Source organism: Mauremys reevesii, linkage group 11 (genome assembly GCF_016161935.1).
Source record: "Mauremys reevesii isolate NIE-2019 linkage group 11, ASM1616193v1, whole genome shotgun sequence".
NCBI classification, from domain to species: Eukaryota; Metazoa; Chordata; order Testudines; family Geoemydidae; genus Mauremys; species Mauremys reevesii.
In genome coordinates, this window is record NC_052633.1 from 186,560 (window position 1) to 423,479 (window position 236,920).

The window sequence follows — 236,920 nt, forward strand, 5'->3', positions numbered from 1 at the left end:
TATAAAAGGCTAATGCCTCATCTCCATCTTGTCTTCAGTCCTGCTTCTTACCTCTGGAGGGACTTTGCTACTAGTGGAAGCTCTACACAAAGGACTGATGACCCATCCCAGCTGGGGATGTACTCCAGAGACTTAGAATAAACTGCTGGTTCAAATCATCACTGCTACAAACCTAAACCAAGAACTTTGCCATTACTGTATGTAATTGATTCCATTTAACTAATTCTTGCTCTCATCTATATCTTCTTCCTTTATGAATAAACCTTTAGACTTTAGATTCTAAAGGATTGACAACAGCTTGATTTGTGGGTAAGATCTGATTTGTATATTGACCTGGGTCTGGGGCTTGGTCCTTTGCGGTCGAGAAAACCTTTTTTCTTTTACTGGGGTATTGGTTTTCATAACCATTTGTCCCCATAACAAGTGGCACTGGTGGTGATACTGAAAAACTGGAGTGTCTAAGGGAATTGCTTGTGTGACTTGTGGTTAGCCAGTGGGGCAAAACCAAAGTCCTCTCTGTCTGTCTGGTTTGGTTTACCTTAGAGGTGGAAAAACCCCAGCTTTGGGCTGTAACTACCCTGCTTTAAGCAGTTTGTCCTGAATTGGCACTCTCAGTTGGGTCCCACCAAGACCAGCATCGTTACAACACCTCACTAATACTGATCCTCCCTGTAGAGATGTTGGCATAAGTTAGAGCTTATGAGGGGCTGGACCTACTCATGTAAGTATAGTTAAGCCCCTGCAGAAATCATGGAGGTCCTGGAAAGTCATGAAATCTGTGACTTCTGTGACAAACTTGCAGCCTTAATAATGACTCCCCATTGACAACTACTTTTTTTGAGTCACTTATTTACCAATTTTAACAAGTGCTTTATTGATGTTGTACAGGGCTAGATTTTTGTTTTAAATTAGACAGATGTAAAACCAAGGATGGTAAGGGAAGGATCGAGCACAGATGTCTGAACAGCACCATTATTTTGGACAGAACTGTGCCTGCACACTCTGACACAGATACTGCTTCTAGCATGAGATGAGAGATTCTGAAGCCACACGTGGTTTTTCTGTCCAAAAAGTGTTGCAGCCATGCACTAGGGCTATTTGGAGCTGAGGCAAACCTCTTGTCCCAGGGATTGCAACTAACCAATGCTATATCATACTTGGGATGTGGTTAACAGGGCTGTACAGTTGTGGAAGTCTTCTACCATTGAAACCTATAGGTGCTTGCAAATTGCACTGTCTTTATGGCATTTGTAGCACACAGGGTCTGTGTATCAACATACTATTGGCTGGGTATATCAGTTTTCCAGGAGTGAGCAAACTACAGCCTGTCAGCCGTTTTAAGCCGGCCCGCAGGCTGCACCATGCAGCTCAGCCCTGCTCCGGCTGTGGCGCTGGGCCGGGGGCCGCACCACACAGCTCGGCCCCACTCCAGCCAGGGCGCAGGGCTGGGGACTGCACAATGCGGCTCCCAGAAGCCATGGCATGGCCCCGCTCCGGCTCCTACATGCTCCATTGGGAGCGATGGGGGCGGTGCCTGTGGATGAGGCATCGTGCAAAGCCGCCTCGCCACACCTCCGCATAGGAGCTGGAGAAGGGACATACCTCAAGCGGCTCCTGGAAGCAGTGGCAAGTGCCACTCAGAGCCTGCACCCCCTGAGCCTCTCCCTATTTCCCAACCCCCTACCCCAGCCCTGATCCCCTCCCAAACCCCTCAATTCCAGCCCCGAGCTTCCTCCTGCACTCCAAACCTCTCATCCCCACTCCAGAGCCCTCACCCCCAGCCAGAACCTGTACCCCTTCCTGTACCCAATACCCCTCCTGCTCTCTGAACCCTTCAGTTCCAGGTCAGAGGACCCTCCTACACCCCAAACTCCTCATCCCCATGCCCACCCCCGATCCCACACCCCAACCCCAATTTTGTGAGCATTCATGACCCGCCATACAATTTCTATTCCCCAATGTAGCCCTCGGGCCAAAAAGTTTGCCCACCCCTGCAGTATTCTCACATACTCCTGAGTCCCAGTCCAGCACCCTCCACTGTAGGCTGATTTTCCTCTACATCCTGTCACAGGAAAGTTACAAAAGTACCCTTATAACATTCTCAGCACTGCCAAAGAAGTTGATTTTACATTAACTACCAAAAAACCCTCATGAGACCTGTTTATAAACAAATTATTATATTTTGTATTTTCTTTGCAGCAAGTGCATTAATTACTACAGCTAAGGATTTCTTGCTGGTGGCTTCTCATATGGGGCAGTAGTTTAGGTGGTTGCTTGGACGCTCGAACACATTAATATGTGCTGTTGAATAGTTCATGTCAACAGTCACAAAAGAGAGAATACAAAAATAAATACATACCTCATACCATGCTTTTTTGAGAGGCAAACAGGCACTGCAATGTTTTCTCTTGGTTCATTCACAGAACACTGATTAAATAAATTCTAGCCACTGGAAACAATGGCCTAAAATTCTTTCAGATTCACCCAGCTGATCCCTAATGGTAGGGCAATCACAGAGGTGCAACAGAGCAGAATTTGGCCCTCTGTGTGTGTGTGTGTGTGTGTGTGTGTGTATAAATAGAGATATAGTTTCCCTGTCTTTTCCTATATTCAATACACTAGCAATTTGCTGTTTGTTTTGATCTAGACCAAAACAGTATATAGGAAAGAAAGCAGATTACTGAATTATTGGGCTAATACCCCCCACCCTATGGTATTTGACACTAAACACAAGAATGAAGGGAATGGCAGGACCCCTTTATGCCCATCCCCGCTTCTGCTGTTCTACCTGGCACAATACTCACAAGTGTCTACCCTCATATGAGGGCTCCCATGGACTTCAGTTAGATTACCCATGTACCTAAGAGCTTTGCCAAATTTAGGTCATAGTGCTATCCATACCGATATCTCTGTCTCTGTACACACAATGAATTCAACCTCTTTTAATGTTTATTAAATTAATGAATGCAAGCAAATCATGGAACAGTTATTGCTCCTCCACATTTCTGTGCCCTCAGCCATCAATTTCATGCAGAAAATACAGTAGAGGAATAACACTTCATGAGGAAGCAGAATAAAATAAATGCAGCGCTAGTAGTGAAGTACTATAACAAAAATAAAATAAACCAATGGATATGCTTCCTGCTTCATTCAATCAAAATGTACATTTTCTCCTTGAGCTAAGTTCATAATGAAATTATGAGCTCAAAATCAGTTATGACTAGAGTTTGTCTGTATATATCTTTATATTCTGATTTTTAAAAAACAGGATGTTCTGTCTAAATTTATTATTTACTATTCCTATGAGATTAATGCCTAATTTCCCAACAGAAATCACAGCCCCATTGTGCTAGGTGCTGTACAAACCCATGAGAGACAGTCACTGCCACAAAGAGAGTACAGCCTAATGCCCTGATTGTGCAGATATTTATGCATATGCTTAATTTTATGTACTGTGAATAGCCCATTGAAGTCAATGGGATTACCCACATTTTAAAAACTAAATACTTGCATAAATCTTAGCAGAAATGGGCTCTAAAGATTCTAAACAACATGTGGGAGGTTAAAGCGAGACGGAGAGACTTGTCCAAGGTCACACAGCAGAGCAGTGGCAAAGCCGGTAAAAGAACAGCGGTCTTGTAGATACCAGATCTGTACCCTATGCACTACAGCGGTGCTTCTCAACCTTTTCAGGTGGCAAAAACAAAAAAGAACAAACAAAAAACCTGCAACAGTAAAAAATCTATCAATGATAGCAAAATGCTAAGTCTGTGTAAGTGTGTTTTGAGAGGTAGAGGTGGGTGCCTGAAATCAGAATGAGCTGGGGGAGCAAGATTTTCTTTGCATTAGATCGTAATAACATTTTCAGTGCCTTCTGACTCTCCTCCCCACAAGTCCCATCCCACCCGAGGACAGACACTGTTCTATACAGAGAGAGTGCTGCCTTCCAGCTAAGCCCTGTGGGGACTCTTATGTTTCCAACCGTTGTTAAACAACAGTTCTCAGTTGCTAGTTACAAGGTGCCTATCAAAAAGGAAGACCATCTCACCCCTGCCACGTGCTGGGAAAGGAACAGAACAGCTGCATTTTAAAATTAACAGTAGGTCTGCCAATGCTCCCTCACAGCCTAGGCAAGGCTGATGGTGGTTGGTAGTGGGGGATGGGCTGGCCGGCCCCAGCCAGAATGGGGGGCAGCTGGAGCAGGGCGGGGGAGCCAGGGCCTTGAGGGAGCAGGGGGCAGAGAACAGGGGGTTCGTAGTGCTAGAAGTGCTGTCCCTGTGAGGTCCGGGCCCTGACGGGGAGGACAGGGGATTGGAGGGTGGCATTAGTACTAGGAACCTCCTCCCCATTTAGGGCGACCACCTGCCCCCTAGTTTAAGGGATGTGCCTTGATCATTTTAAATATTAAACTGAAGTTTATGATAATTGCACTGTACACTTGAGAGAAAAATCCCTGACAGGCTACGGGAAAGGGAGAAAAGTCCCTGACAGGCTACGGGAAAGGGTGTCACTTAGAATGCGGGGGGGGGGGGCAGCCCCTATTATTAGCTGCTTTTCCCTTTAATTCCCTCCAGCAAAGCAGGTTACCCTATGGGGGGGGCAGGGAAGGGGCGTTTCCATAGAGCTAGGAGCCCCCTCCCTGTGGGGGCGGGGCCGGAGGGGGCCCCAGAGCTAGGAGCTCCTCCCGCCCGCCTCGGGAGCACGCAGCCCACGCGAGCGGCGCAGCAGCAGACGCTCTCCCTGCCCCGCCCCCACAGGGAGGGACGAACGCGAAGCGCCTCACGCCCTGGCCCTGGCGGCGGAGACACCCCCGCCCCCCCGCACGCTCCCAACTCCTGACTGGTTGGTTCGGTTTACCCGGGGCTGAGGCCTCCCACTCGTGATTGGCTAGTCCGGCTGTGGGGGCGGACCCTAGCCTGCAGCCATTTGAACGGACCATCCACGCCGCCGTAGCGCCGCGGTGGGAGGAGCTTCTTCATTGGCGCGTCCTTTGGCGGGGGCGGGAGCTGCAGAGGGAGGAGAATACCAGCCCCCCCTCTGTCAATCCCAATAATCCGTTAGTGCGAATGGGCAGTGACGTGCACACCGCATTCCCCCCGCTCCCCCCCCCCGCCAGTGACCACTGCCCTGCGCCGCCCCGCCCATAGCCCCCCCAGTACCCAGCGCCGCCCCGCCCCCACACTGCCCGATCCCCCTAGTGCCGCCCCTCCAGTGACCACTGCCGAGTGCCGCCCCGCCCATAGCCCCAGTACCCAGCGCCGCCCCGCCCCACACTGCCCGATCCCCTAGTGCCGCCCTCCAGTGCCCACTGCCCTGCGCCGCCCGCTTACAGCCCCCAGTGCCTCCCGCCCCACTTACAGCGCCCAGACCCCCAGTGCCGCCAAGCCCATAGCCCCCCCAGTACCCAGCGCCGCCCCGCCCTCACACTGCCCAATCCCCCAGTGCCGCCCCGCCCATAGCCCCCCCCGTACCCAGCGCCGCCCCGCCCCCACACTGCCCGATTCCCCTAGTGCCGCCCCTCCAGTGCCCACTGCCCTGCGCCGCCCCGCTTACAGCCCCCCCAGTGCCTCCCCGCCCCGCTTACAGCGCCCAGACCCCCCCAGTGCCGCCAAGCCCATAGCCCCCCCCAGTGCCTCCCCGCCCCGCCCACAGTGCCCAGTCCCCCCAGTGCCGGCCCGCCCACAATGCCCCCACTGCCCAGCGCCTCCCCGCCCCCCGCCCACAGACCCTCCCCGTGCCCGCTGCCCAGCGCCCCCCGAGACCCATTGCCGCTGTGAGGTGGGTGACGGTGTCCGCAGGGCAGCGCGGCAGGAGCCCCTCGGGAACAGCGGGATCTGCCAGGCCGAGGGGGGCTGCCTGGGCCAGCCCGGCCGAGCCCCACGCGCTGCTCCCGCCCAGGCCTGGGGTGGAGCGGGGGGCGGGGCTACGGTCCCAACGCGGCCCTTTCCTGAGCGTGGGCTTGGCGGGCGCCATTGTAAGCCCAATAGCGGCCGTGAGGCGCGGCGGAGCCCGTCCCCCCCCGACAGGCGAGTGCCCCGTTCTTCGGGCTCGCGCCTCTCGGCCGCCCCGACCCTCCTCCTGACCCAGCCATGGACGAGGAGAGGAGGAGGAAGCTGGAGGCCGGTAGAGCCAAGGTGATCATAGCGCTCCCCTTCCCTCTCTCCTGGGGGGCTGGGCCTGTGGGGTTTCTTCCCAGCCCCCCGAGGGGCGGGGGGAGAGAGTGTGGGGTAAGGGGGGGTAGATGAGGGGCTGGGGGGCGCCTGTGTGTTCCCCAGCCTGGGGCGGGCAGCGGGACACCTGGGCTCCTTTCCCAGTCCTGCTGCTGATCTGCTCTGTGACCCCCCCCGGGCTACTTTCCCGTGCGTCAGTTCCCCCCCCCATGAAGCAGCAGTGACCCCCCCCCCCAGGTGTGCTGCGTGGGGTAGAGTCCTGCTGAGACCCTGGGACGGGGCTGGGGGCTGGTCAGTGTCGGTTCTGTGACAGGGTCACAAGCCTGATCTGAGGCTTAACGCTCCAGGCAAACAGGTGACCGTTAACGGCGTGAGGTGAGGGGGGGTCATAGCTGGGATCAGAAATGTGCACAGTGCTTCACAAACAAAAACAAGCCTGTTGCCCTGAGAAACTTGTAGCCAAGAGCCAGTCCTGCAATGAGCTCTGTGCAGAAATATCCCTGGTGGGGGCGGTCATACAACACTCGGTTTGGGGATCTAAACCACCAACATCCATGTAAATGAAAATGTGGTGTTTATTTATGGACTGGCCCTGGATTCTGATTGCCTTTCACTTTCCTATAAATATCAAACTGTGGATAACTGGGTGAAAACGGAAGAGGGTATGCAGTGGCTATTTAGTGAATTCCACCCGTGTATAAATCAATTAATGTTGCACGTGGGCACATCTTATGTACTTAAATGTAACTATGTCAAAATGATTAATTTTATATATAGCCAGTGAGGGTTCTCCTGAAATCCAACTGGGAGTATCTGAAATGCTTGTCTTGCTGAATGTTATGTTAGGCTGGACATTAGGAAAAACTTTTTCACTAGTAGGGTGGTGAAGAACTGGAATGGGTTACCTAGGGAGGTGGTGGAATCTCCTTCCTTAGAGGTTTTTAAGGTCAGGCTTGACAAAGCCCTGGCTGGGATGATTTAGTTGGGTTTGGTCCTGCTTTGAGCAGGGGGTTGGACTAGATACCTCCTGAGGTCCCTTCCAACCCTGAGATTCTAGGATTCTATGCAGGGATATTGGGGAAACAATCTACCTTGGAAATCAACATAAAAGTTACACTCAAGGTTGGGAATTTTGTTACCAACCAATTTTTTCATTTGGCTCACTTAAAAATTGCTGCTTTGGTTTAGCATTTTAATCTTAAATGCAAGTTCTAAATGGTCTCAGTGTAAGAAAATAATTGTTTCAGAAGCTGTGTAACCGGAGCACTCATTCATTCATTCATGCCCGTCACCCCAACCGGGGTATGGGCCGCCAACCACTGAAAGTCTTAATTTTGTGGTTTTCGGAGGGTTCTCGGGGGTTAAAGAGATCAGAGTTCAGAATAGTGGTATGAACCCAAAATATGAGTTACGTTTTCTGTTGCTTAAATAACTGATAAACTCTAGTGGCATGTCAGGGTCAGTGTAAGGATCATTCTTTTTCAATACTCAGACTTCATTTACTTGGAAGTAGATTGATACTTGAGAAGTTGAGATTATAATTATAGGTAGTGGGAAACATTTTTTTTCATTCCACTCTTAGGACAGAATAAATGTTTACTCATATGTACAAGGTTAGTATTGTTCTGGTCAGTGGAATCTCCCATATGTTTAGAAATGTACAGCATCAGGGCCCAAGAATGTAAGCTTCTCACTGCAGTTACTGTTGTCTTTCTCTTGTACAGTGCTGAGCACCTTGTTGGTACCTAACAAACAAATAGCATTATTTGGGGGAAAAAAAAATCACATGTGCTTTACATTGATAAAACCCCGATCACTTTCTTAAGTGTTGATATGACCAGTCACTGTATCATTTATGTCCAAGGTTTCTTCTGTTTTTGTGGACTGTTTTTGTTCTCCAAGTAGAGAAATAAGATGTTGAAATGATGATGGAAGCCACTGTGATCCAGCACATAGGACAGTAGACTGGGAATCTAGTTGTGGGTTGGCTGTCTACCTGCTGCGTAACTTCAAACTGGTCTTAAGTTATTAAGTTTGATGTATTGTGATTTGGTATCAGCAGCTGTAGCTCTTTAGCCAATGAGAATATGAAATTCTAATTTGACAGTTTTAACTTTGTATTTCAGAATCAGAGAGACATGGTGGGTGAGGTAATATCTTTTATTGGACAAACTTCTGTTGGTGAAAGGACTAACTTTCAAGCTACCCCGAGTTCCTCTTTCAGAAGGAGGCATTTTGACAAAGGGAGTTTATATTTAATGATTTTTCTTTTTTACATCAGAGAGTAAAAATGATAGTCATCATTAGTCCCTCACACGTGAACAATTCCATCATATACATTGCAGGAAATAAAAGTAGATTCTTTTGAATCACTGTGGATAAAATGTAGGAAAAAAATCACTTCAATATCAGTTTTATCTTTTTACCATTACTTACATGTAGATCTGACCTATGACTTGACCTAACACTCTTGTATGTTTCGCTTGGCTACATTATACAGAGCAGTAGACAATGTTCTCACCCCTCTTATGTGTGAGCAGGATTTTGTTAAAACTTTCCTTGTATTAAGCCTCCTACTAGTACAGTATTTAGCTATAGTAAGAAAAATGTGGTATTCTCGTATAAGAAGCAAACTGTTCCCACCTGTTGGACAGCTGTCACTTTGCCATCTCCAAATCATTGGGGGCTTATATTATAGTTAAAGCTCCATGCTGTGCCAGTGTTGCATTTTAGAGTTTTTTAGCTTAGTTGTAAATGTTTAGCTTTTGTAGTCTAATTAGTTACATTACACTACATAAAAATTCAAAGGTAGGTAAAAAGCAGAGCTGCTGTTATATCTCTAATTACTCAGGTGAAATATTTTATTGCATTTAATATTTGTCACTCTTCCTCAGAATGAGAGATAGGGGAAGCTTAATATCCTGATGTTGCCTGTTCTGAACCTAAAAGAAACATTAACTAGGTTTCTGGAAACATCTGTGGGTCAAAAATGGGCCTTAATCCTGAAAGTTCTGTGTGAGAAGACCATTGTAGACTCCCATTAACATCAATGGGGCCCCACATGGGAGTCTGCCAAGGTGGAATAACTTGCATTATTCAAACCATGGTTAGAAGAAAAGCAATACTGCCAACCCTGAACATTCAAAAATCTTGTCAGCCCTCCCTGCCTCTCCTGAAGTCATGAGATTGGTTTAAAAATTGAGAGATTTAAAAAATAAATTTGAGTTATTTATCTGCCTTCGGGTGTTTGTGTCTTTTAGGGTTCATATTTTCAAACTTTTCTCTGCATCCATGTGGGGTAAAAACTTTAAATAAATAGAGAGAGAGAGATGAGTTTCTCACGTAGTCACATTACTCCAGGAACTGGCATATCATGGAAAATGCCAACTATTATGAGACCTGCAATGAAATTATATGAACAAGTTACTCTACTCCCTGCAGATGTAAAAAGGACCAGAAATATTCCATTATGTTTTCGGTTGTCTCTTGGAGATTTCTAATTTTCTATAGAATCATAGAATATCAGGGTTGGAAGGGACCTCAGGAGGTCATCTAGTCCAACCCCCTGCTCAAAGCAGGACCAATTCCCAACTAAATCATCCCAGCCAGGGCTTTGTCAAGCCTGATCTTAACAACCTCTAAGGAAGGAGATTCCACCACCTCCCTAGGTAACCCATTCCAGTGCTTTACCACTCTCCAAGTGAAAAAGATTTTCCTAATATCCAACCTAAACCTCCCCCACTGCAACTTGAGACCATTACTCCTTGTTCTGTCATCAGGTACCACTGAGAACAGTCTAGATCCATCCTCTTTGGAACTCATAACATAAGAACATAAGAGAGGCCGTACCGGGTCAGACCAAAGGTCCATCTAGCCCAGTATCTGTCTACCGACAGTGGCCAATGCCAGGTGCCCCTGAGGGAGTGAACCTAACAGGCAATGATCAAGTGATCTCTCTCCTGCCATCCATCTCCATCCTCTGACGAACAGAGGCTAGGGACACCATTCTTACCCATCCTGGCTAATAGCCATTTATGGACTTAGCCACCATGAATTTATCCAGTCCCCTTTTAAACATTGTTATAGTCCTAGCCTTCACAACCTCCTCAGGTAAGGAGTTCCACAAGTTGACTGTGTGCTGCGTGAAGAAGAACTTCCTTTTATTTGTTTTAAACCTGCTGCCTATTAATTTCATTTGGTGACCCCTAGTTCTTGTATTATGGGAATAAGTAAATAACTTTTCCTTATCCACTTTCTCAACATCACTCATGATTTTATATACCTCTATCATGTCCCCCCTTAGTCTCCTCTTTTCCAAACTGAAGAGTCCTAGCCTCTTTAATCTTTCCTCATATGGGACCCTCTCTAAACCCCTAATCATTTTAGTTGCTCTTTTCTGAATCTTTTCTAGTGCTAGAATATCTTTTTTGAGGTGAGGAGACCACATCTGTACACAGTATTCGAGATGTGGGCGTACCATGGATTTATATAAGGGCAATAATATATTCTCAGTCTTATTCTCTATCCCCTTTTTAATGATTCCTAACATCCTGTTTGCTTTTTTGACCGCCTCTGCACACTGCGTGGACATCTTCAGAGAACTATCCACAATAACTCCAAGATCTTTTTCCTGATTCGTTGTAGCTAAATTAGCCCCCATCATGTTGTATGTATAGTTGGGGTTATTTTTTCCAATGTGCATTACTTTACATTTATCCACATTAAATTTCATTTGCCATTTTGTTGCCCAATCACTTAGTTTTGTGAGATCTTTTTGAAGTTCTTCACAATCTGCTTTGGTCTTAACTATCTTGAGTAGTTTAGTGTCATCTGCAAACTTTGCCACCTCACTGTTTACCCCTTTCTCCAGATCATTTATGAATAAATTGAATAGGATTGGTCCTAGGACTGACCCTTGGGGAACACCACTAGTTACCCCTCTCCATTCTGAGAATTTACCATTAATTCCTACCCTTTGTTCCCTGTCCTTTAACCAGTTCTCAATCCATGAAAGGACCTTTCCTTTTATCCCGTGACAGCTTAATTTACGTAAGAGCCTTTGGTGAGGGACCTTGTCAAAGGCTTTCTGGAAATCTAAGTACACTATGTCCACGGATCCCCTTGTCCACATGTTTGTTGACCCCTTCAAAGAACTCTAATAGATTAGTAAGACATGATTTCCCTTTACAGAAACCATGTTGACTATTGCTCAAGAGTTTGTTTTCCTATGTGTCTGACAATTTTATTCTTTACTATTGTTTCAACTAATTTGCCCGGTACCGACGTTAGACTTACCGGTCTGTAATTGCCAGGATCACCCCTAGAGCCCTTTTTAAATATTGGCGTTACATTAGCTAACTTCCAGTCATTGGGTACCGAAGCCGATTTAAAGGACAGGTTACAAACCTTGGTTAATAGTTCCGCAACTTCACATTTGAGTTCTTTCAGAACTCTTGGGTGAATGCCATCTGGTCCCGGTGACTTGTTAATGTTGAGTTTATCAATTAATTCCAAAACCTCCTCTAGTGACACTTCAATCTGTGACAGTTCCTCAGATTTGTCACCTACAAAAGCCAGCTCAGGTTTGGGAATCTCCCTAACATCCTCAGCCGTGAAGACTGAAGCAAATAATCCATTTAGTTTCTCCGCAATGACTTTATCATCTTTAAGCGCTCCTTTTGTATTTTCATCGTCAAGGGGCCCCACTGGTTGTTTAGCAGGCTTCCTGCTTCTGATGTACTTAAAAAACATTTTGTTATTACCTTTGGAGTTTATGGCTAGCCGTTCTTCAAACTCCTCTTTGGCTTTTCTTATTACACTCTTGCACTTAAGTTGGCAGTGTTTGTGCTCCTTTCTATTTGCCTCACTGGGATTTGACTTCCACTTTTTACTTTTTGAACTCCCTTTTTAGGTAGTTGAAAGCAGCTATCAAATCCCCCCTCATTCTTCTCTACTGCAGACTAACCAATCCCAGTTTCCTCAGAACGAGGTGGGGAAAAAATCTACTTTGTATCAACCAATGCTTGTATCAGAGAAAGTGATTTTAAAATACCAACAGTAAGGAATTGCAATACACTACTTGTAAAATATCCTCCTTTTTATCGGGCCTTTATGCTTGTTTTTGTAAACATATCTTAGACAGCTTATCTGTATCTAGCCATCGCCACCATAGATCCTACAATTTCTCAAGAAAATGTCTAAAATACTGTCATTATTAAATGGAAATGAAATCAGAACCAAAGAAGGAATTGTCCAAGTTCAAGAGTAGTTACACTTGATCCATCTCTTGTTGAGCAGTCTGAGAAAGTAATATAGTGGGATTCAGTCATAGCTGAGTTATTAGGGCAGTGTAACTTACAAAGGAATTAAGAATATAACAAGAATGGACATACTGGGTTAGACCAAAGGTTCATGGCCAATGCCAAGTGCCCCAGAAGGAATGAACAGAAAATCATAGAATCCCAGGGTTGGAAGGGACCTCAGGAGGTCATCTAGTCCAGTCCCCTTCCCAAAGTAGGGCCAATCCCCAGAAAGATTTTTTACCCCAGATCCCTAGATGGCCCCCTCAAGGATTGGACTCTCAACTCTGGGTTTAGCAGGCCAATGCTCAAACCCCTGAGCTATCCCTCCATTCCCTGTTGCTCATTCCCAGCTTCTGGCAAACAGAGGCTAGGGACATCATCCTTCTCCATCCTGGCTAATAGCCATTGAGGGACCTATCCTCCATGAATTTAACTAGTTCTTTTTTGAACCCTATTATAGTCATGGCCTTCACAACATCCCCTGGCAAAGAGTTGCACAGGTTGACTGTGCGTTGTGTGAAGAAATACTTCCTTTTGTTTGTTTTAAACCTGCTGCCTATTAATTTCATTTGGTGACCCCTAGTTCTTGTGTTATGTTATCCAGCTCTGATATTCTGTGAAGGTGCTGTGTCACACATCCCCTCCATATTAGTGCACGTAACAAAATTGATTCCACACATGAGTGGGAAAAATTAGAACATTGCTCTAGAGCCCTTTTTAATTGGTATCACATTAGCTCTCCTTCAGTCATTTGGTACAGAAGCTGATTGAAATGATAGGTTACAGACTACAGGTAGTAGTTCTGCAATTTCACATTTGAGTTTCTTCAGAACTCTTGGGTGAATACCATCTGATCCTGGTGACTTATTACTGTTTAGTTTATCAATGTGGTCCAAAAGCTCCTCTAATGACACCTCGATCTGGGACAGTTTCTCAGATTTGTCACCTAAAAAGAATGGCTCAGGATTGAGACTCTCCCTCACATCCTCAGTCGTGAAGACTGATGCAAAAAATTCATTTAGTTTCTCAATGGTCTTATCATCCTTGAGTGCTCCTTTAGCATCTCCATCGTCCAGTGGCCCCACTGGTGGTTTAGCAGGCTTCCTGCTTCTCATACATTTTTTTGCTATTTTTGAGTCTTTAGCTAGCTGTTTTTCAAATTCTTTTTTGGCCTTCCTAATTATATTTTTACACTTCATTTGCCAGAGTTTATGCTCCTTTCTATTTTCCTCACTAGGATTTAACTTTCCTTTTTTAAAGGATGCCTTTTTGGCTCTTTCTGCTTCTTTTACTTTGTTTAGCCACGGTGTTTTTTGTTTTTTTGTTTTCTTACGATGTTTTTTAATTTGGGGTAAACATTTAATTTGAGCCTCTATTATGGTGTCTTTAAAAAGTTTCCATGCAGCTTGCAGGGATTTAACTTTTAGCGTTGTACCTTTTTAATGTCTGTTTCACTAACTTCCTCATTTTTGTGTAGTCCCCCTTTCTGAAATTAAATGGTAGGTTGTTGAGCTGCTGTGGTGTTTTCCCTGCCATAGGGATGTTAAATTTAATTATAGTATGGTTACTATTACCAAGCGGTCCAGTTATATTCACCTCTTGGGCCTGAACCTGTGCTCCACTTAGGACTAAATCAAAAATTGACTCTTTTCTCTTGAGGGTTCCAGGACTAGCTGCTCCAAGAAACAGTCATTTAAGGTGTCAAGAAACATTATCTCTGCATCCCATCCCCAGTCAATATGGGGATAGTTGAAATCCCCCTTTCATATTTTAATAGCCTCTCTAATCTCCCTGAGCATTTCCCAGACATTCCCAGACACTATCACCATCCTGGTCAGGTGGTCGGTAATATCTCTACTTCTATATTCTTATTATTCAAGCATGGAACTACTCTCCATAGAGATTTTATGTTATAGTTTGGTTCATTTAAGATTTTTACTTCATTTGATTCTCCCCTTTTTTTCACATACAGTGCCACTCCCCCACCAGCACGACCTGTTCTGTCCTTCCAATATATTTTGTACCCTGGTATTACTGTCTCTCATTGATTATCCTCATTCCACTAAATTTCTGTGATGCCTATTATATCAAAATCCTTGTTTAATACGAGGCATTCTAGTTCACCCATTTTATTATTTAGACTTCTAGTATTAGTATATAAGCACTTTTAAAAACTTGTCACTTTTTAGCTGTCTGCCATTACATAATGTAATTGAATGGTACTTTTTTTTCATTTGACTGTTTCTCATCAGATCCTACCTGCATTTTATCATCATCCATCCTCTCCTCCTTACTAGGGCATAGAGAATCTCCATTAATAGATCTTCCCCTAAGGGATGTCTCTGTCCAAACCATGTGCTCCTCCGCACCTGTCGGCTCACCCCCAGCCCTTAGTTTAAAAACTGCTCAACAATCTTTTTAATTTAACGTGCCAGCAATCTGGTTCCATTTTGGTTTAGGTGGAGTCCATCCTTCCTGCATAGGCTCCCCTTTCCCAAAAGTTTCCCCATTTCCTAATAAATCTAAACCCCTCCTTCCCATACCATCATCACATCCACACATTGATACCCTGCAGTTCTGTCTGTTCAACTGCCTCTGCGTGGAACTGGAAACATTTCAGAGAATGCTACTGTGGAGGTCCTGGACTTCAATTTCTTACCTAGCAGCCTAAATTTGGCCTCCAGGACCTCTCTCCTATCCTTCCCCATGTCACTCATACCTACATGTACCATGACCGCCAGCTCTTCCACAGCACTACGTGTAAGTCTATCTAGATGTCTTGAGAGATGTGCAACCTTCGCACCAGGGAGGCAAGTTACCATGTGGTTCTCCTGGTCATCGCAAACCTAGCTATCTATGTTTTTAATGATCGAATTGTCCATTACTAATACCTGTCTCTTCCTAATAACTGGAGTTCCCGTCCATGGAGAGGGATACCACATCATCATCTGGAAGGAGGGTCCCAACTATGGGATCATTTCCCTCTGCTCCAGTTGGATGTTCTCCATCCTCCACAACATCACAGAGGCTGTTAGTCCAGGAGTGGGACCATTCTGCTGTGTAAAAGTCTGAAGCATAGTACTTTCATCACTGAAGACGCCAATCAGTGTCCTGAGGCAAAAAGTCAGAGAATTTGTAAAATGTCTAGTCAACTTTCATTTTGTATTGGTAGACTCTGCTCAACCTCTAAATCTATTTTCTGCAGGTCAGTCCTGCTCCCTGCTTTTTAACTATGATTATATTTGTAGGATATCTAAACATTCTTTCCTGAAGGTAATTATTTTCATAATCTTCACAGGATAGACTGGCTTTTCAGAGTGCAGAGCAGGCTCCATTACCAAATTCATACAAAGCTGGTTATATTTCAAGTGTAAGTCTGGAAAGCTGTCTGTCCAGAAGAGTGAGGGGAGGAAGGCTTGCAAAAATTCTTGGTCTCCTCTTCACTGCATAATTAACTTGTTACCTGCACTTGAGGTAACTCCTCTCATGTTACCCTAGCTCACATGAGAGTAGCCACACTGCAAAATAATACTTGAGCTGCACAGAATGGTGTTTTAGCAGCTGATGAGTTGTGCTAACTTGATCTTTAGGGTCTACCCTCCGGTTGGCCAGCCAACTCGAATTAAAACCACCACTATACTTGATTTCAAGGTTTTTGTGTGTGCATGGAACTTGAGTTAGCTTTACAGTGAGGATAAGCACTCAAAGGTGCACATCCACGTGGTGAGGCTTGCAACCTCCAATCCCTAGTCCGTATGTAGACCTAAAGTAATGGAAAAGATAGGTTTTCTCCTCTCCACTTTGGGGCGGGTGGCACTCAAGCTAAAACCCCAGCTCTGGGGAAAAAAGTATGCTGCCCATATCGAATGGCCTCACTACAGTCTGTCTGCCCCCAATAGACACAGAAGAGCTCTCTGCAAAGTGTGTTGTCTGCATAGGAGGAGAAAGTGGAGTTGCAGTAGACAGGGTTGGTTGCAGTGTCATTCCTACATATTCACAGAAGATGCTTGCAAAAAGTTCATACAATGCCAGGCTATATTAACTTCTCTGCATATACTGCCCACTTCTGCTCCACCTACATCCCACTCTAGGAAGAGGAGAGTTCTAGGTAGTATTGAGCTATTCTAATGGGGAAGAGGAGTGAGCTGCCAGAGTAGGGTGACCAGACAACAAATGTGAAAAATCCGGACAGGGGTTGGGGTAATAGGAGCCTAAATAAGAAAAAGACCCAAAAATCGGGACTGGCCCTATAAAATCGGGACATCTGGTCACCCTATGCCAGGGGGGTGCAGGGTTGTGGTTTACTGCGATCACAGGAGTTCTACTGGTGTTTGGGGGAGAGGGTGCTGGGTAAAGATGAAATGCTATCCTCCTGAGAGAATGATGGAAAGTTATCAACTCAAGAAAGTCTTGGTCTAGAGCAGGGGCGGGCATACTAAGGCCCGTCGGACCCTATTATCTGGCCCTCGACCTCCTGCTAGGGAACAGGGTCAGGGGCTTGCCCTGCTCCATACTCCAGCCAGGGAGCAGGGTCGGGGGCTTTCTGCATGGTTCCTGGAAGTAACAGCATGTCTCCCCTCTGGCTCCTACGTGTGCAGGCAGCCAGGGCCAAGGGCTCTGCATGCAGCACACAACCCAAGCACCGCCCCCCGCAACTCCCATTGGCCGGGAACTGTGGCCAATGAGAACTGCAGGGGCGGCGGCTGCAAACACTGATGCAGAGGTGCCTGGTGCTGCGCCTCTGTGTAGGAGCCAGGGGTGGAGGGGGAGGAATGCCGCTGCTTCTGGGAGCTGCGGGGGCGGCGCCTGTGTATGGGGCAGTGTGCAGAGCTGCCTGGCCATGCGTCCATGTAGAAGCCAGAGGGGGGACATCAGGGGCGGCTCCAGACCCCAGCATGCCAAGTGCGTGCTTGGGGCGGCATGCTGCGGGGGGTGCTCTGCCGGTCCCCGGGAGGGCGGCAGGCGGCTCTGGTGAACCTCCTGCAGACGTGCCTGTGGAGGGTCCGCTGGTCCCGTGGCTTCGGTGGAGCATCCGCAGGGTCGCCTGCGGGAGGTCCACCGGAGCCGCAGGACCGGCGACCGGCAGAGCGCCCCTGCGCGGCGTGCCGCCATGCTTGGGGCGGCGAAATCGCTAGAGCCGCCCCTGGGGGACATGCCACTGCTTCTGGTAAGTGCCGCCTGGAGCCTGTACCCCCGAGCCCTTCCCTCTCACCCCAATCCTGAGCCCCAGCCCTGATCCCTGTCCTGCCTTCTGAACCTCTCAGTCTCAGCCCAGAACACCCTCCTGCACCCCAAACCCCTCATCCCCATCCCCAGGCCAGAGCCCACACCCCCAGCCGGAGCCCTCCCCTACCCCCTCCCACACCCTGAACTCCTCATTTCTGGTCTCACCCCCTCCTGCACTTCAACCCCCAATTTCGTGAGCATTCATGGACAGCCATACAATTTCTATACCCAAATGTGGCCCTCGGGCCAAAAAGTTTGCCCACTGCTGGGCTAGAGGTTTTCTTGGGTTTTTAATAGAAAGGCAGCCATTTGATTAGATTCCAGCATGTATATCTTATAACTTCAGCATCCTGTTCTTGTGGCTGAGGGAACAGCAACCAGCTGTAACCTGGTTTTAAACTTCTCTAAAAGCATCTCCCTAACACTCAAGGATTTCCCCAGGCATTGCAGGGAATGTAACAAACAAGCAATTCAGGCTCCTGGATTCAAGAATTAAAATAATCTTACAGCATTAAAATGTACCAACATACAGCATTAGTATTGCAAGTAATTTTAGTCCATCACCAAAGTCCAGATCCTTGGATTCCAAGAATAATGCCAAAGTTACTTAAGATGTATTGCTATCATAGCAGAATACTTTTAATTTTGAAAACACACACAGTTGATACTTTGATAAATATAGTCTATTTAGTGTGATGGAAAGATTCAGTAGTATCACAGAACTCGTCTGCTATAACAAAGGTCCTGTGTATTCAGTGGTTCCATGGCAACAGCATTTGCTGTGGAATTCACTACTAGCTGTAGAATTCTGCAAATTGCATTGTTCTTTAAAAAAATTATATTTCTAGCACCCCTGGATACAAAGGTAACCTTGAAATGGATGTAAACTGATGTACACATACCCAAAGAAAGTGTTGCACTACAGAGACCACACTGGCGTAGGTATGCTGGCATAACTCTGTAGTGTAGCTGCAGCCTGCATAAATAGAAGGGGTTTTCCATTAGTGTAAGAATACTGCCTCCCCGAGCAACCGTAGGTACGTCGACAGAAGCATTTTTTCCATTATGTAGCTGCATCTGTATTGGGGGTTAGGGCAGCTTGGCTACATTGGTCGGAGGTGTAGATTTTTCACATTGCTGACTGATGGAGCTGTGTTGACTTAAGTTTTGTGTGGACCAGACCTCCTTGTGGGCTAGCCGACCCTTACAATGCTACAGCAGGATAGCCACAGCAGTGCCACTGTAGCGCTTCAGCATAGCCATTCACTACAGCAACGGAAGGGATTTTCCCATTGCTATAGTTACTCCACCTTCCTGAAAGGCAGTAGCTATGTCGATGGAAGAATTCTTCCATCTACGTAGGGCTGTCTACAATGGGGGTTAGGTTGGCTTAGCTATAGGCCTCAACAGTGTGGCTTTTTCACACTTCTGAACCACAGAGCGGGGTTGGCTTAACTTTTGAATGTAGACCTGGCCAGTAGTTTGCAGACCACCTCAAGTAATAGCTCAGAGGTGTGAACTGCCGCATTCGTCTTAATTAGTTAACTTTGAAAATTCAAGATGACAACATTTGGCATTGAAAATGTGGGGAGACTATAAAACAAATTTAATATATACAGGAACTACTGTTATGATTGAATTATTCATTTGCATAGTGGATTTAAAAAACTCATTAAGATGTATCTAAAACTGCCACTGAACTTTGAGAATTTTCACCCGGGGGCCATAGAATCAAGGATCCTTGTAGCAGAATTTCCTGCTTGCTGCAGAGTATGAAGGGCCTTGGCTATGTTCTTATGTTTCTACTAGCAAATTTAATCGAGTTAGTTATTGTTTTTTCAGTTACTAAGCTAATTTGTTTGATTCACACTTTAAGGCCCCGTCTACACTGGCAAGTTTGTGTGCAGTAAAGCAACTTTGAGCACTGTAACTCCCGAGGTGTACGCACTGCCAAGCCACTTAGTGCACAGAAACTGCACAGATGCAGTGCTCTAAAAAAAAATCACCCCGACGAGAGGTGTAGAGCCTTCTGCACCAGGGCTACAGTGGCAGTGTAGACACCATGGTGATTACAGTGGTGCGATTGGCCTCCAGGAGGTGTCCCGCAATGTCTGTTCTCGCCTCTCTGGCCATTGGTTTGAACTCTACTGCCCTGCCTTCAGGTCACCAACCGTCAGCCCCACCCCATACATTCCTTTGCAAATTCCTGTTTGCTCAGTGATGCGTGCAGTGGTCTCAGTGCATCTTTCCAGGTGGCCATGCTTGGAGCAATGCCGAGCTGCTGGACCTCATCGGCATTTGGGGAGAGGAGGCAGTGCAGTCACAGCTGTGATCCAACTGTTGGAATTATGGTATCTACGGACAGATTGCTAGATGCATGATAGAAAAGGGTCATGACCGGGATATGCTGCAGTGCAGGGTCAAAGTGAAGGAGCTGCGGACCGCCTACCACAAGGTACACGAGACAAACCGCTGCTCTGGTGCTGCACCCACGAGCTGCCGGTTCTACAAAGAGCTGGATGCGATACTTGGTGGTGACCCACCTCCACTGCAAAAGCCCCTGTGGATACTTCGTTGGCTTGCGTGCCAGTCAAGAGTGGACTAAACCTGGAGGAGGCAGTATTGGATGAAGAGTGGGAGGGGGACCCAGAGGCAGAGGATGACTCGGAGACCAGAGATGCATGCATTCAGGAGCTCTTTTCTACCCTGGAGGAGCCTAGCCAAACACAGCAGTCGGATCTTGGCAAAGTGCAAACAGGAGAGGAGGCCCCTGGTAAGTGGATCTGATTTTGGGAATTGCTGAAGTGAGCTGTTGGGGGCAGAAGGGTTGCAGAAAGCAGGCTTGTCTCTCACCTCATGCCTAGTTTGAGTGGCAGAACAGGCTGTTGATATGCTCCTGCATTTCATGGGAATCTCCTTCAGAGATCTCCAGGAAACTCTTGTGGAGATGCTGGGCAATTTGCTGCCACAGGTTCCTCGGCAGAGCTGCTTTGTTTCTTGCCCCATTAATGGTAACTTTCCTGCCCCACTGTGCCATCACTGGGGAGATGGTGACAGACCATTGCTGCACACAGGCTAGATGCATAGGGGTCAGGGTGGAAGCTGCAGGCTTGGAGAAGAGACTCCCTTGATTCCCTGCTGACCCTCAGCAGTGAGATATCTTCCGTAATGATCACCTCCTGTGGAAAGTGTGGGGACAGGAGTGATTATCAGGCCCACCCTAAAGTGCTGGCTCTTCCCAAGTGCCCAAGAGCCACGTGCCCAGTGTATAGCAGGGTCTCGTGATTTCCCCTGCCTCTGCTGCTACTTTTGGGGGGCTTGTGGCTTGTGTGTGCTTGCTGGGGTCAGCCAGTTAGTGACAGGTGTGTGAGTATTGGCTGTGTTTTAAAGCAGTGAAACAGTGTTGTCTGTGTTGCAAACAATATTGCTTCTGTAAATGTTGCATTTAAACCTCACAGAGATGACCGTGGGAGCCTCTCTCTTTGTTATTGGCGGCAGAACGGTTGTGAAGAATTAGCAAGCATCCAAGAAGAACTAAGGAGGACTTTATGCGTGAGGTTATGATGCACTCTGCTGCTGAGAAAAAGGTATTGAAGGAGTGGCGGGACAGCGAGAAGAGGGACCGAAAGGAGAATGCAGCACACCAGAAAGAAGCCTCGGAGCAGCTCTTAACCGTTATGGAGCGCCAAGCAGACCTGTTCCAGGCGATACTAGCTCTTCAAACCAAGCAGCTCCGCACCCGCCCTCCCCTGCAGCTGCTGTCGCAAAACTCTTTCCCATGTGCCAACACACTTTTGTCAACCTCCTGGCTCTACTCTCTACTCGCAGCATTTCACTCCTTCCAGTCCAGCTATGTGGACTCCCACTACCCACTGTACTCAGCACCCATTCTTCAACAGGGCCAGACTGCAGAAGTACAGCACCCGCTGCATTGTACTCCCTGGACATACACAAATCTGTAGCCATCCTGGGACCCCTCCTCCTCTTGAGATCTTCCCTTCCCCCATCCCTCTCCCTGCTGCTGATTTTTTTCATTTGACTCTCTCCTCTGGTGGTTGTCTTTTAATAAAAGAATTGTTTGTTTGAAAGCAATCTTTATTCTATTAAATGAAAGCAAAAAGAGTACTGCAAAGCAACGTACAATTATGTTAAGGCCCCTTCTTGTATCATACGCACCAATCATCTCCTAGCCTTACAAGCACTTCAGTCTGGAGCATAGCAACAAATATGAGTGGCTTTCAGCTTCAAATTGCTGCCTCAAAGCATCCCTGATCTTTGTGGCCCTGCGCTGTGTCCCTCTAATAGCCCTGGTCTCTGGCTGTTCAAACTCAGCCTCCAGGCGCCAAGCCTCTGCAGTCCAGCCCTGAGTGAAGCTTTCACCCTTCCCTTCACTAATATTATGGAGAGTACAGCACGCGGCTATAAGCATAGGAATATTCTCATCAGCCATGTCCAGCTTCCCATACAGGCATTGCCAGTGGGGCTTTTAAACGACCAAATGCACACTCCACAGTCATTCTGCACTTGCTCAACCTGTTGAACTGCTCCTTGTTGCTGTCAAGTTGCCCCATGTATGGCTTCATGAGCCATGGCATTAAGGGGTAGACGGGGTCTCCCAGGATCACAGTGGGCATTTCGACTTCCCCTACGGTGATCTTCTAGTCCAGGAAGAAAGTCTCTGCTTGCAGCTTCTTGAACAGGCCAGTGTTCCGAAAGATGCACTTCTTCGGACCAGCCTGCGTTAATGTCTGTGAAACGCTCATGGTGATCCACAAGCGCATGGAAAACCGTTGAGAAATACCCCTTGCAATTAATGTGCTAGGTGGTCTGGTGCTAGAATTGGAATGTGCGTGCCATCTGTCACCCCTCCGCAGTTAGGGAATCCCATTTGTGCAGAGCCATCCACAATGTCACACACATTGTCCAGAGTCACGGTCTTTCAGAGCAGGATGCAATTAATGGCCCTGCACATTTCCGTCAACATGAGTTCAAAGGTTGACTTTCCCACTCCAAACTGGTTAGCGACAGATCGGTAGCAGGCTGGAGTAGCCAGCTTCCCACAGTGCAGTCGCCACGTAGTTCTCCAGTGACAGGGCAGCTCTCATTCTCGCGTCCTTGCGCCGCAGGGCTGGGGTGAGCTCATTACACAGTCCCATGAATGTGGCTTTCCTCATGCGAAAGTTCTGCAGCCACTGCTCATCATCCCAGACATGCATCATGATGTGATTCCCACCACTCAGTGCTTGTTTCCTGAGCCCAGAAACGGTGTTCCACTGTGGTCAGCACCTCCATGAATGCCACAAGCAATCTTGTGTCGTAGCTGGTATGTGTGGTGACATCAATGTTGCACTCCTCTTGCCTTTGTATTTTTTTTTTTTAATTGGAGATATACCAATCTCCTAGAGCTGGAAGGGACCTTGAAAGGTCATCTAGTCCAGCCCCCTGCCTTCACTAGCAGGACCAATTTTTGCCCTAGATCCTTAAGTGGCCTCCTCAAGGATTGAACTCACAACCCTGGGTTTAGCAGGCCAATGCTCAAACCACTGAGCTATCCCTCCCCCCTTTGTAGTTTAAGGAATAACTCCACTGCCACTTGTGATGTGTTGGTCAGTGGGAGCAGCATTCTGGTCAACAGCTCAGGATCCATTCCTGCACAGAGAAGGAGGCAGGGCAGGGCGCAGAGTACACAAACTGTTGAAAGATGGCACCAAATGCGAACAGAAGCACAGGGATTGCTGGGATGCGAAAAAATGCATCATGGGGCATTGGGACAGGAGCCAGGATGCCCTGTGACCCCTTTCGCCTTCCCACAAGTCTTAGTGACAAAAGAGAAAGGGCTGCTCTGTGGGATAGCTGCCCAGAGTGCACCGCTCCGAATAGCGCCACAAATGCGAACATGCTATTGCGCAGGCAGCTGTCAGTGAACACACACTACAGCGGTTTTCTTTTGGCGCTCTCTGAGCGGTTCTGTAACTGCTGGCGCTGTAACTTTGCAAGTGTAGACATGCCCTAAGTTAAGGACCTTTTGGTAGCACTGTATAGAGAGTAAATGCCAGTGATTTCAACTCAGCCTTGTGACTGTGCTATTTTCACTGATGGACTAGAGACGGAAGTATAGGCCTGCTTCCTGTGCTGTTGGCCATCTGGCAGTATCTACTGTGATACATTGAGGTGTATTCTGATAGGAAGTTTACATGTGGTATTTCAGCAAAGGATACAGGGACAGTTGCAAAAATTACTATACCATGAAGTCAATTTATCAAAGTGCTTTCAGCTTCTTTAAATGAACTGTAATGCTATATCTGATATCAACAGAAAGTGAAGGCTACTGTAAGTTTGCACAGCAAAGACTTCAGTTCCACATCGGTGGAGTAATATGCCTAAATCTACATCCCCTAGCAGTGAAAGTATGACTCCACAGACCATTCAGTTCTTGGCTCTTTGAGATTCTCAACAATGCAAGTACTGACAATAATTTGTCATGTGCAATCCTGTCCATGAAAATATAGGGAAGCTAAAAGTTCATTTCACACAGGTCAGAAATCAGACATCAAACAAGTAATGACTGTCAGTGCTGACCTGCATTGTATGGTGAGCAGTAACCTAGCTGTTAAAGGCTTAGTAGCTCATCAGTTCCAGGACCCATTATTTATCTGGAGAGGCCATTTAAAGAAAAGTAAAATAAATAAAACAGAATCATTTAGTTTATATTCTATCTTACAATTGTTAAGTAAGCAATTAAGGAAAATGCATCAATGCAAACTCATTGGTGGTTGAGCTGGGGTATTTTCTCTGTAATTCATTTCCCAGACAGGAAACACAAAGGAGAATGCAGTGGAGAGTTGCTATTAGTGTGACAAGTGCTTTATTACCAGGATTATTATCTATAAATTCTTCATATTATTAGAAAATTGATTCAAACTCACTTTTTAAATTGTGGTATAATTTATAATCATGAAATCATTCTATTAAAAGTGTTAAGTTTTTATAACTAGTTGGATTTGATACAAGATCTCACCATCCACTAAAATCTGCTACTAGATGTCTACACATATCTTGTGTTTCCAGCGAATTAATCCTTGCTCAAAAAACAAAACTAGTTTTGTTTTTTTTTGCTTGACAAAACTAGAACTGAAACCTAATTTTTCAGTTTCTGCAATCTGTTACACCATTAATAAAACCACCTGTTGTTCATCTCATCCGCGGAACTCACATCAGTGATTCGTGCATCCCAAGGCCAGAAAGGACTGTTGTGAGTATTAAGACTGACCTCCTGTTTAACATCGGCCATAGAACTTTCCCAAAATAACACTTGTTTGAACTAGAGCAGATTTTTTAGCAAAACATTCTATCTTGGTTTAAAAATTGCCAATGATGGAAAATCCATCACAAATCTTGGTAAATTGCACCAACATGATGACATCACAGTCTTGGACTATTCTGGGAATTTGTTTTCTGTCTCTGTAAAGTGAAGAACGCAATACACTAGAACTGCCAATGTGTTTTCTGAGATGTGAATGTCTTTGTGATGGGTTCCCCCTGGTGCCACCTGAAACTGGGGTACCACTGAGCCCCCCTGACCCACCAGCCTGGGCTCCCTCTCACACTGTGCTGCTGTGACCAGCCTGCCCTTTACCAGCAGACATACAGGTAGGGACATACCCAGCGGCAGTTACATACAGATGTCGTGATCAGCTCTGCGTGGGGAGACACAGCACGGGCACCTCCCAGTTCCTACGACATGCATCTCCTCTCTGGAGTGTAAACCCAAATTATACCATCTTGCACTGCAGAGAGAACGGTACAGTGTAAGCTCATGAAATTCGCTCCCTCCCGCAATGTGATGAGGAAATATAAAACAGCTTTCTGACCTGAGTTGATTTCCCCACACGCTCTTTTTAGACAAAATAAAAACTGTATTAACTACAAAAGATAGATTTGAAGTGATTATAAGGGATAGCAAACAGACCAAAGCAGATTACAGTAACTCCTCATGTAGTCATCCCGCTTAAAGTTGTTTCGTTGTTACATTGCTGATCAGTTAGGGAGCATACTCATTTAAAGTTGTGCAATGCTCCACTCTTGCGTTGTTTAGCTGCCTGCTTTCTTCACAGCTGGCAGCCTCCCTATGGCCCCCTCCCACCTGCCGGCAGACTCTGTGGATCAGCCCTTCCCCCTCCTCCCCCCGGCAATCAGCTGGCTTGCGGCATTTTGGAGGCAGAAGGGAGGGGGGAGGAGCGAGGACTTGGCGTGCAGGCTCCCCCTCCCCCGAAAGCTGCAAGCCAGCTGATTACCCCAGCAGAAGGGAGCGGGGAGGAGCAAGGACTGGGCGCGCCTCCCCCATGCGGCAATCAGCTGGCTTGACATTTAGAAGGGAGGGGAGGAGCCAGGACACAGGGCGCGAAGTAAAGGGGGAAGAGGTGAGAGGAAGAATAGATGGGTCAAGGGTGGGGGCTTGGAGTAAGGAGCGCAGTGGGCAGCCTGAAGGTTGAACCCCCCCGCCTCTGGTGCTTGCAGAGTAGGGGAAGCTGCCCTGGAACCTAACCACCCCCCTCCCCCTTTTACATTAATTCTTATGGGGAAGTTGGATTTGCCTAACTTTGTTTCACTTAAAGTTGCATTTTTCAGGAACATAACTACAATGTTAAGTGAGGTGTTACTGTACTTAGCAAATAAACAAAACACACAAACTAAGCTTAATATACTACATAGATCGGATATGAATAGCAAATTCTTACCCTAAATGATGATGCAAGCAGGCTGCAGGCTCGTAAAGAGCAAGCTGCACTAACTCACAGCTTGGAATCCCCAGGTTTTTCATTCACAGGCTAAAAATCCCTTCAGCCTCCAGCACTTACGTCCAGTTCAGTCTTTGTTCCTCAGGTGTTTCCGGGAGTCTCTTTGGGCAGGGAGTCAGTGAACAACCCCGATGATGTCACTCCACTGCCATATACAGCTTTTGCATATAGCGGAAACCCTTTGTTTCAAAGCTTGGTTCCCATGCCAGTCAGTGGAAAAACACTGGTATCCCAAGATGATGTCCAGTGCCAGGTGACCTGTTCACATGTGGCTGTAGTGTCATAGCAGCCGTGAGTCAGAGGCAGTTTGTCGTGTCCTCAGGAAGGGTCCCCCTGCCTCCAAGTAGGAGATAAGCTTCTAAGGCCTATTGTTTTCACCTAATGGTCCTTTAACCTGAATGGGCCCTTCCCAGCCAGCCATCTAGACTGAGTGCGTTACCCATGTGTAAACACATTTGTAATAGATATAGACAATATTCCTAACTTCAGATAAAAAAAGATACATGCATACAAATAGGATAATCATATTCAGTAAATCATAACCTTTTCAGTGATATCTTACATGACCTATCTTGCATAAAATACATCATAGTTATGCCATAATCATATCATATATCTTTATGAAGAGTATGGGGTGCAGTGTCACTGTCTTGGGTAATGTGTTTTAAAGTATTGTGAATATTAACAGAAGTAGGTTTTTTACATTAATTATTTTATGCCACAAGGTACACAAAAATAATTTTTACACACACTGCATTTTCTGCTTCCCCCCCAGCAACACTCACTACTTTTAGCCATTAGGAATCCAGGGCAATTCCCCCTCAGTCACTAGGAGTCTATCATCACTAACCTAAAGTTCCAACTCCCTCAAAATGCCATCTCTCTTCTTCTCCTCCTCCTCCACTATAGTCAAAACCAAACAAAGCTTCAGCCACCCAAAGACCCAACAAATTATGAGGGTCTTTCAGAGTCTATAAAACCTGCACCCAACAAATATCTGGCTTGGTCTACACTTAAAACTTACATTAACAAAGCTGTGTCAGTCAGGGGTGTGGAAGAACACCCCAACCAATATAGTTATGCCAACAAAACTCCCAGAGTAGATGCGGCTATGCTGACAGAGCGCTTCCATCGGCATAGCTAATGTCATTCAGGAGGTGATGTTCCTACATTGGCAGAAAAACTCTGGTTGGTCTATGCTGCATCTACGCTATGGGGCTATGCTGTCATAGTTGTGCATTTGTAGGCTCTCTTGTGTAGACATCTTTTTCTGTCTCTTATATAGTCACTTGGAGCTCAAGTATAGCCACTGGTGTTTGTGTGGTATTTTTTTAATAAAATACATTTAAACTGGTGGACCAAGTTACAGTTTTGATAATGAGCAGTGCATGTAGCTCTCCCACTGATGTAAATGTGAGATTTGCACAAAGATCAGGAATCAAAGTCAAATATAATTTTTGTGCGGTAGCTAAACTTTTAATATTTAAGTACTTTGTCTGTCTTATTCAGCCTCACTTTATGAGATAATTTCCCCAACTTTAGAACTACCACTCTTTGTGCCTTTTGATTCTCTTTTCTGGCCCTCCTGTTTCTCTCTCTTCTCTTTCTTTGCCTTTCCCTCTCCCTGCAGCAACCCCTAGTTCCATTACTCTTTTACTCTATAGGCTTCCCTCGGCCCCTTTCCGCATTCTGTCTGCTGAATTAATCAGCAATGCAGTAGCTATTGTTGGCATGCATCATCATTAGGGTCTAGTGTTAACACTAAATTGTGAAGAATGATGTTTGCATCTCAGGCCTTGTCTACACTACTGGGATAAGTCGACTAAGTTACGCTACTCCAGCTATGAAAATGTAGCTGTAGTTGACGTAGCTGAGGTTGACTTACTGCAGTGTCTACACCATGCTGCATTGATGAGAGAGTATCCCATCGTCTTACCTTACTCCTGTCATTCTAATGTAGTACTGGAGTCGAGCAGAGAGCACTCTGCGGTCGATTTAGCAGGTCTTCACTAATACTGCTAAATCGACTTCTGCTGCATTGATTGCAGCAGTGTCAATCCTCGGTAAGTGCAGACATGGCCTCAGTTACAACTAGTTTTTAAGGCTGTGTTTCTGCTGACTCAGAAAGACAACACTGCATCTGTTAATCTTTCCATTTGATCTAAGAAATATAGGTGCTAGAAACTTTAAGATTTCACTTAAAAAAAAAAAAAAATTCCTCCCAATCTTAACATATCATGTGGCCTGCATAAACACTTCAAGCGTAGGGAGGTGTTTGGTATTCCTTCTTTAGCAAAGGGACATGGTCTTAAGCACTTTAAACAGATCACAGAATGTCAAGATTGGAAGGGACCTCAGGAGGTCATCTAGTCCAACCCTCTGCTCAAAGCAGGACCAGTCCCCCACTAAATCAACCCAGCCAGGGATTTGTCAAGCCTGACCTTAAAAACTTCTAAGGAATGAGATTCCACCTCCTCCTCCCTAGGTAACCCATTCCAGTGCTTCACCACCCTCCTAGTGAAAAAGTTTTCCCTAATATCCAACCTAAATCTCCACTGCAACTTGAGACCATTGCTCCTTGTTCTGTCGTCTGCTACCACTGAGAACAGTCTAGATCCATCCTCTTTGGAACCCCCTTTCAGGTAGTTGAAAACAGCAATCAAATCCCTCCCATATTCTTCTATTCTGAAGACTAAACAATCCCAGTTCCCTGAGCCTCTCCTCATAAGTCATGTGCTCCAGCCCCCTAATCATTTTTGTTGCCCTCTGCTGGACTCTTTCCAATTTTTCCACATACTTGAAGTGTGGGGCCCAAAACCGGACACAGTACTCCAGATGAGGCCTCACCAGTGCTGAAGAGAGGGGAATGATCATATCCCTCGATCTGCTGGCAATGCCCCTACTTATACAGCCCTAAATGCTGTTAGCCTTCTTGGCAACAAGGGCACACTGTTGACTCATATCCAGCTTCTTGTCCACTGTAACCCTTAGGTCCTTTTCTGCAGAACTGCTGCCTAGCCACTCGGTCCCTAGTCTGTAGCAGTGCATGGGACTCTTCCGTCCTAAATGCAGGACTCTGCACTTGTTCTTGTTGAATCTCATCAGATGTCTTTTGGCCCAATCCTCTAATTTGTCTAGGTCCCTCTGTATCCTATCCCTACCCTCCAGCGTATCTATCCTTCCAGTAAACTCCTTCCAGTTTAGTGTCATCTGCAAACTTGCTGTGAGTGCAGTCCATGCCATCCTCCAGATCATTAATGAAGATATTGAACAAAACTGGCCCCAGAACCGACCCTTGGGCCACTCCACTGGATAGTATCAGAGGGGTAGCCGTGTTAGTCTGGATCTGTAAAAACAGCAAAGAGTCTTGTGGCACCTTATAGACTAACATGTTTTGGAGCATGAGCTTTCATGGGTGAATATCCACTTCGTCGGATGCATGTAGTGGAAATTTCCAGGGGCAGGTATATATATGCAAGCAAGAAGCAAGCTAGAGATAACGAGGTTGGTTCAATCAGGGAGGATGAGGCCCTCTTCTAGCAGCTGAGGTGTGAAAACCAAGGGAGGAGAAACTAGCTTTGTAGTTTGCAAGCCATTCACAGTCTTTGTTTAATCCTGAGCTGATGGTGTCAAATTTGCAGATGAACTGAAGCTCAGCAGTTTCTCTTTGAAGTCGGGTCCTGAAGTATTTTTGCTGCAGGATGGCCACCTTAAGATCTGCTATTGTGTGGCCAGGGATGTTGAAGTGTTTTCCTACAGGTTTTTGTATATTGCCATTCCTAATATCTGATTTGTGTCCATTTATCCTTTTCCTTATCCACTGGATACCGGTTGCCAACTTGGAGCCATTGATCACTACCCGTTGAGCCCGACGATCTAGCCAGCTTCCTATCCACCTTATAGTCCGTTCATCCAGCCCATACTTCTTTTAACTTGCTGGCAAGAATACTGTGGGAGACTGTATCAAAAGCTTTGCTAAAGTCAAGGAATAACATGTCCATCTAGTATAGAACAGGTATGCAATTGCACAGCGGTTGTTAGGAAATCTATCATTACACAAGTTGCCGTAGGCAATATTATTTCAGAATAATATTTTTTTATTCTGAAAAATAAGGAATTAGTTTATTTCAGAAAATTCTAAAGGTAAATAAAGGTACATTTTTGTATAGCTTGCATGCAGTAGTTCTGCATTCTCAGGTTTCTACATCCTATTATGATTTTGAATAGATTTTTTATCTAATAAAGGTATTTTACCTGTATGGTTGATAACCTATGGCTGTAACCTTGGTGACGGGTTTTCCCTATTAGAAGAATGTCTGGTCTTATGTTGTGAGTGCGATGTTGGTTGGAATTGCTGCCTACATACAGTAATAGAGTTTAAAATACTGTAATCCTCTTTAAGTTGTGGGGGAGGGATAGCTCAGTGGTTTGAGCATTGGCCTGCTAAACCCAGGGTTGTGAGTTCAATCCTTGAGGGGGCCATTTGGGGATTGGTCCTGCTTTGAGCAGGGGGTTGGACTAGATGATCTCTTGAGGTCCCTTCCAACCCTAATATTCTATGATTCTAAGGTACTGAGGAAAGATGGGTAGTAGATTTTGATGGGTGACATTATTTGGAAATCCCTAGGGCTTCATTGGGCTGTGTTAATTTGATAAAGTAGAGCATCTGATTCTTCAACAGAAGAAATTAAAATGACTTGGCTTAATTAAATTTCTATTTATGTACCTTAGTCTGCTTTCTGTCTGGGAAGTCTTGCTATATATTCTCTTGTTGGGAGGGGGAGGGCACAAAGACTCACCTTTTTCAGTTCTAATCTTTATATTTGCTGTGGCTAAGATATATTTTAAGATATTTTTCTAAGAGGCTACGTTTCTTTCTGTAGGACTCAGAGAGACTTCAACACTGTCTCATTTTTACGGTTCTAATATATGGACAACACTTAGTCTCTTACTAACTTATCTGGCTGTAACTCTGGATTATTTCAACATGACTAATATCAATTAGGAAAGTATTAGTAAAAATTTGATTCTTTTCTTGAAATGAGTCTAACTGCTGTGTTTTTGTCACTTATGCTGCTGCCTAGATAGAAACTAAATGTGCAGTACTTAAGTAGGAAGATAAAGCAGGTTCTCTTTGGACGTGCATGTTTTGTCAGATCAAGAGGTTCTTTGTTATCCATGAGTGTGTTAATCTTGTGGTCTTGTTATCTTTTCCTCACTTACCTCTCCCTTTATCTCTTTCAATCTTTCCTGCACAGCTTGCTCACTTCAGACAGCGAAAAGCAAAAAGTGACAACACGCAGTCGCAGAAAAAGGCGGCGAAGAGGAAGGGCTCGTCTGACTACATGCAAAACATTCCAAAGGAAGAGTGTGAGATAGTGGCCCAGGATTCTGATGTTCTTACAGACCTTAATATAAGTTTAGAGAGTAAGACTGAAGAGACAGAGACAAGTTCGGAGAAGAAGGTAAGTCTTACTGTTCACCATGTTTCATCTAAATCTGTCTGCAACTAACAGATTCTTTTTTGAGTTCCCATGTATGTGGATGCCATGCATGGTGTGTCTGTGTCCTCTCTACAGAAGTTTGGAAAGCTTTTCTCTAGCAGTGTTCACTAGGGCTTGGATATGCACCCTATATGCTCTTGCACTTCCCTCACCCAAGAGCATAAAAGGCGGACCGATCTTGGCCACAAGCCAGTTCCTGCTGACTGCCCTGAGAGAAAGCTGAAAGCTCTTAATGTCTCTACTTCTTTCTTACAAAATTTTGTAATAATTAGTCTTAGGTTTATTAGTCTTGTTTTCTTTTGTTGCCCATTGGCTTAGGAAAAAATTAGTTTGTAGCTAGTAAGTAGTTGTACTTGGCATTGGCTATTTGCGTCACCCATCCTCACTGGGCATCAGAGTTGTCGGTTGTGTGGAAGAATTATTCTGTTGGAAGAGGGACACGATGTGTGCTTATATTGTTTCAGGGAGAGGCATGTGACTTCTGAGTGTGCTATTTGTAAGGTATTAAAAAGACACACACAAATCTAGAGTCCAGGTTCAAGATTTACCTCATGGAGAAATCCATGAGAGCTGTGTCTCACTTGGAGATTCTGAGAGTGGGGACCACAGCCCCTTCCTGCTCAAGCCATGCCTTGAGTACTCTGGAGGTAAGAGAAATCCCTTATAGCCATCAAGGTGCAAAGAGGCCTCTCAAATCTGACAGGAACTTGCCACATCAGAAGAAGGTCCCAGTGGAATAGTCAGAGACCCCTTTTGCCTGTGGGAGAAAATTCAGTACCAAGAGGATGTCGGAATCTCTGGTACTGCATAAGAAGCCTGAGAAGCAAGCACCAAAGTACTCTGGTGGCATGGAGGCCACATTCAGTAATGCTGGCTGTTGAATTGATACCAGTCCAGAGAGCGTCTTCTGCACTTACTTTACTTTGGGTGCCACACAATTGATACTGGAGATCAGAAACACCTACAGACATCAAAATGTTTGGTACTGGGGATTTGGCATCCAAAGAAATCAGCGCCACAGACTTCAGATTCTCACTCAGTTCTCCGGGCACTATCTGGGTCATCTTTTACCAACCTTAAGGAGATCATGATTATACAAGAGCCAGAATCTTATCTTTTTTTACATGCTTTTCCTATCTTAGTTTCCCAAAAATCTCCAGTGCAACAGGAGCACAGGGCATGCGTGTGGAGTAGTTGTCTCGCAGTGCGGTGCCATTGGTGCCTCATGTATTGCGTGCACAACTCAACCCTTCAGTTCCTTCTCAGCCCTCCTCGGCTGCAGACAGAGCTCAGTGGCAGTGCTGTTGCTTTGTTTTTTTTTTCTGTCTATAGAAAGAGTTTAGTTTAATTGTAGTTTAGTAAATTTTGTTTAATTAGCTGGTTAAATTTTTTTGGTGGGGGGGGTAAAGAAAACTAAGTTAGAGATAATTTTTCCACTCTTTCCTTGTTGGGAAACTTTAATGGACACAATGCCCGGCTCGCCTGGGTTTAAATGATGTAACTCTTGCCATAAGGCGATGCCTGGGTCAGACGGCCACTCATAGTGTGTCTGTCTGTTTGGGCGAGACCCACGTCCCTCAGAAAAGTGCCCATTGCAGTAATTTTAAAGCCAGGGCAAAGTGTGACGGAGGTCTCCACCAAAAGATGATTTTAATGGAGAAGACCCTTCAGCCTGCTCCACAGGGACTAAAATCAACATCAGCAGATTGTTCTTCGAACGAAACCTGTGCTAATGGGAGTGCTCAAGTTTTCCAAATCGTCTAGGAAGCGAGCTGCGACCTCCCGAGATAGGGACACTCACAGAAAAAGGAGGTCACCCAACGAGATCGCTTTCCTTTTTGCCGAGCTCGAGTAGAATGAGCACTTTTGAGGCTCCGGGCACCTCTGGCACTATCCCTCTGTGGACCTCTGCTGAGCCCCGCCACTCTGGAGCGGAGTCAAGACGGTCCTCGTTCACAGCACCGACCACCTGGGTGTAGGAGTCGGCCCAGATATTGCTACAACAGGTAAATATGCCCAGTGATCTGTGATGGGATGTTAGATGGGGTGGGATCTGAGTTACTACAGAGAATTCTTTCCTGGGTGCTGGCTGGTGAGTCTTGCCCATATGCTCAGGGTTTAACTGATCGCCATATTTGGGGTCGGGAAGGAATTTTCCTCCAGGGCAGATTGGCAGAGGCCCTGGAGGTTTTTCACCTTCCTGCGCTGTGTGGCACGGGTCACTTGCTGGAGGGTTCTCTGCACTTTGACGTCTTTAAACCATGATTTGAGGACTTCAGTAACTCAGACATAGGTTAGGGATTTGTTACAGGAGTGGATGGGTGAGATTCTGTGGCCTGCATTGTGCAGGAGGTCAGACTAGATGATCATAATGGTCCCTTCTGGCCTTAAAGTCTATGAGAACAGACCGTGCCACCCCCACTGGCACCGACCCAGTCGTCAGCACCAACTGACAGGCTGCGAACAGCACCAGCCATCTTGACAAAGGCACCAACTGCATCTACACCAGCAGTACTGCCAACACAGAAACAAGCAGCTTTGCAAGTTTCTACAGCACAAGGATATAGCAATCACTTTGGTGCCACAGTCACCCTTACTTGGTACTGAGGGATCTCCTGGCCAAATAACTGAGCAGTTATCAATTTTCCTGCTCCCCAGCTCATCTCCAGTGTTGCAGAGGAGGAAGTACATGGGAGCCGCTTCTCTTCCCAACATTCTTCACCCACGGGACAAAGACTACTATGGGAAACTGCTAGGACCAAATCTCACCAACCTCGCGAGATGCAACAAGGGTATGGACAACCCTGGATGTGTCCCCATGCAGTGTCCCCCCGGGACCTCTGGGCGACATATATGGCTCAATACACTAGGCCCTTGACCCTAGTTCGAAGGGAAATTCATTCTCCACCTTCCCCAAACAGGGAGCTGTCAGAAACACCAGAGGACATGGGAGTTAAGGAGGAAGACGGTTCGGATCATGCAGACACTTCTCTGGCTCATAACTCATTGTCCTCCCCTGACTAGGCATTCATACCACTGCCTCCAACAGTGATTCTTCAGGAGTTATTTAAAAGAGTAGCTGCCAGCCAAGACATCCCCATAGAAGAGGCGCAAGAAAACCAACACAAGCTACTGCAAATCTTACAGACATCCACTACCTCCAAAATCGCACTAGCAATCAATGATGCCATAATGGAACCAGCAGAGAATATCTGGCAGACCCTCACCTTGATACCACCTACCGGCAAACGGGCTGACAGAAAGTACTTTGTCCCAGCTAAGGTGATGAATTTTCTCTTCCTTCATCCACAACCCAATTCTGTCGTTGTGTAAGTCACCAGTCGTCCCAGCAAACAACTTCAATTCCGGTCCACTCCAGAAGACAAAGAACGCAAGTGTTTAGACCTTCTTGGTAGAAAGGTATACTTATAACCTACTCTCCAATTTAGGTTAGCCAATTACTTGGCCCTTCTAGCCAAGTACAATTTCGATAATTACGGTAAGCTGCAAGAATTCCTTGAGGCCTTACCGGAGGAGAAATGTTCCCAACTCAACGCTGTCATGACAGATGGGCAACTAATTGCCCGTACAGCCTTTCAGGCCTCAATGGATGTAGTGGACACTGCTGCGAGAACAACAGTCACAGCTGTCATAATGCTCAGGGCCTCGTGGTTGCAGTCATCTGGGATCCTGAATGAGCTCCAGCTCAAGGTGGAGGATCTATCTTTCGATTGGAAGAAACTTTTCTCCACAAAAACTGACACTGTTCTTCACTCGATGAAGGACTCCCAGGCCACTCTACACACTTAGGCATATACACGCCACCAAACAAACTGTCAGTATCAACAATACCAAAAGGGCAGCGACACCTATCTCCACTTATTACCTTTACCTCTTTCCATCACCCACAAGAACGGCACTTTGATGAGAACAGAAATAAGCAATGCTCACAAAGATGTAAGGCTCCCCAAACTCAGTCCTCGTTTTCACAACCATCTACCACCAAGCCACAGTTTTGAAGTCTTGATCGAGGGTATGAATGACCTCCCCCACAATACAGAGCTGTTAGGTACTCCTACCCAACCTTTTGGCCACTATCTGCGCCCATTTTACCGTGCCTGGGCAGCAATGACAATGGACCAATGAGTACTGGAGTTTATAAGATCGGGTTATGCCATCCCCTTACCTTTTCCCCTCCCCATCCTTCTTCAGGGACCTTTCTCACGAGCACCCTTTACAACAGGAAGTGAACCATCTTCTAAAATTGGGTGCCGTGGAACAAATTCCAGCTCAATACAAGGGGAACGGCTTTTACTCCCATTATTTTCTCACCAAAAAGAAAAATGGTGGATGGAGACACTTCTTAGACCGTCGGAAGCTCAACAAATTTGTGAGGAATCACAAATTCAAAATGGTCACACTGGCCACAATCATCCCAGCCCTAGACAAGGGGGACTGGTTTTCAGCCCTCAACCTCCAAGATGCTTATTTTCATATTACCATACACCCAGCTCACAGACGATTCCTAAGATTCACAATGGGCCTCAATCACTATCAGTACAGAGTACTATCTTCTAGCCTTTCTACCGCCCCTTGAGTTTTTTCCAAACCCTCGCAGTAGTGGTGGCCCACTTATGAAGTAAAGGAATGATGATCTTTCCGTACCTAGCCGATTGTCTACTAAAAGGTACAACTCAGGAAGAAGTGGCAAACATGGTGCAGACCATCATGCTGTTGCAGTCACTGAGTTTTCGAATAAACTTATAGAAATCTACACTTACCCCAGTTCAACACCTGGAATTCATCAGAGCCTACCTTGATTCCACCCTGGCCAGAGCCCTGTTGCCTGATCGCAGGTTCAGAACAATAATAATCTTCATCTCAACAGTCACTGGCAACCCTCAAATGTCCTCCAGAACCTGCCTACAGTTATTAGGTCATATGGTGGCTATGACCCTCGTTGTGAGACATGTGAGACTGCATATACGTTGCCTACAGGGCTGGCTGAACACAGAATACAGTCCCAGCTCAAACAGCCTAAAGAAAAGGGTGACAATACCCCCAAAAGTCCTTGCGTCACGACAGTGATGGATGAAACCAGAAAACATCTGCACAGAGATCCCCTTCCAGCAGGATTCCCCCATCACTAATAATCACAACTGATGTGTCATTGATAAGATGGGGAGCTCAGTTGGACCAGCACACCACACAAGGTGATGGAAACCCTGCTCCACATCAATATCCTGGAGCTCCGAGCAGTATACAATGCATTTAGGCACTTTCCTCTGATCATACAAAACTAATCAATCCGCGTACAGACCGACAACATAGCATGTAGTTTTATATCAGTTGCCAAGGAGGAGCTTGCTCCCATTCACTCTGCACTGTGGCCATGAAATTTTGGAACTGATGCATTCACCACAACATAATCATCTTGGTATCTTATCTCCCGGGGTGCCAGAGTAAGATGGCGGACACACTAAGCAGATATTTCTCCCAGGAACTGAATGGGAAATACACAACAGTGTCCTCCAAGCAATATTTCAGGAATGGGGCTTTCCCTCAGTAGACCTGTTTGCATCAGCAACTAACCACAAGTGCCTACTTTTCTGCTCTAGGATGGGACTACCACCCCGGTCCCTAGGGGATGCCTTCCTCAACATCTGGGACACAGCACTCCTGTATGCATTCCTACCGATACCTCCAATCCCACGAGTCATTCACAATATACGGACCAACAGGGCCCATATCATACTGATTGTTCCAATGTGGCCCAGACAGACTTGGTTCCCTTACCTGATGTGTTTAGCAGTTTGTGCTCCATGAATTCTCCCCTTGACGGTGTGTGATGATGCGGTTCTGGCGGGACCCAACTGAGAGTGCCAATTCAGGATCAATTGCTTAAACAGGGCAGTTACAGCCCAAGGCTGGGGTTTTTCCACCTCTAAGGCAAACCAAACCAGCCAGACAAAGAGGTCTTCGGTCTCACCCCACTGGCTAACCACAAGTCACACAAGCAATTCCTTTAGACACTCCAGTTTCCCAGTATCACCACCAGTGCCACTTGTCCTGGGGATGAATGGTTATGAAAACCAACACCCCAATAAAGGAGAAAGGTTCTCTCGATCCCAAAGAATCAAGCTCCAGACCCAGGTCAATATACAAATCAGATCTTACCCACAAATCAAGCTGTTGCCAATCCTTTTAGAATCTAAAATCTAAAGGTTTATTCATAAAAGGAAAAAGATATAGATGAGAGCAAGAATTGGTTAAATGGAATCAATTACATTCAGTAATGGCAAAGTTCTTAGTTCAGGCTTGTAGCAGTGATGGAGTAAACTGCAGGTTCAAATCAAGTCTCTGGAGAACATCCCCCACTGGGATGGGTCATTCAGTCCTTTTTCAGAGCTTCAATTTGTAGCAAAGTCCCTCCAGAGGTAAGAAGCAGGATTGAAGACAAGATGGAGATGAGGCATCAGCCCTTTATAGTCTTTTCCAGGTGTAAGAACCTCTTTGTCCTTACTGTGGAAAATTACAGCAAAATGGATTCTGGAGTCACATGGGCAAGTTTCTGCATACGTTGCTGAATCACAAGGCGTATCTGCCTTCTCTCAGTGGGTCAGTTGTATAGCTGATGGTCCTTAATGGGCTATCAAGCAGGCTAGGCAGAGCTAACACCAACTTGTCTGGTGTTACCCAGAAGTATAGCACAAATTTGAAATACAGACAGTATAGAGCCAATACTCATAACTTCAACTACAAAATGATACATACATATAGACAGTATAATCATAACCAGCAACACATAATCTGGTCTTAGACACCTTATATGAACTCCTTTACATAAGATTTGGTGCCACTACAGGACCTTGGTTGCAACCATGTTCTATATGGTCCCAGATTATATCAATAACGTCACAGGGTAGATTTCCTCTCACAGAACAAAGGCCAGACTTCACCTCAAAGCACGGCTCTTACATGGGTCCAACAAAGCAAATTAGCTTGTTCAGAACGAGTGAAACAGGTGTTATTAAATAGCAGGAGATCCACCACTTACCATAACTACCTCCAAAAATGAAAGAGATTCTCACTATGATGCCAACAAAAAAATTTCACTGCGGTCATGGTGCCTCTACCAATCATATTGGAACTCATAGAATTGTGTTTATCCATAAAATCAAAGTACACCTAGTGGCTATTACAGCCTTTCGCCACAAGGTGGAGGGAGAGTCACTCCTCGCTCACACAACAACTAGATGCTTTCTTATTGGCATACAGAACATGTACCTGGACGTCTGACAACCTACACCCCCATGGGACTTGAATCTTGTACTCAGATGCCTCACCAGAGCACCTTTTGAACCACTGATGACTTGTTCACTCCTTCATATGTCTATGAAAGTTGCGGTTTTGGTTGTGATCACCTCAGCTACAAGAGTCAGTGAAATCGGGACACTTATGGCTGAGCCTCCTTACAGTGTGTTCACTAAAGACAAGATTATGTTACTGCCACACCCAAAACTTTTATCTGGACTAGCGACATCTTTCCATGTAAACCAAACCATACACCTCCCCATATTTTACCCTAAACCACATGGATATTCACAAGGGACCATCCTACATTCACTCAATGTCAGATGAGCCATAGTGTTCTATTAAGACAGAACCAAACCCTTCCAAAAATCTCCAAGACTGTTTATTTCCACAACAGAACGCTCCAAGGGCTGTGCAATATCAGCTATCTAAATGGATCTCTACTTGTATCCAACTTTGCTACTGGTTATACAAGAAACCTCCACCAGGCTCTGATCCCATTCTACCTGTGCCCTGTCTACATCTATAACCTTCCTGAACAGTGTTCCTCTAATAGATATATGCAGGGCTGCCACATGGGCATCAGAGCACACCTTTGCAAAACACTGTGCCATCACTCAGTGCTTTTTGTCAGATGCTATACTAGGCCTTACTGTGCTCTTGGCCGTGACACATGCAACTCCAAAGCCCCTACCGTCCACCGTGGGGCACTGCTCTACAGACACCTGAAGTGTACCAATCTGGGAGGGGTTGGAAGTGCTTTGGAGGATAGGATTAAAATTCAAAATGATCTGGACAAACCGGAGAAATGGTCTGAAGTAAATAGGATGAAATTCAATAAGGACAAATGCAAAGTAATCCACTTCCGAAGGAACAATCAGTTGCACACATACAAAATGGGAAATGACTGCGTAGAAAGGAGTACTGTGGAAAGGGATCTGGGGATCATAGTGGATCACAAGCTAAACATGAGTCAACAGTGTAATGCTGTTGCGAAAAAAGCAAACATAATTCGGGGATATATTAGCAGGAGTATTGTAAGCAAGACACGAGAAGTCATTCTTCTGCTCTACTCCGTGCTGATTAGGCCTCAACTGGAGTATTGTGTCCAGTTCTGGGCACCACATATCAGGAAAGATGTGCACAAATTGGAAAAAGTCCAGAGAAGAGCAACAAAAATGATTAAAGGTTTAGAAAACATGACCTATGAGGGACGATTGAAAAAAATGTGTTTGTTTAGTCTGGAGAAGAGAAGATTGAGTTGGGGACATAACAGTTTTCAAGTACATAAAAGGTGGTTATGAGGTGGGAGAAAAATTGTTCTTAACCTCTGAGGATAGGACAAGAAGCAATGGGCTTAAATTACAGCAAGGGTGGTTTAGGTTGGACATTAGAAAAAACTTCCTAACTGTCAGAGTGATTAAGCACTGGAATAAATTGCCTAGGGAGGTTGTGGAATCTCCATCATTGGAGATTTTTAAGAGCAGGTTGGACAAACACCTGTCAGGGATGGTCTAGATAATACTTAGTCCTGCCTTGAGTGCAGGGGACTGGACTAAATGACCTCTCAAGGTCTCGTCCAGTTCTATGGTTTATGATTTCTATGAAAGTGGAGAACTCACAGAGACACTACTCGAAGAAGAAGTTACTCACCTTGTGCAGTAACGATGGTTCTTTGACATGTCTCCCTGGGGGTGCTCCACTAACCACCCTCCCCCCCTCCACTTTGGAGTTCTTTCATCGAGCTCTGTGGTAGAGAAGGAACTGAAGGGTTAGGGCATGTGTGCACTACATGAGGCACCAACGGCACTGTGAGACGACTACTGTGCACACGCACCCCAACCAAGGATTGCTACCGAAAATCTCTGCTCTGTGGCACAGTGACTCACTGACACCTAAAGTGGAGCACTCACTGGGGGACACATCTCGAAGAACCATTGCTGCATCCCATTTCTGTGAGTGGGGGAAAAAAGGAAATTCGGCTCACCCAACATTAATTTCTGCAAAATTCTGCATTATGCAGTGGTGTAGAATTCCCCCAGGAGTAAAAAAATTTTTTGCAACCAGGGGCAACAGAAAGTTTCCCCTTTTCTGTTTTCGGGGAGAGATGAGTTGAGGCTCTCTGGAGGATGCCTTTCTGATTCCATGGACAATGCATCTGCTGTATGCCTTTATACCATTTTCTGAGATTATTAAGGAAAGTGATAAGACAGCTTGAGTCATCCTTATAACTTCAGTATGGCCTCGCCAGCTTGGGTTTTCAGATCTACAGAAGTTTTAAAGGCACCAACTCAGGGGTGGCCAACATGAGCCTGAGAAGGAGCCAGAATTTATCAATGTACATTGCCAAAGAGACACAGTAATATGTCAGCAGACCCCCTCAGCTGTCCCCACACTCCCAGTGCCTCCTGCCCACCAGCAGTCCTGCTGATCAGCACCTCACCCTCACTCCCCACACCTCCTGATCAGCTGTTTCATGGTGGAGTTTCATCTTGCATGAAGAGAGGAGGATGTGTTCCTACTTGCTCTTTTATTCTACTCATTCTGGATTACCTTTTATATTAAAAACAGTCAGGTTTCTCTTTTTAAGCTCCATTAAAGTACAGTTTTGGCTTGCCACCCAGCAATTCAGGTTCTTCACCACCCCTGAATGGTTAACAGATTTCTGAAAGGTTTAAATGTCATGTTTTTTCCTAATTAGAAAAATACCTCATTCATGGGACATGAATTTAGTTCTTTCAGCTTTAATGGAACCTTAAGTTCTCCACAAATACCCCCGTCATTGCCCACCACCCGTGTCCCCTCCTTCCTATGCCACTGCTGTACCAGCCAGTCCCCAGTATACATCCTTTCGGTATCCATTGCCCTTTTCAAGAACACAGCCCCGACATATACCGGGGACCCGCTGTACACCCACATTGTTGAGGTTTGAGTTATTTGCAAACACTACCTGTGTCTGGATTCAACTATATAGCATTCTGGATACAAACTTAATCCCTCCTCCCCCCCCCGTAATGAAGATAAGCCCAGTATTCTCAGGGGTCTCTGGTTACAATGGTAACATTGCTGAGGGTTTATGAAGTTGGTAGAAAGGGTTCTAAGATGTTTGAACTGAGAGAGAAATAATCTCCAGTGTTCTTGTAATTTAAGTTTAGTGCCAATCTAGGAATGTTTTCTGTAGTGTTCGTGTAAGCATTTTTTTTACTTAACCATTTGTTAAATATTTTTTCTTGCTATCCAACTTACATTAAAATAGGCTGGTTTTAAAGGCAAAGGTATTGGATTTGGGGCACCTGGAGAGGCCACAATTTCCATGGCTGCTCTAGGAAGGAGGTGGAAGCTGGAAAGTGACTAGATGTAGGGTCACAAACACAGAGATGGCTCTGGTCTTTCTTTTCTAAACAGTACCATGGTGGTCCTTGTGAGCTTAATTGTGGATATTGTGTGAGGGCTGTAAATTTTATAGCAGGGGTCCCCAACGTGGTGCCCGTGGGCGCCATGGCATCTAAGTACACCCACGTACTGGCCGGAGGACGAGCATCGGCCGAAATGCTGCTGACAAGTTGCGTCATCCAGAGGCGTCACCACCGAAATGCTGCCAATTTTCGATTTTCAGCGGTATTTTGGCAGCGACGCCTCTGGATGACACTGCTAGTCGGTGGCATTTTGGCGGTGACGCCTATTGACGTTGCTGCTTCTTGGCGGAATTTTGGTGGATGCTCATCTGCTGCCACGGTCCTCTGTGGCTCGTTGTCTGGTGCCCGCCAGACGTAAAAGGTTGGGGACCACTGTTTTATAGGGTACCAGGTTTTGTTAAATGGGTGTATCAGCAAAGGTTTATATTTTCTTAAATATGTCTTAGGGCTTCTGGTGTGTTAAGTTCTCTATTGTATCTCACCACTTTGCTTTGCTGACTAATCTTTATTGGTAAATTTGCAAGCCATGATAAGAGAAAGTAAAGTCTTGTTCTTCTTCGAGTGATTGCTCATATGCATTCCAGTTAGGTGTGTGCGCGCCGCGTGCACGTTCGTCGGAAGATTTTTACCCTAGCAACACTTGGTGGGTCGGCTGGGCGCCCCCTGGAGTGGCGCCGCTGTGGCGCAGGATATATACCCCTGCCGACCCATCCGCCCCTCAGTTCCTTCTTACCGCCCGTGTCAGTTGTTGGAACAGTGGAGCGCGGCTTAGCTGACCTCCACTTCCCTAGCTACTCGTAGTTCTCTCGTTAATTCTTGTGTATATAGTTTAGATTTATATAGTTGTAGTTAACTTTATTCGTTTGTACTATAGTTAGTGTATATAGTTCACAGGGGTTCGGGGATTATCCCCTTCCCCGCACCCGGTGCCTGGGCCTATGCCCGGTTCACCGAGTTTCAAAGCTCGGCCTGCCACGAGCCGATGCCGACAAGAGATCCCCAGGACTCCTGTCTTAAGTGCCTCAGGGAATCTCACCTAACAGATAAGTGCCGCATTTGTAAGGCCTTTAAGCTGAGAACAAAGGGGGAAGCGGGACTTTCGTCCCAAGCAGCTCCTGAGAGAGGCAGCTCTTACTCCTCAGCCCTCTGCACCGAGCGCTGGTCAGTCTTCAAGAAGCGCTCCCTCGGCACTGGATTGCCGGTACCACCAAGGCCTCTCGGCACCGGCCGTCGCCGGCACCAACATCCGTTCGGCACCGATCCCTCTCCCCGAAGGTGAAGAGGCACAAGACTCCTGCGTCAGAGCCGCCTGCTCCGCAGCCTGAGCGCTATACCAAGTCGGACCACCCGGCACCGATACCTGCCGTGGCACCGACAATATCGGCACCGTCGATCCCGGCCACGCAAGAGCCGTCGACTCCGGTGCCTGACAGCTCCCCGGTGCGAGCCGTGGTCGAGCTCACTATTAAGCTGCGTGAGAGCCGCCTGCTCCGCAACCCGAGCGCTATAGCAAGTCGGACCGCCCGGCCCCAATACCTGCTGTAGCACCGACAATACCAGCACCGTTGACCCCGGCCACGCAAGAGCCGTCGAGTCCGGTGCCTGAAAGCTCCCCGGCGCGAGCTGTGGTCGAGCTCACTATTCCCTCCACGCCGGAGACATTTTCCACGGCGAGGGAGCTGATTGCAATGACAGCGTCTGCGCTGCCTCAACCCCCGGCACCGCCGGTGCGGGTTACATAGTCGATCGGCAAGCCTGCCTTGATCAGACCACCCTCCGTCGGCACCGCAGAGCGGCACCGTTCACGATCGCGGTCCCGTAGACGTTCTCGGTCCCGTCACCGATCGAGGTCCCGACGCCGCTCACAGTCTCGGCACCGTTCTCCATTTCGGTACCAGTAGTACTCGCGGCACCGGTCAGCGTCCCGTTCGCCGGCCCGGTACACTTAGCACCGATCCAGCTCCCGGCACCGCTCCGGGCACCGGGACTCCCGTAGCCACTCCCGACATCGAGCCTCGCGATCTCGGTCGACCGCCCGGCACCGCTCCGGTGGCAGGTCCCGTTCTCGGTACCAGTATGCCTCCCGGTACCAATCCCCGGTGCCGCGTCGAGCGACGTCAGTTAGAGAGGGAGACTCTAACAAGGGCTTTTCAGCTCCTCCAGGGCCATCCAGCCATGTATCAGTGTCGTCCCGTGCGGACACTTCATGTGCGCAGTATTCTGTTTCTGATGTGCCCTCCAGAGTCTTCCAGGAGACCTATCAGTGGTCATTCTGGACACCTTGGGCGTACTACCACGCCAGAGGCATACCTGTGATCCCATCTCGCTCTGTTCCGTCGGAGCACTGGGTGCCAGGGGCGACAATTAGCCGTCCCCCTCCGACCGGTACAGAGCAAGCCCCGGTTCAGCCACTGGGCTCCCAGATCCCACCGGATCAGGAGGTCGTCCAGGAGCGCGAGCCCACACAGGACCCGCTTGTCCCTGGCCTTTCTTCTTCCTCCTCCCCAGATGAGGCGGGGGCAGGAACATACTCCTCGGGCCTTCCTCTAATCGAAACGCAAGTACATGGTATCCTCCAGGGGGTACGAGTGCCTATATGTACATCTCCCCCCCCACCCCCTGCTCCCTTGTCGTCCAGTCCCTCAATGGGACGGAACGCCATGGCCAGGAGGCACCAGCCCCTAAATCCAAGGAGGCTAGGCGAATGGTCTTACTGGGGCGTAAGATGTACTCGGCGGGGGCCCTGCAACTTCGTGTAGCAAACCAGCAAGCCCTGCTTAGCCACTACTATGGGTGGCGGTGGGCAAGTTTACAGAGTCGGTTCTTCAGAACTCCCGTCAAGAGTTCGATGCCCTCCTGCAGCAAAGGAAGAAGCTGGCGAGAGCTTCCCTCCAGGCCTTGTTGGATGCAGCTGACTCCGCTGCCACGACTCTGGCCTCGGGTGTTGCCACGAGGCGCATTTCATGGCTCCAGTTATCAAGCCTTCCCTCGCAGCTGCTGCACGCTATACAGGACTTGCCCTTCAATGCCAAAGGCCTGTTCTCTGGAAGAAAACTGGCCCTAGGCTGCAAAGCCTAAAGGGCAGCAGGGTCACTTTGCGCTCTCTCTCGGCATGCACACGCCGGTGCTTCAGCGCCGACCTTTCCGTCCCCAGCCTCACCGCTCTTACCCTGCACCTAGACAAAGACAGGACTTTGCCAGCGGGCGTGGCTTACGCGGTCGTAGGCGTCAATCAGGACCCCAAAGGAGCCAAAATTAGGCTCCTTCTAACCACCAATGGGGCAAAAGCCTACCCATCCTCGTCCCTCTTAGGGACCCCTCTCACGAGCGATTCCTCTTGCAAGAGGTGCGGACGCTCCTCTTCATCGGAGCTATAGAGGAGGTACCTAAGGACGAAAGGGGCAAAGGGTTCTACTCCCACTAATTCCTAATCCCCTAGGTGAAGGGAGATCTCAGACCTATCCTAGACCTGCGGGAACTCAACAAGTTCATGATACAGCTAAGTACCGCATGGTACCCATGGGGACCGTCATCCCATCCTTGGATCCCGGAGACTGGTATGCCACCCTCGATATGAAGGGCGCATATTTTCACGTCGCCATTTCTCCTCCACACAGAAGGTACCCCCGGTTTGGGGCCTACCGTCATCATTTCCAGTTTACGGCCCTTCCGGTTGGCCTCTATACAGCCCAAGTGTATTCAAAGTGCATGGCTGTAGTCGCCGCCTCTCTTCGCCACCGTCGGATACACGTTCTCCGTATCTAGACGATTGGCTCATTCGAGGGACCACCGGGCCCAAGTTACCAGTCATGTGGGCATCGACATGAACCTATTCCTGTGTCTAGGCCTGATGATCAATAGAAAAATCCACTCTGATTCCCACACAGGGAATAGAATTCATTGGGGCCATCCTGGACTCCAGTCTCGCCAGAGCCTGTTTACCTCAGCCTCGGTTTCAGGCGATGGTAACAATTGTAGAAGGTCTACGGACCTTCCCGACATCTTTGGCTCGCACTTGCCTAGGTTTCCTGAGTCACATGGCTGTCTGCACGTTTGTAACCAAACATGCCAGGCTTCGCCTCCGGCCACTTCAATCGTGGCTCACCTTGGTGTACCACCCGGGCAGAGATAGCATACTCATGGTCGTCTCGTTCCCCCCGAGCATCCTAGGCTCCCTCGACCGGGAGTCGACGCCCTCCCTGGTGTATCCAGGGATGCTGTTCCATTCACCCCTCGGGGTCCCTCATGACAGACACCCCATCTCTCGGCTGGGTGCTCACCTGGGTCACTTTCGCACTCATGGCCTTCGGTCGGCTCAAGAGCTGGCCTTACACATCAATGTATGAGAGCTGAGAGCAGTCTGCCTTGTATACCAGGCGTTTCAGCTGGCGGATCGCCTCAGCAGATCCTTCCTGTCTCACAAGTGGTCATTTCCTCCGGACATTATCCATTCCATTTTTCGGAAGTGGGACTTTCCCCGCATAGCCCTCTTCGCTCTCGCGAGAATGAAAAGAGAGAGAAGTTCTCCTCATTCCAAGGCCTCTCCTCAGGCTCGATCTTGGAGGTTTTTTCTGATGCCGTGGATGAGCCATCTGCTGTACGCTTTTCCACCATTCCCACTGGTTCACAGGGTCCTGCTAAAACTCCGCAGGGACAGAGCGCACCTGATCATGATGGCTCCAGCGTAACCCAGGCAGCACTGGTACACCAGGTTGCTACACCTGTCGGTAGCCAACCCTATTCCCCTGCCTCTTTGCCCAGACCCCATGACGCGGGATCACGGCAAGTTTCACCACCCGGACTTGTAATCCCTGCACCTCACAGCATGGCTGCTGCGTGGCTAAACCGATCTGAGTTACGTTGTTCTGCCTTGGTTCTACAGGATTCTCCTGGGTGGTAGGAAATCTTCCACTCGGTTAACGTATCTGGCCAAGTGGAAGCATTTCTCCTGCTGCTTCAAAACACACAATGTTTCTCCCGCTGAGGTCCCAATCCATTCCATCTTGGACTACCTCTGGTCTCTCAAACAGCAGCGCCTGACGCGATCATCATTAAGGGTACACTTGGCAGCCATCTCTACCTACCACCCAGCAGAGAGTGGCCGCTCCGTATTCTTACACCTTGTGGTTTCTAGGTTCCTCAAGGGCTTGGAGGGTTTATACCCCCCCAGTTGGCCCCCACCAAAACCTGGGTCTTCAACCTGGTTCTAACCCGTTTTATGTCTGCCCCATTAGAGCCACTGACAACATGCTCGCTGATATACCTGTCCTGGAAGACGGTTTCCCTTGTAGCCTTTCCATCGGCCAGACGAGTCTCCGAGCTTCAGGCTCTCACAATGGACCCACAGTATACTGTGTTCCTCAAGGACAAGGGCAGTTGTTACCACGTCCGACCTTCCTCCCTAAGGTGGTGTCGGCCTCTCATATCAACCAGGATATCTTTCTTCCGGTCTTCTTTCCGAAGCCACACTCATCGCAAGGAGAGCAACAATTGCCCTCCCTAGACGTCCATAGGGCGTCCGCAATCTATATCGAGCGGACAAAGCCCTTTCGTAATGCCCCCAAATCTTCGTCGTACTGGCATACCGGGCGAAGGGCCTACCTGTCTCCTCCTAGAGGATTTTGTCTTTGATGACGTCGTGCATCCGCACCTCCTGTGTTTTGGCCCATGTTCCATAGAGCCACCTTACTGCACATTCCACCAGGGCTCAGGCTTCTCTGCTGCCTTCCTGGCTCACATACCCTTTCAGGGGATATGTTGTGCAACTACCTGGTCCTCGGTCCACACCTTTGCCTCTTTGGTCCAAGAGTCCAGAGATGATGCAGCCTTTGGCTCAGCAGTTTTGCATTCTGCAACATCTAACTCCGACCCCACCGCCTACGTAAGGCTTGGGAATCACCTAACTGGAATGCATATGAGCAATCACTCGAAGAAGAAAAGACGGTTACTCACCGTTGTAACTGTTGTTCTTCGAGAAGTGTTGCTCATATCCATTCCAGACCCGCCCTCCTTCCCCACTGTCGGAGTAGCCGGCAAGAAGGAACTGAGGGGTGGATGGGTCGGCAGGGGTATATATCATGTGCCATAGCGGCGCCACTCCAGGGGGCGCCCACCCGACCCACCGAGTGTTGCTAGGGTAAAAATCTTCCGACGAACGTGCACGCGGCGCGCACACACCTAACTGGAATGGATATGAGCAACACATCTCGAAGAACAACAGTTACAACGGTGAGTAACCGTCTTTTACTCAATCATTAGTTTTAACATATTTTTGAGCTTGAATTCACAATAGAATTTAAAACCTCCACATTGTTTCATCATATGTGTTTGCATCTGAACCTGTTAACTTTTACTGCGGTATATGAATGTAATCATTGTCTAACTGGCTGCTCAGCAGTGGAGAATTAATTAAGTAATATAGGTTTGAGAACTTGCCAATTTGTCTAACTTTTTGGCTTTCATATTTAGTGAGCAGATTCATGAAGGCTCTTCAAAAACTTTTTATTTTTAAAATATATAAACATACATGGCTTACTTTGTGATACCTTTTTTCCCCCCCCCCTTAGGCTGATGACCTTTCTAACCCAGACTTGGTGGATGATCATGCTTCTGAAGTAAGTGTTGAACAAATGTTCTTTGTATGCTCTGGTGTGCTCATGAGAGAGAAGCATTATGGCTAGAAGATTATGAAAGTGCTATAAATGAGATACTCATTAAACATTTGTTAGGACACGATTAAAATAATTTAATCGTGCTAGTGTTCTTGTAGTATAGATTCTGTAGGCAGTTGCATTGTATAGTTAACAAATTAAGTTGACAGTTGGAACCAGTAATTCTCTGGAACTTACAGAGCCTGCTCATGGGAAATTGGATAAAAAAATTTACTAGATAAGGGTATCAAACTCTCTTAATTTAGAAAAATAACACCTTAAGAATATAAATAATATTCCTCTTTGAAGTGAAGCAATATACAGAAACCCATCTCTTGCCTGAGAATTCAATGAACCAGCTTCATTATTCTATGGGTTTGGATATAGCAGAATTCCTACTCTACAACAAACAGCTTGCAGATGACTGGAAACTATTTTTTGAATGGCTAATAGAAAATTAAAGCGATAAGGTTGGTGAGGTAATTTTTTTTATTGGACCAACTTCTGTTGGTGAAAGAGACAAGCTTTCAAGCTTGCATAGAACACTTCTTCAGGCCTGGGAAAGTTACTCAGAGTGTCACAGCTAACTACAAGTGTAGAACAGATAAAGAGTTAACATGTTGTAAGAGACTATTCTTGGTGAAATGGGCAGTTAATGCCTCTCCAGTAGTAGGACAATGGAGGGTTAGTAGGTTACAGATTGTTGTAATGTGCCATAAATCCAGAGTCTTTTAAGTCCATGATTTTTGGTATCTAGCAGAGTTGTGAATTTAAGTTCCCAGGCTCATCTTTTGGAGGTGTTGTGCAGGTTTTCTTTGATGACGAGGACTGAGAGGTCAGCTATGGAATTATTTTTTTGTGGAAAGTATTCACCTGTAAGTGATATGGTGTGTTATTGTCTTTTCATTTTTCTGTGTGAGTTCATTTGAGAGTGTAGTGATTGTCTGGTTTAGTTGTTGGGGTATTTAGTGCAGAGGATGAGTTACACCACATTTTGTGATAGGCACATGTAGGGCCCATGGATCTTGAAAGGTGTGTTGCAGGGGGTGGGTATTAATTATCATAGCTGTGGAGGTGCATCTGCAGGTTTTGCATCTGTTCTGGCAGTTGAGTTGATGTGCCCTAGTCTGTGGGGAGCTTGCTTCTTATGATGAGCTTGGTGATGAGGGGGGAGGAGTTCGAAGGCCAGAAAAGGTGGATTTCTTTCAGCATGTGGTCCTCATTGAGTATAGGTTGTAATTGTTTAAGGATACCCCATATAGGTTCCAGTGTGGGTTGTTTAATGATACCTGATGTAGGTTCCAGTTTGGGGTGCTAGGTGACAACTACGGGTGTGTGGTTGGAGGGCTTTTTTACTGTATTGAAGCAGGTTTACTCATGGTATTTGGATGGCCCATTCCATGATGTGATCTACTTCTCTGGTGGAGTGTCCTTGTTTGATGAAGGTGATTTCAAGTGTGTGAAGGTGTGTAACCTGGATTTTCTCCTTGGAGCATATTCTGTGGCATCTGAGCGTCTGGCTGTAGATAACAGATTTCTTGGTGCATTTTGAGTGGTTACTAAATCTGTGAAGCTAAGTGTGATGATCTGTGGTTTTTTTGTCTGGAGGGTTCCATTGTTGAAGCTGATTGTTGTGTCCAGGAAATTGATGCTGGCGTGGGAGTGTTCCAGAGAAATGTTGATGGATGGGTGCTGGTGGTTGAAGTTGTGATGAAAATTTTGAGGGAGTTTAGGTCGATGTATCTCAGACATCTCTTTGGTTTTGTGGTGCACCACAAATAATAATTGAACGTTAGGCATTTATTATTTTTCTGTACATTAAACATAAATCATTTGTTTGCAGCTGATTGACTCTATCTGTGCTTGTTAACAATTAAATTAACAAAATATTCCTGAATTCTTGTGGTGGGTGGCGAGGGAAATTCAGTATAATCAAATGTAATAACTTTATTTTTGGTTATACAGTTGCAGTTCATTTTTAAGATTTGCTGCTGGAAATAAGATGTAAACTTCAAGTTGTGATAGAATGTGACTAGCATCAAATGGGGCTATGTAATCACTCTGCTCTTCTTAGGAGTTAATTTGGTCCATTAAATTTAATACATCATGACCTTTCAGAGTGTTTTCTCTCACTCAAATACTTATTTGTAAATTTTCAAAATGAAGATGTTGCTGTTTAAATTTCAGTGTGTTATATGAAATGAGGTCCAAAGGTAGAGGTATAAGGTACTATGTGCTTATAAAGATAGGAATATAATTTTGCAATAAAGTTAAAGTAACAATGTCACACTACTAAGTAAATACCATTCCTTTTTTTATGAAGAAACATGTTCTGTGTTCTGTTAAGGAATACGATCAGCTTGATGTCCAGATGTGTCAGACTAGAATTGTGGAGCTGGAAAAGAGACTTTTGGACAAACAGGAAGCAACTGAAAGACTCACTACAGAGGTGGATGACTTACTGGAACAACTTGCCCAGCATAGTGGGGCTACACATCTTCAGGTACTATTAATAAAATCAGATAACTTGAATTTAAGGGTATTTACTGAAGATGTTATCAGCAGAGTTATGGGTAACAGTGTAACTTCATTAAATACCACAGCAAAGTAGTAAGTGTCCCGGTTACAGGACTAGCTGCACCTCTGACCCCTTCTCTGGTGTCTCTGAGTGCACCATCACATGTGTTGGGTCTCATGACTCTACCTATTCTGGGGTGGAATCTTGAAATTCTTTCACAGGACACTGCAGCCAGCGACCCAGTTTATCAGTCATGCTTGCTCAACTGGTCTGTCTGGATTCTTATGACTTAGCAGTGAATACGGGGACCCCAACTGTGGAATCTGAGTTCACTTTCTCATTTTCTCTTGTCTGTCTTTTGAGGGATGGTCTTCAAATCCAGCCAGATTTCTTTGTTGTCTTAGCTCACATGCTTGGAACAGCTGCACAAAACCATTTTGAATTCCTCAGGGGGGTCAGGAGCCGGAGCATCAAAGTGAATGACTCCTGATTCTCATGAAGTGATTGCAGGGAAGTGTGTATCAGGATCAACCCTTCTTGGGTGCTTTTGCTGACAATCCTGCTATTGAATTAACTAAGTATAGGCGTACAGTAAATATTCTTACAACAATCAGACAAATAGAAGATATAATATTTATAAATTATTACAGAGCAGCAGCAAGTATGCTATGCTATGAAATGTCATTGATAGAGGCAACTATTAGTAAAACTATAATCTGTGTAAACTTATCTGAAAATCATATCTATTTGAAATTGGGGTCTTGGTCCATGCCTGGGCTCCTAGGTGTTACTGCAGTACATATAATAATAATAGAGAAATTCACTGAGCTTTTATTGGCATGGCAAGCTATAAAAAGTTGCCAAACTGTAGGAAAAAGACAGACCCTCTCTTATATCAAAACCAAACCAGTTTTGCAAAGCCGTCATTTTTAAGGTTTCAGGTGTCCTGAGACCTTCATAAAATTTGAGGCTTATTGATTATCCAAATTGGCAAGAGGATACAATTTGAGGTTCCTCTCTGAAAAAACACACACCTAAAATTAAAGGAAGTCAACAAAAGGTAGATCGTGCCAAACCAACCTGATCTCCTTCTTTGAGAAGGTAACAGATTTTTTAGACAAAGGAAACACAGTGGATCTAATTTACCTCGATTTCAGTAAGGCATTTGACACGGTTCCACATGGGGAATTATTAGTTAAATTGGAAAAGATGGGGATCAATATGAAAATTGAAAGGTGGATAAGGAACTGGTTAAAGGGGAGACTACAACGGGTCGTAATGAAAGGTAAACTGTCAGGCTGGAAGGAGATTACTAGTGGAGTTCCTCAGGGATCGGTTTTGGGACCAATCTTATTTAACCTTTTTACTACTGACCTTGGCACAAAAAGTGGGAATGTGCTAATAAAGTTTGCGGATGACACACAGCTGGGAGGTATTGCTAACACAGAGAAGGACCAGAATATCATACAGGAAGATCTGGATGACCTTGTAAACTGGAGTAATAGTAATAGGATGAAATTTAATAGTGAAAAGTGCAAGGCCATGCATTTAGGGATTAATAACAATAATTTTAGTTATGAATTGGGGACACATCAGTTGGAAGTAACAGAGGAGGAGAAGGACCTCGGAGTATTGGTTGATCACAGGATGACTATGAGCCGCCAGTGTGATATGGGCGTTCAAAAAGCTAATGTGGTCTTGGGATGCATCAGGTGAGCTATCTCCAGTAAAGATAAGGAGGTGCTACTACTGTTATACAAGGCACTAGTGAGACCTCATCTGGAATACTGTGCGCAGTTCTGGTCTCCCATGTTTAAGAAGGATGAATTCAAACTGGAACAGTTTCAGAGGCGGGCTACTAGGATGATCCGAGGAATGGAAAACCTGTCTTATGAAAGGAGACCCAAAGAACTTGGCTTATTTAGCCTAACCTAAAGAAGGTTGAGGGGGGATATTATTGCTCTTTATAAATATATCAGAAGGATTAATATTAGGGAGGGAGAGGAATTATTTAAGCTTAGTACCAATGTGGACACAAGAACAAATGGATATAAACTGAACACTAGGAAGTTTAGACTTGAAATTAGATGAAGGTTTCTAACCATTAGAGGAGTGAAGTTCTGGAACAGCCTTCCAAGGGGAGTAGTAGGGGCAAAAGACATATCTGGCTTCAAGACTAAGCTTGATAAATTTATGGAGGGGATGGTATGATGGGATAGCAATTGATCTTTGATTATTGCCAGGTAAGTATGCCCAGTGATCTGTGATGGGATGTTAGATGGGTTGGGATCTGAGATACTACAGAGAATTCTTTCCTGGGTGCTGGCTGGTGAGTCTTGCCCACGTGCTCAGGGTTTAGCTGATCGCCATATTTGGGGTCGGGAAGGAATTTTCCTCCAGGGCAGATTGGCAGAGGCCCTGGAGGTTTTTCGCCTTCCTCTACAGCATGGGGCACGGGTCACTTGCTGGAGGATGGACTTGCTTGAGGTCTTCAAACCACAATTTGAGGACTTCAGTAACTCAGACATAGGTTAGGGGCTTGTTATAGAAGTGGATGGGTGAGATTCTGTGGCCTGCATCTTGCAGGAGGTCAGACTAGATGATCATAATGGTCCCTTCTGACCTTAAAGTCTATGAGTCTATAAACTTCCAGAATATAATCCTTTCTTTTAACTATCAATAGTTAACATATCTGATATTGAAATAAATCCCTTGTTCTTTTGGATTGGGCAGGTTAAAACATTATTGTTTTGGTTTCCTGAAACCTTTTTAGAGGTTTAAATAATTTAGGCTCATCACATAGCTTCAGTCATGGAGAACTCCTAAGTGTAAGAGATTTTCCGAATTGAATACTAGTGCTCTGTGGAAGCAAAGCTTTGGGAGCTTCAGTCATTGTAGGCCAAATTTAATGAGGTCAGTTAACTGGAGTTTAGAAAATTGGAATTGCATTGTGGAGAAAAGGGACTCACTTTCTTACGTGATCATTTAAATTTTCTACATTGTGTTTGCAAAAAAGAATCAAATGTAACAGTACTTTATTACCTTTTGTTGTACAAATTTTAAAACCAGGTATAATGAAAACTCCATTGTCTCTATCAAATGTTGTGTAGATCAGTGGTTCTCAAACTAGGGCCACCGCTTGTTCGGGGAAAGCCCCTGGCAGGCCGGGCTGGTTTGTTTGCCTGCCGCGTTTCTGGGTAAAGGCTCAAATAATATGGAGCATCTCTTCTTTTTTTTTTTAAATGGAGATCATTCTTCTGTGCTCATTTAAAGTGAGTTTCAACATGTAGTCTATTGTTTTTCTTTTGCAGAGCTGCTGGTAGTGGTGATAAACGGGGTAAATGTGTGTGGGACAGGGGGAGAGTTTTTGTGTTCACCTTATAGGCTCCTGGTTTCTAGGACTTCCACACGGAGATGAACTGCACCCCACATGCTTGAAGAGGGTCATCCTGCATCCTGTAGCTGCAGACTTACTTTTTCCTTTTAGGAGTAGGAAACCAAGAAGTTTGCTGTCATGAGAAATACTTTAAAGAAGCTAATGAGATGAATATGGAATAGGATTAACATACCGCAAATCATTAGCTTTTTCTCACTTGGATGAGAAGAGGCGAACATCTCTGCTCCATTCATCCTAGATCAGTACAGCCTGTCTTTTACATAACGGGGGCACCGAGGATTCAGTTTTTCCCTGTAGAAATTCTACACTTTGTTTCACCCTTTACCTATTAAAATGTTTGCAGTTGCTAAAAACAATGTTCTAAAATGGCTTCCTTTACCTTTTGAGATCAGTGGAAGATAAACTTTTTCCTTTGCACTTTTCACAGAAAGATGACCGCTCCTGTGGAGCAAGTTTTACTGATGCCTCAAGTACAATGCAAAGAGCCTGTTCTTTGTTTTTAATGAAGGTTGATGTGTCTAAAGTGCTGAAAAAGTCTAGTTTTAAAGATGCATTAATGTTTCATGTAGGAGCTGGAGACGGCTGTCCAGGAACGGAATGAGATAATAGCTCAGCTGACAAGTAACCTTCAGCAGGCAAGGCAAAATCGGGATGACATTCAGGAAGAGGCCTCACTCCTAGCTGATCAGATCCATGGTTTACAGCTTCAGTTACATGAGGTGTGTGCTGGCTTTTTAAAACTGTTACCAGAAAATGAGGTTCAGAACATTAACTGGGAAAAAAGTTAGTAAATCTTGATCTTAGCAAATTATATAAATCCCTTCTTCCCCTTTCTTCTCGTTAACATTTGGTTTAAATGTGACTTTCAGGCATACTAAACTAAACCTGAATTAATGGCTTGATTTTTTATTTATTTATTTTTTTTTTGTAGTGCAGTTTATTGCAGTGCATAGGAAGCGCGCTCCACTTGCTGGGGAACTGGACTGAGAGGCAGAAGCTTTGGGTACTTTCATGGCTCTGCCATTGATTTGAGGTGAAACCTTCAGGAAGTCACTTCACATTTTCATGCCTCTGTTTTTCCCTTGTTAAAGTAGGGGGAACTTTTATCCAACTTCTTGAAGAAAGCAGTTTGAGTTCTATAAATGAAAAATACTATAAAACTATATGCCACTATAAAATATATATATATATATATATATATATATATATATATATATAAACTGATTCACAGGATTGGTGCAATGTCTAGTTTTTAAATAGTCTCTTGGAGAAATCCCTTCAGTGTGCCAGATGCCTTACAGATCTCACTCTTCCTTCAGGGTAGGCCACGCAGCCTCACTGCTGCCTGCTTAGGCTGAACCTCTGGACTACAGCATTCATGCTTCACATTGTGAACTCTCTTCAGTGAGTCCAACTGAGATAGACTCCTAAGAGAGACTTGTACACTCATCAGGGACTAATGCACTTCACCCAGTATTTACAGTGACACTCAAGCAGCATTTTCAAAACAGTAGGGTTTGTTAGTCAACGGGAACACAGCATTGGAAGTACATAGATTAGCATAGAGAAATAAAGGTTAAAGCATAATCCATTCTGGTCAGTGCAGAGCAATTGAACAGACTCAGGGCATGTCTACACTACAAAGTTAAGTCAATTTTATGTAAGTCGACATCGAGCCTCTGATTTAAGCAAGTCGATCTTGCGTGTCCCCGCTATGCTCATGTTGGCGGAGTGCATCCTCACTAGCAGAGTTTGCATTGATGTACAGAGCACTGCACTGTGGGTAGCTATCTTACAGTGCAGGTAGGCGAGTGGAATTTTGGCTTGGTCTTGCAATGCCTTATGGGGCCAAAACATATTTGCGCAGATGGTTATGGGAGCATGGCATTAGCCTCCCATGATGCACTTACCTCCCTGAAATCAATGGCAAAGAAGCCAAACCTTTTTCGTGCCTCGTTTCCTAAGCTTGGGTTACCTGCGCAGACTCCATAGCATAGCAAGCATGGACCCCTCTCAGCTGTACTTTGTTGTGAGCATTACAAACACCTCGCGCCTCATCCTTCAGTATTTACTCAGTTGAAGCAGGAGCCACCGTGCAGAACAATGTGATGCTGCGCAAGCAGCCCTGCTGGAAGCCATGGAGTGGAGCAATTTTCAGTTGCTGGTGACAGTTGTGCATCACCTTGACAGGGTGGAGCCCCCCTTCTGGGCCCGGGAAACAAGCATTGGCTGGTGGGACTGCATCATTGTGCAGCTATGGGATGATGAGCAGTGGCTGCAGAACTTCTGAATGCATAAGGCTACTTTCATGGAACTGTGTGAAGAGCTTTCCCCAGTCCTGAAGCGCAGCAATACTAAAATGGGAGCTGCTTTGACAGTTGAGAAGCAAGTAGTGATAACTCTGTGGAAACTTGCAATGCCAGACTGCTACCGGTCAGTGGGGAATCAGTTTGGCGTGGGTAACTCTACCATGGGGTCTGTTGTGATCCAAGTTTGCAGGGCAATCAGTAGACTTCTGGTAAGAAGGGTAGTGTCTCTGGGCAACGCACAGGACATAGTGGATGGCTTTGCCACGATGAGGTTCCCTAATTGTGGACGAAACGCATATCCCTATCTTGGCACTAGACCTCCTTGCCAAAGAGTACATAAACTGAAAGGGGTACTTCTCAGTGGTGTTGCAAGCACTGGTGGATCACAGGGGCCACTTCACCGACATCAACGTGGGATGGTCGGGAAAGGTGCATGACGTGTCCATCTTTAGGAACTCCGGTCTGTTCAGAAAGCTGCAAGCAGGGACTTTTTTTCCAGACTGCAAAACAATCATTGGTCATGTTGAAATGCCAATCGATCCTGGGAGACCCAGCCTACCCTTTGCTCCCATGGCTCATGAAGCTGTACACAGGCAGCTTGGACAGCAGTAAGGACCGGTTCAATCGTAGGCTGAGCAGGTGCAGAATGGTGGTGGAATGTGCCTTTGCACGTTTAAAAGGCTGCTGGCATTGTTTGCTTAATAGGTTAAATCTCAGTGAAAGCAGTATCCCCATTGTTATTGCTACCTGCTGTGTGCTCCATAATATCTCTGAAACAAAGGAAAAATAGTTTCCGGCAGGGTGGGAGGTTGAGGGAGATGGCCTGGCAGCCAATTTTGAACAGCCAGACACCAGGGCAATAAGGAGAGCACATCTAGGGCCTCTGCATCTCCGTGACTCTCTGAAAACCAATTTCAGCAATGATCCACAGTAATGTGACACTTATCTGTGTTGTTCCTTACTAAGCTGTCCCCTTCATTCTTTTTTCTCCCCTGTAAACTCCACCTCCACTAAGCATAGTGTGCTGAATGAATAAAGAGCCTTTTCTCCTCAATCCGTTAAGTTTTATTATACTCGCGAACACACAGAGGCAGCAAAGAAAAGTAAGATAACCTGGGGCGAAAGGGCTGATAACACTAGGTGAGGGGAGAAACAAGGACAGCTTGCTTATAATTGCACTGCAATAACAATCAAAGGTATGGGAATGGCCGCCTGCTGGACCTTGTACCCTCCCCTGGAGCTGAGTGCAAGGGGTATTGAACTTTTCCCCCCGGCCTCATAGGACATTTGGGAGAGGAGGATGTGGAACTTGGCGATGATGGCATCAGGTTCAGCATAGGCTGCAGAGGGACTCTAGCATCCAGCTGCCTTTCATGAACTTCAGCCAGATGCTTCAATGTGTCTGATTGCTTCCTCATAATCCACAGCATCTCTTCCTGCAAGGCACACTCTTGTTCCCTGCATGCTCTACAGTCTTCCCTGTCCTTGTGCAGGTTGTTGGACAGTGTAATCCTCCATGCACTGAGCTTCTGTCTTGTCACTCTCAGAGTAGCGCATTAATTAATTATGTCCTCCCGAGTCATCTTTTTCCGCCTTCTAATCTGGGAAAGTCTCTGTCCCGGGGTGGAGGAAGTGGCGACGGACCAGGTTTCAGCTGCAAAGAATACAAAGCACAGGTAGCACTGACAGTGCATACATTGTTTCTGGTGCAAGGTTAATTTTGTTATAAAAGAAACACTCCTCAATGCACTTCCCTGCAAGCCTCAAAGTAATCACAACTGCTGGCTATTGCAAGAGTCAGTTTTCTGCTTCAGCCATGTTGAGTATGGCCACGAGACATGGACGAGAGGTCTTAAGAACATAAGAACGGCCATACTGGGTCAGACCAAAGGTCCATCCAGCCCAGTATCCTGTCTACTGATAGTGGCCAATGCCAGGTTCCCCAGAGAGAATGAACCTAACAGGTAATGACCAAGTGATCTCTCTCCTGCCATCCATCTCCACCCTCTGACAAACAGAGTCTAGGGACATCATTCCTTACCCAGCCTGGCTAATAGCCATTAATGGACTTAACCTCCATGAATGTATCTAGTTCTATTTTAAGCCTTGTTATAATGCTAGCCTTCACAACTTCCTCAGGCAAGCAGTTCCACAAGTTGACTGTGTGCTGTGTGAAGAAGAGCTTCCTTTTATTTGTCTTAAACCTGTTGCCCATTAATTTCATTTGGTGACCTCTAGTTCTTACATTATGGGTACAAGTAAATAACTTTTCCTTATTCATTTTCTCCACACCACTCATGATTTTATATACCTCTATTATATCCCCCCTTAGACTCCTCTTTTCCAAGCTGAAGAGTCCTAGCCTCTTTAATCTCTCCTCATATGGGACCCGTTCCAAACCCCTAATCATTTTAGTTGCCCTTTTCTGAACTTTTTCTAATGCCAGTATATCTTTTTTGAGATGAGGAGACCACATCTGTACGCAGTATTCAAGATGTGGGTGTACCATGGATTTATATAAAGGCAATAATCTATTCTCTGTCTTTTTCTCTCCCCCTTTTTCTCTCTCCTGTTTGCTTTTTTGACTGCTGCTGCACACTGCATAGCTGTCTTCAGAGAACTATCCATGATGATGCCAAGATCTCTTTCCTGATTAGTTGTGGCTAAATTAGCCCCATCATATTGTATGTATAGTTGGGGTTATTCTTTCTAATATGCATTACTTTACATTTATCCACATTAAATTTCATTTGCCATTTTGTTGCCCAATCACTTAGTTTTGTGAGATCTTTTTGAAGTTCTTCACAGTCTTTGGTCTTAACTATCTTGAGCAGTTTAATATCATCTGCAAACTTTGCCACCTCACTGTTTACCCCTTTCTCCAGATCATTTATGAATAAGTTGAATAGGATTGGTCCTAGGACCTACCCTTGGGGAACACCACTAGTTACCCCTCTCCATTCTGATTTACCATTTATTCCTACCCTTTGTTCTTTTAACCAGTTCTCAATCCATGAAAGCATCTTCCCTCTTATCCCATGACAGCTTAATTTACGTAAGAGCCTTTGGTGAGGGACCTTGTCAAAGGCTTTCTGGAAATCTAAGTACACTATGTCCACTGGATCCCCTTGTCCACATGTTTGTTGACCCCTTCAAAGAACTGTAATAGATTAGTAAGACCTGATTTCCCTTTAACAGAAACCATGTTGACTTTTGCCCAACAAGTTATGTTCTTCTATGTGTCTGACAAGGTGTTATTCTTTACTATTGCTTCAACTAATTTGCCTGGTTCTGACATTAGACTTACTGATCTGTAATTGCTGGGATCACCTCTAGAGACCTTTTTAAATATTGGCGTTACATTACAAAGGATGGCTCAGGTCTGGGAATCTCCCCAACATCCTCAGCTGTGAAGACTGAAGCAAAGAATTCATTTAGTTTCTCCGCAATGACTTTATTATCTTTAAGTGCTCCTTTTGTATCTTGATTGTCCAGGGGCCCCACTGGTTGTTTAGCAGACTTCCTGCTTCTGATGTACTTAAAAAACATTTTATCATCTTTTGAGTTTTTTGGCTAGCTGTTCTTCAAACTTCTTTTTGGCTTTTCTTATTACATTTTTACACTTAATTGGCAGTGTTTATGCGCCTTTCTATTTACCTCACTAGGATTTGACTTCCACTTTTTAAAAGGTGCCTTTTTATCTCTCACTGCTTCTTTTACATGGCTGTTAAGCCATGGTGGCTCTTTTTTAGTTTTTTTTACTGTTTTTTTTAATTTGGGGTATACATTGAAGTTGGGCCTCTATTATGGTGTCTTTGAAAAGTGTCCATGCAGCTTGCAGGGATTTCACTCTAGTCACTGTACCTTTTAATTTCTGTTTAACTAACCTCATGTTTGTATAGTTCCCCCTTTTGAAATTAAATGCCACAGTGTTGGGCTGTTGAGATGTTCTTCCCACCACAAGAATGTTAAATGTTATATTATGGTCACTATTTTCAAGTGGTCCTGCTATAGTTACCTCTTGGACCAGATCCTGCGCTCCACTCAGGACTAAATCAAGAATTGCCTCTCCCCTTGTGGATTCCTGTACCAGCTGCTCCAAGAAGCAGTCATTTAAAGTATTGAGAAATTTTGTCTCTGCATTTCATCCTGAGGTGACATGTACCCAGTCAATATGGGGATAATTGAAATCCCCCACTATTATCGAGTTCTTTATTCTCTAATCTCCCTTAGCATTTTGTTGTCACTATCACTGTCCTGGCCAGGTGATCGATAATAGATCCCTACTGTTATATTCTTATTAGAGATTCTGTGGAACATGTGGATTCATTTAAGAGTTTTTACTTCATTTGATTCTACATTTTCTTTCAGATATAGTGCCACTCCCCCCTCTCCCGCATGACCTGTTCTGTCCTTCCGATATATATTGTACCCCAGAAGGGGTTGTGTCCTATTGATTGTCCCCACTCCATCAGGTTTCTGCGATGTCTATTATATCAATATCTTCCTTTAACACGAGACACTCTAGTTCACCCATCTTCTAGCATTTGTGTACAAGCACTTTAAAAACTTGTCACTGTTTATTTGTCTGCCCTTTTCTGATGTGTCAGATTCTTTTTTATGTGAACGTTTCTTATCTGATCTGGCCCATACGTTATCCTCTTCCATCCTTTCCTCCTGGCTAGAACCTAGAGAATCTCTGTCAATAGACTCTCCTCTAAGAGAAGTCTCTGATCCACGTGCTCTGCTGCAGCAATCAGCTTTCTCCCATCTCTTAGTTTAAAAACTGCTCTACAACCTTTTTAGTGTTAAGTGCCAGCAGTCTGGATCCATTTTGGTTTATGTGCAGCCCATCCTTCCTGTATAGGCTCCCCCTATCCCAAAAGTTTCCCCAGTTCCTAATAAATCTAAACCACTCCTCTCTACACCATCATCTCATCCACGCATTGAGACACTGAAGTTCTGCCTGACGGGCCCTGCGCATGGAACTGGAAGTATTTCTGAGAATGCTACCATAGAGGTCCTGGATTTCAGTCTCTTTGCTAGCAGCCTAAATTTGACCTACAGGACGTCTCTCCTACCCTTCCCTATGTCATTGGTACCTACCTGTACTATGACCACTGGATCCACCCCAGCAGTACACATAAGTCTATCTAGATGCGTCGAGAGATCTGCAACCTTCGCACCAGGCAGGCAAATCACCATACAGTTCTCCCGGTCATCACAAACCCAGCTATCTACATTTCTAATAATCGAATCTCCCATTACTAACACCTGCCTTTTCCTAATGACTGGATTTCCCTCCCCCAGAGAGGTAACCTCAGTGCGAGAGGATACCCCAACGTCATCTGGAAGGAGGGTCCCAACTATGGGAATGTTTCCCTCTGCTCCCATTGACTGCTCTCCTTCCCTGAGCCTTTCATCCTCCTTAACAACACAGGGGCTGTCTGACCGGAGGTGGGACAATTCTACAGTGTCCTGGAAAGCCTCATCAGCATACCTCTCTGCCTCCCTTAGCTCCTCCAGTTCCTCCACTCTGGCCTCCAAAGCCCATACTTGGTCTCTGAGGGCCAGGAGCTCCTTGCACCGAATGCACACACATGCCACCCACCCACGGGGCAGGTAATACATGCTGCATTTGGCACAATAAACTGGATAGCCCCCATCTGCTGCTGAGCTTCTGCCTGTGTTCTCTCTTACAGCTACCTAGGTTAATGATAGGGTTTTTGTATAAAATCAAGAAAATTTGATTATAGTTTAGGTTAAAAGTTTTAAAGACTGGCAAGTGTACCTCGCCCCCTTCCCACTCCCCTTCAAAACTCCCTGTTAGCGGTCCCTGGTTGCTTGCTCACTGCTTTATAAATCCCTGGCCTTCCTGATAGCCCCGCCCTCTGACTTAGGCTCAGCCAATGAATAGAGGCTTCTAGATTTCAAATCTTGGTTAGAAGCTCACAGCTTCCAACTGCCGCCACAGCACATGTCCTTCAAACAAACAAACGGATAGATAGACAAACACAAGCTCAGCACACAGCAAGTTACCCACAAACACACACTACAGACAGCCACTTACCCTAAAGGTCCCATATTTGCTCCTCCTTCACCTGGAGAACTTCCTCTCAAAACTCCCCACACAGCAATAAGATCCAGCATCTCCTGTGCACTCCATGCTGGAGCGCGTCTGTGGCCTTGAGTCTCCATTATAAGCTGTACTGATGAGCTTTCCATGCTAATCAAACAGGAAATGAAAATTCAAAAGTTCACGGGGCTTTAACAGTGGAGCGGCTGTTTCCTGTGTACCTGCTGACATGCTGTGGAGTTGAAAGTGCTCTCCAGAGTGGTCACAGTGGAGGCCAGTTCATTCAAATTGTACAACACAGTGTCTGCACTATCCCCATGTCGACCTGTGAATGTTGATTCAAGTGCTACACCTCTCGTGGAGGTGGAGTACAGAAGTCAATTTTACAGGCCACTTAGGTTGGTGGAAAGGACTTGGTAGCTTAGACACATACATTATTAAATTGACCTAATGTGGCTTATGTTGACCTAACTTTGTAGTGTAGACTAGGTCTCAGACTTTAAGGCAGGGGTTCTCAAATTGGGGGTTGGGACCCCTCAGGGGGTCGTGAGGTTATTACATGGGCTGTCAGCCTCCACCCCAAACCCTGCTTTGCCTCCAGCATTCATAATGGTGTTAAATATATAAAAACGTGGTTTTTTTTTAATTTATAAGGGGCAGTCGCACTCAGAGGCTTGCTATGTGAAAGGGGTCACCAGTACAAAAGTTTGAGAACCACTGCTTTAAGGTCAGAAGGGACCATCAAGTCTGACTTACTGCACATTGCAGGACTCACCCTTTCCTGAAATAGACCTCATACCTGTGGCTGAATTACTGAAGTACTCAAATCATGGTTTAAAGACTTCAAGTTACAGCAAATTCACCATTTATACTAGTATAAACCTGCAAGGACCTGTGCCACATGATGCAGAGAAAGGTGACCTTCCTCCCTCCTCCCCCCCCCGCCCATCTCTGCCAATCTGATCTGGGGGAAAATTCCTTCCGACCCCAAATACAGCGATCATTTAGACCCTAAGCATGTGGGCAAGACCTGCCCGTCAGAGACTTAGGAAAGAACTCTCTGTAGTAACTCAGAGCCCTCCCCACCTAGTTGTCGGAGAAAAACTCAGTTCTCGCTTTTTGTTTGGGTGCAGCAAAATCAAATACTTTATTATTTCTCAAGCAATTGCAACAGAGGGAGGGAGTGCCCTAGCACACAGGGTCGCCCCAGTCCCGGACAGGTCTCTCAACAGGTAAACAATTACAACAAGCATTTATACCTTTGTTACAGACAATAATAAGCAACAGCTGCATTTTGTTTATACATAGGCCATCCTGCTATCTTATTTTTCTCACTTCTAGAAGACACCAGTCTACATATTTTGTTATCAGAGCAAGGTCGTGACAACTTCTCACACAGTACTTTTCCCACTCGCCTTGCACCATCCTCGCTTCTACAAGTCTCGCGTCATGAGGGTTACAGCTGGCCTAACTCTCGCTAACTGCTAGCCTGACTCTTGCTAACAGACTGTCATTCATTAAGATCCCTTACAAATCCTTGTCAATTCTTTCCCTACTTCCACATAGTGTCCCGTCTCCAGCAGGTGGGGATTTTTGCTACTGATAGTCACTGATGGGTCATACTTTCACCTCCATAAACTTATCAAGCTCAGTCTTGAAGCCAATTAGGTTTTCTGCTTCCAGTGCTCCCCTTGGAAGTCTGTTCCAGAACTTCGCTCATCTGATGGTTAGAAACCTTCATCTAATTTCGAGCCTAAACTTGTGGGTGGTTGGTTTATAGGCATTCGTTTTTGTGTCCATGTTGATGCTTAACTAAAATAACTCCTCTTTCCTCCCTGGTATTTATCCCTCTGGTGGGTGTGTGTGTATAGAAAGAGAGCAATCATATCGTCCCTCAGCCTTTTTTTGGTTATGCTAAACAAGCCAAGCTCTTTGAGTCTCGTCTCAGAAGGTAGGTTTTCCATTGCTCAGATCATCCTAGTAGACCTTCTTTGCACCTGTTCCGCTTTGAAGTCATCTTTCTTAAAGATGGGAGACCAGAACTGCACACAGCATTCCAGATGAGGTCTCATCAGTGGCTTGTATAATGGTACCAACACTTCCCTGTCTTTACTGGAAATACTTTGTTTGATGCATCCTAGGACTGCATTAGCCTTTTTCATGGCTGCATCACACTGATGGCTCATAATTGTCCAGTGATAAACTAATACACCCAGGTCAGAGATCCCAAGTTTCTTTCAGAGCCCCCGCTTACTCACACATCTCAGTCCTTTGTTCCCGAGCTGGGTCTCTGCTCAGAATCCCTGTTGAGAGTGTTGATCTATGAATCATTGGAGCTTGTATTGTTTCTCTGGACTCCTTGTTGATCGGGGTCAGTTTCAGCCAGTCCCTTAATGACTCTATTCATTCCATGCAGACAGGGAGGTGAGACATATGCACACACTTATGTCTCTTAGCCTCCCCTGAGATCAAACTTAATCCTTTTCCCTGCGCTAGGTAGTAATGCAAAATGTAGGGGAAACTGAGGCACAGGGGCCTCATAAAAATATTACAAAATTGCCACTTCATCACACAGGGTATATTACATCCTCCTCTTCCTTTTTAATCATTAATTCCAGGCCTCATATGGGTCTGTCACCATAGTATTTGGGTACCTATGTATTACGTGTGCGGGTCCCATAAGGCTTGCTGGATGAGCCAAAGTACACAATATAGCTTTTTTGCCAGGTGTTTAGGAAACCAGACTGGCAGCGATTGAATACCTGGAAAAGAGGTGTAGCTAGGGAGAAGGAAAAAGAAAGAAGTGGTTGATGGTGGTTGAAATACTGTCCGCAGCTGAAGGGGATATTGTATTACATTTCTTGCACAGTGGAAATATAATTTTGTTTTGGATGAGATTTAATTCTGAAAAAAAGTAACATTTTGTGTTGCAGGAGCTGCAATTACTGGTGACAAAGTACTTAGTTAATTATTTTACAGATGGTGTTAGGGCTTGCTCTGTAAGCCAGTGTAGGATGTGCTTAAAACAGAAGCAGATAATTTGATGCAAGTCGTTTGGGTGTTAGTACACTGACAGTTTTGATAATTGGCAAACCTGAAACCTCCCCTCACTTTTTAGCAGAACTTTTTGTAAATGTCTTTAAAAGTGACTCATCTCCTTTGTCCTTACAATTTACTTACCTGAAGTTTTCATGCAAGTCCTTTTTGTTCTGTGTGAGTATAGTGTCTAGCACAATGGGTCGTGGTCCGTCAGGCACTATGACAATACAAATGATACATAAGTACTGAGTACATTTAAAAGAAAACCAACAACTTGAAAATCAGATTATAATTTTCCGTTTTATTTTTACAAGGCTAAAATCTGATGCAGTCTCTTTGTGCATGATTGAGATACATGATTGATATAATGTATATTACACATTCATGCACTGAGGACATCTTATGAGTTCTTTGTGTGCCTGTCCATATGTGTATTCTACTCTAAGAAAGCATGCACCTGGGACGGGAGAATTTTTTTGCTAGCAGAGTCCCTTTGCTCCATGGATGTGCCCTGACTATCCTTGTGGTCTGTACTGAAGGTATAATGGATGGTTGGGAAACAACCACCACTCCTGTTCTTTCTCACCACCTTGGCCTGAGACAGAACGGTTCAGTGTCTGCACATCTTAGCTTAGCTTTTGAGAGTTGCGCATAGTTTTACAAATAGTTTAGTATAATTAAATATGGTTTAATTGTAAGGATTTGCTTGTGTGCCTGTTCCACCCAAACCTCTATATCAGGGGTAGGCAACCTATGGCACGGGTGCCGAAGGCGGCACATGAGCTGATTTTCAGTGGCACTCTCACTGCCCAAGTCCTTGCCACCGGTCCGAGGGCTCTGCATTTTAATTTAGTTTTAAATGAAACTTCTTCAACATTTAAAAAACCTTATTTACTTTACATACAACAATAGTTTAGTTATGTATTATAGACTTATAGAAAGAGACCTTTTAAAAACATTTAAATGTATTACTGGCACGCAAAAGCTTAAATTAGAGTGAATAAATGAAGACTCAGCACACTGCTTCTGAAAGGTTGCTGACCCCTGCTCTATATTTAGTGAGGAAATTAGTTTTTCTGTAATGCCCCCAAATTTCCTGGATTTAAATTTTGTGGGTCCTATGGGGGAGCTTTTCCCCTTAATGATATTCACTTCTGTTGTGTTTAGGGGAGTCCTTGCTAAGTGTGGTACATGTATATCATTCTGAGAACAAAAACATTCAGGGAAGTGAGACTGAAAATGCATTTGTTAGACCACTCTAAGCAGTCAGTTTCAAACCTGGGACTGTCTGATCGATTCTACCTCCCGCACAATGGACTGCAGGAATGAGTCATGCTATGTGTGTTAGCTTCAGGGCTCGCTCCTCAAAGGACTTAGGTAGGAAGACTTAGAAGGCGTTACGAGATAGTAGTGAGACACACTCTTCCAAAGAGATAAGGAGCAGACCTCTGTCATAAGATGTTGGCTGTATGTGTGTTCCCTCTGTGTGCTGTCCCAGGTCTGCGCAGGTAGCTGGCACAGGAGACCTCGAGTGAACCACCGAATGACCACAAAATCCGTTAAAGTACGAAAGCACCTGGCCAGGTTTATTGTCAACGAAGCATATTACTGGTGCCTTATATTTGCTACAAGTGCACTCAATTCCTGTATGCCCATGACAATGGACACAGCTTAATCAGTGGCAGGATTTTCAATATCCCTTTGAGAGGCCAAAGATACTGAGATGCTTCTTTATACCCAGATACAAAGTTATGTATTGCCCCTCTGATGTATCTAGGTGCCACCCATTACCTTGTAAATGTTGGTTTGATCAAAACATCTCTATTCATCATACTGTCATCCTGACCTTATCTTAAGAGAGGTTAGCATGTTCCTGTTATCTTTGGGGAATGTGTTGAGGTGTTCTGGTACCACCCTTCTGGAGTGTGTTTGCGTGAGTGTTCTGTGCCTAGCACCTCTTAGAAATGTGGGTTTTTGCAATATGAGCCCTGTTCATGGCAGATTCTGGGAGCAGGGCCTGCCTCTTGCTCACAACTTGACTTTGCTTTATATCAGCAACGCTTTGACCTCTACTTTAGCCCAGTCCTCAGGCTTCATACCAGGCCTCTGAAACAAGGACTTATGTTTCAGGCCCTCTTCCTACTACAACCTCCATGTAAATCTTTTGGGGAAAAGATGTTTGCTCTGCTCCAAAGAAGATCTCATGTCCCAGTATGGGTCCTGATGAGGTTTTGTGAAAGGACACCACACTGACAGCTTGATACTGAAAGAAAAGACCACTGTGTCTGCCCCAAGTGCAGAATCTATCAGTACACAGACATATTCAGTAGTGAGAAAGTACCGTCTGCCTCTAAACCTTTGGCGCTGGCAATACCATTGGCTCTGGAAAAAGGCTTTGAACCAACTAGACCATCAGCACCACCAGGTGAGCCAGTATTGAGCACTTTGGCCCAGGGAATGTTTATGACCCAGGGCCCTGCTCCATCTCCAACATAGGTACTATGTAGCTATCCCCTTTTGTCAGGGGGATTACAGTTACCTCTGCCTATGAGATACTAGACTGTCACTGGTACACTCTCCAGACAGTACCAACCAGATCAGGCTATAACCATGTTTATATCCAAGATGGTGTCTGAGCTCCATTTAAATCAGAACATTCACTTGGCAATATTTTTTTTCTAAAACCTCATTCTAATCATGATGAAGCTAGATTAATGCCCTACAGACATTCAGAGTATGTAGTCTTTTATCTCCCAAGAACCAGTTCTTTAGATCTTCCCTGAGGCTCTTTGTTTTGTTTGCAGAGAGTCTGAAGAGTGAGTACTCCAGTTTCCACCCAACCACCATTGTCTAAGTGGTTACATGATGTATTGAATCATGTAGTGAGATAATGAAGATAGTCCCACCAGCTAATCTTAGGGCTCATTCAACCAGGCCTCAGTGTCTGCCCTCAGGAACATTTCCACTGGGGATATCTGTAAAGCTGCCACCTGGAGTTCCATTCACAGTTCTTCTAGGCATTATTAGTTGGTAAAGGCCTCTCTTGATACTGCAGTTCTTCAATCAGTGGTAGATAGGACTCTGAGCACCACCACCATACTTAAAGCATTTCTTTAGAGTCACTTAGAGTGGTATACTCACGTGGACAAGCATGAAGTCACCTGTACAGTAACTGGAGTTCTTTGAGATGCTGCCCATGTGTATTCCATGACTTGCCTTTCTTCACCTCTGTTTGAGTACTTCTATGCTATTATGGGTTCTGTAGTAGAGAAGGAACTGGAGTAGTAGTTGGTCCCACACCATGCTATATACCCTCAGAACAAGGCTGAACAGACCAGGGTGGATTTGATTGAAATCAAATTGATTTAAATCACTAGTCAGGAAGACTCAATTTAATAATGGATTTCTATGTAAAAGTGCATTCTTGTTGGTTGTTATAACCTTAATACATATTCTTCACAGGTAGAGGAACTTCATTACAATATTCCCAAACCGGGTTTCTTTTACACCCTGCTGCCATTATAGGTTTTCCCTTCTAGTGAGAGAATGGTATGGTAGATCTCAAATCAATGAAGCCTACACTCAGAAAGACCTCAAGACTTCTGGAATATGCTGCTCAAACAATTTCACTTTTGTTTCTACTGCCTGTCCCTCCCTTCTCACATTTATCTCCAGATTTCTTCTTGTTCAGATCTATTCCACCCCCAACAGTCTCTTATGCATTGAACTTTTTGAAACTTCACACTTTTAGAGAGAGGGATTGACCCGGTACACAAATCTGCAGAGGGACAATAGGGTTGAGGTTTGTTATTTCTCACCTCTATGTATTATTTGTTTCTTTATTATTTATTTAAAAACATTTTTGCGGTTAACAAGCATGTTATCTCTGGAGACACAAATCCACAGTTTGAGAACTGCAAAACTAAGCATCTCTGATGGTATCTTCTAGACTGAGCACTGAATCCCATTGGATATATGGAAAGATTAACCTAAATAATCTATACAGAAGCCCCTGGAACTCCATAACATTGGGTCCCTAATCCATGAACTGTTGGAACTCGTTTACAAAATTTTTCTTAAACATTACATGAATATAGTGTCTCATACTATAGAATTAGAATTTATAATCTCTATTCCATGATGATATCTTTTGATCTATAATGTATCTTAATTAAAACTATTTTTAGATAGTTATCAAAAAGCATTTTATCAAAAAAATCTGATTTTTTTAAATTTTTTAATAAAATACTTGATTTTTATCCACCCTGGAACAGACACCAGTAGCAAAAAACAAACAAACCCCAACTCCAATCTCTGGCCATGGGGTGCATGTGCACCTAGAGTAGAATATGCATTTGGACAACACTTCTTGAAGAACTCGTGTTACTGTACATGTAAGTACGTTTTCTTTACCCTCACTATAAAAAAAATATTTGTGCATTTAGGCTAATGAGCTTCTGAAAAGTAGAATTCCTGGAAAAAGTGAATTATCTCAAGCCCAAGAGCAGATGGCTGTGTTTCAGAACAGACTCAAGGAACAAAGTACTCAATTGCAGATAATGCATCAAAAAGCACATGACCTGGAACTACAACTGGAGTCTTCTCAAAAGGTAAAAAAACCCCTCTCTTAAATGTGCCGGTCACAATTAACTTTGTGTTAGAATATAGCTTTGAAATGTGATCTTGCAATCAAAGCAGGGTTATGCTGTGTTGCTTTTAAAAGTTTTTGGAAGAGAGTCCACTAATGAACACTTAGATTCTGCATGAAGTAGTATTGATGTTTCCATAAAGGGCTGTGGATCAATGGCACTGAACCCATTCTTTAGCATGTTGTTAGGGAACGATTACTGTTCTTTTGGAGGTGTTGACTTACAGATGAGACATAAAATCAAGATCTTGACTATTAGGGATTGATAGCAATCTTTCTAAGAGGTAATGACTAGGTTCTGGCTACATTTAAATTTGAGTCATTACATTCTTTCTGTCTAAATTCACCCTGCAATTTCAGTTGTAGATGGTGGTCTTTGCTATTAGACCTAAACTGGTGTATAATGTTGAGATGCTTTGTCCCCAAAGTGGTTGCATTTCAATGGTTGTTGAAGTGATCCGTGTATAGAGGTGTTAGAGATTGCTTTGATTCATTGGGATGAAAGGTGCTGTATAAGTGTAGGATGATTATTCTATAGTTATACAAGAATGTTTCAGAAGTTACCTTTAAGGTCTATATGAGAACAAAACTTAATTGTATATCTTTAATCATGTTAGCTTCAGACATAAAGATAAGTGAAAGCTTCTGTTGGTCTCCAGGTTCATAGATTTGTTCATTAAATATATAATTTATATCAACACCACCAATTTAAGATTCACAGTCTGATACTTTAAAATATTACCTATTGGGGAATGTCCTACAAATTTATTTTTATTATAGAGGCAATGGTTGTGGCTCCATAATTAAAGTTAAGTTGAGTGTTTTGTCTATAAAGCAGGGATTCAACTTCTTTGTTGGTTATGAAGAATGCAATCTGCTCCCCAGAATTACAGCATGTGCTCCTTCAGTATAGAATGAATTTTCTAAGAATTGACAAGTAAATAAACCAATTAATTGTAAGTTAAAATTAATTAACTAATGGGTCCTTTAACCAGTACAGCACCCTGTGTCAGATCATATTTTGTCCTGAATGATTTAATCTCAGGCATGTACACAAACTATGCACAAATTGGTAGGGAGGTAAATATTAAGTAGATTTAGTGCACTGGGTAGTTCTTGAAAAGAAATACTTACAATTAATGGTCACTTTTCCCATTATTCTTCATAAATGAAAATTTCTCCTTTTAGCAGAAGCTGAAGAGCATTATTCTTCGAATGCTTGCTCATGTCGATTCCATTTTAGGTGTGTGGATGCCCACATGCACAGTTGTCAGAGATTTCTGCCTTAGCGGTCTCTGTAGAGCTGGCTGCCGTGCCCCCTGGAGTGGCTCTCCCATGCAGCAGTATATCAGGTGCCACTGGCCCTGCGCCCTCTCAGTTCCTTCTTCCCACCCATTATGGTTGGTTGGAGCACCTTGTCTTGCTTCGCAAGAGCAGCAGCGGTTATCTATTGACTGGTTTAGTGGGGCAGCGGAAGGAGTTCCCAGCCAGTGATGGGACCTTCAGGTCCCAAAGCGGTCCGGTGGCTAAGGAGCAAGGCCAACCAGCTCCATATGTGCCACGCCAGGTGACCAATACAGCTCCGCTCACATCACCAAAGGGGAAAGCCACCAGGGTGCTGCCGTGTAGACTGGCGGGACGTCCCGGATAGCTCAGTGGTTTGAGCATAGGACTGCTAAACCCAGGGTTGTGTGTTCAATCCTTGAGGGGGCCATTTAGGGAACAGGGGTAAAAATCTGTCTGGGGATTGGTCCTGCTTTGAGCAGGGGTTTGGACTAGATGACCTCCTGAGGTCCCTTCCAACCCTGATATTCTATGATTCTATCCCAGGTCACCAGATCGCAGGCGCAAGTCTCCGTTGGTACGACCTTGGGACCCTGCACCGCAGTCTGGCTTACTGGCCAGAAGGCCTAGATCTTAGTCAAGATCCCTTCCTACTAGGTGAGAGACTCCAGACTCATGGCGCCGCTCCCGATACTGCCAGTACCAGTGACCGTCTGGCCATAGGTTGCCTAGATGCTGAAAACCATCTTCCAGAAGATCTCCTCATCATCGGTCTCCGTCCTGGAGGGATCGTTCAGGATCTCGGTGGTGTTCATGCTCGCCCTTGTACCTGTCTCTCTCCCCCCCCCCCCCCGTTGATAGCCTACCAGGGTCAGTAGGCAGACCCAGGCCACAACGGCTCTGCTGTGGTCACTGGAGGGACAATGGTCAGGGTTGGACTGTGATTTTAATCCATCACAGATGCGGGGTGACTCCCCTGTGATGTAGGAGATGGAGGTGGCTCTGGCCATGGTGCTGACTTAGCAGGGGCCGTGACCCCTCCAGGGGCCATACTGGGACCCATGGGGGGGTGCCAGTAATTCTGGTCCAGTACTCCCAGCCCTCCGTGGCCGCATTGGACAAACCAGCCGATGCACTGCCGGTGCTGCAATCGGAACACGGTACTGTGGCGGAAGCAGAGCCCGCACACCATACTCTGGCACTAAGAGCCCTCCCCTGACAAGGAGCAGATGACACCATCCCTCAGGTGACACAATCGTCTTCAAGGAGGTGGCCAGACCATCCGACATAGCAGTCCCCTGGATGACTTTAAGAAGCATCAGGCCCTCCTTAAATGGGTGGCTGAAAATCTTGGTCTGCAGATTGAGGAGGTCGCTGAGGCGGGAGACGACCTCTTCAATCTCATCTTGGCCACCACACCAGCAAAGATTGCATTGCCCATCTACCCGGGGTGCTTGAAACAGTCAAATCGGTGTGGCAAACCTCCTGATCTATTCCGTCGACCTCAAAGAAAGCGTATAGTGCCAGTGGCCACTTACCTGAGACTTTGGTGGGGATTTCCAAATATACCTGTACCTTGGTGACTGGTTAATAAAGGGCTGGTCTCTGGATCAGGTGTGCAGTCATCTCGACCTGGAGTGTTCCACTGTCACGACCTGGGGTTGATAATAAATGAGAAAAAAATCAACCTTAACTCCAGTACAACACACAGAATTCATCGGTGCAGTCCTCAACTCCACTCGGGCCAGGGCCTTCCTCCCCAATATTCAGTTCCAGGCCATGGCGGACCTCATTGTGGGCCTGCGGGACCACCTGCTCACCACCACCCACATGTGCCTGAGGCTGTTGAGCCACATGGCCGTATGTACTTACGTGGTCGGGCACGCACGACTCCACCTCAGACCTCTTCAGGTATGGCTGGTATCGGTCTGTGTCCCTAACTGGCATAGCATGGTTGGGATCCAGACTGTCATCCCTTATTTGGTGGCAGGATCCCACGTCGGTGTTGGAAGGAGTTCCCTTCACGGCCCTGGCCTTGTCGGTGAACCTTGTCTCTGATGCCTCGGATCTGGGCTGGGGAGCCCACCTGGCTGCTCTCAGCACTCAAGGTCATTGGTCCAGTCGTGATCATTCCCTGCATATCAATGTCGGGGAACTCAGAGTGGTATGACTAGCCTACCAAGCCTTTCTACCTCATATACAAGACAGGATGGTTCAGGTCCTGACGGACAACATGGCTATGGTCTTCTATATCAACAGGCAGAGCAGAGCCAGGTCGTCTGCCCTTTGCCAGGAGGCCCTCTGACTCTGGGACTTCTGTCTACAGCACAACATCCATCTCCTGGCTGCTCACCTTCCAGGTCCAAAAATGCGTTGGCAGATCACCTCAGCAGGATGTTTTCATCTTTCCACAAGTGGTCCTTTCATCTGGAGGTGGTCAGTTCCATCTTATGAAGGTGGGGAACTCCCTGGTGGACCTGTTCACATCCAGGCCGAACAGGAAATGCCACATCTTCTGCTCGATTAGGGGCATGGACAGAGGAGCCCTGTCGGGTGCTTTTCTGCTCCCATGGTCGGAGGCCCTGTTGTACTCCTTCTCTCTGGTGCCATTGCTACCCAGAATCCTCCTGAAAATCAAACAGGACAGGGCAAGGGTCATCCTAATAGTGCTGTCTTGGCTCCGCGAACTCTGGTTCAACATTCTGCTGGACCTCTCGGTGACGATCCCGTTCCAGCTACTGCTAAGGTCGGACCTGTTGTCCCAGAACCACGGCAGCCTTCTGCACCCCAACCTGGTGCGATACATCTGATGGCTTGGCTGCTGCGTGGCTAAATGCGCAGGAGCAGCAGTGCTCGGCTGAGGTTCAGCACATTCTGTTGGAAAGTAGGAAGCCCTCCACCAGAGCAACCTACTTGGCCAAGTGGAAACGATTCACCTACTGGATTGCGGACAAAGGTGTTTGTCCTGCGCAGGCTTCGCTGCAGCTTATTCTGGACTACCTCCTGCATCTCAAGCTCCAGGGCTTGTCCCCTCAATGATCAAGGTCCATCTGGCCAGTCTTCTACCCGCTGTTCGAGGGCAGGTCGGTTTTTGCATAGGATATCATGGCCAGATTCCTTAAGGGCCTAGAGCACGTCTGCCTGCATGTCAGGGACCCTGTCCCTCTGTGGGACTTGAATCTGGTGCTCTCACAGGTCCTCTCTTCAAGCCGCTGGCTTCCTGCTCCATCCTTCTCACCTCTTGGAAGTTTGCATTCCTGGTTGCAGTGACATTGGCCTGCCGGGTATCTGAGATTCGGGTGCTTACCTTGGAGCCGCCTTACACGATCTTCTACATGGACAAGGTCCCACTAAGGCTGACGTTTCTTCCCAAGATTGTGTCTCAGTTTTATTTGAGCCAGGACATTTACTTACTAGTCTTCTTTCTGAAGCCGCATAGGTCGGAGGAGCACAGGCTACATGCCCTTGACGTTAGAAGGGCTCTGGCCTGCTACATTGACAGGACCAAGCTGCTCCATAAGTCAACTCAATTATTCGTTGCTATAGCCAACGGAATGAGTGGATACTGGACTACTTTTTCAAAGAATTACTTCTTGGATCACTACCTGCATTTGCTGCTTCTACGACCAAGCATAGGTGCCACTCCTGGCGATTGTCACTGTACCAGGGCACAGGCCTCTGTGGTAGCCTTTCAGGCTCATATGCCTATCCAGGACATCTGTAGAGTGGCCACCTGGTTGTCTGTCCACACTTTTACATCCCGCTGTGCCCTGACTCAGCAGGCCTGGGATGATGCTGGCTTCGGTAGGACAGTGCTGCAAGCCGCTAAGCTGTGAACTCCGAGCCCACCTCCGTGGATACTGCTTGTGAGTCATCTAAAATGGAATCGACATGAGCAAGCACTCAAAGAAGAAAAAACGGTTACCTACCTTTTCATAACTGTTGTTCATCAAGATGTGTTGCTCATATCCATTCCATTTCCTGCCCTCCTGCTCCTCTGTTGGAGTTGCTGGCAAGAAGGAACTGAGGGCACAGGGCCGGCGGCGCCTGGTAATAAAGGTAATAATTGGAGATATACCAATCTCCTAGAACTGGAAGGGACCTTGAAAGGTCATTGAGTCCAGCCCCCTGCCTTCACTAGCAGGACCAATTTTTGCCCCAGATCCCTAGGTGGCCTCCTTAAGGATTGAACTCACAAGCCTGGGTTTAGCAGGCCAATAATCAAACCACTGAGCTATCCCTCCCACCTGGTATACTGCCGCGTGGGAGTGCCACTCCAGAGGGCGCCACAACCGGCCCTACAGATATCACTGAGGCAGAAATCACCAACAATTGTGCACGTGGGTGCACACACATCTAAAATGGAATGGACATGAGCAACAGATCTCGAAGAACAACAGTTACAAAAAGGTAGGTTATTGTTTTTTGTTTAGAGAAACACCCTCTTTCAAAAGGGTTGTCATTTTGTAGTATTCTCAGTGAGACTGGTGGCACAGGTTGTCGTTAGCAAAGGTTGCCACTGCTTCCATTCACCTGCTCCTCTCTACCCCTTGGTAGCATAGGGGCCAGCAGTCTTCCCTGAAGGCAATTTGACTTTGTTTCCATTGTGAACGGTGGGAGGCAGTAGCTATTTTTGTTAAGGGCAGGCTGTGACCTCAGTCCCGCTGAGAATGAGGGGTAACGGAGGCTGTTTTGAAATAGGACAGCTCTTCGTGAGTGTCTCTGAAATAGAAGATTTTATGTGCCAGCCTGTTTTGAAGGAGACATTTTCAATTATCAAAAATAATGCTATGAAATTTATTTTTCATCCTAAAAAATCTACCTGTTGCACTAGGTCTATTCAACAGAGAAGGCAGGAGGTAAGGGGAAACCGAGGAGTGCATTCTGCCCTCTGATGTGTTCCTCTGCTGATACAGAACACTTGTAAACCCAGCTTAGTTGGCCTGTATGCTTTGGCTGCTTAGCACTCGTTCAGAATAGTACAGGACAGCTAGCATACACTGGTGAATCTGGCCCTAAAAGTTAAAGAATACTAACCACGTTCAAGTGATTGGAAGTATCATGAGTAGCAGTCTCTTTGGGTTCATGAGTGTTCTTATTTAGCATTCATGAGTGAAAATGTTAATTTAAAATGCAAGGGAATTCCTGAATAAAACCCCTTAAACTGCATTGACATCTGAGAATACACATCACTGATTTGGGGGTCAGGAGGGAATTACAAGAATGTTGTAAATACCCCCAAAACAAGCATTCTAAACTAAGAAATTCAGCTAAGGTCATACTTACAAGAAATCCATATATGATGATGCACAGTTAAAACACCTGTGCAATGTTCACACTTGCCTTTAGTGACATTATGAGAAAAAATATCTGTTTTTAAAAGTTAGTGTACTGTGGAACCAGCCACTAATATGCATTCATCCTAATGCTGTGGAATTGTGATTTTAAAATATAGTTTAAAAGTTGACACTTTTCCTTTAAACACACCATAAATCAATGGTGTAAGTCCTCCCACTCTCATGGGCAAGCTTTCTCCATGGCATAGACAAATCAGCAAGTCCTCCAGTTAAGGGACATTTTTTGGAGGGGAAGGGGGGTGAATTAAACTGGAAATTTCAGAGAAACTGAAATAGCTGGGTGTTTAGTTCATGTGTAATATTTTATTTTTAAGAATACCAAAGATAAAGAGAGTCTGCTTGCACAGAAGGAAGAGAATCTGAGTAATACAATGCAACAGATGTTCAACAATATAGGAGACAAGGAAGAAATAATTAAAGGTCTTCAAGATGTAGTGACATCAGAAAGGTCTAATTTATCTCTTCTACAACACACACTTTCTCTCCGAGACACAGAGATAATGCAGTTAAAAAATGAAATTGCTTCAGCCAAGATGAAAGAACAGGAGTGTATTGAAGAATTGAAAGCATATCACAAAAGGGATATTTGTAGACAGTTGGAAGAGTGTCACAGAAAAGAGATAGTAACAGTTAAAGAGGTTTGTGAAGAAGAGATGAATAAAAAATATAAGAATGAACTTGAGCAGTTAAAAAGAGAAAACTCTGCTTTGAATTCTGATGAAGATTCTCAGAATTTAAATGCAATAATTATTGATTTAAATAATAAACTGCATGAGTCTGAAATTCATAGAGACAACTTGTGCAAGCAACTTAAAAATCAAATGGAGGATTTTCAGAGAGAGAGATCTGAAATTGAGCTGAGGTATAAGGATTTGGTAGAAGATCTCAAATTACAGCTTACTAATGCAGAAAAACAGGCTAAGGAAGCACAGGAATCTAAACAAGAAAAGGAGTATTTGAATGATGAGATCCAAAAGCTCAACTCCTTCATCCAGGAATTAAGTGAAAAGCTGCTCTTTGAGACAAAAAATAACAAAGATTTAAAGCATAAGCACGATGAAGAAATAACTATCTACAATTTGAAGTTAAAAAAGTTAGAGCAGGAGGAAAAATTGTTACAGGCAGTGTCAGAATCACAGAAAGCAGAGCTTGAGAAGATGCAGAATAAATTATGCCAGCATGAAGGTGAAATACAATTAGTTCGTGAAGAACTGGAGTTCCAACATGGCTTGCGAGTGGACTCTCTTAAAACTGAATTAGAAGACACACACAGAAATCAAAAGAAGGTCAAAGCAGGAAAAGACCATAAAAGTTATGAAGCTGATAACATGTCTAAAGAAAATATGGTAGAACTAGGATCTTTCATAGAAGATGAAGACACATTAACTAAATATCTTGTCTCCACTGAGAGACAGGAGCAGTCATACATATCAGACAACTGTGAACTTCTTGACACTGAAGAGGGTAGGCTTGATAAATTTGTGCTAGATAGCAGCAACATTTTAGAACCCAACATGGACTCCACAGCAGATAAGTTAATGTTTAGCCCTGATGAACAAAAGTGTCTTAGCAGTGTACTGCAAGGGACTTCTGATGAAACAGAGCTGGACGCTGAGGCTTTTGCTTCATATTTGTCAGATGACTCTTTGCTGCAAAATGAAATAAGTGACAGTAAGGAGGTGAAAGATGAAGAGAAAGCAGGCTTGATGGAGAGATGTGTTAAGCTAATTAAGCAGCTCAATGAAAAAGAGTCAGCACTGAACAAATCCTATCAGGAGACCCAAGAAGCTCTTGAAAAATGGGAAAAAGCAACAGCTGAACTTTCCATTGCCCATTTAGAACTGAATAAGGAGCGAGAAGCACGGGTTCGTTGTAAAGAAGAACTTGATCAAAAAGTAAAGAAGGAGAAAGAGCTTGAAAACAAAATAATTTTTCTGGAAACGCAGGGTGAAGACAGAGATCAAACTGTTTGTATTGAAGAATTAGGGCTTGGAATAAAGGCTTCAAAGTCGCATAGTTGGCAGGAGATGATAGAAGACCTCAAGCAGGAAAGAGAAACATTGATGATGCAATTGAGGGCTCAGGAGCAATTAGTAAAAGAAGTTCAAGAGCAGAAAACTGCCTCTGATTCAGTAACGAGTGAAGTACAGTCCCTTTTTGGACGTCAACTAGCTGCTTTGCAAAGCCAAAGGGATCAAATGCAAGCCCAGCTTGATGCCCAGAAGGCCAAAAACCAGACTATGGCTGAACTTCTTGGTCAGAAAACCATAGTAGAAGAGACATTACTGAAAGAACAGGAGGCTCTCAAAGCTGAAATCAATAATAAAGAACAGAGTTTAACACTCACACTTAGGGAGAATGTAACCTTACAAGAAAGATTGTCTGCTGTAGAGCAGAATCTAATAAAAGCAGAAGAGAATCTTGAAAAAAATATACATGATCTTAATATGAAAACGAAAAACTTTGAAAAAGCACTGGAGTGTGAAAGATTGGAATTTGAGAAATTGAAATCCAGTAACTTGGAACTTCAGAAACTTAACACTGAAATACAGGCAAAAAAAACGGAATACATTGAGAAAGAAAACAAACTGACTGAGGAAGTGGCTTATTTGAAGAAGGTTCAGGTAGAACTGGAGAATCACCTTCAGGAGACTGTGCAGAAGTCTGCACAAACCATACAGGAGGTACAGTCTGAGATGAAGAGACATTATGAAGAGGAAATTAGTAAAATGGAATCTCATCATCTTTCTGAAACAGCAAAAATGAATCTGGTACACCAGAAAGAGGTAGGTAGCTCTGATAATGACACGAGGATTTGTATTTCTGAATGCTTGGTAAATGGTAATTTCAAAAATTTCATTCTTCTTTTCAGATAGAAGAGCTAAATGCAGAAATAAAAGAGAAAGTGGAAAAACAGCAGAACTTGGAGGAGGAACGAAAAGAACAGATTGGATTAATTAAAAAGGTATTTTTTTGTAACAGGCTTATTTAAGAAAGATTCTGCATCTCTGATTTCTTCAGAGACGGAAAATCAACATGGGTTGATCAACAAGAGAAAAGATAGTTTTGTTGACTTTGAGACTACTGTCCTAATGGCTTGTTAATGCTGGAAGGTCAAAAGTGCAAAATGTCCACAATCCAGTAAAAATTTTATCTGGACTGGGTATCTGCTAGGTCACTCCAGTCCTTGACTCTGGGAGCCAGTCTTACCCTGCTCTGCTGTGAGAACCCCCACTCCTGGGCTGTTCATGCACAGCCTCTGGCATGTAAACTACTCCTTGGAGTGTGCAACTGAATGACACTAGCCAATACCTCTGGTCCCAGACACAACCTTGGGAACCTCCGTCTTGCAGTGTCCAGTTATGCCTGCTGGATGCTGCAAGCTTCTGTGAGTTTGTCAATTTAACAAAGAAATTGATATGTATCGGGCTTGTTATCCCAAGGGGAGCCTCTGAAACACTTCAAACCAAGCACACTGCTTCAGGTAGAATAAACAAACAAATTTATTAACTAAAGTGATTATAAGTCAAAGCATAACAAGTGAGATTTGGTCAAATGATATAAAAGCAAAACACATTCTAAGCTGATCTTAACACTTTCAGTGTCCTTACAAACTTAGATGCTCCTCACCACAGGCTGGCTGGTTGCTCTACAGCAGGAGTAGGCAACCTATGGCACGGGTGCCGAAGGCGGCACACAAGCTGATTTTCAGTGGCACTCACACTGCCCGGGTCCTGGCCACCGGTCCGGGGGGCTCTGCACTTTAATTTAATTTTAAATGAAGCTTCTTAAACATTTTGAAACCTTATTTACTTTACATACAACAATAGTTTAGTTATATATTATAGACTTACAGAAATAGGCCTTCTACAAAGGTTAAAATGTATTACTGGCACTCGAAACCTTAAATTAAAGTGCATAAATGAAGACTTGGCACACCACTTCTGAAAGGTTGCCGACCCCTGCTCTACAGCCAGGCTCTCCCCTTTGATCAGCGCTTCAGTTGCACAGTGGTGTCTGTAGATGTAGGTGGAAGAGAGAGGAAGACCATGGCAAGTGTCTTTCCCTTTTATCATGTCCTTTCTTCCCTCTTGGCTTGCCCCCTCCCCCCCAAGTCAGGTGAACATTACCTCATTGCAGTTCCAAACTGACCAAAGGAAGGGGCATGACTCCCTCCAAAGTCTAACAGATTCTTTTGTTGCTGCCTAGGCTTGTGTCCTTTGTTTCTGTGAGGTTGGGCTGGGTTTGTCCCATACCTGCCCTGATGAGGTGTGAAGTGCCTCTCTGCTCTGAGAGTTTTTGCCTGGGCTTATTTTGAGCCATGAGGATACGTTTTCAGCCTCCTAACTACATACATGAAATTATAATCTATAACATTACTATAATATTACTGTAACAACAATGCTCAGTGCATCATGAGCCTTCCAAAGACACCCAACATGACAAACTTTGCATTGGATACCACACTATCATTTTATAAAGATGAACATGGGGAATGTAGGGTGTTCCCCCGAGGTTCAGAGCATCACAGTGTTCTTCTCTCCAGGTTCATGAAAGAGAACATGATCGTGAAATTAGTGAACTAATTATTAAACATGAAGATGAAATGAAAGAGCTACGTGCTGAACTAATTAAAAAACAGCAGCAACTGTTGGATGAACTTCAGCAACAAATGGAAGGTACACATAAAACAGAGATGCAGCATGCTCAGCTCCAGTCACAGGTACAGTATGTATGCACAGTAATTATTTAGGCAAATTTCCTAGCTGTCACAATTTACAGTTAATTCACTTGCAAAGAGGAGCCTCTTTTCTAACAAAATAAGCCATGTTTGGAGGAATGCCTTGTGCTATGGTAAAGACTACATTTGAAGAATCAATAGGAATTATTATGCTAAGAGGACTGCAGATACCACCTTCTATGGAAGGGTCTCCACTGTCCTCAATCTTACCACTTATTCTTTAGAAAATTGACAAAATTTAGACAATTTGTGAAGGGAAGAAGCTTGCTTATCTTCATAAATATAAATAAGGATCTGCAGTAACTTCTGGGAATGGAGAGAGGCAGACAAAGAATAAGAGGGTAATATGCTTTTTTTGGTGTTCTAATCAATAGATATGCATTTTTTTCCCCCGCATGTTAGGTTTGCACAAAATTCTAGTGCAAGGTAATGTTTTACCCAGTCTCTGGTGGTGTTAGACCTCTAGAAATATGGAATAGCGGTTGTATGTGCTGCAATATTGGGAATTGTAAAGTATGGCAGAAAATCAAACTGAAACTTAGTCTTGCTTCAGCCAAGTCTTATAAATTGCATGAAGGTAATCCATCACACACAACTTTACTGCAGTGTGTATACTGAGTGTATTTTTGTCAGTATGTCACATCCCTTCTCATGAGTTTTACAGTTTATTGAGTCTACACTAGGTAAACTCTGAATTTAAATATTAACTGTTACTCCAAATAGCCCTCTAAAGAGTCCATGGACCTTTTAATTGTTACATATTTATTGACTCTTTATCGGATAAGATTGTAGTGTTACTTGAATTTACAAGTGGAGGCCCTGATCTTGCAAGCTGTTACACGCATATATAATTATACGCATGTGAGTAGCCCCGTTGATGATATTTGGCAGGTTGAAGACCTAAATTCCCTTCTCTCTAAATATTTAATCCATTTTTAAACACGCATTAATTCTAGAAATACATAGGATACAATTACTTTTGTGTCTAATCCCTAAATATTGGCTATAAGTATTTGTATATATGTAGAATAGAAACTTTATAATCCATTGTAAAGCTTAGTTGCTGCTATTGCTAACTGATAGATATATCAGAACTGAATCAATGAGTAGCACAAGAGAAATGTATATTTACATCATTGTTTCTAAGCTTCTGCAAGCCAGTTGAGAACTAGAATCTGGTTTTTCTGCTATTCCACTTCCAGCCATGAATATGTTTTATATGAAAATAACAGACTAGCAATAAATATAGAGGTTTGTGTGTATATAATTGAAACTGGTATAGAAAAATGGTAATATATTTCACTTAAACCATGTTTTTCCCTTTCCCACTGTAGACACTGCACAATCTTGAGTTGGAAGGTTTACGACTAAGTCTAACTAATATACACACATCCCAGTTGGAGTTGATGCAATCTAACTTGAGAAAGGAGAAGGAAACTGCCCTTGTGGAGTTACGGGAGATGCTCAATGATAAGCGTGCTCAGGAAGTAGCAATTCTACAGAGCCGACATCAGTTTGAGTTGGAGCATATTAATGAACAACATCTGAAGGAAAAAGAAGAAATTCAACTGAAACATCAACAAGAGCTAGGTATTATTAACTTGGGAGTTAGGGGGCTGATTATGCAACTGCTGAGCATTTGATTGCCCCACAATTTCTGATGGGGAGATTCTCAGGCCTGGTCTACACTTAAAATTTATGTTGGCATTACTATGATGATCAGGGATATGAAAAATCCACACACGTTAGCATCATAGCTATGCCAACCTAACCCCTGTTATAGATGCAGCCAGGTCGACTTGAAGAATGAGCAACACAGCTACTGTCGGTTAGGAAGGTAGCGTTCTTACAGCGACACACAAACCTCATTTCTGCATCTACACTATGGGGCTATGACAGTATAGCTACAGCCCCATAGCTGGACCACTATATTCCCCATAGTGTAAACATAGCCTCTTTTTGGTCTGTCCTGTGGCCTGTTCTTGTCCCTGTTGAAATCTTTGAAAACTGGTATTGACTGCAGTAGGAACAGGGTCAGGCATTATATGTTCAAGAGATTTAGGCCTGCCTTGGATATAAAGCCTTGATTTCCAAAGATATAGCTGTGATAGTTGCCCATTTGTAGAATATCAGGGTTGGAAGGGACCTCAGGAGGTCATCTAGTCCAACCTCCTGCTCAAAGCAGAACCAATCCCCAGACAGATTTTTGCCCCAGCTCCCTAAATGGCCCCCTCAAGGATTGAGCTCACAACTCTGAGTTTAGCAGGCCAATGGTCAAACCACTGAGCTATCCCTCCCTGCATCACAGGTTGAAGACCTCCTCCAAACTCAGGTTTCTAAACTCATTGGTTCTAGCATAATCATCTTATGTTATCCCTGTAGACTGGTGCTCCAGTCAATCAACAGTTTCTTTCTAAACATCTTCAGAGACGACAACCTTCTAGATTGCTGCATCACATATTTTGTCATCTTGTCAACCTTTATTCTACCAGAAATATACTTTTAAACAACAGGCTCTTCAGTCATCTGTTCTTTTCAAAATTTATTTCTGAAACTTCTGGTGTTCTCACACGTAGTATTAGGCTCATCTGTGTCTTTGACTTTGAATTTCAACTCTTATGCTTTGCTCCGGATCAGACGTCGGTTGGTGCCAGCTGCGGTTATCAGCTGTACCACATAAGCTTTTGCCTTATCTTGAGTCAGCACCAGGTTCATTGTTGTGTTTTTGGAGCAAGTACCTGAAGATTCTCCTGGCTTTCCCTCCCAGTACCTAGAAATTAAGTGAGAAGTCTACCTAGACGGTACTGAAAGCTTCAGCTGGAGAACCAGAGTCAAGAGTCCCAGATGAGTTACAAATCTGTATCAGTGTTGCCCTTGGTGGCGTAGGTTTGGTGAAACATTCTACAGGACTGTTTTAACACCATCAAGCTAGACTGTTGGAATTGCTGAAATTGCAATGAGGTTTTGCTCTTTGTGCTTCTACATGCCACTCTGGTGCTTCTTGACACAGACAATGACTCCTTGAGCAAGTCATTGCTTCCTTTGAACTGCAACGACAATTTGTTTGAGAGCCAACAGGCAGCTGTCTCAATTCGTGGAAATAGCTGAGGCCTACAGGTGTCATCAGAGAATATTGAGGAGGCTGATCTGTCTTTCTCTCCCCCCCTCCCCCAGTTCAATGAAGCAGTCCCTTATGCTTATAGTGAAGGGAGACTTCTGCATTGTGGAATTTCAGTGTGTGTCAGGGTTGAAGTCTGTGCCCTGTCCTCAGCTGTTTTTTGGGTAGAGGTGATGCATGAGACTTGTTTGAGGACAAGTGCATCTCCACTGGGAAGAGTGAGAGTGAAATACTGAGTTCTTCTTTAGAAAAAGTTTTGCATAACATCTCTCTCTCACACCTCCTGTGTGTCTTAGGGTACTTCTGCTGAGAAGTGCCTCCTTTGGCCTTAGCTGCTTGCTAGGACTCCCATCCTCATGTGAAGCTTCTGAGGCTAGTGGTCAGCCTCTCAGAGCCTTAGGACTCTCTCTGTTTTAATCTTTAACAAGTTCCTCAGCCTGTGATGCTAAGGCTGCTGAAAGTGGTGGTGGAAGGAGGCTGACAATCCTCTTCAGGTTCGCTGTTGGGTCTCACTTGCTGGAGACTTCAGGAGCCCAGTGTGAAGGAGGGAAGGGAAAATCATCCAGTTTCCTTCCTTCAAGCCCTCTACTTTCTCCAGTTTCTCTCCCTCTTTTCCTTTAGACCGTCAGACATGTTATGCAAAGAGCTGAGGAATGGGATGTGGTTGGGACGGGGTATAGAGAACTTTTGGTGGGGGGAAGCAGCCTTCAGGTAGTGATCCAAAAAATAGCATCATCCTCCCTCCCCCATGCTCTGTGTAGGAGACTCAGAGAGTGGGGTTCTTTTTCTCACTAGTTGCTGCCTTCTGCTTCTGTTCCTGTCTCTGGAGCTACTGATGAGCCAAAATTAGCTTTGCAACTTCCACTGACCCATTCTGATAATGATATTTAAAATGTATATAGCTCTTTAAATTGATTTTATCAATTAAACTTTGGTCCTATGCACTAGATCTCTACTAGATGAGTTCAGTAAACTGTTTCTCTTTTTTAGATTTTTAAGACTCTGAACAAGTCTATTTTTAAAATTTGATGTGATAAATTAGATAACGCGTTCCACATTTACTTCAAATTTGCTAGAAAAAAATCTCTCAGCAAATTTTTACACACTGTACATTTTGGAGGGGGAGGTGACAGGTGCAAGGGTTGAAATCAAATTTGTAATGGAAACTTTAGCTATGTAGTGGCTCTGGCTGATAGATAGTAAAAGGAATATTTCCACTTCCCTTCCACACACAATGCTTGTTTTTTGGTCACATAGGCTTATGACATGTGAGTAGCAGCTTGAAATATTATTTTGATCGGGGTAGAATTGAGGGAGGACAGTAAGTGTTCTCTCCCAAGTTCTGCTGGCAAAATAAGCCCCATCCACTTGAGACCTCGGTATGCCCCTTGCACTGCATCATACAGACACTCAAAATATGATTGTGAGTGTTCTTTGAACTCCTTGGGCTGCCCCCTCCCCCCAGATTAAGTGTGCATATATCTGTGTGCTCCGCAGAGCTCCTTTGGAGCAGCTCAGATGCACTGTTGCACTCTGGCTCCTTTTTCATTAAGGGAAATGGGATTACCACCCCCCATGGTTAAAATAAGATGCCACTTTCAGTAAATTTGTGCAGATTTTTGCAATATGATTCTCCCTCCTCTTTCTTGCATTCTTTGCACAGTGAAGTCATTAGCAATGTTGGCATCTGAAATGTTGTTATTGGGCATCTAAGTTAACACTACTGAAATGAATGGGGCAGTTTACACCTCTCTAATGGTGTCCTGCTCTCTGTGTACTTGGGCAAACATTGCTGGACCAGTTATGCTAAATTTACATCTCCATGGTTTTCTTTGCAACTGAAACAAGCTAGATGCTTATTCCTATAAAATAAGAGCTGACACTCTGGCATATAAGGGAGCAGTTTTAAGAGAGATGGTGGTACATCATACTGCTATGTAACTCCTTAATTCAAGCCTTGTGACAAAGTTAGACTCAGGACAGTTTGTCAGACCACTCTGTTTTATTAGCACAGCGCTCTGCTAATAACACCCAGATAATGTGAGCACCATGCAGGACACAAACTATCTTATTTATACAGATAAAAGGGCGAGAACTTAACAAGATAGCAGAATCTGATAAGTTTACCTGGGCTAGACATGCATATCTTATTTCCTTACTATTACCAATCTTCTGTTAATGTTTTGCCATTAGCACCATTGTTTATGCCTAATGTTTCTTTTCCTGGCACCTGTATTTCAATATTTCTTATTTCTGCTTAAAGGTACATACAACATTTCTTTAATCCATTCTTATTTTTACAATATAATTCATTCTACTTTCACACTTGAATGTGATGTTTAAAATAAAGTAGGTCTTTCTGTATTTTAAAATGTCATTAGACCCCAAATGTTTCTTACTGGTTTGTTTAGTAAACAGATTTTATTTTGCAGATGAGAGGAAGAAAATAGAATTGGAAATGGAAAAGAAACACATCCAGACACTGGAGGTATAAGTTCCATACTGTATACTGGACAAGATGAAACTGTACTGTAAATCAAAGCTGCCATGATCTCTTCTCTTTTCTATTATAACATTTTTGAAAGGGCAAATAAATGTGATATAAAATAAAAAGAAGCAGAAAAAAAATACTCTTAACTGCTTTACTAATGCACCTATCTTGTTCTGTTAGACTCTTAAAGGAGATTGGGCACTGAAGACCGAAACGTGTTTAAAAAACATCCGTGAGGAGCTATCTGAAAAACATCAGACTGAAATGGGTGAACTGCAGAAAACTCTGAAATTGGAACTAGAAGGAGTTAAAGAGGAGCGGAAGAGTCTGTCTCTTAAAAAAGAGCAGGTGGAAAGTAAGTGTTATGCTTTGGGAAGCATTAGCTTTGTTGCAAGATATTTATTGTGAGGGATTAAAACTGGCTAGAGTACCTTTAGGAGTTGTACAGTGCATATAAAACAGCAATCATTTTTCAATTTTAACATTTGCAGTTAGAACCGTGCCCATGACCTGTAATTGTTCAGAAATTAGCGGTTACAAAGTGACTACATCTTAAATATAAAGGCTGATAAGCCACATTGGCTAGTGTGTAGTTGTAATTGTAGCAAACTTAACGTGAAAACCCAGAATGCATTTTTTCCACAAATATAAAAAAGGTTAAGTGCCTACAATTTACAGAAGTTGGTCTAATAAAAGATATTATCTCACCCACATTGTGTGTGTCTCACCCTGGGACCAACATAGCTACAACAAGACTGCAGGCTACAATTTTGCTGTCAATTGAGGGCCGAATCCTTCAGCATGGGGCACAAGTCATTTGTGCTGTTGAATTAGAGTAAATTGTGGATTCTCTGTAGTTAGAAGTCCTTAAATCAAAATTTGAGGACTTCAGAAATTCAGCCAGAGATTATGGGTCTATTACAGGAGTGGGTGGTTGAGGCTTTATGGCCTGCAAGGTGCAACAGGTCAGACTAGATCAGCGGTTCTCAAACTGTGGGTTGGGACCCCAAAGTGGGCTGTGATCCCATTTTAATGGGGTCGCCAGGGTTGGCTTAGAGTTGCTGGAGCTTGGGGGCAAAGCTGAACCCCAAGCCCCACTACCTGGGGCTGAAGCCTGAGAGCTTCAGCCCTGGGTGGCAAGACTCAGGTTACAGGCCGCCTGCCTGGGGCTGAAGCCCTTGGGCTCGGGCTTTGGCCCCCTTGTCTGGGGTAGTGCGGCTCAGGCTGTGGTCCACCCTCTGGGGGTTGTATAGTAATTTTTGTTGTCAGAAGGGGGTTGCAATGAAGTTTGAGATCCCCCGGACTAGATGATCATGATGATTCCTTCTGACATTAGTCTATGATAGTCTCTGAGTCTCTTAATTAGGCAAAACTTCCATTAATTTCAGTGAGTGTTTTGCTTGATTTAAAGATTTCCAGATGGCATTCCGAACAGCCAGATCCTGTTTGGATCTTAACAATATGAACCTATGATAGATTTTGGCAGTTCTTTAAAATAATTGTCTCAAAAGTTACCTTCCTTAAACAGCAGAGTAACTGAAAGCCTCACTACTCAGAAGAGTGAGGGCCAGGGTGAATAAATGACCACATGTGTGAAAATTTTTTGCTGCTTTTAGGAGTCTGAAATGTGAGTGTGAAGGGCTCCTGAAGCCCTTGCCTTTGGAGAATTCTATCAGCAAGAGGCATAGCTGGAAGTGAAGGGGGCAGAACTAGCCAGTTGGTTTTGGAGCCATATGTCCTCTGAGGTACCTCATAGGTGAGAGCCAGGGGAAATGGCAACTATTTCAAATAAATGGAAAGTTGGCTTCAGGGTACCTGGCACTGGGGAACTTTGTGCCAGCTGGAATGCAGCAAAACCAGCCTTGAGATATAAGCTCCATCCTGTTACCCATGCATAGCATTGGATGCTTTTACTGTCCTGCTAGCAGTTCTCTGGCTGCTGTGAAGGAACCTACCTATGAGCCTCTTCCTCCCCAGTCTCCTGTTGATGTTTTACTTGTTCCCCCAGAGTGCACAGTCCAGCTATCTGTATGTGACAGAATCATTTCTGTCACTGCATTGTGGCTGGGTGGGAATGACTTGCAGGCAGGGTTTCCTCTCTGTGGCAGAGCAAAGGTCTGTTGAGGAGAAGCAGGTGGCAGGTCCATTTTGCTTAGGGAGAGCTCACTTATGTGGTGGGATTGACTCCAGCTGCCATGAATCTTCCAAGTGCTCCTATGTGTTTGAGGTGAGTGTATCTGCCGTTACATAAGAACATAATAAGAACGGCCGTACCGGGTCAGACCAAAGGTCCATCTAGCCCAGTATCTGTCTACCGACAGTGGCCAATGCCAGGTGCCCCAGAGGGAGCGAACCTAACAGGCAATGATCAAGTGATCTCTCTCCTGCCATCCATCTCCATCCTCTGACAAACAGAGGCTAGGGACACCATTCCTTACCCATCCTGGCTAATAGCCATTTATGGACTTAGCCACCATGAATTTATCAAGTTCTCTTTTGACCACTGTTATAGTCCTAGCCTTCACAACCTCCTCAGGTAAGGAGTTCCACAAGTTGACTGTGCGCTGCGTGAAGAAGAACTTCCTTTTATTTGTTTTAAACCTGCTGCCTATTAATTTCATTTGGTGACCCCTAGTTCTTGTATTATAGGAATAAGTAAATAACTTTTCCTTATCCACTTTCTCAACATCACTCATGATTTTATATACCTCTATCATATCCTCCCTTAGTCTCCTCTTTTCCAAGCTGAAGAGTCCTAGCCTCTTTAATCTTTCCTCATATGGGACCCTCTCCAAACCCCTAAACATTTTAGTTGCCCTTTTCTGAACCTTTTCTAGTGCTAGAATATCTTTTTTGAGGTGAGGAGACCACATCTGTACACAGTATTCGAGATGTGGGCGTACCATGGATTTATATACGGGCAATAATATATTCTCAGTCTTATTCTCTATCCTCTTTTTAATGATTCCTAACATCCTGTTTGCTTTTTTGACTGCCTCTGCACGCTGCGTGGACATCTTCAGAGAACTATCCACGATGACTCCAAGATCTTTTTCCTGACTCGTTGTAGCTAAATTAGCCCCCTTCTCTGTCCTTGTCTGCCTTCCTTCTTCTGCAACTGTTTGTGCTGGTAGCAGAAGTGCTTTTCAGTCCCAACTATTTCTTCTTGCCCTTCCAGTCCAGGCTGCCAGCAACATTGTGAATGAGAGGTTCTCTGGAGAAATGTGTTACCTGTGCATTTAAGGCTGCTGCTGTTTATTATGGCATTGTCTCTTACATATGTTTCATCTTCAGGTAGCCGCCTCTGGTGTCCTCCCTGAGGACCACACCACCTGCTGATGGCATTTCACACAGTGGACCTTAAGGCTCTGTGTGGAAATTCAAAGTTTCCACCTCCTGCATTTCTTTACTGTTACAGTTCTTAGCGTGCTCATTATTGTGGTATAAGTGCTTGTGCTGAGCTAGCCAGTTGGTGCCTTTCACAAGGTTGTAATGGCCCTGTCAGTTATTAACCTAGATAGAGAATGCCTTAAAGAAAGGCTAATAGCTAGCCTATTAGCTTATTGGCCTGGATTCATAATTTTGTGCTTTAATTAGTCACAAAACTGATGTTGCATTAGGTAGTTCACAAGAAAAAAAGTCTAATCTAGTAATGTAACAGCACTAACTTTGTTTTGTAGTGAAATATGAAAACCTGGAGAATGAACACCAGATGGCAATTACAAAACTACGTGAACAGCTGCAGACGGAACATGACCAATGTCTAGAAAACCTGAAAAGGAAAAGCAAGGAAAGAGAACAGGAGATGCAGCAGGAGGTTAATAAGATTTTTTGTTTTGAATGTTTGATATGAATTAGGTAAGTGGCATAGTAGTTAGGAGCCACAAGTGTTATTAAATAATGTGGGCCACTCTTCTGTATTTAAAATTTAGATTTTTTTTTTTAAGGGGAAATGTAGCTTGATGTATGTTTTCTGTTGTTTTTTAGGTCAAAATTAAGAGCATGAAACACAAATCAATAGTATTCATAGTTTTTTAGCTGGACTTAACTCTATGTAACACATTGCAAGATCTGCTGATGTGGCCTTTCCTGCAATTTAATCAAATCTTTACCATAGTTCTTATTTAATATAGTTTGTTACTGATTCCTATATTTTTCTCAGTTATTTTGTTCACCACATTCGTAGTGTCACCAGTCATGACATAAGTGGATGGCTCCCTCATTTGTCTCAATTAAAGGGATGTTCATAGAGGAGTTATGTGTTTGTGTCTGCACCAGCCTCTGCTGTGAACCCACGGTCTGGATGGTACTATAGCATTTCCACCCATTAGCAGCTTAGCTGTTTCTAAGACATGAAAATAGGCAGCTATTAAAACTAAAAAAAATAATAATTCTTAATGCGTCTTTCGTAGATGGAGAAACTTCAGGCCACATATGAAGAATTAAAAACTCGATCACAAGAAGAAATCAAACAGCTTTGGTCTCAGCTTGATAGCACACGAGCAAGTCGACAGGAGCTTAGTGGTATGATTGAAACACATTTCGGTTCTTGCCTTAGCTCACCTAGAACAACGCTGCGTGTGAAACAGTTTTTAACAAAATGTATTGAACAGGCATTCAGTCACAGGAGCATACAGCAGGAGTTGTCATACAGGATTAGATGAATGGTCCATTTAATTCAGTTTCTGGCTAGTACCAGATGCTTCAGAATAAGGTTTAAAACCCTCAAGTAGGGAATACCATGCCTATGGGGAAAGTTTCAATCCTGTTCTGGTGGTTTATAATTTGTCCTGAAGTATGAAGGCAGAGATGCCCTACAATTTTATTGTATCAAATTATGGTGTGGTGGTATCTGTGCCAAAGCTGAAGTTGCAGCTGAGCTTTTATCACTGCTGCTGTCACTGCCACTGCTATTTTCTGTCTGTTTCATTAGTAACCAGAGGACCTGTAGCGTTTGACAGATTACAAACAGGTAGTAAAATACAGCCCCTTAAATCTTAAAATTAAATTTAAGATGAGATGCAATGTGGTGTAACAAACAAATGAAGGGGAGGGAGGAAGAGGGATAGCAGCAATAGGAACACAGTTATGTCAAATAGTATTATGCACAATATGTGGAGGGGTTTTAAAGATATAAATCAACATGAAATATTGATGGCAGTAATCCCTACTGCCCACTCATAACACTTGTCATTTGGCTGTTTATCATTACCCTGATCTTGGCCCACTTTAAAATTTGTGAACAAAGGCATAGGTTAGATTAGTTCTGAAGCTGAAATAGGGTTTCATAGTAGATTTGAATTGAGGTGGACACGGATTCTGGAATTGCATCTTAAAATTAAAGGGATTCATTAGTATTCAGGTGGTCATTTTAATGCTTAGTCCTTTCATCCCTAGAAGATCCACTGGGAGGGAGGAAGAATGCCCCCACAATCCCTTTGTTCTCCCCTTCTTGCAAACTGTGTGTTCCTAGCAAGGGATCCTCTCACCTGCTCATCCCTTACAGGGCTCTCTCTTATCCTGCTGATGTTTGAGGTGAGCAGAAGTGAGTGTCCTCTCCTTCTGCAGACCTCGTGGGGGAAATGTCCAATCTCCTTGCTCTCCAAGGTCACAAGTTAAGGGTGTTTTTGGTTTTTTTTAAAAGGGAAATTTCCAGACAAAATTCTTTATGCTAGAATTAATGTTGCCAGTGTCAGCCTGTGATTTTAAGTGTATATTAGCTTTTCAAGAATGTTTGGGTTTTGAAAAATAATTAACCTCCAAAACCAACAAGCAGAAGAGCAAACATTTAAAAGCCAGGAAAGTGAGTTTAAATTTGTAGTTCTCAAACAAGATACTAACTCATAAAAATTACAACAAAACATTTATTCTGTCCCAGTATATTTGCAATGCAGCATGTAATGTAACCATAAGTAAAGTTACGTTTTTGTCACAGGTATTTTTAGTAAAAGTCATGGACAGGTCACGGGCAGTAAACAAAATTTCATGGCCCATGTCCTGTTCATAACTTTTACTATATACCCCTGACTAAAACTGGATGTGTGTGTGCGCCGTGGGTGCTCGGGGAAGCGGCCTCGAGGGGGTGCCGTGGGTGTTTGGGTGGGGAGGGTTTGTGGGGCTGGGGAAACGGTGCCCTCCAGCTCTAGTTCCACGTGCTGCCTCCGCTCTGCCCCAACCTCCGGATCTGTAGCTCTCATTGGCTGGGAACCTCGGCCAATGGGAGCTGCGGGGGTGGTGCCTGCAGGTGGAGGCAGCATGTGGAGCTAGGAGCTGAGGCAGGGGAGTTCCTGTCAGCCTTCTGGGGAGCCCCCCTGCCCCCAAGTAAGCACTGCCCCGCACCCCAATCCACAGCCCTGAGCCCGCGCCCCAGCAGCAGCTGGTGCGACTGGCCCAGGGGCTGCCTGAGCTGCTCAGGTGGCTCCCAGGCCAGCCGCATGGGCTGCTGCAGAAGTCACGGAGGTCTTGGAAAGTCATAAGTATTGCATGCTTTTTAAAGAAAAGTTGGTCTTATGGAAATGTCTGAATGCAGCTATGCTGAAATGTAAGTGTAAGGTAGAGAAAGCAGAGAGTGGAGTGATGGTAAAATCTGCCATTGATAGCATTCATTTTATAGTCAGTGTACTATAGACATCTCCTGAATGAGAATTGTCTTAAAAGAAAAGTTTTGTTAACTTAGAGCTTAACGTACATGTTCTACAGCTGTATACATCATTAATTTTATAAATGGATTGTTCAGAGAGCTGGTGCCTTTTGATTAGATGGTGTGTGACATGGCCACACTTGTATGTGCACAAAGTGTTGCACAATTGATGTAAGAATGAAAAAGACCTCAGAAGACTGTGCTTTTGCCATTAGTTGTATTAGCATGCAGCTTTATTGGGATTATGCAGTTTAGATGTTAGTTCACTTGCGATGTCTCTACTTGGCATAGTTAAGGATATGTCATTGTCTTTTGTCTGGAAATGTAATTGTATATATTCAAATTAGTGTAGCTGTCCAGTCTGCTTTTGGAACCTAGATTCCATAATATCTGGTGGTAACAGGTTGCACAGGCTAATTATGTGGTGTTGGTTTTTTAAAAAAAAAAATCATTTTATCAGATTTGAGTTTGTGGGTTTTTGACTACATGGGGTCCTCCTTGTTCTTGAATTACCAAGGTAAATAAGAAAGGGTGCCTGACTTCTGTGCTCTTTATTATTTTCTGTAGCTCTGTCATATTTGCTGTCTAAACTAAAGTGGTCCTAACCCTATCAAACATTAATATCTTTTCATGCTTCTAATCACTACTATTACCATTCTGTGGACCTTCTTCTATTTCTGCTTCATCTGATATGAGACGGTGTGATCAGAATGTGACCGAGGGCTCCAGGTGAGGGCATGCTCTGGATTTATATAATGACAGATTGATTATCCATTCTCTTTCTTAATAGCCCTGAATAACTTAGTTTCCTTTTTTCTTTTCTCAGCTAGCCCTTTCCCTGCCCCTTCTCACAGCACATTGAGCTGTCCACAGTGACACCCATGTTTTCTTCCTGAGAAGACAGCTGTTTTTTAGAATACATCAGCATTTATGTAGAGTTCTAATTATTCCTTCCAGTACATACTGAATTCCATAAGCCCTGTTTCCCAGTATCTATCTTTCTTAATCCCTCTGAAATTATATTCTTGAATAATGTAAATAATTGTCTGCAACTTTGCCTCCTTTATGTTCCTGCCCTCTTCTAATTAGTTGGTCCTCCTATTGACCCATGATGCATCCCACTACTAATCTGTCCTTTGTTTTCTACCTCTTCACCAGTTCCTAATCTATCAGAGCCACTAGTGAGGGACTTCAGCAAAGCCCTTTTGAAAGTTCATGTATACAGAAACCTATGAGTCTCCTTCATCTACTATTCTCTTGGCTTCCTACAAGAACTGTAATTGATTGAAGACAGTTATCCTTTATAGGTGTTATCTCATCATTCTAGGTGACAAGAATCCTGACCACACTGTACTCAACAAAGCCATGGCATTCTAACATTTTTACATGATGGGGATTAGTCCACACTTGGCCAATTTATCAGCAAGTCCTTTGACAAGATTACATTTACATTTAATTGTTAGATTTACATTTTTCAAAGTAGTTTGTGCTAGGAAGGCTGTTTCTGGGGTAAATCAATTTAGTTCAAAGCAGCTACAGTAATTTGTCTTACTCCTGCTTCATGGGAGCACTAGAAGGTGCAGGGTTCAACCCCCATTGCAGGGCTCTGCATCATCATCATCATCCCTAGCTGTTATATAGTGCTTTACATCAGTAGATCAAAACATGCTTTACAAAGGAGGTCAGTATCATAATCCCCATTTTACAGATTCTCAGTCCTGAATGATGTTGCTAGATGTTGCTAGACCAGGCCTAAGTGTGGGGTAAATGGGGTCGTGGCTATGTTTTCTCTGCTCTCTCACCCCTTAATTTGTACTCAGTTTAAGGTGTAGCAAGACTTGCTCTGCTAACCCTCCCAAAAAATGTTGAGGCATTGGCATTATGTCTTTGAAGGCATGACTCTTTCTGACGCAGCCTGTTTGGTTCTGTGCTTTTCTCCCCACCCAAAATACGGTTCATTTTCATAGGATCTGTGATTGAGTCCAAAGTGTTTGTGGTTTTTTTTGTTTTTGTGTAAAAACAAGGTTAAAGGTATTGGGTTTTTTTTTCCATCTTCTTCCCAGAGTTAAAAGAACAGCTTCTGGCTCGCACATCACATGTGGATGAAATAGAACGTTTAAAGCAAGACTTTGAACAGCAGCGGCAGCAAAGAAGAAGCGAACATGAAACTGAATTGGAACAACTGAGAATTTATTTTGAAGAGAAACTAGGGGCAGCTGAAGAAAACTACAGAGAAGAATTAACTCTGCTGCATCAGAGGCTACAAGAATTAAAGGAATACTCTTTGTTGGAGTCAGAGATTAGTCAAGATCAGCCTTTAGATATCAGGTGATGACTGTTCTTTTCTTTAATCTCATCTGTGACAAAACACACTCAACTTTCCTTTCCTAGAAAAGACTTTAGGCTGTGTGTGTGTATTTGGATTGGTGGTGGGAGGTCAGAAACTCCAGGGTGAATGTTAGTAATGGATGCAGACAGGTTCTTGTCGAAATGGTTATTCAGGAGTATTTGACTAGATGCTGGTCTGTACGTACGTATACTCTGATATCTTAAGAATCAATAAATTCTTCTAATTCTACATTTTATAAAGTGAGTGTTCAAGTTAATTTTCTAAATCCCTTTTCTCTGCTCAGCTCCTCAGTCACACTTTTAGAAGAGGCAAGTGAAAAAGAGAGAAGGGATACACTTAACCAACTAACTCAGCAACTGGAGCAGCACAAGGTGAAGTGTCAATTTCAACAAAAATGATAGTGCACGTTTAAAAATCTGCACAAAAACATGACAGTTGCTTGACACCTGTTAGCATGGTTTTAATAGCAGATGCTATACTGAGGTCTTGTATTACTATTGTATTGTTGTTTTTACCAAGTATACTATAAGGTATTGTCTTACAAAACTATACAACTTGACAAAATAAGTGAACAAAGGATGTTTTTGATGCATTTTTTGCTTTTTTGTGACTTGCTGCTTTAGAGATAAGTGTTTCAAGAGTTGCCATGGCGCTTGGGAAGTCCTTACCCCTATGTGGCCCCTGGCTGAGTGCAACAACGGGGTCCTGGTCCAAGAGTAGGGCTTCTAGGTGCTGTGGTAATACAAATGATATTATAAGCACTCTCCTTCCCCTATGTTAGTGTCAAAACACTTGACAAGCTCCCTACTCCGGTGCCTACAGGCATTTCCCGCTCTCCTAGATCCTCTGGCAGCTCCTGGAGCTCTACTTTACCTTGCGGTAGCATGGCTGTGTAAGCAGAGTTAGGCCTTCTAGGGATCCTTCTACTCCCAGAGTTGAGGAGGTAGAGGTGGGTGTAGAAGCAAGAATGTTCTGAGGAGGCAGACTGGTAAGTGAACTTGTATGTTTACAATATGCTATGTGCACTTACTGTCAAATTAATTCTTTAGCCTAATGATCTGAAGGATAAAGGTATCCGTCTCTGTTCTGAATGTGTGTTTTCTGCAGGAAGAACTTACTTGTTTGCGACTGCAATTGGAGGAAAAACACAGACATGAACTAGACTCCTTAAGATCTTCCCTCGCACTCCAATATAAGGAGGACCTGATGAAGATGAAGATGGATCTCTCAGACAGATATATTTCAGAAATTGAGGAATTAAAAAAGAAACATTGTCTAGATCTTGAACAGCTCCGTGCCAAGCTTTCAGAAGAGCACATCAAAGGTCAGATGTACTTGCAGGTTCATGTGTAAAATGGAAAGCTTCTTGGATTGTCAAAACCCTTTTTTTATCTTTAGGCTTTAAAGGATTATTTGAAGGAATATGAAAATTCGAAATTAGTTTGGAATTACATAAACGAAATCTAGCACTTTAAACTTGTTAATAATGGTACTGAGAATTCGTTTGTTTTTATGATTCTTTTGAACATCTTTATCTTCATTTTCATGAATATTCCTGCTGTAGAGTCCTAAATATGAGTTTCTAGAATATAATGAACTACAGCTGAGGAACGATTACCACAGGAGTGTCTCATGTATGTAACTTGCCATATTTGATGCTTAGAAGGGCCCTGTCAAGTTGTTGCACTTCTTCTTTCTGAAAATTTCTCTACTTTAGTGTTACAAGAAACACCTAGACCACTAGCAGACAGAGACTGGAGGGAAAAAATCTAGTTCCATATCTCTTCACTTTTTGATTTTTATGGCTTTAATAGCACTTAGTGTACAGTAGAGTTCACTGTTTTCCTTGCATATTCCATTGGTAAGTTTCTTCGTTGGTCCAGATAATTCACACAGCTTTGTGGGAGAGAGAATTATATTAAAAGTCAGGAAAATATTACTTTAAAAATTGGCCAGAGAGCTCAAGCTAAAGAAATAATCCCCTGCTAAAAACCCAAATCTTTTGCTACTTTACTACTGTTGTATAAGTAAGTTAAAGAAGGAATGTTCTGTATGGGCGTAAGCAACGTTTTATGCAATTTCTTACCACTGTCCCTTTTTTCCTGGAAGAAACATGCTGCTTCTAACCTATTTATACTAAAATAGTGCAAAGCAATTTCAAGAGGTTTTTATATATATTTTACATGTGCCATGGAGGTGTGGGGAGGAGATGTATTTCCTCTCTCAGAGGGTATATGTGAGAGCAAAGCTTTTTGGACTTGGCATCCGTACCCTGAAAGATAGCCATGTTCTCCTGTGAGTAGAGTTGGTTGAATACTATCAGTCAGGTGTTATTTAATTTGCTATTTATCAAATCATTTATAAAAAGTGTACTATATTTCTGTTATTCAGCAATCTCTAATGTGAGATACTGGACAAACTGTTCAAATTAAAAATTCATTATCCTGCTAATTTTTGGCAAAGCTGCTTTTTTGCTATTTTAGGGGAGGTTGTGTTTATAAATATTGTTTGTTGTTTACTGAGGATATGCTTGAGCTGAGAGAATATTTCATCTTCAGAAAATCTGCCACCTCACTATCCACTAGGCTCTGAAAAAGTTATGACCTGTTCCTTCTACCATTTATATTTGAGATGCTGATAGGCTTCATAGGTGGTGATAATGTATAGTAGATTAAAAGGTAGTTCATAGATGATTATTGAAGTTCATGGATTCTAGTGCCAGAAGGGACCATTATAAGAAATGTAAGTGGAAACATTTTATTAAGTACTTCTTGGTAGACTTGAAATGGAGAGAGCCATTGATGTGTTTACTATTTTACTGTTATGACTGAGTTTCATTTTTTTACTTTTATGAATGATCAAGACCCATTAAAACAAACTGCAAAATGTTTTTTTCCACCGTCAATCCAGAAATTACCAAGCTGCGTCTACAGAGTGCTCAAGATGCAGCACGCCAGGTTGAAACAGAGGTTGCTGAACGAGTATGTGTGCTGGAGAATGAGCACAAAGCTAAACTCTCCCTCCTTCAGTCTGAGAAACAGCACATTGCAGAACTGCAAGGAGAAATACAACACTTAGAGAGAGAGATTACTAAACTCAAAGACATTGGTGTCCAGCATGAGACCCAGCTGAAAGAGGAGATGGAAAAGGTAGTATGTATTAGTTTGTTTTTTGTATTTAATATGACATAACTATGTCAAATACAACATCTGCCAGGCGTGAAGCAAAATTAATGGGAATAGTGACTGGAACGATACTTAAAATCTGAACTTTCTTGTCTGTAGTGGGTCTTAGTATTAATGAGAGTTGCATAGCTAAAACCTTGTAATGTTCTGATGAGTTGGGTCTGCAACTGGGTGATGCATATGTAAAGGCTGAAGTTGAGCAGTTTCATAGGAACTTAAATCACCCCTATTCTTCAACCTTTGCCACATTTGAAATTACATTAATACCATTTCATATTTATTTGTTTTTTGCGCCCTAACCTGCAGAAAGATTAGGCTCTAAAGTGTATGCTATGCTTGTTTCCCCTTGTGACTGACATAATGGCAAGTATAGGGAATGAGAGGAGGAGGATCTTAGACAAATGTTGAAAGACTTAAATTCATGCTTTAGGGCATGTGATGTGAAAATGTTTTTTTTGGAGTTTAGTCATTATTTAAATCTTCCTTTACTACTCTTTTGGTATTCTTAATAGTGCTTTAACTTAAATAAGGCATCAACAAATTGACACCTAAATCTTGTTTTTCGCTTTGCAAGCTGACCTGAGCACAAGATTTGAGTATTTATATGGTTCTTAGAAGATGGTAAAATGTTAATTTTTTGTGTGTGGTGGCCCACCTTTTCATGCAGCGTGTCCTGTGGGCCATCTTTTTTCTCTTCTTGTTCACCAGTCACTGTCACACAGATCTCCTCCTCCTATTCACAGTTCTATAACATTCCTGCAATTGCTTATGTAGAAAAGTAAAATGTTTAATGCATTTTAGCTGTCTTTTAATGTCATTTAGCTGTTGAAAATATGGTGGTAAACCCAGGACCTTATGACCAGTCAAATCTCTGAAGACTACAGTGGTCCACAGAGATTCCACCTGTAGGAGTTTAAATGGCTAATAAGAGTATTTTATTCTGAACATTTCCAGTTGATATGGTCTCACCTTGGGGGGAGGGATAGCTCAGTGGTTTGAGCATTGGCCTGCTAAACCCAGGGTTGTGAGTTCAATCCTTGAGGAGGCCACTTAGGGATCTGGGGCAAAAATTGGTCCTGCTAGTGAAGGCAGGGGGCTGGACTTGATGACCTTTCAAGGTCCCTTCCAGTTCTAGGAGATCAGTATATCTCTAATTATTACCTTTATCTATTTTTGTAATGTTCATAGATAAAATGTAGACTTGTTGATGATCACAAGAACGAATTAAAAAGAGCTAGAGAAGAGGTCCAGCAAATGGAACAAGTGCACAAAGAAAAGGAGGAGGAATGGAAGTGTGAAAGAGAGGACCTGAGGATCAAAGCTGAAGAGAAGTTATCATGGTTACGTACAGAACTTGAAGACAAGGCAGAGTGTGAGAAGCAAACTTTGCAAAAGAAGTTTGAACTTCGTGAAGCTGAAATGAATCAGCTTCAGGATCAGCAGGCTGCCAGAATTGTAGAATTGGAGAAGTCCCTAAAGGAGCAGCAGAACAGTTTGCAGCAGCTAGAGGATAGCTTGGCAAGTATGCAGACTACACAGAAAGCTCAGGCGCAGTATGATAGCGAACTGCAAGCTGCCAAGACACTCATGGAAAAAGATTTGGAAAAAGCCACATTTGAGCTTCAAGAGGAATGTGCAGCTAAACTTATGGAAGCACAGAACAAGTATGTAATTAATTGGTTTTTACTGTTCTTGATTTAAAACCTCATAAGAAATGGCAATTAATAATTTTGCCACTTGGTGGCACCAAAATTATCTAAATATGACAACATGCATTATTTTAGCAAGGAGTGGTAGTGTTATCCATGAAGTCTCACTGCTAGATTTTACTTCATATAAATACACACTAAGACCAGCAATTATTAAAAAATAATCACTACAGTATTACATATAGAAACAAATGGAAACTTCAGTTTTGTACTTCTAATCTGCTAGTAGAAGGGAAGGGGAACATCCAGCCCTGCCTCCCTCAGTTGCTTTCTGTTCATCCCTCAGTTGCTTTCTGTTCATTTCACACTAAACGGAAGCTCCAAATGTGTTTACAAAGCAGGTACCACAGACTTCCCCACACTGCCCTGTTAATATACCTTCATTGTGAGTTAAAGGGAATAATCTCTGTGCGTGCACATTAAATGCTTATCTTTGTGGATGCTGCCATCTATATTAATGATTTTTGTAATATGGGCACTTGTCTACTAAGCAATAACCTGAGATGACCATCTCACTTTACATAGGCCATTGTACTGCTCTAAGATAATTCCTTTGTGTTGCTATGGATAAAATGGGTAAAAATGTGATGATCAAATTTAACAATTTTTGCCTAGTTTTTATTCTTTGGATCTTATCAATGGTTGTTTGACAACATTCTTAATTTTCTTTGGAAATTAGATTTATGGAGGAACACAAAGTTATGACTCAAAAATTCACTACAGAGCAAGAGCTTCTCCTCCAAGAGTTGAAAGGGAAGCATGCTGATGAGCTAGAACTCCAAAGTCAACAGCTACAGGAGAAGCATAAGCAACAGATTTTATCCCTCACAGCTGAGCTGCAGACAAAGCACCAAGCTGAAATTGAGACACTTAAATCTACATTACAAAGCAAACAGCAGGCTCAGCTTGAAGCTCATATAGCTGAGCTGCAGGCAAAGCATCAAGCACAAACTGATGAATTGGAAGCTAAACACTTGTCAAATCTGGATTCTTTGGAGTCTTCGTACCTGTCTGAAATTCAGATTATACGAGATGAGCACAAACAAGCTGTTGAGGAGCTACAGATGCATTTCACAGAGCAGCTGCATGAGAAGGATAAGGCAAATCAAGCAATTTTGACTCAGGAACTGGAAAGGCTGAAATTAAAACATTCCGAAGAGCTGCAACTTTCACAAGACAATCTGAAAATTGAGTTAGCTACTATTCATATTGAAAAACTCAAAGCCATGGCTGCTGAACTGGAAGAAGCTCATAAGGTGAGTTGGGGGAAAACATGACTGTAAGATGATCCTCTTTGGTTTTGAGTTTAGATTGATTTCAAATGAAAGACTGTTGGTTTTGAAGCTTATTTTCCATAGTTGTTTCGTTCTGTTTGCGAAAGGCTCTATTGATTGAGCAGCTACTGCTTTACTCCTTTGTCATAGTTTTCTTAATTGTTAAGAACAAAGGCAAAAGGAGAGAAATTATAAGCATATACATATTTAAATATGATCATTGTGAAAGCTTAGATTCTGAGTTGAATGGAAATACAAAGTTTTTGTTTGTTACTTTCACTACATGCAGAAATGTTTGAAATCTACAGGGCTTGGAAATGAGAGAGTAGTTCATACGTTTTCTTCAACAGTTTTATTACTTCCCATAGGAAATCATTTTGGAGAAGTGCAATCACTTACTTTGTATAAAGTATTTTTAAATAAGAATTTCAAAAGAAGTTTTGCATGAACCCTTCTAGAATGGACAGCTTCCTACAGTTTTTTGCTTTTCCTTATGAAACAAAATTTTTATTTTGAAAATGGGTTCAACCACAATGCAATAAGGAAAAGCTGGTAATTCTTAAGAACAGTCTAGTAGTAAAGATAGTTCTTGATCGTTACTGACATTCTTCCTTAGTGGTACATCACACAAAAATATTCTAAACTGCAAGCTCAGAACATCATTTATTCCTTGGGACCCTGATGAGTAAACTGGCTGAGGGGAAGCATAAAAGATGGCAGTTATAGGACAATAACTCTTTAGCTTCAGTCCTAGCGTGTGACAATACTGCATCTTTATCTAGCTAAGTTATAAATTTTAATGTGTATAGATAGTACAACTTGGCACTCCAAAAACCTTCCATTTTGTAGCTAACTTCATCCTCATTAATTAGTGCTTAGCAGCTTGTTAAATGTAAAAATAGTCTTAATAGATTCTGAGGTTTCAGCAATATCATAGTAAACCTACGATCCTGCTAAATCACATTTTGCATAATATTAGAAACTTAAACAGAACTTAGGAAGTCTTGAAATATGTTACGCTTCCAGTACATTGAAATAACATCGTCTAAGGGTGTTTGAGAGTGCTTTAGCTTCTTGGTATGTATCATGAGTCCCCGAAGTAGGGTAGTGGCTTGTTGCTAGGATATAAAGTCCCAGCAGATGCTATTGAATATTTTCCTTCTGTTGAGTAAGGACACAAAGGGCATCCTTTTGTACTGATTTATTTAGAGCCTAAATTTGTAAGCCTACTTGATTATACTGAAGATAAGCACAAAAGTTGCCACTCCTTGTCCCTGATTCAAGAAGGCATCCCTTTTCAGGTCAACACTTAAATTGGTGCTAAAGTTCCACTGAAGGCTCATGCTTAAGTGCTCCTGATTGTAATGAATTTGATATTGGGGGCGTTGTGGTGATGAGAGCTATATGTAGGAAGGAACAAGAAGGCCTATAGGGATGTAATTTCTTATTATTAGTAAGTTTTTTACAAAATAAATTCAAAGGTAAGTGAAGTGCATGCTCAGTCAGGGTCCAGGAGACGCTAGTGGTAAATATTGACTTATGTGGTTTGGAAATTCACTGGGCAGGGGGTAACTTTAATACTGCAGCATACAATTCATGAATTGGATATAATGGGGATGTTTGCTATTTTAAAATGAATGAAATTATAGGAAGATTTGAACACCGCTCTTCAAAATCAAAGATGTATGTTGGAAGAAGAAAATCATAAGGCTCTGGATGTATTGCGTGAAGAAGTATTGCATATGGAGGAACATCATAAAAAAGCACTAAAAGAGCTCCAAGATCTCCATGTGGCAGAAGTTCAGAAACAGAAAGAAGAATACTCCTGGCAGCTGCAGGAAGAGCTAGAGAAGCTAAAAGCACAGCATGAACATGAAGAGAAGGTAAGGACAGCTCAAATAGCTTATCTTCTAAAATAGAACACATTCAATTTCATTACCTTGAAAATAAAAATCACCAGTTGTGGAGCTGGATACTACTTGATTTGATGCACTGGTGTAAGTAAAGAAACAAAACAACTTTGAGACATTTAAACCTACCTCTAGCCTAAAGTACATTAAAATTATAACTCACTTCAATATATCGACAAACAAAATCAACAACAAAAGACACACATATACAGGCATGATAAGCTAAGCTAAATAAATTTATCAGAGCTTCATTTTCCTTATAGGTTTTTTTTAACTAAAAGATTTTAAACGTCCATTGTTATTTAATATGTGCACCTAATACTGACTTATTTTAATGTTGCATTATCTATTTAAGGGAAGGGAAATATTGTCTTGAAGTTCAATGTGAGAATAAGTGAACTATTTTGAGCAGCACTGATTTTTTCAGTGATGCTTAGGCTTGTAAGTAGCTGTCACTTTCGAAAATGAGATTAAAGTTCTTACCTTCTTTCCTTAGAGCTTTGCCCACTTCTTTTGTTGCTAGTGTATGTACAGAAGGAAGCAAACATCAGCAAGCTTCTTGAATGAAGTCCAAGAAACATTTTTAATTACACTTCTTGGCTAGTGTTAGTGGTGGGTTTTTTTTTGTTTTTTTTTTTGAGTTACTGCTGAAGTACAATAGAAACTAGCTTTTTCTTACTTCAGCCGTGTACCACAGAGGTTATAGTGAGGCCTCAAATGACTAAGATTTCATTATTGCAGTATATACTGCAAAAAGAATGAAACACATTTACAAGTGTGCTCTGCAGAGTCACAAATGATTAAAATTGAACTTCATCTAAATACATCTGACAAAATAAATGAACAAAATACATCTCTTTTAAAGTATTCTTTGAGCACTGGTCCCTATAGGTATTCCACTGTAGGTATTCATGTGCTTTATGTGCCTGAGACTGGAAGTTTCTTGCTGGCAATGGTGGTCCACATCTGTGCGCTTGCTCTCCTCATGTTCTCCACTGAAAGTATAAGGGGTGGTGTGGACTGGCAGCATTTCCAGTTCTTTCGTACAGCTGGATGTTCTGAAACAGAGCCCTCCAGTGTCCAGAACTGCTTCTCTGTCTTCAATCTGTAAATATATTCTGGGAGCGCTCCCCAGTGTGGGGTTAGATTATGCCCAGGTTATCAGGCTTTAAAAAACTGTATCTCTTGCACAAACTCCTTTCTGGTTAGAAACGATCATCAGCAGTACCTTTACTGCGTTGTAGAAACTGCACTTTGCAACATGCCTATCTGCCATTCTTTTCCCAGCCAAATCTGGCAAGTGCAGGAATTCAGGCTGAGGAAAAACTTGGAGCATGCATTGAAGCTCCAATCAGACCCAGGCTTGGGGGATCCCCTTGTGTATCTGGTAGTGGTAGCCAGAAGTGTGCCTCCTAGCACCACGATGTCTGACTCAGAAGCAGGGAAGAGCAGTGCCAAAGACCTTTCTCCCTGGGCTCCTCAGAAGAGCAGGAAGCTCTTCCATAAGCATAGGAGCAGATCCCCCTCTAACTTCACCTCAAAGAGGGGATCCCTCCCTGACTTTGAAGTCAGGCAAATCTTTGCACCCTGGTCCCATGGATTTAGGTCCATCTAAGTCTCATGGCTCTGACCAGAAGGCGTGTAAGAGCAGGAGTACTTCAGTACCAGCCTCAACATCTGTGATATCTACTCCAATACTGGCCAGGGTTAGGCAGCGGAACCCGAAGGACAGAGAACTGTCGGTACCAACCAAGAATAGTCAGCAAGACCTCAGCATATTGTCTGAACTGCCAAGATCTCATAAAGAACCATCGATCACATCGGCTCCCGTGGTGCCTTAAAGGGATACACACTTAAATCACCCTGGAGGATATTTTTCGTCCTTTCGGATCCATAATCTCCCGTAATGATGGAACCAGCTCCCAGCAGAAAGATTTTGACCCCAACAGTTGAAAGGGACTACTAAAGGGGAAGTTTGTCCCTTATCTTGTCCACCAGTTGTCGCATCCCCACTCAGTAAGAACCACTGACGCTGCCTATGGAAGTGCACCCAATGTTTCACTTCAGGGGAATCGGATATGTCTAAAGGGCCAACATCACCTCAGCTGAGAGGTCAGCCCGGAGGGGGGATTGAGAATCTGCTGGGTCACATCCCAGCCTCATAAACTGGAACATTCTCCTCAGGACCAGTGGCACCCAGTGTCTTGGAGGCCTCCACAGCCTACTTTCGACCCCTTGAGCTGCCCTTACTTGGGGTCCATGGGACTTGTACGTATAGGTATCATGACTGTATGTCATCCTACCGGGAGTCTCATCACCCTTCTCCAAGAGATCACCCAGAGGTTCTCCCAGAGCCTGTGGAAAAGGAACTGGAACCGTTGGTACTACTCGTACTGACAGGGTATCATCCTCATCTCTTGAGGAGTCAGTTGATTCAGCATCACTGTTTCTACTGGATGATCACAATTTCAAGAGCTGTTGTGGAGGGTATCAGAGAAGCTCCAGGATCTCAAGAAGAGGTTCAGGGGATACACCACAAACTCCTGAACATCATGCAGCTGATGGGATTTAGTCTGGTAGTGTTCCAGGATGGCTTCATTCGCTGAGAACAGACTAGAGCCATATGGCACAGCCTGGCAACATGTACTCTCAAAAGGGCAGAGAAACAATATGTTCAGTTAAAGAAACAGAGTTCTTATTTACTGACATTGCTCCACACTCATTGGTTGGTCAGGCAGCCACTGAAAGCACCAGGCAACAGCTCCCAAGGGATGCTCTTGCTGATAAAAAGGCCAAGTAATTGGACCATCTGGGGAGGAGAAATTGGTATTCACAACCACTAACCTTGAATTGTGAACATTCAACTGCCTAGTGCTGCTGTCCTGATAGGATTTTAACAACTATATGAAGTACTTGGAGTTCAAAGATAAACTCCCACAAGAAGATAGGGCTCAATTTCAAGCCCTTTTTGATGAGGGAAGGTTGGTGTCTTCTGTACAAATCACCATGAATCGTGGCTCCACTCTTTGGGTTCCCTGGCGTGGTCCAAAATATGGGATAGGACTTGCCCTTTCCCTGCTTTCAGGGTGCATGTACAGCAGCCCTGTTAAGGAAATATTACAAGCAGCTGCACAAGCCCAGGCTGTCGCTACAACCCTTCAATTATCAGCGATCTTCTGAGCTGCCTTGTAAACAACAGAGGGCATGAAAATTTAGATTGATTGCTCCTACCATTTCCTCTACATCCAACCCAACCTTATCCCCCAGCCAAAAGATATCTTTGATGGAATCTTGAGTGCTGAGAACCTTCAGTGATGGCATCTTTACTGGATTCTGGTGTCCGCTTTGGTGGCCACCTAGCACAGTTTGCCAACAACTGGAGTGTGATAACTGCAGGCAAGTGGGTGTTGAGTATCATCCATTCCAGCTATACCAGTGAGTTCACTTCACCATCCCTCCAAAAAACATTTTTGCATCCCTCTTCAGGGACCACTCTCTCAAAGAGATCCTCTTCTTAGGAGAGCAGGAAAAGAATGAGTACCACTTCAGTATCAGCGAAAAGGGGTTTTATTCAGTATTTCCTGATTCCCAAGAAAAAGGGAGGATGGAGACCCATTTTTGACATCCAATGCAGTATTTTTATTTGCAAATTGAAATTCTGGATGGTCACACTGGCATTAGGAATTCTGTCCCTGGATAGAGTCATTTGGTTCACAGCTCTCAACATGAAAGAGGCATACTTTCATGTAGAAATCCACCTGTGTCACCTAAGGTACATCAGGTGGTTCTTTGTGGGTGCACCACTTCAGGTGTCGGTGCATCCCGGCGCCGTTGATCGGAGATTTTCGATGGCAGTGTCTGTCTTGGTTGCGCATGCACAGTGGTCATCTTGCGGTGCCGTTGGTGCCTCATCTAACGCGCGCACAACCTGAGCCCTCCAGTTACTTCTCAACAGTTCTTGGCCTGAGGTGGAGCTCTGTAGCCGTGTCAATGACAACCTAGGAAAATAATTAGGAATAGTTTTTCAGTGACTGTTAAGTTTCCGTTCGTTAAGAGTTTAGATAGCTTTCCGTCTCCCTTTTTCTTCTTTCAAACCCACCCTCAACCTTTCGTTTTCTTTTCGTTTAAAAATTACCTCAGCGAGGGACATTAAAAACATGCCTAGTTCACCAGGCTTTAAAAGATGCATCTTGTGCAAGGACACTATGCCAATTTCTGATGGCCACTCACTCTGCGTCCATTGCTTAGGGAAGCTGCACATACTGCAAAAGTGGACTCACTGCAGCAACCTCAAGCCAGGGCCAGGCATGATAGAGATCTCTGCCTAAAATTTATTGTCATGTGGAAGTCCCTGCAACTGGCCTCTGACCCTGGACAACAGGGCCCCTTGACAGGAGACTCTCCGGGAACCTCCTAATCTGATGTGACAAAAACATTATTCCTCTAAAAACCGGAAGAAACAATCCACATCTTCCCCGTAGGGAGAACATTAAAAAGAAAACTGTCTCCTGCACGATCACTATCCTTGGTGCTGACAGTGCCGAGTGTGAGCACCTTTGAGGCACCGTGAACCTCCAGCACTGCCTGCACCGTGACCTCTGCTGGCAAAGTTCAGGAGTCGAGGGGCAAATACAAGCCAACCTCCTCCTTCACGGCACTGACAATGCCACTGCAAGGAGTGGCACCGCAGCCATCTCCAATAGCAATGCCTGGCAACATCAGTGCTATTATCAGTATCGGCACAGTCTGAGAGATCCAAGTCGGCACCAATGGCACAGGTCAAACTGCCGCATGCTGAACCAGCACTGAACACTGTACCACAAAAATTGTCAGCACTGACAGACACGGCACTGAAACTAGCGGAATCTCATCGCTTCACAAAACATATTGATATGGTGGTGTCCTCCTCTCTGGGCTTTCCATTGTTCGGCACCAATGGCTCCCCAGTGCAGTTGTCACTGGAGCAGCCAGATTCCCCCATCGCCCCTCCTTTGTCAAACGATGAGGATGATGACCAGAAGGATGGTGTTTTTTCGTAATGCCATTCCTCACCAGCCAGCATAGGACAATCTCTGGGAACTAGGAGATATGGAGACCATTATGCCTGAGACATGCAGCCTTGGTACGGACCTAGAATCATAGGACTGGAAGGGACCTTGAGAAGTCATCTAATCCAGTCCCCTGCACTCATGGCAGGACTAAGTATTATCTAGACCATCCCTGACAGGTGTTTATCTAATCTGCTCTTAAAAATCTCCAATAATGGAGATTCCACAACCTCCCTAGGCATGATGATTCCTTCCAAGGTGAAAGCCTTGCTGAAGTGGGCGAAGACCGCAGAGAAGAGCCTCCCTGACTGGTGGCCAGGACCCGAGCAGTGTGAGTGCCACTGAAAATCAGCTCGCGTACCGCCTTCAGCACGCGTGCCATAGGTTGCCTACCCCTGGATTAGAACCTTTCCACCAATAAGGAGACCAGCTCCACAATGGGATCTCATTTAGTACTCTTGGTATCATCTAGGTCACTGTTTAATCTGTTAGCTATGTATTCAATGTCGTAGTTGATGAACAAGGCAACAATGTCCTTGTTGCCATCATTTTGGCCAGAAAGGTAAGTGAGCTTAGAGCCCTTATTATTCCTAGGGGAATTCTGCACCAAAAAAATTAAAAATTCTGCACACAGTATTTTAAAATTCTGAAAAATTCTGTATATTTTATTTGTCAAAATAACACAATATAATCACTCTGGTTTCAATTATTTCTCTAATTTATTTAAACTGCAATACAATGGATGAAGAATTGGAGTGGGGAGCGTTGGAGGAAATCCCCAAATGCCCTTGCCTAATAGTATTGTAGCTAGGTTTGACCCTTTCTTTCTAGTTATTAGTCAACAAATACATGCAGCCATATGCTCAGAGTTCATCATAGGCAACTGAAGAGCAAGTGAGGGCTGAAGAATCAAACTCAAAATTTATATTGGCTACTGAACATCTCCGGAAAGATCAGTAGCAAACAGTCCATGGAGCACACTTTGATAGGAAATTTTTCAGTCCAAAAATTTAGACCAGGTTTTATCACTGGTCATAATCGTAAGCATTTATAAGGCCATACTGTCCTTTACACCACTCTGGCAATGCAAAGGAGAATTAAAACTTCTACACCTGTTTTATACTCCTGGGGGAATTCACAAAGACAATGGGAACAATTCACTAAGAAAGCAGACTGCTGCATTCTGCTCTGAGGGGACAGAGCCTGTCCCACACCTACCTCCTCATAAACACTCTGAAGCCCCTCCATGCCAAATGTGCCGCAAAAGTGAGCGAGAGGAATAGAGTGTGTCTGACTGCCCACCCCTCTCCAGGCAGTGATTTATGTCTCTACCGGTTGCTTTGGGTGCTCCAACCAACCTGCTTGGACTGCAAGGGAGAGGCGCGTGACTGCTCTTGCGCCTTCCCTTTGCTTCCCTGTCAGAAGTCATTTTTCTGCAGGAAAGCAAAATAAATCTGGGGGGGGGGGGGGACATAAATTCCCCCAGGTGTAAAGCCGTATGACCAATTTACCGTATATGGTACAGGACAAAGTCTCACTACGGCTGCACCTGAAATTCATCCCTAAAGTAGTTTTGGATTTCCACATAAACACATACCTGTTTTCTTTCCCCTAAGCCTCTTGCCACCAGTGAAGATAAGAGACTTCATTCCCTTGATGTGAAGCATAATTAACTTTTTACCTGCAAATAATGAAATTTGTCACAAAGCTGCCTCCATTGTTCATTGCCATTGTGGAATGAATGAGAGGACAAGCTATAGCCTCTCAGACTCTCTAAGTGGATTTTGGGCTGTATTCTACTTTTATTTGGTGAATCCTCCTCTCCCATACTGTGAGAGGGCTCATTCCGCTAGAGCACAAACAGCTTCATTAGCATTGCATCAGAAGGTGCCCCTGCTTGGTATTTGCAAAGTAGCAATATGGAATTCAGTTTGTACCTTCACAAAACATTATGCCGTACTTCAAGCCTCCACAGCTGATGCATTCTTTGGTGTGGAGGTCCTACAAACATCTTTACTGCCTGCAGCCTCGCACCTGCCTCTGGTTTTCAGTCACCCACAGTGGAATACACATAGAGATCAGCACTTGAGGAAGAAAGGTAAGTTATTTACCTTTATAGTAATGAGTTTGTCAAGATGTGATCCCTATCTATATTCCACTATCCGCCTTCCTTCACCTCTGCTTCAGATCCTATCCATTGATTCAGGTTAGAGAAGGAACAGGAGAGGTGATTGGCCAGTACCGCCCCTTATGCCCTCGGCATGGAGCATGAGGAGAGAAAGGATGCAGGCACTGACCAGTGGGCGCTGCTAGGATGTAACTTCTGGTCTCAGGCTCATGTACTGCATGTGCATTCAGAGGCAGAGTGCCAGTAGGGACCACACATCTCAAAGAACTCAGTTACTATAAGATTAGTAACTTCCCTTTTTTATGATACATTATTTTGCTTTTTCACTCTTTGCACTGCAACATTCCACCTTGCAAAAGTTGTTTACCTTTGGGGAAAACCTTAATTTCCTTTGGATTTGGGGGGAGGACCTTTAGGTTAACCTGAAAATATGTACTGCCTGTCCCTTTGGGTTTTCTGCAGAAGAAGTATATGCCTGAGAAGCTAGCTTTGTTGGTCAAGTGAAAATTCTCATGCTTTAAGTGCCTTGATCCTGGAAACAGGATTTCCTGTCAGTCTAATGGCCGCAGTGATTCAGTTTACAAAGAAGAATGCAGCTGAAATTTTCCTAGAAGCCCAATATCACTAGTCATTGGGTAATTGTTATATTGTCTTAATGAGGCACAGCTGCCATTTGTTTGACTACCCTTTCTCTGGTGTATTTCCATGATCCTTATGGGCATCAGAAGAAGCAAGCAGGTGGTGTGCTCTGCCAGTCTGAGTTGATCATTAGATTAACTAGGCAATTTGTTTCGTAGTACTTTGGTGTCAAGCTCCTCTCTCAGAACCCTCCACCTCCACTTCCACCTGCCTGTATCTTAGCGAACTTGCACAGAGAGAAGATCTGGTTTCCTTCAGTAAAGATGGAGGTGGAGTATGGCAGTTCACACCAGCTGAGAATCTGGCCCTTAGGGTTGGAGGGAAAATCTCTGTGGGATTTAGGGGTGGAGTTACTGATTCTTCTCAATAATAAAATTGATTAAAAAATCTTACAGATGTATGCCTCTGCCTCTGCCTCTGAAGTGGAAACTGTGCGAGCAGCTCTCCTAGCTCAGTTTGAGGAGGTGAAATTGAAGCAGCAGCTTCAGTTCCAGGATGAGATTGAACTGCTCAAATGTCAGTCAGAGGTATTATTGGAACAGCAGATTACACAGCTAAAGGTGAGGTTTAAGCTAAAATGTTTTTTAACAAATTCCAAAATTTATGGAATTTTCTGAGGTTAAACAATTACTACAAAATCTTTTCCCCAGATTGTCTTTTTAAAGTCCTAGAGACATAGACGTTGGAGATGGAAAAGATAAATTAGCAGTTCCTAAAATGGTTTTGGGGCCAGATTACTTGCTAGTCACATGAGTCTAACTCTTCTGATTGTTTCTGTCAATTAAATCACATTAAAAGGGACTAAAAATACATTACGTTAATGTAAGCAGTTACTGTATTTGCCACAGAGATGCTGTGCAATCATTCAATCATGAATGGGAATTGATGTGATCCATGAGGGAGCCTCTCTTTTAAGATATCTTCTCCTTTTACTTTTCTCCTTTTAAAAAATGTTTGTAATATGTTGTACATGTACTTTGTAATGAGGTGTATTCTAAACTGGAGAACAACCCAAACAGTGCTGAAAAAAATACTACAGTAACTCCTCACATAAAGTCGTCCAGGTTAATGTTGTTACGTTGCTGATCAGTTAGAGAACATGCTCATTTAAAGTTGCCCAATGCTCCCTTATAACATTGTTTGGCAGCCGCCCACTTTGTCCACCGTTTGCAGAAAGAGCAGCCCCTTGGAGCTAGCTGGTGGGGGCTTGGAAACCAGGGTGGGCCGGCAGCTCCCCTATGTTCCCATGTCCGGCAGTCGCCCAGCAGGCTATCAATTGCCGGGCAGTTCAGCTGTCCCTCCTCCCACTGCCATGTTCTGCTCCTGCCCGCTGCCTTGAAGCTGCTCCTGGGAGCATCCTGCTTGCTGTGCGGGGCAGGGGAAGGGGAGGAGAAAGTGGAAGAGGGGGACTAATGTCAGAGTGTCCCACTGCTCCCTTACCCCATCTCCACAGAGCGGGCGGGGCGGGGGGGAACGACACGACAGGACTCAGAATGGAGGGAGCTTGCTGGCAGCAGCTGCTGTCTCAACTTGCTGATCTACTTTAAAAGGCAGTGTACTTAAAGGGGGGGGGCAATGTGCATCTCTCTTTCTCTCTCTCATACACACGGTGTGTGTCTCTGTCTCTCTCTGCCATGTTGTCTCCCATCCCTCCATTTGTGCTGCCTTGTAGAGTGTGAGGCTACATTAACAACAATGTGTTAACCCTTGAGGGCTTGGCCGAGTGCTAGTTCATCATTTAGCAGTAAGGCATTCCCTGGGAGATATCCCACCCTCTGACTCCTCCACCTCAACCCAGCTACACAATCATCATTGCTGTGTACAATATTAAATTGTTTGTTTAAAACTTATACTGTGTGTGTGTGCGTGTGTGTCTGTGGCGAAAAAAATTTCACTGGAATCTTCCCCCCTCCCCCCATTTACATTGATTCTTATGGGGAAATTGGATTTGCTTAACATTGTTTTGCTTAAAGTAGCATTTTTCAGGAACATAACTACAATGTTAAGCGAGGAGTGACTGTATAAAAATAATTTAAACTTGGCACTTTGTCCTTAATGCTTCAATTTAAAGTTAAGTATTAGAAGAAATGGCCTTTGTAAAGTATCTATTCAGAGATAAATGCATAATGTGTCATAAACACGGTCATGCATTTAAGGACTATATTTTACCTTCAGTTTTGATTTGTGATATATTTGTGTATGTTAATATGAAAACTTCAGTTTTTTTTAAGAGATTTGTACGCATTTTATCCCGTTTAGGATTTGGGAGGATGGAAAGAAACTGATTTCTCAGCAGAACGAGTCTTTGAAATAGATCTGAAAGTACAGTCTACTTCTCTGACTACTTCTCTGTCTACTTCATGAAAACTAGCTTGATATAGAGCAGTGATACTCAGACTGAGGCTTGCAAGCTGCAAGTGGCTTTTTAATGTATTTCCTATGGCACTTTGCAGCGCGTGACGTGTGATTTAATTATTAACCAGTCAGGATACATTTTCTGGGTTATTAACCTACGGTAGTTGATAAAATAATACTTGGTCAGTCATTTTGCTGTGAGAATAATTTTATATATATAAAAACAAAATATTTCCCCTGTGGTACTGTTACAGTACTATAGTAAATGAAAAAATGAATTCATGCTACCGTGGCTCTTTTAGGTAATGTTGATTGCTAAGTTGGCTCCTGAACCACTGATGTCTGAGTATCACTGACACAGGCATACTTTGTAATACTGGCAGTGTGAGATCTTCATTGTAGAAGTTATAAACCAGTTTTTTAGCTTGCTTAAATACAGATTCTTCTTTGTGTAGTTTCTGTATGGATATTCCACTTCAGGTGTGCATGCACCCCATGCTTGTTTGATCAGTCTTTTGATAGGCGCATGTGTTCAGTCTGCACATATGTCCTAGCTATCCTTGTGCTCCATACTAGTGGTATCTAGGGCAGTGTCGAATGTGAGGGAGATTCCCATGCCTGAGCCATTCTTTTTAGGTGACACATCTGAAGAACCATCCCAGATTAAGGTGTCAGGAGAGGAGGTTTTTTTTAACAAATTAATAAACTAAACAGTAATAAGTCACCAGGACCAGATGGTATTCACCCGAAAGTTCTGAAGGAACTCAAATATGAAATTGCAGAACTATTAACTGTGGTATGTAACCTGTTGCTTGAATCAGCTTCTGTACCAGATGATTGGAGGATAGCTAATGTGATGCCAATTTTTTAAAAAGCCTCCAGAGGTGATCCTGGCAATTACAGGCTGGTAAGCCTAACTTCAGTATTAGGCAGATGGATTGAAACAGCTGAGGCAGATCAGCAGATAGATGGATGAACACTGTTTTTTCAGGAAGAGTCAGCATGGTTTTTGTAAAGGGAAATCATGCCTCACCAATCTAGAATTCTTTGAGGGGATCAGCAAATGTGTGGACAAGGGTGATCCAGTGAATATAGTGTATTTGGACTTTTAGAAAGCCTTTGACAATGTTCCTCACCAAAGGCTCTTAAACAAACTAATTAGTCATGGAATAAGAGGGCAGGTCCTCTAATAGATCAGTAACTGGTTAATAGGTAGGAAACAAAGGATAAGAATAAATGGTCAGTTTTCAGAATAGAGGTAAATAATGGTGTTCCTCAGGGGTCTGTACCGGGACTGTCATAAACAGATAGTTAAGGGTTAAGGTCTCTTTTACCTGTAAAGGGTTAACAAGCTCAGTAACCTGACGGACACCTGACCAGAGGACCAATCAAGGGACAAGATAATTTCAAATCTCTGTGGAGGGAAGTCTTTCTTTGTGTTCTTTGTTTGGGGGGGTGTTCTCTCTTTGGATCTAAGAGGGGCCAGACGTATCTCCAGGCTCTCCAAGTTTCCTGAAGTAGTTCTTCTATTCAGTATAGTGAGTATTAGAAAGGCGGATTAGTCTTATAATTAATTTCTGTATTTGCAAATGTGTGTTGGCTGGAGAAATCTCTTTATTTCTGTTTGCTGTTACTTTTGATTATCCTGAGAAAAAAGGGGGGAGGGAAGTCTCTCCAGTTTTATAAGTTAGACCCTGTAATCTTTTCATCCTGGTGTTACAGAGATAGTGTTCTTTCTTTCTTTCTTTCTTTCTTTCTTTCTTTCTTTTAATAAAATCTTTTCTTTTTGGAACCTGATTGATTTCTTCCCTTGTTTGGAATCTCAGGGGAAGAGGAGGAGGAGGGGGGGAAAGAGAATCCCTCTTTGTTTGATTCAAGAAGTTTGAATCAAGGTGATCTCTCCCGACGGATAAGGGAGGGGGAGGTGGGGGGATGGGCTATTTCCCTTTGTGTTAAGACCCAAGGAGCTTGGATCTGTGTTCCCCAGGGAAAGTTTTCGGGGAACAGGGAGTGCGCTAGACACTGGAATTTCTAGCTGGTGGCAGCATTATCAGATCTAAACTAGGATTTTAGTTTAGAGGAGCCCGCACCGGTTGTGGAAGAAAAGGGGCTAACCCCTCTAATTCCCTTTTTACTATACTATAACTACTAAACTTATTCAACTAATCTAACAACTAAACTAAGTTAACCAACTATATACACTGAAGAGATGGAGAAACGCTAGGGCTGTGGAGGAAAGAGAGCACTCCACTGTTCCAACTGGCCGTCACGTAACTGGAATGCACAGGAGCAGTCACTCGAAGAAGAAAAGACGGTTACTCACCGTAGTAACTGTTGTTCTTCGAGATGTGTTGCTCCTATCCATTCCAGACCCGTCCTCCTTCCCCACTGTCGGAGTAGCCGGCAAGAAGGAACTGAGGAGCGGACGGGCCGGCTGGGGTATATATTCGGCGCCATAGCAGCGCCACTCCAGGGGGCGCCCAGCCGGCCCGCCGGAGTTGCTAGGGTAAAAATGTTCCGGAGAGCCGTGCACACGCGGCGCGCACACCCTAACTGGAATGGATAGGAGCAACACATCTCGAAGAACAACAGTTACTACGGTGAGTAACCGTCTTTTCCAAGTATCAGGCCTTCCCCGTGAATTGTAACAAACCATTCAGGATTTGCCCTTTGAAGGCCAAGGCCTGTTTTCAGATAAGACTGACCCCAGACTGCAGAGTCTGAAAGATAATCGAGTTATAATGCGCTCGCTGGGTATGCACACGCCAGTGACCGAACGCAGGACCTTCCGGCCACAGCCACACCGCCCTTAGGCCCCGCCTAGACCGCGTCAGGACTTTAGCAGAAGGCGTGGCAGAGGAAATAGTCGAAGGCAGTCTGGCTCTCAAGGAGGCCAAAATCAGGCGCCCCCAAAACCACCAGCAGGGCCCAAGCAAAACTTTTGATGGGATGCCCGAGGGCGGCCCACCAGTTACTTTCCTGGATCCTTTTCCTCCGTTTCTCAACCGTCTCTCTCATTTCCTCCCTGCCTGGTCCCAGCTCACTTCCGACCGCTGGGTCCTGCGCCCGGTGGAATTGGGATACCACCTCCAGTTTGTTTTAAACCCCCCCCCCCCCCACCACCCTCCCCGTCCCTCTTCAGGGACCCCTCTCACGAGCAATTCCTCTTGCAAGAGGTCCAGTCGCTCCTAGCTCTAGGAGCCATAGAGGAGGTGCCAAAAGACATGAGGGGCAAGGGGTTTTACTCCCGTTACTTCCTAATCCCCAAGGCAAAGGGAGGTCTGCGACCGATCTTAGACCTGCGAGAACTCAACAAATTCATGATAAAGCTGAAGTTCCGCATGGTAACCCTGGGGACCATTATTCCCTCCCTGGATCTGGGAGACTGGTATGCCGCCCTTGATATGAAGGATGCGTATTTCCACGTCGCAATTTACCCGCCGCACAGACGGTACCTCTGTTTTGTGGTCAGCCTTCAACACTTTCAGTTTACTGCACTCCCATTTGGCCTTTCTACAGCTCTGCGTGTGTTCACGAAATGCATGGCCGTAGTCGCCGCCTCCCTCTGCCGTCGTCAGGTACGCGTATACCCGTACCTCGACAATTGGCTCATTCGAGGGACTTCCCAGTCGCAAGTGTCGCAGCACCTGCGCATAGTCGAAGACCTCTTCGGGAGCCTCGGCCTCATGATCAACACAGAGAAGTCTACTTTAACACCCACACAGAGACTAGATTTCATCGGAGCGACTCTGGACTCCAATCTGGCCAGAGCCTGCCTGCCACAGTCGCGTTTTGAAGTGATGGCTTCCATTATTCGGGGTCTCCAAACCTTCCCGACAATGTCGGTACGCAACTGCCTCAGCCTGATTGGGCACCTTTGTAACCAAGCACGCGAGGCTATGCCTCCGCCCCATTCAAACTTGGCTAGCTTCAATATACAGGCCGCGTAGAGACAGCCTGGACTCCGTACTCACCGTTCCCCAGGAGGTCCTGGTCTCCCTAACCTGGTGGCTGAACCCCACCATAGTTTGCGCAGGGATGCCATTCCACCCACCGCAACCCTCGATGGCTCTGACCACGGATGCATCATCTCTGGGTTGGGGTGCCCACCTCGAGGGCCTTCACACTCAGGGTCTCTGGTCATCTCAGGAGCTGGCTTTGCACATCAATGTGCGGGAGCTGAGGGTGGTCCGTCTAGCATGCCAAGTGTTTCGAGACCATCTCCAAGGCCGTTGTGTATCAGTATTTATGGACAACACAATGGCCATGTTTTACATAAACAAGCAGGGCGGAGCACGCCCCTCCCCCCTTTGTCGAGAGGCCGTTTGCCTCTGGGACTTTTGTATAGCCCACTCGATCGACTTGGTAGCATACTTTCTCCCCGGAGTCCAGAACACTCTGGCGGATCACCTCAGCAGATCCTTCCTGTCTCACGAGTGGTCGATCCGCCTGGACGTCATCCATTCGGTTTTCCGGAAGTGGGGGTTTCCCCATGTCGACCTCTTTGCCTCCCGAGAGAACAGGAAATGCCAGGTGTTCTGTTCATTCCAGGGCCGCTCCCCGGGCTCCCTCTCGGACGCGTTCCTGATTCCGTGGAAGAGGCACCTATTCTATGCCTTCCCACCGTTCCCACTCGTCCACAGAGTCCTTCTCAAGCTCCGCAGGGACAGCGCCCCGCATGATCCTGCTTGCTCCAGCATGGACGAGGCAGCACTGGTACACCAGGTTGTTCGACCTTGCAGTGGCAGACCCGATTCCTCTGCCACTCTGGCCCGATCTGATAACACAGAACTTGGGCAGGCTTCACCATCCGGACCTGCAGTCTCTTCATCTCACGGCATGGCTGCTGCATGGTTGAGCCAGTCTGAGTTGCGTTGTTCTGCCTCGGTTCAGCAGATACTCTTGGGCAGTCGGAAGCCTTCCACTAGGATGACATATCTGGCCAAGTGGAAGCGTTTCTCCTGCTGGTGCACCCAGCTTGACTTAGTGCCCACGCAGGTGCCTGTTCCTGCTATTCTGTACTACCTCTGGTCCCTGAAAGAACAGAGCCTAGCGGTCTCGTCCATAAAGGTCCATCTGGCAGCCATCTCCGCCTTCCACCCAGGGGAAAATGGCCGCTCGATCTTCTCTCACCCCATAGTCTCAAGGTTCCTCAAGGGCTTAGAACGTCTGTATCCTCAAGTCAGATGACCGACTCCTACCTGGGATCTTAACCTGGTCTTAACCAGACTTATGGGTGCCCCTTTCGAACCACTAGCCACCTGCTCGCTACTGTACCTTTCCTGGAAAACAGCCTTCCTCGTCGCTATTACTTCGGTGTGGCGAGTATCTGAGCTTTGGGCCTTGACAGTGAATCCCCTGTATATGGTATTCAATAAGGATAAGGTACAGCTGCGACCACACCCCTCCTTCCTCCCTAAGGTGGTGTCTGCCTTTCATGTCAATCAAGACATCTTCCTCCCAGTCTTTTTCCCGAAGCTGCACACATCGCGACGGGAACAACAGCTGCACTCCCTAGACGTTCGCAGGGCTCTCGCCTTCTATGTCGAGAGAACAAAACCCTTCCGAAGGTCACCTCAGCTCTTCGTAGCTGTGGCAGATCGGATGAAAGGCCTACCGGTCTCATCCCAACGAATTTCATCTTGGGTGATGTCCTGCATCCGTACATGCTATGACTTGGCTCATGTTCCGGCTAGCCACCTCACCGCCCATTCTACTCGGGCTCAGGCTTCATCTGCTGCCTTCCTGGTCCACGTTCCTATCCAGGATATATGTCGAGCAGCTACTTGGTCATCAGTTCACGCCTTTGCCTCGCATTACGCACTGGTTCAACAGTCCAGAGATGATGCAGCCTTTGGCTCAGCAGTTTTGCATTCTGCAACATCTCACTCCGACCCCACCGCCTAGGTAAGGCTTGGGAGTCACCTAATTGGAATTGATATGAGCAAGCACTTGGAGAAGAAAAGACGGTTGCTCACCTTTGTAACTGTTGTTCTTCGAGCTGTGTTGCTCATATCCATTCCAGACCTGCCCTCCTTCCCCACTGTCGGAGTATCCGGCAAGAAGGAACTGAGGGGCGGTTGGGTCGGCAGGGGTATATATCCGGCGCCACTCCAGGGGGCGCTCAGCCGACCCACCGAGTGTTGCTAGGGTAAAAATCTTCCGACGAGCGTGCACGCGGCGCACACACACCTAATTGGAATGGATATGAGCAACACATCTCGAAGAACAACAGTTACAAAGGTGAGTAACCGTCTTTTCCATACTTGTTTGTGAAGTCTGCAATCTTAGGGGCTATTACCTCCACTAGGAGAACTGGTGAATTAGCGGGCTTTGATAGCTGATTCTTTGTACACCACATTTATTAAAGAAAAAATTTCTCTCTGGTCACACTTCCACTTTTGCCCAAGGTAACCTCAGACTTCCACATCAACTAAGACAATCAGCTTCTGGTTTTCTACCCCAAACCTCCTCAGACTACAGAGGAAGCCTCTCTTCACATCTTAGATGTCGGAAGGGCATTTGTCTTTTATCTGGAAAGCACTAAATCCTTTAGTGCTGCTGCTGCAAGACTGTTTGTGGACCGCGTAAGAGGAGCCCCTGTCTCCACCCAAAGACTCTCCAAGTGGGTTTTTGGTTACATTTTCTGTTGCTACAAGGCCAACCTTCTCCTCGGGTTATACCTCTCCTGAGGTCCTTTCCAACCCTGATATTCTATGATATCTCACGCCACTTGATCAGTCTGTTTCCATAACCCCATTAAAGAATGTTCCCATTGGCGAAATATGCAAAGCTGCCCCGTGGGCTTTGGTTCACACCTTTTTCTAAACATTACATTCTATACATGCCTCTAAATCAAGATTCCACCTTGGTATTGTTAGTCTCCCGTCAGTCTTATATCTGGCTCCAAAATATCCACCTCCTTTACAGGTAGTGCTCAGAAGTTACCTGAAGTGGAGCACCAGTATAGGGACATTACTTGGAGGAGGAGGAGGAGTTCCTTACCCTTTACAGGAACTGGAATTCTTTGAGATTCTATGGGTGCCCACTAGGTGCCATCCTTCCCTTGTGCTTTGGAGTCTTCCTTTGTGGGACTCTTGAGTTAGAGAAGGAATTGAATTTGGTTGTCTGATGCTGCCCTTACATACCCTTTGTCATGGCGTGTGGGGGAGTCAGGGCCCTGCACCCCCCACTTCCTGCAATTCACCGTGACTCTCAGCCAGCCAGTAAAACAGAAGGTTTATTAAACAACAGGAGGACAGTCCCAAGCAGGGCTTGTAGGTACAACCAGGACCCCTCAGTCAGGTCCCTCTGGGGGGCAAGGATCTTAGACCCCAGACTTGGGGTTCCCTGCCTCTTCCCAGCCAGCCCAAAACCGAAACTAAAAACCTCTCCAGCAGGCTCTCTTCCTTTGTCCAGCTTCCTGGGCAAAGGTGTCGACTCACCTCACCCCCCTTCCTGGCTCAGGTTACAGGCTCAGGTCCTGTCCCTCACCTAAAGTCATCCCCTGCTCTCCCCTCTCCCATGCAGACAGCCCCAGTAAAACTAAACGACATTCCCAGGTCAATCCACCCCGCTCCCTACTGCATCACACCCTTATCATGGGTCATGAAGATAACTAGGGCGTTTGTGTGGACTGAACTGGCACTGCTACCAGAAGTCTCTGATCAAACGTGTATGGGGCACATGCACAACTGAAGTGGAGCACCCATAGGGACAAACATCTCAAAGAACTTCAGTTACTGTACAGGGTAAGTAACTTCTCCTTTAATACAGTGTCATTGGTAGGCTATTTTGTACCAAGGTGGCTGCCTCAAGAAATGTCTTTAGAAATTCAAGATGTGATTAAGCACTTTCAAATGTACTTCAATTTAAGCATCACTTACCAATATTATTTCTTGGATTTGAATGTTAAGACTGCTGGGTTGAAGAGAGTTAGTGGATTTTTTAAATACATTATCTCCGTATAATTTTTAGTTGTTTCAAAAGATCCTTCTCTGCATTTGCTTCTATTGGGTCCTTTGAATTAATGAGTTCTCCCAAATGCTACTCTTACAAGCATATGGGTAAATCTCCCACTGTAACTATAATATTGTGTTGTCATACCCAATAGTCTCTCTAGAAAGCACTATGTCTGATATTGATAGCTATATCAGATAAGCATTTCTGATATTTCTAGTGTCTTCCTGGGAAATACTATATTTTTATGCTGATATCAGATCTTAACAGAGAACTTGATAAAGTATCGGTACTGGTGAGAATATGTTATGTGAGTTTATTGAAAACCATGTAGGATTTTTTTTTGACATTTCCAGATAGTCCCTTCATCCATGTAAATATCCTCTAAAGTGCCACACTTGGTAATTTTTAGTTAGATTTCTGCAAATTGTTTTTGGTTGATTGGCCTGGGAATCTTTTTTTAAAACTTTTTTTTTTTAATACAGGAGGAATTTGAAGCTGAAAGGAAGACTGCCTGGCGCAGCAAGGAGCAGGTGTTGATACAAGAGACAGAAAAGGCACAAGCCCATTACGAAAAGGAGAAAGAGGAGTTATCAGTACAGATCCAGGAAAAGACAAATATAATCATCCAGGTATGTGATAATACTGAGGCTTAGATTTTAATTGCAGTTTCCTTGTGTCCTGTTTGAACATAGCTTTCCTGTCCTCCCCTTTTCCCCATTAAGATGTATATGTACAGAGGATACCACTTTGGTACGGTCATTGGTTTATATTAGCTAGTTTTTGAGGCATTGTTGGCTTCTTCTGTTAGCTAGTGTGTTATGAGGATAGCAGTGTACCTCAGTGGGTGGAGAAAAAGTTATGTGATGCAGCATGGCTGCGGCTGCTACAGGAGGGAACCTATCCAGTTACTTTTATTTCATTCTCCTGAGATATAATATTTTAATGATTTTCTGGTATTGAGAAAAATGTACTAGATATGTCTCAAAACCAAACAATGACATGATCCCTGTGTTGAAGGGAGAGGAACGGATGGACAAGGGTGACAATAATTACTCTTAAGGCATGTGTATATATTGATGATTCTGTGTTTTTGATTGCTTACCTGTCCTGCCCTTTGTTTCTTGCAGGTGAGATGGGTAAGGTTTAGGAGGGGTTTGGCTGTGTCAAGGAAGATGGCTTGGCAAAGAAATTTGAGGCATCAGGGACAGCATGAAAGAAGGTGCAGACACACCTATGAGGGACAATGAAAGGGGTATCAAGGCTGATGTTTTGATGTCATCTAAAACCACTGCCTCTACTATAAACCGCCTCTCTATAGTCCTCTCTTGGTTACAGCAACTGAACTTTGATTCTCCTACATAGTAACTCATACTTTTTTGTAATGCACAAGTATTAATTTTAGTAGTATTATATAAAAAAATAAGCTACATTTGTGACTTTCTTGAAACAAAATTGAAAATTATTTCTTGAAACATTTATGCAATTACAAGGCACCTTGTTTTACATCAAAACAGTTTAACTAATTTTAATACTGTAAATCATACTAGGCCCCTCCATCCCCGTATTGTAATAATTGGTTTCAATCTTTTGTTAAAGTTTAAGACAAATTCATTCTCCATTAATTGGAAAACTATCAAAACTGTCTGAGTAAATTTAGTCTGGAAATTAGACGATCAAAAGAGTGAGGTTGTGGAACAGCCTCCCAAGAAAAGTAGTAGAGGTAAGAATCCTAATTGGGCTTTAGGGTGGAACTTGATAAATGTGAGAAAGCGATTATATGCTGTAGCTGCCTATGATAGCAAGAGACTAGACTCGATGACCTAGGGAGATCCCTTTCAGTCCTATGTTCTTATATCAGCATGGATGTTTCGTGGTATAACAAATTTGTATAAAGAAAATCTTGGAAGTTACATTCATATTGCAAAGTGTCCTGCCTTGAAGGCAGTTCTGTTAATGATACTGAAAGACAAAAATGGAAAGGGAGAGATTAAAAGATCAGTACTTAGAGAGATTTAAAACAGATAAAATTAACCCCCTCAGTGCATGAGGAGACCTATCATGACATACAAAATAATGCTCCTTTTCTAGTCAATATTTCTTACCTAACAGCCTTAAGAAAACGTCAGTTGGTCAGCTTTTAGCTGACTTCATGACTGATGCAGAAGTTACGGTTAGATGCTTGTCCTCTAACTAGTTCCTTTTTCACTGCTGATGCTAGAGACATGAGTCTTCCCTCCTCCATGGTGGAGTGAGCCACCTGCTCACAGGGATGAGGAGACACTAGCTGCTCTAAAATTCTAAAGTTATGTAAAGGGGGATGGGATAGCTCAGTGGTTTGAGCATTGTCCTGCTAAACCCAGGGTTGTGAGTTCAATCCTTAAAGGGGCGATTTCGGGATTTAGTTGGTGGTCCTGCTTTGAGCAGGGGGTTGGACTAGATGACCTCCTGAGGTCCCTTCCAACCCTGATATATTCTATGATTCTAGGAAAGTTTTGCTAGTTGCATGGAAAGATGGATCCAAGAATGAGAGTGGTTAATCTAAGGGTACATCTACACTGGCAAGTTTCTGCGCAACAAGTTATACCACTTTTATTAAAACGCTGGAATTAAACTGCTGTTGCTTGTCCACACTGTGCTCCTTTTGACAGTGGAGCGCATCCACATTAGCAGCTCTTGTATCAGCAAAGAGTAGTGCATTGTGGTAGCTATCCCACTGTGCAACTGGCTGCAGGGTGCTTTGGGAAAGGTTTGCAGTGCCTCAGGGGCAGGCACAGTGTCACATGATGCAGGTTTCCCAATCCCATTGTTCCATGGGCATCCTCCTACATTGCCAGCTGCTTTTCAACTGAAGGGGAGAGGAGAGAGTATGTGACTGGGGGGAGAGAGAGAGAGAGAGGGTGTGTGTGTGTGTGTGAGCGTAAGCAGGGAGAGACAGTGTGTTTTGGAGGTCAGAGAGTATGTCAGCATGCTGTCTTGAAAGTTCAGACAGCGTCATGAAGCAACCAGTCCTGGGGAAGGGGCAGGGCCGGATTAATCTTTTGTGGGCCTGGCGCCAAACATATTTATGAGCCCCCACGGAGGCAGTGGTGCATGGCGCGGGGAGGTCAGTCCCCGGCGCGAGGGGCCAGCCAGAGGCAATGGGACATGGCAGGGGTGGCCCCGCCCAGCCCAGCGCGAGGGCACTGTTTACAAACCGGCAGTTGCCAGACACACAGTGGCCTGCCCGGCCCTGTGCTGCCAGCATGTCCCTTCCCCTCAAGGGCAGGCCTATGCCACACCGCACAGCCCCCTACCCCTGCACCCAACACCCCCTCCCGACTCCCTATGGCCAGAGCCCTGCCCCACCCTACCCCACAAATGCACAGCGCCCTGCACAACACCACCCCGCCTAGCACCCCCGCCCACAGCCCCACCACAACTGCCAAGCAGCCCCCACAGAACCACCACTCTCTAGTGCCTCAACGCACATTTCCCTCCCCCCCCAAGACCCACTCTCACATGTCCTGCCTCCCAGCCGCACTCACCTGCTGAAGACGCACTTGCCTGGAAGGGCCCAGCCAAGCCCCCCACACTGTTTCCCCCCACCCCACACACACACCTGGCTGAGACCGGCCAGGCTTCCTCACCAGTCCCAGGCGGCTCAGCTCCGGGGAGACAGATGAGGCCCCTCACGTGGTGGGAAGCAGAGACTGCCTGGAGCTGGAGGTGCATTGGGGTCCGGCCAGGGGGCAGAGAGGAGCAGGAGGGTGGGGCCAGGTGGTGGAGAGAAGCCCTTGGCCAGCCGGCGGGCAGGCTGAGAGGAGCAAGTGGTGGGTGGGGGGAGCCTGTGGGGTCTCAGGGCGCAGTGCAAGTGGAGCAGGCCGGGGCCCCTTCTGAGCATGGGCCCGACTCCATGCCGCCACTGGCACCATTGTAAACCCGGCACTGGAGAGGGGGAAACCCTGACATCAGCCCCCGTCTTCCTCTCCAGCTATCTCTGTCTCTCTCTCTCTGTCTGTCTCTCTCACACACACACAGAGGCACGCCTGCCTCTGTGTTCAACAGCAGGAGCATTCCACATTCATGGTTTGCTTTGTGTCCCAGAGCAGACTGGCACAGCATGCAAGGGCTGTCAGAAAAGGAGCTTTGAAAGGGAGGGGTGCATGTCTCCAGGGCAGCCAAGTTCAAAACAATGAGCAGAGTGGCCACTTGAGGGATTATGGGACACTTCAGGAGGCCAGTTGATTGCTTTCTGCGCTGTAATGTGTTTACACTGCCAATACAGTGCTGGAGCCCCTGCGCTTTAAGATTTACGACTCTCTCTCGTGGAGGTGCTTTTTTTGCAACGCTGCAGCTGAGGAGTTTCTGTACCCTAAGTGGCTTGGCAGTGTGTACACCTCAGGAGTTACACCACAGAAGGCTGCTTTACTGCGCAGTAACTTGCCAGTGTAGACAAGGCCTAATTTAGCTTGTTTGGAAAGCTCTTGCAGAACAGAAATCTTGGTAGAATCAAGATTCCCTCCAGGCTTTAGGATGAGCAGTGACAGACTGTAAAGGCTGTGTGTCTGAGGGCTTGTCTACGCTGGCACTTTACAGGGCTGCAACTTTCTTGCTCAGGGGTGTGAAAAACTCCCCTGGCCGCAGCAAGTTTCAGCGCTGTAAAGGGCCAAGGTAAACAGTGCCCCAGCACTAGGAGCCGCGCCTCTCGTGGAGGTGGGTTTTTTAGAGGGCTGGGAGAGCTCTCTTCCAGCGCTCTGCCGTGACTACACAAGCCATGGCAGCACTTTAGTGTTGCCAGTGTAGACTAGCCCTTAAACAGGAAATTTAGAAACAGCAAATGAATTAAAATTAGCTGTTTTTCGTACTTAGAATAATTTAAAAGTGAAGGTGAGTTGTCAAGGTTGGAAATGAAAGGGGGGAGTAAAGTACCAGTTTAGTTGTGGTGCTCCCTTCTAACAATTCAGGAGAATCCCAGCGTTTATTTTAATGTTGTTGGCCAATATTCAATGCAGATGCTCAAAATGTAGAATTGTTACATCAAAACTATTCTGCAAGGAAACTTCATTTTCTGTTTAGTAGAAAAACTGGAAATTGGTAATAGTAACTTCAAGAAGAGCACGTTATTTTGTGCTCTTCATACAGTGTTTAATGAATAACGGCAGAAAATTGGCAGGGAAATGAAACGCTTTTTACCCTGGTCTCTCCTTTTCCCTCTTCAAAGAAAAAGTATAAACACTTGCTTTGTGTTGAGGCAAAGTTGTTGCCGTAGTAATGGCTTGTTCAGGTGATCAGGTACAACGTTATTTATGTAAATGTAAATGTGCTTGATAGCAGCCGGCAGTTAAAGCACTATTTGCTTTTAAAAGAGCAGCAGCATATTGAAGTCAGCACAAAAATGAGAGCAGAGAATAAAGGATGTTTTCTGGACAAAAAAGGTTTACTGGGATAAAGAATGGAGAAACGTTGGTTGGGATGTGATCTTATTGAGTCAATTCACTGTTGAAGTTTGTGTGCTGCACTGTAGAAAATTCTGCCAGAGCACTGCTTTCTATCCTTCAGACATGAATGGAGAAAGTTAATGCAAAACAAACTGAAGTGTCATTAAGAGGTTATATAACTTGCCAGCATTATGTGAATGTGCTGAGACTATGGATGCAGATTGAACAGCGACTTTAAACAAAACTGTACTAGAAAGAGAGAAAAACCATTTTAACCGCATTCTGTTTTAGTCTTTCTCATGTCCTCCAACTCTTGTGGTATTAGAATCCATTCGAAATGGAATGTGGTCTCCAGAGCTGTTTGTGATTTCTCTGTATTGTAGATGAGATTTCATAATAAGATAACTGAATAAAGCTCTAGTAGTTCGGTTAAAATGACTGGCTTTTTATCCCTTGCCTTGTTGTTCCATTTCCCACAGCTGGAAAAGAAAGTGGAGTCTTTAAATCATGAGTTGGAGGAGACTAACTATGAGCTAGAGACCCTCCTACAGCGACGAGACAGAGAAAACCAAGAAGGAGAGTACCTGGTAGCTATGTTGAGATCTGATATTGAACTGTCCCAGAATGAAAGGTTAGTTCATTTTGGGATATATAGTGTGCAATGTCTTATATCTGTTTTTTTTCCTTCTGTAAATGAAAAAGTAACTAAGCCAAATTAAATGTATAGGAAGGTGACAATGTTTTCGCTATCTTTGAAGCATATCCAAGTTACTGTTAGTCTTTACTTTACATGTTAAAAATCTAGGACACCATTCTGATACCCACTTCACTCACTGTGGTATCTGTTTATTATCTGAAATAGGTATACAAGTTAGCTCAGAGATTGAAAAGAAAGGTGAAGACTTTTTTGGGGTCAGATGGAAGAGCAGGGTAGATTCTTTCTTTCTGTTTTCAGTTTACCTCTGGGTACATTAGAATCTCTTTAGGAAACAATTGGAACTGAGTAGTTATTGAAAGTAGACGCTCTAGTGGAGTAATCATATTGATGATTGAAATAAGAGTAATGTGTAGTCTTTATCTCATGGTAGGCAAACTTTGGAAAAACTCTGTACAGTGTAAAGTTTAAATTAAGTTTCGTCAGAATGTGTCAAACACCGTTGACTTCTTTTGACCTTTACAAATGTAAATATGCCAGTGCTGGGAATGACCATGTTCACACTAGATGCCAATTACAGGTATGTTTGTAAGCATGGTCTGTTTCAACAACAGCAAAGAGTCCTGTGGCACTTTGTAGACTAACAGATGTATCGGAGCATGAGCTTTCGTGGGTGAATACCCACTTTGTCAGATGCATGCATAAAATGACACAGGACTCTTTGCTGCTTTTACAGATACAGACTAACACGGCTACCCCTCTGATACTTTCAACAACAGTGTCCTGAATTTATTATTCATATCTTTTGAAAGATCCAGATTAGAATTGCTGCAATTCATTTGACTGTCTTCATAATCGGTTAATTTGCCAGATTCTGAGGGTTTTTTTTTTTTAACTGTAGTTTATTGCCTCAAGGATCAGAGTTGATACTTTAAATATCACACATGGTGGTGACTATTATTTATTTGATTGCCAAGAATGTGCTCCAGGGCTGTACAACAGAAAAGGATGTAGCATTGTCCCAAATGGTTTACAATGAAAACGGGCAGACGGTATAGTTAAAACATGATGATGCAGAGGCTGGTATACCAAATGTAGAAATATGTAGTGTATATCTGATGGGTTATGGTTGAAAACTTTTATGTAGTTACGCCTGAGGATATTTTGCACCAAAAAATTGAAAATTATGTGCACAATATTTTAAAATTTTGCACATTTTATTTGTCAATAAATAAATGCAGGGAGAGCACAGGCCCCCCCACAGACACCTGGAACACAGACTCAGTGGTGAGCCTGCACCCGACCCTGACACAGCACAAGGCCTGGGCCTGCCCCAGAAATACCCTGGGGCCCCTGCCTCTCTGCGCCAGGCGCACCAGGGAGAGGCAGGCAAGTTCAACCAGGCAGAATCGGGGGCAATCTAGGTGCAGGCAGCTCAGTGGGGCAGTCTAGGTGTGGGAGGATCTGGATGCACAAAGGCTTGTGGGGGGGTTCCAGGTGTGTGGGCAATGAGACTCTGTGGGTGCTTCCAGGTGAAGGTGGTTGGGGCTCAACGGAGGGGTCTCAGCAGGTAGGTCTGGGTGCTGGGGGAGTGGGGCTAGGTGGAGTGGGGGTCTGGGTGCAGCTAGTTGGGTGTCAGTGGCATAGGGGTCTGGTTGTAGGGACTCAAGGGTGCAAGGAGGTGGGGCTCGTCTGGGTGGGGTTTGAGTGCAGGGAGGTCAGTGGGGGGTGGTCTGGGTGCATGGGGGGTTCCAGATGTAGGGGTTGAGCTTCAGTGGGGTGGGGTTTGGGTATGGAGGGCTAGGGAGGTTCTGGTTGCATGGGATGAGGCTTTCTGGGGCTGTCTGGGTATGGGAGGTCCAGATGCACAGGGGTTGGGTGGATGAGGGATCAGCTCCCCGTATAGTGACCCACTCCCCCTGCAGCTGAGGAGTGATGGGGGCAGGAAGCAGGGGAGGATGCTGAGTTTCCTGCAGCTGGGGGAGGTTTCTGGGGGTGGGTCTGACACAGCCCCAGCCACTCCTTGTAGGGGGAGAGGAAGTCTCGTCCTCTCCTGCCTCCAGCGCAGCTGGGACTAGCAGCTGATATCTCGGCTCAGAGTAGGAGCCACTGTCTGGGATGTCTCCTGCCCTGTGGTGATTTACCTGTCTGCCAGCTGCTCTGGGTGCTTGAAATGATGTATCTGCGCAGGTAGGGAGTGGTGTGTGACTGCTCTTGTAGGTTTCCTTTGCTTCCTTGTCAGAAAGTCATTTTTCTGCGGGAAAGCAAATAAATCTGTGGGGGACATGAATTCTGCACTTGCACAATTGCGCAGAATTCCCCCATTAGTATTAGTAGTGTGGTGTGGGTGTGTTTTTTTTTTTTGTTTTGTTTTTTGTTTTTTTTTTAAAAAGACCCTTGAGTGAGGAGAGAGCGAGAGATCAGTTGGTGCAAAAACAAAGGAAAGGAGATCCAGATGCATGGAATGGTATTGAATGGAAGGTGCAAAGACGAGAGTGGGATAAAGATACAAAAAGATTTTCAGGAAGTGGGCATGTTGAAGTATAGAAAGCAGAATTGGGAGTAGGAGGAAATGGGAGAGGCAAAAGTGGAATCATGCCATGCCATAAAGATGAGAAGCTTGAATAGAATATGGAAAACAAGGGGAAGCCATTGGAGCAGTTTGAAGGCTGGAGAAAGTGGCCAGTGTTGTAGGAATTAAGTTAATTTTTTCAATCTCATTTCTTCAGAGGTTAGAATTAAGTTAGGCATCATGAAGGCCAGTCATGAGAGGGCGCATTAGTCAAGGGTGACCAAGGATGGAGAAGGAAAGCATGATTTTTAAGAGCGTAGAGTAAAAAGCAAGAATTTGCTTAAAACTGAATGTGGTTCAGGAGAGGGTTGAGCACTACAGGCTCACAAGCTCTGTGCTGTAAGCTGGGGACAGTGGTGGAGAGAGGAGGAAGAAGGCCTGTTAATTTTTCACTGTGTGTGAGAGGGCAGTGGTCCATCCAGGAGACCACGTTTGGAAATATAATATTTCAATGTGGATGGGAGATCAGGAGGGAAGAGGTAGATGTCAGTCATCTGCATAGACATGGTAGCTGAAATTGTGGGAGCAGATGAGCTCCTCAGCGTCAGAGTTAAAAGTAACCAGCGGCAGAACTCTGGGGACAGGACAGAGAGCAGAAGAGGAACTGGATTTGATTGGCATGTATTTTCCAGAGCTAAAGAATTATTATGCAGGACACACTAGTGAGAATTCAAATTATTGCCATTACTTTATGGAAAGAATTTTCATCATATTTGTAATGTTGTTTTGTGTGGAGAAGCTTAGCAAACATCCAGATGTCTCCTATCTTCATTAATACATAACTATTCAGTTAAAAATGATGGCATGAAACCTTCAATTAATTTGCAATACTTATCTAATATGTATGAATGGTATAAGAAGCTTGTAATAACAAATCAATATTTTACAGATGTTTTTGTTATTGGGAGACAGCAATTGTTTGGGATTCTGATAGAGCAATGAAGAGACAAGGTCTCAAGGTCTAATCAACAAGGTTTAATTTAACAATTGATCCCTCATTTGTTTGGGAATTTAGTAGCGAAAATAGCTGCAAAGTGGCATCCTTACTAGAAGAGGCATTTAAATGTTGATAACATGCTGTGTCACAGAATCTCTCAAACCTGCAGAGAGGTTTTGAATTTTTAAAGTGTTATCAATATTTAAGTACCTCTTCTAGTTGAAATATCCTGTACTTTGCACTGTATGGTATTTCTGTTCTAGGAAAAAACTGCAGGAATCTTACCAGCAAGTTTTGAAATTATTTGTGGAAATGGTAAAGGCCACTATCGCCACCGAAGACCTTATCTGTAAGAAAGTTGGTCTCTGTCTTGATGACAGTCTGGCATCTGGAGATTCTAGAGAAAGCCGCAACATGATGGAAGAAATGGGATTCATACAGCATTTCAAAGCCAGAGAGAAGCATGACCTAGAAAAAAGTGAGTGTCAGTCTGGGCATAGTTATTTTTTAAAGATACTGTTAATTTCATATCATACAGACAAGGCTGTCCACATGGATATTTTATATTATAGTGTTCTCCACGGCCACCCAATGGGCTTCTCCAGAGTTATGATAGACTCTGTCAATATCCTGCTTTAATCCTCTTAATGCCACTTCCCGCAGCACCCATTGGCTGGGAACGGCAAACTGCCGCCACTGGGAGCTGAGGGGCTCCGTGCCTGTGAATGCTCCTGGTAAACAAAACATCCTGACCCGCCAGCGGCTTACCCTGATGGGCTGGGAGCCAAAGTTTTCCAACCCCTGAAACATAGGGTTGGCTTATGAAAGGGCCATACAGTTTTTGCTGTTTTTACTTATCCATCTTGAGGGGGTCATCTTATAAACGAATGGGCTAATGAATGAGTATATACGGTAAACATCGCTCAGTCCCAAGCAGTGTCACTGTTACATTTGCATATGATAATATCAGTCAGTTGTGTAACGAGTAGCTGTTTCTGGAATAATTTTTTGTAATAGTGTTTTTTCTAACTCATTTTATTTTGTTGGTAGGTGACCTGCTGGATGAAACTCTCACAGAACACAACCAGGTGTCTGCAGTGACCGATGAAGGGTCTGAGCTGAGCCAACACTTATGTGAGAGTGTTTTTGCAAGCCCAGACATGGCATTTGAGAATGAAGAGATGATCCTGAAAATTTGTCGCCGTTTGCACACTGCTGTGGAGAAACTTCTAGAGCTGGTTACAGAATCAACGAAACAAGTAAAACTAGATCTCAGCCTTTAGCTACATATTGGCGTAGACAATTGTGGTCTGATCCAGACCCTTGGGCATTAAGGCATTCAGCATTTTGTAGGATTGGGGTCTTGGGGAAGTGAATGAAAAGCTATGTACGCAGCTCACATTTCCAATAAGAAATCTGTACACATCTCCCTACTTGCTGCATTGAAGGTTCTGTCCTCATTACCTATGAGAACTGTTCTGGTAATGTCTGTTAATATGTGCAGTAGAACAGCAGAGTTACTAACACCAAAGTTATGAACTGACTGGTCAACAACACACCCCATTTGGAACCGGAAGTATGCAGTCAGGCAGCGGAGACCCAAAAAAAAGCACTGTACAGAACAATACTGTGTTAAACGTAAACTAAAAAAATAAAGGGAAAGTTTAAAAAAAAAAAAAAGATTTGACAGGGTAAAGAAACAGTTTCTGTGCTTGCTTCATTTAAATTAAGATGCATTTTTCTTCTGCATAGTAAAGTTCCAAAGCTGTATTAAGTCAGTGTTCAGTTGTAAACCTTTGAAAAATCAACCATCATGTTTTGTTTAGAGTTATGAACGACAACCTCCATTCCTGAGGTGTTCGTTATTCTGAGGTTCTACTGTATTTTGGACCTGAATTAGATTATATGCCATCTGTATTTTATGGGGTGCTTGCAGGGTCGGCTCCAGGGGTTTTGCTGCCCCAAGCAGCCAAAAAAAAAAAGCCTTGATCGCAATCGCGATCTGCGGCAATTCAGTGGGAGGTCCTTGGCTCCGAGCGGGAGCGGGGGACCCTCCGCCAAATTGCTGCCGAATACCTGGACTTGCCACCCCTCTCCGAAGTGGCCACCCCAAGCACCTGCTTGCTAAGCTGGTGCCTGGAGCTGGCCCTGGGTGCTTGTAATAATGAAACAAGATGTTTGTTGTCATGGCATGGTTTAAACTGGAACTTTACCCACCAGTTTAATAGATGTGCATTCAGCTTCCTTGTTGGAGAGCACAATTAGGATTTTCAGGTTGCTTGTAGTGAAGCAAAGGGCAGAGGAGGGCTTTTAGACCCCTCTGAAGCGATCTTCCTACACAAAACAGTGATGACTGACCCTGGAGGGGGCCACTTCTACTGAGGAAAACTCTCATGACAGAGGCTTCTTAGGAAAGGGGCAAAGGGCAAAAATGAAGGATCCTAACCCCACATGCTTGCAAATATACTTTGCATGGCTTACACAGTGTAAAAAGGGGTGGAAAACTGGGAGCCAGTAGCAAAATTACCTTTGACTTAAGTGAGAACAGGATTGAGCCATAAAACACATTTTTAAAGTCATGCATTATGCGGTGAGGTGGTTGTTTGAAAAGACCTACTGTATATACTTGATCATAAGCCGGTTCATTTATAAGCCAACCCGCCCAAGATGGATAAAAATGGAAAATTCAGGGGTCAGCAAACTTTGGTTCCCGGGCCATCAGGGTAAGCCGGTGGTGGGCGGAGATGGTTTGTTTACCTTCAGTGTCCGCAGACACAGAGGTAAATCTAAGTAAACAAAGTGTCCCCTCGTGCCAGCTGCTTACCCTGACAGGCCGGGACAGCAACTGGTTGGGAAATTTTTTGGAGGGAGAAGCTGGGAGTCAGGGGAGTAACCCCTGTGACCACCCTCCACACTCTCCCCATCCCATCCCTTCCCACCTTATCTGGGGAGGGCCAGGGGAGGATGTCTCTGGCCTGACTGGAGCTGCTCCAGCATGTTCCGGTGGGCCAGACTGTGTGGCACGGCCGCAGCATGTTCCAGCGGGCTGGGCCAGGTGGCACAGCCACAGCGTGCTCTGGCGGCGTGGCACAGCTGCAGCCTGCCAGCCCCAGAGCTGCAGCTGCTTTGGAGGCTGGGGGGAGAGCAGCATGGCCAGAAATGGAGAGACTCTGGCCCCGCCTCTTCCCTTCTGGCTTTGCTGGCTGTGCTGCCTGTCCTTGCTCCCCTTGTTGGGGGGAGGGGCTGTGTCCCACCTCTCCCTCTCTATACCCGTTCATAAGCCGACCCCCTTCTCTTGTGCTTCCCTTATTTACTAAAAAATACGGCTTATGAATGAGTATATACAGTGATTTTTATTATTATTGCTTCAAAACAATTAGTTGGCAATTAATAGATTAAAACAAAGTCCTATAATAAAACATGTTAGGAATATGTAGCAAGTAAACTACAAGCTGCTTTGTAATTGGCAGAAGCACTTGGTAGATAAATATTACAAAAATTAAAATAAGTTCTCTTTTTATAAGGGTTCAGATTATCATTGCAGTTCATATGTTTAGCGTCGTATGTTGTGATGTACCTTTTATTTTATTTTTTTAAGTTGGAGAAAACACATGAAATTCACGCTCACTTTGAGGAAGAATTCAGCCGCAGAAATCAGGAAACTGCCCAAGTGGTTAGTCAGCACCATGATCTAATGGAGTGTCTAAATGAGGAAAGTGAGACAAAGAATCAGCTGGCACTGGAGCTTCATAAAGCAGAAGGTAAGGAAACGGAACAGAAACGGATAGATTTCAGATGTTATTTATATAATATAAAAAAATATTTGGAGGTGGATAAGTGAATTTATAATGCATATTTGATTGCGTTACCTGCCCACTTTGGCATTCTAAATCCCTGTGTCACTTGAAACAGATATGTCCTCTTTCTCCCCTCAAGTGTGGCACTTGCCTCCCCACCATCAGAATGACACTTACCTGAGGCCCGGAATGGGCTCGGTGTTCAGTACTGTACTAGTGCTAAAAAGGTCAGGACTTCACAAACCAGTCTCTCACATTCTTGCATGGCTAGAAATGGGAGCTTTATACCATTCGGGAAGGGGAGAGGCCTAGTCTCCCAGTGGGTCCCGGCACTCTCAGCTGGTCCAGAAAGGACCCACGTGACAGTAGAAGGAAATATTTGATGAGGATGCATGCAAAGGGAGACAAAAGAAAGAAAAGGCTATTAACTGGAGAGCATTGAATAGCAACTGTCAGGCAAAATCGGAATTGCTAAATAATTATTTTACTTTGTCTGTCACTGAACGAAACAAGTGACCGTAGTACTTGATGTTCGTAATTTTAAAACTAGCAGGATGTGATGAAAATTACTCAGAGAATTACAGGAAGTTATCAAGGAACTCTGTCATTAGCAGTTGCTTTTGGAAACTTCTCTTGGACAGAAGTCCCAAGAGGTGCATAGGGGAAACATACTGTCAGTTTTGTGAAATGTGAGACCCAGTGAAGTACAAACCAGTTGTTCTCTGACGACTTGGGATATAAAAGCCAGCATTGGTTTAAAAGACTGATGGTTGCACCAAAATGCATGTAATGTCATTCCTTGTTAAATAACTAGTTTAATAGTATTGTTGAGTTTTTGTAGTGTGCTTTATGTGCTCAAAGCACTCAGAAATGTTACCTAATTAATCCTGATACCAAGCTTGGTAGGCAGATATTATGCCCATTTTACACATGAGGAAATTGATCAACAAAAAGGTTGTGTTGTCCATTTCTTTGGAGAGTAAGGGAGAGAGGCTGTTTAGCGAAGGGTTAATGGTTGTCACAGTTACATACAAGGATGCTGTAAGCAGGAAGGGGAAGAGAACTGTTAAGAATAAGACATAAAATCATGGATTTAAATGGGACAGAATTTCAACTTTAAATATCTATTTTAAGAAGTGCCGATATTGGAGTGTTACGCTCTCTTACAAATATATTTTAAACGGGAAAAATGTGTTATGGCAGCATGGCATGCCCCTAAGGGCAGTGGTGGAATCCATCAGTACTTGAGATCTTGGTCACAACTTGAGGAGCATGCTTAATACTGAAAGTCCTGCCAAAGAGAAATAAGACTAATGACCAAAAAGAGACTTCCCCCTAGCCTCTATGATTATATGAATGGATGTGATACCCCTTTTGAAAATTCTTTTGTTGTTTCTTGTACATGGTAAATTTTACTGTTAAGAACATAAAAATGGCTATACTAGGTCAGACTAATAGCCCACCCAGACCAGTATTTTGTCTTTCAACAGGGGCTGGTGCTAGATGTTTCAGATAGAGTGAACTGAACAGGGCAATGTATCGAGTGATCCATGCTCTGTTGTCCTGTCCCAGTTTGTAGCAGTCAGAGGTTTAGAGACACCCAGACCAGTGGGTTGCCTCTCAGTCTTCTTGGCAAATTGCCTTAGATGGACCTATCCTCCATGAACTTATCTAATTATTTTTTGAACCCAGTTATGGTTTTGGCTTTCACAAGATCCCCTAGCAACGAGCTCCACAGGCCAACTGTGTGATCTGTGAAGAAATATTTCCTTATGTTTATTTTAAACCTTCTGCCTATTAATTTCATTGGATGGCCCCTGGTTCTTGTGTTACGTGAATAGGTAACTAACACTTCCCTATTCACTTTCTCCACACCAGTCATGATTTTATAGATCTCTAACATATCCTCCCTGAGTTCTCTTTTCCAAGCTGAACAGTCCCAGTCTTCTTACTCTCTCTTCATATGGAAGCTGTTCAATACCTTTAATTTTTTCCAATTGCCCAGAACTGCACACATTATTCAAGGATTCATGGATTTATATAGTGGATTTAAAGTTAACGTGTAACAGAGTTGCTTTTACAGTGGTTTTCAACCTTTTTTTCATTTGTGGACCCCTAAAAAAATTTCGAATGCAGGTGCAGACTCCTTTGGAAATCTTAGACATAGTCTGCAGAGCCCAGTTTGAAAACCACTGTTCTGTGGTAACGACAACTTTGTGGACCCTTTGGCCATAGTCTGTGGACTGCCAGGGGTCTGCGGATCACAGGTTTAAAACCACTGTGCTAGTAGATATCTAAATTTTGCCTTGTAGAAGGTACAAATAAATGTTCTTTAAGGAATTTCTTTCATAAATCTGTGCTATTATTTGTGCAAGGCACACCTCTGGCACTACTTGGACCTGTCCAGTAGCTCAAAGAAAACGTAAACATCTTGTTTGCACTATCAATACATATGCTCAGAACTAGCCAGATTCTTTTGTCAGATGCCCTTATTTTAATTTTTTGTTTTGTTTTGTTTTTCCTGCAGACAGGCTTTGGAGCATCTTAAAATGCCCTTATTATGTTATGGGTTTTTTCCTACGATTGAACTAAGATATAGTACTTGAATTTAACATAAACGTTTTTTTCTTCAAGTGCTGTCCCTGTGGGCGCTCCACGTCGGGTGTTGGTACGTCCCAGCACTGGTGATTGGAGATTTATGGTAGCCATGTCTGCGCGGGTAGGTGTCTTGCGGTGCCGTTGGTGCCGCATGTTGTGCACTCACACCTGAGCCCTCTAGTTCCTTGTGAACTGTCCACGGCTGAAGACGGAGCTCTGGGGCAGTATTAGCACTCTTCCCTAAAATCGTTAAAAAATAGTTTAATTAGATAGGTAGTTAGAAAGTTATAGTTACCGTTAGTTTTATTGGGGTGGGGGAGGAATTTACACTATTTTGTTAACCATCCCCTGAGAGGAAGTAGCTATCCGTTAAGATGCCTGGCTCCTCAGGCTTCAGACACTGCGGCTCCTGCTATGAAGCTATGCCAATTTCAGATGGGCATTCACTGTGTGTACACTGTCTGGGTGAGGGGTATAACCCCCCAAATGCCCTCACTGCAGCAATTTGAGAGCCAGAGCCCAATGTGATAAGGATTTCTGGCTAAAAATGATTTTAATGGAGAAATCCCTCCAACGCGATTCGGACAAGCAGACTGCCTCTCTAGACACTCCTCCAACTGGAAAAGGAGATATACCCTATGAAAGACCCAAAAAAAGGGCTCAGAATTCTCCGCAGAGAGTACTGCGAAAAGAGAGGCTCCTTCCAGGTCGCTACCCCCAATGCCGACATATGCTCGGGGGAGCACCTATGATGCTCCAGGCACCTCCAGCAACGCTGAGGTCCGAGCCAAGGAGGCACAAAGACATGCCTCCTCCATGGCACCAAGTTCACCTGCAAGGGACTTGGCACCGAGCATCTCGTCAGGCACCATGCCTACGCCCTCGGCACCGACAACACAGTTGGCACTGGTGGAGAAAAACAAGTCAGCACCAGCCGCACTGACTAAACAGTCACAGCATTTGTCAGCACTGAGCGGGCGTCATGGCACTGATGGTCCAGATGTTGGCACCACGCAGTCTCTGTTGCACCAGAAAGAGTTGGTGATACCGTCGGCACCACACTCCCCAATACTCGGTACCGGGGGTTCCCCGACAGGCTATGGAGGAGATCCCAACAGCTCTCACAACATTGCACAATTTTCCAGGGAAGACGAGGAGGAGATGCAGGAGCAAAACACCTTCTCACTGCACCATTCCTCACCAAAAGAACACCGATCACCTTGGAGCCATAGGGGACCAAGATACAACCAGATGACTCAACTCAACAATTTCAAGCAGTTTCAAGAACTGTTTAAGTGGGTCACTCACAACCAGGAAATACCACTAGAGGAGGTGCAGACAAACCAGTACAAGCTGGTAGAAATACTACAACCATCATCTAGTTCCAAGATCGCTTGTCCTATCAACAATGCCATCTTGGTACCGGCAGAGACCGTCTGGCATACACTGGTCTCAATTCTGCCAGTGTGCAAAAGGGGCAGACTTTCTCTTTGCACATCTGCCCCCCAACACCTAAGTGGTCAATATTGCTAATCAACGCGGCAAGCAACCACAGTTTAAATCTACACCATAGGCGAAAGAACACACAAGACTCTACCTATTTGGGTGTAAAGTTTATTCTTGGGGCACCCTACAATTCAGAGTGGCCAATCTTCATTGTTAGCTAAATATTACTATCATAAGTATGTGAAACTTAGCTCGTTCATAGCAGAGCTCCTCAAGGAGAAACGGTCACAGTTTCAAGCCATCATCAATGAGGGTCAACTGATAGCCAAAACAGCCCTATAAGTGTCACTAGACACTGCAGCCAGAACCAGGGCCACAGCAGTAGTGATGTGCCAGTGATCCTGGCTACAGGCCATGCATAAAACCAAGGAACTGCAAACAAATGGGAGGCACAACTCATGTATTCATTTCCACTGATCTCATGCATCATACACTAGATACGAACAGACAGGGCCAAGACAAGCATGATACCCTTATGTGATGTGAATGGCGATATGTGCCCCACAAGCCCTCCCTCCTAGTCCAGACCTGCTGTCTCAGCACCACAGTCGTACTCTTCACCTGAATCTACTCCACATAGAAGCATGGTTCCTACATGGTTCCACCATGGTGAACTAATCTACTCAGAACAAGTTAAACATGTGTTATTAAACAGCAGGAAGATGGCCAGGCGTAATACTTACCTTCAAAAATGGAAGAGGTTCTCCACCTGGTGTCAAGAAACACAATTAACAGCCTCTGCAGTACCACTAGTGCTGGAATACCTACTGGAGCTGAAAAGTTCAGGTTTAACAATGAGCTCTATCAAAGTTCATCTGGTGGCCATTACAGCATTCCATCGGGAGATTGATGGAACCTTAACATTCACGGACCAAACTACTAAACCCTTCTACACAGGTCTCCTGAACATTTACCCAGAAGTTTGTTGGCCTACCCCAACGTGGGACCTCAATCTGGTGCTGAAATGCCTCACCAGACCACCATTCGAACCATTAGCCATCTGTTCCATGCTACATTTATCCATGAAAATGGCTTTTCTATTACATCTGCCAGAAGGGTGAGTGAGATAGGTGCACTCATGGCTGATCCTCCATACACAATATTCTTCAAAGAGAAGGTCATGCTATGTCCGCACCCAAAATTCCTACCACAGGTTACGTCTACATTTCATCTGAACCAACCAATCCATCTCCCGACATTCTATCCTAATCCTCATGGGAATCCAAGAGAGGCCACCCTGCACCAACTGGATGTTAGATGTGTACTAGTGTTTTACCTTGAAAGGAGCAAACCCTTCCTGAATTCTCCTAGACTTTGTCTCTACTATTGAGCACTCAAAAAGAGACACAGTATCTACTCAGAGATTGTCTAGCTGGATCTCCACATGCATTCAACTGTGCTATTGTATGCAGAATACTGACCCACACATTAGAGAACATTCTACTAGATCTGTTTCAACCTTGATAGCATTTCTACATAGTGTTCCAATATTAGAGATTTGTAAGGCGGCCACTTGGGCCTCCGTCCACACATTTGCTGAACACTATGCAATCACTCATGACTCCAGGGCTGATGCCATAGTGGGTCTCTCAATACTGCCTCAATGACTCAAACGAACCCGAAGTCCCCCCAGCCCTCTGAGGGGCACTGCAGTACAGTCACCTGAAGTGGAGCACCCACAGTGACAGCACTCAAAGAAAAAGGGAAGGTTACTCACCTTGTGCAGGAACTGAAGTTCTTCGAGATGTATGTCCCTGTGGGTGCTCCACTACCTGCTCTCTACTTTGGAGTTCACAGTAGGGACTCTGGTAGAGAAGAAACTGCAGGCCTCGGGTTGTGTGCACGCTACATGCGGCACCAACGGCACTGCGACCCGCCTACTGCGCAGGCATGATCTGCGAGGGCACTGCTACTGTAAATCTCGGATAAACAGCGCTGGGATGCACCAACACCCGAAATGGAGCACCCACAGGTGGACACATCTCGAAGAATCTCAGTTACTGCACAAAATGAGTAACCTTCCCTTCCTAATGGTGATAGTTTCAGTAGTTAGTTGATAATACTTTATGTAAGAAATTCAGTGTCTAGTCTTTTAGTTTACTTTTTCCTTTGGATTTTAGGTATCATTGAAGGCTATGTCGTAGAGAAAGCAGCCTTAGAAGAGGCAATGAGCCTGAAAGAAGAGTCTGAACGACGCCTTGTTTTGGAACTGGAGAGCTTGCAGGAACAGTTTCAGAAGCTAACCCAGGAACAGGCAATACTCCGTGAGGAGCGGGATATGCTAATAAGTCAAAAGAAAGCTCTGGCTGCCAATGTAGGAGAAATAGAAGTTGGTAAGAAATGCTTTAATAATATTTATTGATATTTCTTTTGTATAATTGTCGATTGAATAGCTCAGGACAGGAAAGGGTAAAGCAGGGACTTACAGTTAACTTTGAAAATAAATAAACCCAAACATGACACTTATGTTTTTAGAAATAAGATGTTGTTTCTGTTAATGAGGAATACTCCAATGTCTAGTGACAAATGGAAGGAGAATGGAAAAATAAGCATGATGAACTAAAAGTGATACTGAATGGAAGGGGATGTAACTGATAATTAGGATCTGTCAACTAAAATTTAGTGTTAGACTCATAGACTTTAAGGTCAGAAGGGACCATTATGATCATCTAGTCTGACCTCCTGCACAAAGCAGGCCACAGAATCTTATCCATCCACTTCTATAACAAACCCCTAACCTATGTCTGAGTTACTGAAGTCCTCAAATTGTGGTTTGAAGACCTCAAGCTGCAGAGAATCCTCCAGCAAGTGACCCATGCCCCATGCTGCAGAGGAAGGCGAAAAACCTCCAGGGCCTCTGCCAGTCTGCTCCGGAGGAAAATTCCTTCCCGACCCCAAATATGGCGATCAGTTAAACCCTGAGCATGTGGGCAAGACTCACCTGCCAGCACCCAGGAAAGAATTCTCTGCAGTAACTCAGATCCCATCCCATCACAGACCACTGGGCGTACTTACCAGTTAACTGATAGAGCATAGGCAGGAGAGAAAGGGAAAAAGAAGTAGATGTGTCATTAGGGGCATGTCTACACTACCTCCCAGGCAGCGATCGATCCAGTGGGGGGTCAGTTTATCGCATCTCATATAGACGCGAATAATCGACTGCTGAGCACTCTCCTGTTGACTCCGGTACTCCACCAGAATGAGGCACGTAAGCGGAGTCAACGGGAGAGCTTCAGCTGTCGACTTACTGCAGTGAAGACACCATGGTAAGTAGATATAAGTATGTCGACTTCAGCTATGCTATTCACATAACTGAAGTTGCGTATCTTAGATTGAGCCCGCACGGTAGTGTAGACAAGCTCTAGAACACCACTACAATACCAAGGAAATGGACTGAAAATGCAGGAAGTAGTTAAATATCTTGGATAAGGCTAAAATAATTAAAGATGCGGGATAAATTGTAATGGGTATCTGCTATAAACTCCCTACAGACTAGAATTCATGAGTCAAAACCCTGGGGCAAGCAATCTAGGAGGGACAACTAGGGCCTGGTCTACACTGGGGGGGGGTGTGTCGAACTAAGGTACGCGACTTCAGCTACGTGAATAGCGTAGCTGAAGTTGAACTACCTTAGTTCGACTGACTTACCCGTCCAGACGCCGCGGGGTCGAAGTCCGCGGCTCCCCCGTCGACTCCGCCACCGCCGTTCGCGGTGGTGGAGTTCCGGAGTCGACGGGAGCGCGTCCGGAGTTGAACTATCGCGTCTTGATTAGACGGGATAGTTCGAACTCCGAGAAGGCGAACTCTCCGCGTCGACCCGGCCGGTAAGTATGGACCTACCCTAGGAGCAGACTGTAATGATCTGGACTCTAGACAACTAGACAGCTATTTGCTGACAGCAGGGGAGTGTAGAGTCTCAGGACTACTGGGTTCAATTTCAGGCATTCTTTAGACTATTCTGTCCCAATTATCCACCCTCCCCCTAAAAGCCCTGTTCCTCTCTGCTCCTGTTCTGCCTCTGAACCTTCAGGCTCTGCACCTCTCCTCCTCTTCTTCTATTTACCACTTGTCCCCTCCCCCCTCTGCTCCTATCCAACCCTTGTTCTGGCTCCTGCCTTTCTCCTCATAAGAACAGCCGTACCGGGTCAGACCAAAGGTCCATCTAGCCCAGTATCTGTCTACCGACAGTGGCCAATGCCAGGTGCCCCTGAAGGAGTGAACCTAACAGGCAATGATCAAGTGATCTCTCTCCTGCCATCCATCTCCATCCTCTGACGAACAGAGGCTAGGGACACCATTCTTACCCATCCTGGCTAATAGCCATTTATGGACTTAGCCACCATGAATTTATCCAGTTCTCTTTTAAACCCTGTTATAGTCCTAGCCTTCACAACCTCCTCAGGTAAGGAGTTCCACAAGTGACTGTGTGCTGCGTGAAGAAGAACTTCCTTTTATTTGTTTTAAACCTGCTGCCTATTAATTTCATTTGGTGACCCCTAGTTCTTGTATTATGGGAATAAGTAAATAACTTTTCCTTATTCACTTTCTCCACATCACTCATGATTTTATATACCTCTATCATATCCCACCTTAGTCTTCTCTTTTCCAAGCTGAAGAGTCCTAGCCTCTTTAATCTTTCCTCGTATGGGACCCTCTCTAAACCCCTAATCATTTTAGTTGCCCTTTTCTGAACCTTTTCTAGTGCTAGAATATCTTTTTTGAGGTGAGGAGACCACATCTGTACACAGTATTCGAGATGTGGGCGTACCATGGATTTATATAAGGGCAATAAGATATTCTCAGTCTTATTCTCTATCCCCTTTTTAATGATTCCTAACATCCTGTTTGCTTTTTTTTCCCCCCTCCTATGCTACTCCTATCCACCACTCCAACCTCTGTCTCTTGACAACTACCCCTTCTGCTCCTATCCATCCCCTCCATCTCCTGTCTCTCTCTGCCCCGTCCCCATGGCTCTTCCCTACTTTCTGGCTCCTGCAACCCCACATTCCTCTCACATGATGCCATCAAAAATCTTGATGTTTTGTCTCAATTTGCTGATACGGAGGCACTGTATCAAAATCTCAGAAATGGTATTAGCCTGAGGAAAGATAATTATATCCTTCAGAGGAAAATCTAAGACTTGAGTAGTGAAAATAACCTGTGGTGGCTGTGACACTAACTTGCTCCACTTGTAGACTCCACAGACCTCAGCTGAGCTCTCACTGTTCATCCTGGTCTTAGGCTGAGCAAGCAATGGACTGATTACAACATAAGGTCCACCAGAATATTTGCCCTGACCAGTGCTTCTAGAAAGGGGGGGAAGAGAGGAAGGAGAAACAGTATTTTCTGCCATGTGTAGGATGACAGTTTCAGATGTCCACAGAGAGACATAAAATAATAATATCAGGACACACTGATGTTGTTTTGTGATCTTTATGTTGCCAGGTGGTTATGGCTTTGAGTCATGTGTTCCACTGGAAATAATGCAATGTCAGGATATCACTGTACAGTTATTTTAGGGTCTCTGAAGTGCTTTTCAGTGTACGACTGATTTAGAGGTTAAAGGAGCTCTGAGCACTTAGCAAGGAAGAAAGTAAGAAACACATGATGCTGTGGAGAAGAATTGCCAAATGAAAGGACCTCAGTAAAGAGATAGCCGGGTGCCTGGCAAATTGTACCCAAAATGCGCTCTATAAGAACAGTAATGCATGGTCAGCATATATGATTAGCAACTACTGCTCCACATTGAGACAGGTTACCTGTAGGAATGCTGCAAAGTTTGGTATTATCCCTATTCTGTGTTAAACTCATTAGTGATCTGGAAGATGGAATGAATCAAAATGTCCTATTTTTGTCTTGTACGTGTTTCTATTCATAGGAGTTCCTGTTGCTAATGTAGCAAAAAAGGAAGATTCAGGTTTGTAACAGTGTGACTTCATGAGAAGTGATGTGGATTAATTAATGACTTTGAATTTAATCTAACAAAGAGGAATAGTATTTCAGAGCTATGCCCAATAAATTATTAATAATACATACTCCACATTATTAATAATGTGGACATGTTTAAGACATTACTTTCACAATTTAACAAAAATCACTAAACTTGAATTATGTAAAAAAACTTAATTGATTAATCAATATTTATTAAATGATACCAGTCTGCTGATGTCAGTCTTAAATCCCATAGTGCAATTATAAGCAACCAAGAAGCAGACAGAAATGTTTTATAAAGATGCTATGAGGTTCTAATGGTGTGGCACTGGGTTTCTTAGAGGGTAAATGTAATTTTAAAATGTAGCAACACCAAGTGCAGGAGAGCTAGAGATGGTGAATGAAAGCGAACGGAAGGAACTGGAAGAAGGATTGTGGGAGCAGAATGAAGAGAGAGTAGGAATGGGGAGGAGGAGGAGGAGGAGGACAGGGGAAGGGTAAGAATGGACTAAAGGGAAGGACGAGTTCTCCTGACAGAAAATAGGGGAAATTGGTAGAGGAGGAAAAATCAATCTGAAGGCAAATAGTGGAAAAGATAGAGGGGAAAGAGATCAGGATTCTCAGAGGAAGGAATGAACAGAAAAATAAGGGAGACAAATGGTTTTAAATGACTATTGAAGTCTAATCCTAAAATAAATGCAAACAAAGGTTTTGCTTTTATATGCATATGAGAAATTTTGAGCTAGCTAGAAATACAGCCCTAATGCTTTCTCTATACATGGTTGTGTGCGTAATACACACATGGCTCTGATAAATTAAGAGGAGCATTGCTTTTCTTCTGAGAAACCCCAAAATGTATGTCCTTGGATACTTCTGTATGCAGGACAGCTCTAGGCTTGTCGGGAAAGGACACGAGTTGGGGAACGCATTTTTTAGGCAGCTGAGGTGGGATTCTCTGGCAAGATCACAGTCCAGGATATAGGGAGAGGGCAGTGCTGAGTGGTCTTTCCAACTCCATTCCTTTTGTTTGTCAAGCTCCCGGGAACATGCGTTTTCCAGCTCTCTCTCAAATGCTACTATGGGATTTTTTTTATTATTATTATTTTTTCGCAGTGTAGACTTACCCTCACATGCCTACTAAGCCCTTGTCCTTAAATCTGACCCTGTTGCATGATTGAGAGTCTGTCTGTGATATATAAACAGGATTGGGTTTTGAAATTCACCATCTCGTTAAACTCCAGCTATTGTAGAAGCTAACTGTTAAAAGCCTAACAAGCTACTTATACTAGGAGTGCGAAGCTATAATGTTTCCTTTTTTATTTTTTCTAATTTAACAAATCACATTTTTTAAAATTTAAAATAGTACTCTTCCTCTTGTTTGGAATTATTGTTTGTAGTGCTGGGTATTTGTATAAAAATCGTTATGTTGATGTGAAAAATGAGCTTCCTAATGAAACCTACCATAGCATTTTCTAATGTGATTTTTGAGTCACCCAAGAGGGACTGCATGACTTGAGCTAGCATTGATAAAACAATATCCATTTGATTCTCTACTCAGAGTCCAATCAGTGACCTGACAATCTGTTAGTGTTACCTTTAATTCTATATCTATACATTTTGAGAATCAGACTCCTCTGTAACATCAAAAGGAGAGAAAAATAACAAGACTGACAAAGCATTAATTGACTGACATTGCATTAATTATAGAATATTGGGGTTGGAAGGGACCTCAGGAGGTCATCTAGTCCAACCCCCTGCTCAAAGCAGGACCAAACCAAACTAAATCATCCCAGCCAGGGCTTTGTCAAGCCTGACCTTAAAAACCTCTAAGGAAGGAGATTCCACCACCTCCCTAGGGAACCCATTCCAGTGCTTCACCACCCTCCTAGTGAATAGTGTTTCCTAATAGCCAACCTAAACCTCCCCCACTGCAACTTGAGACCATTGCTCCTTGTTCTGTCATCTGCCACCACTGAGAACAGTCTAGATCCATCCTCTTTGGAACCCCCTTTCAGGTAGTTGAAAGCAGCTATCAAATCCCCCCTCATTCTTCTCTTCTGCAGACTAAACACAATCAGTTAAGTTTTGGCAACAAATTTCCCATTCTACATAGAGTTTATGAGCCTAATTAGATTCCATAGAGACACTGGCTTTTTTGAATAGGAGGTAGGTGGTAAGAATTTTTTTAATTTTCAAATTCTCATTTAAGCAGTTGTTTTGTTCCACAGATGACAGTAAAACTCATTTTAAAGCTAAAAAGACTCAGCTACTCATCAGTTAAAATATATAGTTCATTCTCCATTGTTACTCACGATTTGGTGGGGATAAAATTGCTGTGTCCACCAGTTTTTTTCAAACTCATCCTTGAGAAGTATGAATGTGACATTTGGTGGCTGAAATTTGTCTGTTTTTCATTTAAATCTATTTCAGAACTCTATTGTGGGCACTTACAAATCTGAAAACAGTTAAAAGGTTGATAACACTATCTACTGAATCCTCTTGCCTTAGTGAATTTCTAGATGTTGGTAATTGTAGGCGTGTAGGGGTGTATGGCCCTCCCTCACTGCCAATCTCTGAGGGAGGCCACACCTCTTTACTGTCACCTCCTTGGAGTAGTAGTCTATGAAAGGGGGAAGTTAGCAGTCTCGCGGGCTCAACTCTCACTTGAGAGAGTGAATGATTCTGTGGGCCCAAGCCTGTAGACGAGGCAAGCCCCCAAACAGTCTAGGGTTCCAGCCATCAAGTGGGGTACTGTAGTTAGGGACAGTTCAGGGGCCCAGGCAATCTAGTGCACTGGCCCCCTCGGGCAAAGGCGAGCACCACCTACGGTCTATGGGACTCAGGTCAGGAATTGGGCACCAGCATGAGTTAAGCACCCAGTAAACAGTCTAGGTGCTCCGTCAGGGCGAATGCCCCCCAGTCTGTCGTCCTGGGTCTGGTGGGCAACAGACAAATGCAGGCCTCTTGGTCTAAGGTGGCGGGGGAGGAGACGCAGGCCCACCCAACTCCACGGTGTCCCAGCCCAGGGCCCAAACAGTGGCAGAATGGTCTGCCACTGGGTCAGCGTGGAATCCACCTGCAACACGCTGACTGTCTCTCTGGCAGCCCCACAGCCAGATGGTCATCTGGTTCCCCTGGCTGCTTCCTAAACTCCCCCTCATGTGTACCTGAACCCTGGAGTTGTCCTCCGTCTCCTCAGGGTATACTGCCAGTGGCAATCCCAGGAGCTCCTCAGCGTCGGGCGTGTCTGGCAAACCTGGTTCCTGGGAGGTGTCCTCAGGGCAGCAGAAGTCTTCCGCAGGCTCCAGTTCCAGCGGTGAGCTGGAAGCGTCTGCCTCCCTCGGCGGCTCCTCTTCAAGTGAGCTACAGGGCCCAACTTGTATGCTTCCAGTTCCTGTCCCACCTCTCTGCTTCTGGAGTGGTGGCGTCAACTTCCTAGTTCCGCGCATCAGGTGGGTGTGGTCTACCCTCGCTGCCAGTCTCTGAGGGAGGCCACACCTCTTTGTCACAGTAAGGAAAAGCTTTTTTCGCAAATAATGAAGATATAAATTGCATATTTAAAAGGCAGAATAATAGTTCTTTCACCACCCTCCTTTTAAGCATAATACATTTAAAAGTTAGACCTCCTGATTCTCATCTGTGTGTTCAGGTTACTTACAACCAGATAAGTGTTAGAATTAATTTGATGTTTTCCAAAAAGCCTTTATGTTGGGATCTTAGTTTGGATCCTCCGAACAGTATATCCTGTTTGCTGAAAGCTCAATTTGTAGCCATAGATTGGTTAATCAAGTATTCGTGAACTATGACTTATTTCCACTGGACATTGCTGTTATTGCATATGTAATTATTTTGTTGTTGGTGGGCAAGATTTTCAAAGACACAGTGTGGGAGTTGGGTGCCTCTCTCTTCTTTAAGTATTTTAAAATTTCCCCTTTGGTGCTGACGTGTTGAAGCTGTGTGTGTGTGTGTGTATTATATGCATCAAATATAATTTTAAACAACATTTGATTTGCATATTTCTGGACTGACTGACTTACTCTCTTACCATTCTCTGTGTGTTTAGGTTTACTAAAAGAAGTAGAATTTTTAGCAAAAGAGAAGTTAGAACTGCAGTGCCAGGCAGAGAAGGACCATTCCACCTTGCGCTCTCAGATGAAGGTTTTGGAAGTGGAACTTGAAGAACAGATGGATCAAAATCAGAAGTTGGCAAAGAAGTCATTGGAGGTTACTGATCTAAGGCAGCAAATTCAAGTCCTTGAAAAACAGCTTAGAAGTCAACGACAGTTCATGGATGTAAGCAAGCTCAATACCCAATTTCTGCAGCTTTAGAGAGGAAAAACACTTCTTCCTATTTCGTGATAAGTCTCTTCCAGGATAGTTTTGGTTTTATCGAAAATAAGACCTTTCTGTTTCTCCTTGCAAAACCAAGGATGATTGTTTGTTTTTAAAAGTTTCCTGATCTATAGGAGTATGGAAAGTAGCTTTTTCTTTCCATGTTTCTGCCATTCATTTGTTTTGTAAATTAAAATAATCTCCTATTGTCCCTGTAAATTCTTACTTGGCTTCTGGAACTGCCAAGCAAATGCAAGAAAAAAGGAAAATGCAAACAACAGCTTCCTCATAGCAAAAATGAAAAACAATTTTTTTGATCTTACAGGAACAAGCTATAGAGCGAGAACATGAACGTGACGAGTTTCAGCAAGAAATTCAGAAACTAGAAGATCAGTTAAAGCTGTCAGGAAAATCACAGACTTCTGGAGAGCCTAGGCAATACGGGGTAGGTAAAACCACATGTAGTGACTGTGTATCTTTTAGTTTATTATATTTATTTAGTAAATTGCCCAAAGTGGATTTACATTTGGATATCTGTGGTTGCTTTGTTTGTTGAATATCACACTTAGTATAATTATTTTCTCAAGTATTTTAGGAAATCCAGATTACTGAATTAATCAACTCTTTCTTAAAACTGGCTGAAGTACAATTTTGGTGGTATGAGTGTTGGTGCATGTCTTAATTTTGATTTTGTTAGTGCGATTGTAGGAAATGGTATGTTTGAATGTGTGTATTACAGTAAAGGGTTGCCAACCATATCAGGTTGGTTTGATTTAGAGAGAGCAAAATACTGACATTAAAAATTATGGCATCTGGCCTTTTTTCTTTTTTTCTTCAGATGCTTGTTAGTTTGATATTCAATTTAAAAGTTTAATTTTTGTTTTGTTTTTTTTTCTCTCTCACATAAATGAACATTACAGATCTTTGAATTGACTCTCCAGGTATGGAAAAATAGCATGAGCATCCCCATGCCTTTTCTTCCTTCCCCCTCAATTTCTTCTGCTTATTCAGATCAGATCTGCTTTGCTTTTTTGCCTTCCTTGAATGTAAAATGTGCTTCAGACTGATTACACGTAGGGATTCATGTTTAGCTTTGTCGAACTCTTACTCTGGAAAAAATGCTTTGTATTTAACTTCCTATTTCTAACTACTTTACTTTTCTGGCTTTTTTTGATCAAATACAGCCTCATGTACTTGCTCTTGCAAAACAATTTATTGTTCTAATACATACCATGAAAAGAAAACAAACTTTTGGGAAATAAGTAACATGGAATCATTTTCCCTATGCCTCAGCTGTCCGGTTCTATTTGTGACATCACTTTTCACATATTTTGTGTTTATATGGTTTTACATGTTACTAACTTTATTTCTAACTCTTCATCTGTATCAAGTCTGTAGAATTCTAAATCTTTAAATGTCATGTGTTATAAACAATTAAACTCTCAGGATAGTGGAGTTTTCCAGACAACCAGACCAATCATTTATCAGTGTCATTGTACAGGGTCCTAAAGTTTAATGTAGCTCTACTTCCTGTTTATCATCTTAGGAGTTCTAGCTGTTTCATTCTCCCTTTACCTGGGCTTAGTGTTTGAGACAGAATACTGATGTGTTGATATATTTAGAAACTCTTGCCAACAGGTATATAGACTGTTTTATAAACATATTTCAGCAAAAGGTAGAGGAAAGTTTAAGGTGACCAATCCAAGGAAGCTTAAATCATATATTTGTTTAAAGTTTGAAGGTCAAATAACTGTTTACGCTGATCAAAATCAGTTTAAGCTGATTTTGTGTGGGTTGGGTATCCCCCCTTCAAAGACATGTTTCTGGTCTGGCCTCTACTTAAGTCTTGAGTAATCATAAGATCATAAAAAGAAATGAATCTGGGATGTGTGCAAAATGACAAGCATTCTAGTAGCAATTGGAAAATGCCCTTGTTTACTGTCAAAGATGTTTGATTAAGTTTTTGAACATCCTTTTACTCACCAATAAAACAGCACATGTAGAGATGAGGAAGGAATGAGACCTGTAAAAATTAGCTTATATTTATTTGCTGTTCTGAACAGTTGCAACGTAGTTTAAAAAAATGTTCTTTGTTTAGTGGATTACTTTTGACTTCCTAAGGAAGAGCATCAGGGTTGAATGCAAAAGGTGTGGGAGAGGGTGAGAAATTAAGCTGGCAATATTTGTGGTTAATCTGAAGTGAGTTTTGTGATCAGTACCAGATCAAAGTGCAAGGATGTAGATAGTTGCTATGCAATTACTTGGAAGTAAATATGTGGCTGCAGGTCAGTGAATATATAGCACACGTGCACTGTGATTGGCTGAGACAATTCCGCTACAGTACAATGGCCTGAAGTTCTTGTTCTGTGAACATAATCACTGAAACAGATCCACACTTGTCCACTTTCTCACCTTCTAAAATAAGGGAATATCTAATAGGGCTATTTTGTGAAAAAAAGAATTGCCAGCTGGTGATCAGAACCACCATCTCAGGGTTTGGGATTAGAGTGAAGGTTGTGGAAGTGTTTGTTCCCTTATGGCCAGCATCATAACAATGGAGCTACTGGAACATAGCATTTAAAAAGAAATTTATAGTATAAGAATGATGTGTCTCAGAAAAAGAGGTCTCTTAACCTAGGGGTCCCCAAACTTTTTACCTCGTATCCCCCCTTTCTTCCCATCCATGTCCCCCCTGGAGCTGGGGCTGGGGCTGCCAGGGCTAGGAGCAGAGCTGGGTGGCGCGGACCTCTGTCCTAACCTCTTGTGTATTGATGAATTAACCAAACCATTTTGATCAAATTTTTGTAACATAATCAGCCTTAGAGAAAGTGTTGCTATTTTTTGCAAATGTTATTCAAAAGCTTTTCTGTAAGATAAAAACAGGCTTATGTTATGATTGATACTTGAGTAATAGTTTATGGAACACAAAGGAGATATGCTAAAACTGAATAATCCTAAAACAATTCAGAGTAAAACCTAATAACTTTTTTTAAATTCTTGACAGATCCATAGTACTTCCATTTTCAGGACTTTTTGTTATATTAATGTGCTGCTCTTTTTCTAGATTGCTCTAAATATTAAGCTAATATATTTATAGCTTTTTAAGAGGTACCATTTTCAGGGAGAAAGATTTACAGGTGGCTAATTTTACCTTTTTTATTTCAGTTTTGCTTTCAGGTGGTATCTGATAACTAATGGTGACTAATGTGAAATTCTGGGGCTGCCAATAATAATTTATTTTTAGGATTAGCCACAGAGTGAATATTTCCTTTCTGAAGAAATATTTAATATGTCTTTTTTGTTTGTTTGTTGCATCTATGTAATATATTTGTCTTACTATGTAGATAGAGTCTTTGCAAGCAGAAATAAAAGACAAAACAGATGATTACAATAAACTGTTATTAGAAAAGGAGCAGAAATACCGAGAAGTTACAGTTCGAGATAAAGAAATAGAGGAGCTAGCAGCGCGGATTAGAGAGCTGGAGCACACCAATACTGAGGCCTCAAAGACTGTCAGCCGTTTGGAACAAGAACTGCAGAAAATGAAGAAAAGGGAAACTGAACTAACACAAGTAATACTTTTAAAGATTTTTTTTTTAAAGTGGGATGTACTAGTGGAGGGTAATTTAGGGATTATAGCTGACAATTTCATATGGGATTTTTAACTAGTCAGGTTATGCCAGGCCCTGGCCTTACCTTGCCAGGGAGAAATGGATATAGATTTCCAGTGGCTGTTCTTCCATCAGACCTGAAGAACAGCTCTGTGTAGCTTGAGTGTTTCACCAACAGAAATTGGTCCAATAAAAAATATTACCCACCTACCTTATCTCTTCAATCAGATGTCACTTAGAGTCTTGTACCAATGGCAAGTATTACAGTGGTAATTTGAAACAAATGTTTGCTTTGAAAACTGAAAAAAAACCCACCTCTATTTGTAAAAAAACATTTTTGGCAGTCACAAGAAATGTATTGGGTAGTATGTGCTCCTTTTGTTCCTATAGGCACTAGAGAAAGTGCTACTAAATATTACATAATACCTAACTCGTAATCAGCACTGTTCCTCAGTAGATCTCATGTGGTTTTACTTTGAAAAATGCTATGTATAATTAGTATTACTGAAGTCAACAGCTCTTCTCGCAGTGTGTATTCAGAGCCATGTCTACTTACTTTAGACCCAGAGATTTTACTGCATTTGCTAATGTTAATCTCTCTGAGCTGTGGCTGGCTCTGAAGAGCTGTGAGCTGACCATCATGTTCCATTTTGTAGATCATCAGTAGACGCCATCACATTCAGCCAACTGACCCAGCACATGAAACAGGAAACTGACATTAAACGGGTCTACCAGACATGCATTTCAAGCATGCTGTCGTATGGTGGTGACCACCTGCAGCAGGCAGGAAAGAAGGCTAAACACCTTCCATACCCACTAGCTTTCATAGAATCATAGAATCTCAGGGTTGGAAGGGACCTCAGGAGGTATCTAGTCCAACCCCCTGCTCAAAGCAGGACCAAACCCAACTAAATCATCCCAGCCAGGGCTTTGTCAAGCCTGACCTTAAAAACCTATAACGAAGGAGATTCCACCACTAATTTGATATAGTGGTGAACCCATTCCAGTGCTTCACCACTCTCCTAGCGAAATAGTGTTTCCTAATATCCAGCCCAGACCTCCCCCACTGCAACTTGAGACCATTGCTCCTTGTTCTGTCATCTGCCACCACTGAGATCAGCCGAGCTCCATCCTCTTTGGAACCCCCTTTCAGGTAGTTGAAGGCTGCTATGAAATCCCCCCTCACTCTTCTCTTCTGCAGACTAAACAAGCCCAGTTCCATCAGCTTCTCCTCATAAATCATGTGCCCCAGCTCCCTGATCATTTTCGTTGCCCTCCACTGAATTCTTTCCAGTTTGTCCACATCCTTTTTGTAGTGGGGGGCCCAAAACTGGATGCAATACTCCAGGCGTGGCCTCACCAGTGCCGAATAGAGGGGAATAATCACTTCCCTTGATCTGCTGGGAATGCTCGTACGAATGCAGCCCAATATGCCGTTAGCCTTCTTGGCAACAAGGGCACACTGCTGACTCAGACTTTCTGGTCTGCTCCACTGGAGTGTTGCAGAAATCAGGTGGCTTTCCTATAGAATTTAGGTTCATCTTGCCAGAGAACAGTGGGGCCTTGGTGATGCGATTAAATGTCATTTGGGGCTACCTGTAACAAGTGGAATGAAAAGCTCTCAAATACTAGCTTTTCATTAAATATGTTTCTTTTTGATCCATGGAAATGTGAAGTGTCCTGCTGATAGTCTGAATGACTTGGGTTGGAGTGACCAATTTATTGCAACATGCCTTAGAGTCCTAGATGGTCCAGAATGTCCTTTAACTTAAGATTTTACTAGAGGGATTGAGATCTATTAATCTTAAATAATATTTTAACTTCAGAAAATAACTTGCTAGTTGTAATAATGCACAGACACATTGTCATGGGCTGAAACACACTCCTGGATGTGCTGTCAAAATGATCGTATATCATTTACTTTGTGCACAAAGAATATTTTTTCCTCACATCTATTTGTGTGTGTGTTCTGTGCACATACAGAATAGTATGCATTGTAGGAATTGGAGAGCAGGCCTCATAAGTTGTGAATATAGAAAGAATCCATTCCAATTTGATAAGCACGTCCCCTCTATTTAAAACGTAGGACTAGAACTACACCTATGCATATACAATAATAGATTTATTCAGAGTATAACATTCGTAAAAACTATCATTTCACTTGTGTTCGGTCTTTAACTAGATCACCATGGCAATAATAGAATGTTATGAGAAACCTAATCTTAAATGTGGAATTGTGCTGATTAAGACACTATAGTAACCTTATTATCCAATGAGTAGGAAGAACTTTTAAGTCATATAATTTATATTCCAAAGGAATCTGTTGCACATTATTGGTGGAGACTTTTTGCCAGTGATCAAGATAAACTTCGAACTGGTGCATATAAATTTCTTACCTAGAACTAAAGTTGAATTGTTTTCTGTCCTTCTGTAATATGTCAGTAGGGAGATTGAGTAGTTTATCATACCTGTGACATGGACTTTGTGTAATGGCCTGAAGATTTTTGGGTTTCACTAGATGAGAGAGAAACCCATTACCACACTAGGTGTCCGACCCAATCTCCTTCCATGCCCTAGTTACCAAGTGATACTTATGTAGTTAATTAGGAAATCTTTTCTTGTATCATGCTATCCCCTTCCCACCTCACCAGTTATGTCAGCTGTGGGCGACATCATCTTGATGCCTCATTTCTTTTTGTCCTATAACTGTGTGCATTCTTTTTCCATGACTCCTGCATGCATGGAATGCTCTTCCTGAGCTGGTCTGCTTGCCAGTGGGAACTACTGGGTGTTGAGAAGTTGAAAATTGGGACACTTATTTATGCACCTGCATAAAGACTCAGGAATTTATCTTTAGGTGCCTGTTTTTAGAAATCTTGACTATACTATGAGCATGCTATCATGTATTGTAGTGGAAATGTTGTTAAACAACTTTGTATGTCACATTTGGTCTGGACTTGTTCCTTGGTAGGATCTGAATAATTTTTTTCTGTTTCTTCTGGTTCTTGAAGCTTTTCAGAATGAGGAAGAGAGCCTCATAATGTTACCTTTTATTATCATAGTTTTCATCAAATTATATAAAGAAGTTAATGTCACTCCTTTGTTAGAAATATGTGTATCGAGGCGCTGGTACACTAGATCTGTAAGAGAGGAAATGGACATGCTCAGCCAGAGACAGATTGCCTTCATCTGATGCCTCCTTTTCAGTTCCCCTTATAACATATATTGAATACAAATAGTATCTGATAGTAGTTCTGGAACCTGTACTCCCTAATGAAAATACCTTTGCCTGAGAAGAATAATTGAGAGAGAAAACCATATCAAGGCTAAAGGGAAAACTCCAAGAAAAAAAACAAGTCCAGAAAAAGCCTACTGTAGTTTGTCAACTTGACTGGTATAGCAAAAACAATTTAATACTTTGTTAAAACGGGTTCATTGTGTTGTCATTTCAGCTAGTAACTTAAAATTTATTGACATTACAACTTAATTTGTTCTCCCATAGCCTCATTTAAACTTTCAAAGTCAGCTACACCTGGAAAAATAACCTCTGTTTCTTAAAGCCACTTCACCTCTGCAAATAAAAGTGCTACCCACAATAAATAGAGTAGTGGAGCACAGATGCAACTGTGGCTATAAGAATAACATCTTTTGGGGTAATGAAAAATTGAGTTGTCTAGTACTGTAGAAGGTATTGAGACATATTTAAATCAGCAGGTTCAGATAACGTATAAGAGTTTAAAATGAGCTGGCTAACGAGCTAACTGTAATGTTGATTTTCAATCAGTCTTGGCCCATTGGGGAAGTTCTCTAAGACTGGAAGAAAGCTAATGTTGTACCAATTTTTAAAAAGGATAAATGGGTAATTATAGGCCTGTCAACCTGACATCGATCCTGGGCAAGATAATGGATAAGGAACTCAATAACTAAATAAAGGCGGTTAATGTAATTAATGCAAATCAACATGGGTTTATGGGAAATAGATCCTGTCAAACTAATTTGATATATATATATTTTTTTTATGAGATTACAAGTTTGGTAGATAAAGATAATAGTGTTGATGTTATATACTTAGACTTCTATAAGACATTTGACCTGGTGCCACACAACATTTTGATGAAAAAACTAGAATGATATAAAATTAACCTGGCACCCATTAAATGGATTAAAAACTGGCTAAATAATAGGTCTCAAAATGTGATTTTAAACAGGGACTCATCCTCAAGCAGGTGTGTTTCCAGTGGGGTCTCACATGGATCAGTTCTTGGCCCTACTCTGTATAATATTTTTATCAGTGACCTATAAGAAAGCATAAAATCATCAATGATAAAGTTTGCAAATGACCCACAGATTGGGGGAGTGATGAAGAGGGCAGGTCATTGTTTCAGAATGGTCTAAATAGCTAGGTAAACTGTGCGGAAGCATACACTATGTGTTTTAATACAACTAAATGTAAATATGTACATCTAGGAACAAAGAATGTAGGCCATACTTAGAATATTGGGGACTCTATCCTGGGAATCAGTGACCGAAAAAGATTGGCGAATTGTGGTGGATAATCAACAGAACATGAGCTCCTGGTGTAAGACTGTGACCAAAAGAGCTAATGAAATCCTGGGATCCATTAAGAAGGGAATCTTGAGTAGGAGTTGAATAGGAGCAGAGGGGTTATTTTACTTCTGTATTTGGCATTTTGGCATTGTTGCGACTGCTGCTGGAATACTGTGCCCAGTTCCAGTGCCCACAATTCAAGAAGGATGTTGACAAATTGGAGAGTGTTCAAAGAAGAGGCACGAGAATGATTAAAGGATTAGAAAAGATTATAGTGATAGACTTAAAGAGTTCAATCTATTTAACTCAACAAAGAAAAGATTAAGGAATGACGTAATTATCACTGATAAATATCTACACGAGGAACAAATATTTAGTAATGGACTTTTCAATCTAGCAGAGAAAGGTCCATGACCTAGGGCTGGAAACTAGACAAATTTAGAGTGGAAATTAAGGTATAATTCTTGAATGGTAAGAATAATTAACAGTTAGAACAATTTACCCAGGGTTGTTGTGGATTTTCTATCACTAATCATTTTTAAAACAGGATTGGATATTTCTCTAAAAGATATCCTAGGAATTAATTTGGGGAATTTCCATGACCTGTGTTATACAGGAAGTGAGACTAGATATGCGCAGTGGTTGCTTCTACGAATCTATAAACCACTGAGGACAAAATTTTCAAAACAGACTCAGCTTTGCTTTTAAATTTACCTCTTTATGTTTTTGGATGCATATCTGGATACCACTTTTGAATTTGCATGTTTTTAAAGATCTGTTTGGTTATGTACTTGTTCACTGTAGCGTTTTTAGAAGATAAAGTATTTTTGACAGGATTGTTCTCTCTAGATATGTATGTTTAATAATTATAATTGTTCTTAATTGTTCTTAACACTAAAATCCATGTTTTGCAGGATAAAGAGGCATTGCAACAGCAGCAATACAATAATTTGATCCAGATCTCTGCCCTGCAGTCTAAACTGGATGAAGCCAGGCACAGAGTTCCTTCTGAAGGCAGTTCTGATCATGGGCTAAAGGAACAATTACAGGCAGAGCAGGAGGCACTCCTAATGAAAGAGAGAGAGGTAAATCTGAAACTAACATTTCAGTTGATATATCTAGGATCTGAGAATAAAAAAAAACTTTTATGTAAAATTATGTCTGAGAATTTAATGCATTAAAAATCAGGAAATTGATAATTCTTACATCAACTGTACGTCACTGGGCATATCTCCATTTTTGTTCTTTTACTGTTTCTGTATGTTCCTGACCTTGATTATCATTAATGATCACTGGACCAAGAATTAGGCCTAACCTCAACTATCTAAATTATGGCTCCTTTTTGGCGATCACATTTCACTCTCTCTTTCTTTCCCCCCAACTTTTGTTTGGCTGTATATTGCCTAATTTGGAAGGCAAGCACTTTTGGACAGGGATACTCAGAAACTGAACCTCTATTCAGGTCTCTCCCTGCAGTTTCTCAGTTCCACAATTCATTGCAGAAAATGTCTAATACTATGCTTGGAGGCCAGAGTAGCATAACTCTGGTGATAAGTCACTGAGCCTCTCTGTGCTTCAGTTCCCCATCTTTGAAAATGGGCTGATAATGCTTCACTGCTGAGGAGAAATACATTTAAAAAATTGCAAAGTGCTTGGAAATCTGCTGAGGAAAAGCACTACATAAGAAACAGGCTTTATTATTATATAAGCTATTCTTATCACAGAATGTATGCATTTTGTTTTACAGTACAAAAAAAGTGCCTGTCCCATGTGCCAGACACCAATCGTAACACTTTTAAAATAACCATCTTAAAAGATTTCTAAAGTTTTTGAATCTCTAACTTGAAAATGGTTCACTTCTTCATATTTTTCATGTTTAAATATGCTTAAAATACCATGCATAAGCTACTTTTTCACAAACAAACCTATTAGCATTTGTCATTCCTTCTTGGTTTCATATCTAAAATGTTTTATCGTGGCATTGTCTTTAAAATGTGTAGATACCAAAGCAGTCTTTGGTTGTTTAAATTCTTAAGGGAGAATTTTGACAGGGAAAATTTCATATGTAAGCACACTTAATACAGGAAAACTTCTTCTATATGGACAGTTTGGAATGGTAATACTTTGAAAATGAATAAGAGTTCTGCTTCACGTTATATGCTGAATTGCCCACTATCTCCAGTTTCACAGTGCCACTCGTTCCCATAGACAAAACCAAGTCTCGGTTCTTGTTCACTCCATGCCACCCAACAGGCCCAAATAGTGTGTTGCTTTTGACATCCTCATAGATTCCAAGACCAGAATGGACCATTGTCATCATCTAGTCTGACCTCCTGTATAACACAGGCCATAAACTGTCCCACAATTCATTCCTAGAGCATATAGACATATATAAACACAGTTACAAAGTTTAGAAGCTCAACAGACATAGGCCATACAGTGCTTCTGAGCTCAGTGTTGGTCCCTGCCAAGTTTGTAGGCTCTTGAATGATGGCTAAGTATGTAGTAGAAGAATCCTCATTTTACAGAAAGAAAGGTGAAGTCAAGAATTAAGTGATTTACACAAAATGACTGTGCTAGTTTCCAAGCTGAGATTAGAATTTGGAAGTTTGATCCCAGTCTGGATATTAGGACACTGGATTCTTCCTCTCCCTTTTGTCTCTAATACTATATTTATGTGTGTTCTATTTAGACAGTTTTGTAGCAATGAAATTGGCTGTAGTTACTTATTCTCCATAAAGCAATGTGAAGAACCTATGTAATCAATTTTTGTTTAAATAAAGGCACCTACCAAAACAATGTTTTTCTGTGTTTTAGATCCTGAATCTATTAGAGCAACTAGAACAGTTTAAAGAGAACTTAATAAATAAAAATGAGGAAATCTTGCGGCTGAACTTGCAGTTAGAAATGCAAAAAAACCTTACCACTGGCATCGGCCAGCTTCAAGTAGAGAATGCTCATCTGAAGGTATGTTGAGCCATTTAACTTTACTCTAACTATAGTAAAACCTGCCTTAGAGACCACCTGTCATGAACAACTTCTTCAGAGGCCAGGGAACATCAGCGCTCTCCAGTGCAGAAACCTTTGAAGAGAGACCATCTCTTACAAAAGACCACTTTTGTGAATTTCCGTGAGTGATCACTCTTAGCAGGTTTTACTGTGGTTCCTTTGAGATGCTTGTCTTTGCAGGATTCAGTGTTTTATAACCTTTTTTTGGTTTAATAATTTTAGTAACTTTTGTATCTAGTTTGCCTCTAGTTTTAAAAGGAATCTACTGTCCTTTGAGTGATTGATTGCTCATGTGTATTCCACAATAGGTGTGCGTGCTCGCCATGTGTACCGGTGCCGGAAGTTTTTCCCCTAGCAGTACCGGTAGGGTAGCCCCCCGCGACCCCTGGAGTGGTGCCTGCCTGGCGCGGGATAAGGGGAGCCACGCGCTCCCCCCACCCTCAGTTCCTTCAAGCTGCCAGTGAAGGTGTGTTGGAAGTGCTCTGCTCCAGCTTTGCTGTAGCTCGTCCCCAGAACTGTTTGTTTGTTTAGTCCCCATAGTTAGTTAGCGTAGTTAGTTTAGTTAGTCATTGAGCCCGGGCAGGGGCATGCCCCAGGATTTAAGTTGTGCGGTTCTTGTCGGCGTTCTATGCCAAGAAGTGATCCGCACACAGACTGTTTGCACTGATTGGGAGAAACCCATATCAGCAAGAGGTGCAAGATATGCAAATCGTTTAAGCCTCGGACCAAAAGAGAAAGGGACATTATACTTCGAGCCATTCTGATAGAGTCGGCGCTGACCCCCGGCACACCGCTCCGAGGGCAGGACCCGGGCACCGCGGTGTCGGTACGCGGCGATCCGTTGGTGCCATCGACCAATCGGCACCGCTCCCCGTCCACAGGGCACGCCAAGAGGGCCAAGAAGACTTCTTCTTCACAGCGGCACTGAGGGAAGTCTGGGACAGAGGCTAGGCCCATGTCAGGCAGTCCTCGATCCCCACCTGGCCCTAGGCCTCTGACTCATGTAGAGCAGAGTAGCCCTGCCCCTTCGGAACAGGCCTCTCTGGATGTCTGGATGCCATCCATGCCCGAAGCCCTCCAGGTGGCCCAGGAAGTCGTGCCGATGCCCAGAGCGCCGCTGATGTCAGCCCTACGCTCCAGAGGCAAGCCTCTGCTGGGATCTCCGCAGTCCGCCCCCGGCTTGGTACCAGGCTCGGTTGAGGGAATGTTCCCGATGCTGATCACCGTCCAGTGTCCGCTTGGGGCAGAGTCCATGTGGATTGCCCTCGACGCCGACCAGAGTCTTGGGCTGGGTTCCGGCCGGTCAGCCAGGATTCGCAGCACCGGTTCTTCTCAGAGAGTGGATATCGACGGGACCGTGATGGATGTCGTCGTTGATCCTAGTCCCAGAGAGGATACCGCATTTGGTCACGGCACAGTCATCGATGCCATTCCCGCTCAGGCTCCTGCTCCAAGTCTCCGCCAAGGCACCGCATCCCCTGGCATCGATCGCTGTCGTGGGTCCACCCATCGAGGTTGTTCACGGAGCAGCTATTCCTGTCAGTACCGGTCCTACATGGCAAGATTGTGATCCCGTAACCGTCGCAGATCTCAGCACCGCCGCTCCTCATGGTTGAGAGACAGTAGCAGATCCTACCTCAGCCTGGTCTCCATTCGTAGGTGGCCAACCTGGGCAGCTGGTCCTGCCGGTGCCACAGCAGGTGCAGTGGCACCGAGTGTCATGGCCTGCCCAATGATACTAGTGGGCACCATGGTCTCCAGCACAGCCCCCCCGGAGGGAGCTCGCTCAGTGGCTGGAGCTTCGGAAACACCGTCGGCCTCCCTCTCCGGACCCCCGACAAAGGAGTCGGTGGGATGGTCATCCTCGGTTCTGCACCCGGAGTCCGACCAGGTTGTGGATCCTCTGGTGCCGGCCAACACCCAAAGCACTGCACCGGCCTCTTTGCCCCTCCCGGAGGAGGCGATTGCAGCCCCACCTCCCTCATTCGCGGGAGGACTTTAGGGCCCACCAAGAGCTCTTAAAGAGGGTGGCAGCAAGCCTCTATCTCCAGGCAGAGGAGATGGAGGAGCCCTCGGACTCCCTGTTCAACGTGTTTTCCCCATTGGCGCCGGGTAGGGTGGCCTTGCCGCCCCATGAAGGGATGGCTAAAATTTCAAATGCCCTGTGGCCCCTATATCGAAAAAGGCAGAACGCAAGTATTTTGTACCCACTAAAGGGCACGAGTACCTGTACCCACCCGGCGCCCAACTCCCTGGTGGTCGATTCGGTCAACCACAGAGAACGACAGGGTCAGCCAGCCCAACCTCAAAGAACAAAGACTCTTGGAGGCTGGACTCTTTCGGAAGAAAAATTTATTCGTCTTCAAGCTTCCAGTTACGAGTGGCAAACCATCAAGCCCTCTTGGGTCGGTACAAATTTAATCTGTGGGGCTCCCTGCCTAAATTTGAAGTCTCCTTCCAGGAGCTTGATAAGGAGGAGTTCAGGGCACTGGCGGAGGAAGGGACAGCGGCAGCTCGGGCTTCCCTACAGGCTGCCTCGGATGCTGCGGACACAGCCGCATGTTCAGTGGCCTCCACCGTGTCCATGAGACGGGCGTCATGGTTCCTGCTCTCCAGTGAGGCGCAATTTTCCATGCAGGATCTTCCGTTTAATGGGAAAGCTCTGTTCGCAGAGGAAACAGATACAAGACTGCATGGCATGAAGGACTCCCACACGACCCTCCAGACCCTGGGTCTCTCTGTTCAAGCCAAAGCAGACTCCGACCCCGGCCGCTTTCCTGAAGTATGAGGCCGCCCATAAGAAGCAACAGGACTATAAGAGACGCCCTCACAGGCAGTCTTGGTCTGCCCCCGAGCCTGGACCCTCCAAGGGCAAGCAGGTGGGGAAAAGGCGATTTTGATGGGACCTTTGGGGGCGCCCTGCCAGTCCTCATTAGGGATCCAACCCCAATAAAGCTTCCCTTCTCCAACTGGTTGTGTGCTTTCCTCCCGGAGTGGTCGCGGATCACCTCGGACCAATTGGTCCTCAACACCATCTCCCAGGGTTACACCTTCCAGTTTACCTCCTCCCCGCCCAACCACCCCCCCACCTCCGTCCCTCCTGGGGACCTCTCGTACAAAGCTCTGCTCGAGCAGGAGGTGAGGTGGCTCCTAAGATTTGGAGCGATAGAGGCGGTGCCCGAGGAGTTCCTGGGCACGGGATACTACTCCCATTATTTCCTTATCCCAAAGGCCAAAGAGCATCTCAGGCCTATACTGGACCTACGGGGTCTGAACCAGCACATGGTGAAGGTGAAGTTCCGCACGGTCTCCCTGACCTCCATCATCCCCTCCCTGGATCCCAGGGACTGGTATGATGCCCTTGATCTACAGAGTGCGTACTTCCACATCCACATATTCGAGGGGCACAGGTGCTTCCTCCATTTTGTTGTGGGACAAAATCATTACCAATTTACGGTCCTCCCATTTGGGCTGTCCACTGCCCCTAGAGTGTTTACAAAATGCATGTTGGTGGTAGCAGCCTACCTCAGACCGTGGGGGGTACAGATATTTCCCTATCTGGATGATTGGCTTGTCAAGGGCACCTCCCGGTCGCAGATGAAGGATCACGTGGCACTCCTCCTGTCCACGTGCACCACCTTGGCCCTACTGTTAAACAACACCAAATCCACGTTAGTCCCGGTCCAATGCATAGAGTTTATCGGGGTGCTCCTCGATGCATGTCGGCCAGGGCCTCCATCCCGCCAGACAGGTTTGAGACCCTGAAAGGTCTCATCGACTCAGTCACAAGGTTCCCGGTGACAACAGACAGGGTTTGCCTTGCAGCTCTTGGATCATATCGGCATGCATGTACATGGTCTGTCACGCCAGACTCAGGATGAGGCCCCTGCAGCTCTGGTTGGCCTTGAATTTCTCCCAGGCCACAGACAGGATGGACAAGGTCCTCACCGTGCCAGAAGCTGTGCTTACCTCCCTGCGACAGGGCCCCGTCACTGAAGCTGGTGTCCGATGCGTCGGAACTGGGTTGGGGGGCCCATGTGGGGAGCTTTCAGACCCAAGGTCTGTGGTCGGCTCAGGACCTGACCCTACACATAAACATCAAGGAGTTCAGAGTGGTGCGGCTGGCGTGTATGGCCTTGCGCTCGCACCTGGAGGGCAAGGTAATCAGGGTCCTCACGGACAACACGGCCTCAATATTCTATATCAACAGGCAAGGCAGGGCCCGCTCCTCTGCCTCGAATCCCTCAGGCTGTGGGACTTCTGTATTGCCTGCGACATCCATCTGAAGGCCTTCCACTTACTGGGCGCCCGCAAGGAGAGGGCAGATCGCTTGAGCAGGGACTTCTCGCAACACGAGTGGGCCCTCCACCTGGAAGTGGCCCACCAGCTCTTCCGAAAGTGGGGAACTCCCCAGGTGGACCTATTCGCGACTCGGCAGAACCGGCGATGCCCCCGGTTTTGCTCCGGGGGGGACTGGGGAGGGGTGCTTTCTCCGATGTGTTTCTCCTGTCCTGGTCATGCCGGCTTCTCTATGCCTCTTCCCCCCCCCGTTCCCTCCGATCAGCAGGGTCCTGGAGAAGATAAAGTCGGACAAGGCTGGAGTCCTCCTGATTGCCCTGGCATAGCCCAGGCAGTATTGGTGCGGGACCCTCACAGGCCTAGCAGTAGCTCTGCTGTGGCCGTTGCTGCTCTGCCCGGGCCTGCTCTCACAGGACCCAGCTGCCTCCATATCAACCTAGCAGCTCTTCACCTTATGGCGTGGCTGCTCAGTGGTTAGGTGGAGAGGAAAGGACGTGCTCAGAGCAAGTTTAGTGCGTCCTCCTCAAAAGTAGACGGCCCTCCATTCGCCGTGCTTATTTAGCGAAGTGGTCCTGGTTTTCTAGGTGGGTGGCAGACCAGGGTGTCTCCCTGGTGACCATCCCGAACCAGCTTATCCTTGATTACCTCCTCCACCTGAGGGCCCAGGGCCTGACACCCTCATCTGTCAAGGTGCACCTGGCGGCCATATCCGCCTTCCATCTGCCAATGCAAGGACACGCGGTGTTTTCCCATGCTATGACTGGCCGGTTCCTTCAGGGTCTAGACCGTCTTCCCCCGTATTCTAGACCCCCAGTTCCACAGTGGGACCTAAAACTGGTGTTGGCTCGTCTCATGGGGCCCCCGTTTGAAGCACTGGCCATGTGCTCCTGGTCTCACCTCTCGTGGAAGGTGGCCTTCCTGGTTGTAATCACGTCGGCCCGGTGAGTCTCTGAGCTCAGGGCCCTGACCTCCGAACCGCCATACACGGTCTTTCATAAGGACAAGGTCCAGCTCCACCCACACCCTTCGTTCCTCCTGAAGGTGATCTCCACCTACCACATGGGTCAGGACATTTTTCTACCGGTCCTCTGCCCTAAGCCTCACACATCCAGTGAGGAACGCTGCCTCCACACGCTCGACGTGCGGCAGACTCTGGCTTTCTACCTTGAGCGGACTAAGCTGTTCAGAAAGTCCTCGCGAGTGTTGTCGCCTCGGCTGAGCACACAAGGGGCCAGCCGATTTCCACTCAGCGGCTTTCCAATTGTATCACTTCATGCATCCGGTCCTGTTATGAGCTGGCAGGCATTCCCCCACCACCGATTGTGAGGGCACACTCGACCTGGAAACAGGCCTCATCGGCTGCCTTTGTGGCCCACGTCCCCATCCAGGATGTTTTTAGGGCTGCCACATGGTCGTCAGTTCACACGTTCACCTCGCACTATGCGGTCGTCTCCCAAAAAAGGGATGACACAGGGTTTGGCAAGGCTGTCCTCCATCCTGGGAACTTGTGAACTCCTATCCACCTCCAACAGATATAGCTTGGAATCACCTACTGTGAAATACACATGAGCAATCACTCGAAGAAGAAGAAAAAACAGTTACCTTTTCCGTAACAGGTGTTCTTCGAGATGTGTTGCTCATGTCTATTCCACATCCTGCCCTCCTTCCCCTCTGTAGGAGTTGTCTGGCAAGAAGGAACTGGGGGGGGGGGGGTAGTGCGCAGCTCCCCATATACTGTGCCAGGTAGGCTCCACTCCAGGAGTTCCCGGGGGGCACTCCCCCCTACGGGTACTGCTATGGGAAAAACTTCTGGCACCGGTGCACGTGGCGAGCACACCCACCTATTGTAGAATAGATTTGAGCAATACAACTGGAAGAACACCGGTTATGGAAAAGGGAACTGTTTTATCCTTTTCTTCAGTATTAGTGCCTAGCCAGTAATTCCCCCTTTTGTAGATGTGCATTTGATTTTTCTTTCCTAAGTGAAGTACTTTGCACTTATCTTTATTGAATTTCATCTTGCTGATTTCAGACCAATTCTCTAATTTGTCAATGTTATTTGAATTCTAATCTTGTCCTCCCCAGTGCTTGAAACCCCTTCCAGTTTGGTGTCATCCTCAGATTTTATAAGTATGCTCTCTGCTCCATTATCCAAGTCATTAATTAAATTATTTAATAGTACTGAGCCGGGGCAGACCTTTACCGTGTGCAGCGGCAGTCAAAAAAGCAAACAGGATGTTAGGAATCATTCAAAAAGGGATAGAGAATAAGACAGAGAATAATCCATGGTACAGCCACATCTTGAATACTGCATACAGATGTGGTCTCTTCATCTCAAAAAAGATATACTGGCATTACAAAAGGTTCAGAGAAGGGCAACTAAAATGATAAGGGGTTTGGAACGGGTTCCATATGAGGAGAGATTAAGGAGGCTAGGACTTTTCAGCTTGGAAAAGAGGAGGCTAAGGCGGATATGATGGAGATATATAAAATCATGAGTGGTGTGGAGAAAGTGAATAAGGAAAAGTTATTTACTTGTTCCCATAATATAAGAACTAGGGGTCACCAAATGAAATTAATAGGCAGCAGGTTTAAAACAAATAAAAGGAAGTTCTTCACACAGCACACAGTCAACCTGTGGAACTCCTTGCCTGAGGAAGTTGTGAAGGCTACGACTATAACGGTTTAAAAAAGAGCTAGATAAATTCATAGAGGTTAAGTCCATAAATGGCTATTAGCCAGGCTGGGTAAGGAATGGTGTCCCTAGGCTCTGTTTGTCAGAGGATGGAGATGGATGGCAGGAGAGAGATCACTTGATCATTACCTGTTGGGTTCGTTCCCTCTGGAACATCTGGCATTGGCCGCTGTCGGTAGACAGGATACTGGGCTGGATGGACCTTTGGTTTGACCCAGTATGGCCATTCTTATGTTCTTATGTTTACAGGACGACATTAAGTATACCTTACCAGTTTGACAGTGAACCATTGATAACTATAATGCTGATTTCTTGTAAAATTGCTATGGTGTTTTTTAAACAGATGAAATTCTATTCTGTTCTTTAAAAAATAGTACATTTAATGTGAGCTTTCATTTCCCGACCTGTATTGCCATATTAAATAAATATTTCACGTCATAGAATTGATCAGCAGTCAGTTGGGCAATTATATAGTCCGACACTTTCCCTCAAAACTGGAAAATTCAGCCTGGCAACTTAGTCCTTTGAAGTCAGGACTCAAGAATCTAAACGAAATCATAGTTTAAGAAAAATCTCCTGGGAGAGAAATAGAGAGGGGAATTGGAGAAAATCGATGTATCAGTAGTAAGGGTGTAATCAAAATTGTTTAGCAGAAAGAGGCTGCCTTATAGTGTTAACTGTTTTGAGTTTGTAGGACTTAAAAATCAAATACTGACAAAAATCAGCACAGTTTTGCCTTCATATTATAAGGGGGATGGATGGTCCTTTCATGATCCAGATTGTTTCCTTTTTCAATCAGGAGGACATAGCAAAACTCCACATGATGCAAAGTCAGAATGTGGGTAATAGTGAATCAGCAGTTTTGCAGTTCCCACAGGCTTTGCTTGAGGAAAAGAATCAAGAAATTGATCATTTGAATGAGCAGATTGAGAGACTCCAGCGTGAACTGGACGGTGCCACAGACAATAAGGTGAGAATGGTTTTGAGATACTGGTTGCTTAATATGGGGGAACAGTGGTATTACAGTGTGAGTGTGTGTGATATTACAGGTGGAATAGATCTGATGTTTTGCCTCAAGAAAATAGATTAGCATGTGAGTAGTGTTACTGTCTTCAGGAGAAACAGTTTCCCATATTGAGTTACTTCCTTAGGGAGTGGCTAGTGCTACAAAGGGAGGCTTAAAATAAGCGAAGAGCCTATAGCCTGTTGCACAGTGCTGTGCACAGGAGTGGGAGAACTCGTTTCTGCTCCCTACCAGGGATTAGCCTGAACATTAGATTTGATTAATTTTATTACCGTGGTTGGTGTAACTACAGATGTTAGTATCCACACAATTATCAAATTTAGGAAAAACACCAAGGCACAATATTCACTTTCATGACCTCCAGTATTCGTCAGTCCCACTATGTGATTATAAATGGGGTAAAGAAACATTTCCTTTTGTTGATTTCTAATTTACTGGCCTTTTAATTTTGTGTTCTCTTGTTATGTATTGTCAAGTGGGGTAAAAAAACAGATGTGCCTTTAATTTCCAGGACAGGAATTCCTGATTTTAGCAATCAATTATGTAAATCCCACCATAATTCTAACCACTTGTGTTATGTCGCCCTTCTCTGGTCCTTTCCTGTCTTTGGTGAAGTTTTTTTTGTGCCATATGCAGTAACACAACTACAAAATAGGCAAGACCACATTTAGGAGAGGTCATTTATAAGGATCCCTTGTGAGACTCGGTGGAAGTGGGGATTTGCTATTGTGGATATTTTGTTTTGTTGTTTGATTGACAAGCTGCTTTTGAGAGGGACCTGCTGCTGCTTTTATTTATCGTCATGCGTTGTATTTAATGGGTGTCAGTCTGGGCTGGGTGTCTCTTAAAATATTAAATCAAAATTAATAAAGTAAAGAAATGATATTTACTCTGCCCTACAGCCTAACCGTTTTCCATGTAGTCCAAAATTTGCTCCCTTTCAGCCTAATCTGCCCTCTGTAAGGGAAGATGGTGGCATTGCCTAATACAGTGGGGTCCTGATCTCCAGCCAGCGCCTCTAGGTGCTACGATAATAGAAATGATAAATAATAGTTTATAGAATAATAATTTCTCTAAGGATAACAAACTTAATCGTGCAGCACTAATTACAGTATAATTCCACAGAAAGAACAGGAGTACTTGTGGCACCTTAAAGACTAACAAATTATTTGAGCATAAACTTTCGTGGATTACAGCCCACTTCATTGGATGCATGCAGTGAAAAATACAGTAGGAAGATATATATAGGAACAATGGGTGTTACCATACACACTCTGACGAGAGTGATCAGTTAAGGTTAATAGCTCACCTTAACTGATCACTCTCATCAGTGTGTGTATGAATAACACCCATTGTTTCATGGTCGATCAGTTGGTCGGTCTTTCTGTCTGTCTCTTCCTACTGTATTTTCCACTTTGTGCATCCGATGAAGTAGGCTGTAGCCCACGAAAGCTTATGCTCAAATAAATTTGTTAGCCTCTAAGGTGCCACAAGTACTCCTGTTCTTTTTGCGGATACAGACTAACATGGCTGCTACTCTGAAACCAGTATAATTTTAGTTATCCAAATTCCCTTTATCCAAAAATCCTAGATATCCAAATCCATAGTGTCCCCGCCCCCCATGTCTCCCTATGTTAATCATATGCTAATAACTTCTCAGTTCTTAGCACCTGTTAGTGCAATGTATTCATATGGTGGGTTCTGAGCAGTTAGTGAGACCTGATCCTAATTCAGCTACAAGAGCAGCTTTGAAGGACAATGTTGGGGGGGAGGGGAGAATCTGTGTTAGAATCATAGAATATTAGGGTTGGAAGAGACCTCAGGAGGTCATCCAGTCCAACCCCCTGCTCAAAGCAGGACCAACACTAACTAAATCATCCCAGCCAGGGCTTTGTCAAGCGAGGCCTTAAAAACCTCTAAGGATGGAGATTCCATCACCTCCCTAGGGAACCCATTCCAGTGCTTCACCACCCTCCTAGGAAATAGTGTTTCCTAATATCCAACCGAGACATCTCCCACTGCAACTTGATACCATTGCTTCTTGTTCTGTCATCTGCCACCACTGAGAACAGCTGAGCTCCATCCTCTTTGGAACCCCCTTTCAGGTAGTTGAAAGCAGCTATCAAATTCCCCCTCGCTCTTTTCTTTTGCAGACTAAACAATCCCAGTTCCCTGAGCCTCTCCTCATCCCAGTGCCCTGTGCCCCAGCCCCCTAATAATTTTTGTTGCCCTTGGCTGGACTCTCTTCAGTTTGTCCACATCCCTTCTATAGTGGGGGACCAAAACTGGATGCAATACTCCGGGTGTCGCTTCACCAGTGCCAAATAGAGGGGAATAATCACTTCCCTCGATCTGTTGGCAGTGCTCCTACTTATATAGCCCAATATGCCATTGGCCTTCTTGGCAACAAGGGCACACTGCTGTAATCCCCAGGTCCTTTTCTCCAGAACTTCTGGTTAGCCAGTTGGTCCCCAGCCTGTAGCGGTGCATGGGATTCTTCCGTCCTAAGTGCAGGACTCTGCACTTGTCCTTGTTGAACCTCATCAGATTTCTTTTGGCCCAATCCTCCAATTTGTCTAGGTCATTCTGGACCCTATCCCTACCCTCCAGTGTATCTACCTCCCCCCACAGCTTAGTGTAATCTGCGAACTAGCTGAGGGTGCAATCCATCCCATCATTCAGATCATTGATTAAGTGTTTTGAAACTGCATCTCAAAATAGCACTTCCATTTAGCCAATCACTCAGTTATCCAAAACTTTTGGCGATCCCTCAGGCCATTTGGATAAATGAGAGCATACCCAATTAAACTAATTCACTCATCTTGCTAACTAGGTTCCCAATAGTACCATAAGACCAAAGTTGTGAGTGATTTTTCTCTTTTGCAGGCTCAAAATGTGGAGTGTGCACACAAAAAAAAATCATGTTATCAGGACGTTGCTTTTTAAAAGGTGTCCCAGTGTACCACTTTTTCTAGATAATATTGGGGTATTTAAAAGTGAACTGAACTCTAATCACTTCAGCTAATGAATTATGAATAGTTAGCTGCCATTTTATCAGGTTGCTGACTTAGATCCATGTATTTCTTCCTTTTATTTCAAAGGAAAATATGTGAAAATCTCTGCAGCTCAGGTTGTTGCATAGCTCCAACTTATCCTCTTCTCACAGACGTGTAGATTGGCAGAAGTGTAGCATGGCTAGGTGAACATGGCCGCCAAAACCTGTAATGAGACAAGAGCCAAGGGAAAACTCAGATCCCCCTGGATATCAACCTTACCAAAGGGATCACTCCCCTTCTTCCTCCACCTCAGGTCCCTATGCTACTGTTAGCTTCCCCTTCCAAATGTGGGGTTCTCAGTTTTGGTATGATTTGTACCCTCTCTCTTACGGCACATGCTGCTCCGGGGAGAAGCTGCTTAGTTCTTAGTCTTGGAGTTAAATACTTGTTGAAAAGACATATATTTTCATTAAATTTTTAAAAATCATATGTAACAAAACCCCCTTTAAAACACTAGTGAGTAGTATGTAATTATATAGTATACGTTATGTGGGTATGCTAATACTTAAAATAAATATTTAGCTATTCAAAGTCTATCTTTTTCAGCTGCGAGAAGAGTAAGGAAAATTGAACTAAAGTGAGCACACTAATAATTAAGCTATTGTGAAAGCTTTCATTTTGGGGGGAAAGGATGGGGTTGTCCTTGCAAGTCAGGTCGATGGACAGCATTCTTTGGGGAAACTGAGAGGTCCCACTCTTTCCAGCTATGAGAGGGAGGGAAGTGGATGTACTGGCTTTCTCACTCTGGACTGTGCTTGGGAGTGCCGGCTTTTTTCATGTCTGTTAATGAGGTTAGTGTTTTAGCTACAAGGCGCCAGGTAAAGTTTTCAAACCTTGCCCTTATTAAATCTGTTTTATTGACTGGCTGCTTTGAAGATGTGGTCCTTCTAGTAACTGAAATTGCACATATGTTGTTTTGGTAAATTAATTTTTCAATGGTGGGAATTCTGATACTTCAACAGAAGTAACTCTGTGTACCATTGGCATTTCAGTCTTGTTCTTTCTCTCAGGTTGTGGAAAACGGAAAATCTGAAATTGATGAACTCAGGCTACTCGTTGAGCACCTTCGTGGTGACCAGGAAAGACTGCATAGGGATAAAGCAGAAGAGGTAGAGCAGCTTCATGGAGTAATTGAGAAGCTTCAAAAGGAGCTGGTACAACTTGGACCCATGTGTCATGAAGTTAGTGACAGCCAAGATAACCTTAACCTGCTTAGGTTGGAGGAGCAGGCAGAGAACCTTCAGAATGAATTGAAGAAAGGATCACTAGATTTTCAGGAGCATTCAGATAAGAATGAGAAAACTGTATTGCTACATTCCAAACTGAAGGAGCTTCAGGAAGAATTAGAACTTGTCTCAACTGCTAGAGAAGCCCTGCAGCAGCTGCTTGAAGAAAAAGAATCTCAGTTTAAAATGGAGGTGGAAATTTTAGAGCAAAATCTTCAAAATGTACAGGAGTCTTCAAGGCAGCACTTGGCAGAGTTAACGTCCCTAAAAATACAGTATGATGCATTTCAGGAGGAGTACAGCCTTCTAAGAACACACCTCTCTCAGAGAGATGGTGAAATGGGGATCATGTCCACTCGCATTCAGGAGCTTGAAGATACACTGAGAGCAAGAGAAGCACTTCTTTTAGAGAGCAATCTGCAGATTAAGACAGTAGCAGAGCAGAGAGTAGTGGAGGCAGCTGAATTACAGCACCTAGCAGAAAAGATTGCAAGACTTGAAGATGAACTGTTAAAAAAGGATCTGCATCAGAAAACGGAGGCTGAAGAAGTTCAAACCCTTCAATCGGAAGTCTCCAGGCTTGATTTCAAGGTTCAAACACTGAATCAGAAAGAAGTAGTTTACCAGAGAGAAATAGATGAACTTCAAGCAAATGCTATAAAATTGAAAGATCAGATCCAGGAGTTTTTGAAAGAACGCCAAGCCCTGCGCTCTGAAAGAGATGACCTTTATTCACAGCTGGAATCCTACAAAGAAAAGTATCAAAGTAATGATCAAGAAGTTAAACTTCATAAACTGGTCTTAAAACAAGAAGGCGAGGTTCCAGTTCATACCAATGGAATGGAGAAATTGGGAGAAGAGACAGGAGCAAATGCTGATCAGTCATTTGCAGCGTCGGTTTCCCAAAGTGATACATTGGTATGCATTATTTTTTTAACAACTTCTTTTAAATGTTGAAGAGACAAGTCAGCTCTGATGTAGTAAATTTTGTATTTATCTCTCTGGGTAAGTCTAAAAGAGATTTATTGTCTGATCTTACTAACTTGTAATGTTAGAAACTTTATTCTGACACTGGACACTAACTAGTATTAAATTCACTTGTGTTGGTGCTAGTGTGACTGTTGGCTGTCACTGCATAAAACGTGTAGATTGAGGTATTTGGTGCTTTCACTAAGGATAAAATTTACAGTGGTGGTAGATTTCCTCCACCATTCTGGATTTTAAGAAAGTGTGAAGGTAAGTGTCATGAGCACAAATAGTGTCAACCTAGATAAGCTAAGGAAATCAACATTGATAAACATTGATAAACGAACGCTTGTTTTCTGGTAGTCTTAAAAACACATTTTTGGTAGCTCACCTCTAAAATTTGACACAGCTGAAAAATTGTGAGGACACTTATCACCAAGGTTCCCTTTTCCTCTCTCTGTGTAGAATCAGTTGATCAGAGAAGATCATTTGATCTCAGTTAATTTCATGAGATGCCCTAACCTGGAGAGCACTTCTCTGGAGCATATTCTGCTTTGCCCTGCAGGTGCCAATTATGCACACATTTGCTGCCTGGTTAAGGCTTCTCTAAGGTGGTGGAGTAGAGCCAAGAGTGCTTTGTGGTATCAGGAGCATGCATAGCAAACCTGCTCTGGTTAAGCACTCTCGGAGGGAGAGAGGTTGGGTGTATGAATGCACATATGGGGTGGAAACCTTTCTGTGATTTAGGATTCCCCCTTCAAAAGAACTATACTCATATAAAAGTCAGATTGGCAGGAAAGTGGCTTTTTTAGACCAGATACCAATTATGCTAGATGGATTAGGCAAAACGCTTCTCTGCATTATTACAGTCTCTGCAATGTCCAATTCAGGGCAAAACAACTGATCATTAATTACGGTCTTACTGATATAAAACATGCATGCACACCTGTCATGATGTCATAAAACATTATAGTGACATCATTCTGCTTTCACATGCTACTTCACAGTGCAAACATCACAACTGTGTGTAGCTCATTATAGGTTGAGAAATTACTCTGTTAACATTTGGAGTGATTTCAGTAGTTAGGCTTTTGTAGCTTATCACTTAGGTAGCAATAGTGAATTTAGTTAGACTTCACTGATGTTGCGTTCCTGTTTTCTTCAGGTACACATTGGACATGACAAATACTGATACTGCCTACATTCACTTACATATATGTTGTTCCTCTGTAGATGTGTGCTTCTGTGCAATGGGTCTGCACCTTCTTAAGTGGTTATAGAAAGTCTTAATCCTTAAGCAAAACAAATGTTTTTATAATTATTTGTATTACTGTAGTTAGAGGCCCTAATGGAGATCAATTCCCCGTTGTGCTACACACTGTATGGGCACATGGTATGATTGTTGTAAAGGACTTACTATGCGAATAGATGAGCGAGACAGAGGGTGGGAGGGAAAAAGAGGCACAGTGAGGTGAGGGTCACACAGCAGATTAGGGGCAGAGCCAGGATGAAAATCCAGGTGTCTGAGCTCAGTCTGTTGCCCTAAGCACTAGACCACATGGCCTGTCCAAATGTTGCATTTATTCAGCTTCTTAAAACATTAAAGAGGGGTGACAGTTTTATATACAGCCATGCTTAGAACATATGCTTTATACTTCCCCTCAGACCTTTCTTGTAATGAGTCATATAATAAATAGCAAACGTGTATTCTGTTGGCATCAACATTAAGGAAGGCAGTGTTGATATCGCTATCCTGAAATAGGAATAGAATTATTTGATCTCAGATTGTCATTGGTTAATGTTACTAGAAGCTCAAATTGCTGATGGTACAATGCTAATACGAAATACACACCTGGATTTATAAGCAGAACCACACAGGTTGTGCTGAAGATTGTGTGGTGCAATCCTCCCCAGTGTGTGACGTGTATCTGTCCTCATTCTCTGCCTTCTGTAAAATAAACAAATACAATAATAACTTGAAACACATTTTTGTTTAAACCCCATAAGTTATCAACACTTTTATAGAAACGTTGCTGCTTATGGGAGTTTACTTTTTTTAAATGACAGTTATTGTAGTTGATGCTTGGATAGGAATTCCAAAACTGACAGAAAATAAAGTCCACCAATGTGGAAACGGCTCACTTTTTAAAAGAGCACCTACAATTGTTTTTTCTTTTACAGATTCTAGTACAGTTAGAGGCAACAAACACTTCCGAAAACCACAAAGATCTAATCACAAAGATGACATTGCATCAGGAAGAACTTAAGTCTGAATTAGCCTGTGTGAAAAAGGAATTAGAATTAAGTGAAGAACAGACTGGTAAAATACTGGAGGACATAAAGGTACGTTGGAATAGTAATGAGGTGAAAGGGACTGAGAGCTAATTTGGCACATTTTTCATCATTGCCAGTTTTCTCCAATTGTTAATATTAAAGTGGTTTCCAAGAGAATATTTGAGTCTTGGTTATTAAAGCAAAGGCTTCAGATAGAAATAAGATCCAGATGGCAGTGTTGGAAATGAGATCTGTAGAATCTCAGATCATAACGGTTGAAGTACTGTTCAGATGTCCACAAGTTGTCTGTATTCTTCATGTTAAGGCTTTTTGTATATTATTTTATATATCCTTTAGTACTTAATTATTCATCATTGTCGTATTTTTAGAAGCTACTATTATAAATATAGAAGGCTAGAAAGATGCTGGGTCAGATTCAGTATGACACTAGAAGATTCAGTTCTACTGGCTCAGGAAGCTGTTGAGGAATCATCCAGTAGGTTACTAGCCAGAATACTTAACTTTCTTGCCATTGCTTGACATACATGTACTGCGTGTTCATGTGATTGGTAAGAGGTGTGTAAGTGTCTGGGGATGGCTGACATGTTATATGCTGCTATGCATGTGTTCTCTGTGGGTTACTGCAGAACTAAAATTTGGGGGCAAGGTTGCTGGGTCCACCAATATGTGGATGCACCAGTTTCTGCCACAGTGTGGATGGAATACAGTAGCCAAGAGGCTAGATTAGCAGTTACAGAGCAGCCTGTGGGGTAGCCTTGATTCCAAACTTCATAGGAACTCTACTGTGCACAGACTGGCTGTGCACTTGGGTGAAGGATTTGAGCCTCAGGGCAGTTTCGTGACAGGAGCATTGAATCATAAAAACTAGGACTAGAAGGGGCATCCAGAAGTCATCAAGTGCAGCCTGTTGTGCTGGGGCAGGACCAAGTACACTTAGACCATCCTTGATAGGTTTTTGTCCAACCTGTTCTTAAAAACCTCCAATGTTGGGGCTTCCAAAACCTCCCTTAGAAGTCTATTCCAGAATTTAATTACTTTTATAGTTTAAAAAGTTTTTCCTAATATCTAACCTAAATCTCCCTTGCTGCAGATTAAGCTGATTACTTCTTGTCCTACCTTCAGTGGACGTGGAGAACAATTAATCACTGTCCGAATGTCATGTAGGATTGTGTCAAAAGCCTTGCTAAAATCAAGATCTATCATGTTTACTGCCTCTTCCCATCCACTAGGCCAGGAACCATGTCAAAGAAGGAAATTACGTTGATTTGGCATGATTTGTTCTTGACAGATCCATGCTGGCTATTCCTTATGACCCTGTTACCCTCTAGCGGCTTACAAATTGATTGTTTTATAATTTGTTCCAGTATCTTTCCAGGTATCAAAATTAGGCTCACAAGTCTGTAATTCACTGAGTCCTCTTTGTCTTTTTAAAGCTAGGTACGAAGTTTGCCCTTGTCCAGTCCTCTGGGATCTCATCTGTCCTTCATGAATTTTCCAAGATAATTCTAATGGTGCCAGGAGTGCTTCAGCTAGCTCCTTAAGTACCCTAGGATGAATTTCATCAGCCGTGCCAGCTTGAATACATCTTAACGTATTTAAATATTCCTTAACCTGTTCCTTCCCTATTTTGGCTTGTAGTCCTTCTCCCTTGTTGTTAATATTAATTGTGCTGAGTATCTGATCACCATTAATCTTTTTATTGAAGGCTGAAGCAAAATAGTAATTAAACACCTCAGCTTTCTTGATGTCATCAGTTATTAGCTCTCCTTCCCTGCTAAGTGGAGGACCTTCACTTCCTTTGTCATTCTCTTGCTTGTAATGTATTTAAAGAACCTCTTCATATTGCCTTTTATGTCCCTTGCTAGGTGTAACTTATTTTGTGCCTTACTTTTTCTGGTTTTGTCCCTACATGCGTGTTCTGTTCTTTTGTAAACCACCTTAGCAATTTGTGTTTAGAAGAGCAGCCATGTTAGTTTGTGTCCGCAAAAAGAACAGGAGTAGCTGTTAGTCTCTCAGGTGCCACAAGTACTCCTATTGTTTTTGTATTTAGAAAGGGAACCCTGCATTCGTTAACCTTCCTAATGTCAAATGAATGTAATCTTCACAACTACAAGGGATCAATTTAATTTTTTTAATGAATAGTTCAGTTCTGTAGAAGTGGATGGGAAACTCCCTTCTTTCCAACGAAAGCCCTGTATGTCACATATACCAGTGGTAATGTGTTTTGATGTCTCTGTTTAAAAATAAAACAACAAAAAACAACTTGGCCAGCTACTAGTGAAACCCAAAAGGGAAGTAATTAACAAAATTTACATCAACAGTTTATTTTACACATTGCTGTTGTGCAGTGTACTAATATAATCTTTATTAAATGTTTTTGTTTTACTACAGTAGCTATTCTGAAGAGTTAGATGCATTAATTTATCTTGGCTTGAAGGTAAAAGAGAGGCAAAATTGGCATGAGAAAGTATGTTGAATTATTTCTGAGGTCTTGAAATCATAGCTAGGATTAATAAAAAATTGATATTTCATTTTAAAAGAATCTTCTCAGAAGCTGAATATTTTTTGCACTTTTGGGAACTTTTATTTGAATTCAGGAAACAGAAGATTGATGGGCATGTGTGTTGTTTCACTCTAGGAGAAAGATGCAGCTATAGCTGACTTGAAGACTCACAGCAGAAATCTAAAAACTCAGATTAAGCAACTGCAAGAGACACTCCTGATTCAGGAAGCAGAGATGACAGACAAGGCCAGAGAGCTGCAAGATCTGAAAAAACACTGTCAGCAAATCTTGGAATTTCATCAAACTCCAGACTCTATGAAATGCAAGTTGAACAATCTTTCGCAAAACACAGAGCATGATAAAGAGACTCCCAAGGACTTTAAACATTTAGTCATGGACATGACTTCATGGGACTCACCTGAGATTGTGAGAAAGCAGGAGACAAGCATAGAACTTCAACCAAGTCTTCACTTAACACCCTTCTCAGAAGTTGATAGTGTACACAGCACAGACTTTGAAATGAAGCACAACAAATCATCTGTCGTACAAGGAGACACCCCTGGGCTGTTGGGATATCAAAGTCTGTATGCTAATACCAATGAGGAAGCAGTGGCCAGACTAGATTTAAAGTCTCCAGCTTTCTCTGAAAGTACCTACTCTATCCCTGAGTACCAAAATACGGAAAAAAGGATTCTGGTAATTATCAGGGTTTTAAAAAAATATTAAATGTAAGATCCTTCCTTCCCCTCCCTCAACCAATAAGTTTTTATTGCTGGGTCATGTGCTCTGTTTGTTACCATGGAAACTAATCTGGGTAAATATACATCAAGAAGAATAAATACTGTGTCATAGCAGTCATCTTTTATTTGTTCATCTCCTGGCTGGAGACAGTGAAGGCATACATTAGGCTGTATTGAAACATCATTTTATCACTGCTCTTTCTCTGTAAGTGAAATTAGTTCCCTGAAAACTAAATTGAACTGTAAGCCCCTCAAGGTAGAGGCTTTATTTCGACATGACTGTAGATTGGTGCTGTAATATAAATAATGGTAATAGAGTGTGGGTTTTATTTTGGAACTTCATAGTATTCTGGCAGCTGCAGAAAGTTCACAGAGATGGGACTTGGTGTGTTAGGCCTGGCAATTCAAAAGGGAAGGCCACAATAAAGTAATGTGACTGTTGGGATGAAATTCCTCTTGTAATCAATGGCACTCAAAGAAGTGTTTACCTGTTGTCATGGGAGTCTTTAACTTACTGCAACAATTGTCTGCCTTTAACTGTTTTTACTCAGTTTTTAAAAGACAGGTTTTGTTTGAGGAGTCTCTTCCCAAATTGCTATGGTAATTGATTCTGTTAAAGGCAGTATTATTTATATTCTAGTGGTGCCAGCAGCGTTCTAGGCTCTGTGCAATTGCATTAAAAGACAAAGACTCTGCTCTAAATAGCTTATATATTACCTTCTATATGTATTCATGCTTTCTTCTTGGATGAGTGGTTATAATTATGTATCTACTAAGTTGTAATGTACAGAGTCTATTGGAAACTGTAGTGTGATATTGAAATCTCATCACAGACCAAGCCCTGAATATGAGATAACCTATCACAGCCTCAGCTGCGAGTACTGCAGGAAGTTGCCTTTGGTAGAGGTTATAATTCATTATTGATAATATTACAGTAATGCCTAAAGGCTCCAACGTAGATTGTGGTAGGCATGCTGTACGTACACTAGTAAGAGAGAGTCCCTGTCCTGAAGAGCTTATAATCTAAATAGACAAGGCAGGTCAGGCAAAGGGTGGCAGAAAAGAAATATCATCTCCATTTTGCAGATGGGGAGCTGAGATACAGAAAGCCTGATCCAATGTCTATTCAAATTGGTGGAAAGACTCCCAGCGACTGGCTGATCCAAGGTCACCCAGAATGCCAGTGGCAACACTGGGGATTGAACTGAGACCTCTTGAGTCCCAGTCCAGTACCATACCCATAAGATCACTCTTCCTTGTAAATAGTCATCAGCAATCTCTCTGATAAGCATTGGGATGCTTTTTGAGTTTTTAATAAAGATTTAGTACTTAACTGAATGTATAGTAATTGAATGGTAATTACACAGCAGAACGGACCTTTTTGCCAGCAGAAAAATAACAGTTTTTCTTTAAATGAAAGTTTAAAATTTGGTGAATCCTGCAACAATTCCAAAGACTTCACATGTGAAATTTCAATTAAACATTTTGCAATTTCACTCATGAGATTGTCTTAGGAGTAGAGTAGCCCTGCCATTATCTGGCCCCGGCAGGAAGAATGTAGAACTTGCCTTGCTCTGATTGTGTTCCCATCGTGAGCAGGATTTCACTAGGGACTGATCACATCTCAGCTAATGCCCCTACTGAGTGTCATCAGAGGTGATTTTTTTCAGTCACTTATAATTTCTGCCATATCCTCTCTGCCTCACAAAAATAAGGCATTTTGTTCAACATTTTGGGTAACAGGAGAGTAAAAATATCTTTTTAATATTATAGTTTCCCCAATTCTCCCATAACTGAAAGGTAATTGAAGGGTTTCACTCAAAATCCCCCCAAAATTCACATGTTGGCTATGACCAAGCATAGAAAACTTCAGCCCTAAAGGGAAATTTTTACGACCATTAGAAACAAGTGAAAATGGGCGGAAGAAGCTTCCAAAGGAACTCTATACGTAGCCTTAACTATGGCAATAACTGATTTGACGTTTTGTAATAACTTAGTCATTTAGTGGTGGTTTTAAATAGTAAGGAGGGTGCAGCTGGATCCATTAGGGCCAGAAATGACTCCTGATTCTGATTCATGTTGTGTATATACATTTTTAACAGGTGAGAGATGTTGACAACTTCACTTTAACTCCATCTGATTCACAAGATGACCTACGATCAACAATGTCTGGTCTAGAGGGGGCAAGTGATGGATATGTCAGCAGTGAGTCTTAATTTCTGATAGTTAATGCATAACTCATTTTGCTTGTATGATAACTTCAGTAAGTGAGACCCAAAATCTTTGAGGTGAAGAAAATAACCAACTTCAGATATTGTGACTCTGTTTAGAAAAGGAGTTGAATACTGAATTAATGAACAATGTCTTGGTATCTTCCCATGTCATCTTATTTTGTCTATGTAAGAAAGAGGTCAGGGTGTTTTAGCTAGTCACAATCTAATCATGACCTTTTCCCTAGCATAGATGGAAGTTAACACTTTTCACTTGATCTCAACTAGCTAAATTGAGGGAAAGGATGTGAAATTGCATTTATGGTAGGGAAAAGGTCATGATTAGGTTGGAGCTGGCTAATACACCCCGACCCAATCTTCACACTCTCTTCTAATCTAGAAACACCCTGAATGAAACTTATATATTTGGTTGTTGGTTCTCCCAGACTGAAATATTTAAAATCATTTGTAGTAGTTTTGGGTTCTCGGTTACTTACTTATACCAGTAAAGCAGGGGTTCCCAAACTTGGTTCACTCAATTGCAGCCACATGGAGTTGCGAGCGGCCATAACTGTGGACACTCAGGTAAACAAGCGTCTTGCGGCCCATATCTAGTTTGCTTAATTTGCTGGTATCCCACTCACCATGTGCAGTGGGCCACTTTGCGTAGTAAAGCAGGATGGTTTCTTGGAGGTCTGTTTAGAGGGTTTTATCCATATGCGAATTATGAGAGATTCTTGCCTAGAGGATTAACAATACTCTTATTTGGCCGTTTTTATTTCTATTTTTGGAGAGATGAACTCCTGACTTTGGCTGATCTGTAGGTTCCTTAGACAAAGTATCTCACGTGATGCGAACCATTTTCTTATCATCTTAGGTGGATTCTGTTTTTGGATAAACAGAAGTGGACAGCTTTTCTAATTATTGAGAGCCAGAAGGAATCTGTAGTTATTAATCATTCAAGGCATATCTCTTCTATAGAACCTTACAACTGCATCTCTAACTTTTGACTGTGGAATCTACTCTTTTGTTTCCACTGCTTTTATGGTTGCACTACAACGGATTTGTTTAATCTGTAATACTATTTTGTGTCTGTTTTCAGATACCAGTTCAGATTTGGCAGCTAAACTGAATCGGGAGCTAGAAACAACTGAACACCTGGATGCTAGTTTCACGGCTTATCTGCAATACTGTGGAATATTTCAAGATGCAATGGACCCAGTGAAAGAAAAAGAAACTATTTCACCACAACTGAAGGTAATATGTGGTAGGAAAGCCAGTGTACTAGGAATTGGTTCTGGTTAAACCAGAACACTAGGAAATATAAATTATATAAAGCAGTTAGCTGTAAGTCAACTGCTCAGTTCATTACCCCATATATGTTCATTAATCATTTACCTCTTAAGCTGGCTGCAATAAGGTCGTCATCCTCCTCCTTCTCCTCCTCCTCCTCCTCCCCATCTTTCCCCTTCCCCTGGCTCTCTCTAGGAGGAGGTCTACTGCTCTTTGTCTTGCCTTTCCATGGTGGAGTCACAGCTGCATTCACTGAAGTGGGGTGATGCCCCAACATGCTAGTCTGATTTTGAGTCTCACATCCTGGTGGTACAGGTGTCAGCTGGTAGCACTGGGGCATGGTTTGCTCTCAGACTCCAGAGAAAGCTGGCTCACAGAATAAACGTCTCCTTAGATTTAGTGTGCTGCTTTCTTGGCTGCTTTACTATCCTGATGGGGAAACTCCATAGCAAAGTGTTGTACCAGGGGCCCAGGGAATGAAAACACCTCACAGATCCAGTTACTCCCAAGGCAGGGGAAGGCTAGAGACAGGCTTGAGATAGCAAAGTCTGCCTGTTGCTCTAAAAACTGGCAGAAATACAGGCAGAAATCTGCAGCAGGAGATGTGCTAATTGATGACCATTTTCACTGTTGGAGGCATTAAAAATGATGGCTGGAACTTGAGGGCAGGGTCTGGTGCCAGGGCACTAGCAATAGTACTCAGCTGTCTCCAGTGCCTGCAGAGAGAGGGGAAGCATCCCATTGGTTGAGAGATGGGGGGCTAAGTAGTTCCTCAGCGAAGTGTGTAGGAGAGCTAGGAGCTCGTATGGGAGATCCTCCATACATGGCTATGTCCTAAGTTCATTCTGAGGGAGCTGTCAGAATTCCATCTGAACCAGCTCATCCACTTACCTGTCTTCTACCCAAAGTCACATGCCACAAATTCCACTCTCTGGATGTCTGAGTCTTGGCTTTCTACCTACAGAAGACAAAACCCTTCAGAAAATCCCAGAAACCATTTGTCTCCTTTACCAAGTGTACGAGAGGCAAAAGCTGTCTCCTCACACAGACTAAGTGGATTTCAGGCTCCATCCTGCTTTTCTATGAATTGGCAGTGATCCTCCCCCATGCTCGAGCATGGCCCCAGTGGCCTCTGTAGCTTCACTGCGAGATATCCCTCTGCTAGAGGTCTGTAGAGCAACAACAGGAGGCTATATGTGTTCATTTGTGAGATGTTATGCCCTGGTGCAGGCTTAGACAGCAGATGCCTCCTTTTGCAGATCAGTCCTTCAATCAGTTTCTTGCACCCTCTTCCTTGATGAATACTTCTTGTGAGTCACCTCAAATGGAAACCACATAGGGACTATCACTCAAAGGAAGAATGGTTACTTACCCTATCTGTATTCAACTAACTGCCCTCCTTGCCCTCTGCTTCAGATCCTTTTCCTAAGATTATTCGTGATAGATGAGGAATTGGAGAGGCACTTGGTCCATTCTGCCCTGCTCCTTACACCTTTGGCTGGGAGGCCAAAGAGAAAAAGGGCATATCTAACACTGCAAATGAAAAATCTTCCAGCCTCAGACACATGGAGTACATTGCACCTTAAGTGGAATTCACATAGGGACTACACATCTGAAACTTCAGTTACTGTACAAGGGAAGTAACCCTTCTTTCTGTCTCCATCTGTTGGATGTGAGGAACTATAAACAAAACATCTGAACTGGCATAGAAGAGTGTGAAGTTAAGAAAAATTTCCCTTTCTCAAACAGAGGAAGTCCATTTTATGGAGCACACTATTGCCCACAGGCTCTCATGAAGCTAACTCTCTGGATTGAAGTTTTGGTGTTTAAATACTCTCATATATATATATATAGAGAGAGAGAGAGCGTGGGATTTCACCACAAGTCCAATGTTCTGCTTCTGTGCCTGAAAAGCAGCTCACTGTGCTTCTCTCTTTCTAATTCACTTTGGGGTAGGCCTCAGACCTGGCAGTCTGTTCCACCCTCCCCTCTCCTAGCAAATCAAAGATTGATCAGCCTCAGCTGAGGACTCAGAAGGGAATAGGTAAGGATGTCTTGCCATCTATGGTTATGGGTATTTACCTCCTTGAACCTGTTCTCTCATTCAGAAGAGAGGTTCACAGTTGTTGGATTGTAGTAACAAAGTGCCCAAGACACCAAACTTTATAAATGTACTTGACAACTTTAATATGGTAACCAAGGGTTTGATATCTTCAAATTATACTTAAGGAAAATGTGCATGCACCGTGTGACTTTCACAAGGTTTATAATACCAGGCAATATAAGTTGGCGCTTGCAGGGTCTTGATTTGATAAATGTGTCAAACAGGGTGAATCTGTGACGTTATGCAGAGATCATGTCTCAGATTTGTATATAACAAACTACTTGCCTTTACTTTCAGGGCCCTTATGGCTAGCTATTGTGTGTCTCATATGCTATTGAGGTATCTACTCCTGCCTCCATTCTGCCTACAAAAAAAATGACAATTGTTAGGCAGCTGTGTGCTATGACCACTGTCTTTCATGCTAACCGGCATTGTCTCATTGTTTCCTTGTGCCACCCTCGTCTGTATCCACCTGTTGTCTCTTGTTTTATACTTAGATTATAAGTTCTTTGGGACAGGCACGATCTTCTTGTCATTTGTTTGTACAGTGTCTGGTGCAGTGAGGGCTTGGTCCATGACTGGGCTTCTAGGTGCTACCACAATACCAACAATAGTACTTAAAATATTGGCTGGGTGAATGGGGCTCTATAAAAAGATTCATCTCTAGCTTCTAAGAGGTTGAGTGGATGAGACAATATTGTCCTTGACTTCTGTCTAGAAACTAAAATTTAAGGTAAGATATTGTATTGTTTTAATTCATACGTAGTTTTTTTTCACATAGGCATATATTTTACATGGCAATGTAGAGTCTTATTGCATATATTTAAACAGGGTGAATATAAGAGACCAAAATAAAGATTGGTGTGCGAATCTTAACTTCTGATTTCCTTATCCTAGGCCTTTGATGTTTTTAACTTCTATAACTTTTACATATTAAAAATACTAATACAAATATATTCCTCTTTGAGTGACGGTCCCTAAATGTATTCCACACGTAGGTGCGCATGCGTGCCATGCACCTGAATCTGGAAGTGTTTCTTAGCAGTGTCCAATGACCCGCACATTCATGTGTTCCCCGTCAAGGGTATAACAGGTAGTGTGCATTGATGCCTCTCCAGTTCCCTCTTACCAATGCATGTCCTGAGTCGGAACCCCTGTTCCATCATGCTCTTAGCTTTGCTAAGAGAGTGATCTGCTTTACCTTCATTGTATATAGCTGTATCATAGAATCATAGATGATTAGGGTTGGATAGTGTCTGTGTTGTTGTTTCTTTGTAGATAGATAAGTTATGATAGTTTTCCCCGTTGGGGAGAGTTCTCTCTCCCCCTTCTCCCACCCTGGGATGATGCCCTGGGTTCTGGGATTTAAGAACTGTGCCTCTTGCCTGCGCTTATTCTCTGTGAGTGACAAGCACCAGTGTTGACTTTACTGCCTCAGCGAGGAACACACTGCGGCCCACTGCGCTGTTTGCAAGTTGTTCACACCCCAGAACCAGGAAGCTCGAGACCTTTGCCTCTGCAAATACCTAATGGAGGAAGCCATGCACTCGTGAGAGCATTTGTATCTGGAACTGGCAGAACCACTGGTGCAAAGACAATCACCAGTGGTGAGTGCTCCTCTGAGCACTTCCCAGGCCCTGGATGTGTTGGTACCAAAGATGATGGACAAGCCCCACCACGAGGATAAAAAAACATGGCCATGGGCATAAGAGCAGATCCCCATCACGGACTGCTCAGAAGCGCAGCGCTTCCTTCCTAAGTTGAGCCAGGTTGGATGAGAGATTGTGCACAGATCCAGCACACAAACTTCCCCGGGTAGAGGGTAATATCAAATGCAAATGGGATCCAGCAGTACCATGGCCCTAGTACCCATGCTGGCATTGTCACTGGCACGTACAGTGCCCGTCCCACCAGAGCTGCTGCCCCACAGCTGCCACCTGGCCCTTCTGGTGTGTCAAGGACTCCGGGATGCCTTGAACCTTTGTAGTCAATGGAGGACCCCCTCTTCCCATATCCCCAATCTTCTCTCCAGAGTGCCACACACCATCACCCTCCACTCTCTGGAGGACTAACCTCTGCTGCTGCTGACGAAAAAGCCTGTCCCATTGGTGCATTGCAGCTCTTTAGTCCCAATGTTCCCCCCGTTGCCAGAACCGTCTTCAGAGTCTGAGGGGTTCTCAGAGTTGGAGCTCTCATTTTCTCCTATGCCCTGTTGAAATCCAGGCTGCCTTACTGGTGCCCAGCCTATGATCCTGCAGTGGAGGCTTGATACTGCTACCTGGGGGGCCCACCACTCCCCAGGGACCCTTCTTTCTGGCAGTACTGGGCGTGCTGGGATCCTTACCACAGCTGCTGGGCACCACTGCTGGCGTCGTATCACCTGTTCCCTGTTCACCTAAGGCTGTCATTGGTCTACGAGGAGGAAGAGGACATGGAGCTGCTATCACTAGTTACCATGGCTGCCTCCTGGTCGCTGGACCAGGCGCTCATTCCTCCCTTGCTGTCCCTATTGGATGACCGCTGTCAGTACTAGGACTTGCTCCAGAGGGTGGTGATGGCCCTGGGGATCCCACTGTAGGGGGTTTAGGACATACAGCATCAGCTCCTGGACATTCTCTAACCCCAGGGACCCTCTCGGGCAGCTCTCCCCATTATCAAGGTCATTCTGCAACCGGCGAGGATGGTATGGTACACTCCTGCCTCCTATTCCCCCACACCGAAGAGAGCAGAGAGGAGTTATTTTGTTCCTGCTAAAGGGGCAGACATTTTGTTCTCTCTTCCATCCCAAGTCTCTCATGGTCTATGCTGTGGCAGAGCAGGCACACCAGCACCAGCAGAAGTCTATTTCCATCCAGCCCCCTCCAAAAGGGCAGCAAAGAGGATGGGGCCTGCTAAGCAGGAAAGTGTAGTCTTCAGCCGGACTGCAGTTCTGCATTGCCAGTTGCCAGGCTCTGCTAGCCAAATATGACTTCAGTAATTACAACCAGCTAGGACAAGCTGTCACCAGACTACCAGCAGCAATTCCAGGCAATGGTAGACGAGGGGTGCCTGGTGGTCAAGGTGGGCTTTGAGGCTGCTCTTGACGTGGCTGATACGTCCTCTCAATCTCAGGCGTCCAGGGTCGTGGTTCACCGAGTCTGTTGGCTACAATCATCTAGATTCCCCCAGAAGTCCAAACTACTGTCAAGGACTTCACCTTTGAACACAAGTTGTCCCCTGAGAAGGCAGACAAATCCTCCTCTGAAGCCACCCGTGGCACTCCGTATTGTCTTTTGGGGGCTGTCTCGCCCTATTCACCCACAGTTGGGGCCAGATCACTGTGGACAGTGGAGTACTGAAGATCATCCATCATGGATAAGCCACAGAATTCCTCTTGTTTCTGCCTCATTCTCCACACCCCGAACTTCCCCCAGGACCCATCCCATCAATGTATTCTCCAACAAGAAGCGGATGCTCTGCACCTCAAGGGGGCCATACAGCCTGTCTGACCTCACTACAGGGGCGGAGGCGTCTACTCCCCATATTTCCTCATGCCGAAGAACAGTGGAGGGTGGTGTCCCATTCTAGACCTTCAGGTGCCCCATTCTAGACCTCCAGGACCCTCATCAGAAAATCCAAATTCCCTATGGTATCCCCTCTCTCCCCTGTGGATCCTGGTTCATGGCTCTCGATGTTAAGGACGCTTATTTCCATGTAGCTATCCACCCAGCCCACTGCAAGTTTCAGGTGGGAGACACCACTACCAGTTGTGGGTCCTTCTGTTCAGTTTAGCCATGGCTCCATGGGTGTTCACAAAGATCTTCGCTGTGGTAGCGGCCCAAATGTGAACATGAGAACGGCCATACTGGTTCAGACCAAGGGTCCATCTAGCCCAGTACCCTGTGTTCTGACAGTGTCCAGTGCCAGGTGCCCCAGAGGGAATGAACTGAACAGGTAATCATGAAGTGGCCCATCCCCTGTCGCCCATTTCCAGCTTCTGGCAAACAGAGGCTAGAGACACTATCCCTTCCCATTCTGGCTAATAGACCTATTCTCCATCAATTTATCTAGTTATTTTTTTAACCCTGTTATAGTCTTCAGCTACACGATGTACCCCATCTTGATGACTGGCTCCTTGTGGGACTCACGCCAGGAAATAACCTCCACGATCCTCGCCCTTCACACAGTTGGCGTCTCTTGGTATCTGCACCAACGAGGACACCTACACAGTCTATATGCTTTATTGGCATGCATATTGACACTGCCATGGCCAGGACTTTCCTCCCAGTGGACCGCTTCACAACACTGACCATCGCAGATCCCACACCATGGTCCACCTCTGCCTCTCTGTCCTTTCTCACATGGTTGTCTGCATCTGTGACGCCACATGCACATCTCCCCATGCGTTGCCGTCAGTCACAGCTTCTTTCCATCTACAGACCCAACACGGCCCATAGGGAGACCAGAGTCGTTCTTCCCCAGATCATGTTAGCCTCCCTCACATGGTGAACCTTCTAACGTCTTAATCAGCACTCCTTTGCTTCTCCTATACCAGAAGTCACCATCATGATGGATGCTTCCCTCACAGGTTGGGGAGCCCACCTTTACCACCACACAGACCAGGGTCTGTGGACACCAAGGGAGGCCAGAATGCACATAAATGTGCCTGAGCTATGGGTGATCCATTTTGTGTGTCACACCTTTCTCCCACTTACTTGATCCCTCCACGTTGAACTCCTCTCCAGCAACATTGCGGCAGTCCTGTACATCAAGAAAAAGGATGGTGCCAGGTCTCCCTCCCTCTGCTCAGAGTCTGTCCGCCTCTGAAACTGGTGCATCAAACACCACTTAATTCTCCCAGAACTCCCTGGTCGATGCGCACAGCTGACTCTCTACATCAATCATGAATGAGAGCTATATGATGCCACACTACAGTATGTCTTTGAGCACTGGGGCACCCCTCACTGAGACCTCTCTGCCACTCACGAGAACAGGAAGCTGCTCCCTATTGTTTCAGAGGCGCAATAGAGGAGGACTCGCAGGGTGATGCTCTCCTCCTCCCCTGGACCGGAGACCTTTGCTATGCCTTCCCTCCCATTCCCCTCCTGCCACAGTGCCATGTAAGATTCGCTGAGAAAGAGCCTCAGTGCTACTTGTAGTCCCATTCTGGCCCTGTCAGTTTGGGTTCACAAACCTCCTCTGACTCTCCACCTGCACACCGCTGCACCTTCATACACTCCCGGATCTGCTGATACAGGATCAGGGGAGAGACTCTAGCATCCCAGTACAAGCCCTCTTCACCTCACAGCCTAGTATCTGAATGGGTGTTGAGGATAGACTAGGCATGCTCCACCCAGTGCAGTGAATCCTTACTCAAAGCAGTAGAGAATCCACCAGGGCATGCTGTCAAGCAAAATGGGGGTGCTTCATGCTATGGGCTCACCACCACCGTCACTCACTGTACCAGTCGTCCTGAACTACCTTCTCACTCTCAGAACATCTGGCCCAGCCCTCAGTTCTGTATGGGTGCACCTAGCAGCAATCAGTGCCTTTCTTCCCCCTGTGGATGGTCCTTCCATGTTTACGCACTCCACCACCATCTATTTCATGAAGGATTTACTCACCACCTTTCTACCAGTACTGAGCCCACACCATGTGGGTCCTTAATCTCGTCCTTTCCGAAACCACCCTTTGAACCATTGGCAACGTGCTCCCTCTCCCACCTCTCAATGAAAGGGGCATTCCTGATAGCCATAACTTCAGCCAGGTGTGTCAGTGAGCTGCTAACCATGATGGCAGATCCCTCCCTACACCACATTCCACAAGAACAAGGTGTCCCTTCAGCTCCATCCTAATTTCTTCCCAAAGGTTGTATCGGAATTCCAACTGAACTAGTGTGTCCACCTACTTGATTTCTACCCCCAAACCGCACACCTCCCATGCTGACAGGGTCCTATGCTCCTTCCATGTCTGTCATGTGCTGGCTTTCTACCTTCACAGGACTCAATTGCTGAAGCTCTTCTTGGCCATTGCCAAATGGTCCAAGGGCCAAGCCCTCTCCTCCCAATGAATCTCCTAATGAGTCTCAGTGTGCATCCAAGAATGCTACAACCGATCTGCTGTACCCCCCTTTATGCGAGCATAAGCTGCCATATCAGCCTCACTAGCAGATGTGTGTAGGCAAGACATCTGTCATGCAGCCACCTGGCACTCCATCCGCACCTTCACAATGCACGATGTCCTCGCACAAGTGGCAGCTACAGACACAGCAGTTGGCCAGGCTGTTCTGAGGACTGCCCTTCCGTTGGCATCCTTGCACTCACCTCTGCTCTGATCACTGCTCGCGAGTCACCCACATGTAGAATACACATTGGGACCATCACTCGAAGAAGATGACGAGGAGGTTCCTTACTTGTGTAAGTGGAGGTTCTTCGAAATGTGCGATCCCTATCTGTATTTCACTACCCGCCCTCCATCCTCTCTGCTTCGGACTACATTCTAGGACAGTAAGAGAGAGATTGGAGAGGCGTCAACCCACACTGTGTATATAATACCCTTGGCTGGGAACATGAGGGGACACAATGCACATGCTGGTTAATGGGCATTGGTGTATGGTGCTCATGCACACCCACATGTGGAATATATATAGGGACCACATATCTCAAAGAACCTCCAATTACAGGTGAGTAACCTCCTCTTCGTAACTTAGAATCTATATAATATTTTTTTCAGTTTCATCTTTTTTTTTGTTTGTTTAAAGTTAATAGTGCAGACAGCTCCTTCTGCTAGAAAACACTCTGAATATAAGATCATATTTTTATGTTTAAACTTAATTTACAGAAACATGAATTCCAAATTGTTTTCTGGTTCTTTTAGCATTTTAGATTCTGTTGGTACTGTAACATCAGTTTATACAAAATGTTTTGTCCCTTTTCAGTCTGTGCTGAAGATGGTGTATGAGGACAGCCGCAGAATACTGGCTTTGTCAGAACATCCCTTTCCTCTTACTGATCAAAAAAGCATTCAGCAGTCTGCAGCAGCTGAGGGATGGCGAAACGAAGGACTAACCTTGCTGAGTGCAATACAGTCATTGAAGGATTACCTTAGCAAAGTGGAAGATAGAGGAGACAAGGTATCCAGGATAAAGGGTGTTGTACCTCCCTTAAAATACCTGTTGGGTTTTTTTTTTGTTTTTTTTTAAGATGCTAATAAACTTACTCTGTTCCTGTAGGAATCTTCAGATACTTGTTTTGACTGGCGAGGAGAACTTCTCCAGGCAGTTCAGAGTGTGCTAGAGAAGGAGCGGAACATGTTTCAAATTGACTTGCAGTCTCACCTTTGCAATCCTGGTTCTGGGGATGAAGGTTCATTAGTGGAAAAACTGGAACATATTGTGAAACGACAAGTAAGACTGCCTTGGAGTATTAACACTTACAGATCAGCCACTTTCTTTCCCTGGGTTTGGAGGCCATGGTTGTGAGCATAATGCACGAATGCTTCCCCCATTTTCCAGTCTCATCTCTTATGTTCTTAAATCTAGTACTGCAATCTAAACAAGTTAAGAGCAATGGGTTTTTATACAGGCTTTGTTTTGGCTGCCATTTTTCTCTACATTTCATTGAGATCTACTGATTGTAGTGTTTATCAGCCAATCGGTTGGTCTTTAGGACACTGTGATCGTGGGAACGAGGTGCTTCACATGAAAGCAGACATCTACTCCTAATCACACAAATGTTTCTTTGGCAAAATTCATAGCTGAATTAGTCCTGATGTGACTTTGGATAACTTCATGCTAATAGGTTAGCATCAGGCCAGAGAGTTTGCAATAACTATCACTCTATTAGGGAAACCAATAAAGGGCATTCTTTTACTTAATTAAATATTTGAGAGTTAATAAAATGGGGTATGAGTTTGATCATCTTAAATTACTTGTCTTCATTGTTTCAATAAAATTTGACCTACTATATAGGGGAGCATGACTTGTGGGAATCTCTAGGATTTATGTTGTGGGAAGAATTGGGCTATGCGTGGGATTTTAATATTACTTACAATTTACTATCTTTTTGTTTCCCCCTCCCCCCAATGTCTGCAATGGGCTTGGTCTATTTTCAGGAAGAACAGCAGCGGATAGTTTTAGAGCACCTTCTGTCTTCTGATAGGAACAGCCTCCTATGTGAAATACAGGACCTTCGAGCTCAGCTGCGGATGGCACATCTTCAAAACCAGGAGAAGCTGCAGCAACTACAGGAAACTCTTACAAATGCAGAGGATCGTGGGAGTAAACAAGAACACCAACTTCGGAGGAAGGGTAGCACCTAGGAAACACTTTCCATCTGCTCTCTCTCACACACACACAAAAGAGGGAGGGGAGAGGCGGAAAGTGCAGTAAAAATGATGAGAAATGAATTCTGACATCAGATATCATTTTGTGAACTCATTAGGGTTTCTTGTGGGGATGGGAGTGCAGATTGTCAAAATGGTGTTGGTTTAGAAAAGGCTGTATTTGAAAAGTTTAAAATAAAAATAGAGGGGAATTATCTTTGGTTTATCTTAAGCAAAGATGAAGTTAGGGGACGACTTAAATGTCAAGGAATGTATGAAGGTAGAAAACTTAAGAATAGTGAGCAACAACTAGGGGTTTTCAGAAAAGTCTCCATATTGGTGTGTATATCTGTGTATATTGGTAAATGGAAATGTTAATAAGTGGGTTATAGAAGCAGTAGATACGTGGCTGCTTGCAATTATTGTTTTATCAAAATAGTTAAAAGCCAAAGAGGAGCCAGTTCTCTGATGAACCAATCAAAGCCAAAAAGAATGGGAAAGCTGAGTGAGAGACTAACAGTAAAACAGGAGTTGTATAATCCTTTAAAATGTTTTTTATTTAAACTATGTTTGAAAAGTTGAGTTATTTATTAGCAGAGGATCGGGAAGAACAGTAGTAGCCATGGTCGACCTATTTGTCTTTACTTTTAAACCCATATAATTGGGAACAGAGTTGTTAAATATATTATAATACAAATGGACTTTGTTTGTTTTCCCAGTTGAATTATTAGAATATAAACTTCAGCAGGAAAAAACCATAGCTAGTGACTTGCAGAAGTCTCTAAGTGAGGAACAGGAGAGGGCCTCTGAGATGCATGAACTCCTGAAGCAGGAGCAATCTGCAGTATCGGATTTGAAATCAGAGCTTTATGAAAGCAAAGAAGAGAATGAAAGTCTACAAAAATCCCTGCAAAAGCTTCAGAGGGAAATAAACCAGCTTCGGTAAGGAGTACTTTTTTGAGAGCTACATTAACAATCTGTAGTGAACTTGTGTTGGTTAAATCCAGAAATGGATTGGAATCCTCTGACATGCAAGGGGAATGAAGAACTAGGAACTTCTGCCAATCTGTACAGAAGTAAAGTTTAATGAAATAATTTACTTTGAATGTTTACTGGCTGCTAATTTGTTGTTGATTTTTGCTCAGTGGTGCAAACTTGAAAATTTTACTGACAAGGTTGGGAGTTGCAGCTGATGAGATAATGCCTCTGCCCATACAATGTGTATTTTGGTGAGACTAGAATTCCTTCTAAGCCCTGACCTTGCTGGCCTTCTACTTCCAGCTCTTATTCATTCCTTCCCCAATGGCCCTAGTCTGTCTGATAGAGCCAGGCAACTTCCCTTGGCAAAGTTAGTGGCCTGGTCATCATGGCTTGGGCCTGTTTTCTCTCTCCCCTGTAGTCCTTGTGCACACTAGTGGATTTTTTCCTCCCATATAGCACCGGGGTTCCTCTGCCACAAGGGAAGATAGCTTATCCTATTTATCAACAGCTGCTATGATTTCTAGTTCTGCTGAGGATAGCTGACTGCTCCCTTTTCAGAAGTTAAAATAAGAAGGGGGTTAACTTTAAAGGCACAGCTAAAGAGCAAAAATTAAAAAGGTAGCACAGTAGGCCAAGTAAAATTATAAAATGTATCCCACTTGTGTTGAGTGGAGTCGCAAAGTGACTTAATTGCTCCTGCTTCACTGGAAAGAAAGATTAAAAAGAATGAAGAAAAGATTTCTTTCTAAAACAAGAATATTTAAAACAAAAAGGATAATCCATTCTGAACTGAGCTAAAAGTGTGATTTGTAACTTTGCTGAATGTTGCAGTTCTGAACTGGAAAATAAAGAAAAAGATCTGACAGTTGCACTCCAAGACCTACAGAATGAACATTCGAAACAAAAAGAGTTACGAAATATATTTGAAGAACAACACCTTCAGCATAAGCTAAGAGAGGATGAAAAGACAAAAGCATTAGAGGTAACATGCTGCATGTTAATGAGATCCTCAGAGCTAATCTCATAAGTAGACTGACTTGTATTAACAAAATGTCTGTTGCACTTCTTTCCTCATACAGTTTTTTCCTATTTTTAAATCTCTGATAACCCTTTTCTTCTCTTGTTTGTTCAATCCCAGTGATTCTGGAGGACTTGCTCAAAATTGAAAGTTTTAAAATGTCATTTTTAATAGCACCCACATCCATGTTCCCTCTTTTACAAAAACAAGCAACTTCTTGTGTCTTTTTTGTTGTTTTAAGAGAGACTTGTATTTAAGATAGTTTTCTACTTTCACTTGATCCTGCCATAAAGTTTAATTTCACGATTTGTAACTGCTCCCCACGTTCCTTAATAAGCATGCTGTGTACTGTAAACACATAGTGCATGATCATTTAGGATTCTGAGTGGAAAGCACTGTCAGATGTTGGATGAGAATCAAGTAATTGGAAAGTTTCCAATAGAATACATATTACACAGGTCAGCTGAACTGCTTTTTGTTTCTGTTCTCTTTTTTTCTAAGTTAAATTTAAAATAATCAGTGATTTTTATTATATCTAGTTGGTTATGAATCAGTCCATGTACAATGATTATTTGTGTGACTAGATGGAGAAAAATTCAGCCAGGCTGTCACTTGCTACCTCTGCCTGGAAACTTGTTGAAGAGCTTGTTGAACAAAACAAAACCAACCAACCAAAACTATTTTCTTAGCCTCGTCACAGATGTTGACTATGTTCTGGCTTGAACAAGAGTTACTCTATAAGCTAGAAACTCTGTCAATCTGGAACAAATGGCAGCAGAATGTGACTTCTGGTAACTCCCCCATCTTAGGGTATGTCTACACTACAGCCTATGTCGGCATAACTTCTGTTGCTCAGGGGTGTGAATTAGGCCTCTCACCCCCCGCAGCACGTTATAAGTTGCACCGACACAAGTACTGGTGTGGACAGTGCTATGTTGGTGGGAGAGCTGCTTCACCGTCATAGCTACTTCCACTTGGGAGGGCCGAAGTAGTTAAGCCAACGGGAGACCTCTCTCCTGTCGGCTTAGAGCAGCTACATTAGAGAACTTACAGCACTGCTGTAAACTCTCTGTTGTAGCCGTGCCCTTAGCCTGCATGTGATCAGCCATTGTAATTACCTGTGTGTCATGTGTCTTTTTTTGCAGCCCAGAGTCTCCCACAAGGACATCTGGGCTGCTCTTCTCTCTCTGCTACTCAGGACTTGGTGCCATACTCCCTCTGCTTCTGCTGGCTGCCAGATTCTCTGCCTCAACAGCAGCATAGTGGCAGTTTCTTTTGTTCCCACCCTTTCTCCTTCTATTTTAACATTTCTGCTCAGTTTTTTGGGCAGTGGGAAGAAGTATTCTCCCTCCCCCCTGGGTCAGTTAACCCCTTGGGGTGAATCCTCTCCGAGCCTCTGTTGCAGCATCTCCCTTCCAGCTCCTCTGTCCCATAGAGGCATGACAGAGCTGCCAAGAAAGTACTGGGTCAACCCCAAGGAATGTTCTGTATGTGGGGAAGCCCTCCCAGATTTGACAGATGGTACATTGTATCCAGCCTGTGCCCAGCCTTCCAGACCTAACTCCATTCAGTCTCAGGGCTATGAGTCGGATGGGCAGATGGGATCCCATACCCACCAAGACATCCAGGACTCCAGTGGGGGGAAAATGGACCAGGAACTCCAGTGCAGACTGAAGAAAACCCTGACTACTTGACTCATGGGGAAGTCCCAGGAGACCCAGGCAGAACAAAGGACCCCCTAGGCTCTCCAAGTCTTAAAGTGGGTTCTCAGCACCCTGGGGAAAGAAGCAGGGCTTCTAATCAGCCCCCTTCCTTCCGTAAGCTAATTAGGAGGGCTCTGACAATGAGTTCCTCTTTTCCTGCTCCCAGTGGGAATGGGACCCAGTGAGTGAGGATTCTGAGATAGACCTCTTGAATGGGCTCCAGGTCCTAAGGAAAGCTAGCTGCAAGAGACCACACCAAAGCCACAGCAGAACTTCTGTGCTCCCAGAGCACCCTAAAAAAGTTAAATCTAAAGGGCTAAACAGGGAAGGAAAAAGCACACAAAACCTAGGAGTTATCCTCTGACTCCTCTGCCTCATCTGACTCCTCCCTCTACTCTAAGCAGGTGCTATGCCAAGTTTACAGGCTCCCTCCTTTGTGGAGAAAAGCTGAATAAGGTTCTGGCTGACAGTGCAGCAAAATCCAAACAGTCTGTCTCCTCCCCAGTAAGGTCCCTGAGGAGAGAATATTAGACTGTTTTTGACAGAGATGCTCCTCAGCCTCACAGAGGTACCAACAAAGGGATAACAGATTTCCCAAGGGACAACAATGGAATTGTGGTCTGTGGTGAAAGTTCAGAGTGACCTCAGCCCCACCCAAAATGCGGTTTGACAAAGATTGCATAGGCCTCTGCCCACACCTGAAGCTATGGGGCAGGAGTTTCCATTTCCTAGAGAAATGGTTTTCATCGACCACAGACAAGTGTGTCAGGGAAATAGTCAGCCACGGATACTCCTTCGAGCTGCAGGCTCCACCTCATCTGTTCTTCACCCAGCTCCAATGACCCCATAAAACACAATCTGATCCACAGTGAAACTTCTGGATATGGGAGTGATAGAGAGCGTTTGTGACGGGGTCCCCGGGATGCAAGCTGAACTGTGGGGATGCTGAGCCCTCCAAACCCACCAACCTGGGTTGTCCCTCACACAGTGATGCTCATGTCAAGCTACAAACTTCTGGCAAGCACTGTGTTCACACAGCCATCCACAGGCAGGGACACACCCAGCTGAATTACAGGAATGATCTCCCGACCACTCAGGAACCAACAACAGAGGCTCCAGCCACTTCCCTCCGAGCTTTTCAGCCTTGCACCCCAGAGATGTACTGTCTTACACTGCTCATGGTTCCCTTGGACAGGGTAAACTCATTAATAAGTTGGCCACTCCCTCAGTGTGGAATGAACATACACTACCCCATGTAACCTGAGCTGAGATTTCACAAGCACTTCAACCCAAAACCACAATGTTTTTAGGTGAAATATAAAACAAATTTATTAACCTACAGAAAGATAGATTTTAAGTGATTATAAGTAGAGGCATAGAGATCAAAGTTGGGTTGGCTAGCTCAGCTGGGTAGAGTGTGGTGCTAATAACACCAAGGTTGTGGGTTCAAGCCTTGTGCTGGTCACTTGACAGTCCTAGGAAAGTGGTGTCTCCCTTTTAATTATATTCCATGATTCTATTCTATAATTCAAATCAGAAAAGAATGCCACTTTGGCTAAATAGCAGAGTCAGGGAGGCCAGTAGAGGCAAAAAGACATCCTTCAAAATTTGAAGTCAAATCTTAATGAGGCTACTAGGAAGGTGCACAAACTGGCAGTTAAGTGTAATAAGACAGGCCAAGAAAGACTTAGTTAAGGATCCAAAAACCCAGGGTTGTGAGTTCAATCCTTGAGGGGGCCATTTAGGGATATGGGGCAAAAAAAAATCTGTCTGGGGATTGGTCCTGCTTTGAACAGGGGGTTGGACTACATGACCTCCTGAGGTCCCTTCCAACCCTGATATTCTATGATTCTACCTAAAAAACAAAAATAAATTTGCAGGCTAATTCTAACTTAGACTAAGGAAGATTTGAATGAAGCAGTGTCTCACCCTAACATATGGTACAAGCAGGTTACAGTTCCTCAGTACACAGACTGGACCACCTTCCAGCCTGGGGCCACTCTTCCCCAGTTCAGAGTCTTCCAGATGTTGAGATTGGGGGAGAGGCCAAGTGATGATGTCACTGTTTCTCTTTTTATACCTTCTTTCAGCTGCTAGAAACATCCTTCTGTAACATGGGGGTCAGTCAGTCTCCATTGGTCAAGCAGTCGCCATTGTGTATGTGCCTTCTGTAAGGAGCCTTTATAGTGGATTGTTTTCTTGATGAGCCATTAATGCTGTCTGGGCTCTCCTTTGTTGCAACTGAAAGCTGCCTGTGGGCGTTCCCAACCTCACAACATATTTCAGTAACACATCTAGCAATATGTAATAGCTTCACATACAATGATAGCACATACAATCCAACAGGATGTTAATGTTCAACAGAACAAGACTTTTAAAATACCACCTCACAAGGTATACTTTGTACAGAACATATCATAATGATATCAAAGGGATGAATATGGGGGTTCCAGGGTGCTGCTTTGAGGTACAGAATGTCAGTGTTCCCTCAGAAGAAAGGTTCTCTGGGTTCTACTCCATTTTCTTCATTGTACAGAAGCACATGAGGATTATCAGAGCCATTCTTGATTCAAAAGACTCAACAAGTGGATGAAGAAAACAAAAGTTTCATATGGAGACCCTGGCCTCTAAGGTGTCATTTCTGTCCTGGGTGTCTGTCCTGTCATTTGTCATGTCTGTCTTGTCACTTCAGTTGATCTAGCAGATGCATATCTCCATATCCCCATGAGACCATACTACCACAGACTACAGAGGTTCGCACACGGCAGGAAACATTATGAGTACCAAACACTCTTGTTTGGCCTGTCTTTGGCCTCCAGAGTTTTCACAAAAGATGCTGCTGGTGGTAATAGCGAGACTCAGGTTGCTGAGAAATCATCTGTACCAGTTCCTGGACTACATTCTGATCAGCGGTCCATTGCAGTCAGCAGCGCTTGAGTGGCATCTCAGATGTTGAATCTCCTCCAGGCAAACAGTTTCATCATCAGTGCCAAGAAGAGTTCTCTGGTTCCATCCAGGAATTTATTTTCTTGCTCAAGGCCGCAGAAGGCCTATCATAGCACTATGTCTCCAACTGGTAGGACTCGTGGTGTCTTGCACGGGCACAATCACACATCAGAAGTCTTCAAGCCTTCATACTAAAGGTGTGAGACCATTCCCTGGAACACAGGTGTTCAGCTTCTTACAGTGGTGGTCAACCCACAACAATGTCCGCAGAGGCATGTCCATCTGCCTTCCAAAATCTTTAGTCCTCCCAACCAATGCCAGCGTGGAGGGCTAGGGAGCTCACTTGACCCGAACAGCCCAGAGCCTCAGGAACAAGGAGGAAAAGGTCACAGCATAAATGTCCTAGAGCTGAGAGAGGTCGAACTAGCTCTGCAAAGGTTCTGGACCACCCTAAGGGAGAAACACATCATGGTTCAATCAGACAATATAACTACAGTCTAAGGGGGAGCAAGGAATCCTGCAATACATGTGGAAGCAATGGAAATGAAGAGTTCAGTGGAAGAGTTCTCCTGTCCTTCGGAGCAGTCCACATCAAAGGTGACCTGAACCAAAAGGCAAAGTGGCTCAACAGGTGCAAGGTCAGCAACTCCGAGTGGTACCTGACTCAGAAGGTTTTTTTACCTCATTGTTCACACATTCAGACACCTTTCAGCCAACCTGTTTGTAAATCATATGAACAAAAAGAGGCTGAAATACTTCATAAGTGAGGCAAACCCCACATCCATGAGGAGAGATGCCTAATCGTACAGTTGGCTGCAGGCATACTTTATGAATTTCCACTACTGGGGAAGGTGGTCCTGAAAATAAAACAAGAACAGGCAATGGTAATACTGATAACTCCTCATTGGCTGACAAGAACCAAGGTCTCTGACTAGATAGAGCTGATATTGAAGCCCCTCACTCCAGCTTCCATGGAGACTGGACATCCTCCTGCAAGGTCCTTTTCTTCATCCAAACCCCAAATGGTGTCAGTTTCAACTAACAGCCTGGCTGTTGAAAGGGAGGTACTAGAAGGTTGGTCTCTCTGTCTTGCATAGTCATTAAGACATTGCTATCTAGGAGAGTATCAGCACTAAAACCATAATTCACTGTCTGGTCCAGATTCAACAACTGGTGCCAAGAGCACAATGCAAATCCCAGAAATTTGGGATTTCCAGCCATTCTGGACTTTTTGCAAGAAAGTGTAGACAGAAGCCTTCTACCAGTACCATTGCACATCCAGCGTCCGCTCAGAGGATACATCTGTGATGGGTCCTCCCTGGGGTACCACCTGGAACTGAGGTACAGCTGAGCCCTCTGTCTCACCAATCTGGGTTCCCGCTTGCACTGAGACATTGTGACAAGCTGCAAAGTCCTCCAAGCTTGCACTCACACCAACATCCACAGGCAGAGGCAACACCGAGCTGTGTTCATGAATGCTCTGGCCAGCCACTCATGAACCCACAATGGAGAGGCTACAGACAAAATTCTCCCCAGCCTAGGGACCCCAGAGTTGTACTGTCTTGCCCTGGTCAAAGGCCTGACCAGTATGAATTTATTACCTGGTCCTCCACTTCTACCAAGGTAAGTGGGTGTGCGCCAACTTTTATTCTTGAGTTGAGATTTTTTCCCAAGCACTTCAAACAGCCCACAATGTTTTAGGTAAAAAGTATAAAACAGATTTATTAACTACAGAAAGATAGCTTTTAAGGGATTATAAGTGATAGCAAACAAATCAAAGTAGATTACCAGAAGTATTTGAATCAAGCATTGTCTCACCCAGTTAGATAGTACAAACAGGTTAGGCTTCCTTCTTTCTTGCCTGGGACCAGCACTTCCCCTTAGTTCAGTCTTTTTCCTCCAGTACTTTCATGTGTGTTGTTGTAGGGAGAGTGAGGACCAGTCACGATGTCATTTCCCCCTTTTATATCTTCTTCCAACTTGCTGGAAAGCTCTTTTGCTGTGACCTGGGTCAAACAGTTCCCATTGTGTAGTACTATCTCTGAGAGATTTCTATTGTACATATTCCTGGGGTAATCCTTGTGCTTGTGTGCATTTTCTCAATACACCATTAACATCCTTGGCAGACAATCCACAGGTAGCCAGATTCATTTGAACAGTTCAATTAATCAGACCGTTGGTCAGGCCACTGTTCCCAAAATGGGGCCTTCCACTAGTTTTGAGGGGTCTAACAAGCTATCCCTCTGAGCCTCTGACTTAAGTGTCAACCTTTTATTTATCCATTAAGACCTGTTTCTTAGTATTTGTCATGTCTGCAAGGCAAGTATCAGAGCTGGGCAGCATTATCGATGCAAGAGCTTTAGTGCATGTTCTGTAAGGACAAGACAGTGCTCTGGACACCAAAATCCTTTCTTCCCAAGGTAAATTCCTACTTCCACACTTCCCAAGAGATTGTGCTTACTTCATCCAAAACCCCAACATCCCACCGTCAGTGGCCTTAGAGCATGAAAAATCAGCAAATGACAAGCTCTGTAAGGAACTTCAGATTGAGCACTCCCTATATGAGACCGCACACCCAATCAGGATGGTCTTCAAATGTTTGCTTCAGGATGGTCTAGATGTGCTGGGTGTCTGGGCAACAAAATGGCAGATGAAAATTCAGTGTTGATAAATGCACAGTAATGCACATTGGAAAACATAATGCCAACTCTACATACAAACTAATGGGGTCTAAATTAACTGTTACCACTTAGGAAAGAGATCTTGAAGTCATCATGGATAGTTCTCTGAAACATCCACTAAATGTGTAGCAGCAATCAAAATAGCTAACACAATGTTAGGGACTATTAGGAAAGAGATAGATAATAGAAAATAACATGATGTCACTATATAAACCCATGGTATGCCAACATCTGGAATACTGTGTGCAGTTCTGGTCACCCTACCTCAACAAGGATATATTAGAATTGGAAAAAGTAGAGAGAAACAATAGAACGATTAGGGGTATGGAGCAATTTTCATACAAGGAGAAATTAATAAGACTGGGACTGTTCAGCTTAAGAGAGACCATTAAGGGGATATGATAGAGGCCTGTAAAGTCATGAAGGGTATGGAGAAAGTGAATAGGGAAGTGTTATTTTTTCCTCACATAGTATAAGAACCAGGGGTCACCCAATGAAATTAAGAGGCAGCAGATTTAAAACAAACATAAAGAAGTACTATAGAACTCATTGCCAGGGGATGTTGTGAATGCCAGAAGTATAAGTGGGTTCAAAAAAGATTTAGATAAGTTCATGGAGGATAGGTCTGTCAATGGCTATTAGCCAAGATGGTGAATGATGCAACCACATGCTTTGGGGGTTCCTCAACCTCTTATTTCCAGAAACTGGGATGAGAGAATAGGGCAGAGATCACTCGATAAATTACCCTGTTCCGTTCATTCTCTCTGAAGCATCTGGCATTGATCCCTGTTGGAAGACAGGATACTAGGCTAGATGAACCATTGGTCTGACCCAATATGGTCATTCTTATGTTCTTATGCTGAGGGGTGGACAAATAGATCAAATGTTCTGAAGCATACTGTTCAGTCCCCCTTCTGTAATTATCAGTTACAAAAATGTCAGATGTATCCAACAGTGGACAAGGAGCCCATTTAGCTCAGTTTACAATCTGAGGTCACTGGGCTTTTTAAGAAAAGAGCTTGCACATCTGTGTGTGGGAATATAGCCAAAGGAATTACTCTATCAGAAGATGATTCCTCCCTCATATAAAGGGGAAAGTTGTTCAGGTGGAGATTGACAATATAACCACTACATATTATGTGAACCAACAAAGGAGACTGCATTCTTTCCACTGATATGCTGATGTGGTCAGATTATGGGACTCTGGGGCAGTCTTCTCGAGATCTGCATTTAGCAGGAGAGAGCAATAGGCTACCGGCATAACAGGGACAGTTCTCAGATTCACAAGTGGCCCATAAAGAATCAAGTAGCCCAAGATATCTTTTTGTGTTGGGTCAGTCAGTGTAGACCTGTCCTGCTACAAGGTTCAACAAAAAAGTGTCCTTTCTCCTGTTCAAGAACAGTCAGTCCATCTTGGATGCCTTCTTTCTACACTTGGGTGGGATAGGGCCTTCTGTATATGCTTCTCCCATCCCCCTCTGCATTAATTGAAGAAGCAGTGAAGATGGTTTGTCAGAACATGGCAGAAATGATATTGATTGCCCCAGCTTGACCAAGAGAGTGGTGGCATACAAACCTGCTTCACCTGTCAGACAGGCTTTACATGAGTCTTCCTCCCTCTGCAGATCTCTTGTCACGGCAACAAGGCAACATCCTTCATCCAGAACCACAGTGCATTCACCTTGAGAGGCTGAGCTATCAGACTTTGATTAGTCTCGTTCCTTGTTGGAACAGAATGTATGGCTTAATATTACAAAACTGTCTCCTTTTAAAACTGTTACTGTTTAAAAGGGGCTGGATTTGTTGCTTGGATGCAGGGACAATCTGATTCTCCAATTTCAGCTTCCACACCCTGTATTTTGGAATATTTAATATACTTAAAATCTGAAGGGCCGTCTAATTCTTCTTTAAAAGTTCTCTTAGCAGCTATTTCAGCTTACTATGTTTTAGTAAATGGTACAGTACATTGCTGTTTGTACATGATTCTGTTAAAAGGTTTATAAAGGTTTACATCTAATCTCCTTTAAGGGATCCAGTCCCATCTTGGAATCTAAATCTGGTTTTACGTGTGCCTGAGGTCGCCCTTTCAGCCCCTGGCAAAATGTTCATTTTATTTATCAACTAAAATGGTCTTCGTTATTGCTATGACATCAGACAAAAGGGTGAGAGAATTGCACACCCTGAGTGCTAACTTGCCATTTATGATTTTACATAAAAATAAGGTGGCTCTTGGACCTAATCGATGGTTTTTACCAAAAATAGTGTCTGAGTTTCCTATCAGACAACTAATTTACCAGGTTTTTCCCCAGAAACCTCATGCTAATAAGTGGGAGTCTGCAGGTATTTCTAATTAAAAACCCATGGTGGGCCCATGTCAGCTCACTCAGGCTTACAGAGCTCAAGCTTGGGCTGCAGCCTGGGCCCCGAAGTCTACATTGTAATTAAACAACCCTGCAGCCTGAGCCCTGTGAGCCTGAGTCAGGTGGCAGGGTCAGCCGCATGTGTCTAATTGCAGTGTAGACGTAGCCTATGTTACATACTTTAGATCAGGGGTTGGCAACCTTTCAGAAGTGGTGTGCCAAGTCTTCATTTATTCACTCTAATTTAAGGTTTTGCGTGCCAGTAATACATTTTAATGTTTTTTAGACGGTCTCTCTCTATAAGTCTATATATTATATAACTAAACTAGTGTTGTATTGTAAAATAAACAAGGTTTTCAAAATGTTTAAGAAAGTTCATTTAAAATGAAATTAAAATGTTGATCTTACGCTGCCGGCCTGCTCAGCCCCCTGCTGGTCTGGGGTTCTGTTCACCTAGGCCAGCAGCGGGCTGAGCGAGGCCTGCGGCCGGGACCCCGGCTGGCAAGGGTCCGTCAGCCAGAACCCCAGACCAGCAGGGCTGTGCGGGGCTGGTGGCCGGGACCCAGAGGGCTGGGGGCAGGCTGGGGGCTGGGTATGTGGGGGGGTGTAGGTGTCAGGGCAGGGGGGGGGGGCTGGGTATGGGTGGGGGTGCCAGTCAGGGCTAGGGTTGTGGGGGGAGGATGAAGGAGTCAAGCAGAGGGCTGGGTGTGTACGAGGGAGGTACAGGGCTCAGGGCAGAGGGCGTGGTGTGGTGTGTGCGGTGGGTCAGGGCTCAAGGGAGAGGGCTGGGTGACTGCCTCCCTAAGAACTCCCAACCCCCCCGACGACCCCTGTCCCCCAGGACCCTACGCCCTATCTAAGCCTCCCTGTTCCTTGTCCCCGGACTGAACCCTACCCACTACCTGTCCCTGACTGCCGCTCTGACCCTTATCCACACCCCCGTCCCCAGCCAGGCCCCCGGGACTATCCAACCACTCCCTGCCCCCTGACAAGACCCCCAGAACTCCTGACCCATCCAACCCCCCCCCTCCCTTCCTGCCCCAACCCTTCTCCACACCCCTGCCTCCTGACAGGACCCCCAGAATCCCAACTCATACAGCCCCCCCCAGCTCCTTGTCCCCTGTCCACCCCCTCCAGAGACCCCCCACCCTAACTGCCCCCCCAGACCCTCCTTGCTCCCAGTCCCCTGACTGCCCTGACCCCTATCCACCCCCTACCCCCTGACAAACCCTGGGACTCCCATGCCCCATCCAACCCCCCTGCTCCCTGACTGCCCCCTCCAGACACTCCTGCCCCTAATCACCCGCCGGGATCCCCCCGTCCAACCCACCCTGCTCCCTGTCCCCTGACTGCCTTCACAGGAGTTTACAAAAAATGTGTTGAAGCAGGGAAAAGAAGAGGCCACATTGGCCAAGACAAAAGAAGAACAAAACTACCCTGACCGTAACTTCCTCACTCTTCTGCAGGAAGGGCTATGAGAGATGCATTGACTAAGAGGTTGACTTAGAAGAAAGGATTCAAGTATATTTACTATTTTCAGAGTGCTAGCTTTCTTAACAACCAGAAGCTGTAAAGTCCAAGGACTCGCCTCCCCTAGTAGTAGAACCTCATGTGGGGTGGTTTGTTTGTTTGTTTTTTTACATCTTCCACAATGAAGATGAACCCAGCCTATTTCTACTGCAGATGTCATTTAGGCAATCTGATTGGCTAATGTAGAAATTGTCACACATTAAAATATTTTTAAATGTCTGTGCTTTCATTTTATAATGATTTAGCATGAAGAGGAAAAAGTGTGTTTCTGGAATTAATCACCAGGTGTGATGCTCCTCAGTCTAGCCTGAATTCCTAGCACATCATTAAACATTGGAAAATGTCCTTTGTCTAGATTTTAATTGTTTAATAGTAAATTATTCTAATTGCTTCTTAATTTGTTTTAAATGCAATAAATTAGTACAATGTAGAAATATTACATTAGAGAATCTGTGTGGCCTGCAAATAAGCATTTGTGTTATAGTGTTAATATGTGTCTCTCTCTTGAATAGGAATTGCAGGCTGCTTTGGAATTGCAGTGTATTCAGAATAATCAAATGTCAGTGGCCTTAGAGCATGAAAAATCTGCAAATGATAATCTCCGTAAGGAACTTCAGATTGAACACTCTCGATGTGAGGCTTTACTGTCCCAAGAACGAAACAAACTGACAGAGCTACAGAGAAATTTGGAGGTTGAGAAGAATCACTCCTTAGAGCTTTTGAATGCCTTAAACCATGAACGTGTTTTGACAGAACAGCTGAGTATGAGAGTAAATGAAGATTCTTCTTGTAAGCATAAAGAATCATTAGTGGAACAAACCTTTGTGCAAGAACTGCAGGCTCAGCTGGATGAAGAGAGAGCCCGTGCTATGGAGCTAGCTGCTATAATTGAGAAGACACATCAGCAAGCCATTCAATCTAAGAGGCAGCTAGAAGCTGAGGTACAAATGTGTTGTGAAGAAACACAAAAGGAAAGAGAAGTCAGTACCAAGTTACGAGCTACATTGGAGTCTCTTCAGAGTCAAAAACAGGAGGTGATCCGCTCCTTGGAGATACAGAGGGAAAGAGAGGCAAAACTGAAAGTTGATTGGGAACAATTGCAGATACTTTTCAGGACAATGAAAGAACAGGAGAAAAGCAAGAAAGAAGAAAGGGAAAAAGAGAGACGACAAGAGCAAAGGGCAGAATTTGAGAAACGGAAGGAATGGCAGAAAGACAAAGAGAGAGTGGTGAGATTTTCAACTTCAAATCTGCTATTATATTGAAATAGCCAGATAATTTTGCTATACAATATGGTAGATCACAATGTGTAGAATATATTCTTTATTAGAGCTTGTGTCAAGTATTTCTTTTGTGGAACTGGTCAGAAAACCTTTGAGGGAGCCGTTTTCTTTAGAAAATGCAGTTCTGTTGAAATCAAAATGCTTTGTGAAATCGTGTTAAAGTTCACCAATAGTTTGTTTCACAGAAAAAAGGAGAAAAGTTCCAACAGTATCCCATTCTGTCTGTCGAACATTTCATTTTGATTTTTTCCTTTTTAAGCAAATTTGTTTTGAATTTTTATTTTGTATATTAATATATATTATAGTATAAAATAAAAGTTGAAATCAAAATGAAATGTTTTGATTTTGTTGAAATGAAACATTTTGATCTGAAGTGAATTTCTGGGATGAATTTTCTTTTGTGAAGAATATTGAAATGTTTGGGTTTTGTTCCAAATCAGAGTGAAAACAAATTTTGGAACCTCAGAATTCCCAATGAAATGGAATTTCCATTTTACACACAGCCCTATGTGTTTAACTTCAATGGTACATAGAAGTCTCTTACTTTGGAAGTCACTTAAAAGCCCACCTTAGGGACAGTTCCCCATTTCTCAAGACATCTTTGGGCAACCTATGCTGTTTGTGACACATTCTGCTGCACATTCTATGTACAACCTCCCTGTCCTTGCGAAGGACTGCAGCAACCATCAGAGAGCAGAAAATGGAAGGTTCAGAGGTAGATGAGCAGGAGCTTTGAGGGCCAGGCTGTGTTGAGGGAATGGTTCTGATGCCAGAATTGTCTTTGGAAGAGTCTCCCTCTCTCCTGTCTGTGGCAGAAGAGTAATTCTATGTGCAGGGGACTGAAGCAGAAATTAATAGTTTAATTTTAACTTTTTTTAAGTGAAATCAATTAGACAGGTACCCTCCTCCTTGCAGTATTCTCTGCAAAGGCTTGGTCTACATAGTTCTGTCAGCAAGGGTGCACATCTTAGGGAGAGCTGTGGTTGTTACTTAGTAATATCGATAAGTGTGGTGTTTACTGGCAGTCTGTACATGTAAATTACCGATGACGACTTATTCTTATTCCAATAGCATGAATTGGAGTTGCAACACCAGAGGGATGAACACAGAATCAAGGAACTGCAGCAGACACTGGCAGAATTAGAGAAACAAGAAAGAAATCTTGCCTCTCAGAAAAGTCAGCGAGAGCTTTCTTCATGTCCTATAAAAAATGATTATAATGCCAACTTGTCCTTAACAACTGAGACTGAAGCATTGCACCTGCAGCAGCAGCAACTTGAAAAGATAAGGCAACAGTTGCTTTTTGCTGCTGTCCACCTAAATGAGTTCATATATAAAACTGTAGACAAGTGAGTAGTAAGAATATTTAAATCATTTTAAGCTATTGTTCTTTAAAGTAGCTTGCACTGGCCACCATTGGAGACAGGCTGCTGGACTAGCTGCATCACTGGTCTGATCCAGTATGGCACTTCTGTTCCTTAATAGGATTTCTCACTTCTCTGAGTTTGCACAATAAAGGCTCAAGTTTCAAAATGTAGGCCTCTGGGCTAAAACCATATCCGGCACTATTTTGAATTTCCTACCCTAGAAGTTAAGAAACATTGCTACTCTCAGCCCACCATAATTAAATTACACCGCTAAAGTTCCAGAAGTAAAACGCTCACTCTAGTAAAAAGCAAACAAAGCCACTTACTGAAAACATGATAATTTGTATTTAACAGAACAGTTAATGATTGGTCTGCATCAAATGATGAAGCTATAGCATCTTTACTGCATACTTTAAAGGAGCTGAAATCGGAGTTATTGACCTCTTCTACACCTCTGGTAAGGGAGACAACATATATGTTTTATTTCAATATACTTCTATTTCTGCTTTTGGTTGCAATTTTACATGTAACTTGCAACTTTGTACAACTTCCAAAGGAACTAACTCCTCCCTTCCCTTGGAGATTGGGGGGAGGGGCAATAGTTTAGTACTTATTATCTTACTTTTGTTGAGTTGATGTGTGTTCATCTTATGGTACGTCTACACTACCAGCCAGATTGGCGGGCAGCGATCGATCCAGCAGGGATCGATTTATCGTGTCTAGTATAGACATGATAAATTGACCCCCGAGCGCTCTCCCGTCGACTCCTGTACTCCAGCTCGGCAAGAGGCACAAGCGGAGTCGATGGGGGTGCGGCAGCAGTCGTTATTCAGGTAGCTGAAGTTGCGTAACTTAGATCGATTTTCCCTTCCCCCCACCCCCACCCCAGTGTAGACCAGGCCTTAGACTCTTACTGGCATTGCTATTGCAAAGGCTGCTTCTCAAGTCAGTTTTTTCCCCCTATGGCACATGTTGCTTCCTGTTTTATAGGCATCCAGAGACAGATTTACCTTTTAGCAAATTTTTCAGTAGTTTTCCAAAAGCACACTTGTGGCTTGAAGTCACAGGAGGAAGGATTTAATTGAAGCATCCATAGTATTTTGGATATTATATTCAGTCCAAGAACCAAGTTACCTAGTGCAGAAGAATTTACTGGGTACAAAAATATGTCTCAAACTAAATATAGCTTTAAAATCTTCCCAAAACATTGCCCTGTCATTCAGGTCCTTTCTGTAAGTCATATTTCAATCCAGTTCCGTGTAAATGGAGAAGGAGATCCCCCTAAACCCAACCTGTCCAGCCTTTCTTAACTGCTTTAAACAAAAAAGCCTAATCTTGACTTTGTGGCTATAGCTTGCCTTTACCACTCTTTCAATAACATGCTTCTAGAAAAACCTTGTGAGAAATATTTGAAGATGACTTTTGAGAACCTATCCCTCTGACTCAAAATCTCTGGGTGCGTTTTTTATAATTAGACCAGTGCTACAGAGCACAGTCTGAGAAGAAAACTTGCTGTTTCTCCATGAAGAGCTGTTCACCTACTGCCAATTCTCATTGTTTCAACTGCTTAATCACATTAAAAGAAACAAAACCCGCACAATACTTTCTTTTTATTACTTTTCAAGTAAGTAATTGCTGTAGTTGTCAAAGGGATGTTGCTGATCGTAATGGGAAGGTAGGTGGAATGTGTGATTGTGAATGGAAGGAGAGTAGTCCATGAGACAGTCATAGAATCATAGAAATGGAGGAGCGGAAGGGATCTCTAGAGGCCAGCTGGTCAAGCCTCTTGCATTGTGGCAGAACCAAGTGTGCCTAGGCCATCCCTGACAGATGCAGGTCCAACCCCTTCTTAAAAATCTCCAATGATGGGGATTCCACAACCTTCTTTGGAAGCCTATTCTAATACTGAAATCTTCCTAACTATAAGGATAGTTTCCTTTTATCATGCTTAATCTCCTTGTCCTATCTTCAGTGGACATGAAGAACAATTGATCACCATTCTCTTTATAAAAGCCCTCAACACATTTGAAGACTATCATCAGGTCTCCCCTCATCGTTCTTTTCTCAAGTCTAAATATGTCCATGTTCTTTAACTATTCCTCATAGGTCAGCGGTCCGTGGAGTCTTGCAGCTGAGGCCTGGAGCCCCAACACCCGCGGCAGGGCTCGCAGCAGCCAGGAGCTGGGGGGTTGCAACTCTGAGTCCTGTACTAAATCCGTGAGCCCTGGTACTGCCACAGGGCTGAAGCCTCAAGCCCTGGTGCTGTGAGAGGGGTAGCAGCTGGGAGCCATGGGCTGAAGCCTTGAGCCTCGGTGCTGCGGCGGGCTGAAGCTGGGAGCTGTGGTTGAAACCTAGAGCCTGCCTGCCTCCACAGGGCTAAAGCTGGGAGCCAGGGCTGAATCTGAGACCCAGTGACCATGCTGAAGCTAGCCAGGGGCTGCAGCCTTGTGCCCTGCAGAGGAAGCCCTGCCCCCCAGCAGGCTGAAGCTCAAGCCCCAGCTTCCTGCGCGGAAGGTCAGGGCTCAGACTTGCAATCAGCCCCTGGGGTGGGGGTGACCCAGCCTGCCAGGTGAGCCTTGAGGTCTTCTGGCCCAGCTCTGGCTCTGCCCCCAGACACTTTGCATGCAAAGGCTCACTTCTTGGTTTCTGCCCTTGGCCCAGTGAGTTTGACGCTAGCCTTGCAAGTTAGCTAGCTCCCGTTACTGGTTGTAAAGGAGCTCATTCAACAGGAGCAGAAAAAGTTCCACAGCACAGGGAAAAAAATTGTAAGTGTAAATAATAAATACCAGATACAGACCATCAGCTTCAAAACAACAAAATCCACAGGGCGATGATGCCGAACTTCCTTCAACAAGTTCAACCACCATAATGCCTGAAGGCCATCAAGGAAGTGATGTGAGTAAGAAACATAAAGCCGCTATTAACCTCACAAAATTTAGGAAATACGAAGACAGGTATTTGAATTTCAGTTTTATTTGTTCTGGAAGTGGAGGTACACCTCAACCGCAGTGTGTAATTTGTGCACAAGTATTGTCCAATGAATGTTTGAAATCTTCCAAATTAGAGGCATTTAATTACAAAACAGGACATCTATAAGGATAAGCACTGTTCATTTTTTGAATGAAAGGCCAAGGAACTGCATGATACTAAAGCAGTAATGAAATCCACAACTAATGCAGATAAAAAGCTTTTAAGGTCATCCTACATAGTGGCACAGAAAATTGCAAAAACAAAAAAATCATATATGATTGCTGAGATTTTGATAATGCCATGTGTTATGGAAGTAACAAGTGTTTGGAGAGAAGGCGGCCAAAGTACTGACAAATGACACTGTCAGATGACAGATCGTTTCTGTGTCAAAAGACAGTTTCTCAGGGTATTGATCGGCTGCGTGACAATGATTTTGCTATACAACTAGATGAATCCACAGACATTTCAAAAATGTCCCATTTACTTGTCTATGTTCGGTATGTGTGGAATAAGGAAATAAAGGAAGACTTTTTGTTCTTCAAAGAGCTCAAGACTACAAAGTCAGACGATGTTTTCAAACTGTTAGATGATTTTATGAATTCAGCAGAAATCAGCTGGACTAATTGCATTGGGATCTGCAGTGAATGAGCCGCAGCAATGACCGGAAAGCATTCTGGTGTTGTGCAAAATAAAAGTCGGTGTGCCTTGTGCTATTTGGGGACACAGCTTTTTACACCGAGAAGCGCTTGCTGCAAAAGATACTGAACCGGATCTTCACAGTGTTCTGAATACACTTGTTAATTTTAGTAAATCCAGAGCAACAAACTCCAGGTGTTTTGCTGCCCTTTGTGAGGAACTGGGTGCAGAGCACCATTCCTTGCTCATGCATACAGAGGTGAGATGGCTATCTTGAGACAATGCTTTCCCATATATTTAATCTCAAGGAAGAGTTATGTACTTTCTTAGTTGATAAGAGAACCGAATTTGCCAAAGTGCTGAAAGATGTCTGGCTGCCAAAACTGGGTTATCTGGCAGACACATTCAGTGAAATGAATAAACTGAATAAAGCTATGCAATGTGAGAATACTAATTTTATTGCCCAGCGTGAAAGAATCGAGGCATTCAGAAGAACACTACAGTTCTGGAAAGTTCGTGCCTGTGGGGGCACTACTGATATGTTTGAGCTCTTACATTTTTTCATTCAGGAACAAAACATTGACTTGAACATAATTAAACCTCAGCTAACAGCGCATCTGTCTGGTCTGCTTAACAAATGTAATGCTTATTTTCTCGCACTAACAACAGACTAAGCTGCTACAGTCGTGGACTACAAACCCTTTCAGTGAGAACATTGAAGCTAAGCTTCCATCCGAAGTTCCATCAGAATTGATAGAAGAGCTGATTGACATTTCATCAGACAGCTCCCTCAGAGCCAGGTTCAATGGGATGCCACTGGAGACATTCTGGTGTGAGCGTTCCGCTGAACACATCACTGCCTCTTCTGCGTGTTGAAAGTTTTGACCCCCTTTAGTGCCACTTACATGTGCAAAGCTGGATTTTCAGCCATGACATCAATGAAAACAAAGTACTGAACCAAGATAAACACTCACTATGACATGCACATGTGCTTGTCAGACACCCTCATGTCTTGACAGAATTGTTGATCAGCACCAAGAAGAAGTTTCACACTGAGTAAATAAAAAATATTATTTATTTTTGTGCCTATATTGTCCTTTTTTATATGTATTTTCTGTGTGTTACCTCCTGTGTCTTCTATACAACAATCCTGTTAATACACCTCATAATGCCATAGCTACGCCAATATATCTTTGTTGTGTAAATCAAGCCTGAATAGTGTGCCATATCTTCAGCTGCTGTATAACAGAAAAACTCCACTGAAGTCAGTAGGCCTGATTCTCATTTATATGAAGACTTCTTTATGCCTCTCTCTGTATGTAAAGCAGCCTTACAATAGGTACAAATATAATTTATTCCTGTTTTAAGGCTCTTTTATGCTGCCAGGATAGTATAAAGTGACCTTAGAATAAATAATAACTGGCTCCGAAATTATCTACAATGACTTACACCAGTTTATGATCTGGCCCAAAGAGTCTAGTTTTTGTTTTGTGGCACAATTCCTCCTTAGAGGAATGTTAAATTGATGCATCTGGGATGGCAATGGCTGGCCTCCCTGCTCACTGCACCCCCCCAAAAAAAGATTTCTTGTGTGCCTTATGTACACGTACAACCATAGTGATGTTGTAATGAAGTTCTTCGCCTCTAATTTTCTTGTGGTTTGTTTTTCAACTGAAGTTGCAATAGTGTACATTTTAAATAAATGGATCCACATAAAGTTATTTGAATATGCAGAATTCCAGGTACACCACAATGCAGTACATAATTTAAAAAGTCAGTAGAAAATTGTTTACTGTGCATATGGCAGCTTTGGTCTCGTTTCGATTGTTGGGTATAGTGTGCGGATGCTGGCTGGTGGTTATGGCCTATGCTATTCAAGAGGTAAGACTAGATCTGATGGGCCCTTCTGGCCTGAAACTCTGACTCAGTGATTGCTAGGCAACAATGTAATACTGTTTAAAAAAAAAAATTGTAAGAGAACAAAGGTATCGTTTATATGCTCTTTCTAATTAATTTCAATACTTTAGTTTTGCTGCATTTTGTTTTATAGTCATATTTTTGTTTTAAGTGCTTGAATAGCAGAGCTAGTGGAAAAATGTGAATTTTTAAAAAAACATTTTTACTATTTTTTTGAAATTTCATTGACATTTTTCACAATAAAAACATCTGACAAACTATAACCGGTCGAAACCTTTCAAAACTTCACACACATTTTGTTTATCTTTTTCCCAATTTTCTCCTTTCAAATTGTCAAAAAGTTGATCATTGGAAGGTTTCTGCCAGCCCTACAAAATGGCTGGTTTAGCCTGATTCTCAACTGTGTTTTTTATAGAGAGGAGCACTTCATGCTTTGCCTCCTTCTACTGTAAAGTTTAAAAATGAAAATTACTGGAGTCTGGTTTATTGCTTGGTGAAGCTATAAATGTTAGTAGAACTCACATTTGTTTTTCCCCAATTCTTTAAAAAGAAACCACTGCAAGGTTCAGTTTCTCTGGTAGACTTGTTGTTGAAAGAAAATGGAGAACTTACAAAGTCTGTAACAACACTGACAGAGGAGAAATTAGAATTAAGAGCAGCGATTTCTCAACTTGAGAAGAATCTTCAGCAGCATCATCATAGGGGAATTGGTAACAGACAGGTATATATTCATTTTTATTTGACTTACATTTTTCTCTTTGCTGTCACACAGCTGTATATGTGGCAGGAGACTGAAAGCAACTACCTGCTGGCCTGACGCTAATAAAATACCAATATACTAGACCTGCATAGTCTAGTACATATTGGGGTTTGCTGTTTACCAGATATGCTGTGCCCTTCATTGTTCGAAGTGTGATGGTATATACTGGTATATTAATTGATTATTGAGAAAGAATGCCATGCACATTGATAAAGCTCAAATCTCCACCAACAGCAGCTCTTCCCCCAAGTAACATAGGTCACTGTCAGCATGTCACCATGGTGCCCTATTCTATGCCCTACTTTCTTGATCAACATAGACTCCAGTTCAAAGCATTTGACCTAGCTACCTGAGCGATTTCCCCATCCTTTGTTGCCATACCCTATTGTGATAGTATCAGAGGGGTAGCCGTGTTAGTCTGGCTCTGTAAAAAGCGACAAAGAGTTCTGTGGCACCTTATAGACTCAGACGTATTGGAGCATGAGCTTTCGTGGGTGAATACCCACTTCGTCAGATGCAGCTATTGTGATAGTTACACTTCCATTCCAACCCTGGAAGTGTTAACCAGTAGAGGGACGCTTGTGAGCACAAGAGTCTGATCTTTCACTGGAACTGGACCTGGAGCAGGGAACTCATTCCCACAAGAGATGAGAGTGACCATATGAGATGAGAATAACCGCTCTCAGAATTAAGTGCAAAACCCACTTTTTCAAATTCATGTGTAAACTATGAGCAAAAACTATAAGCAAATCAATCTATTTCTGCTACAGGTTGGGAAGGAAGACTGAGAGATCAGTATGTCTATTTTTAAACATTTTGGAGTCTCTCTGGTATTAAGGTGAATGGGAGCCATATAAACTAATAAGACTAAGATTTTTAGGCAAGGACATGGACTGAAGTTCTACTTGAAATTCCCATCCTATTTGGATCACATCTTGTTACCACTGGAAATTTCCAGTATAGTTATTCTGGCATTTTAGTTTTTCCATAAAGTCAATTTACTATTGAATTTGACTTAAAACAACTTTTATATTCCTTTGGAAGTAGTGAACCTTGATGCTTATTTTATATTCTTTCTTTGAATTTAATTTTTTAGATCTGCTCTACAGATGATGCTCACTCCGTCCAGGAATCAGAAAGGGCTTCCTGGCAGCGAGAAAAAACTATTTTACAGAATGCTTTGAAACAGGCAGAATCTGAGCTGGCTAAAGCTACTGTTGAAATAGAAAACAAGCCAGTTATGGAAACTTCCAACCCAAAGGTAAAATGGATGATGCAAAATATGGCCCTCCCACTCCATCTGGTATCAGCTCAGGATCCTGTGGAAGTCAACCCCTGAGTAAGGGACCTACCAGTGGGAGTCTACATCCACTGTCCTGGGCTACTTCCTACCATTGTTCCTTCAGTTTGGGGTGTGGCCCCTATAATCCAGGTTGCAGTGATGGCTTGTCTCTAGTAGTGCCCCTCCTAGATTCTGGGTGGTGTCCTGTTGCGGTCCCAGGGCAGCTGTAAGGTATGGCAGGGTCAGAACCTTCTTTCATCTGGGTCTGTCTTAAGCCAGCTCCTCCTATGCCTCTTCCTCAGTCTCCTCTGGCCAGGGAGATTGTACTTGTTTCCTGGTGGCTGCCTTGACTGGCAGGCTAGTGATCCTTCCCCTCAGATAAGGTTGCAGCTAACTGCTCTTGAGGTAGTCTCCTGTGCAAGGATGATCATTTTTGTAACTCTTTTAGTCCTTTCTGTAAACTGAGACATGCAGGAGATTAATGTTAAATAAAATTGTTCGGTGAAAGACTGTGATACTTGGGCATCATTTTAGTACTTGATGTGAGGAACTGAGATTGATCTTGTCTGAGCCTTGTTCAAATGGCTAGTATCAAAGATTTAATTGAAGTATGTGTATAGTTTTAACTAGGGCTGTCAATCGCACTTAACTCACATGATTAACTCAAAAAATTAATCATGATTAATCACACTGTTAAACAATAGAATATCAATTGAAATGTATTAAATATTTTTGGATGATTTTTTACATTTTCAGATATATTGATTTCTATTACAATACAGAATACAAAGTGCACAGTGCTCACTTTATATTATTTTTATTACAAATATTTGCACTGTAAAAATGATAAAAGAAATAGTATTTTTCACCTGACCTTATACAAGTACTGTAGTGCAATCTCTTTATTGTGAAAGTGTAACTTACAAATGTAGGGGTTTTTTTGTTACATAACTACACTCAAAAACAAAACAGTGTAAAACGTCAGAGCTTACAAGTCCACTCAGTCCTACTTCTTGTTCAGCCAATTGCTAAGACAAACAAGTTTGTTTACATTGACGGGAGATACTGCTGCCTGCTTCTTATTTACAATGTCACCTGAAAGTGAGAACAGGTGTTCACATGTCACTTTTGTAGCCAGTGTTGCAAGGTATTTACATGCCAGATATGCTAAACATTCGTATGCCCCTTCATGCTTCGGCCATCATTTTGGAGGACAAGCTTCCAAGCTGATGATCCTCATTAAAAACAATAATGTGTTAATTAAATTTGTGACTGAACTCCTTGGGGGAGAATTGTATGTCTCCCGTTCTGATTTACCCGCGTTTTGCCATATATTTCATGTTAAGCAGTCTCAGATGATGACCCAGCTCATGTTCATTTTAAGAACACTTTCACAGCAGATTTGACAAAACGCAAAGAAGGTACCAATGTGAGATTTCTAAAAATAACTACAGCACTAGACCCAAGGTTTAGGAATCTGAAGTGCTGTCCAAAATCTTAGAGGGACGAGGTGTGGCGCATGCTTTCAGAAGTCTTAAAAGAGCAACACTCCGATGTGAAAACTACAGAACTTGAACCACCAAAAAAGAAAATCAACTTTCTGTTGGTGGCATCTGACTCAGATGATGAAAATGAACATGCGTCGGTCCGCTCTGCTTTGGATGGTTATTGAACAGAACCCATTGTCAGCATGGACGCATGTCCTCTGGAATGGTGATTGAAGCATGAAGGGAAACATGAGGCTTTAGCGCATCTGGCACATAAATATCTTGCAACATCGGCTACAACAGTGCTATGAGAATGCCTGTTCTCACTTTCAGGTGACATAAACAATAAGCGGGAAGCATTATCTCCTGCAAATGTAAACAAACTTGTTTGTCTGAGTGATTGGCTGAACAAGAAGTAAGACTGAGGGGACTTCTAGGCTTTAAAATTTTGCATTGTTTCATTTTTGAATGCAGTTATTTTTTGTACATAATTCTATATTTGTAAGTTCTTCTTCAAGCATGTTCATGTCCATTCCAATAGATGTGTGTGCATGCGCCATGTGCATGATTGTTGGAAGGTTTTTCCCCTAGCGATACCTGTCGGGTCAGCTGTGGAGCCCCCTGGAGTGACGCCCTATGGTGGTGTATATAGGACACTGCCGACCTGCCACCTGCTTGGTTCCTTCTTACCACTAATGACAGTCATTGGAGCTTCCTTCAGTGTCTTGCTTTGCAAGTGCCTACCTAGTGGTTACCTTCTAGTTAGTTGTAAATAGTTCTTGAAAGTTGTAGTTTAATAGTAGTTAGCTTCTTTTGGGGGGTTCTGCCCCCTTCCCTAGCTCCCCAAACTGGTGTATGCCTCGGTCACAGGGGTTTAAATCCTGCGAATGCTGCAGGAAGCCTATGCCCAAGGGCGATCCACACGCGTTGTGCCTTAAGTGCCTGGGTGAGGGCCAGCAAACAGAGAAGTGCTCCATTTGCAGGCTCTTTAGACCCAGGATGAAGAGGGAGCAGGACTATCTCCTCTTCGCCCTCGGCTGGCACCGGAAGCGGCACCAGTGACATCGGTGCGGGATGCCTTGGCACCCAAAAAAGCAGGGCTTTGGAGCGGAGCCCAGAGCTGGAGTGTGGAGCAGCTCCGGAGCAGTGGAGCTGCAGGTTTTTGCCTGGAGCTGGAGCAGAGCTGGAGCACAGCTCCAAAGCCCTGGAAAAAAGACTCCTCCAGGGCTGCTGCCGCAAAGCGGGTTTGAGCATGTGGCACCACTCTCAGTCCCCGGTGCCGCATAAGAAGAAGAAGGTGGACAGGGGTCAGTCCCTCGTCAGCAAACAGCACAAGGATCCCAGTGAGGTGCATCCTATGTCAGGGCACCCACAGCCTGGCCCTCAAATCCTGGCACCGTCAACTCCGGCTCAGCCAGGGGCTCCATTGAGTCAGGTGCTTGTGGACTCCCTGACTTGGGAGGAGTTGGAGGACGAGATTGATCGCCCCTCCATGCCGGATACCTTTGAGGCCGTGCAGGACGTTATTGTCATGACGGCACAGTCCCCGTCCCTGCAGGCACAACCACTGGCACCGGTCTAGGCAGCGGCGACTGCAAAGGCACTGGCAAAGTCTACGGCATGTTTTGCGACACCAATGGCGGCGCCACTATCCATTCAACACCAGGGCAAGCCAGTGATGCTACGGTGTTGCTCCCTGTCACTGCGGTATGTTCCCCTGCACAGTCGGGCTCTGCCCCTCCATGGTCTGGCTCAGACTATTAGTTGCACTCCGATAATGAGTCGTCGATCTGCAGACATAGTACTGGTCTCGGTCCTGGCACTGCAGATCGGGACATGCCAGCGCCAGTGGTATCCTGGCCCCCACAGTGGCAGGGTCCAGTACAGTGGCCCTTTTGGACTCCTTGGGTCTACCATCAGGCTCAGGGGCAGGGCTTCTGGGCCGTGTCCATGGTGTCCATGCCCCGTGCTTCTCCTTCAGCCATGTCGGTGCCGCGCCATACTCCCACAGCACCTGAAGGACCCCCCCACATGACAAGGACCCTGGGTCTTCGCAAGCGGATGCGACTCTCAAGCCAGCACCCTATGTGGTACCAGCACCACAGTCCACCCCAAATAGGGCAGACCTACCAGAGCCAGCCTCCAGGGACCCTGAGGGTCAGGAGGACTCGCGGCCCTCATCATCCTCTTCGCTGGATGAAGTGGTGACTGGCACTTCTACCACCACACTCCCTGTGCTGGACAATAGGGTGTACCAGGACCTTCTTATGACGGTGGCCCAAAGCTTACCCCTCCAGGCTGAGGCGGTGTCAGACGACTCGGACCCAATGGTGGACATCCTTGCCCAGGAGGGTACCTCTAGGGTAGCCTTGCCCCTTATAAAGACCATACAAAACACCACAAAGGTGCTATGGCAGACCCCATCCTCCATACTTCCCACAGCCAAAGGGTTGGAAAGAAGGTATTTTGTGCCACAGAAGGGGTACAGACACCTTTTTACCCACCCTCAGCCCGGAACATTAGGGGTGGATGCGGCGAATCACAAAGAGTGGCAAGGTCAACCGGGTCCTGCCCCAAAGTCACGGGACACTAAGAAGCTGGACTTTTTCTGCCGTAAAGTCTACTCGACCTGCGGGGGGCTCCAGCTTCGCATTGCTAATCAGCAAGCAGGCTCCATCGCGGATGCTTTTCACCTCACATGGACGAGTCACATGCTCTGAGTTTCCGTCCTTCCTTCTCATACACAGAGTCCTTCTGAAGGTCCGCCAGGACAGGGCTTTGTTGATCTCCATAGTGCCGGCGTGGCCCTGCCAGCACTGGTTTGCTACGCTGTTAAGCCTATCGGTCGACAGACCAGTAACCCTTCCCTTATGCCCAGACCTCATCACTCAGGATCACGGCAAGCTCCAGCACCCCAACCTGGAGTCCCTTCACCTCACGGTGTGGAAACTCCATGGTTGAACCTGTTGGCGTTCCAGTGTTGGAACTCAGTGAGAGAAGTTCTTCTAGGAAGTAGGAAACCTTCCACGCGAGCCACATATCTGGCAAAGTGAAAGTGATTTTCTATTTGGTCCCTGTGAAAGGGTATCCCACCTGAGCAAGTGCCAATTCTTCGCATTTTGGACTACTTACTGGACCTGAAGCAACAGGGGCTGGCAATCTCATCTATAAAAGTGCACTTGGCTGCCACCTTGGCCTTCCACCCAGGGGCAGCGGATAGATCAGTCTTCGGAAACCCCATGGTTGGCCGATTGCTCAAGGGCTTGGACAGGCTTTACCCCCATGTGCGGCAGCCCATTCCCCAGTGGGACCTCAACCTAGTCTTGTCCAGGCTCCTGGGCCCTCCATTTGAGCCCATGGCCACCTGCCCTCTCTCCTACCTCTCTTGGAAGGTTCCCTTTCTGATGGCTATAACATCGGCTACAAAGGTCTGTGAGCTCAAAGAGCTTACCTCCAAGCCCCCCTATACTGTCTTTTACAAAGACATGGTTCAGCTGCATCCTCATCCTGTGTTTCTGCCCAAGGTGGTCTCCCAGTTTCATGTGAATCAGGACATATTTTTACCAGTCTTCTTCCCTAAGCCTCATGCCACTGACAGAGAGCTAATGCTCCATTCCCTGGATGTCAGGCATGCCCTCGCCTTCTACATTGAACACACAAAACCATTTAGTAAGTCACCACAGCTCTTCATTGCAATCACCGAAAGGACGAGAGGGCTTCCCGTCTCATCCCAGCGCATTTCGTTGTAGATCATGTCCTTCATTAGACCATGCTACGACCTGGCCAAAGTTCCGCCCCCGCCATTGACAGCACACTCCACAAGAGCTCAGGCTTCAGCCACAGCTTTCCTCACGCACATCCGTGTTCAAGACATATGCAAGGCGGCAACATGGTCTTCCATCCGCACCTTCACGTTGCACTACGCCATCACCCAGCAAATAAGGGATGACACAGCATTCAGCAGGGCCGTCCTACAATCAGCAATCAGGTGAACTCCGACCCCTCCTCCAGAGAAATTGCTTGAGAGTTGCATATTGGAATGGACCCAAGCAAACACTTGAAGAAAAACGGTCACCTACCTTTCGTAACTGTTGTTCTTTGAGATGTGTTGCTCATGTCCATTCCAAATCCCACCCGCCTCCCGTCTGTCGGAGTCTTCCGGCAAGAAGGGACTGAGCAGGCGGTGGGTTGGCAGTGTCCTATATAGACCACCAGGAGGGCACCACTCCAGGGGGTTTCACAGCCGACCCAACAAGTACTGCCAAGGGAAAACCTTCCGACGATCGTGCACGCGGTGCGCACACACACACACACACACTTATTGGAATGGGCATGAGCAACACATCTCGAAGAACAACAATTACGAGAGGTAGGTAACCAGTTTTTCAACTTTCATGATAAAGAGATTACACTACAGTACTTGTATTAGGTGAATTGAAAAATACTTTTTCTTTTGTTTTTTACAGTGCAAGTATTTGTAATCAAAGATAAATATAAAGTGAGCACTTTACACTTGGTATTCTGTGTTGTAATTGAAATCAATATATTTGAAAATGTAGAAAACATCCAAAAACATTTAAATAAATGGTATTCTATTATTGTTTAACAGCGTGATTAATCGCGATTAATTTTTTAATAGCTTGACAGCCCTAGTTTTAACTAAACTTGTTGCTTCATGCAATCCAGGTGGATTTTCAGGGATGAGGCTGTTATGCGTGTTTGCTCCGTCTAAAGTAACTGTAACCAAAGATTAGAGTGTGTGTGTATTTTGTGCCTTCTATAGCACATTGTTTAAAGTTATTCCACTGTTTTCTCTTTAGAGCCAGTCGGTTTCCCCTGTTGTTTGGCTCTTTCACATGTAACATGAGAAGAAAAATCTTTAAAAACATTGTTAAACAATAGAAATTGGCTGGGGTAATATTTAAACTACTTAATATGTTTTTTGAAATTCACTAGATTTCAAATTGATGGTATCCCTTTAAATCATATTCTAGAAAAACTAAACAAGTAGGTTTTACTTCACTTCATGAACATAGTTATCCTCTGTATAGATCTAATCTTAAATTTGAATCTAAGCATATATTTAATTTAAAAAGACAAAACCTCTTGAATAGGATTCCGAAAGTAGATAATGTATATACCCATTGTTAGTAATGTACTCCATTTGTTTTAAGAATTTGAGACAGTTACCACGTCAAGATCCTTGATTTTTGGGAAACCCAGGCTGCAGTTTTCTTGGTAACTGCTAAGTGAATAGAATCATAGAATATCAGGGTTGGAAGGGACCTCAGGAGGTCATCTAGTTCAACCCCCTGCTCAAAGCAGGGCCAGTCCCCAGACAGATTTTTGCCCCTGAGCCCTAAATGGCCCCCTCAAGATTGAACTCACAACCCTGGGTTTAGCAGGCCAGTGCTCAAACCACTGAGCTATCTCTCCCACTACCATAAAGAAGGTTAAAAAAAGAAAAATATTCTATTCTGAATCCTATTTGAATTCTCTTTGTTTATGATAAATATGATAGTACTTGCTGTGACAAAAGAACCAAGATCTCTCCATCTCATATTTGTTAGGATATTAGGTAATTTTCATTAAATATAGAATTGTTTTTCTGCTATATAAACTGCAATTATTGTTTACACTTTTGGAATCTTACAAGTTTTCAGTTTTTAGGAAAATCTTTGCAGTCATCTTTCAAAAGATTGTTAGTGATAGTTAGATAACATGTAGTTCACGAGGCCATTCAAATATCCTCTTCCGCATATGTCTTTGATAAGACAGGTTGTTGTCTTTGATAAGACAGTTGTTGCCAGGTCATTTAAGATACAAATTCCTCTGTAAAGCTCAGGCATCTCTCTCTGATCTAAAAGTTGTCTGAGGGAGACACAAGCCTCTTGTCTGTCACAAGAACTTACCCCAACCAGCCATGAATATTATGTATTCAGTGCATAGTTTCCTTTGAACTTCAGAAGCATCTATTAACCCCTTTGTGACAATTTTATTGTGATCAAGTTAGATTAACATTGAATGCTCATTAATATTAACTAGTTAACACAAATCCTGCTCTAGAAGGTAAACAGTGAAACCATTTTCCCAGTGTTGGGTGTGAATATGGTGTTCAGAAGCTCACAAATGTTAAGACAATTGGACTGTCCAAAATCAAATGCCTGTAAAGTTAGTTTCATAAGGCCTTGTCTACGCTAGGAAATTGCTGCTGTTGTAGCTGCCCCCATATCAGCAATGTTGGAAGCACTAATGTAGATGTCTTCTGGCAGCTGTTTTTAGAACCTTACTTGACTGGTCAAGTAACCCAGCAAAAATTCCTTGATATAGATAAGGCCTCGTAGACAGGTAGAGGTATAGCAGACTTACAGACCTTCATGTAAGGTTTCCATGCTGCCATTATCACAAACACTGTTAATTTTCATTAAATGGTCCATATCAGCAGGAGCTTCAGTAATCCAAAATTTAATTGGAAGTTTCATTTTCAAAAACATTATACAATTTATTCAAAGTTTTAGAAACAGTTCTTATTATATGGCCTTCCACACAATTTTCCAAAGCAAAACAGCTTTAGCTAACTTTTGTCAAGCCACGGACAACAGGTTGTGGGAGAACTTGTGGAAGTAAACAGGTCTGGCGCAACGAGTGTACGGGCTTCCTTAATTAAATTTCAATGACTTGGGTTTTTTTCAGCTGCAGAAATTATACAGGAAGTATCTGCGAGCAGAGAGTTTTAGAAAGGCTCTCGTTTATCAGAAGAAATACCTTCTTCTGCTTCTGGGTGGATTCCAGGATTGTGAGCAAGCAACACTGTCACTGATAGCTCGTATGGGAGTCTATCCTTCGCCTGCTGACCTGCAGGTCTCTGAATCACGTTCCCGTCCTTTTACCAAGTTCAGATCTGCAGTGAGAGTGGTCATTGCAGTATCAAGGTAAAAACAAACTCACATAATAATTTTCCTATGTTTTTCTTGTAAATGTTACAGCATCCACAATACATTCCCCAGATTTTTCATTTGTAGAACTGCTCAGGTATAGTTCACTTACTCTGGAGTGAAAGATTTGTTCAACAGTTATTTCAGAGTGTTAATTAGACAATAATTGTGTGTTTGACCAATATAGCATGTTCAAGGCCAATGTGTTTCATATGTGCCTTATTAGAATACTTTAAAATATTCCTCAAAGCTGCTTTTGTCTATTTTTATACTGCACCCAGCCCCATGGTATCTGACAACCTGCATGCAGCACCTGTGAAGGAATGACCCATTCAGGCAATATCCCCTCCGTCTGGGCTTAATGAGTGTATTCTAACCCATAGTAGACTATTGTATCACCAGTCATTGGCCTGAAGTATTAATCCTTCCATCTGACCTCATTCATGCTTCATCAGCGATGAGTATGTTCCTCTGAGTTCTGCCAACAAGTCCACTTTTCATCAGTCACAAAGCTTGTCACATTGATTTATCCGCAAAGGATCAATCTGTAATAAGCAGATAATTTCAAGATGCAAAACCCAGCTCCCTATTGGTTGGAGGTCATTGAAATATTACTTTTTTAAATTTTAAAATAATTTTGTTCTAAATGTAACAGGTGGTTCCTCCTGAGTCTTTTCCCTCACTTTGTAAAAGTGTGATTGGCTGAGGTTAATTGCCTGATGTGAGTCTAATTAGGGAGTTAGTCCAACACAGGAATAAGCCCTGTGCTTTGTTATACCTGAGAGGGAACTTTCATGGCAACAGCAGCAGGATGACACGCAGGCACAGGAAACCAGTGACCAATCCTGTGGAGCATGAGGAGCCGCCCCAGGGCTCCCTAAGGCTGCGGGATAGTGGAGGGCATCCTCCAGCATCATGCATTCATAAGTACGGAGGAAAGGAGCCACAAACCTTCTGCCCACGCTGAGCAGGGAGCGAGAAAGGGAAGGATCTGCTACGCTCAGAGACAAAACAAAGGGAAGGCAGGAACTGTTGAGGGGGATTGGTGTTTTTAGGCTGTTATAATTGTGTTACCGCATTTGTTACTTTTCTTACTGCCACATAAACAGTCTTTTGGGACTGAGTTTCTGTTACCAGGGACTTGCCTTTGCATATTGTACGTCACCAAACATGATTTTTTTTTTTAACATTTTAGACAGACACACACACACAGGAGGAAGGGAGGAAATGTCAAATACATTAAAATGAAAAAGTAAATTAACATTTCACTATAAGAAGCTTGTTTATGCCTTTGTTCCTTCAGTCTTATCCTGCCCTGGTATAGAATCTTGAAAACCTTTGCGTGAAAGTCTCCTAATGGCATCTTATGTCTTTGTAGGGAATATGTTAGGATAGGTTCCTCATCCTGTTCCTTAGTATTACACCTTTCTTGTTTGTGTTCACTGCATTGTTACAGCTGGCAGAGGGGTGAAACTTAATAGGGTTTTTTAATTGAGATAACTGTGGTTTCTCTCAGCTAGGTGCAATGTAGAGAGAACCCCTGCTTTAACACCAGTTTCTACATTCTGAATTGTCTTGTCTGACTCCAGCAGCCGTTTAATAACTATCCGAAGGGCAGTTAACACAGTCAACTATTTGATAAGCCTATGCCCAGGAGACTTGAGACTTGAAACTTAATGGGGAGGGATAACTCAGTGGTTTGAGCATTGGCCTGCTAAACCCAGGGTTGTGAGTTCAATCCTTGAGGGGGCCACTTACGGATCTGGGGCAAAATCAGTACTTGGTCCTGCTAGTGAAGGCAGGGGGCTGGATTTGATGACCCTTCAGGGTCTCTTCCAGTTCTATGAGATAGGTATATTTCAATCTATTAAGTTGAATATCTTTGTGCTCCCAGTTCCTTTCTGGGGTTGTTATTTGTACTGTTTAAGATGTTCACATCTGCAATAATGTTTAATATTTCAACTCAGTGAATTTTTGTTTTTCTGCTGTTTTTAATTGGTATACACTCTTTATATTGTTTGCAAGGTTAAAGTTTTTGGTGAAAAAATGGCATAAAGTAAACAGAAAAGGGGCACAGGGAGAAAACATTTCTCACAGTATTGGACATAACCCAGGTGAGTATTTCTTTTGAAGAATAATTGTGGTTTATTAACATTTCTTTGCAATAGTATGTGTCTTTATTAAGTAGTAACAAATATACTTTAGTAGGGAAATGGTTTGATATTTTATCATAAAAAGCTGTTACAATATCAGTTCCCCCAACTTAATGGTTGAGATCCTACTCACCATAGTTGGGGAATTCAGAATTTATAATTCCAACAGCAGCTAATTGTTTCCTCTTGTGTAAGGGCACAGACAGTGAGACTGAAAGGCATTTAAAGCTGAACAAAGGAAATTTATTTTTCATACCATGCACAGTCATCCTGTGGGTGGAACTCATTGCCACAAGATATCAGTAATGCAGAGACTGGACATTTACACAGATAGCAATATCTCCAGGGTTGTTACCGTAAATATTCAAAATCTTTTGTTTTTTATTTTTAATGACATGAGCTAGTTAACAGAGGTTGGGAAAGGACTTTCCCTGTTGGTAAGTTATTCCATAACTGCTTTCTGTGGGATTTCTTGTACCTTCCTCTAAAACAGCTGTCACTCACCACTATTAGAGATCAAACCATTGGTCTGATCCAGGGGTAGGCAACCTATGACATGCGTGCCAAAGGCGGCACGCGAGCTGATTTTCAGTGGCACTCACACTGCCCGGGTCCTGGCCACCGGTCCAGGGGGCTCTGCATTTTAATTTAATTTTAAATGAAGTTTCTTAAACATTTTAAAAACCTTATTTACTTTACATACAACAATAGTTTAGTTATATATTACAGACTTATAGAAAGAGACCTTCTTAAAACTTTAAAATGTATTACTGGCACGTGAAACTTTAAATTAGAGTGAATAAATGAAGACTTGGCACAGCACTTCTGAAAGGTTGCCAACCCCTGGTCTGATCCATTCTGGCAGTTATGTTCCTATGCCTTATCTTATAGATGTGTTATGAGAACCACAGGTTTTAATACATGGACTTGTGTATATAATATCTCAGATGTCATTTTTCATTAATGCATTATTTTAAACAAAAAATTAGATTGCATATTGAACTAAATACAGATTTAACCAATAAAATAGTGCATTTTCCAGTTCCCGATGTACATGGGACGTTACTTTTCATTCTTTATACTATTTTAAACTTACTTATATCACTTTTATACCTCAACAAATGTATTTCAAGCTTTGTATTTCTCATTAAGGTCTAGGTACCTCCCAAATTTGAATCTTAAACATATTACTGGTTTTGTTACCTCAGTGCAAAACAACATCTCGGCAGTTTCCTCAAAAGCCAATTTTTGTGATCTGTTTTTCATAGTCAAATGGATCCAACTGACTGGAATTTCTTGGACTCCTGTCTCTTCTCCCTCATTAAAAAAAAAAAAAGTGTGGATATATGTATTGCTCCACATCTATAGCCTTATATCCATATTATAGATATAGATGAGAACAAGCATGAGATGTTAGAATTGATTGAGAAAAATATTTGGAATTAAAGGCTTTAAAATAAGAACGGGGAATGAAGGTGCCTCTTGTGTTATAATAAAATACAATAATGAAAAATGACTGTAGAAGGGAGACACAAGGTAGCTTTCAACATCATGCATGTGCATGATTTGTCAGAGAGTTGTATGTGTGGAGTGGTTGTATTCCTACAAACATTAAAATGTTGGCCTATTCGAATACTGTCAAAAACAGTTGTTCAAAACAGGGACTCAGCCTTTGACTTAAAAACCAAAATAAAAGTTGTTTTGCTATCATTTACTAGTTTTGTTACATATTGTGGCTCTCTGTGAATAATTTCATTGTTGACAATTACTTGTTTAATACAGTTTCTGGTGCTAGAACAGAAGTTTTAAGACAGCAGCAGCTCCCAAGTGTTAATGTAAACTCCCCTCCTACCCGAGATATTGGATCGTGCCACAGAACCTGTTCTGCTAGATTTGTGAGCCACTCACCGAAATCCTCTTACTGGTTACATAACAGGTACTAGTGTATAACATAATGTATTGTATTTGTTCTGCCAGATAGTAGTGTTTGATAAGAATATAACCTATTGTTGGGAGATTATGTGAACAAGAATGGAAATTTGATTCCTTACATTTATTAAATGTATTACATTTGTCTCATGATGCTCAACATAGTTGTACTTCCAATTTGTTTTGAATGGTTTTAAACACAGTATGTGCTTGATTTTAGTATGAGGTATCTTGTTTAGTGAAATCTAATGACATTATTTTGACAAAACGAAGAACTTCTAATGTTTGTGGTCATGATCCCTCCCTACAGAGGCAATTTCTGATTGTGTCTCACAAATTGAAGTTTATTACCATGTCTTCACAGAAGCATGTTCAATAATCTTGTGTGAAAGCCATGTTAGTTGAGATGGCCATGCCACAATGTTATGATGCTTCATTAGTAACAAACCCCTGCGGGCTTTGGGTGTGTGTATCTGGGCACGGTGGGGAGGGTGTGCTCACCTCCAGTTTTGCAGTTTTGTTCAAAGTTAGGGAGCTGTGGCCAAATCCCAGTGCCCCAAAGGGGGTCTTAGATACCAAGGGTGAGATTCTGCACTGCACCCCTAAGAGGCACAGCACAGAACTTGCAGAACTCCATCTCTGCTCTCCCCACCACTTCTCAGAACAAAAGATTAAACACCTGGGCCGCCTTCTACAGCTGTTTCCTGCCAACTGCTTCCACTAGGCGGCTACCTCTTAGGGCTTTTTACTACCAGGGAGATCCACGCTGCTGCAATCGATGCAGTGGGTGTCAGTTTAGTAAAGTCTGCCATCAATTTAGTGAAGACCTGCTAAATTGACAGCAGAGCGCTCTCCAGTTGACTCTGGTACTCCAGCTCCCCGAGAAGAGTAAGGTAAGTCGACGGGAGAGCATCTCCTGTCGATGGAGTGCAGTGAATACACACGGTAAATTGATCTAAGTTATTCACCTAGCTGGAGTAGCTTAACTTAGGTCATCTTACCCCGATAGTGTAGACAAGGCCTTAGATATCAGCAGGGCTGAGACTCAGGTTTCCAGCCCTTAACAAGAATATTACTTTCTTTCACACTCCATCTCAAATATTACACCACTCATCCTCATTCATCACTTTTTTACACAAAATGGGGTTTGAGAGGTACAGAAACACTTTTTGAAATTCCAGTTTCCCTTACTCTGAATTATTAACTACATGAGGACATTTAGGCTGGCCTTAGCTGTGTGTATATTGCAGTGTGGTATAGGCATGTTGGTCCCAGGCTATTAGAGAGACAAGGTGGGTGAGGTAATATGTTATTGGATCAACTTCTGTGGATAAAACAGACAAGCTTCTTTAGGACCTGAAGAAGAGTTCTGTGTAGTTCGAAAACGTGTCACTTTCTCCAACAAAAGTTGATCAGTAAAAGATAATGACAAGCTCACCTTCTCGGTGTGTATATTGTGAGCTTTACAAAGGAAGAAGATTAATTTTTTTCTTTTCTTTTTAAGATTACATCCATCCACAAGTTCAGTTTCGGAGAAGTCACTGGTGTCTACTCAAGATCCCGAACGGTCATTAACTGAATACATCCATCGCTTAGAGGTTATCCAGCAGAGATTAGGAGGAGCACAAACAGGTAAATTGAACCTCATCACCCCTCAGACTTTTCTAAAGTCTCGTCTTCTTTTTTCGGCTACATATTGTCCTTAATAGTCACAAAATGTGAAGAACATTTTAAAAAGGAACAACTTTGCATTTGTCATGGTGGGAGGGGAGATTAAACTATATATCTTTTGAAGTGAAGCTTTACTGCTTTCACGGATTGTATCTTAAAAGGTTCAAAGCATGACACTTCGACAAATGATTTCTTAACTGGAGCTGTTCAAAGATAAAAAGGTCTTCTTTTCTGTGTTCTTATACTGTCAGACATTAAGCATGTAAGAGGAGGGTTTAAATGGAAGTTGCTTCATTCCCACCAGATCTCTAAAAAGCTATTCAGATAGGTGGGTAGGGAATGGAATATTCAAATATGCTTAAGAATTCTAATTTTTTTCCATCTAGATTCAGGACAAAAAGTCAATCTTGAAAATATTCATGAACTGAAACTTTTTTTTGGTTCAGTTTTCTATTTCAACCATTTTTCTTTTTAACCTCAGTCTAAATAGCTTAAATTTCTAAACAAAAAGTTTTTTGAATAGGAAAACCCAGTGTGGGCTCGCTATCATGTAATTTACCAGTTATTGGAAGCTAAACAATGTCACTCTGTGTTTGCTATTAACTGTGTATAATGGCTCCTACCTTTAGTGACATGGTCATTTTAATACCAGCTTCTAATTCCAAGTTTTACAAAGCACTTTCGTGAGGCCAATTAAGATGAAAAAAATTATTATAATTGAAGCTGATGTATTTTATATATCGAGGGTGAAATCCTGGCCTCATTGAAGTTAATGGGAATTTGATATTGACTTCAGTTGGGCCAGGATTTCAACCATAGTTTGTTGCCATGAATTTGAAAACTCTGGTTTTCATAATTATTGAAGTTCCTTGTAGCAGAATAGGTAACCCAGATATGTTGTGATCGAAACTTGATAGCACCTCACAGAATCAAATGTTTTGTTTAACAGTTTACTACCTAACCTTGGCATAATCAGTGACACTTTTCAGAGAAGTGGCTATCATTGGAAGAAGGCTCAGAAATGCTGCTTTAATTATTAATTATACTTTTAGTTTATGTGGGAGATAGTTTGAAAAGGTCACAGCAAAATCTCTCAATGTTGTGAATAAAATGGTTTCTAGTTTCCAGTAAACTTTAACATGTACACATCAGCCTGAAATAAACTGTGAGATGACACTTTGTTGCTGGTAAAAGGTATCAGATTAGGACCAGACAGTCAAGCTCATTGCTGCTTGTGAAAGGAACCTAGTCTTGAATCCAGGTCTCCCGGTTAGTAGGCCATTTAGTCCCTTGTGTGTATTGTTCCTAAGTGGATTGTGGAAGAGATTCTCTCTTTCACCAAAGCCAACATGAAATTCATGGTGGTAAACAAACATCACCACGGAAAATAATGCACAACTGTACTGTGACAATTGGTAATGTAAATACTAATAGGTTGCCAGTATTCATTGGTTGTTTTATTTAAATTTAGGAAACACTCCAGGACCACCTCACCAGAGAAACATAAAGTGATCAGAGCGCTTCTCAGATCTGGGACCGAAAACCCCAAGTTGCTGCTTCCTTTTGAAGTGGATGTTTTTGTATTCTTGTGTTTCCGAGCAGTACGAAATCCAACACTTACGTGCAGTTGAATAAAGGGGTTTTAGTGTCTATGCAATGTTTTTGCATCAGATTTTTATGTAATCGGTTTATTCAATTTTAGTACATTTATACTTTTATAGGAAGTCGCTATTCACTCACAACGTTTTACATACTTATGGGGAATAACTGTTAACCATAATTTAAGTGTGCCTGCAGGATTGTATTAGAAGCCACAAAGTGTCTTTTTTTAATGTTTATTTTTCTAAAGTGTATAGCCGGATTCCTTGTAAAAAGTTATTAAAATGACATTTTATTAGCAAATTCTTATTATGTATTGGTTTTGGTTCCTACGATGTGTATCTAATTGCTGCTCTTACCATAAAGCTGCTCAAGATTTTCATCTGCAAGTAAGGTTATTGATATCAACTAAACAGTTACATGTGCATCAGTAAGAAGCACTCATGTATAAATCTTCTGATTATATTCTGAAAATTTTGGATTGACATGTTAGGTTTTCAAACACTGAAAGTAACTACTGTCCTGATCCTCTCACCAAGCACCACCACTATGTGAAGCCATCATCCTTTGAGTTCCATGTGGAATTGAGATCTGCTGTTTAGGTGAGTTAGATTAGAAGCCTCTTTCCTGCCCATCTTTGCTGTGGGAAAGGATGGAGATATGATACCAAATCATGCCAAACCAGCTTGATATTCCCTTCTTTGGCAGGGTAACTGGTTGGTGGATGGGGGAATATGGTGGACATAATATACCTGGACTTTAGCAAGGCTTTTGAGACAGTCCTACATGACATTCTGATGATTAACCTGGAGAAATGCAGGCTTGCCAGAACTACCTGTAAGTGGATGCATAACTGGTTAAACAACTGCAAACGAGTATTTATTAATAGAATGTCAGATTGTAGGGAGGTCTCAAGTGGGGTTCCACAGGGATCTGTTCTGGGTCTGGTGTTTAACATCTTTATTAATGTTATATATGGAGCATACTGATGAAATTTGCAGATGAGACAAAGCTGGGGGAGGGAGGGAGAAGGTTTGCAAACACTTTGGAGCATAGAGCTAAGAATCAGAGGGATCTTGATAAATTGGAGAAGTGGGCTGTAGATGATAAAATGAAATTCAACAGAAAATGTAAAGTGCTACACCTAGGGAAGAAAAACCCAATGCACAAATACAGAATGGGGGATAACTAGCTTGGCAGCAGCACTGCTGAGAAGGATCTGGGAGTTGTCAGCAATGCCATTGCAAAAAAAAAAAAAAAAAAAAGCAAATGCAATTTTAGGTTGCATTAACAGAGGCATAGCATGCAAATCACAGGTGGTGATAGTAACCCCTCTACTCAGTGGTGGTTAGGCTTCCACTGGAGAACTGTTTCCAATTTTGGTCACCAATGCATAGGAAGGATGTAGAGAAACTGGAAAGGATTTAGAGGCAAGCGACAAAGGAATGGAATGCAAGCCATATGAGCGAAGGCTGAAGGAACTGGGTATGTTTAGTTTGGAAAAGAGAAGATGGGAGCGGGGAGGGGGGGGAGCATGATAGCCATCTTCAAATACTTGAACAGATGCCATAAAGAAGATAGAGAAAAGTTATCTTGCCACAGAGGGCAGGACAAGAGGCAATGGGTTCAGATTTAGATTAAATCTCAGGAAAAACTGAACATTAGGACAATGGAATAAACCTACACTGGAGGATTTCAAAGGGAGGATTGCCATCTGTCTTGGAATGTAGCCCACTGGTTCTCAACCTTTTCAGACTACTATACCCCTTTCTGGAGTCAGATACCACCAAGTTTCACCTCACTTACAAACCACTTACAAAATCAGACCTAAAAATAGAAGTGTCACAGCACCCTATTACTGAAAAACTGCTTACTGTCATTTTACCATATAATTATAATATAAATATTGTACTTGCATTTCAGTGTATAGTAGATAGAGCGGTATAAACAAGTCTCATGAAATTTGAGTTTGTACTGACTTTGCCAGTGATTTTTATGTAGAGTGTTGTAAAATAGGCACATAGCTAGATGAGTTGAGATACCTCCTGGAAGATGTGTTGAGTTCCCCCAGGGCTACATGTACCCCTGCCTGAGAACCGCTGGTTTAGACACAACACATCCTGCATCTTGGCAGGGGGTTAGACTAGCTGACCCTTATGGTCCCTGCCAACCCTATGATTTAGGCTAGAGCCACCCTGTCAGGCACCGACAGTAGATCACAACCTCTCAATGCCAGGAAGCATCCACTTGTAGTAGTTGTGCATCGTTTCAAACAGGGTGGGCTCCCCCTCTCCCGGCAGCAATGGCCGGGGTGACAGGACAGCACGTGTGAAGGGTCAGGACTGGGGTGAGGGGGAACAGCCCTCTCGGACGGAGCCCCAGAGCCAGGGCCTGGCCCCAGACAATGGGGCAGCTGGGCCCCAGGCAGGGATCGCAGCCCCTGATCAGTTAAACGCTCCCTGGGCCGGGCCCGCGGCTGCGGCACCGGCCGCGTGGGTCTCTCGGCCTGGACGGGCCCAGCGCGCCCCG

The 236,920-nt window shown here is 43.8% G+C and overlaps 1 protein-coding gene and 1 long non-coding RNA gene across 7 annotated transcripts; one reads left to right on the top strand and one right to left on the bottom strand.

Annotated features, from left to right (window-relative positions):
• The first annotated feature begins 5,751 nt into the window (after positions 1 to 5,751).
• On the top strand, positions 5,752 to 234,694 carry PCNT (pericentrin). Of its 5 annotated transcripts, none has more exons than XM_039495311.1 (55): positions 5,752 to 5,778; positions 31,755 to 31,961; positions 49,297 to 49,344; positions 51,728 to 51,883; positions 55,865 to 56,014; positions 71,165 to 71,329; positions 78,323 to 80,794; positions 80,881 to 80,973; positions 82,555 to 82,731; positions 84,084 to 84,339; positions 88,300 to 88,355; positions 88,539 to 88,713; positions 92,039 to 92,175; positions 92,771 to 92,882; positions 97,062 to 97,326; positions 97,632 to 97,719; positions 98,456 to 98,672; positions 100,259 to 100,497; positions 101,722 to 102,197; positions 102,922 to 103,498; positions 105,166 to 105,399; positions 113,637 to 113,801; positions 124,041 to 124,187; positions 129,455 to 129,606; positions 133,403 to 133,617; positions 134,190 to 134,398; positions 136,738 to 136,900; positions 143,161 to 143,373; positions 151,035 to 151,264; positions 151,629 to 151,748; positions 152,224 to 152,244; positions 154,648 to 154,875; positions 160,377 to 160,547; positions 162,280 to 162,429; positions 170,265 to 170,435; positions 174,556 to 175,689; positions 177,919 to 178,080; positions 180,671 to 181,231; positions 183,378 to 183,480; positions 184,588 to 184,742; positions 193,799 to 193,993; positions 194,093 to 194,266; positions 194,974 to 195,169; positions 195,903 to 196,125; positions 196,996 to 197,146; positions 208,915 to 209,631; positions 210,757 to 211,034; positions 211,407 to 211,509; positions 217,126 to 217,296; positions 218,432 to 218,596; positions 226,798 to 227,036; positions 229,065 to 229,153; positions 230,975 to 231,128; positions 232,626 to 232,753; positions 234,264 to 234,694. In XM_039495311.1, exons 2-55 carry the CDS (start codon positions 31,842 to 31,844, stop codon positions 234,302 to 234,304), a joined length of 13,707 nt encoding a protein of 4,568 aa, XP_039351245.1. In that variant the 5' UTR covers positions 5,752 to 5,778; positions 31,755 to 31,841; the 3' UTR covers positions 234,305 to 234,694. The 5 variants fall into 5 exon arrangements, with proteins under 5 accessions (XP_039351245.1, XP_039351242.1, XP_039351243.1 ...); XM_039495308.1 differs by lacking the exon at positions 5,752 to 5,778 and adding an exon at positions 5,999 to 6,134; XM_039495309.1 differs by lacking the exons at positions 5,752 to 5,778; positions 152,224 to 152,244 and adding an exon at positions 5,999 to 6,134.
• LOC120374906 lies at positions 139,464 to 181,092 on the bottom strand. 2 transcript variants are annotated; one of them, XR_005586330.1, is made up of 5 exons: positions 180,954 to 181,092; positions 177,590 to 177,685; positions 176,950 to 177,029; positions 150,139 to 150,492; positions 139,464 to 139,774 (listed from the first exon to the last, which is right to left on the bottom strand). It is a non-coding gene; the product is annotated as an uncharacterized LOC120374906 (long non-coding RNA). The 2 variants fall into 2 exon arrangements; XR_005586329.1 differs by lacking the exons at positions 139,464 to 139,774; positions 150,139 to 150,492 and adding an exon at positions 173,607 to 173,708.
• Positions 234,695 to 236,920: the final 2,226 nt, after the last annotated feature.

Bases quoted from the DNA above. Each gene is read 5' to 3' on its own strand.
- PCNT (XM_039495308.1), top strand. From the start codon at position 6,090: ATGGACGAGGAGAGGAGGAGGAAGCTGGAGGCCGGTAGAGCCAAG. The intron at 143,374-151,034 runs GTAAGAAATGCT...CTGTGTGTTTAG, and splicing joins TGTAGGAGAAATAGAAGTTG to GTTTACTAAAAGAAGTAGAA. The intron at 231,129-232,625 runs GTACTAGTGTAT...TTTCTTTTTAAG, and splicing joins TCTTACTGGTTACATAACAG to ATTACATCCATCCACAAGTT.